This window comes from Oreochromis aureus, linkage group 19 (genome assembly GCF_013358895.1).
Source record: "Oreochromis aureus strain Israel breed Guangdong linkage group 19, ZZ_aureus, whole genome shotgun sequence".
Lineage (NCBI taxonomy): Eukaryota > Metazoa > Chordata > Actinopteri > Cichliformes > Cichlidae > Oreochromis > Oreochromis aureus.
The window spans coordinates 13144044-13420429 of NC_052960.1; the positions used below are offsets into that span (position 1 = coordinate 13144044).

General features: G+C 40.3%; 13 protein-coding genes across 25 annotated transcripts in view; 4 read left to right on the top strand and 9 right to left on the bottom strand.

The window, feature by feature from the left end:
* LOC116318031 (interleukin-31 receptor subunit alpha) overlaps window positions 1-8371 on the top strand; it is a 20716-nt gene extending 12345 nt beyond the window's left edge. The window contains exons 10-15 of the mRNA XM_031736933.2: window positions 1-18; window positions 1361-1507; window positions 3320-3451; window positions 3546-3642; window positions 3770-3851; window positions 5167-8371. The exon at window positions 1-18 is cut by the window's left edge and continues 87 nt beyond it. Coding sequence (XP_031592793.2) covers window positions 1-18; window positions 1361-1507; window positions 3320-3451; window positions 3546-3642; window positions 3770-3851; window positions 5167-5841 — 1151 coding nt within the window. The 3' untranslated portion in view covers window positions 5842-8371. The remainder of the gene's footprint in view (window positions 19-1360; window positions 1508-3319; window positions 3452-3545; window positions 3643-3769; window positions 3852-5166) is intronic.
* A 938-nt stretch (window positions 8372-9309) lies between these two features.
* Window positions 9310-26306, top strand: plpp2a (phospholipid phosphatase 2a). Its single transcript, XM_031736922.2, has 6 exons — window positions 9310-9641; window positions 21894-22045; window positions 22185-22447; window positions 23429-23486; window positions 23954-24130; window positions 25181-26306. The coding sequence occupies exons 1-6, from the start codon at window positions 9581-9583 to the stop codon at window positions 25316-25318; spliced, it is 849 nt and encodes a 282-aa protein (XP_031592782.1). The 5' UTR covers window positions 9310-9580; the 3' UTR covers window positions 25319-26306.
* A 2048-nt stretch (window positions 26307-28354) lies between these two features.
* Window positions 28355-37673, bottom strand: LOC116318008 (TLE family member 5-like). Its single transcript, XM_031736907.2, has 7 exons — window positions 37272-37673; window positions 34478-34575; window positions 33778-33841; window positions 33458-33502; window positions 33300-33362; window positions 32644-32718; window positions 28355-32203 (listed from the first exon to the last, which is right to left on the bottom strand). Exons 1-7 carry the CDS (start codon window positions 37296-37298, stop codon window positions 31964-31966), a joined length of 612 nt encoding a protein of 203 aa, XP_031592767.1. The 5' UTR covers window positions 37299-37673; the 3' UTR covers window positions 28355-31963.
* Window positions 37674-45052: 7379 nt separating this feature from the next.
* On the bottom strand, window positions 45053-63573 carry gna11b (guanine nucleotide binding protein (G protein), alpha 11b (Gq class)). Of its 2 annotated transcripts, XM_039603803.1 has the most exons (8): window positions 62210-63573; window positions 51512-51696; window positions 50761-50915; window positions 49357-49485; window positions 48420-48548; window positions 46016-46145; window positions 45742-45895; window positions 45053-45400 (listed from the first exon to the last, which is right to left on the bottom strand). In XM_039603803.1, exons 1-8 carry the CDS (start codon window positions 62343-62345, stop codon window positions 45210-45212), a joined length of 1209 nt encoding a protein of 402 aa, XP_039459737.1. In that variant the 5' UTR covers window positions 62346-63573; the 3' UTR covers window positions 45053-45209. The 2 variants fall into 2 exon arrangements, with proteins under 2 accessions (XP_039459737.1, XP_031592770.1); XM_031736910.2 differs by lacking the exon at window positions 49357-49485 and having other exon boundaries at window positions 62210-62345.
* Window positions 63574-64421: 848 nt separating this feature from the next.
* LOC116318026 (putative nuclease HARBI1) lies at window positions 64422-67811 on the bottom strand. Its single transcript, XM_031736928.2, has 4 exons — window positions 67569-67811; window positions 65772-66320; window positions 65514-65674; window positions 64422-65081 (listed from the first exon to the last, which is right to left on the bottom strand). The coding sequence occupies exons 1-4, from the start codon at window positions 67731-67733 to the stop codon at window positions 64640-64642; spliced, it is 1317 nt and encodes a 438-aa protein (XP_031592788.1). The 5' UTR covers window positions 67734-67811; the 3' UTR covers window positions 64422-64639.
* A 2029-nt stretch (window positions 67812-69840) lies between these two features.
* On the bottom strand, window positions 69841-72064 carry tpgs1 (tubulin polyglutamylase complex subunit 1). Its single transcript, XM_039603723.1, has 2 exons — window positions 71728-72064; window positions 69841-70640 (listed from the first exon to the last, which is right to left on the bottom strand). The coding sequence occupies exons 1-2, from the start codon at window positions 72018-72020 to the stop codon at window positions 69992-69994; spliced, it is 942 nt and encodes a 313-aa protein (XP_039459657.1). The 5' UTR covers window positions 72021-72064; the 3' UTR covers window positions 69841-69991.
* Window positions 72065-74916: 2852 nt separating this feature from the next.
* On the bottom strand, window positions 74917-80270 carry LOC116318025 (inositol-3-phosphate synthase 1-A). Of its 2 annotated transcripts, none has more exons than XM_031736926.2 (11): window positions 80075-80270; window positions 79613-79737; window positions 79370-79531; window positions 78589-78718; window positions 77993-78186; window positions 77756-77905; window positions 76970-77188; window positions 76668-76832; window positions 76462-76575; window positions 75734-75951; window positions 74917-75604 (listed from the first exon to the last, which is right to left on the bottom strand). In XM_031736926.2, the coding sequence occupies exons 2-11, from the start codon at window positions 79724-79726 to the stop codon at window positions 75409-75411; spliced, it is 1662 nt and encodes a 553-aa protein (XP_031592786.1). In that variant the 5' UTR covers window positions 79727-79737; window positions 80075-80270; the 3' UTR covers window positions 74917-75408. The 2 variants fall into 2 exon arrangements, with proteins under 2 accessions (XP_031592786.1, XP_031592787.1); XM_031736927.2 differs by having other exon boundaries at window positions 79988-80270.
* An 11447-nt stretch (window positions 80271-91717) lies between these two features.
* LOC116318010 (programmed cell death protein 10) lies at window positions 91718-108646 on the top strand. Of its 2 annotated transcripts, XM_031736909.2 has the most exons (8): window positions 91718-91861; window positions 93341-93562; window positions 98859-98912; window positions 103127-103244; window positions 104449-104575; window positions 105564-105642; window positions 105741-105823; window positions 107780-107861. In XM_031736909.2, exons 2-8 carry the CDS (start codon window positions 93473-93475, stop codon window positions 107859-107861), a joined length of 633 nt encoding a protein of 210 aa, XP_031592769.1. In that variant the 5' UTR covers window positions 91718-91861; window positions 93341-93472. The 2 variants fall into 2 exon arrangements, with proteins under 2 accessions (XP_031592769.1, XP_039459456.1); XM_039603522.1 differs by lacking the exon at window positions 91718-91861 and having other exon boundaries at window positions 93473-93562; window positions 107780-108646.
* A 2623-nt stretch (window positions 108647-111269) lies between these two features.
* LOC116326067 lies at window positions 111270-118083 on the bottom strand. The gene is made up of 5 exons (XM_039603844.1): window positions 117868-118083; window positions 114004-114636; window positions 113066-113396; window positions 112789-112964; window positions 111270-112108 (listed from the first exon to the last, which is right to left on the bottom strand). Exons 1-5 carry the CDS (start codon window positions 117879-117881, stop codon window positions 111880-111882), a joined length of 1383 nt encoding a protein of 460 aa, XP_039459778.1. The 5' UTR covers window positions 117882-118083; the 3' UTR covers window positions 111270-111879.
* Window positions 118084-123645: 5562 nt separating this feature from the next.
* LOC116326068 lies at window positions 123646-160103 on the bottom strand. 9 transcript variants are annotated; one of them, XM_039603838.1, is made up of 5 exons: window positions 159783-160103; window positions 125980-126612; window positions 125044-125374; window positions 124793-124968; window positions 123646-124696 (listed from the first exon to the last, which is right to left on the bottom strand). In XM_039603838.1, exons 1-5 carry the CDS (start codon window positions 159791-159793, stop codon window positions 124465-124467), a joined length of 1383 nt encoding a protein of 460 aa, XP_039459772.1. In that variant the 5' UTR covers window positions 159794-160103; the 3' UTR covers window positions 123646-124464. The 9 variants fall into 9 exon arrangements, with proteins under 9 accessions (XP_039459772.1, XP_031603030.2, XP_039459771.1 ...); XM_031747170.2 differs by lacking the exon at window positions 159783-160103 and adding an exon at window positions 152646-153252; XM_039603837.1 differs by lacking the exon at window positions 159783-160103 and adding an exon at window positions 135370-137316.
* A 3199-nt stretch (window positions 160104-163302) lies between these two features.
* On the bottom strand, window positions 163303-169642 carry LOC116326111. Its single transcript, XM_031747231.2, has 5 exons — window positions 169627-169642; window positions 168279-168911; window positions 166938-167268; window positions 166680-166855; window positions 163303-166583 (listed from the first exon to the last, which is right to left on the bottom strand). The coding sequence occupies exons 2-5, from the start codon at window positions 168878-168880 to the stop codon at window positions 166352-166354; spliced, it is 1341 nt and encodes a 446-aa protein (XP_031603091.2). The 5' UTR covers window positions 168881-168911; window positions 169627-169642; the 3' UTR covers window positions 163303-166351.
* A 20872-nt stretch (window positions 169643-190514) lies between these two features.
* Window positions 190515-200837, top strand: LOC120434671. 2 transcript variants are annotated; one of them, XR_005609268.1, is made up of 3 exons: window positions 190515-190605; window positions 197175-197927; window positions 198013-200837. XR_005609268.1 is itself a non-coding variant. In XM_039602914.1 (3 exons), the coding sequence occupies exons 1-3, from the start codon at window positions 196983-196985 to the stop codon at window positions 198262-198264; spliced, it is 1068 nt and encodes a 355-aa protein (XP_039458848.1). In that variant the 5' UTR covers window positions 194069-196982; the 3' UTR covers window positions 198265-200837. The 2 variants fall into 2 exon arrangements, 1 of the variants encoding a protein (XP_039458848.1); XM_039602914.1 differs by lacking the exon at window positions 190515-190605 and having other exon boundaries at window positions 194069-197515; window positions 197645-197927.
* A 56036-nt stretch (window positions 200838-256873) lies between these two features.
* On the bottom strand, window positions 256874-271404 carry LOC116326055 (SLIT and NTRK-like protein 3). The gene is made up of 7 exons (XM_039603080.1): window positions 271279-271404; window positions 268333-268613; window positions 267886-268137; window positions 267533-267648; window positions 266343-267266; window positions 264938-265157; window positions 256874-259461 (listed from the first exon to the last, which is right to left on the bottom strand). The coding sequence occupies exons 2-7, from the start codon at window positions 268546-268548 to the stop codon at window positions 258331-258333; spliced, it is 2859 nt and encodes a 952-aa protein (XP_039459014.1). The 5' UTR covers window positions 268549-268613; window positions 271279-271404; the 3' UTR covers window positions 256874-258330.
* Window positions 271405-276386: the final 4982 nt, after the last annotated feature.

Here is a 276386-nt window from a genome sequence, read left to right on the forward strand (position 1 = left end):
CGTACACACGGCAAGGAAGTATGTAGTGTGTGCAACGCTGCAGTTGTTTCATGCTGAGCTTTAATGTAGCCTTTCAACCTCGATGTGATTGTTATTTGGCTTCTGAGGGTTGTGTTTTTTTTCTTACTGTGAAAAATACAGTAAGAAAAATACACAGTACTTCACGATTTCCCCATCGTCTGTGTGACTGCTACTCTCAAGGTCGTCTGTTAAAGATGAACTTCTGTTTTTTTAAATCAATATTTTCACAGATACAAGGACGAATTTGAAGTTGGCTCAAGCGCCACCTCTTAAAAATTTTTTTTTGCAAATTAGTTCAAAATATTCAAAGTAATCCAACAAACAACTGAAGTAAACTCTTTTACAAAACTGTGCAATTCATGTGGATGAATAGTAGAAATATGAATATAAATATTTTCTTTGAAGGTAAATCAGAAGTTGAAAGGCAGCATTGATGCTTAAGATGAGTTGCACTGTAATCTCTGTGCATTATGAAAGCCAATGACTTCGTGTTGTATATCATGAAAACCATCATCACGCCATTGCTGATAAGGATGTTAAGGCTAATTGCAACACGAGCAAGTCGCATATGGTTTAAAGTCACTTTTAGCTGCTGTTTTAATTTTTGCTTTTGTTGGCTCAATCTGTGTTGGTGCTGGTTAAGTCATGACAGTGATCTAGATCAACGCAGCATATTTTTTATTAAAAATAAATAAATAAAAATCTCACAGTCCGTCTTCACATATAGATACGACAACTACACCCCAACAAACCCAATGGGTAGCAACAACAATGTGTAAACAATGTTTGGATGTAGGCAGATATATTATATTTGAATACAGCCTTGACTCCCCCCCCCCTGTTTTAGCCTTGTCTGACAATTTTATGGCATGCACACTTCACTCCACATTTTCCCTTAGTGCAAAATTAGAAAAATAACAATAGCAAAAAGGACAAAAACTCTTTTTTTCTGAAAACAGACTTTCCATCAGATTCATCAAAATCTGCAAAGCCTGTGACTTTATGGTAATTTGCAACTTCCACTGATTTGCATCACATTAGATAGGCTAAAACTCGATTTCATTATAATAAAAAGGCAGACATTAGAAGAGTGCATGTTCTGCAGAGCCAGTCAAAATGAGGGACATTGTCTCAAGATGTTGAACAGGGGTAAATGGACTGGTTCTTATACTCTATCTGAGCACTCAAAGAGCTTTAAAGGAATAGAAATGCTGTGCACTGTCACGGAAGGAGGTCACCTATGGTGGTGTGAAATAAGGGTATAGCTTTTTTCTTATAACATGTGGTTTAGTTATCATCGCCATCATCGCACTGCCTGCTTTCGTTTCTGTCTGCACAGCACCCTCAGCTGGTATTGACGTAAAAGTGCAGCAGATCTCAGGCGGCATGGTGGAGCTCACCTGGAGTCCTATACCTGTGGAGCTTCTTCGTGGTTTCCTCCATAACTACACTCTGTATTACAGAACCAGAGACCAGCCCGCAAGGAGTGAGTCCCTCACACACATATGAAGACACACCTGTACTTTATACACAGCTGCATGTGTACAAAACGAAAGTGATCAGCGACAAGTTAAAAATGGCCTCACATAGTATCTGATTTTTGTTTCATTTCACTCCAACAAGCTGCAACTGTCTTTCAGTTTAACATCCAGCATCTACTTGGCAAACATTGATTTACTGATAATGGCAGACTTTTTCATGAACTTGGCACATTTTTAGTGACATTTCCAAACTATAATAGCAAAAAATGTTGTGAAATGTAACGGCATATCAACCATCAGGGTGATCATTTTTGCATTACTTTGGTTTGTGCAAATACAAAATCTACTAAACATCAGGATGTTTTTATTGTCACCATTAGCACGTTAGTGTGCAGACATTTAGTCAAATCACCGCTGTAGCAGACTCCAGCTTCACAGGTGCTTTATATTGTAAAGACCCTATACTTGTTATTTTTTACAACTCCATCCCTGTATAAATGAGTCAGCAGTTTATGAGTACTTCATTGTACAAAAAAAGAAAGTGGTCCTGAGCAATAGTTCTCCATATTTGGCTGCAAGTTGGCTGCTTTTTACAAATTTTAAGTTCGGCCCTTGTACATGATATGTTTTTTTTATATGAATGTTTTTTTTGTATTGTTTCTCAAGCCAAAGATAACACAGTCATAAAATAATGTCTTTGCACCAACAAGGTGATCTCCTAAGAGGTATTAGCTGAAACCTTTGCATATTCTCAGAAAAAGGAGAGTGGGAGAGAAACCTTTGCATATTCTGGCATGGTGTGCAGGAGGCTCTGTCACTGGTTGGGGCTGTATTTTAGCCCAATCTCATCAAGATTGATGAAATTACACAGAAACTTAAAGTCAGATTTTGATCTGCCTGGAAAGCATCTGATTAGGTGTCTTCATTTTGTCAATATGAGAAAAAAAAACGTCACGCTGCCAGTGCACTATAAACATTCTTGGATAGAAACCCCCCCCCCTCACAGTGGCTTCCCCAGAGCCCCAACCTCAACATTTACATAGATACTGTATTTCCATGTCTGTTTGCATATGTTCTTTCCTTCTCTCACCCCAACCGGTCGCAGCAGATGGCCGCCCCTCCCTGAGCCTGGTTCTGCCGGAGGTTTCTTCCTGTTAAAAGGGAGTTTTTCCTTCCCACTGTCGCCAAAGTGCTTGCTCATAGGGGGTCATATGATTGTTGGGTTTTTCTCTGTATTTATTATTGTGCGATCTATTGTACAATATAAAGCGCCTTGAGGCGACTTTTGTTGTGATTTGGCGCTATATAAATAAAATTGAATTGAATTGAATTGAAAAATGTTTCAATAAATTGGTGCACCTGCTTCCCGTTTTGGTGGCAAAATAAAAAGACATGAGGGGTAAGACTTTTTCACAGTACTGTAAACTACCATAATCACGAAACAACCACTCTCGGATTTACACAGCAGAAACACGACTAACAATACTAAAGCTTTACTATGCAGCAGTCTGAGCCACTTCATGTCCTCAGACTCGTAAAAAACACGCTACAATGCAAAAGGATATGTGAAGCATAGATGAAAAACTACAGATTAAATACATCATGCATTTTTTTAAACACCGCTGTATCAAAAGCAATCCTTTTGGAAGGATTTTGCAAGGTTAAACCGACTTGTCTTTGTTTTCCTTTGAGGATAAAATTAACTGAGAAAAACGGGATAAAAGGCTTGATGTTTGTTTTTCCTTCCATTTGTTATGACTTGATGGATCGCCTACCTTATCACATTTTGCCAATTAAAGCTTCTCATGTTTATTTAGGTGTTTTTGTGCCTGGTCACGCTCGCAGCTACACGCTGCAGAATCTGTCACCCGGTAACTACGCCATCTTCATGCAGGCCAATACTGAGACTGGCGCCGGAGAAACTGGGACCATGGCTAATGTGCACATACGTGAGGACAAACTTAAATGAACCTTAAAAGTTAAAAAAGAAAGAAAGAAGAAAACACACACCTTTATATTTAACAACTTTATGTGTTTTTGAAGGCTCTGAGGAAATCTCGGTAGTGATGTATGTGGTCGTTCCACTCGTGCTGACGATATTGGCACTGATACTGATGGCCTGCCTAGCACAGCATGGAATGTAAGATATCCATTTAAATATCTAACTTATACAAACATATAGCTATTGCATGCAAAGCCTTGAGATGAATTTTTACGTTTTTTATTTACTTATTTATTTATTTATTTATATTTTCTGTGATGTTTAGTGTGAAAGAGAAGCTGTGTAAAGATATCCCTGATCCTTCCAACAGCAGCTTGTCCCACTGGGCCCCTAAAACTACCTTGGAGGTAAATCATGTTCACAATAAAACCAATAATCAGTTGATCCTTCTTTCATGTATTGTTTGAGTTGCAAAATCCTGACATTTGTTCTGTTTGTTCTATGGAGCTCACTGCTATTTAAAAGGGCACACTTTATTGCACCAATCTGTGGCTGGAAATACTGTAAAACAAATCACTGCTGTTAAATAATGTTTGATGAGCAAAAAAAATATGCTGCCCAATTAGTTAAAAGGGAAAATACCCGTTGTCGATCCATTTTAAGGCTACTGTCAGTGGGAACCAAGCCACATAATGCAAAGTGCCAAGAACTGTAATTCCTCAGATGGCCACTTGAGGCTGTCTCCCAAAGTGGGTCATTGGACTGCCAAAAAATTTGGAGCCAAGCTGATAAACTCTCTCTGCTCGGTCACTTGGGTATTCAACTTTTTAGATCAAAGGAGAGTAAAAACAAAAGTTTCTCTGGACAAATGCAGAGTTCATTGCATTGTTTATTGAGTTTCTACAAAAAGAGCAGAGTCAAATAAACAAAAAAACATAAGAACAGCGAAGCTAAACTCCAGGGTATCAACCTTTAAGCACATGCACATCAGCGGAAAAAGACAGAAAAGACCAGAGACAGACCAAAGACAAATAAAAAAAACAAAGACACACAGAGAGAGACGCAGACAGCTCTCCTGGGTGCTCACTTATACAGAGCAAGGAGTCATTGCTCACCCTCTTTCGTTGTAACATCCAGCATAGTCCAGCCTTTCCAATGCATTCAGCATACCAACTACGCAACACCTTCCAGCCTGCGTCACAGTCTGTTCTGCCTCTGACTGTATGATAGCCTCCCTTCAAGCCTAGTCTGCTCTGCTGGGGCCAACATATAATGATTACAACACAGCACAGCATTTTACTTTAAACCTCGTTGTGACTAGCCAAAGTTAGCATCACACAAGCTGATATTTGAGTTTTTGGGGATTTGATGTCAAAAAAGGAAATATAAACATTAATACTTTTATTTGAACAATACACAGCTACTCAGAGCCATTTTTATGAAATTGCAGTTGTTTTGCCAGCTGAAATGACAATGACCCATTCAGATTAAAGAGTCTTTCAAAGTAGGTTAATTTCAGTTTGAATTTCTATATTTCACATTTCAGCTGCCACATACGTGAACAGGAGACACAAGCAGACAGAGAAAGCAGTCTGTGCTTTTTGCCATTTTTACAGTTCTTTTTCGTTCTGTTCTGAAGCTAAAGTACAGTGCTTAGCAGTGGCAGTACAGAGAGCTTGGAATAGAGATAGCATGTCTGACTTGATTACTTTTTTCCCATAGAGTATGAATCCTCTTGTGCTGCCGGAAAAGCCTGCAGTCAAATACTCTGAAGTCACTGTGCTTGGTGAGCTGGAGAACTCCAGCCTGGATCAGGACCACAGCTATCAGGGCGTCTGTAATCTGCGAACATATTCCAGTCTCCGGTCTCCACTTGACATTAGCAGATCAGGGAAAACATTAACCAGAAGGTCTGCAACTGATCTTTCCCCCTGCTGCTCAGATTACTCCAGTGTCATGTTATCCAGACCGCTCCAGAATACTCCCGCGCCTCTTTTGCACCTCTCCTGTGACCAGTACAACTGGCAGACAGCTAACGTCAACGATGTTAAGCTGCAGCTAGGTGGAGCCAGCGAGCCATCTCAATCACAGCCCAAGGATGAACACAAAACCTCGCATCATTTTCTGCAGCACCATCAGATCCCTGCTTCCTTCTCTGACTTAAGCAGTATATCTTCTTCTGCTGTTTTACCTTCTCACACAACAGAAATCAGCTCCCTCAAGCATCCTTTTTCTCAAAGCAGCTTTAACTCATTGCTGCAGTCTAACAACTTCCATCAGCCCACTGATTCTTCAGATAATTTCACTACATCATTTTCACAGTTTCTTCCTTCTATCTTTGTGGATTTCTCCTACTGTCCTGTGGAGTGTGATCCTTACATTTCGTCAACGATTTAGTGTCGTGGAAGGGAAGTACATAATATTTATTCATCAAAAATGTCATTATTATGTTTTATTTATATGTAAGGACACATTCATACATCCACCTTGTGCTTATCCAGTTGCCGGGGCGGGTGCTGGAACCTATTCCGGCTGTGTCATAGGGCAGAAAGGCAGAGTAAACCCAGTACAGGTCACCAGTCTAACCATTTACACTCATGGCAAGTTTAAAATCACCAATTAACCTAACCCCATACATGTCTCTGGGAGTAAGCTGGAGTACCCAGAGAGAACATACAAGCTTCATACAGAAAGGCGCCAGGTGACCAGTGGACTTTAATCCCAGGAACTTCTTTCTATGAGGCAAAAATGGAAACCACTGCACCACCTTGCTGCCTCCTAGTCATAAAATATGGAAAAAAATGTTGTTGTCAGGATGTAGTAACTGTAATGAGTTTAAAGATGAGTAAGGTCAGCTGACAACGGTCCAGTTAACATTAGCCCCTTTCATGCAACTGGGAATTCTCCAATGATGGGAATGTTCTCAAGCTTTGGCTGGGGAATCTTTCCCATCAAAACTGATGTGAACAGGAATCAGTTGCCGTTGACATTTGACATTTATGGAAATGCACTTATATGAGTTCTTCCTAAGAAGGAGATGAGAACGTGGATACCACTTTGATGTTTCTACAGTAAATGTGAAGCTATACTCTGCAGAAGCATAGAAAGTAAACAGAGGGTAACAGCTGGCCTGGCTCTGTAAAGAACACCTTTTTAATTTGACAAGATAAATATGAGCAGTCAAAGGGAGGATGGATTATTTTTATATATATGTAAACACGCTCATTTGCGATTGATTTGTTACTTTTTTGTATATGTTTTTGAGGCATTATGAAGTTGTTTTTTTTCTTGTCTTACTAATATACACGCTGCATGTTTTGGCTGTCAGTGCTGAGGAATGTTAACGCAAACTGCTGCCTGTGTTTTACTGATGTTTGACTTGGCTGTTATTTTTCTATTTTTAGTGAAGTGATTTATTCTTGTTGCTTATATAGTTGAAATCAGGTATCTGAAAGCTTTATGTGTGTGCCCATGAAGAAAAAAAAAAGCATACACTCACTGGGCACTCTTTTAGATACACAAGTTCAACTGGTTAGTTGAATTAGCCAGTTCAGTACATTTAGACACGTAGATGACAATCTGCTGAAGCTCAAACTGAGCATTAAAATGAGGAAGAAGGGAGATTCAAATGACTTTAGTGTGTACGGTTATTGGTTTTAGGGCTGGGCTGGTCTGAGCATTTCCAAAACTGCTGATCTATCTAGATTTACAGAGAATGGGCCAGAGAAAAAAAAAAGAAAATATCCAGTGAGTAGCAGTTCTCTAGGTAAAAATGCCTTGTTGATGCCAGAGGTCAGAGGATATTGGTCAGACTACTTTGAGCTGACAGGAAGGCAACAGCAACTCAAATAGCCACTAATTAGAACCAAAGTTTTCAGAAGCATATATCTGAACGCACAGACGTTAAACCTTGAAGTATGCATCATACCTCAGCAGAAGACCACATGCCGTGCCAAAATGTTGCCTAATCTGATGAGTTTTGATTTCTTTTGTGAGATTCACATGGCAACATCAGAATTTTGAGTAAGAAAGATAAAAGCATGAATCATTCCTCCATTATATCAACAATTTAGGCTGGTCATGGTGGTCTTACGCTTTTTTTGGCACACTGCACATTGCTTAATTACCACCTGAATATTGCTACTGACGACATCCATCCTTTTATGACCATCTTCTGGTGGCTATGTCCAGAAAAATAACATGCCATGTCAGAAAACTGAAATCATCTCAAACTGATTCCTTGAACATAACAATGAGTTCATTGTACTTAAATGGCCTCTGGTCACATTCCAGTAGAGAAGCTTTGGGATGTAGTGGAATAAAAGATTAGCATCATTGGATGTGCAACCAACAAATCTGCAGCAGCTGTGTGATGCTCTCACGTCAATATGGCCCAAAATGTTTCCAGCACTTTGTTGAATCTAAAGACCAAATGAGGCCTAACCCAGCACTAGCAAGGTCTATCTAATAAAGTGCCCAGTGAGTGTATATATCTATATCTGTATCTGTCTATCTAAGTAGGAAGATATAGATTTAGTTATATATAAAAAGGACTTGAACTAGTTATAAATACTGTGAACAAAAACTAACTAGACTGTCCATTAACAGCATTTCTTATCTTTCTGGTTCATTACAGCTAGGCTAGACTCTTCTGCTACATGTTACCTATTTTCTGTTACACGCCTGCAGTTTGGAAAGTGTGCTCATGTTTTAAAAATGTACACGTCTCAGAGTCAGACCCCTCAAAATGCTGCTGCTGACTTGAGTTTATCATTACAGTAGAATGAGCCATCTTTGTAACTGTGAATACTTCCGAGCTTGTTTTTTATTTGGTTTACAGAATTTGTACGTTGTGAGAATTAAAATATCCACTTCAATGTATGAACCAGAATTTCAAGGGTAAAATATTAAATTTACTGTGTGCTAATTCTGTGTTTCCATTCATCACTCCAACAAAATATACATATTTGTTTTCAGCAAACCACATTATAGTTACTGTAAAGGAATCTTTATTTAGTCTGTGTGTAAATTGTGTGTAAAATTAAAGAGACTAACTGAAATTCAGCCATTACGACAAAAAACGAAAGGCAAGGAATTGTGCACTTGTAACTGTTTAAATAACAGCACTGTATCCCATTTTTGAAGCTGATTGTTGACAAGTACAATATTACTGAGACAGCAGACACACCTCATCTGTGTCCTAAGGCTCAGGTGTGTGGAGACTTCAGCTGTTACAGTTTAAAGTCTAAGTGCTGTGTGATTAAATGTGGACCAAATGTCCCAAAACAACTAACATCTGGATCCTACAGGGTGGTGTCTGTGTTCCGGTAGCCAGACCCACCTTGAGTTTAGTGTAAATGTAATTTAACCTATAGAAAACTGCACATGTAGGCCATGTTTGGGCCAACCGTTCATCGTTATCCAACTTCGTTTACAGCACCTAATGTTTGCCACTCATTTTAAGTGCAAAATAAAATAAATAAATAAAAATGCGTTGATTCCCTTACAACTGTGCGTCAGCAGGTCACAAATCCTCGGCAAATGTGGTATACTTTACCTAAGTGATTCCCTGTTAGTGCGAAACCAGGCCAAAGTTGGGTGAAATCGCTGCACTGTTTATTATCAGTTTGGAAAAATAATAGGGTGTCATGATTTTACCCAAAAAAGCCTCACCACTAGAGAAGAGAACATTGCCGGACTTTTGATTAGCCTGCAGACTAAGCAGAGAAAGGAAAAGTAGCGAGAAAGTCGGGAAATATCCCTTTTTTTCAACATCAAGCGTTTCGAGACGATAAATTATCTGTTAGCTTTCTTTTTTTTCTGTAAAGACAGACGCGCCCCCCGTGCGTAAAAAAGGCAGGCCAAACCAAAAAGTGCTTCCTCTGCGACTTACCTGCCAACAGCGAAGTGTATAGAAAGACAGACGGACAGATAGACAGGCATAAAGGGAGGCGGGCAGGTAAGGATCACTGGAGGCGGAAGAGCGAGCAGGTTAATCTTTCCTGTTAGTACTTTGTCCACAGTTTCTCCAGGTGTTCCGTTTACAACTCTCCTGCCTGCTTGTTTCTTTTTTTTTTTTTTTTCAAACGCGGTTTTTATTTATTATTTATAAAAGTGGCGAGCCGTCTGAAGAAGCATGGCAGAACATGGGAAGAAACTGATTCTGGTTGCGGTGGATATTCTGTGCGTCTTTGCTGGTAAGTGAAAACCCCCGTTCTGCCCTCCTCCTCCCGACAATATGGCTGAAAACATGATTAGTTTCTGGACGTAGGTTATTGGCTGTGGTTTAATGTTCACTGATGATTTTTGTACAGACGCATAGTAAGTCCACATTAAAAGTAGAATGGCCTTCAAAGTGACGCACAGGGGATTGCACAACCGTACGCACAGGTCTGATTTATATATCTCTGGTAGATAACCCACATGTTGCTTCATGGGTCGCTGCAAGATTACAGAAACTTTTAACGCCCCTTTAAAATTTTACACACGGATTCGGGAAAAACATGCATGTCAGGACCATGACTGGCAGTGGTTTTAAAGTGTGCAATACTTTTAAACTGTGCGAGTTGGCATCGTTCTCTACCTTGTTCGAACAAGCCAAGAATCTTTCCCAGAACTGAGTGTGAATGCTGCTTGGACGTCTGTTTATCTCTGGGTGTCACTGCACCGATTTCTTCTCTGAAATGATCGGGGTTAAAATAGGATACACACTATCTCATATCACTGTCAGCCAGTTGGCGACAGTTCATGCACGTCCGTGTATGCGTGCGTGCATCTCTACCTGCCCTTGATTGCATTCATACTGCCAAGAAGTGCAGGGTTGTTCCTCCTTTTTTAAAACTTAAGGTTACGAGGAAAAGCAAAGATCAGTGTCACTGAATCTCTCTCTCTCGCTCTCTGACAGTTAAAATCCTGTCATGGGAACTGCTGAAAGGTGTGTTTATTTTTGCGTCTTCATGTGTGTATGTGAAGAGGGTGGGCTCCAGAGACTGAATATGTCAGTCTTGAAAGACTAGAACCAAAATGGCTTGTTGCGACTTGCTGTGAACTACCACAAGGGCACAAATCTATTAATGAAGCTGGTATCTTCCAGCTGTTGGTGTCACACCTCTCACATTTTTGTCACCCTGACAGTTTGTAGCTCACATGGTGGAAGAAGAAATCTGGACACTGATGTTGTATTCTTACGGTAGTAGATTTTTCTGGAGTGAAATATGAGGGAGCAGCTTTGTGTGTGTGTTTGTGCTTTTTCAATGTATACATCCAGTTGTGGACCATCTGGTGGCTGAAAGGGAGGAATGATAATAACCATTCTGCATCGTGTGTGTGTGTGTGTGTGTGTTCGCGCGCGTGTGCCTGCGCGTGCCTGCGCGCGTGCCTTAAAGAAGTTCCCTTGTAAAAAACCTGGTGGGGTGAGCTGGTGGGTCTTATTTCATTATTTCGCCATAGTCTTTTTCTCTTTGGCTGAAGATCGTATAAACATGTAGAATGAACTTTTAAAACATTGAACCCTTCTGTTGTGAAATCCCAGATGAAGTCTTTCTCATGTCATAATTATTATGATTAAGGCTGACCAAGGTTTTTATCATTTTCCCTTTTCTCCTGCTGACTAATCATGGTATAAGGATGATTAGTCAGGACTGTGAAAGTGATTATGAATTCACATGAAAATATGGTTATAAATCTGCAATCTGTTCAGGGCTTCTAAACAGATTGCTCATAAAACGTGGTGACTAAACTAATAACACACAAAGACTGTACTTCTCGTGTATTTATTGAACACAAAATGAATAATCCCCCACCACCCTCCAGCCTGCAGAATATAAGTAAACCTTTAAAAACTAATTTATTAGCAACAACCTCAATTAGATATTTCCTCATAGGTGCTTGTGAGGCTCTCACAGTGAAGAGGAAGATTTTTTTTCTTTCTCCCCACTACTCTCCTGAAAAAAATAAACAGTGTTCAACATTCCTATGATTTATTCTTCAAATCAAGCCTCAACATTTTAGTAAAGGTCCGCACTCAGACTTGGTGTTCCCCATTCATTCATTTATTTCTTTTTAACCATTTTGTTGCTGCATTGACAGAAACCTGTAAATGATGTTGATGCAATATTCAAAACAGTCTTAAAACATGTTGCTGCCTCCACCGTGCTTTAAAGCTAGGTTGAGGTATTGGTGTGTGTCAGATATTGTCTTGTGCATTTTCACCAAATAGTTCATCCTCCCTGCACTGCGTCATTTAACATGTCCCTTATTGGGACATGATTCAAACCAGAAAATGCGTTTATTTATACAAAAGGGAACCTTTCCAACATCAGTGTAATTCGACCTCAAAGAGCCAGAAAAAGAATGTTTAAAAATAATAATCAGTAAGATAGGATTGACTCGCCTGTATTTATGTATTTACAATAACAAAAATAGATAGTGTTATCTTGATGAACAAACTAACACTTGATCACCATATGTGTAATTGTGTACATGTCCAAATTAACTGATAGGGGAGTAAAATACTGAACTGAATACTGAACATCCACCATTTTAACAGTATTTGACAGAATACAAGGGGGAAAAAAATTGAATGTGCACTCTATTAAACCTTCTGTACATACATATCATAACACATCCACACTGTTCCATTCGCTGATGTTTTGTTTTGGCTGTTTACCACAAAGTTAAACTAATCCATCTGAAGGAAATGCCTGAACTCACTGCTTTTATCACTGACACTGTTGTAATGTTGTCTCACTTAAAACACTGTTTGTACATGAAGAGGATCTCGAGTTGTAGCCTTTCCAGCTGCCAGCAAGACGGCAAGAGCTATCCCAGCTGTTGCTGACCAGCAGCTTTTAGCTATCTAGAAGTTGCTTCGGTGGTTCTAATAACTTTTTTCCCCTCTCTAAAACCAAAAGAATATCAAAACTCATTCAGACTGAATCTGTTTCAGAAGCTTGAATGCATCAATACACATCCAGTCAGGTTTTCCCCCTTTATTTGCGAACTAAGCCTTTGACCCCCTACAGTGAGGGGATCTGCTTTGTTATGCTGAAGGAGGAATTTTGCTGGCATGATTTGAGTCCATCTAGTTGTCCCTTTTTAGAGGGAAAAAGTCACTTCAAATCAATATGAAGTTGTTCAGAGTGATCACCTTTACCCCATCATCAAACACTTCTGTCCTGCTGGGGGTGGACTCTTACTACAACAACAACAATGCCCCCACCCATCTGCTGAATGATACTGATACTGATATCCTCCATATCGTTCAGCAGCTGAGAGGTTCTTTTAGCATCAAGAAGCTGATGAAAGCAGTTTATTTAAAAAAAAAAAAAAAATAGTTATTGCTGCCCATGAATTGGCAGTGGAATTTAAAGCCCATTATCCTATAGTGTGAAAAGAAAATCCACAAGTGGAAAACACTGCAGATGGTTCCCAGTATTCCCAGGAGTTGACATCCCTGCAAAGTCACCCCAATGCCAGACCATGCTATGCTCAGAGAGAGCAAAAATCCCATCTCAGACTCTACAGACTAAAGTTAGCAAGGTAAATGATAAAATCCAGGACAGTACAATTGGAACAAGACTGAACAAGTATTGTTTATTTTGAAGAGTTGCCAGAAGGAAACCTTTTCTATGCTTGAAAAAAGCAAAGCAAAAAAAACATGGTTACGTTTGCAGAGTTGCATCTGAACTTTGCAAACCAAAGTAATTGTCCAAGAACACTGGACAGCATACAAAGTGTCAAACGTGGTGATGGAAATGTGATTATATGGGTTTGTTTTGGAGCAAAAGGACCTGGACACCTTCAGTCATTGGGTCCACCATAAACCCCTCTGCATACCAAAGTACTGTAGAGCCATCTATGATGATAGAAACTCTAGAGTGAGGCCATCTATCTGATAACTAAAGGCTTGCCCAAACTGGATCACTCAACAGGACCCAAGCAAAGCAGCAAAACTACAACAGAGTGACTGAGCCATTGCAACACCTTGAGTCTTTTCCTTTTTCAAAGACCAGACCTTAACAAGACCGAAATGCTGTGGGGAACCTTAAAATAGCAACGCACAGACTAATGCCCGAAAACCTCAAAGAACAGAAACGTGGTAATAAAAAGTTGACCAAAATTCATACAGAAAATGATTACTAAAGGTGGTTTTACAAGTTACGTGGGGTGTACTTCGCTTTTTGAACCTTGCTTCTGCATTTTAGCTCAGCTTTTGTTAAATATATAATGACATAATATAAGTCATGTATTGTTATCTCATGTAGTTTGTTTGTTTTTTATCCAATTTTTAAATTAATCTTTTCGTAATGTCCAAGTATGTAAAACTTTACATTTGACAGAGGGTGTATTTTTCTTTTCTTTCAAAAAACATTGGAAACCCAAACTTATTCAGTTCCCTACCACAAAAGACTTTAAGCAACGCAAAGGCAGGGCAGTTTTTTTTTTTTTTAGTTTTTGTATCGATGACTTATGGTTTCATACCTAAACGTGTCAGGTGAAATTGAAAATGCCCATGTGATACCTTTAACACAAAATTACCATTTGCGTTATTAAGCGTGAGCTATAAGGAACAGAAACTATACGTGCTTTTTGTTTCTAGGGACCGAAGCATAGAAGAGCTGCCGTAGTGCGGAAATGACAGCCAGTGACTGACAACAGCTGTTTGGCTCAAGAGCTGTTATTTATATGCCATTTTTGACAATTTGTTGACACACACAGTCATGCTTTCATATCCTAGTGGGGACATCTAATTGACATAATGCTTTCCCTAGCCGCTTGCCCTAACCATCAAAAATGAATGCTTAACCCTGACCTAATTGTAACCCTGACACTAAAACCACATTTTGAGTCTCAACATTCCTTCAAACTCATGGGGACATGGATTTTGTCCCCATAAGGGCTGTTGGTCCCCACAAGTATAGTAAACTTTTGATTTTTGGTCCCCACAAAGATATGAAAACGTGGTACACACACACACACACACACACACACACACACACACACACACACACACACACACACACACACACACACACTGTATCTGCTTTTGCCAAATGTATGTCAGAGTCAAGTGGGAAGTGCTGACCTCTGCTCTCTGACATTCCAGCGTGAAAATGGAAGCGAGATATGATTGTTGTGTTGGCATACACAGTACAGGCTGTGTGTGCGTAGTTACATTGTCCTCTCTGGTCGTTTCATAAAGGAAGAATTATTTCTGTATTTGTGTGTGTGTGTGTGTGTGTGCAAGCATTTTATTAAAAGGTTGAAGCCACAGATCTGTAAGATGAGAGCTTTACGAATGTGAACTAATAAACTATTGGCTTGGATATCATGCAAACTAAACTAAAAAGTGTAACGTAAATCAAATGCATGGTAAGAACAACCAATAGACAAAATTACCAGATTCTTATGAAAGTTTGACCTATGGGCAACGAAATCTAATGGCCTAATTCATGTTCTGTGCTCTTCTTTTTACAGAAACGTTTAAGCAAGAAAAGAGGCGATTTAAAAAAAACCCAAACAAAACACTAAAAAAGCCACTAAAATCATGATCCAACATTATTACACTTGAAATAACCCTATGAAGTGATATATTACAGGCTTTCAGTATGTGCTGTTCCTGGGAATTCGATCAGAAGATTAATCCCGTTTTTGTAGAAATGCACTGATTGTGAAATTGTGGGCTGATATCGATGTGTTCACATATTGGTATTTGGTACACATACAAGAGCCTGACTGATTTTTAAGACGGCGATATTTGGTTATTTTAAAAATCAAATATTCTGATATAGCTACCGATCCTTGTTTTTGTTTTTTTTTTGTCTTTCAGGTGCAAACAGACGTAGCACGGCAATTGTTATGCCTAGTTATTTATTTACTTGTGTATCCTCTGCCCGGGATCCAGCCTGTTGCTGTTGGCCTTTGGCCGGCAGAGAGCTGCAGAGGACGCTCTGGTGGACAAACTAAGCAATGTTGAAGGGTGTTTCACATGCCTCTTCTGCATGTTTACAATACCTTTTCATTTATTGGCCGTTAAAAATGGCTAAAAGCAGACGATAATATTGGCCTGCTGATAAATCAGTTGGCTTCTAGCACATATTTTTTGTGTCTTTTAAGACAAAGAAATATCTGAAATATCTAAATATGACTGAGCACAGGAAAAACTTTTTTCAAACATTCAGCCAGCCCAAAACTGATAAATGATGTCCACTGACATTGATTAATGTTTAATTTGCAACAATCAGCCATATTTACCAATATCAGAATTTGGCTAATATGTATCATACATCCGTCACATGGCAGACAGGAAGTCTGGAGTCGATTTAATTTAGCTCAAAGACTGGAAATGAGGAAAACTGGCTAGCCTGACCCTGTCTAAAGGTAACAAAAGCAAAATGCTATCAGCTCTAAAACTCAAAACAGACAGTTTGCTATTTTCTTCTTCTTTTGCAAAATAAAGCTTTTATCAGCCAGTGTTGTCTAGGACTTTCCCAGGAAAATCCCCAGCCTCACAGGAAGTGATCCACTTTCTCTGCAGTTCCAGTTTTCCGGGTATATGAAGAAAAAAAACTGAATAGTGCTGACTATTGTAGACAGAATGGATAAAAACATGAAAAGGTTACAGCATTGGACTGCTGATGTCACACTGTTCTCTTGCTGAAAAGAAACAGCAATGAGAATTTGAAAAACTTGCCAATATAAACAAAAGTTAACAAGTTAAATATTGCTTTTAAGATCACCTCCACACAACCCCTGTTAGCCGACAAACCATGAGGTTACTCAGCAGGCTCACAGATCTCACAGTCATCTGTTGAGATGTGCAGATATGTTCACATATGTTGCCGTTAGCTGTTAGCCGTTTGTGGTTCTGTTCCCAGCAAATGTCTCAGTAGTTCAGTTCTCAAGATGAGCCCGCAGTATGGACTTCCGTCACTTATCTTGAATGCTGAATAACAGGAACATTTTCCCCTTCCTGCTGGGTCAGAGGTCAAGGGGAAGTTGTACTTGTGTCTGATCCCAAATTCCGTTATGTTTATTTTCTCAAAGTGGAATCGGGGTGCATGCTCGCCAGAAGGGATTATGAAAGCCTAAAACAATACTGTCTCTCCTTCCTTTTTTGAATCTCTAAAGGCAAAAGTTATCAGAAACTTGGTGTGTGTGTGTGTGTGTGTGTGTGTGTGTGTGTGTGTGTGTGTGTGTGTGTGTGTGTGTGTGTGTGTGTGTGTGTGTGTGTGCACCTCTTTTAGCAAAGAGATTTGAACAGTTATTACAGTGTTTGCAGCTGTAAAGGTTTATGGACAAAGTAAAACTCGACAGCTACATGTAAAATGTCGGAGTAGGATGATACAAACTTTCAGTCGACCAAATAACATTTTTCTGCTATACTCAGATGGTTTCCTTTAGTTTAAAATGAAAAGGGAGGGAGAAGAGATCCAAAAATAGCAATGTTTTATGATCTCAAAACTGGGTACATTTTATGAGTAAAATGCTTTGTTTGCAGTTTAATTTCACTTTCACATTAAAACAAAACAAAAACAAAACCTTGAGTTTACTTGAGTTTAAACATTAAAATAAAGAAGGAAATGGGTAACATGGAGGGGAAAAATTGAAGAAAAACAAAAAAGCATAAAATGCTTAGGACAGCGCAACTTTATTGTTAAATATATGTTGCTGAAGTGCAACAAAACTGTACATAAAAGCTAACTTTTTTTGAAATGGGAGATTTTTGCATTATGCTAAAATTAAATGGGGGATGTTTGATTATATAAAGTAGTAAGTAAGTAGAAGGAGCTAAAACCTGCCTCTACTAAATTAACTGCTAGAATCGACGACGACCGCCCCAGTGCACGTTGGAGGTCACTGCCTGAAGAAGCCAACCATCATACACAAAAAGCAGAGAGTTGATCCAGGGGCCACCAAAGTGGAGCATCTTCACCACTTGACTATACCAATGAAATTCTCTCCATAAGTTATGAACAGGAGTGACAAACAACAATCTTGATAGAGGCCAACTCCCACTGGGAACAAGTTTGACTAACATCTGAAAGCACCACATAATTTGTAAGGTATTTGCTTGAGAACCCTAATAGTCAGTCAGTCTCCCATGAGCAAGCACTTTGCAACTGTAGGGAGGAATAACTCCCTTTTATGTCTGTTGGAACTGAGTCAGATATTTTTGTCCTCAAATACAGCTAAGCTATAAAATTAAGACTCAGGATTTCAAGATTTGCTGTGCATGTAAGAACAGAGTAGGTAATACTGTTCATTACTGGAAGTACATAAAGTGTATAAACCTCTTTACTAATGATTTATCTTCCAAGTACCAAGGGGGGGGGGGTTAAATTAAAGAAATGAGATTGGAACCAGTTACTGAAACTCTGCTTAAGACCGGTGTCATTTTTTATAGGACATTAGAAGAAGCAGTGTATAAGGCCCAAGTGTAAATCAGTCTATAATGAGAGGTTGCCTTGAAAGGGAGGCTCTCTTGGAGTCCTGAAAAGATCTCAAAATTGCGCACAAAGAGGTGAAAAAGAACCCAGGAGTAAACACAAAACACTTGCAGGAATCTCCGTAATAAGCAGAAGCCTTTTTCACGTGTCCACTCTAAGAAAATTGTTGAAAATAATTATGTTAATTTAAAGACACCACAAACATTATCGTCATTCCTTTAACCATTTAAATCCAAGAGTATCATATTTGATACATGGGTTTTTGAGACTTCTACATGAGTCTGCCCCCCACCCCCTTTCCCCCACAAAAAAAATATATATAAAATTGCAAAATGCTTTTATTTATTTATTTATTTATTTTTAGAAATAAATTACAAAACAAATGCAGGATGGAGAAAACATTATGGAAGTGAAAACTAATTTGCAAATTAATATAGATCATCGCAAGAGTCGATAAACACTCCAAAAAATGTTGCAAGGCATTTCAGGCTTGCAGCTGTGAAGCATGGTGGAGGGAGCATCATGGTTTGTGGGCATACTTTGCTTCCTTAGAGCTTGGGTGCCTTGCAGTCATTGAGGAAACATCAATGACTTGAATTTCCAAGCTCTTTGATGGCATTTTATAGGAAAAATTCAGGGAGGTAATCTATAGTCTGAAGCGTGGGAAAGGTTGGGTGAATCAAAGAGGCTGGAGTCCTGACGTCATGGTGCTGTCTTGAGGTATGTTCAAGCAAAACATACTGATGAATTGAAAGAGTTTTATAGGCGTACTGGACAACAATTCATCTTTTTCACCGTGCTAGTTAAATAGGGAGCCAGAGGAAACGCCTACTGAAGGCATTCGCTTCTATAGAAGGTTCAACAAGTTATTCAAGACTGTTTAAATAAGACATTAAACGTACAACTGTTTGGATTATTTTTCTAGTGAGATTGTTTTTCGAACCACATTTTTCGAGTAGCATTTCCTATCTCAATGCAAGAGAAGCCATCTATGATGACAACTACACTCATGTTGGTGCTTATTTTATTGAGGTTTAAAATTTTATGATAAGAATGTGGGTTGCTAAACCATATGAGTAACCATGTAATTAATAACTAGAAAGAAAACAAAAGGTTGTTAAGATCTTGAAGCGAGAAATTTTCTTTTACAGAATGAAGAATAAGAAATATAAAAATTTATTTAAACAATCTCTTTTAAGTATGCCTTACTTTTGCAAGTAGTTTGTTGCATGAAAAATTTGATTTGGGACAAATTTGACCTAGATTCTAGCATGTGAGGCCGCCCTGCCAGCACAAGCCTACAAAAACACCTCAGGCCTTCTGTAATAATAGAGCCAGTCCAGATAATAGTTTCACCCCCCCAGCAACTCGGAGCAAATCTGACTTGGGTTTCCTCACCAAATCTGTTAAGCAAGCTGACCACTGGTTATCATGTATGTTTTAAAGATCATTGCTCAACACATCTCCACCCTGGCAATGTGTAAGCCACTAGAGATTTGTGTCAAACAAATAGTCTCTTATCTAAATGTTATCCTTATGCTCTGCAGAATAAACAGTGGCAGGGTTTGACTTCAAAGTGGAGCTGAAAGCATGCTTGACCTACAGGAACAATGAATATGAGCGAAGGGAGAACTTTCATGAAAATAATTTCTCCTTAATGAGGAAACTGCTTGTCATCAAATATTGTTAGAGGCACTTGTTCAGACTTGTAACAAATGACAAATCAGACATTAGGCTATTTAGGTCAGGGAGACTTAAAGTGTCCCTTATATGGTGACAAAGTAGGAGGTGTGGCAGACCAATAGGTGTTTAAAGAGAGAGACGGTAGAACAAAACGTACATGGTGACATGAGCAATTCAGTGTTGCGTTGTTAAAAACGGCCTACAAAAACAGTCACTTCAGTGATCTGCAATCGTTTTTTGTGTTACTAAACTGCAGCAGAGTTCGAGATTTGTCACAAAAAGCATAAATTAAATGCTCGAATTGTCTTCACCCATATTATTATAAGCACGTTAAAAACTATTTTGACTTGTATGTGTTTGCTCTTTAAATTCCTTGTGTGTACTTTTCATTTATATATTTTAAGTCATATTTACTTGTACAGAACATGCCCCCTGAACAGCCCAGTTTGAACAAACATTGCTCAAGCTATGCATTTACTAGTAAAACAATAGTATCTTACCAGTTTTTAAAATTTTCAGTTCTTCATCACACAATCCTTGAACATTTGGCCAACATATAATTGAAGTAATTACACAACATATGAATATCAGTCAGTGACACTGGTAATAGGCTGGTATTGGCCCATATATCAGTGCATCCCAGGGTTAATCTTATAAATAATGAAGATCTTAAAGTTTGTGGAAGTTCCAAATCTGTCACGATGAGTTTTGGGGAAATGTGTATAAAAGATGCACAAAAATCATCACAAACGGAGCCACATTCAAGAACTGTATGAGCTGGCACAGGACAGGGGTAGTCGGGATGTGACACAAACAAGAATAAGACTACAACAAACAGATGCAGAAGGGAGTCTAGATAATTTCCACCAAAGTTTATCTGTGCTTTTAATGTAATCTTATGTGAATTGTCAGGCCCATACAGTAGAGGAAGGAAGCAATCTGTCAGGGACGAGCAGCTCCAAACCCATAAATATACAATAGTTTTTGAGCAAACAAACACCATTTATCCATCTCTTGCTGTTATTATATTCAGCAGGAAGCTCTTGAAAACAGGAAAACGATTTAAGTGTTGTGGGGTAGAAAGTTTTTGACATTAGGCCTTTAAAGTGGACTATTGTCCTGCTCTGATTTAGGAGACAGCTTTATGTCCTCCTGCATATGCCCCACTCTTCATCTAGTTTGCACAGACAGAAACTGCTGAACCCAGTTTTCTGTTTGTCCTTCGCAGCTCTTTATAGCTTTTATACATGTATGCATGGCTTGAAATAACCCATTTATATCTGTCGCTGTTGTGCATGAGCACGTGCGAATGTCTTTAGGTATGCAAGTGTGTGTCCCGCTCCAGTCGTCAGTTCCCAGGCCCCTCACATTGTGAACGCTGCCCTGGTGTCAAAGGTGTTGGCTGTGATGTCCCGTGTGTTGCCATGGTGACAGTCAGTTCCTCTAAAGAGTAAACGTGACTTGTAGAGGTGAAGCCGTTGCCACCGATGACAAATTCTGTTACCACGTAGCGCCGCGGCTTGTGCGCAAAGCCAAAAGATGAGTCCGCCAGTGTGTTTTTAGCTGTTTCCTGAGTTGCACCTTCACTGTGCAGTCACACTTAAAGACTACAGTAGTAATTTTCCAGTCCCTGCAGGGGTTTGCAAAAGCTCGATGAAAACCCCTCTACAGCAACATGCATCCCCCCCAAACCAGCCACAGTTTCCTTTTTTTTTTTTTTTTTTTTTTTGATATGGCTTTTTGATGTCTCCTATTTTCTTTTATCTGGCCAATGTGAAAACCATTTATGTGACCTTAAGTCACCAGGAAATCATAATAACTTGAGAAACTTCTCTTGTGTTGAGAAAAGTGATTGGATTTCTGCTGCAGATTTAGAACAACAGCAGGCAATGAGGGATTTATTTCAGTATTAAAATGAGTGTGCGCCGTTCATACTTCCTGTTCTTTCTTGCAATTGCAAGGACGTTTTCACTGGAGCGGTTTTCACACTTAAACTCAATACAATATCAGGAAAATGAAATTATTTAAAGTTATCCTTTTTCCACATGCAGCGCCCAACAGGAAATGCGTCATTACTACTGGAAATACTTAAATGTGGTTTAAGTTCAGCACACGTGACTGCAGATAATCACTGTGAATACAACGAACAAGTAACAGTGCTATCTCCACACGACCACGCAGTTGGAAAACTGCAGTCTTGGATTACTGCATTATTTGAGTTAATACTGTTTTGAGCAGTAGAAAGCATACTGCAATTTTAAAACAAAGCTCAAAGTGTATTCTCTCTCTCTCTCTTTTCTTTTTTTCCTTTTCCAGCGGCTCTACCCTCAGCCATTCTCACATTGAAGTTCAAGCCTTACCAGAGAGGAATCGACTGCAATGATCAGAGCATCCGTTATCCCTACAGGAGAGACACCATCTCTCATGGGACGATGGCTGCAGTCACCATCTCCTGCTCCATAGTCATTGTAAGCCTGTGTCTCTCATTTGGCTGAGCCCCTAGTTACTGAAAAATAAGACTAACCTCATCTCTTTCTACAGGCAATCGGCAAAGAATCTTATTCCAAAATATTCCAAATAATGAATCTTTGCCCCTTCCTTCCACAGATCACAACAGGAGAGGCCTACCTGGTGCACACCAATCGTCTGCGCTCCAATTCCCCGTTCAACCAATACCTGTCAGCTCTCTACAAAGTGGTGGGCACCTACTTGTTTGGAGCCGCTATCAGCCAGTCGCTGACTGACTTGGCAAAGTTCACCATAGGCCGTCCTCGTCCAAACTTCATAGATGTGTGCAAGCCAGTGGTCTGTAATGGATACATGATGGAGATCAAGTGCAACGGCACCCTCCGCAATGTGACTGAATCCAGGTGGACACTTTACGACACCTATCAGATTTGTTATAGAGTTTAGTGCAAAGAGCTAGAAGTCAATGGATGATTTGAAAAATGCCATGAATTTTCATCCCTTTGGATGTGTGAGCTCCTCAACCTATTTCTAAGGCTGAGCCCAGCCACTGTACAGAGGAAACTCATTTTGGCAGCTTGTATTACTCTTTGAGTCATTACCGGGATTTCATTCTGGCTGAGAAGCAGATGGACTGGTAAATCAAAAGCTTTGCCTTTCGGCTTAGCTTATTATTTCTTTATTACTGCTGAGGCCGCTTCAGTCCTCAATCCATTTTCCCATCACTCATGAATAAGATCCCAACATACATACTGGTTTGAGGCAGCCTCTCTCCCGAAACCCCAACTTACTGACAGCTTAGTTTAAAATCTTTAAGATCTGCTCTCTCCATGGCCTGATTTACCAAGTTTGACCTTATCAGTTTTATAGCTGAAAAACTATTTAGATTAGCAATAACAGGTTTCATTTCATCTCGTCAATGAAATATAATATAATCAAGAGCCTGAGCTGACATTTACAAACTAACTAACAAGGATATCGCTCCGTCATAAATTCATATTTGAAAATCTCTCATTTGTAATTCTTCTGCATTTAGTTTTTAATATAAAACTCGAATATCTCTTTGGTTTCTGCTGGAGTGTTGGACTGTCCACACTAATGGATACATGAGGAAGTGGATACTATCAGAACATCAGTTTTATCAGGTTAAATTTAAATAGAGTGCAACTTGCATGTTTCCATTTCCTGGATGACTGTTTATTTGTGTAGTTTGGATGTAATACCCAGAAATACAAATATTCAGAAATGTAGACTGCAGATTACCCAAACTGTTAAGATTGTTTTACCTTAGATTAAATGGTAAACAAACTGATAAGTAGGCCTAGTTTTAATGCTGGTCCCTATTCACTGAAAACCATTACTAATGCTGCCATTTTGCTCCCTAGGTTATCGTTCTACTCCGGACACTCGTCCTTCGGGATGTACTGCATGATCTTCCTGTCGGTGAGTGTGTCCTCATAGCGTGAGACTTTCTGCAGCTCTGAAATGGCTGTTTACCAAAAAAACACACACGACTGAGCCAAACAGGAGAATGTGGTCGACACAGACAACAAAACACCATTGTTGCTATACCACACGTGGCACAATGGCCGGAAGGTGACAGATTTAATGGTTTGATCCCTGTTAGGGGTTTTCAGGAGTGAATTATGAGCTGCTCAAACTCCACAGGAATCGGCATTCTGCATTTAGGGGGGCACTGGATGGATAAAGTGGGGCAAATTTTAGATAAAAAAAGTGTATAAATATTTTTTTAAGGGGGGAAAGTCAGGAAATTTGCTATAGATAAATGGCTCCAATCTTAACCTGAATCTTGTTTGGGTTTTTTGTTTTGTTTTTTCCCACAAAAAAATTGGTTCTTTTATGTGTGCAACCTTCAAGCTGAACTCGAATCTGTACTTTTGTGTGTAAAGCTCTATGTTCAGGCCAGGATGCAGGGGAAATGGACGAGACTGGTTCGACCCACGATCCAGTTCTTCCTGGTGTCGTTCTCTCTGTATGTGGGATACACGCGCGTCTCTGACTACAAACACCACCCGGGCGATGTCGTGGTGGGACTGCTGCAGGGCGCTCTCATCGCTGTGCTCACAGTGAGTCATTTCTGCGTCACTTTTATTGATGTTTATCATTAAAGCTGAGGACATTTATACGATTATGTAAGGTGAAAACTGAATCATTACTTCTGAATCCAAAGGCCGACTGAGCAGCCTCTTCCTAAAGTAAAATGGTGTAGATTGACAAGTATAAATTTCTTGGACTTTCCCACTATTCTGAGTATTGATCAGTCCAATGCAGGGGTGGGCAACTCCAGGCCTCGATTGCCAGTGTCCTGTCGGTTTTAGATATCACCCTGGGTCAACACATCTGAATCAAATGATTAGTTCATTATCAGGCCTCTGGAGAACTTAAAGAAATGTTGAGGTGGTACTTTAGCAATTTGAATCAGCTGTGAGGAGCTGGACACATCTAAAACCTGCAGGACAGCTGCACTCGAGGCCTGGAGTTGCCCAGCCCTGGTCCAATGAACGCAGCAGCATGAAGCAGATCCTTTTAATGATGGCAGAGAGGAACAACTACTTGCAGTTAATCGTGATTGCCAGAACAGGCAAGAGCTCTTGACCTTGTTAAGACATTGTAGAACCAAGTGAGTGTATGCAAGTGTATACTTTTCTCATTAGACATGAGGAAAAAATCCAAACTAAATTTAAATTTCTGCAACCAATTTTTGTTTTTTAAAGTCATTAAAGATGTTTCCTGGAAAAAGTTCAAGTAATTTGAGAAAAGTTGGAATTTCAATTAAAAAAATAGCTTGCACGACATCATGATCATCCCTGTAAGAATGGGCTGCACATGACAAAGGTTCATGCCATAAATGTGACTACTGTGTAATTGGGAATAGCACCTGGCTATTGCAAAGAACCCCTATTGGCTTTTTGAGGCTATAACTGTTAATTGTGTGTTTGTGACTTTACTCTGTGGTATAATATGAAACTGAATCCCAACATCTAAAAGGTATAATTTAGACTGACTGCTGAACTATTCATTTACAGTGTAAAGCAGTAGCGTCAGCTGTAAGCAATGCTAACGCTTCTATTAAGCAACGTAATAGCATATAATTGTTACTGTATTTGTTCCCAAAGGTCCGATATGTGTCCGATTTCTTCAAGCAGCGCCCTCCAGTTTCTGAGCCGCAAACACCAGAGACTGAACAACTCGAATGTAAACCGAGGCCTTCAGATTCAGAACACAGAAATCACAGCTACAGCGGATCAGTATGAGTGCACCACCCTACAGCTACTGTCACCAGCCCGGCCCCCGCACTCTATAACAGCAGCTCCGTTATCAAAGAACGTGCACAGAAGAAAAAAACAACGAAAGCAGCAGAGCACAGTCTGCTATTAGATCTCCATAACACTTTCACAGCTATGAAAACTCCAGGGCCTCTATAAGTTTGTGTTTATATGCTGCAAAGATGTGATTGAGTTGGTTTTTTTGTTTGTTTTATAATGAGTGGGTTGTGTGTGAGTTTTTTTTCATTATGTTCATTTTTAAAATTTTCTTAATTATTTCTTGCAGAAAGATTCAGATTTGTCTGAGAAATTGATGCTGTGAGTCAGAGTGGCTGACAGCTGAAGAGATCGGTCCAATTTCAATTCCAAAGATTTTGTTCTGCACTTGAATGGAAGAACCGATCCTTGGAGGCTGAATAATGTTATACACTTTGCTACAGTCTGATAAGACTGTTCATGTTTTACCTACTCTCGAGCTCGACTGCCTCTTTGTGACACCCATTAGTTTTTGTTTTTTTTTCTACAGACATCTCTTTATTGTCTTTAAAAGATATGCAAGTGTAATTATGGAGTGCTTCCACTGACATAATATACAGACAGGATGATTTGTAGCACTAACACTTTTTTAAAATCTTCAATGTCTAATAAATTGTGTAATTTTTTTATTTTCAAGAATGTATGACCACTAATTTACTGAAGTTATGGTGAAACTTTAAGCTGGCGATATTGTTCCTTCTGTCACTTTTTCTCAGACTTGAAAGGGACGGCCAAGGACAAATGGAGATGTTCCTGAGGCATCTTCATCCTATAACCTTCCTCTTTTGATACAAAGTAAATACACCTTCATGGACCTTTTCCTTCCCCATTTATAACACCGTGTGTAACCTATTGTGAAATTGTACATAATGTAATCACTTACTTCCTTTAGCCTTCAGGGTGTTTTACAGTTTTCCATAAATACTTGCCAGCATATTCACCTTCCGTGTGTGATTATTTTATCAGCATGTGGATTGCCACAGAGAGAATGGCTTCTTTTTGGGTTGTTTCCATTGAGCTATTCTCTGCTGCGTTCTTAGCGAAAGCTCTGTACAACACAGTGACGCAGGGTTCAAGTCAGAACCTGCAGCTCACGGCCCTTTCTACCAGAGGAATGAAGCTGGTGAGCCAGTGCATGAAACAGGAAGTTGTTTTTTTGCTTTTCCCCCCTTTGTTAGCAATTATTCATAAATTGTCATAACCAAAGAATTTTTATTACAAAACCATGTTTAGCGTCATTTCAGCTAAATTGTACAAAAGGTTCCCACTTGCCCTTAGAAGGCAGTCTAATAGTTTTGATTTCATTATCCCGGCTGAGCCGTTATGATTTCAGGCTGCATGCCAGTACACTGTAAATTAGATTTATGGTGCACACAGTAATTAAAAATCCACAAAATATTTCTCCAGAGACTTGTTAGGATACAAAATATGCTGAATCTACTTGTTCATTCAAATGCTGCTTTGAAGAGATTTGGGGGATTCTGATTAGAAACAAAAATCAGTTGTTTGGCATCAAACTCAGAAATGGCTCAACTACAGCTACAGGGGTACTAAGTCTGGATAGAGATGTTGCAGATTATCTTTCTAATACATTGTCTAAGGAGTTTGGAAAGAAAAAAAAGCGTCTGGACTTTAAGTTGTTTGACGACGTTTCACTTTTCATCCGAGAAGCTTCTTCAGTTCTAAGGTCAAATGGTGGAGAGTCCCAGATTTAAGCCCTATGGGAGTGTCCCCCCAAGAGGAACATAAACCACCTATTGATCCTCTACCTAATCACACGAGCCAAGGTGTGAAAACGGGTGTAGGTCACAATCGGCCAAGGTTTCAGGTGAACTCATTGTGAAACCCAGCCCCACCCTATCATGTGACTTCCTGAGGTCAAAGACCTCTTGTTTTATGCATTTCAAGTCTATTATAATTGAATCCTTCACTCTTTTATACAACCAGCAACAAAAGCATTTCTGTTTAATTCTTCTTAAACAACTTCAGGGAAAATGTTCACTAGGCAAGAAGTTTTGGCAGCTTGCTCGTCTGGAGCATTCAGGTCCTGCTGCAATCTTCCCAGAAGCGGATGTTCCCACAAATTCATCCCAAGGTCAGAGAAACTGACAAAAATGAATAAAAAAGCCCAAGTGCTACATCAATATCAATAGGTCTCAGTTAGGATGGAAAATGTTAACGTTCATGGTAGTAATGGGTGATGATTTGGGCAGTAAGAAAAAGACAAAGTTTACTTGTTTAAAAGGGTTGCCAGGAGAAACATGGCAACACAGCTTAGGTTTGCAAAACTGCATCTGAAGAAATCACAAGAACAATGTCCGGAAAAGGGATACCAAAGTCTTCTACCAGAACGTAGAGTACAAACTGTCAAGCACGGTGGTGGAGGCCTATGATCTGGGCTTGTTGAACTCCTCTGTACACCAAAGTATTCTAGAGTTAAGAGGCCATATGTCCAACAACTAAAGTTTAGCTGAAATTTGGGTAATGAAACAGAATGACCCCAAGCCAGGTTATTGCTGCTAAAAGATGGTATAAAAGCTAATGAATGATGGGGTGTCCTGTGAAAACTTTTCCCCACAAAACTACAATTTTTTTTCTCTTCAAATAAGAAGGATCAGACTAAGAGCACTGAACTGTTTCAACAACTTTTCACATGAGAAATATTGATTAGAGCAGCTTCAATCTGACCTGGTCACAGTTATACCTCGACTCATCCAAGAGGAATTTTTAGTTGAGTCACTCCTCAAAACGCCAACTTGTATCTCAGTGAGTCCACTGAGATACATGTTGAGTACAAAACATACATGGGAGTACAAAACACTCATAGCCCAACTATTCCATCAAGTTGCAGAGGAGTTGACTTATCAAGCAAAACACGAATGTTTCATTTCAGCACTGACTTAATATGTATCAGCGCGATAACGACAGCGATGCCCTTTACTGTTTTTCCCTTCCCGTGTGCATTGCCAACAGAAGAAAAATGACCACTCTCAATCACATCTTTTATTTGTAAGGCACCAGAGACGCTTCCTTACTGCTAAAAGGTTGATTCATTCTCAGAGTACACAGTTGCTTGTTTACATCTTATTTTTGTTTGTTTTTTTTGTCCCGGGTATTTTGAAATGAGACTGTGTTTGTAGACACATTTAACAGTTTTTCATTTGCACAGAAAAAAAGGATAAAACATTTACAAATCTAGAAAACAAAGTTAAGTGTTACAGCCTACTGAGAGAGAATGAATGGAAGAGAAAACAGGAGAAAAAAAAACGACAGGATATACAACATTGTGCCTCTCGTAGCGTAGGCTTGTAATGCACGCGTACAACAACGAAGTCCTCCATGATACACACACATTAAAAAGCAGCTTTGAAACATACAAAAATGCTTTAAAAAATATGTATATTGATATATTCATATGTATACAAATTGGCCCTTCACAGCAAAACAAACACACATACCATTCACATGTCTGAGTTTTGCCAAGGGAGGATTTCTACAGAGGCTGACATCAGTATAAAGAGTGCTAATGATTAAATGATCTGTTCTTGCACTCGATATATTGAAGTCAGATCTCCAGGGAGGGAGATACTCCAGCTCCCCAACACTTGCACAGACAGGAAGAAGAAAAACAAAAGGAGCAATGAGCCACAACTTAAGTGCTTTTCAAATTAAAACAGAGGGAAAAGGGTTATGCTTGGACATTAAAAGCTGGGTTATCAAAGCTCTGGAAAGCACTCACATTACAGGGGAGGGACAGCTGACACACCTGCAGTGTACCTGTGGTCAGCATACAATCATAAAAACGAAAAGAGAGGAAAGCAATAATGTGACTGACTAAGAAAGACACACCTGGGCCTCTTTCCATGCTTTTTATAACCCATAATAAATCACTGGAAGAGCACTGCTGCCCTCTGCTGCCTAAAAAAATGAACATTTCTCAGCCAGAAACTTGAGCTGTTCACCAGTTTCATACCACATACCAACTGCAAACATTATGCATACAAGTTTTGATATAGGAGATCACAAAAATGGGAAATTAGGCAACACGCATATAACCTCCTGGGTGTGGGTAGCATTGTCGAAAACGGTCATCTTCATTTTCTGAGATGTCACTTGAGTCATTTCCCTATTATTATCGGTTAAAGTTGAAAACATCTGTGAGCAGCTGCTCCTTTTCAGATATAACAACATAAAAATCCAACAGTCTGCTTTCTGCTTTTACCTCTAGGCCTGAACCTACACTACTAAACTAGCAGGTTTGGAGTTGTTAAGTGTGTGTAGCCTGGATCTTATTTACTAAAGATTAATTTTACTGTTATTGTTTAACACTGAGCAACTTTTAGTCTAAATTAGTCTAATATGGCTAAACTACCAAAGAATGCCTCCTGATGTTTAGTACATCAATACACTACATTTAAAACATATTATAATAATTGTAAGCCACTTCAAATTACATTCACCAGCCACCTTATTAGGTACACCTTGCTAGTATTAGGTTGGAATACCTTTCAGAACATTTGTCATAGATTTAACAAAAAGCTGCAAACTTTGCTCACAGATTATGATCCACATCGACATGACAGCACCACACAACTGCTGCACCTCCATGACATCCCAAAATGCTCTATTGGATTGAGATCTGGTTTCTCTGGAGGGCGTTTGAATAAAGTAAACGCACTGTACTCTGGGAAAATCCTAGTAGAACAGCAGTTTTGGAAATACTCAGTTCAGCCTGTCTGACACCAACAGCCATGGCACGTTCATGGTCACCATTCTGATGCTCAGTTTGACCTTTGTGTGACTGGTTTGTACCTAATGAAGTGGTCAGCTGAACTGCTGTTCTTTAACACTGCAGATCCAATTCATTTTAATTATGCTTCTTTCAACAATAACATTTTGATATCTTAATAATCTATATTAATGAATGAGTCAAATGGTTAATTGCTATTTGTACATAACATCCTTATTTATATTAAAGGTGTTAAAGCTATTCATACCTATACTGCTCAACTTATCTTCAATAATAATAATAATAATAATAATAATAATAATGAAAGTGAATTACTGCTCTGTTCAATAATCACATTTGTCAGAATTCAAACAAAACTGGGAGGAAATGACTGATTATACGTGGGAGCTGATCACAGGTAGAAAAAGCCGAAAACAAAATCTCGCCACATCTGCATGATGGTAACAAAGCTAAGAGAAGTCACTCTCATTAGTACAAAAACAGCATATTTAATTTTTTTGCATATTACCTACATGAAAAGCTTGCTACCCATAGTGTATAATGAAGACAGTAAGTATGTGGTTGGAATACAGCTTATGTTTCAAAATGCTGAGAATGTCAGGTTCCTGTAGTCACAGATAAAAAGAAAGGTGGTACTTAACGCAATCTCAGCTGAAACTAAAAAGCTCTGCTAACCTATAAAAACACAACGCTTGGCTATATGTCAAAACCACGCTGTTTTAACATTTAGATCCTATTTTGGGATCAATTTTGTGGACCCGCGGGGGGAAAGGGCAGGAACAAAGGGGGGTGTGAAGGAGAACACAAAAGGTGCTTAAAAGTAAAGTTAAAGTGTTTTCTTCTTTCCAATCACATTCACTCGAACACACAGGAATCTTTATGGTTTTATAAGAACCTGTCTCAGTTTACAAAAACAAGATGAGTTTTTTTTTTTTTTTTTTCCAGAGCATCTATTCTTATCATTTAAAGACGCGGGGTCCATGATCTTATGTCAATGGTCCACATCCCATGTGGAGCTCACAGGAGCAGCTAGGCCTACCTACCACAAATTAACTTCCAAGCTGGCTATTTTACTATTTGTACAAACTAAAGATCTTTCTGAAATAAAAAAAACTTGATTTATGTGGGACTAATGCACACAGCTCTGTTAATGCATCCAATGGTTGGGAATAATGAAGAACATAACACTTAACAGAGTAAATTAATGGAATTACTGACAAAACTGCTCCAGTCAACATTTTGGAAAAAGATGATTTAATTTTAGCAAGTCGTGAGCAACAGTGAAGCAGTATGTGAGGAGTGGAGTTGTTAAAACTGCTTTTTATGACTGGCAGACTGCACTGAGACTCAATCAGAGGGACTACAGAGGACGTGGAAATGAACACTAAACAGATCTTATAACAAAAAGGAGGAAGAAAAAATAAATCTGACAGTTATCTACCAGGGTACTGCTATTGTGTTTCCTTCTTAGCTCTCTCTCCAAATGGGAAAACAATTATCTCGATTAAGCCTAACAACAGCGGCTTGCACTAAAAAATAAAAATAAAAATAAAAAAAACCCCAAACATCTATTAAAGTCTAGAAGCCTGAACCAAGTCTATTACCACTAAATAATAAGAACATTTACTCTCAGCCATTCAGGAGTTTCATCTTCAGCACTTACAAAAGTTTAAGCTCGGTCCTTTTGCTAATCATCCTTGCAATTACTCTTCTACATTGACACTCAGTAGACAGGCCTCCAGACTTACATCAATCTCCATTTACAGTTATGGTTCACCCTTTCCTTTTTTTGTGACATTTATTACACCCCATACCATCCCTCTCCAAACCTCCTCGCTCTGTCTGCACTAGTCTGACTTGTCTCCATCGTCCCCTCTAGGCGCTCTCTCCGCGACATCTCTGGCCTTGTCCTCCTTCGCTACCGGGGGCTGGCCGTGGGAGTAGTTGGCCAGGATGGAGGAGAGGGACAGCAGGCCGGAGCTGGAGGAGACGGCGGGCAGAGTGGGTGGGGTGAGGCCCAGGGGAAGCGGGGCTACTGGCAAAGCCAGGCCCTGAAGCTGGGACAGGTGTTGCACCTGAAGCTGTTGCTGCAAAAACAACACATTAGATAATATAAGTTTAACATCTGTAAAAAAAGAAGTGTGAACACTATTAAACTAGTGTGATCAGTTATCACACTTGCAGCACAAACTCCAAGCAAGCAGGACTGTGGTGATCATTATGCTAAAGAAACCCAGTGTGGCATTTTATCTCTGTTTCATATCTCTATTTCTCCAAATTTGCAGAAGGCAAACCACACCACACCATTTATTCTCTTGCTATTAATACGGTTAAACAGAAGTGACACAAAAACAACAATGTGGTAAATGTTGTTTGCACAGCCAATAGAAACATGACAATTAGAAATAAGTATTCACAGACAAATTTCCATCTATGAGGGAGCAAAACGGGCCCATCCCCAGTCAAAATTACCTAACCAGCATGCTACGAAGCAACATCTGGTGGACATTACAAATGACAAACTCACCCGTATGATGGAGTTCATCTCAGGAGGTGTGACCTGCTTGGCTCTTTCAATAGCGCCCATGACTTGTTGTTGATGCTAAAACAAAGATCACAAGTTCAGAGACAAATTTGCACAAAAAAGCTTGGACAAAAACAGTCAGGCACGTAAGATTTCCTCTTTAAAACATAAAGTTGGAGTAAAAAAAAAAAAAAAATGAAATCTTTCTCATCAACATTATGAGAACATACACTCATCAACCACTTTGTTCCACACACTAGTTAAACTGCTTGCTAATACAGCCAATCACAAGGCAGCATTGGGCATTTAGTTATGTAGACATGACCAAGACGACCTGCTCGAGTTCAAACTGAGCATCATATTGAGAAAAAAAGGCGACTTAAGTGACTCTGAACTTGAGCGTGGTTGTCGGTCTGAGTATTTCAAAAACTGCTGATCTACTGGGATTCTCCCAAACAATCATCTCTAGGGTTTACGGAGAATGGTCATAAAAAAAGAGAAAATATCTAGTGAGCAGCAGTTCTCTGGGCCAAAATGCCTTGTTGATGCCAGAGAAGAATGATCAGACTGTTTCCAGATGGGTCCAATCTGGTACTCTCAACGTGTACCAAATAAAAGGGCCAGTGGGTGTAAAGTTTAAGTAAAAGGTGAATCGTTACCTCCTGTGACAGGTAAGGCAGCACCTGAGCACAGATCCCATTTAGTCTCTTCACTATTTCAGCCTACAAAAGAAAAAGAAGAAAAACAAAGATGGTCAGACCAACACACAAAGAATGATGGATTACTAGACGGATGGATGAATGAAGACGATGATTACCTGTTTGTGCATTTCAATGTTCAGCCCGTAGGACATTTCATAGTACTACAGTGCACAGAGGATGACAAATAAAAGAATTAGAATACGCCTACGCAAAGACACATGTACACACACAACAACCCTTTTTGATTAATTACCCTCTCTTTCATGTATGTACTTTATACTCTATTTTGAGATATGTAGCCATTTTTTATCTGTGCCTCATCATGCGGTAAGTAAACCTGAGGATTTCTGTGCAGCTATTGCGACACTATGAGACTGTGTGGGAGATTTAAAAACTAAATAAGCAGCATACCACAGAAATGAGTTACCACACTTACCATGATATAGTGACGCTGCATCTCTGACTTTTCAGAAGCCAGCTTATCACACTCCAGCTTCAAACTGGGTAAGAAGAATAGAAATATAATATGAGAAAGAGCAGCTCGAAAGCAAATGTATGTATTCATCCTGTCTGGGGATAACTGCACTTTGGGGGAATTATACTAATTCCACAACTTGTCTTGTTTACTCTGAGCTAAGCTGACGGCCTGCTGGCTTAAGCTTCATGTTTAGAGTACAGACATGAGAATTATATCAATCCTCTCATCTACTTTCCAGCAAAAAAAGGGCATTCAGCATTTACTGTAATATGAAACCATTTGTTTAAATATCCTTACAATAATAAAATGAACATTCATTAAATATATTTTATTTACTGGATAGCCATATCCAGGACAAATTCATTTTGTTTCACCAAAATCTAGGAGGAGCAGCGGTTCTGAAAACAGAAACGTGCCTATAAAATGACAAAAATGACTTTGAGGTTAGTTTGAGTGAAGAAAGTAAGTTCACTAAAAGCTGACTGACATTACAGGAGGTGAGGAAAGTCCAGCTCAAAATGAAAGCATTTCTGAATAATTAGGTGCCTTAAATAAGGCTATTTCACAAAAGACAGTAACAACAAAACACTGCAGGAAGAAAGTGTGTGACTTTTATTAGAGATTAAATTAGGTGTGTATGGATGCGTTAAATGAATACCTGTGGTACTGTGCTTGGAGGAACTGGAACTCATCCTTGATGCGGTCACAGGAATCAGAGGTGGTGAACTTGAGAGGTTGGCTGGACTGAGAGGATGCCTAAGAAACACAACAAGATATCTGGTTTATTTTCAGCTTCGAGAAGACGACTTAGAAATTCTCCTACTTTATCGTGCACCAGATGCAAATCCTAAGGTTTAAAAAAAAAAAGGGAAAAAAAGGAGTTTGTTGTGCTTTCTACTTTCTAGTAAGAAAAAAAGATATCATCATCCTTTACATGAACATATGAGAGCTCCCTGCTGCAGAGCATGTGTGTTTTAATGAAGGTTTGTTTAGGTTTGTTTGAAAGCAGCAGTTTGACCTTGCAGATTAACCCTTTGAGAGGATAGCTAAAAGAAAGCTCAGACTAAACCGTACTATGTACACACAGACATGTGTCCTACGATGTACATATGTCTGTGTGCACATCATAAAATGAGATAAAGAAAGCAGCTAGGTGTTTGATTAACAGCACACAACTGTGAATTGTCTACAGACAGCCACAGCTGTCTTAAAGGTACGGATATGAAACATCTGTTGGGGCCACAAAATGTCTTGATTGAGGAAATGTGTTTACAGAAGTGTGTCCATGCTGACCATATGTGAGAGGTATTTAGAGGCTGCATTAGAAGTCCGGTTATGTATAGACTACACTTAAACCAACAGTCCAAAGCTGTAATCCATGGTTTATCTGGTTCTCTAAACCTCATTACTCTCTAAATAAGTGGCACAAGAGCAAGAGGTTTCCAGCTGGATTATGGGATTGAAGAGAGAGGCCCGATGCACCCGGTTACACGGAGATCACAGAAATCACAACTCTGCACGAATGCAACCAGTTTCAGGTGTGCAAAAGTGAAGAGATGAAACTGGCTAGATCGGAAATGGGTTGGCTTGCAGTAGCAATGAAATGATCAGCATTAGCCCAACCTGTAGACATGAAACAATTAGTCAATTCACTGATTGAGCTACATTTTTTTGAATTTGGAAAAATGGAAAAGCTCCAAACGTATGAGAATGTGTAATGGTAATTGAAGGAATCACTAGGTGGGTCTGGAGAAGTTAAACAGAAGCACAGCATGCAAGTGGTTCCACGGTCACGTTCAGAGAGGAAAGACATATGACACAGCCCCCTCACCCCACCTCAGAAAGAGGAACAGCAAACAGCAGTCACATGTTGAAACTAGCCAACAATCATGCACATGTTCTTTTTTGGAACAGAACTTGGCATATAAACATATATGAGGTTTTATGCCAGCTTTCTTAATTCGTACTTGTTTCACATTCACTAATAGCTATTGCTAACTATTAGTGAAAGTAGACATATTTGTCTACATTTAATATACAATTAAAAATATAATTGAATAAAATGATTTGAAACTAACTGAATTTAGATTTTGTTTAAACAAAAATGCCAGGCACACTCTGGTTTGAATTTCTCCAGTATCTTTGTTTCTAAATAAAATCTGCTCCCACCTGATTTTTTTTTTTTTTACAGTAACTTTAGCATATTTAATGAATTCATGCATAATTTTACATTCATACTTTGAATATTTTCAGAGTTACAGAATATCAAAGTACATAGGAGTTCATTTGATTTGCTTCACGTTTCCAGCATTTGAGCCCTGAGAACCTCCAAAGCACTCAGAAGCTTTGGAGCCTTCAGTGCTTCTCTAAGAATTTCTCTTTTTCATAATGCCAAGCCCTTATCTGTCAACCTGCTTCTATCATCAGACCGTGAACAATGACTGAAGATCTTAGTATCGGATACTTGTCATTTCTACAGGGTCAGGACAATGACTGTCACAGAATGCCTAGATGAATATCTTCATTCTCTTCTTTTCATATCTAAAACTGCACATCATAATAGGCAGTGGTCACATACTGATCAGTGATACCTTTAACATTTCTGCTGTTTACGCAATAATGTTGCTCATGTGGACAATGGCTGTACATTCTTTTCAGGATATTAGCTTTCATGTACTTCAGAAGGGCTTAATAGTGCCTTAAAAATGATAACTTATTTTAACCAATCTGTACGCACTTCAGGGGGTTTAACTCAGAAAATATCCAGAGTATGAAAGTAAGATTTTGCATGGCTTCAATAGAGGTTATTGAACAAACACAGGCACACAAAATCAGCTGATCCTGAGGAGGGTCAGGTGGGACATATTTTTTTGTAAGAGTATGACTCTACACAACAAGTAATGTGCCATTTGATCTAGAAAATAATCAGTACATTTGTAAATAATCACACTTTTATGTACTCACACATTTATGCACTTATTGTTAATATTATTGTACTAATACGAATGCTAGCAATTGATCGTTTTAAATTAAAGTGTTAATTCCCAAAAGTCGCCGATAAACAAAGTCCTATAATAGCTGACAAATGTTCAGTGAAATCCAGCCCAATTTTTGCAACATTTAAAGTATATTTTCTCAAAATGAATGCATGCTTAGATGTGCGTTGTGGTTTGCTGCAAGTAGCAAAGGAGGTGTTAAAACCGTCTAAACAATGCACAACATCACTCCAACTTTCTCGGTCTTAAGTGAAGCTAGCTAACGATAGACTGTGTCTGCACATAAGTGAGCCGTATAGCTCGCCATTTGTTCGAGGTAAAGAGCTAAGCTGCCACAGTGCCTGCACTGTGACGATGACAGCTACCTGCAGGAAGCAGCGATATGTATCAGCTGTGCGTTGCTAGCTAGCGTTAGCTTAGTTTCCACCCGGGGAGAAGTTCAACCGGCCAACTTACCGAGTGCCTCGATTGAGGAAACATCATGTCAGCAGTGTGTTTCGCCGCCTTTCCTCTGTCTAATCGAACTACCAGGCTAGCTGGCTAAGCTAACGTTTCCCCAGATGTTATTAAATGACTGGAGACGCTATTCGCACTTTGTACTCTGTCATCCTTTAAAATAACGTTAGCTAACGTCAAAGCAGCAGGAGCCTTAGGTCGTCTTCTGGTCTTTGAAGTCAAAAAAACTCCGATACTTCCGAGGAGGAATATGTTAACAAAAATAAAAGGTTCTTCAAAGCAACATCAGGCGTTTTTGAGTTTTGTTTTTCTTTATTTGGAATAACGCTAATGCTACTCCTCCCCGGGGAAACCCTGGATGTTGACACATGAGCCCCTGACTTTCCTCTGCTTTGAAGAGAAGAGCAGCATCACGCGGAAAACAAAGTGAGCCGCGGAGGAGCGGGCGCCCCGTGTGACACAGAGCTGAACTGACCGGCTCGCCGCTGCAGCCAGGGCCGGAGACAGGGAGGCTGGGGCCGGAAAATAAGGTCTTTGACTGGGGACTGGATTACTAAAAGGGCTCCCTAAAAGTCACAATTTGTCTATGTTTGTGTCAATATATTTTTTTTTTATTAAATTATTTTTTTAAAGAAACATTTGTGCTGAAATGTAGCATCTACAAAGTTGTTTTCTTATTTCATCTGCAAAATGTACAGTACTATGCAAAGTCTTGATCCCATCTAACTCCTACGAAGATATATACATGTCAAACTGTGACATTTCTGGCATGTTTCATTCAACTAAAGAGATATGAACAAATTGTGTTTGTGTGACAGGCTGTTAGTAGCAAAGCACCCCCCCCCAACAAAAAAACCCCTCTCACCCCTGTGGGAGGTCTTTATTCTTCACGCCTGGGTCCTCTACAAGAGGGCCTGGGACCGTAAGGGTCCCTTGAGGGTATCTTTGCTGTTCCTTGGACTGCGCTTTTCTATGGCCGTCTTCTTCTGCTCGTCTACCACTACTATGTTCGGTTGGTTAGCCATCACCAGTTTGTCCATCTATATCTGGAAGTCCCACAGGATCTTACCTCGGTCATTCTCAACCACCCCTAGGGGGCGTCTCCCATTTTGACCTCAGAACTTCCAGGCCATACTTCTGTAGAGATATTCCTGTATACTATGCCAGCCACTTGGTTATGGCGTTCCATGTATGCCCTGCCTGCTGCTGGCATAGAGCAATGCATAAAGTGATTTGTGTGTCTCACAGAAACAGCTTACCACTTGGGGGCGCCAATCTCTACACAAGGTGAAATTGTTAAATTAGAAACGACTAAAATTGAAATCATTGCCCAGCCTTGCCAGACAAATGTTGTTCCAGAGTTTTTGCTCAGTTTCATATTTCATACTACAGTGGTCTAATTTCATTCCTGGAAACTTTTAAAGGATGCCATTGTTGAATTATACAAAAAATTGTGCAATTATGAATGTGTAATAAAACAACATAACTGCTTAGATCAATTATCCGAGATGGGTCTGGAGGCACTTTTTGGATCTTTGTGACTGACCTACTTCTGCTGATGACACGAAGCACTGACCCTGCAGGATTCCTCCTGATGGAGATGTGATTTGATTTGGGTCTGTTTTTTGGGGAGCTTAAACATGCGTATACCACCTGGTAGTGGGTGTGATGCTGACAGTCGGATGACCAGCCGTTTAATTAGAAGTCGTACATATTTGGACTTTGTCCTAGAAAAACATCCTTATCGAGGAGAGCTATGTGTATGGCCTATGAATAAAAACAGTTTTACCGAGTGACTTGAGTTAAAGAGTTTCCACTTTAATCACATCTTGACTGTATGATCCACTTCGTTGGTGGTGTACAGAGGCAAAATTACAAAACATCTGCCACTGTTCAAATACCTAAGGACATAACTGTATTTAAAAAATCCAAAATGTTTTTCTGAAGATGGAATGAAGCCTTTGGTTTATATCTGCAGCAGCTTTACTGTGACTACAAGTGGAATCCCATTTATCCCACCTTCCTCCCATGGGTCCTCAGGATTTTAACACAAGTTCTATGGCTGCATGGAAAGTCCCTCTTGAGGTTAGGAACATGGCCTTTCACTGTGCACAGACTTCCTTAATATTACGCTGAACAGCTTTTGGTATCTTACAATGAAATCAGAATATGACGTAGGAAGGTTTAAAAATGAAAAAAGAAACCACAAAGGTTTTAAAATCTAGAAAAAAGTCAATGTGGTCATTTCAATGTCCAATATAAAATGTTCATTTTAATCCTAAAGAATAAATGAAGACATCCAAACTGGGATTTCTGCTACTACGCTGTACAGGTTCCAGACTTAAATCATATAGAAAATCTGTAGAGAGAGTTGAAGCATCAAGTTGCCTTACAGCAGCTAAGAAAGCTACAGGATTTAGAGTTTTTGCAAAGTCTCTCAGGTTTGCACATATCTCTCAGGTGTTTGGAAGAAGAGCTCTCACCTGACATGTGTGCAAACCTGGTGAACAGCTACAAGAAAAGTTTTACCACGGTACTTGTCAACAAGGGTTTTTCCACCAAGTACTAAGTTATGTTTTGCTTTTTTTCCCTGAAAAAAGAAATTGTGGGCAACTAAAGCCACAACATTACTGTAACATCAGGCTGAATGATTTAACTCAGCGGTCACTGTTAGAATGTTACATTATTAGTTACATGTGACAAAGCCACTTTGCTGCCACGGTAACACACTTGCACATCATGAGGAAAATATCAATCAGCTGACCTGTTTAGGAGTAGTAGTTGTGGTAAAAACACATTGCTTAAAGGCTTTTCCAAGTATGACATGTGTTTTCTCTTCTAAACCCTACATCTTAACATTGGGATGGTTTTCCTACAGGGAAAAGTCTTCAGTTGAATCAGGCTGAACATCCATCTTCTTTATCATCATCTTCTAGGGATGCACAGTCCCTAAAAACCTGTGACTGGTCAAAGACCCCAGGCAGGAAACCCATGTACCTATAATCCTGGGCAATAGTCTGGGTTCAAGTTTGTGCCACTCACCCTCTCACAATCCCATTTAACCTACATAGTCTTGTCTAACAAAGCCTAATATGCCCCCAAAAATTAAGTGAGGAAGAAAAACGAACCCAGGTCATGCTCTATCAGATCTCAAATAAATACTGACTACCTCGGCTTTAATCATCAACTTGACATCACCAATCAGAATTAGATTTTTATTCAACTGAAGATATAAAATCCACGCAACACATCATCAGCAAGTATAGGAACAAATTTATTTCAATTTAAAACAGATACCTTGTCATTATGTTTCTCTCTTAGAAGGCGGCAATGATCATAAGTCATGTTCATGTTTGAATGAGGATCAGGCAACAGTGGTTGAAACAAATACATGAAACATTTAAAAAAAAAAATATGGCAAGAGTTATGTAAATCAATAAATTGATAATAACCAACTGATTGAAACCCCTACGTAAAGGGCTCTGCTTCAGTGAAAACATCCAAGCCCTCACTTCCAACACAAAATAAACAGCACATGCAATTATAATTACAGTTTCTTAGAAAACAGCAGATTATCTCCTAAATCTTCAATCTTAAATACAGAATAAAGTCTTCATGTGTACTTAATTGTGGATCCTTTTAGTCTCTGGTGTGTTTTATTTAAAAAGGGGGACCATCTCGGGTGGTGGTCCTTTTGATAAATGACCACAGCGTTGGCACTTGGAGAGAGAGCCTGGCTCTAGAGAGAGTGGGGTTGGCACACTCAGTATAATACATAATTTACATTTGGTTTACATACAAAATAAAGAGAGAGAAAAAAAAAAAAAAACAGCATTTTATACACACCACTACACAATTGACCTTCAGGTTTCAATGGAGTGAGGGAAATTAAATCAAGTGGTCCTAAAATAATAGTGTTCTGGTAATGTCCTATCATACAGAGAAAGAGGAAGAAAAAAAAAAAAAAAAACAAAAAAAAAAAAAAAAAAAAAAAAAAAAAAAAGGGAGTGGGAAAACATTTGAGTATGCACCAACTTCACACTGATGTCCAAAAGATACTTTGATGCCCCTTAGTCCAACAACGAGCCCACGGGAAGGGGGCGCCACACAACCCTGATCGCCCAAATGTGGTGAAAGGAAAACCACACAGGGCCATCTTTACCATCTCTTGTTAGTCAAGGCAATGAAAGGCAATAAATAAGTGTTGTAGTGAAAACACAACCCAGTCTTTTTTGTTTTAACAAGTTAATGCTAAAGACAGGATAATTAATTATCATAACAACTGCCTTCCCCCTTTCCCGCTCATATGTTGAGACAAAAATGTGTCCACAAAAATAACATGCTGTGCAACGCTGGCCTGCTAACAAGCTAACAAACCCACACCGACAGCCACGCGGCCCTTCGCCATGTGCCAGAGTTGAAGAGTCAAGTTTGAAATGGTTCATCACCAATAAAGTGAGCTGCACTCCACACACAGTAAATAATAACACAACTACTGATAAATACTTGGGGATTTCTACCGATTTAGTCATCCCACTTCATTTCCTCCTTAAGACAGCAGTCCAAGTAGTTGGCTGTCAACACAAAAGCAGGGTCATTTTCAGCAGACAGAAATGGCCATTAAGAACCGCACTGGTGTTTTTTTTTTTTTCTTTAAATATATATGTATATATTAATGTTCAGACTTTATTTCACCACTTAGCACTTTTGAAGCATACCTACATTTTAAGTTGAACTACTGACTTGTGTAGCCTTTGGTTTCCGCTCATTTAAAAAAAAAGAAAAAAGAAAAAAAACAACAGAGAAACTGTAAATTTCCACAGACCTCTGCTCTTGGATAGTGGATGAGGATTTCATCCCACTTCTCAGGGAATATTTAGTGTTGTCTATGTAATTACGTAATAACGCAGCCGAGTCTGACAATGCAGAAAAGTTGCCCAAGTTTATGTGCTCAAGTCCATGATTTAAGAGGTAGCTATCACACGGCAACAACTTCTACGCAAAGAAAGGCTGAATTTGGAGCAAATCAGACCCCTCTACTGGCTTCAGCTGAAAGTAATGGCTGCCTAGAAAATCAACATCCAAATGTGGACAGGTGAAAATATGCACACACACAAAAAAGAAAGAAAAAAGAATTTCCTGGCTATCATCTATAGCTCAATAGCTCAAATACTCTGGAAAACACACAATACTTGTCCTGGTAGTAGTGTCTTTACTGATAAGTGTTTCTATACTCCACAGGGCGTCACAGGTAACTCTGTGATACCAATGCAAACAAAACGTAGTGAAGATCAGGTTGGCCGTAGGGCCCGATACTTAAATGCATTAAGAAAACTGCTTAGTGGTGGTAAACTCTCTACGCACACAAACACCCTGCCTATACTTCTTAAAGCACATACTGCAAGTAATCTCCATTTATAAACACATTAGTATTGGATGACTTGGTTCACTGTGGTCCTGTACTCCACTCCCCACTGTCTGATGCCTTATGCACTGTGATAGCCCTTAATGAGGATGAAGGGTAAGTCACCTGTAGAAAAGGTCAAAGACACTGGAAGGAAAAAGAAAGGAAGTATATCCATACTTCACTGGCACTACTCAAGAGCCAGACAAAAAAAAAAAAAAAAAAAATCCAACTATGTTCATACTGTACATTTTCTTAGGTATTCATTACAGCACTGCATCTATAAACATAGAGAAAAATATGAATTTCTTTAAAAAAAAAAAAAAAATAAAAATGTGAGGGCTCCTAAAGAAAAACAGTTTCATCATGAATGGAGATGTCATGGCAAGTACAACTGGAAATGTCTCAATAAGAAAGAGAAAGCAGAGATAAGATCCTTACTATACCAGACATTCATTTTTACAGCAGTTCAGACTCAAGTTAGGCTCCGCCAGGAGAGGAAAAACAAAAAACAAAACCCAAAAAGGAGCCTTTAAACTCAACAAAATCGAAAACAGTCAAATTATCAACACCTTCAAACCTGGTCCATAAATTATATAAATAAAAAAAATCTTTAATTACTTTTAAAATCATCTTGTCACCATACTGTGAAGATATTTTTTTTTTTTTTAAACCAGCCCTAGTTAGAATAACTCTGGAGACAGAGCTAATGCAGTAGTGAGGTGTTCTGAGGCTGGTTGGGAGTAAATCCCCCCCTTTCTTGCTCCCTTGCCGCTTGTTTCCTAAACACCAATCAGCTGCGTGTAGTCCTATTAATCAAGTGAACAAAAATCCATAATCACAGTATCAATACTACCATAAATTCATAGGAAAAAAAAACAAAAGAAAAATATGTATGCTAATACTTTTTTTTTGTACGTTTGTTTTTTTTGGCCAAAGATGGTGTACCACAGAGCGTTTCTGTACAGGAGTGTTTTGTGTATATGTATTTACAAACAGATATACACAAACATTTGCAGACTTTAGTGTGTTTTCTGTGAAGGGTTCATAACCATCCCTTCCTCTAAATCACTCAACATTAAGCAATCTTTTTTTTTTTTTTTTATAAACAAAGTGACTATACAGTTTAAAAAACAAAAAACAAATTAAGGAAAGTAAACAGAAGCACCTCCCATTACAGGAAGTGTGTCTGATTGGACGGCTGAGTGACGTCATCAGATGTTACCGCATGGATTCTACTCGTGCCTTAGAGTGCGGGCACTGCAGCTTTTTTTTTTTGTTTTTGTGGAATTAAGCTACTCGCAGCCCGAGCTGCAGATGTGCTCTGAACACTGATGACATCAGCTCCCCTCCGCATCCGCTTCCACCAATCAGAGCAGAGCCTCATTGAAAGCAGCTGTCCTCTCACCCGTTACTTAGTGTTTCATAATGGGGCATTGGGTGTGTACCAGTGGAGCCAGATGCACTGACGATATTTTGGAAGATTGTTCCTGTGAATCCATATAGATAACATCTGGAGGAGGGAAGCATGTGATCAACTTAAACATAAAAAAGAAAAAGAAGATCTTAAAAGGATACCTATGTCAAGTAAATCTCTGGTTGCTTCTTTAGATTTTTTTTTTGTCGTCTTGCAAAATTTTCTTACAACCACTCCATTTAATCATACTTGTTAAATACATTAAAAAGTGTTTTTTTTTTTAAAAATCTCAGCAATTAACAGATTTTGATTAGCCATCTCCTGCTCCCTGACCCCCTCCCCCCTTCATGTTTTAAGTGTTTACATATGCATTTACTTCATAATATATTTTTTTCTATTTTTTGTGATTGCGATGCTCACACTGGTGGGTACATTCATAGACGCAAGATGGAGACAGAATCCTCAGTCCCATCCCCCACCGAGTCGCTCTGAAGTATCTCTCAGGTCCTCGGATGGTGTCAGGGGATACGGCACTCTGTTAATTCCACACTGGCAGGAGCGGGGAAAGGAGACGACGGAGGATCTGCTCTCGCACCGCTGAGGGTAAACTCCGAAGGGCCAGGGGGTATGATGCCGCTATTCACCGAAACACAGATCCTCTCAAATCAATGATGCCCCCAATACACAAACACAAACACTCACACGCACACCAAAATCCCCTCCAGTCACTGTACAGCTCGTGTGAAAGGTTTGTGTGCCAGAGCCAGCAGCCGGGGCCAAATCCACACCCACACCCACAGAGCAGCTTTGGGAGGACTGACGACTAACACAGCAAGCTGCCAAGAGGAGGAGGAAGAGGCTTTGGTGAAAGAAGAGGGGCAATGTCTGCAGGTGGGAGGATCTGTGGATTCACTGTACTGGGAGGGGGGGAAAAAAAAAAGCCAAGGTTCTGTCGGGGGAGGGGTTGTGTGCGTGCGTGCGTGCACATCTGCGTCTGTGTGTTTGTGTATGTGAGCTGGAGTGATGTGCTGTGTAATGCATGTGGAGCTGACGGCACATTCCCAAAGAGGTGTGCATTTGTGCAGTGGGGGAGGAGATGTGCGTCGCATTTGAGCCCTCACACCAGGTTGTACTCTTTGAGATTGAGCTGTAGGATGGTGTCTTTGACAGCTGCAAACACAAAGCGGATGTTCTCAGTGTCCGTGGCACAAGTGAAGTGAGAGTAGATGATCTTGTCGCTGTCTGGGTTTAAGTCCACAAACATCTTGAGGATGAACTCCCGCGCTGCCTGTGCATCTCTCTGGGGACCTAAAATGCAGAGATGGGTGAGGACGTGCCAGTGTGCATTGTACTTCAAGTCACCTTCACAACTTTGGTCCACACTAAGGAAAAGTTTCCTTAAACTGATTTGTGGATTAGCTCAGCAGACTCAAACCCAGTTTTACTAAACATCACACTGACACATATGATGCTTATCACTTTGACACTGCTATCATCCGTGTCTTTGACAGAATAACCAACACAGTGCACATCATTAAATCCCTCATCTGAATATCAATTGAAAGCGATGACATTGTGACAAGTCTGATTTCTAGCAGGAACCAAACGCATGAGTTAATCACTCAACACAAACACGTAGATGATCTCACCATCAAACTCGGGAAAGTAGTCCACCAAGTGCGAGTAGGTGATCTTCTCCTCTAGCAGGTCTTTCTTATTAAGGAAGAGGATGACTGAGGAGTTTTGAAACCAGGGGTAGGTAATGATAGTCCTGAACAGAGCCTTACTCTCTTCCATGCGGTTCTGATGAGAATAGTGTGGAGCAGAAACAGAATGTTAATTTGGCGTCAATATTGAAGTCATCTTCAGACTAAAATATCCAAAATACTCTAAATACAAACACAAGCCGTTTGTCGCACTTACCTCATTGTCCGACTCCACCAGGACCTGATCATACTCACTCAGCGCCACAAGAAACATAATGGAAGTGACATTCTCAAAGCAGTGAATCCACTTCCTCCTCTCTGACCTCTGGCCCCCTACATCTACCATCCTGATGGCAGGATGAAGGCAAAGGAGGATAAAAAGTGAAAAAAAAGAAGGGGGGGGGGGGAATAAATTAGCATGCAAGTTTGGGTGGCCTAGTTTATGGTAAGTGATTAATAGAACTAAAAGAGTGCTTAGTGTTAAACAAAAGTTTAAGCTCTCAAGAGTCCTCGCACTCTAGCAAGGCTTGAGAAGCTTATTCTTACAGATTCTGCAAAGATTTTGAATCCATCAAGACGTATTTAGTGAAATCATACAAGTGTAAATCTTGCATATTCTATGAATTACTAATATACAACTTAATAACCTGGCCTTTTCAACAAAATACACTTTTGTTTCATTCCATTTTGTGTAACAGAAGAAGTCTGTATCTCACTGGAGTACATCTCCCTTAAACATTTTCTGCATATGACCTACATAAAAGATTCAGCCTTTCATCCAGGGACCCATCGAAGCATATTTTCACTGTCATTTAAGAGACATCAGAAATAGGCCCAACATTATTCTGGGTCCTGACCATTTGTTAAAAAGATATAGTCCTATTAACTTCATTTTAAAGTTGCTGAAACAAGAACCCTGATGGATTCAACATCTTTGAAATACTTTCAAGTGTCTCAGTGTACAGATCTCTCTATACAGGAAAAAAAACCACACACACAGACACACAAATGTGGAGCGTGCATGTGTTTTTGTTGTGTGAGAGTCATGCACGCCACCAGCCAAGCTTTCCATTTAAGACAGACACTAGAAACAGGAAGGAACTTAGGAAGTTGTGTTACTTTCACTGTTTGCTAAATGCCTAAATTACAAACATGAACCAAAGAAACTACTAAACCAGTCATTTCAGTTATATCCAAGAAATTGTTGCCTCCTCAGTATTGCTAACCCCACCCAGTATGTAACAGGTATTATAGACTGCACTAATATGCACAGGTGGGTGTACAGCTGAATACTAACTGTGTGTTCAGTAGTCTCATATAGCTAGTAGCGTATTGTGGCATATTCACCTGAAACTCTTTATGGCCCTAGCAACAGTTAAGTGTTTTAGCCGATAACAGATCAGTCTGTACTTCTGTTTGTGTGTCATGTTGAAAATAGAAGCTCATAACACATTTTTCACTACTACAAAGCTTTCTCACCCTTCCCCAGTGTGTGCGATAGAGTAAAACATAACAGTTGTAAATGCTTTGAAGCACAGTTAAAGACAAAAAGGACACCAGAGAGACATAACACAAAGGATAAAACAAGAGCTGGGGAGGGGGGCGTGACAGAGGACAGGCAGAGGACAGGAGGCAGAGCCGAGAGCGTGTTGGAAGCAAAGATATGGAAGGCAAATTACAAAAAAAATAATAAATTTGCATTTCAGTTTGATTTCAGCACATGTGCTGGCAGTAGGTAAGCCAAAAAAAAAAAAGAAAAAAAAAAGTCTGAAGCCAGTCATAGGCATGGGTTTAATCTTGACTCTAAATGCTAACAGATACTCTGAGTCCTCATGTGGTTTCAGGTTTCTTGAGCTTCTCCTTGACAAGGTCAGCCTTCACTCATCTGGGACTGTAGGTCCCAGTTTCATTAAGCCTCTTTGTGACAATTGATTGAACTAAATCTTTGAAATCGAGAACATTTGCCTGATGAAAGAGCAGATAAATGACATCTCTCCATTTTATATCCAAGTATTTTCAAGCACCTCTGGATGCACAGGTACTTGCCTTCAGAGCAGTTGTACAAATAAGCTTAAAGTCACAGCTCACTGGTACCCCCTGGTGGTGGCCCAGTCCACAGTGGTCCACAGAGACCCAGGGCCAATATAGGCCCTGCAGGACCTGCTGCCCAAAATAACATTCCTCCACCACGGAGAGGACGACCTCATTTCTTCTGCCAGCCGGAGAGGAAAGGAGGAGAGGAAGAGGAATAGAGGAGGTGACCCATTTACAGAGACCGGGCACCAAAATGTAGGACTTTGTGTTCATTAGGGGACTGTGATTTGTGTGCGTGTGACTGTTGTTCATAGCGCCAGGTAGGTATGTTACAATGGGAGACTGTAAAAAGATGATAAATTCTACTTTTTAATGATTGAAGAGAGTATTGGATGGGATACAGACAAAGAACCCGCATGGATAAATCAAAAGTATTGAGTTATTTTCAGTCATTGTGAGGAAAAAATAGATGGTTTATTTGGGACTTGGGGGAGAAGAAAAATAAAAAATAAAAATAAAACATCAAATGAGTTAATGACGTCACGACAAAACATGAATGGACGCAGCCAAAACAGCCGTCTTTCTACCTGAAAATGATGCTTTGCAAGTCGAAGGGGTACTCTATGATTCCTGTAGTGGGGATGCGCACCCTGAGTACATCCTGCTGTGTGGGAAGATAGTTGGGATCTGAAATACGATCCAGATCCGAAAGATAACTACAAACGAGCCAGTCAGGAAAAAGGAATATAAAAAAAGAGAGGGAGGGAGGGGAGAGACAGGAAAACAGTTATATAAAGCGTGGCAGGCAATTACCGCAACACCACAGCCATTCCAGGAAAGTGTGGATCAGTCCTGTTGAAGAAGACTCACAGAAAAGGCCGCATCACAGAAACAAAAAGGTGTTAGTGCCACTGCTCCACCAACAGTATTCCCAGAGCTTTGACATTAGCCGTTTATCTTTAACTGACCATGGACACTGAGGTCAAGACATTTGTGGAATATGGTGGTGCAGACAGTGTAGGTGGCGTCAGTGACAGCAGCAGTGACTTTAGCAGCGGAGACAGCAGCACCTGTATCAGATAAACAAGGATCGGACAAGTCTGACATCAAGGACAACTGGAAACATATTCCCCTTTGTTTCTTTAAAGGTTAAATTCTTCTGCCTTTCAATGTGCATCCAATTGTCTAATATTCCATGACAAATTCCTGGAGGATCTTTGACATCTCTGCCTAATCCTTCTTTATCTGTACTTTGTTGCTGCTCCCCACACGCTTCAGTGCAACATGTCTGGCCTTAGGTTCTCCTTTTCCCCTTGGGGCCAGGACTAGAAGACGATGCTACACACAAACCACTGATAGCCTCATAGGACAAAGCAATCTACTCATGCTAGTATCCTTTGTCCCAGCTTTAATCTTTTTTTGTAAATAAATGATTCTGAGCTACTTCTTTTACACTGACAGTCATCAGTGGTTTGTGTCCTCTAGTCACGGTGACGCTGCAGTCCCGGTGCCTTGAGGGGGTACCTGAAGATGACGTTCTCCAGGTCAAACGGGTACTCTATTATACCCGTGGTGGGAACACGGACCCTCAGAACATCTTGCTGGGTGGGAACATAACCCTCCGCAGTCACACGGTCTATATCACTAAGGTAACTGGAGATATACACGAACAGTGTGGATATCACTGAACTGAAGACATCATTCAATGATTTACTTGCATTTCATTCTGTCATACGCATGCTTAAACAAATACAAACCTTACACATTTGATGTCAAACTGCAAACGCATCTGCATGCACACAAATTTGACCTGCAGTACAGAGCAAGCACAACCAGGGGGCACTAAAGAATGAGCCTTTGGCTTTGCACCCTGGAGTCATGTATTGTGACACAAAGGGTGTACATGTTATCAAGTTCTTTAAAAAAAACAAAAAACAAACAATTACTAGCAGTGCATCTTTTGTCTAAAGACAAATAGCACTGTTTCTAGCCAATCTGGGCACAGAAATTGGAAGCTACTGTAAGACTTACTTTAGTGTGTTCTCACTGATGACTGCATGTAGTAGCTCAAGCTCAGGGTGAAATAAGGGGCACCATAGTGGTTTCAGTGTATCTGTTTATTCTTATTTAGTTGGATGGGACAATGAAATCAGTCTCTCTCCAATAACAAGTCTTTTTTCTCTTACAACTAATTACACTAATATCAATTAAAAGCCAAATAGGGCCATTTTCATGAGAGATTGTTAAATAAACAGGTGATTTTTATCATTTGTCAGCCAATTTTTCAAGTGGACAAAAGGCTAATGTGCTGCTCTGTCCAGCATATACACCGAAACCCACACAGAAACCTGACACCAACCCCACACATCCAACCACACCTTAATTGCTCTGAAAATTAGCATCTTGACCTCTGAAGACAACTGTGTCCCTGCTACACACAAAGTGTCAGTTCCCCCCCCAAAATCATGAAATATATATTTTTAAACTTACGTCAGGCTGAACCTAGCTTCGCAGAGAGAAACAATGACCTTGAATTTGGTGAAACGACACTTTATATTGCAGCTGCTCAGTCTCACATTAATTAAGCACAGGCACACCCGCATCATATTTCTCGTTTCATGGTTGATCTCATTTCGTTTTCACATGAGATGAGACCAACAGAACCTTTTTAATGCAGGTTTGGGAACAGATTTTTATTTCTTTTATTTTTCATTTTTAAAAAACATACATCAGTCATTGACTACACTTCTTAAATTATAGTAATTTACACAAGGCCAAAAATATAATGAAATTGTTAAATAGGCAAAAGTGACAAATATTCCCAAACCAGCATTACAGACAAAAATTACACACAGCTCATAAATAAAATTCTGAAACATTACACAGATACCATGACCATCGTCTCCAAAGTGAGGTGAAAAGACGTACTATTTTGTGGAGTCAGAGAGCTGGTATTCTCTGCGGCGGTCGTAGGCCTCCTGGATTCCTGGGTCAGCCCACAGGCTTTTAATAGCTGTGATGTATGGTTGCTCAAAACTATTGATCTTCTCAATGTCCACCTCCTTCACAAGCATAGCATTAGCCTGGGAAGACAAAAGGTGAGGTAAGTAACAAGAGATCTGACATGCATGGCCACAACACAGCAAACAGAAATATATATCTATGTTTTTTAAAAACTATGAGAATTATCCAGTCATTTCAGTTTTCAGCTGTAGACTTTTGATATTTCTGCAAATAGCAGATTTTCTCCACTGTCTGTTTAGACCGAGCATCCGATCCCAACCACCCACCTATTCTACTTTTTCCAAAGATAATGTTTCTGCTAGACAAACTAAATGCATCACTTCTTGCGTGCCAGAAGTTCTTTCTCAGAAAGATTTTAAAACAAACACAGTTGGTCTAACTCTGAGAAAGAAAATGGCATCTGCACTGAGGATGTCATCCCCAAAAAAAAAAAAAAAAAAAAAAAAAAAGTGCTACACTGCTTCAGTTTCACTTTTGACAAACTAGTAAGTTTCATTCCTGACCCACCCCTATGAACGAAAGCAATATAAATAAGTCTGTACTAGTCGATTTCTTACTGAATCCAGACAATCTTACAAAATCCTCATTACACAGAGGCATGGAAGCTCTTTTAATATAATAAAAGTTAACAGGAGAAAGCCACATTAGTCCTTACCCGGTTGTCTTCATATTTGTAGGGGATCTTGAGGTTCTCAGTGGCGCGGATCATGGACTGCATGGAGGTGAAGATGTTTTGGTAAACAAGTCGAATGAAGCCTCTTTTATCTTCATCAGAGTATCCAGCTCCATGGATGATCCTCATCTGCTTGATGAAGGTGCTCTTGCCACTTTCTCCTGTACCTGAGCACAAAGACACAGGATCATAGTTACAGTGTGGGTAACACCTGCAGTTCAAACCTTCTATTCGTGAGGGTCCCCAATCAAAGCAAAATTGCAACAGTAAACGGACCGAGGCTCGATCAAGACAAAGTAAAAGATGAAATGGGATTAGTTTGAACTTTAGATCATGCAAAGCTACTCTAGTATAGTCCAAAAATGGCAACACCAAACTGGTAAAGAGCACAAGAAGAGAAAGTCCCACGTGTCAAGGAAACAAAAGTCTTAGCTTTCCTTTTTATTCTCTACCTCTGACTGAACACAAATTCAATCATACCTGAACATAAGATATCCAAAACTGACAGCTCAACTATTTATTTGAAGATAGCCGATGGCAGGTAAGGATAATGAGCAGATGCCAATGCTCCGCCAATAAATTTGTGCAGTGGAAGTTGATAAGTCTCTGTGGACTATGAGAAAACATTCAACTGTGTCCCTTAAGGTGTCCTGTGGGAGTATGGGTACTTGCTTGTAGTTAGCAACCAATTGCTCCATGTTCATCTGTCCTAAGAGTCTGGTTCACATTGGTACGTCTACTGCTGACGCCATGCTTCTCAGCCAGAAAAAGGGTGGACCACTCAATCTAAACTCGAAATGAATTTCTTACCCAAGTGGAAGAATTCAAGTATCTTAGGCTCATGTGGAAGAGTGAGGACTGTGGAGCGGGACACTAACTGATGTATTGCTATAGTATCAGCCGTGATATGTAAGTGGTGCCGATCTACTGTGGTGAAGAGAGAGCTGAGCACGGACATGAAGTTGCCAATTTACAGATCAACCTATGTTCCCATCCTCACCAATTACTATCAGCTCGCAGATACGAGTGGCAGAAATCAGCTTCCTCCAAAGAGTATCTCTGCTCTCCCTTTGAGACTTGTTGAGGAGCTTGATTGTTGGGAAGGAGCACAGATTAAAGCTGCTAATCCTCCACATTGACATGAGCCAGGTAAGGGGATGCCTGATGTGCACTTCCTTAGGTGAGGTAAGGTCCTATCAGGAAACGGCCCGGGGGTAGACCCAGGACACATTAGAGCTCGCTGCTGGGTACGAGAGCTTGTAAATTACTCATCACAGTACTACTACTACTTTGTCTACATTCATACAAACGTGGCAGACAAGAAATGACCCATAGTACAGAAAAAAGAAAAAAAAAAAAAAAAAAAAAAAAGGCTCCACAAAAACCAAATCCACAAGACAAGACGTTATGGTTTTCTCTTCATGTGTCATCACCACAGCAATGAGCTACCAGTGTGTTACACACAGAGAGCCGCAAACATTTTAATAGTAAAAAAACAACAAGAGGAAATATATTGTGAATAAAATTGCATCTGCTGTCACTGAGGTGTTAATCTATATCACTACCCAGTCCTATTCAATGCCACTGAACTGTTCCATTTTCATATTGAAAATCAGACCCCTCATTTCTGCCAAGACCCTGAGCCAAACCTATAACATGAACACAGACATGCTGCAGTCCGTTTTTCTATTTAGTTACGCGACATTTGAGGTAATTAATAGGATAGACAATGTTTTTCTCAAAATTATATTAATACGGGATGCTCATACAAGTCCTTAGTCAACTTGTTATAAAATCTCTTGACTGACATTCCAAACTGATTAACTAAACTCGTTAGGGGTGCACATATGTCAAAGCTTCTTTGTCCAGTGTCAGGAAGTTGCTCCACAGTTTGGCAAGTAAACAATTCAAAAAATATTTCTAAAAAAAAAAAAAAAAAAAAAATAAAAAAAAAAAAGGGGGAGGGATGAGTGAGGGAAATATGAGCTAATTTAATGAAGACGATTAAGACAGCTTGCCCTACTATATCCAGCATCTAATAGTGAACTGCCTCTGACAACGACCCCTGCTGTCATCTTTTGGCAAAGGGCGAAACTCACTCAGTGATTCTTTCCTGCCCTCCTGATTCCATATTAGGAAGTAAAACTATTACAATATTTCAAACATCATAACAGCCCAAGATAAAATGTACATTTTGATACCAATACATCCCTGATTTCACCGTCAGAGTCGCATACTCCTCATTCAGTTAAAGAAAATAAAAACAACAGCACTTTAAACCTTTGTATATACCGAAATAAAACCCCACTCGATTGGTGGTCTGTTAGGCCTAACCTACATTTCACAATAGCCCTCTAAGGTCTGCATACTGCCTAAAAACGTTACCCTCAGGCCATGAAAATAAATAAATATTAAAAACAAACAGGCTGATGGCATTTCAGTTCTCAGTGATATCAAACAGGATCCAGCACATCCATGATATCTGCAGAACTGAGAGGGAAAGACGAGGTGGGAAAAAATACAAAAAATAAATAAAAAATACACACATAGGCTACACTCATCTCACCACCACCTACATTCAAGGTTTTTGAAGAGCAGCCATATTTCCGTTACCATAGCAACCCCTCCTCTGTCTCCCTCTTTTTTCGTTCCTGTGTTTTTTTTTTCTTCTTCTTCTTTTTTAAACCCCTCCCATCCGCCCCTTCTCTCTCCTCTCTTTCGTAGCAGACAGTAAATATAACTGCGAGCCCCTCAGGCTCGCTCTGTACTCTTCATATTTTGGTTCACCGCAGAGAAGAAGGGCCTCGGTTAAGCAGAACATTTGGGATGGGCGGGAGAGGGGGTATGGTCTGAGGGTCAGGGGGTTCTGACACCTTAGGACAGTGAAAGGGATGTACTGTCAATAGAGAAGAAACAGCTTGATCTCAAAAACATATTTTTTATATCTGAACTCTTTATCCATAAGGGGAAAATGACTCCCCTCCATCCAACAAAATGTCCAATTTAGGATAACAGACTAGACAGGCTTTATAGTTCAGTGTTTTTTTTAAAGAAAAAAGCACCATCTCATTTCTCCTGGATGAATCAATGCACTGCAGTGAAGGCTACACGCTGGTCGGCCTAACAAAAGAAGTCAAACACAGAGAGCGTTTTCTTTGCAACAGGGCTGCAGTGGCAGTGACTGCAGACTGGCTCACCGAAGGAGCAAGAAGATCACTCTCCAGCCTAATGTCTGATTTATTTCTCGTGACCCCATCACAAGATCTCCCTCCGCTGTGTTCCCTTAACTATCATGTCCCTCTTTTCCCCAGACAACACACTACGAGCCTCTGTCCTCGCTTTTTCCTCCCCAAAAATTGTACCAGTGCCAGCCACAGCCATTTCCATGCCCTCACCAACTCTTCCCCGCCAATACGCCCCCACCCCTCACTCCCCTCATAACCTCCCCGAGGCAAGAAATATGCCTCGCCATTCTCATCCCTCTCTGTCAAGAATTTTGGATATTCATAACTAGAATCCATCCATTCTTTTTTGGTAATGACCTAGAAAAAGGAGGTCACCTTTTAATAGCTCGCGCACACACACACACAGCTCTCTTCTAGGTACTGTGAGAGAGAGCGAAAAAGAAAGAGTGGAGATTGTGTCCCAGCGCAACAGTGCAAGGTACACTACACAGCCCACACACCAACACTACTCTCTTCGCAGAACTGATGAGCTTTGTTCCAAAAAACCAAAGTCTCACTCGAGGGTAACCCGATGACAATAAGCACACAACAAAAACTTGCTCTGAACACCCAAATTACAAAGAGGCGCTGAAATGCTAACAGTACGCAAGCAGTACAGCTCCCCATCAACTAAAAAGGCAGCAAGCACTACACCTGTATATTCCATTGCCAGGATAGCTTTCATAAGCCTTTACATAATGCAACTGATGTCAGCTTGTGACAACCCCTGATAGACTTGACACACTGCTGTCTTGGTGCAGCAGTTTCGGTTGAGCCCCGGCTGCCACGCTGTCTATTAGGTTATAAGCGTGTGCGCGCGCACACATACACACAGGCATTGCTTTGTTTACACAGTCTGCTCATCTTATAAATCTCCCATCCTGCTTCAAACGCAGCCACCACAGGGCCTTGTTCACAAGCGTGCCCATTTCTGCTAAACCTGACCTCCCCATGCAAAACAAAGAAAAACGAGTCACTGCTTTCGATGAACAGGAAGTCACCAGCATTGCTGTAAATTTGCATGCAAATACACACACCGAAATATAACTGTCCACTGCTATGAACAGCGCTGGTTTATGGGTTTATGAACGGTCCTTTCAGTCAGCACGTGGCAATCAAATCTCAGCACGGAGAAACCGTCTGCATAAACACAGCCAAGGTTAAAATACTGACAAAACTGCCATCGTGTAGGCATTATAAGTTTTTGTCAGCACCTGGGAAAATTAAAAAAAAAATGAGAAGGCTAAGCAAAAATGTAGCGAGGGTCTTAAGCTTTCACATATTCATTTGGAAATTGGCCTCTTTCAGGCGTACAAAGGAAAGGGACTGAGCCAAGGCAGCCTGGAGCTATGCAACACACACACACCACCTGCCTAACCAACTGTGGACACACACACACACACACACACACACACACACACACACACACACACACACACACACACACACACACACACACACACACACACACACACACACACACACACACACACACACACACACACACACACACACACACACACACACACACACACACACACACACACACACACACAGGGGTCAACCTCAAGGCATGGATGTTACCTCCACTGTGATGTCCCATTTCTACCCCCTTTCCCTGCAAAGACTTCAAAAAAGGACACAGCAAGGAGGGCCATTTCTCCCTGTCACATATATGGCCGCTTGCTCTGTGTCCATTGTGCTTCTTTCTGTCAGAATCTCGGCATAACTCTACGGCTTTGAGCCGATGCCTCTGCATCTGCTGAGTGCTCCACGTACGTGGGTGTCGGAGCTGTAAATCAAACATGCATGCTATAGCAAGCGCTGCACATAATACACACACAGTCTCACGCGTCTTCATCTCACCACCTTAGGATGGCCTTGTCTGTTTACCAGTGTGTATGCAATGAGTGTTGAGTGGCAGAGTGGGAGTGGGTGAGCAACAAAAATGGAAGGGAAAAAGAAAAAAAACTTGCTCGACAAAAGATTCAACACTTTGCAGCAGTATTTATTTATTTTTTTTTAAATCTACAACACAGTGTGCTCAGCTGCTCCAACTAAAACCAGCCAAATCCTTGATATTGATATCGTTTCTTAAGCCGTGGTTCTTATTTTAGGGAATCTCATCACAGACAGAGAGAGAACATCGCTCTGTCCACACATGGGCAGTAAACGTACGCCACGGCTATTTGCTACAATTATTTAACAAATCCACTTTATGCAGAGCGTAAGCATGGCGCAGCCTTCCAAATCCAACTCGAAACAGAAAATTGAAGTGACAGAAGTTGAAACGGTGCGATGAGGGAGAAGTGTGGGCTTTACTGTACGCGGCAGCTGGTGGGAGTAAACAGGAATGAACATGCCACTCTGTCACCACAGAGAGGACTGAAGATGTTGGCAGAGAACAGAAAGGCAGGCTACGTACCCGTCCTGTCTGGGGACTGGGGGGGGGGGGAGCAAGCAGTATGTGGGACAGCCTCCATCTAGCCTCAAACCTCTAGAGAACCTGCCATGACCCTCTTTTAAGAACGCTCGTGTGTGTGTACTTTCATCTGCATGCTAGAGAGCAAAATGTGTAAAAGACACAGTGTCATAGAGCGAGACAAGGAACGTGTGCAAGGCTGGCTGAGAAAACGGTGAAAGGAGACACTATCCAAGTTTGATGATGGTGAATTTGTGCATGCGTACGTCTCTGTGATATAAATGACATTAAAAGATTTAAACTGGGCATCCTAACCAGGCAGGAGACAGAAAGGTGCTAAATTATACAAAACATAATATGTAGCCTGACATAGGGCTGCTCAATTAATCGAATTTTAATCTAGATTACGATCTGGGTTTTCAACGATCATTAAAAATGACTCCGCCGATTATTAGCACTTCCCTCGTGCTTTACTCTCGCGCTGCTCCGTGTGGCAAATCGAGCGCACCTCTCTGCGTTTCGAACACGCGTCACAACAATTAAGAGGACCCGAGGGAAGCTCAGAAAGCTAAGCAGAAGTTATTTGGAGAGGAGAGGATAATGGCTGCTGAAGAAAGAATGCCGTTGGTTGAAAAGAGAGGTAAAACGACTTCAGTGGTGTGGAAACATTATGGGTTCGCGGAGTCAGACGTGGATCAAATATTGTGCAGTATTTTGAAGTTCACTAAACATAGATGTTTACATTTTGTATATTGCAAACATTTGCACTGTAATCACTATTTGCACACTATTTTATATTATTTTTTGACAATCTTTAAAGCCATTATTCAATACATTGTTATTGTTAAATAAATATCGTCAAATAATCGAGATCTCAATTTCAGTGAAAATAATCGTGATTATCATTTTTGCCATAATCGAGCAGCCCTAGCCTGACATATACTGCCTCATCAACTCATCCCACTGCAGTTTTCTGAGACCTGGCCGTGAACCTTTTCTAAAAGGCATCACGTAAACAAGACAGAAAAAAATAATGAATGAAATGAAGTCTGGGCGGAGACCTCTTTATCCTCATATCTGTCTTCTTTACACATCCACAGAAAATATGATGAAAAACACTGAAAATAACAGAAAATGTTTTGTCAAGTACAGTTTGGGGTCCCCCCACAGAATGTACGAGGCTTTAAAGATGTTTAGCGAGAACTGAATCTTTTTTCTTGCAAGTAGATGCGTCAGTCTTGCAGGCGATGAGATAAAATGAAGAACTGTCAGAGAGAACAGATTACCAATTGTCACATTTTAAGGGTTTTTAATCGTGCATATTAGTTTATCTTACATCTCTGTGGAACATTAATCGCCTAAATATGGTAAAGAGATTTTTCTAAACTCTCAGACATGCAGAGCACGTCTCACGTCGACCTTCATAATTAAAAAGCGTTAGATCTGACCATGATAAAGGGGATTTGAGGAAAAGCTGCAGAACTTCACATTCACTGGCATTAAAAAAAAAAACCTGAAAAACTTCATGCACGCACGCACACACATCCATCTAGGAATCCCTATTGCCATATATGATCAAAATAAGATGCCTTGGCAGGAGAAGTAAGGTCAGCAATAAATGTGAGCCTAACCCTTGATCCCCTTCCTGGTTCAATCACACTGCTCATCTAAAAAGGATGCCTTAACCTGGTATAACAAGAAGTACTGCTGACACAGGCAAGAACAAAGAAATCACTGAGTACTTGGCAAATGACTTAAACAATGCCTGGAATGACATGCCGTAGAGAGGTCCACAACTTTTTGGTGTCAGAGTTAACTTTAGCCCCAGACGGACTTGATTTATTTTTAAGGATGTTTTTCACTAATCAGGCACATACACAAATGCCAACTGACAGCCTTACTGGGAGTTTGAACTCTGGAAAAAATCCTGGAAAAGCACTTTAGGAAACCTTAAAATGTTTAACCTAACAGCTCACTTTACTGACCGTTTGCTTGCTCCAGCAGTTCATTTACCCGATGCAGCAAAAGCCACAGCTCTTAGTTCACTTTGTTTTGACCAAGTAGAGGCAAACCATTGGTCTGTGGAGCAGGAAGCTGTCAGTATGGCCTGATATGGCACTCAGCAACAGGCAGCCACACTGTGGGTACTGCTGCAGCCCTGGCAGAGCGGTTATTCTCCAAGTTAGCAGTTTAACAATGTTAACATTTAACATTTACCCTCCCTGTATTCTTAGAGTGGAAACTTTGTGCTTGGGTCTGGTGTAAGATGTAACCAAACCACATAACTGTTCTGGCACATACACCCTGGCCATGTAGCAAATCCTGCCAGTAAGCGAGAGTGGCACAGAAGGAGGGTGGACCTTCATTAGTGAGAGGAAAATCTACGCTGTTACGGGAATGCAATATGCAGCTACAGTAACATCAATCTCGAGTTAAAACAATTACAAGCCTTTATCAATCTGCATTCTGTGGTTCCAGATCTACAACAAACATGAGAAGCTGCTGCAGTGGTTAGCACAGTTGCCTCACAGCAAGAAGGTCCCGAGTTCAATTCCAGGCTGGGGACTTTCTGAGTAGAGTTCTTTTTGCATGTTCTCCCTGGTTACTCCACAGACATGCATGGGGCTAGGTTAATTGGTGATTAGCCAGTTATTATCGACTAAATTAGCTGTAGGTGTGAATGTGAGCAATCGTTCATCCCTCGCCCTGTGACAGAGTGGTGACCTGTCCGGGGTGCCTCTCACGCTATGACAGCTGGGATAGGCTCCAGCCCCACTGCGATTCTGAATTGGATAAGTGGGAGAAAATGGACTGATGGATGGACGGAAGGAAGACCTTACTGGTAACAGAATCATCTTAGACTTCTAGGCAGGCAAAAATCAATTTTAAGATTGGGCTTTAGGACGGTAATTTGCCAAGTATTTGCCGTTTCTTATGTTGGGCTGCATTTCATTGTCAGTAAGCTGGAGTTTTCTTGCACGCAAGCACAATTCATCCACATTTTATTCTGGTAAAGAGTCTGCTACTTTGTTTTACAGCATATCTACTAATTTCATGTGTAATGCTGCAGGAGTCTGCAGTTGCACATTATATATTAAAGCTAAAGCTGTGCACACTGAGCCGTGGGGTAGAAGATCAACTGACATGTTGCACACATCCCGTGCGTGCTGAAATCCAGGGTAGCCAATTACAAAAAAACAAAACAAAACAAAAAAAACAAGAAGGGAAAAAACTTCTCAATCATGTGAGATGGTGCTCAATATCATTCCACCTCTCCTGTGCAGTTTCTTGGCAAAAATTCCCCAGACTGTTCCCAAAGGTCAGGGCAGGGCTTTGCCACAGCAGGTTCCTGCGATCAGTATGTACAAGCTGGTAAATGAGTGCAGACTGTAAGGTGCCTTATAAAAAAAAAATTAAATAAATAAATAAATAAATAAATGCAGCCATTTTGAAATGCAATGGTTAAATGTTCAAAAACGGAGACCATCTCCGTCCTCCACTGAGGTGTGGAGAGGTGGAGATCGCACGGAGTGTCGTGGGCTGAGAATTATGCTAGGGGATAATAGGAGTCAGTGACACCTTAAAAAGTCTGAGCCGCAGATGTGTTTAACCAAGCCTATTAAAACCTGGACTAATCCTGCCTTACACGTCCTTATCCAGCCATCCACTGACAGCTTTAGCTTGCACAGGACAGTCCACTTACAGCGTGACTGGTTTCAGTTTGCGCTTGCTTTCAGTCCTTCAGACTGACGCACCCATAAAAGTTTGTTTAAAAGACTGCCGTTGGAATCAGCTCAATTAATCCAGCCCATCACCGCTGATCAGGCATGAGTAGCAAACGCCCCTTCTCACCTGCTCACCTTGGCAGCCAGGTAGAAGAGCGTGCAGCAAAGACGAAGATGTACAACACACAGCAAACTATGTCCCATCAATGGCCTACTTTACCTAGTTGAGGTACTCACCAGGGAAATAAAAAGGAGACACACATGTCAAATAACCAGGGCTGCTTTTAGTGAGCGTGAAATGGGAGCAAACGTTTTGAAACTAAGGATGCAACCTAGATAATTCCAATTGTCCTAAAAAGGGAGATTCTTTTATCACCCCCCTCCCCAAGCTCTCACACCAAGCATTAGTTCAAGTAACCATGGAGGGAAGGGGGTGGGTCACATAATGGACAAGAAGTTAGTCTGTTATAATATGGTAGGTAAGCAAGTACATTCGAGAAAGCACAGTCCACTGTTCCCTTTTGTGTCCACAGAACTATGAATCAATGCAGTACAGAGCAACTTATTCAACAGCAGCTCCCACCTGCCCACACACTTGCTATAAAAATAGCTAACCTACTCAGCTAGACTCCAGGATGAGGGGGCCAGCCCCTCAGTATCCTTGTCCTCTGCAAGTGTAGATTTGTGACACTAGTTACTCACTAAATAATAACAGAAATGTAGCAATGAATGAGTGGGCACCATACAAGGTCTAGCTGAGGGATCTTAAGGGTCTTCCAGTTGTACAAATGTTATGCAACCTTTTGAAACCAACTCAAAGCCCCCCTCCTCCCCCCGATTAAATCAAGTGGCCATCTTCACAGTTAACCAGCGCCTGCTGACAAACGACAGTAGCGGTTTTGCAGCTGGGAGATGAATCAGACCGTCATAACTTAACATGTGGTCGCCTGCAAACGGTGACATCTTCGCAACTTCGATGCCAAATGAGCCTGTTGTCTGCACGCCAATGCAAAAGCCACTCACTCACACACGAATAAAGAGACGGATCCGCTGGTTAGGCATGCCATGCAGATTCGCACCTGCACACGCCAGATAGCCAAATCCAACGCAAGTTGCAAAAACAAGCCCCGCATTTCGGAAAATCATGCCATAACGTTTACTCATAATCACACCGGGCTTCCAGCTAGCAACCTTAACTAGCAGCATATCTGCTAGCATCGCCAAGAAGGCCCAAGGAGGTTGGCTGTCCACATAAACGACACAAACATGGCTATTAAAAAGGGCGTTTGGGATTTAGCATGCTACATACCAAGCAGCAGTAATTTCAGCTCTCTCCTGGAGTCTCGCTTGTCTCGGCGGAGTTGTTTGTCAATTTCTGCATTGATTCGTTTCGACTCCTTCGCCTCTTCGCTCAGGCAGCAAGCCATCATGGACTCCAGAGTCATCCCCTCTGGTTTTTGGCAGCCCGGTTCAGGCGGGACCTAACGAACACTTGCCCACGGTTTCAGCTTCTCCCGAACCTCGGTTTCCTCGCTTGTCTCTAGCGAGGTGGAGGGAGGTGGTGGTGGTGGTAGTAGTGTCGGACCGGACGAGTGGATGGATGGATAGGACTGGGGGAGGGGGTGGGGGGGAGACTAGCCAAGGGGCCTCGCTGTCAAGTTGTCCCCCCGGCCGAGAGCAACTGCGACTTCAACCGGGCGATCTCGGCAAATCACGGGAGATTCGGACAGGGAGGAGGGAGCCAGCAGACGGTGGGGCCTCCCCGAGATGCTCTCAGCCTGCACGCCTCTTAATACAGCTAATATTAAAATGACTCCAGCTGCCACAGATTAGCCACTTAATACCCGTTTATATCATTAACCCCTCGTGTGTCACTGGGAGATCCAATTCTACCTTCTTTAATTTAATCTTCTCAATCCGCTAAAAGTGGTTTAAGACCGCAGAGTCGCCACATCCGAACCCGTAACAGCTGATATCTGTGCACTCTCCCCAACGTTAGATAAGCCCGTTTAGGCTGTAAAAGTAAAGACCCCTTGTCAGCAAGCTAATATTAGAGTGGTAATCTATGTTGCACTATCCACACCGCAGCACTGCGCCTGTTTTCCGAGTAACTACATCAGCTAACGCTGGCTAAATTAGACGTAACGGCTATGGAGGCTGCCCTGCTAGCCCGCTAGCTCACTAAACAGCGCCTCGGCTAAAATGTGTCAACCCGCAGTGATTGAAGCAGCAGGCTGCTGGTTGAAGGAATTTGACTGCCTAGCTAGCTATAACTACACAGCAGCCTATTACATCTTGGCTCATTTTGACGATAAAATAAAAGGCTACGACAACGGCCGAAAACAAATCTGAAAACGCGTGCCGAGCCGGCGGCTTTTGCTAGAAATATATTCACTTCAAGCAGAAGGCTTTCGGGTCGCTCGTCGCTGGAACTAGGTGGGCACACAACAGGATGATGCCAAGCGAGGAGGAGGATACAGTAGTGTTGACTGACAAACGGCGGATTTCACCAAACAGGTTCGTGGCAGACCAATTGAATGAACGAGGCGGGTCTCTGGGTGGGCTCAAGTTAGATCCATGATATATGCAGGCTAAACCTAAAAAGCATGACCAGATAAAAGCTGTTTTTTTATTGTCGTCCAAGTCCGAGCACCTGTTGCATATATGCTATCTCCAGCTTAATAATATGTTAGAATATATAGGAACGCTTAAATATGTAGGCACTCCTTATCCTTCCATCAATAACCTGCAGAGAATTGGAAGCGAGCGTCAAGTGTGCTGGAATAACAGCGGCATCTAGTGGCCTTATAGTAGAATTGCACGTGTCGCCTGTTAAAACTCTGTTCATTCATTCACTGAGTCCATGAAGCAAATGAGGACACTTGGCATTCATAAATGGGCCATTCTGCAATTGGAGGACAATTTCTGTCCCACCCATGAATTTCAAAGTAACCTCTGTACAAAATACTAAAACACGCATTTGTTGTGTAAATTAAACATGTCCCGAGACAGGTGTAGAAAAGGGGTTCCAAAATATTATTTAAAATACAAAATATCTCCAGGGAAACCTTCAAAAACTATCATTTGTCTCTCGTCACAACTTCTTGACAACCAAATTGCATGTCAAATACAACAATTAACATTAGTTATAAATCCACCTTTTCTTTTTGACTATCTATTGCACATTTGAGATAAATATATATCTATATAGTATATCTATATATATATATATAGATATATATAGATATACACAGGAGTTTCTTGTTACCATAAAAAAATAAAAGGAACCCATTCACCAAATTGCATCATAAATAAAATGTAATGCTTAGAAATGCTTGCTTTGCCTCTGCCTTTTATAAGATTGTTGCCAACACACAGTATGGGAAATGTGAAATTTTAAGGCTAATCTGGTAGACGGATTTAAAGCTGAACACTGATAAAGACTCTTGGAAAAGCATGGTCTCTAGTGTGGGTGGGCTCACAAGAAGAGCTCAGGGAAAACTGACATGTTATAAGATACTTCACTGTTTTTCAGTTTAATTTTGTTCGGTTATCTGTACTGTTCTCTTTGAAGAACAGTTTGAAGAAAATTCGAGAGCCGAATAAAAATTTTAATGACATAAATTTAAGTAAAGTTAGGTAAATATTAAAAAAAAGCAACAGATTGAGATTCTTATTACAGTAATCCAGTCATGCTGGTAATGTAACAAAAGGTGTAATTGCACATGGAAAAAAACATTCAATTATTTAGCTTATTTTGCTCTTCAAAATAGTCACAGAAGAGCTGCCTGACTTCCTCAGCATTACTTTGGTTCATGCTAGTAGAGAGAAGCTGTTTGTGGCTGGGTTGGGGACTCTCTGCCTCGGCCACCTCCACCTGCCACTCCGCTTTAAATGCGTCCCCGTGGGACTCGCACATGTTGTGCAGAATGCAGCAAGCTAGGATCATGGTGGGCACCACGTCCAGTCCGCAGTCGTTCCTCTTGCTGAGGCACTGCCAGCGTGCCCTCAGCCTCAGCAGCGCCTCCTGAGACACGCGCAGCGCTCGGGCGAGCCGTCCATTAAACAGCTGCTGCTGCTCCGTCAGTGCCGTACGACTCGCCGTCCTGCCCTGTTCCTCAGGATAGGCCTTCATCAGCCAGCTCTGGAGCGGGTAACAGGCCTCACCCAACAACACATACCTGGATGTGATAAATGAGTGTCATTTATTTAATGCCCGGAACACCTGAAATACACAAAAACACTCAACACTACTACATTTTAATTTGCAAATTTGCATTATTTTTATTGGCCAGCAGGTGGCAACATTAAAACGATGTGCAGTTGTACAGAAGTTTATAGGAAAACAAGCTTAGGTTTCCTTTGCCCTGTGACCTCAGTAAATATAAGTCAGAAAAGAGGATTACAGTGTCCTTGGGTTCAAAACATCAATATGGCAACAATAAAAATACTCAGTTTGAGCCCTTATAGCAACATTTCACCAACTAAAGGATGACATCACAGTGTCTACATTTGCTTATTACACAAAGGCTGTGTGAAAACCTGACATACATAAGAAAAAACCCAACTTGAATGCCTGAAAAATGTGACTGACTTTCTTCTGGTAACTTTACCTGAGTGATTTTCCCATGAATGTAGGTGGTGGGGCAGGTGAGAGTCCACCCTCAGCGGCTGTTGCCCATAGCGAAGAGTTCTGTAAGATCTCAGCTGGATCTGTCCCACCTGGGAAACTGGCACATACATCCCAGAAGTGCCCCCGACCGCTAACAGCCACCTAAAACAGTGAAGGCACACAGAGGCAAATGGTTGGATTCTGATTGGATAACCTGCTAGCTTGTACCTGCAGTGACATAGCTGGGTGCTTTTGTCACCTGTGACATGACTGAGAGCCAGCCGGCAGGGTTGGCGTAGTCAGACGCGTTGTTTGATGGGGTGATAATAGCTGTGTGGAGTGTTGCTATAGCAGCGACGCAGTGAGGGAAACCCCAGTGAGACAGGAACAGCTGAGCTGAATCCTCCAGCTCCTGCTCACCTGGCGATCGGAGGTAGATGGAGCTGAGGAGCGCCACGATGGCGTGACACATGTCTCTAACGCACCTGCACACGGTGGACTTCCCCACACCGAACAAGGCGCTGATGGTGCGGTACTCGATGTTGGATGCCAGGCGCCACAAAGCTACAGCTACGCGCTTCTCCACCGGCAGCGCCAGGCGGAAGCTGGTGTTCTGTCGAGCCAGGCGGGGCCTCAGCTTGTCGCAGAGGTAGAAGAACGTCTCCCGGTTCATGCGGAACTTATCCAGCCAATCAGAGGGCTGGAATTCTGTCATGACAACCCGCTCCCACCAGTCTGTGCTTGGAGTGGTGGTCCAGGGGCGAGTGCGGATGCGGGCATTGGAGCGGATACCTCCCGCTATCATCATCTACAGAGAAAAAAATACATTTTTTTTTTAAATTACTTCCCTCTGAAATATCCAGAATCTGTCACATTTTTAAACATAATTTTTGCTTTTTTGATCCCAGCAGTAGTTATTCAATCAGATAATTTTTTGAATTCATATTTACCACAAAGGTAATTTTAGTGATCTATTAAGTCAGTACCTTTTTGGCAAGCCCCTTGTTTTAAACATGCTGCCATTGATAAAGCAGAAAATTTGAGGATTTTGTATTCTTGGACTCATGTAATTATATATCAACATTTAATATGGTTTTGGCACAATCAAATGTTAATACTGAGTTTACCCGTGTAACAAAATATTATTTTCCAGTAAATTATGCAATAACTGGGGAGACATGAAGTTGGTCCTAGTGATGAAGTTTACAGATTTTTTGATAGTTGCCAAATTTAAATTGTTGCTCATTTGATATACAAATGCAAATGGTGAAGCAGATTTTTTTTTTAATAGAAACTATAAAGCTTATTACATTATTATTACATAACACATTTATTAGAGCACCACCCAATGTAAGTTTATGTCACAGCTATGCTACATTAACAGTACTGGTAAATACCAAAAACATAGACATATATATACTTTTAATATCCTGCAAGGGTTAATCCACCAATATGCACAAGCTCTTTCATCAAAATGATCTATTTACTTTGTAAAGTTATACTAACCAGAAATTCTGAGTTACAGATGGCAAAAAACCAAAAAATAACACAAAAAACCTTCTTGTGTCAGTAACAATCTTCCATACTTGTACTTGTTTTCAGTGTAATGTTGTGTATTTGTAGATCCCAAGATAATATCATCAAGGTTGCTGTGATATGTAAAATGTATCTGTATAAGTAGATATAGAAATTTCCCAAATAAACCATAAAAACAAAAGTTTACAGGGGGAAAATCCAACAGTTGGTATCTGCATATCTAACTGTCTTTTTTTTTAAATGAATTGTGAACATTTCAGAAAATTTAACACCCTATTGAACAAGAACAAAAACTTGCATATAACAGACCTAATTTATAGCTAATGGACAGCTTTTAGCAGCTTGACTGTGGCTGATCTGACATATTTTCAAGTTTAAATGCAGGTGTCCCCACAGTCTCTGGTTTTAGTGCTTTTATATGACTGTAAATGTGAGATTTAAGAGTTTTGAAGTGTTGTGCGTGTACAAGATATTGGCTTTGACATGTTATTATTTTAAGCCCCTATAGAGGGGGACTGACCATGAGCATCCTCCTCTGTCTCTGGAAGAAGTACTGTCGGTGTCTGATGCGTCTTTGGATCTCGTTGCGTCTCTGAATGTTTGCGTCGTTTATGTCTCTCATGCGCTTCAGCAGCATGTAAGTCACGAGAAACATCAAAGAGCGCAGCTGCTCCTCCTCTTCCATTATTCCAGCTTCACCCGGGAGGCGACACTACTGCGGGCAACATGTCAGCCTGGTTAAAGCACAGCCTCTGTCATTCCATTTCCGTTTTCTGCTTGTTTATGTCTGGGTGTGAGTGGTGCTGCCATCCAGTGGCTGTCAAGACGAGTAGCGTACTGCACATCTCTCAGTGCTGATGAAGCTCTGTATATTGTTTTAGCATTCAGGGTTGTAGTGCTTTGGAAACAGTGATGTAACCATCTGGCATTTTTTGAGACTGACAGAAGCGGGTATTATTAAATGAGTTAGGTACTAGAAATAGGTTCCTCCTAATATACCTCTCAGAAAATAAATAAATAAAAGAACACCTTTAGGTCGTTTTGTAGGACTTGGGCAGTGCTTCTCCTGTTTCTCGTCACATAAAGGACCAGATACCAGTATGGTTGATGTCTTTGCTGTTAAGCTCTCCTCATGTAAAGGCCAGTCTCCTGATGTCTCTTCCACACTCTTGAAACTTTACAGAGAGACATGGAAAACCTTCTTTTGACCTGTGCAGCATGAATCCAAGTACAATCTCATGCTACCACTAGGAGCGTTGATAGGAAAGATAAGGAGAGTGCAATAGTCTGTGGTCACCACCTCCAAAATATTTCATATTAGGAGTTGTCTTGTTGCCACTCTGTGCAACTGTTGCAGCTTTCATTTGCACCAAAGCAGGTGAAATGGACTCACAGTGGTTTATACTTCCTTACTAGACAGAATAATATCCCTGAAGTTTAACTGACTTGGTCTTATAATCTTATGCACTGTGTTGTCTCTCTACACTCCCCAGTGATCTTTTACTTTGTAATTTAAAAGTTCATTTAACATCAAACCTCTTTAATGTGTAGACGGCTTATTTGGTGCTTTACTGTTATCATCTGGGAATGTTTTCTCTATGTAAGTCATACATGATGAATGATGTTATATTGTGTATACATTAAACAAAAATAGTTCAGTACTACCCTAAATGCTTCATCCTGCACTGCCTTTTGTGTTCAGTATAACTTCAGTGAATGACAAAAAGTGAGCCATTTAAAAGAGGATTATTTATTACAGCAGTGTTTATTTCACCAGTAATACTCGCTGCTCCAAGCATTTCAATAAATAGGTTCAAAAACAGTGACTCTCAGTCAGAAGAAATACTGATTTCGAGGAATAGGAACTCCTCTTTTGCAAAAAGAACTCCTTGTCATCCATACACCAGTGTGCAGTTCCTCAATAGTGCTATGAATAGTGAACAAACAACATGTTTTCGACTGGACTTGAGTGTAATGTGAGCCTTAAGAGGAGATGATGTCTGTGCAGGTGATTATTACTGGATAACAGTAAGGTTAGAGGTTATAGAAGGTGAATATTAGGGCTGCACGATTAATCGTTAGAAAATCGCGATCTCAATTCATACTTATGTGCGATCTCATTTCCAAATGACAACGATTTAAAAAAAGAAAAAAAAAAAAAAAAGAAAAAAAAAAAGACGACGATTGTACCGCATTTTGGTCCAGGACGTAATCTGCATGAAAACAAGCGCTCACTCTTCCTGCTCAACAAATGACAAGGGCAGAGCCTTATACCACCTGATACAGAAGCTGTGCCATGATGCTCAAATTGGCAGGGAAAAAACAACGGAGAACACGTCAGGGATGACGAGAAAGTGACAGGAGAAAATCCGTCCCGGTCAACCACCCAAACATCAATAACGGGAACCTTATACAGCGCTTCCCTATACACATCGAACTCCCGCAGGCACAAAGAAATTACGGAGGCTATTACTTATCACCTGACCAAAGATATGGCTCCCATCAACACTGTGCAAAACCAGGGATTTAGGAAAATGATCAACACCCCTAGACAAACGCTACACAGTGCCGTCCTGCAACTATTTTTCTATTGTTGCTATTTTTCTATTGTTGCACTACCTGCTCTATACACGCAGTATCGAGCAACGGTGGAGACGGAATTTCATGCAGCACAACCACAAAATGTGAGGCATTTATTGTTTTTATGTTTATTTATTGTTTTTATGTTCAGTCTCAACTGTTACGAAGTTAATGTGCAGTTAATAAGTGCAATAAATATTTATATTGGAAAAGAAAATCGTGAGAGAATCGTGATCTCAATTCTAAGCAAAAAAATCGTGATTCTCATTTTATGCAAAATCGTGCAGCCCTAGTGAATATAAGCAAATCATTTACATGTGGATATGCTTTAGATACTTGTACATTCTTCAGTCATACAAAGACTTAGGACACAACTTTAACTCGAGTGATGAACAACTCTGCAGCTGCGTTTTCAAACTCTTTTGCATCCATGTTTCCGCCAGGCCCCCGTGTCTGTGCACCAGCCATGGCCTGAGCCAGCTTGCAGGGAGAGATCTTGGCACTGGCCTCGAGGTAGCGGATAGCCTTCACATTAGCTTCAGGGCAGGAATTTACTTTTGTGTTTGCATTGGCACAGTAGTTTGAGTCAGAGCCCTGGGAAGTCTCTAGCGCTTCTTTCAAGGTCCCCAGTACGGCCAGGCACAATGCCCGAGAGGCAGTACCCTCACCTGGGCAGCACACCTCGGCGTAAAGCCTTTGAGCCTGTCGGATGTAGTCTGAGAAAACGGCACACGTGAGCACGCCATGACGGAAGACATCATAGGGGACGGCTTCATGGTCGTGACAATGGAGGCGTCGCAGGAGGGGAGCAGAGGTGGATGCAGGGACTCCACCCTCGCTGCACAGGCATTGCAAGGTCTGAGTGTAGAGGCCGCCTCTTACTCCTCCTCCTCCGGCGGGGCTGTCGGTGCAGGGGCCATCAGGGCCTTCAGAAAACTCTCCTGCACATGTTTGAGGTCCAGTGAGGTTTAGGAGGTCGTAGGCCACACGGACATTGTTGCTGAATGCAGATCTGAGGAGAAAGGTACAATAAAAGAGATCAAATTATTCTTTAGTCTGTAGCAGAGTTATTATAGTTTCATATTTTCTGATTAGTTTTTATTTTTATTTCATTTGGATTCTTTGTTTTTAATTCAGTTTAGTTTTAGTTAGTTTCCAGAGTGGAAGTTGTTGTCTCAGTTTAGTTTTTAGTGTTTTAAAATGTTTGGTTTAATTTACTTTTAGTTTTATTTTTAGTCTTTTTAATTATTATTTTGTGGATGGCATATGTCACAGGAAAGACTCAGGGAAAATCAGTACAAATATTACATTAAAAACAATTTTGAAAGCAGTTGACACACAGTCTCATAGACATCCAGACTCTGAATAAACATGCCTATCAGTGCCTCGTCAGGTAAGTTGTAATAACATTTTACCAGACTAATAAAACTAATGATATTTTCTCTATATATTTCTTTTATTTTAATTAATTTTCCAAATTCACAAAATTGTTTCAATTTTGTTTAGTTTTCCTTTCATTTTATCACTGACAGGAAATAAATCAGGAGAGAGATGATAGAGCAGTTTCTTATGTCTCTAAACCAGAACACTACTGGGGGCTTTAAGGACTAATGAATATGCAAATAATGAATATACAGCATAAAAAGAAACCTGTTTCTGGAGAAAGATGACTTTTAAAATATCAGTTAAAATATAACTACTTCTAAAGCTGCTGATTAGAGCTTATATGGGGAAGAATGTTAATGCGAGGAACAAATTCTTTTGACATGTATGTTCCACCGTGTTGCTGAAAAATATACAGCGTGTTGTCCATTGCCATACTTTTACTTACATTCATTTGTTTTTAAAATCCCAAAGGGAAAAAAATCAAGAGAATAAAAGAGAACATGAGATTCAAACAGACTATTAAGCATTAGTCAGTCTGATAAAGTCTGATAGAGGTTTTTCCCATAAAAAATAATATAATATAATAGGTGCTCTTATAAACGCTGATATGTTATTCTATGTTTGAAAATTCAACAGTTCTCCGTCAATACACACTGCTTTCATCCGGATTGCTGTCGAATATAAGACCATAAACCTCTGTATTTTGTCCGGACCTCTGGGAGTGGTGGGCCAGCCGCAGGTGCCACAGAGCCCGGTTGAGACGCTGCTGCTCCTGCGCGCCTGCGCTCACAGTGCCGGTGTTCACCTGCTCCTCGTCGCCGCAACCACCCAAGCCGGCGGCTGTCACGGATGCGAGGTTGCAGAAGTGGTCTGCAAGGAACCCGATGGGATCGTCTGATCTGGCTTCGACCATTTTGAGGATAGCCCCGCGGAGCAGGTCTCCCACCCCTGCCTGCGATAGAAACTCCCTGTCGCTGTCCGATTTGGTGGCTTTACCCGCGGGCATCCCCGGAGGATTAACCCCGGACCGGCGTTTCTCCTTGTCCGCCATTGCTGTTGACGTCCCGTGTCGCAGCAACGGCAGCGGAAGTGATGAAAACCCGGTTGGCGTTCAAGAAAACGTCACAAAAAATGAAACCACCCCTTTGTCTGGCTCGTTGTGAGGTGAAGCGCGCACAGAGGGGGACTAAAGGCTTCTGAGCCCAGCCTAAATCATCGCCTGGTTCCCCTGAAGGTTTCCCTTACTCTGACATGATGAAATGTATAGAACCAGCGATATTAAACTTTTAGCGTTTTGTGAAAACCTCCGCTTTTTCAGTTTAAACCTACCACCTAACCTCAAACATTTAATAATAGCAGCTGTGATGAAATTATTTAAACAATATACAAGTCGACTGTTTATTCTACCATTCACATCACATCAAAAGGCATTTTTAAAACAAAAATATAAACATATTCAAAAAAATATTAAATTAAATTCCACATGCACATATTCAGATGTGCAAAATTAGATGCAATTAGATTGAATTATTGAAAGTAACATTTATGCAGTTTGTAATTAGCAAGTTAAACTTCAATCAATTCCGAAACTTCAGTCAAAGAAACAAAAAGTAATGTACTCTAATAGTTTAACGTGATTATCAATTCAATGGTCTTAGGTGCCATCCTCAAGAATAGGGTACATTTTCAGTTGGGTTACATCACTGGAATTGTGATTTCCATCACATTATGTATTTACCATTATTATAAAAAAAAGTGATGGAGGTGAGTGTGGTGGGAATTACATTCCCTTACAGAGCAGGTTGTCTACTATTTTACTAACTGGAAGTTCAGTTGTTTAACCCACAGCTCCTCTAGTTTGAACAAAGTATCATTGGGCAAGATACTGAACCCTGAGTTGCCCCCGTTGCATCCATGTGAGTGTTATCATGTATAGGAAAAAGGCACTTATATGATTGCATGTGTGAATGAGACCTGTGGTTAGAAAATCCTCTGAGTGCTTATACAGAATGTAAGTAGTGCTTTAAATGTTTATTTTAGAGTTCATTTTGCTACTGGTAGGTTCAAAGGAGATATCAGCTGTTTAGAAATGACAGCCAACAAAATTATTCTTGATGTAACTGAAACATTTGGCTTGATTTATTTATATTCAAGAAAATATATAGTATATTTATATTATTTATTATATATTTATATTTCGGTTCCTTCAATGGATGTGACAAGAACAGAAGTCACATGACTATTGCTGTACTCACCGAGCATACAAACCCTCAAAAACGTCCTACATTTTGCACAGTGAGATGGAAATGGCAGTGACCCAAAGGGACATGTTTGTTTTATGAAAATACAAAAAATGCTGATATATATTAGAACAAGTGATGCAGTTTATTAAAATAGATGTGCATGTATTCTTTTTATTTAAAGATAAGATTAGTTCACCAATAAAATTTTTATTTTTCAACACTAAATGTCAAAAATATGGCTGCGGGGCAAAGCAAATATAACGAAACATCACATAAAAAGTGTAGTTTTATGTAGTTTTTCATATTAAAAAATAGCAACTTATCTGTGATTACATTTTTTGTGCTTTGCTTCATATATTTAATGGTACTTTTGTATTTTAGTGCATGTGCAGCAGATTTGAATTTACTTTGGCTTTGCGCTAATCCACACAGAGGTAAAAGTATACATACCCGCTCAAAAATAGACTAATATTTCGATAAAAATTCCAAGCAAGTTGAACGCTTTTGGCATTATTCAGACTTGATCTTTGGCCAGTCTTCTCAGCAGAAATGGTAGAGTTCATTTAAATTGGTTGGTAAAGAGAGACTTGAGCATAGAAGTGAAACTCTGGATTTACTGGTAAATCTACATTCCTACTCTCACCTGTGGTAGTGACTGAAAGGATGTTGTGGATACAAGCAGAGGAAATCAGTCTCCTTCAAATGGTGGCTGGACTCTACCTTAGAGATAGGGTAACGAGCTTGGTTATTTGAGAGGGACTTGGGAGGGAGCCGCTGCTCTTCCACATCAAATGGAGCCAGTTGAGGTGATTTAAGTATCTGATTAGGATGCCTCTTGAACACTTAGGCAAAACAGCTTGTCCTACAGGGAGGCAGTTGCAGGGCAGACCCAGGACTGGAGAGATTCTACATCTCTCAGCTGGCTTGGGAACAACTCAGTGTCCCCTTGTATGAGCTTGAAGAGGTCAGTGGGATGAGCGAAGTCTGGGCTTCTCGGTTTAGATTTCTGCCCCCGCGGTGTGAACCTGGATAAGCATTAGGAAAGACTGGTGTTTCAGCAGTTTCTGTTTCATGGCAGGCTTGAGCCTTAGTTGTTCATGAACATCTTAACCAGTTTCCTCTTATGTGAGGGTGACAGTTTGGACCTTTGTCAAGATCTTAGTAAAGTGGTGACATGTCTAAATAACTTAGGTTTAAATTGTAGATCTAGGAATCAGCGGTCATTCTCTCCCCAAAGGAAAGGAGATAGTAATCAGTTTTGTTTGTTTATTTTTCTGTCTGTCTGTTTGTTAGCAGTCTAACGGCCCCAGTTTTTAAGATATCATGTTCAAATTTTGTATGATGGTAGATACCAATAACATCTCAAGACGATTTTTGGTGAAAATCAGGTCGAGGTCAAGGTCACACATAATGTGAAAATCAGTACGAATCTTTTATTTATGGATTGTCTTTCCAACTTGTGAAAATCTACAATTTTACTTCTTTAAGCGTTAAAGAGTTTCTTGGTCATTATTCTGAGTATTGTATTAGGCCTTGGCCAGGTCAAGTGTGTATGTGAACTTCTGACCATAGCTATAGACATTCTCTGTTTTTAATCTATATAAGTTATATGTATAAGTATATTTGAAAATCCAAAAATGAATGACTCAAGACAATGTAGGTTCAGATGACACCATTCAGGAGTTTATTGTATATAAACAGTTCAAGACACTACAAAAAAGTAGTGATAGACTGCACTGTTGTACAAAAACAGTAAGGTAAAAAGATAGTCCAGTGTAATGTTAATTTAAATAACAAATACAGCAGGTACTACATCCGTTTTTCACAGAAACAGCTGTTTCACAGATAAAAGATAGTGTACAATGTGCAAATGTAAATTACTTTGAAAACTACTGTGATTTAAACACAAGCAGTTAGAAAATTTACTCAAGTTTACTATTGTAAAGTTAATACTTTAAAATATGTAAACAAACTAACAAACAAACTTGCCTTTTTAGGGCCCATGTAAGTGCTGTACGTGGGCTTTATAAAGCATACTGAAACTCAGTAAATCTAGTTAACTAGGCCAAATTGATGTCGCAACAACAGCTTAATCAATGAGGGAACTTCTTCTTTTGATTCAAAGTTCAGTTTAGTTCTGCAGTGTTTCAGTTATAATGCACATGCTGTGTGGTCCATGTGTGCATATACGCCATTTGTTAGAGGAATGTGATTTCCGTTGACTAAGGGAACTTTCTTCAAAGAAGCGACATCATTGTTGACACAGGTTTCATGTGGGGGCAGGAAGTTTCTCTGCAGCTTGTGCTCCAGCAGCATGTGGTTCTGAGGAGGAAGACCAAGGCACGCCCTGAAAAGAAAGGAGATAGATACTGTAACTAAATGTAACTGAGGAATATCAATCGCCTCATTCCTGAAAATGCCTCTGTTGAGTCAACATGCAGCCTTTTAGACACAGAAATCAAAGCAATCAACTCACCTCATGATGTTCTCAATGGAGGACCTCTGGCGGAAAAAGGCATTGACAACTGGAGTTCCTGATGGGACAAGAGGAGCCTTGCAGAGGAAGGAGAGCAGTGATAAGACGCTGTGGAAAGACTGGAAGCTCTCTTCACCCTGGGGCTTTACAGTCACACGCTGGCAAAGCTCTGTCAGCATCACCAGGTCCAGGATGATTGGGGTGGCAAGTAGAGAGTCCTGTTAGAGAGGAAGCAAGAAGAAGTGAGTGAGCACTGTGTACTAGAATTAGAAGGTATACATATGTACAGAAGACAAACACCATTCTTTTTAATGATTGGACCAAAATATATGTGCAACTTTGAACAATAAGGTAAATAATCATAATCAAAACCAAAATAATTTTGTATCATAATTAATTAGTCATAGTAACACATCTACAGAAGATTGGTGCAGACTATCTGTTGGTTTCTAAAATTGTCTGTCAATGTAGCTTTTTTTTGTACCAGTAGAGGGAGCCAAAGTTCTGCATTAAAATATACTCCATTACATTTTGTTGCTAAAAATTATTAATAACAAGTCAAAAATGAACCCAAATGGACTGAATTAGTGGAAAATACTATGCTTGTAAACATAAACAAAATAGATGTTATGTTTTTGTGTAGGGGGGGTGAGGAGCTTCATCTGTTGATCAATTCAGATTTGGTGGAACCTCTTTGTTTCCGATGCTGTCAACAGAAACAGACTGACCTCACAGGTATTGTGCAGCGCAATAGTGTTGATCCCTCCCATCATTATTTCAGAGGTGTATTCATCCATGGCACGCTTGCTGTCTCCCACATATGGGACATATTTGATAACCACCTGAAAGAAAATAGAGGCAGTCTGTCAGCTGATGGCTGTAAATACTGACACGGAGCTTGTCATCTGTCTGTGTTTGCGTCGCTCTCACTTACACAGTGGTCAGGTTTCTCTCCTGGCTCGTACAGTATGGGGTTGGACTGGACCATGTCGTCCACCACATTGCTCTTAGAGATCTCTTTGGAGCGGAACTGCTGTGGAGCCGACAGGTTTTTCCCATCGTTGTTGCCAAGGTGATTGTAGCTGACAATGGATGTTGGCTGTCAAATGCAGAGAAACTTATTAAGTTGTGGTTTATAAGATACAGTTACACTTTAATTATATATACCTGTAATATAACAGATGCTAATTCTCTTTGGAGAATTCAGACAAGTGGCTCAGTCTCATTAATCCTCACCTTGATGCCTGCACTGACCAGGAAGTCCACCAGCACTGACTTGATCTTAGTCTGACCAGACTTGAAGTCATCACCGCCGATGAACACGCCTCTCTGCATGGCTAACTCAATTGCTCCTGGGACAAAAGTGTTCTGTGGGGAGCCGTTGATGTAGGCGCAGCCCTCCAGTATACTGGCCACTGCAAACAGAGTGGAGGGGGAGACCTCTGCAGCTCCGGCCTGATGGATGAAGGGAAAGCAAAGACACGATAGCTGTTACTGAGCATGTCATCATATTACGCTTAGTAGGAAAGCTTGACTACAGTTCCCCCGAGACTCTTTACATCACCTCAGTAAAACATCTCTCTTGTTGACTTCATGACTATCTTAAATTGAGCTATTTGCTGAGGATCAGAAGTCTGTGAAATAGACTCTTATCATTGCTGACAGCAGTACAAGCATGCTCAAGGAAGAAGATAAAATAAGAACTTGGCCAAGAGGGGCGAATCATAATTTTCTTTCCCCTGATCTGATATAAAAGGAATTGCTGTCTCTTTCAGACTCATTAAGACATTTCATTTACAAATCCAAAGTGTGTTAGAAGGGCTAATCTTTTCATCCTCTAAGCTTCATTAATCACTAAATGTAATGAAGGATTACTGTTTGGTCCTAAGCATTAGAAAGAAATTAAAGTTGAGTGGGTGATTGATGATAACCACCGACCACCAACACAGTTTAAGTTGGCTCATTATTGTGATTTGCACTCAAACTTGATTCTGGATTTATTTTTATGGCCATTGATCTCACCTGGATTGCAGCCAGCAGGTTCTTGGCAGAGTCGTTGACCCCTGGGATGATATCACAGAAGCGCTCGGTGTTGGCGGTCCACAAAACAATGACTTTGTCCACACCACTGGCCTGACGGAAGTCTCTTATGTCAGCTCTAATTCGCTCCATCTGGAAGATCATGTACTCTTTGAGACAAATTGCAAGAGAAAAAAAGTAGACAGATGAATAAAAAGGGGAGTCAGAGACTTTTATTACCTGCTCCGCCATGGTGCCAGTGAGGACATTGTCTGCGCGACTCTCCTGATTTGCAGCAATGAACTCTGGAATGTAGATCGATGGTTTGGGTTTCAGGCAGCTCATGTATGGTCGCAGCTGCTCTTGTAAAGACCAGTCAAGCACCTGGGCTCGCTCCATTGCACTGCCTAGATCCAATGAAGAGATATCCCAACCTAACAAAAAAAAGAGGGAGAAAAAAATTATTTTTCAGAACTAAACAGGAAGGCTCACTTCTTTCAGCATTCCATTTTATCCTAAACTAGATTCTAGCATCTCTAGGAAAGTGCTGGCTGTGCATGTGCTTCCTATAACATCATATGCACAAGTCTGTAAGTAATCATGTTAAATAATCATAATAAATAGTGACCAAAATAACTAATAATTTACAGAAGATCAGTGCAGTAACTATTAGTTAAAACCTTCACCTTATGGAGACTCCCTATCCCTCTGATATGTTCTGGGATCGGTTTTCACAGCTGTCAACACTCCTGTACTTGTCTGAACTTTCTCTCACACCCACACACCCCAGTCTTAAGTGTGTACACCCTGAGCCGACTGTGTGGAACTGTTCTTACCATCAAACACAATGTCGTTAGGGTGCACCATGGGCAGGAGGTCCCGGAAGGGCACGTTAACCTCGCCCTCAAGCCCTGATCCCAGACAAACAGTAGAGGACTGCAGGAGGGAGCCGAAATAGTTCGCTTTCTGAGGGAAGAGAAAGCAATAAGAATGTGATTTTATTCTCTGTATGGAATGTAATCCCCTATTTTTAATGGTTATTATATATATATATAAAGTAGTAATAGCCAAAAATATAAGGAACCAGCTCATAAATATTACTACTGATGTCCTTATAAGGGAAAATCCCTAAGTAAGTTAAGCCTTTAACCCTCCATTGAACATGTCAGTATAATCAGCTTATAATCAGGCTGTACTTCTGCAGCAGGGGACATACAGCACACTGTGTTTATACAACAGGACAAGAAGATTTGCTATTCATTCTGTAGTGGTAGTTTTCACATCCCGTTATAGCGAGCTGCTGGAATTCATTCGCTCTCTTAATTATTTGTATTTCTTTTATTATTAAATTGTTATTAAATTGTACATACTTAGCATATGTCATATTTAATGAAATCGATTTTTTGTGCAGCATGCGATCTATTTCAATGCAATAACTCACAAAAAGTTGATTGGGAGGAGTTATTGTGCTGCAGGAACATTATATTACATTTTCTATTTGGTAGGCTTTTACTAATGTGTGGCTTCTTCATTTCAAATAGTAATACCATAAAAAAAAGTCTATGCAAATCCTTCCGGAGCATACACATATGTGCGTATTTGTGACACCCGTCTCACCTTTACTCCGTTTTTGGTCTTCCAGGTAAGACCCATTTTGTTGGCCAGTACGGCCGCTGTGACTGTGGTCCCGTTATTGCCTCCCCAGCCCGCCAGCATCACTCCCAGCCGAGGCACACGGCGCTCGGTGCGGATCGTCATCTCAGTGGTGCGGGGGGTCACCTGTAACGGACAGAGCGCGGGTTAGCTGGAGGCTAAACGCGCACAGACGCACACACATAACCATAAATGTAAATCACTTACCGTGACTTTGTTCCCATCTCTGTGCACCGACGCGGTCTGGTAGGAGTACTGAGCCTCAATGTGAGAGTCAGTGTACTTCACATTAGGGCTGTTGATGTGAACGTTCACGGACATGGCTGCAGAGTCTGAAAGAAAAGAGGAGGAGGAACAGTTGCATCATCTGTACACGGAAATGAACCTAGCGGCAAGCTGCCGTTCACTAACACATCACATTTAATCGACGATGCTCGCACACATGCTGAAAACGAAAATTGGGTGTTATTATTATAAGCCTGAGAGCTCTAACGCTTTTTAAGAAAAGCCTAACGGACCGGTTTTTTCTCCTCTGCCCTCCGATAGACAGCTGGTAAACTTTCTACGAAAATCCTAACAAACCTGTTTTTGTGTTTGGTCGTTCGATGGTGGAGCAGTCAAATTAAGTTCAAGTGGGAAAAAGTGAACTAAACCGGTAAACTCCCTCACCTTTGCACGGAATAAGTGTAAAGTATCTAAAATGAGACTGCTTCCCGGCGTATCGCTGACAGCTCTTCGCTTCAACGACTGTAAATTTCCGCTCTCTTTAATTTGAAGGGGCGTTTATCGTCTTCGTCCAGTTGGTGTCAGCCACGAGCTCGAGAGGTTCCCTCGTAGGACGACTTCAGTGCCACAAGCCAATCCGAGCGCTCGGTCGCTCTTTTATAGCTGATGCTGAGGGAGACGTCTGAGGACATCAGCAAATGGCCGGGCTTGTTTCCACTCACGTTTCTTTACATGAGGTGAAAAATTTCCATTCTGGAGAGTTCTCGGTGAAACCACAAAGCCCGGTGGTGAGGATTTGCGGGCTTATAGATGTTTCTCGATTTTCCTGCAGCGTCTAAGTATTTTTCCATAACATGTAGTGGAATAAAACAAAGGATGATACTGTTTTTCGTATTATTCTAATGCATATTTCGGCTGTAATTGTTCATTGTAGTTCATAAAATACATCTGATATTTTTGAATATGATAAATTACAATAGGTCACAATGTTATGCGTTTATTTTATTTTGTTTTTTCTTCCTAAAGGGTTTTGCTGCGAATTTTCCTACATTCTTAAATGCAAAACATCTTAAAACGCAGAAATATCGAGTTGGGAAATTGCAGGACGTTTAACTGAGAATAAAACAATGATAAAGAAAAACTTCGCTTTTAGTAAAAGCAGTAGGAAATTATGAAATTATTTTATACACTGTTTTATACACTTTTATACAGTGCTTAAAAAACCCCCAAACAAATAACAATAACAGCAACAAAACCGGGGACGCTCGATCATCACAGAATAACACAATCTGTTAGAAAGCATAACCCACTGTGAATCTATTTCACCTGCTTCGATGCACCTCAAAGTAATAATATCAGAGGCAACAATAAGACCCCCGCCCCCTCGAAAAAAATGAATGAATTTGCAGGTGGTGGCCACAGACCATTGCTTTATTCTCATCCTTAGTGAGTGATTTCTCTTTCGTTTGGATTTTTCTTTTGTTGCTACTGCTGTGACATGTTACCTCTAGCACATTTAGCAGGGGCGTACCAGGATTGTCGGGCCAAAGTCGTTACCCCCTTCAGACTTTGTGTATCCCCATCCTAGAGCGCACATAGGAGGGGGAGGAGCCACAGCTTGGTTCACTCTATTGTGTTCTGCAAAGAAGGACAGGGCTCCTCTCTCAAATGAAATGCTTTCATTCTTACATAAGCTGCTTGTTATCGAAATGTATTTGTTAAAACAAACCTCAAATGCTGATAAGGGCAAATGTATTCACATTTAAATAATAAGACTGCTTATCATAAACATTATTGGACACCACAATAAACTGTTGATAACCGTTTGTTGAAAACAGACTAGTGTTTTGATGCTTTAATACTGTAAGATCACATGTGATGATTTTAAAACATTGCTCCTCAGTGAATTCTACTCAAAATGAAGGTGTATGAAACAGACTCCAGCACTGTAAATCATTTCATTTATGTATATCGAGTTACTGATGTAAATGATGATCCACATGTGAACCAAATTATTTCAGTCTTCCCTTTCTGTCAATAGAAAATTGTACTTAGTAGTCAGTATAAGCTTTTAATGATATAAGTTTGCATATGATAGAATACTGTATGATGACCTCTTTATAACTCAGACTGTTTTCGTTCACTGTGACCTGTTATCATGCAGGGAAGGAGCAGTACCTGCTAGATAAGAGCTTAATAAGCAGTTTCACTTTGTACCAGGTAGAGGAGCCTCTCCTGGCACACGCACACACGCGCGCGCACACACACACACACACACACATATCCGCACATGCTCACGCATCAACATTCGACTGAACAAACGTATTCACTGTTGTATTACTCTTCTTGTGTATAAATAAAGACCAGGGCAGTGGCAGAGTGCGAGTCTCGGAGCCCTCACTCCAAGTGCGAGTGCTCTGTGGCTGCCCTTGCATGCAAGTAAAACTGTGTGTTTCTCCTCTCTGATTCTCAGCTGAAGAAGTGTCTTAGAGTACATCTCTTGACACTTTCTAAAAATGGCAAATAGACAAAATAATGATATTAATGATATAAATGCTAAAACTGATCATTTGGTAACTTGCCGAGGTACCAAACTGCACATACTGCCTTTATAACCAGCATCATTCCTACCATAAAGAGTATATCTAATAACCTGGGTGACTTTGAGGACAAAAATCTGAAGCCAAAATCATAAACCTCTTAGACTTTAAAAAGTAAAAACACTAAAAAAAAAAAAAGATCCCCTGGGGAAAAGCTGAGTTCTTTAAAATGAAGTTTACATTGAGCAGAGCCAAATAAACTAAGGAACAAAAGCAACAGCAAAGCAGCAAAGACTGGCTAATTTGGACTCTCCTGGACTCTTACTTGTATAGAGCAAAGAACCACTGACTCCTGTCCATAATGCAAAAAACCCCCAAAAGTATTGGTGCACGACAGCAAGCGAGTATTGACATGTTTGTTAGAATCTGAAGCATCTTTCTCATTGCAAACATTTCAGGCCTGACCCGGTCTTTCCAGTGCATTACAGTCTGCCTGTTATACACACCTCTCCTCAGTGTTGAGCACTTTCAGTATATTAAGTTTGCTTCCCAGTGCAAAATGCCCATTGACTGTATGTCAAAGCATCTGCAAGGCCAATCTACTAGTCTCTAGTGCCCCTCCTTTACATTATGCTAGATGCTTATATCCACAATGCTCCGGTAACGTTTAAGTCATGGTTCTGTCTTGTGTATTTACTCAGTCATTTTACATTCCACTGATTTAAAACAGGCTCCTTTTCTGAGAGGTTTTAATGGTGGAGGGACAAATATATTGTTGGGAAATTTAGTAGATGTACTTCCTGACCTTGCTCCTCGTTATTTGATGAAACTTCCTGCAAGCCTGTTGACTTTGCAGGGTGCAAGGCCTGAAAGATGAAGTTCTGATTCATGAGTAGTTTGTGTTGTTGTAAAGAACAGAAACATTGTTACTGTCACTTACGTGTTGAAAATATGCACTTATACTGTTATATATGTATGATTCTATCTAGACCAGGGGTGTGCAATTTTCCCAGGGGGCCACAAGAAACTGGGACTGTTATAAAGAGTGCTAAGAAGCTGAACTCAGTTCTGCTAATGGTACTGGAGCAGATGTTACAACTACCCAATGAAGGTCTTCTATGTTTTTCCTCCGTTCTTTGTTTTTTTCTTACAGGTGCTTTTCTATTTGTGCTCTATTCTTTTAATAAGCTTTCTCCTATTCTCTCCATCTTCTTTTTTCCCCCTGCCTGTAAGCTTAGATTTTGTCATACTAAACATATAATGTTATAACTGAAATAACACTAATAGAAATTGATAAATAAACAGGTAAAAGAAACACACAAGCAAGAGGAGGCTATAGAGAATTTATAGAGCTCATCTTGGAAAAGCAAAATGTGTTTGGCACAAAATTGCATTCAGATCATAATTCTGATTGCAAAAGCTGCAAGACAAGACAGGTTTAAAAGTAAAAAAAAAACAAAAAACAAAACGGAAAAAAAACAAACAATTAGGCAATCTAAAAGTTACATGGGCATAGTAAAAACACCAACTTTTTTTTAAAATCACTATTTAATATTTCATGCATTTAAGTCAGGTTCAATGTCTGTGGTGGAAATACAAAGGAAAATGGGCAGGTTCTCTTTACTGAGAGAGGATCTGGATTTCTTAAACTTTATCAGGGCGAATGCTTTTTCACATATGAAGATAAAAAGAAAAGAAAGGTCCTCATGTGGAAAATTCTCCTCTTTGAGAGAGAATTAGAAATCTAGCAGTAATACTGAAATGAAGTGCTCTACCTGTAGTGAATCAGTCTGTGATTCAGTGCTCTTGCCCTGATTAAGCTAACCATTTTAGTTACATCATCAACAACAAAGTTAATTTTTAGCACTGACTTACACAACACCTAGTGTGTAATACAATGGAAAAATACCAATGTCACTTCTGCATTGATTTCAGTCTTTTTAACTTGCATCCGTTTCAAAAGAAAGTTGGAAAACCTATCCAAACAAGCAGTTGTCCTAGTGAACAAGCTGCCAGCATCATTGTAATCTGAAACTCTTTCGCTATCCGATGTAAACAGACGAGTAACTCGGCAGTGTTGTGGATATTGCAGCTCTCAAGGACAAAAAGTTACATTTGTCTGCTTTGTTTTTCAACTGAAGCTCCAGATTTCCTGCAGTGTTTGATCCATCTTGTTACGGTTTACCTGGAGAGGAGTACATTGTTTTATGTTTCTTTGCTTCAGCAGAGTCCATCAAACAGTCTTTGATAAACTTCCCATCAGTGAATAGCTTACTGTGCTTTTTGTGATTTTAGTGGAAATCACAAAGCTGGTCATGGCTCCTCCCTCCATTTCTGGATGTGTATAACTTGGTAGAATGTCCTTGTTGTTTTTACAGCTTTTCTAGCAAAGGCTGAGATGTTCCTGCTTTGCATCAGTCAAGTTCTAGTATTTCTCTGCATGTTTAGTCTCATAAAGACCATTCAAACTGTAATCGTTAAACAAAGCAATCTGTTTTCCACAAAGTAAGTACATGACTTTACCTCTTGACTTCGGTAAGTGAATACTTAAAAGTCCATGTCTCGTTAAAAACTCTGCATTCATCTTTCAGGTCTAGCAAATGCTCGTAAACGTGTGTTCCAGTGCATTTAGATTGAAGCTCACCTGTATTGTGATTTTCCGCAAAATCACAGAAACAAGGCATTTTCTGATATGGAGTTTATCAGCTAGTGTTTGGCAGCTGAAATGGGACAAACTGCATGATGTGTACTTATTTAAGTCTGAATCCTAATTTCCTATTGGGGTTTTGCAGATCTTTGACAATCATGATGACAATATAGGAACAAGTGGATAAAGCCCCAGTCACGCAGGCTTAGAGAATGGTCAGTGACCATCTGGCAACTTCTGGCCTAATGGGAAAAAATGCATATTCCCTGACCAGTTACAAGTGGTTGATGCAGGTTGATTCCAATCGCTGGGAAAATGATTGCTAAAGTGCCGTTCACACAGATCTACAGACCACTCAGTTACCCCCTGGGAACCACCTATCACCAGGGAAAAATGGTGCATTCCCCAGTCAAACTCTTTGCCATTGGTTTGGTTGTTAGCATATTACTGCAGTCGTAATTTGAATGGATGTGGCAGACCTGTCTACAAACACTGAGGAGCTACTCTCTGAGCTGTGGTGAAACTGATAAAAGTGCGATAAAAACCAGTAATGGAGACTGTTTGCCTTCAAAGTAAAAATTCTGCCCTAAAATACATTTTTTAATTTCAAGGCGAACCTCTTCCATTTCTGGTTTAAGTTAAGGTTTTTCAAGTTGTACTACTGTTCAGCTAGTAGCCTGAGATTAACCTCCGTTGAGGTTGAGGGTTTTGAGCTTGTGGTAGCCTAGTTGAAGCAAATGGTGGGAGTTTTTATAGCATAAGCTTAGATAAACATGTCCATTCTCCTGACCTGTGGATGTCGTTGTGATTCAGCTCTCTGTAAACAGCAGCTAAAGAATTTAGCTCCTACAACGCTGCAAACGAACAGGATGAAAACTGAAAAGTGTTCATGCTATTTTTTTGCACGTATGGTGAGTGTGAGAAAGAAAGAAAGAAAGGAGTGGTAACTTGGCAGTGAAGGCTCGAGGAAAAAAACAAATCTTCCTCAGGGGTTTTCATAGAGTTGTTATGGCCTGTACTGACGCTCATTAGAGAAGACAAAGACAAAGATGCTATTAAAATCTTTAGATCCTCCTACTTTAACTGTTCCTGGGCTCTTCCAGGAATGGTTCAGTTACTTTCCCAACAACTAATTAGTTAGTATAGCGGGTGATTTCAGTTATGCTGATTTCTAATCTCCATCATATCCAGAGGCCTGTACTATGAAGCAGGATTTCATATTGCTGGTAACTTGAGAGTTAAACCTGGATTTTCTGTACTATGAAACTAGTTCATTTGTCTGGGTATATCACCTATTATTCTCATCTCTAGATTAGAGGTTAACAGGTACAAAATCATGCCTATCCAGTTCTCAGAAAAATAGCACACCATTCCTAGGATCACAACAGATCCTAGGAATGGTGAGAGCGCCTGAAGGGCTTGTACAGGTCTAACAACTTTAAAACAGCCTATAATGACTAATTTGTTCTCTGTAAAATAGTTTCCCACCATACCAGGAATGGTGAGAGAGTGGAGGATCAGCATCTGCTTCATAGTACAGGCCTCTGTTTGGGAGCAGGTTATGTTCAGAATTGCGCAACATTTTCACAAATTGTGTGCATGTTTGAGGTGCAGTTTGGATTCTGTGCTTGGCAAATACTTTTTAGTTAAGCAGCTTGTTAATCCGTAACTTAGTAGCATCACAAATGAGGCCAAGTTGTAAAGTTACAGCAGTGGAGGCTGTGCCAAGCATTGTCACTGGAATGTGAAAATGCTTGGTGCAGTGCTTGAAGACACGACAAGAATAACTATTCAATCAATAAAATCTGTTTAAACTTTATCTAAAGTGATTTCCACATCTCCTTTTTATTAGGTTATGGGACAATATTAATGTGTAAATGTATCCAGCTTAAAATTTCAGAGCTGTAATGTGCAGCTGACTTGTTAGAAACAAACAGCAGCGGTTCCAGCTCCTGGACACACAGAGCTGTCCGACAGTGGCTTAAAGCCCAAAAACACTTTAAATACGGCCTACAGTTAAACTCATGGTGATTTTAAAGGCCTGAAAGGTTTGCTGCTGACTGTCAAACCAGCACTGACACAGAGAGGTGAGCAGTGAGGGGATGAGACTATGGTTGAATGTCTGGCTCAGCTCTACACCTATTGGTTCCTGTTTTCTACATAGAAACTGGGGAAGATTTGTCACTGGCTTGTAAAGCTGGTGGGTGGTATTGTTGCCAGGGAGGTGCTAGAAGGATGCCAGTGTTCTTGTTTTTTTCAACCAGTCTTAATAAACTCCAATGAACATTTTACAAGATAAAATAGAAGTTTAAGTTCTGAGCATCATTAAAATTATTTTTAATCAAATGAATAATCAGTAAAAAAAAAAATTTCAGGAAAAAAAAAGTAATTAAGGACAGAATTACAGCTGCTGGCCAAAATAGACTCCAGTTTATTCTCAGAACCTTATACTTATTGATATTTATTTTTATTTTCTGCAGATAACATACATGACAATAAATGTTTCTTTAAATGGCAGATAAAGATATCAGTGCCTAAAAATCTGCACACTAACAGGAGGAAAATAGAAGTCTTTGTGAAGGTACACAGCAGACCATGTCTGACACAGTGAATGGCGCAGGACAGACCATAGCCAAAGGGAGGCCTGACATCACCCTTAAAATGCAAGGCATGCTGTCTAAACAGGTGGAAATGTTCAGGGTAGTCTGCACCAGTGTAACAGGGTAGACCGGTATTGTGTGTATGTTAAAATTGGCAATGATTTTGGAGCGTGTGTTTCACTTTTGCAATGAGCCAATGGCTGTGGTTGGGCGGGGTTAACTAAAGGCAGGTGTATCTGATTCTGCTTCTGCTTTAGTCTACATATGCCATGTACTGCAAACACTGCTGTCACATTTTTTCTCTCTCTGTACAGGTATGTTACATAGCCCAGATTTAAGATGGTTTAGATTAACATCAATGTGTTTATAGTAGATGTTCTTTTGAGGTGCTGCGAGTAGATGTAGCTGTATGTTTTTCCACATTTTCATTCTCAGTGCAGGCCAGTCTCTGTTAAATGCTGCAGCTTGAAGGCAGAGCTGGCGTGCTGAGCCTGGGGTGGTTGCTGGCCGACTCGACACAGGGTGGTGGTTCTGGGAGGACCTGTTGGAATTTGTCAGCATGCTAGTGTCTAGCCACCCTGTGGCAAAAGTGGCCCTAGCCTTGGACTATGTGTTTTGTTCCTTCTGCAAATGGGATGCTGGACTGCATTATATATTATAGCTGGGACTGTTTCTGTTGACTATTTTTTTCTAATAAATTATATTTTAAAATTCTCATGAGAGTATGTCATTTTTTGCCCTCAGCAGAGTCTGTGTGTTACACCAAAAAGCAATTATGATAAATGATTTCCATAAGGCCCACTAGATTTGCACAGCAGCTTTATTTTAAGTTACTGATTATCTACAAGTGTTCTAAATGTGTATGCATTTGTATGCTGATTGGGGAAATAACATTATTTAATTTTCTCTGGAGGTCCCTTGAAGGTTCCGCAAAACTAACCTTGAGCGAATGTACATTCACAAAGTGTGTGTAATCAGATTAGTAAAATGAATCTGTAAGCATGCGAGTATAATGGCTGAAAAGCCTTAAAGTTTTGCATTGAAAATGCAAACAAGTCACCAGTTGCAGCTCACCCAGCTTTCTAGTTGGCTGTCTTTTTATATGTGACTTTTGTAACACTTCTCCTGTGGCAGTTCCACAAAAATATATTTATGGCATGATTTCTGTAGTAAAACCAGTTCAGTACTGTCCAATCAACACATGTACAAGTTGGTAATGTAACTGTTTTATAATATTACCTTGAATTTATCCTGCTGTAAATGTCACTGAAATTGACAATGTCCTTTTCAAGAGTAACGTCAGCAAGAAGCGAGCAATAATTACAAGTAGCAACTGAACATAAACACACAAATACAGATGGGGCTCATTACATCCAGTCAAAATAGGTACAATTCAAACTGACCTGAGAGACTTTGGTAAGCTGTATGTGTTTTTACAATTCTAGCAAATATCATCTTAGAGTAGCAGCACACAGTTCCCCAAAACAGCAGCTGACCAGTGAAGAATACTGGTTTATTGACTGAGAGCAGCTCTAATCATCTAACAGCTGGCTGACTGCTGGAGAGCCTTGGATGACAAGCAAACAGCAGCCACTAGCTCTGGGAGGAAAACCAACACCGATAACTAAACGTAAATATACATATGAACAATCACAATATGTCACTTTACATTCAAATAATCTATAACATCTATGTCTTTTTACTTAATGTTTTTTTTTTTATTTTTAAATTTGACTAATAATGGGCAAAGCCATGGTGTGCGAGACCACGGTAGCGTTATTAAATGTTAAGAAAAATAAAGCTGCCCACATAATCGGCACTTTATTCACACCAAGTAAATAAACTGTTTCTGGACTTTAATGCACAAGAAGGTAAACTTTAAGTGGCCCTGTCTCCTGATAGAAATATTTGCATAGCCTTAAATCATAAAAATATAATAATCATAAAAACAGATCTCTTGGGGCCCCCTCCTGGCAGGTTTATGTAAATGAAGAGTGAGACGAAAGGTCACACAAACTCGTTTCCTGTGTACAAACAAATTATTAACTGAGAGGTAGTAGCGAACGATGGAAACACCAGCTTAGTCTTAGAATAGTGCCGACTAGCCAAAAGCAGCTGGCTGACCATCTGCAGCATTAATCATATAATCTACAACTCCAGAGGCAGCATACCATTGGCCACTTTTAGATATTGGTACTACTTCTAACTCATTATTACTGTTTCATAGTAAACTCTTTGGTTGAAATTTTGACTAACATCACAAGACAACCATGAAAACCAATTAAGCTGCAGGCTAGCCCTCATCACTCAGTGGAGGCTAAACACTAGATACAATTCACTTTTGTTACACGCAATAGATAATCTTGGTTTATTTCAGTGTTTTATTTGTTCTTGGGCAAACTGGGTTGGCTGAGATTAAAGTTAAGCTTCATAACTTTTTTATTTTATTTGACTTTATTGTCTGAAGTGCTGTCCATATATTTTGAATAGGATATTTCACTTGTCTTTATTCCCCGATGAACACATTTTACATTTTTTAAAAAGGTTTATAAAAGTATTATTTCATTCATTTTTTGTTTTATTTTAAAAGTTACAGTGCTGTGAAAAAATATTCCCACCTTTTCTGACTTCTTAGTTTTAAAAAGCTTTCCAAACCTACTTGGGCCTACGTAAAAAAAAAAAAAAAAGAAACCCCCAACAAACCTCTCATGAATTAACTTTGATTAGAAAGCTGAATTCCACTAGCCTCACCCAGGCCTGATTACTGCAAGGCCTCTTAAATCAAGAAATCACTTAATTAGAAGACACTAAATTAGACTAAAAGATCTCAAAAAGCAACACATCATGCCACAATCTAAAGAAACAGCTGAGAAGCAAAGTCATTTACATCTACCTGTCTGAAAATGGTTTAAAAGCCATTTCTAAGGCCTTGGTACTCCAGTTAACCATGATGAGAGCTGTTATCCTCAAATTGGAACAGTGGTAAATCTTCCCAGGAGTGGCCAGCCTACCAAAGTAACCCCAAGAACGCATCAGTGACTCATCCAGGAGGTCACAAAAGAACCCAGGACAACATCTAAAGGACGGCAGGCCTCACTTGCCTCAGTTAAAGTCAGAGTTCATGACATAATAATAAGGAGACTGGGAGGAACATGACATGTATGGTAGAGTTTCAAGGTAAAACGCACTGCTGACCAAAAGACATTTACACATTTACAACACAACCTATCTTGGTGATCCTCAATACTTTTGGAAAATTATTCTGTGGACTGATGAGATCAAAGTTGAACTTTGTGGAAGGTTTAAGTCCCGTTACATCTGGTGAAAAATAGGACAGGATTTAATTTAAAACAAAAAACAAAAAACAAAAAACATCACACCAACAGTAAGACATGGTACTGGTAGTGTGATGGCCTGAGGTCTGCTTTGCTAAAGCTGCAGTTACTTATTATTTTGTAGATTCAATGGATTATTATAAATCAGCTATGAGCAATATCTAAGTAACACCTGTCATTGATTCAATTATTATGGTCCAACAACACAGTGTGTATGATTCTGTCAGTCATTCTACTACATTCACTTGTTTATTTAGGCTTGTGCACTACAGTGGTTTTACAACTTTAATTTAAGCAAATAGTTTGGGTGCCTTTTTCCACTTTGAAAGCAACATTTACCAAATCAAATTGTGTTTAAATTCTTGGGAAGCACCACACCACCACAGCTGAATGTCTGTCTCCATCTCACCATCTCCCTAGGATCCTTTCTCTCATACCAACACTTTGCCTTCACTATGAAATTTTGTTATGGTCCTCCTCTTTACCTGCTCCATGGCAGCTCCATATTCAACACCTATTCTACAATATATCCACTGCCCCCTCCTCTGCACATGTCCAAAACCATCTCAGCCTTACCTCTCTGACTTGGCCTCAGAGCAGCCTTACCTCTCTGACTTGGCCTCAGAGGCTCAACCTCAGCTGTTTCATTTCTTACCCTGTCCAACCTGCTCACAGTGCATCTGCATTGCATTGTAAACATTAGTCAAAATGAAATTAAGCCCAACAAGGAACTGAAGGACACAGTGGAGCTGAGCTGAGCTGTGATGCTGCCACACTGCTGTCTCAGTCCTCGGAAGTCTGGACTCCCCTGAGAACTTACTGAGTCCGAAGGAGAGAAACGCCCGTGTGATATTTTTATCATGAGAAGACAAGACTTCCGCAAAGTAACTCAAAACTCTACTACGTGTACAATGTAACTATTTAAATGACGTCAGAGTCGCTTAATTTATCTGCTCTTTGATTGGACTGTGTGTGTTTACGTAGCAACGGTCCGGAAGATGTCGCTGGGGCCAGTCCTAAAAAACTTCCGCCTTAAGTTGTAGAGAAAACACAGCAGCTAAAAAGGCTATCGACGGCGTAACCATCCCATTTACGAAGTCAGACAAAAGGTAGATACCTGCTCACATTTTTGACACATACTGTAATGACACATTTGTCCTAAACCAGCCGGTTGGCGTGTTTTAGGATCTCAAAAATATAAATCCAGAAATTACCAGAGCTAGCACGGAAGCTCGGCTCTTCACTGCTAGCAGTTCGCTACCATCGATATGGTCGGCCATAGGCCTCAGGTTGATATTTTTACGGGTAGATCGCGATAAATATAATACTATACCCACCCATTTGTTGTTCTGACTCTTGATTTTAACAGTCTTAAGAAAAATAGCCAGCACAATGTAACGTCTACTTTATATCTACTCGGTTAGCTACGTCCAGTTAGCCGAGTCTCAAATACCTGGGCTTGTATACATCCAGTAAGCTGCTTAAGTGGTTGGGTTAGCCAGCTACCATCGCGTTTGGTTGAAAAATAGTAATGTTAGTCTAGTTTATGTCTGAGAAAAAAATCTAAACATTTGTTTAATGTAAACTTAATGACATCGAGAAGTATTTGGCTAGCCTAGCTGAATACCCCAAATGGTATTTAGGAGGCTAATGTCTGATCTACATCTCCAAACTTTTTTTTGTTGTTAATGTAATTCCTGTCATTCCTTTTGGACTTTTACATATTTTGATATGAATCAATGCAATTATGAAACGGGTTGGTGTCTTGCTTGTAATAAGCTCTTCTATTCCGTCAACTGTCATATTTTCACATTGATGTTTGGTCATTGAAGGTTTGCTGTCATGAGCCAGGTAACTGTGCCACTCCCCTTCTCCAGACTCACAAAAGAGCAGTGTTTGAATGGCAGTGGCAGCTTTATTTATATAGCACATTTCCTCTTACGTAAACGTGATTAACACAAATGATGGAAACATTAAAAACCTGTGTAGGTTTGACAGTCTCTTAAGGCAGTCAAAACGGCAAAATAAAACTTTATGGGAAAATCTAAGGTTTTGAGTCAGCGAGCAGCTTGTTCCAAAGAACAGGAGCACAGTAGCAGAAAGACCACTCGGCAAACTTGGATCTGATTTGAGAAATATTTAAAAGATCTGCACCTGATGACCTGAGAGGTTTGATTGGGTTAACAGTGAGTCAGAGATAGGGAGGGGGGCAAGCCATTGAGAGCTTTATGAACTAATAGGAAGCTTTTGAAATGACTTCAATACTGGTCAATAGTATTAACTACTAACTACTAATAATATGGTCAATGTGGTTTTCCTTTTGTCTGAACATTATAGAAAATGCTAGTTAAACAGTATTGAGTCGGCATTGCAGAATAAATATCTGACATTAATGAATTAGACATTACAGTGCATAAATACCAAGTACAAATAGAGGTTATAAGGAATGTGTCATAGTGATTTTATAAGTTATATTTATTATTTCGTATGTTTGTTAGGGTGTTGAGAAGTTTTAGTTGTGGATCTATTTTTATAAATCCAGTCTCTTCGTTTACACTGTTTTACTGTCTCACATTTTTCTTCTTCAGGCTACTATACTCTGGAGTTTGGGTGGTTTTGAGCGTGTGTGTGTGAGTGTGACTGGTTGAGTGCATGTGTGAGTGTATGTGAGCTGCAGATTCTTCCTCACTGTTACAACCAGAGCTGCTCCTCCCTGGAGGATGACAATGGAGGAGATGAAGAATGAAGCGGAGACAAACTCCATGGTATCCATGACGCTGTACGCCGTGATGTATCCAGTTTTCAATGAGGTAAAATATCACATGCTGGGGACAAAGGTGCTGAAAGTTTGCCTGGACATCCCCTCATCAGGAGATGTCCAGGGAAGCTATTAGCATCAGCATGTCTGTATGAGAAACCAGAGACCCAGTAACGCATTTGAAAATTTATAATAATGAATCTGCATAGCAGAAACAAAGATGCATATACAGTGCTGTGAACAAGTATTTGCCCACTTCCTGTTTTTTTGTTTTGTTTTGTTTTTGCATATTACATACAGTTACATGTTTCACATCAACAAACAAATGTAGATATTAGAAAAAGATAACAGAAGATAACAGAAGTAAATACAAAATGCAGTTTTTAAATGATGATTTCATTTATTAAGGGAGAGACTCAACTTTGATTAACCACATTTTTTGGAAAGCTGAGTAGAACATCAATAGCCACACCCAGACCTGATTACTTGGTGAATCAAGAATGACAAAGCGAGGTAGGTAGGCTAAAAGATCTCATAAAAAAACGTGTCATACCATGATCTTAAGAAAGTCAAGAGATAAAAATGTCAGTCTGGAAAGGATTATAAAGCAATTTCTGAGGCTTTAGGACTCCAGTAAATCAAAGTGAGAACCCTTATCCACAAATGGAGAAAACATGGAGCAGTGGTGAACCTTCCCAGGAGTGGGCACCCTACCAAAAATACCCCAAAAGCACATCAACAATGTATCCAGGAGGTCAAATGAACCCAGAACAACATGAAAAGGACTGGAGCCCTGATTTGCCTCAGTTAAGGCCATTTTTCATGATTTAACAATAAGAAAAAATGGCATGGTATGGTATGGTATGGGAGAATTTCTAGGTATAAACCACTGTTGGCCAAAAGAACACAAAGGTTTGTCTCATGTCTACCAGAGTTTTGGAAGGTTTGAGTCCTGTTGCATCAGCATTTCATAAAAGAAAATCATACCAACAGTCAAACATGTCTGAGCTGCTTCAGGACCTGAATAACTTTCCATAATTGAGGGAACCACAAGTTCTGCTCCCTACCAGAAAATCTTGAAGGAGAATGTTTAGCCATCAATTCGTGCCCTGAAGCGCAAGCTCATAAAAACCAAACAAAAAATAAAATAAAGGTTTTGGGGTGGAATTGTCTAGACTTGAATCCTACTGAGATGCTTTGGCATGACCTTAGACAGGCTGTTCATGCTTGAAAATGGCTTACTTAAAAGAAGAAAAAGGAAAAAAAAAAAAGTAGTATTGGCCAAACCTATTAGGTCTAGGGAGCAATTACTTTTTCACATAGGACCAGATGGATTTGGATAGTCTAATAAATTGAATCTCGGGTTATCTTCGTCTAATATAAAGAGTTGTTTGATGGTTTGAAACATGAAAACATGACAAATGTGCAAAAAACTTACAACTCAGGAAGGGAGAAGTACTTCTTCATAGCGTTGTGTGTATATATATATATATATATATATATATATATATATGGATGTGTCATTTGTTTTAGGCTGCTAAAATGCACTTCTGTGATAACCTCAAGTGTCAGAAACCAGTCTGTGTTGTTTTTATTTTTAGTCATACTTGGCAGAGGTAGTGTGGAGATATTTGGGTTATTTAAAGTCAGACAAAGAAGCAGAGCAGCATACACTGCAAACTGTTGAAAGCATAGACAAAGGCTAAGGCAGGGGTCGGCAAACCGCGGCTCCGGAGCCGCATGCGGCTCTTTAGTCCTTATAGTGCGGCTCTGCGTGGTTTGGGAAAATAAATTAGTATTTCGCTGAAGTGTATTTTATTTATGTTAGTTCTTTTAAACTTGTAGTTCTAAATTGGAAGATTATTGTGATATTGAAATATAAATATAAAATTATATTCTATAATTTTTTCCTCGCTCAATATAAGCGTCACACTCGCGGAAGCCGGTATTCCCGCCGAAACACCGTGCATTTATCGAGACTTTCAACCAGGTAGGCCAATTATGGATCTTGGGATCCACATTATGTCAGCAGCTCCACCGTGAACTATGTTAAAGACAAACACTGCTCACGCCTCACAGACGACAGATGACAGCTTACAGTCCTGCGTAAACTGACTTCGCACAGCACCGATTAGCAGACGCTGTGAGCAGAGGTTCAGGATCAGAAGTCCCATTGTAAACATATCACGGCAGACCCGACGATGTTTGCATGAACGCGCTTTTCAGCATCTCTTTATTGACCACTTTTCACACACAGTTGCTGTACGCATACAGCCGGCTGTAGCTTCGCAGCTCACAGCCCGACACACACCAACAACAACAACAGCAGAGAGAGCACAGACGTTAAGGCGGCGAGGGGTGATTGCGGGTGCCGCTCAGGTGCGTCCGCCTCCCCTGCAGCGGCGCTGCAGACCACGCCCCCGCCGCACACATTAACCAGGTAAAATACATATTTAGGCAGAATTTTGCAAATATCTATTTTTCATTTTTCAGCAGCATAGAGCTTTTTTACCAATTATGTTTTAAAAGCCAGGTCAAGGCTCCAAAAGCCCAAAGGAGATATAAGGGAGGCGACTCACAACAGTTTTTGTTTACTACATGGATCATTTTAGTTCAGCTGGGTGTCTTTGCTTTTGTTATATTTCTTTAAGAGTTCAAAATGTGTTGATTACATAAATAAAATGTAATTTTCTCTGTAGCACTTCATGGATTTCATAAGCAGCACACCTTAGTTGTTCACACAAAGGTAGAAAACAATATATACAGTGTTATCTTCATTTTAGATGTCAAAAAGTATTTGCGGCTCCCAGTGTTTTCTTTTGCGTGGAAACCGGGTCCAAGTGGCTCTTTGGGTGTAAAAGGTTGCAGACCCCTGGGCTAAGGTAATTCCATAAATGGGTTTTACCATCTGAAGCAGTGTCGTCCTTACACCATCTATTTGTCGATTAGTCGACTAGTCACGATTATGTCGACTATCAAAATTGTCGACGACTAATTTAATAGTTGACGCATCGTTTGAAGCTTTGTAAGATCCCGAAAGACGCAGGAATAAGTAGTAGGATTTAAGAGTGTAATAACAGACTGAAACAGAAGATGGCAGCAATGCATCTAAAAGGATGCCAGCTGCCGTTAAATGCCAAAGAAGAAGAAGAAGCAGTCCCCGGTATCGTAGCTGTGTCCAAATTCAGCGGCCCCATCCTTCGGAAGATGCATTTGTAGGCTGTCCAAATTCGAAGACTCCTCCAAATGCGGCCAACAAATGCGTCCTCCTTTTGCCCAGATTTGAAGGATGGGTCGGGTGTATCTTTTGCGGCCCAACCTATCCCAGAATTCATAGCGCAGCCCAGCCAATTCCAGTTTCCAACAATGGCGGCAGCTACTTAGTTTTAATATTACTCTTTCTGGTTCACAAAATAAACTTTTAAGATATTTTCAGGCGAGAATGTAGCTGTGTAAACTTCAAATATCTGGTCGATTTATCAAGACATCACATATTTGCAAAAGTGCTCCGACGTTTTCAGAGACGAGCTGACCAGCAGGTCAAGGGTCACTAGAGCCGGCGAGAACAGCGAACTCCTGGAACAATGTTTTCAGAACGCCCATGGTCTTTCCCTACATGATAAACATGTAGTTAAACATGATATATAAGTCACTTAAATAACTTAAAAATTTTGTTGTTTGGCTTTTTTCAGTGTTTTATTTCTTCCTGAGTAAATCAGTTTGGCTGAGATTAAAGTTATAGTTTTCACACAGATGTCAAACACAAAACTGATTAAACAGAAGTGTGAGATGGTAGAGAATTTACTCCAATGTCCTGTTATATTTTAGGGATCAAAGAGCAGATGTTAAAAGTTTAATAAACTATTATCTTGTCTTTATTTTTAGTTAGCACATACCTTAAACACTTCAAGCTGTAAGCTAATGATAGTTATATAAGAGCAGATGCATGTTGGTGCAATAAGCTGTACGTTTTACGTCCAGTGGTTGCATGGTCCGATTAGTCGACTAATTGCAAAAATAATCGTTTGTGGCAGCCCCAATTGTCAAACACTTTAATGTTGGTAAGCACAATAGAAAATGGTGGATTTAAGCGGCAGATTAAAGTCACTAACTCTTGTTACTAGGTTCCAGGACGTAAAAATTTCTCTCAGATGGCAATTTCTCATCTACACACAGTGTCCACAGAAACGACTAAACAGCTCTTATACTTCATTAACACAGAGGTTTTATGGTTAGGTCATACATGTACATAAGCCTCACTGCCCACTTAAAACAGATATTTCTGCACTTCTTGTACCTTCTTTTGTTTCTTCCTTTGTATTTATTTATTTTTTTGTTGCGTCAGAGCAAAAGCAAAGCGTAATTGAGTGAATATGACACTTTTAGTTTGTACTCCTTTGTTTACATTTGAAGGTTTCTTAAATTTTCCAGGAAGAGTGTTCTTAATTTTTAATTTATTTACTTGTGGGATTGTTTCCCAACAATGTAAAACAGTTTGAATCTATACAAAATATGATATAGTACTTTTAAAAAAAAGATTTTTATTTTGTTGATACTTAGTTTATTTATTTGGAATTTAGTTTTTCTCCACTTTGTTTGCGTTCTTTAACTTCTTTGACTTGAAGCCTTTGCCTGGTTAGAATTGACTTTATTATATATACCTGTGTCGTGTATTTAAATACAGTTGTGTAAAGTTTTACAGTATATCATGTGTAACTTCAGACAGAAAATAAATAATATTTAAAGCAAAATAAACTCTTTATCTTCATACATCAGGTGTAAAAAGGAACCTTAAAGCTAGAACGAAACGGTTAATTGATACTGATATCGACTGATATGGAAAAAATCAATGTGATCAGATTGTTTTTCATATCATCCAGCCCTACAGAGTGGCTGTGTTTTTACATAGAGCCCAGCATTCTGATTACACTCAGCTTAAAAGCCCAAACATATTAAATATGGTCCATAAACAGAGGCTCAAAACTTCAGTCCATGTCAAAGAGGCGTATAAGTGTTTTCATAAATGTATCAAAATAAAAATTGTTCTTTGTAAATGATTAAGTGATTATGTGCTCTCCTTTGAAAAAATGAAAAATGTAAGAGCTACTGTTGAACATGATAGATACCCACCTACAAGGAGCTGATCAAAGACATACCAAAACTAAACTAATTTGATGCTTTTCACACGGAACTACTGTTAAGTTTAACGCAAGACTGTATAAACCTGACCTGACATCTTTAATCAGAATGCTTTAATTTAGGATGGAAAAAAATGTGTATACATAACCTGTGATGGGCGCAGCATGTCCAGATTTGGCATTAACATGTTTGCTTTACCCCCTTTTTAGCTGGAGAGGATCAACCTATCAGCAGCTCAGACTCTCAGAGCAGCCTTTATAAAGGTAAGACTGTGTATCAGGCAGAAAGCCTGAGACATGAAGTATTGATCACACCTTCAAATTTTGCATCTTCTTTGGTTGTTATATCTAGGCTGCATTCCAGCTTTCATGACACATTGCAGGTGCATCTGCTTTTTGTCTGATGCCCTCACCAATTATCAGTTTGTTGCTTTGGCAGAATAACAAGAGGCATGTATTGTCCTTTACTAGCATGATAACAGGGTCATTGCAAAATGTGTGTCTGATGCAAACATACAAAGATAGAAGCTGCGTAAGAGTTGGATGTAGCTTCTGTTTGACTTCTGAAGTATATCCAACCTGCATTCTTTTTAATGACCACCAGGGGGCAATTCATGTGGTTGCAAAAGGATCCACACCTATAGAAGTCTGTGGTAAAATGGTCTTGAGATTTTATTTTTCTGATGAGTGTGTGGGTTAAGTCACTCACTTTGGGTAATACTGAATAAAAAGTTAAGTCAGTTTTGTAAAATTTCATTCTTATTGTTAGATATGTGTATTATCCAGTAGAGCAGGGCGATATGACCAAAAATATATATCACAATATATATTTGAAAATTTGCGATAACGATATAACTGACGATATCATTTCTGCGAGACAAAATACAACTCCACAACTTTACTAGCGCAAAAAAACCCCATCCATTTATTTTCACTTAAACAAGCAGCTGTTTTTTATGTGCATTAAAGCTATATAAAAATTTAACAGTGCAAATGCAAATTCCCTGCTGAAAGTTTAACCAAAAGGCATTTCCAGTAGAAATGGGCTGACATATCCTGAGCATAACCATGTATAATATCCACTGAAGTTAAAAAGCGGTGCTTTGCAACATTAATAATAATAATGGATTGGATTTATATAGCGCTTTTCAAGGCACCCAAAGCGCTTTACAATGCCATTATTCATTCACGCACACATTACTACATTACTACATACACTGGTGGAGGCAAGCTACGGTTGTAGCCACAGCTGCCCTGGGGCAGACTGACAGAGGCGAGGCTGCCATATCGCGCCATCGGCCCCTCTGGCCAACACCAGTAGGCGGTAGGGTAAAGTGTCTTGCCCAAGGACACAACGACCAGGACAGAAAGGCACATTAAGGAACATTAAACTGCAGTGTGCCAAATAAAAAAGTCAGATACGTATTTTTCGGACCATAAGGTGCACGGGATTATAAGGCACATTAAGCAGAACAAAGCAGTCAGATAAATCAAACTTTATTCAACTCATTCTTCTTGCTTCCTCCACTTCTGTACCATTGATTCATTAATGCTGTATTCTATCACAGCTGCTCTATTCCCATGTTGTTGCAATATATTAATGACTAACCTCGTATTGTCGATGGATAATCTCAGTTGTTCTCCTGACTGAAGTTTGGTCCGTTTACAGCATCCTGCCATGCGATTGCATTTGTCTCCAACCATCGGGAACCCTCACGTTAACTTTTATCCAGTGGAAAAGTGTTAGTGTTCATCCTGCAGCTTCACTGTTTATGTTATGCTAACACAGCTGTGTTGCTAGCGATCACGTAGCACATCATTATATACCAGCTAGCCCAGAGGTTCCCAAAGTGTGGGGCCCGCCCCCCCCCTAGCCACTGCAGGGGGGGCGCGGTATGAAAAAAAAAAAAAAAAAAAGCGCTTGGACACTGTGGACAGGTTTTTGACGGGGCTCCCACATAAACGCAAAGCAGGAGATGAAGCATCGCCAAATATGTTTCCAAACCAACTTCCTTCCAAGCCAAAGACTAGAAAATATGGTGAAGCATATCTTCCCTTTGGCTTCACCTGCACAAGTGCCAAGGTAGGTCTCCCCTGCAGCGCGGGGCTCTCCAAATCACGGACAAACAGGATCCCACATTCTTGATTTTTAGTTCACAAACACTTCTTGTAATGACTAACTACTCCTGACATTTTGGACATATTAGCTCTTTATGCAGTAAAGTTACAGTGGGACACAAATAATATCAGGCTGATCCTTCCGTGATTTGTTCCCCCGGTTCAAATCACGGACAAACAGTATCCCACAGCTGTTTATGTGTTTAAACCCATTTTGCACAGAGAGACCTTTTTTGAAAAATGTATTGACAGCAATGTTGAATATTGTTACACAGGAAAAAAAACAACTACATGTAAAATAATTACACTGTGATGCCTCTGCCTTTCTAAATGGAGGGACAGTAACTGCATGTGTATATGTAAGCGTGTAAAACCTGAAGATAGTCAGATTAACAGTATTTTGTCTCTATCTGCCATTCTGCAATTCATCTCATGTAAACAATAACGTGGCGCACAGCGTGACGTGAAAAGAGGCACATACCTTTGTCGTTGCGTGACGAACTCTGTATTCTCGTCCACACGTAAAACGCAAAAAGGAGTTTTAAATAATCTCCGTTTTCGGTGAATCGCAACGCCGTTTACGTGTTGACGAAAAGCCCAAACGCATAGAAACAGCTGCATTTTCAAAAATACCCGTGTAGGTGTGGACATAGCGTAAAAGAGTTAGTAGTATATTTTATTACTACCTGTAATTTATTGCCGTTTACTTGTATTTGCTTAATTGTTTACTAAATGTTTGAGGTGTGAAATAAACCGCAATGGAGTTTGTAAACAAAATATGGTTGTGTGTGTTTGGAGGATGTGTTTGTGCGGGGCGAACATTTTTCTTATTACATTTAACTCCGTTAAATGTAATAAATTCTGTTTTCATGGATGCCTGGATGTTAGACTTCAGCATTGCTGCTTTACCAGGTGTAACTATGATCGTTTTATTAAAGATGAAAGAATTTAGACAGTTTTTCACTCTCAGTGATGCTGGATGTTCGTTTGACTTTGGGACCTGAAGGGGACGGAGTTTAGGACCCAGATTACTCCTTGATTTATGAGCACCTTAGTCCGACAAATACGGCAATAACAACGGCCGCTTGCATGTTCTACAAAAAAAATGTGCTTTGTTGTGTATCTGACGGACAAACACCAAACCAGTTCCACATCACTGAAGTTGCACCATTTTTACAAACCAGTTCTGGTTCATCCTTTTCACTCAACAATTCGCTTTCCCCCTTCTCTTTCTCCGTTGCTGCCGTGCTTTTTCGGCCATGTGCGTATGAAAACAAAGGCACTGCGCATGCGCGTTTTACCCATATTCTATCACGATATTTAATTTTATTATTGTTGCCTAACACTGTACCGGTATTACCGTGAACAGTATAACATGGCCCAGCCCTATTATCCAGGATATGCTCATTGGCTAAGGGCAATTTCTATTGCTTTTAACTCGGAAGTAGTCAAAATCAGCTGTGTGCTTATCTGATTTATTTGTTTATTTTTGGTGAGATACAAAGTCCAGTTTTTTTTTAACCTTATCTGGCAGGATTAGGCGCAATCTGTTGGATCTGTTAGATTTTATTCCTACTACCTTTTAATGTCGCAGGATAGGTTCTTTTTCCTTGTTGTAAAATTAATTATGTTAGTGCTTTCATTTGTCCATATTTTTCTTTTTATTTGTTAGAAATAGAGCTGGCCAGAGATGTGGGGAAAAAACTCTTAGCACTCTTACCTTTATTATCAGTTATGCATTAGGTTTTTTATGTTCTTTAAACTTGAGCACCTCAGTTTTCATACTTGGTGTTTAAATGAATTAACTCAGCAGGTATTAATAGAACATGAGAGGCACTGATATTCACACTCGTGCTGTGATTTTGACACCAGCCTGCAGTGATCAGAAGAGGTTTTTGTTAATATCAGTACAACCTTCTGATTGCACTGGGATAATAGAAGCACAGTGGCCAGGCATAGATTGCTTCTATACCACTCCAGATGCCAGTTATGTTAACTGTGTGTGTGTGTGCAAATGAAATATTAATAGAGTTGAAGCTGCTTTATCATTATACGACCAAAGGGAGATTTGATCCCCTTACAGCTGTTTTACTTTGGCATTTGTGGGGCTTTTGTTCACTTGTCTCCTTGATTAGGCTCTCTGCTGCCCTCACTGCTTCCTGCCTTGTTGAATTATTCAGGTGGAGAGCTTTTGTACATTCATCTGAGCACGTCACAGGGGACACCTGACTTTCAATACATTTCTGACTCTGTCCTATGCGCCTTCGGCTAAGCCCCCCTGGTGCTTTTATTGGAGAAGACAAACCGAGCGCCTTGTTTGTCTTGCTCACCTCACATGTATGACTCTCCTCTTCTGTCAGGCGGAGAGGGAGAACCCCGGCCTGACTCAGGACATCATAATGAAGATCTTGGAGAAGAAAAACGTCCAAATCAACTTCACTGAATCCCTACTGCGCATGGCAGCTGATGATGTGGAAGGTGAGTAGAGAGACGGCATTTTCACACATGCACTGCAGCTCTGAAATGTTCTTGACTTCACCTTGTAAATGTGTTATATTCTCAGAAAGGCTTTGTGTTGTCACATTATATGGTGACTCACAAAGATACAGTTGTATGTCCTCTAATCTTCCCAAAGCAAACTGTATTTGCAGTACTGACAGTGTGTCTAATGATTAAGAGAAACTTGATCGTTTATTGGGATGTTGTGTTTTAAGTGGGAGAGGTTTTGTCACTGATTCAAGTGACTTCAGTCACATATCCTTACCTGGATTATTAAGCATGCACCAGGACATGTCTAATATTTGGTTTAACACTGAACACCTGTTCTGATCTTTATTAAAGCAAACATTGTTCCAAGACCATTCCTCCCACGCTTTTGGAAGCTTATGTGTGAAAATGTGTGTACTCTGCAGGACACACCTGAGGGTTGAAACATAGTCAGCTGAGTTTCTAGTTAGAAAGTTAAAACTAGAATTGATACTTCTGTATTTAGGGCAGGTGCGTGCTATTTGTTGTTTACATACAGTCAAATAAAATACACCACCCTGAAACTGGATTCCAGATATTTGATTTGCCGGGGACACAATACTTGGTCAGGATTTGATTTCCTTTTCTTTCTTTCTTTCTTATCCTGTTTTCCATGTCCAATTCTAAAGTGTTTTGGTTTGGCAGCTTATGAAAACATAATTCTACATTCCATTTACACACACAAAACAGCTTTATTTTTGCAGTTGATAATAAGACACCTTTATGTAATTCAAAATCTGTAGAGAGCCATGAATTAGTTTTTCTCTCTGGTGCGCACAGATTTTTATGAGAGGAAAATGTTTCTAAGATGCTGTGCTGCTTAATAGTATTTTCATGCATCGAATTGTGCTAATGTCAGTGCAAGTACAGGCTTGTGTTGTTTTTCGATACAGCCTCACTTTAGATGCTATGTTAAGATGTTGTGTTAGATGCTGTAAATCATCTAGTCTTTGTGAGTGTGCTAAACGCCTTTTTGTGTGTGTGTGTGTGTGTGTGTGTGTGTGTGTGTGTGTGTGTGTGTGTGTGTGTGTGTGTGTGTGTGTGTGTGTGTGTGTGTGTGTGTGTGTGTGTGTGTGTGTGTGTGTGTGTGTGTGTGTGTGTGTGTGTGTGTGTGTGTGTGTGTGTGTGGGTTGTTTTTTTTTCACCTCACCCGCAGAGTTCATGATTGACCGACCTGAGCAGGAGTTCCAGGACCTAAATGAGAAGGCCAGAGCTCTTAAACACATCCTCAGCAAAATCCCAGATGAGATCAATGACAGAGTACGCTTCCTACAAACTATCAAGTGAGTGCGAATGCACAGACACGCTCCAGGGTTTCCACCAGCTTTGCAACCCATAGGGTCTATGCAACATAATTTTTTTCCTGTTTGTTTCGCTTTCATACCAAAACACTTTTTATACAATAAAAATATTTGCAAAGGCCAAATTACAAATGAAAGCAGAATTGCACATATGCAATCTTACCATTCTTTCTCTCCACACAAATAGAAATGGGCACCATAGTATTTGCATACTACTATAATGCAGGGGTTTGTGGTTAAAATTTTCACTTCCTCTTCCTTATAAGAGGCTTGACTCTTTATCTATATATTTGATAACTATTTCAAGAATCATACATTGAAATTTGCTGAGTTGAGATCTATTTTTTTGTTATAACTGTTAATTTATAACAATGCAGTGCTGGATTTTTTTTCTATGCTCTAATAAACGTTATAGGGAGATTGTTCAAAGATGGGTTTTTTATGCTTGCATTCTTCTTAAGACCCATTAGCTGTTTTAAATTTTGCGTCACATCTTCCAGATGGACACCTTACACTTTTCCTGTGGCCCTTTTGTTTGAAATTGTGTAGTAATACACCTGGAAAATACTGCTAAATTGGACGATTTTGTTTTGAAAATTCTACAACAGTCATTGAAGACCTTTGGAGAAATATTGAGCAAAATGTTCAAACATTTTTCACAGTGCATGATTCCGGTTTCCTAAAAAAGATTATTGATTTAACACAATTCAGTAGGCTACATCCTGAGTTTGCATAAATTCAGTATTGCTAGTATCTATCTGATACCAATACCTGCGTTGGTATCGATACTGTCGATATTTGGATCCATCCAACAAGCTCTAGCAGACACCTCTAATAGATGTTGGAGATATATCGGGGGAAGGGCTTGAGGTAGTGCTTGATTCCGATTTTATCCTTTAGCTTCTTGGTTGAATTTGCATTGAAAAAAAAAAATACAGAACTCTCACTAGTGTTTCATTTTACTTCACAGAGACATTGCCAGCGCCATAAAAGAGCTCCTGGACACAGTCAACAATGTCATTAAAAAATATCAGTACCAGAATCGCAGAGTGAGTAATGAAGACGCTACAATTACTACTACTTGAATTATTTCACATTTTCCCTCATTTCAAATGGATGTTTTTTGCTTTATTTTCCACTCGGCAAGGCCCTGGAACACCAGAAAAAGGAGTTTGTGAAATACTCCAAAAGTTTCAGTGACACCCTCAAAACATACTTCAAAGATGGAAAGTAAGTATGGCACCACGTGTTATGCCTCAGCTAATCAGTACCCTGTTTTTTTGAAGACAGATTCTTTGAAGAAAGAGTTTTCAAGTAAACTAGAAAATATGCATGTGCATTAAAACATAAAAAGGGTAGGTAATCTCTGTGTGCCTGTCATGTTATGTGTGTCACTGTTAAACATGTGAAAATTTATTTTCTAAAACTGCTGGCCTGTTGTTGCATATGGTATGCATGTAGATATTTTCACAATAAAAGTTAAGAAACCAGTGGTTTCTAAACACAAACGAAACAGTTCCAGAAAGTGTTGAATATTAAAAGCATAATTTAGTGATTTATCAAGCTATTATACTAAAAAATGGCTAGTTATGCTACATTAACACTGGAAATTAAAACTATGAGCTTGCATTATGGACTTGAGGCACTGGTTTTGAGAATAGGGGTGGAGTAGATTGATGATATAAATGGGGGACTCACCTCATAAAGCCATAAACTGATTTTAGACTGATAACTACACCTCATTGGAAGCCAGTGCAGATGCATTTTGGACAGAGGTGGAGGTAAATAATAGATCCTTTTAAACAGACAAGAAAATGGAGCATTACAATAATCTAAGCAGGTGAAGATGAAGGCGTGAACAAGCTTCTCCAGTTCACTTTTGAGACATCAGTTCTGAGTTTAGCAATATTTTTTTAAATGCAAAAAGAAAGAGTGGTTCAAAGTCTTTGAGGGGAAAAAGGCTCCCTGGAGCAATAATTAGAGACTCCGTCTTGTCTGTGTTGAGCTACAAAAAAGAATTTGCTATCCAACCATTTATGCCATTAAAACAGTCGGTTAAAATGGACAGTTGATCCAATTCATAAGGTTTAAAGCAGAGGTGCAGTTGAATGTCATCCGCAAACAGATGATAGATAGATTTAAAAACACTAATAGTATGGCCGAATGGTAGAATATAAAATGAAATAATAAGAGACTTAAACAAGAGCCCTGCGGAACGCCACATGAATACCCAGCTAAAGGTCCCAGTGAAACAAATGTGTTCTATCAGGACCACTCCAAGATAGCACATGTGGTTTAAATGGTGGATGAAGATTTGATGATCAACTGTATCAGTGGCTGAGCTAAGATCCAGCAAAACAAGACATCAACAGTCACCTGTAGCTACAGCTATCAGAATTTGAGACTTTAAGGAGAGCTGTTTCTGTGGAGTGTAACATCCTAAAACCACAGTTATCTGGAATATCGACCTTCTCTAACACCTTGTTTAACTGTCTCAGCAACGTTTTCAAATATTTTAGCAATTAAAGGAAGTTTTGAAATAGGTCTATAACTTGTGTGTAGTGCTGGTTGGATAACCCCCTGTTTAAAGCACTTGGGGGGACAGTCTTGCATCAAAGAGCAATTTATGAGTGTGACCACAGAAAACCCAACAGAGTCAAAAACTTGGGGTTTCATGGTTGTGGGTAAGATATCAGTTGGGCTAGTTGAGGGTTTTATTTCAGTTAATATTTCAGATATAGCCACCAGAGAAATTGAGTGAAAAGATTCCATATTTTGGGATGTGGGAGACTGTGATTGAAGGGGCAAAATGTTAACGTTACTGCAGTCCTTATTTGAGAAAACTGGTGTATGTGGTTTTGTAGGAGGAACTAGCTCATAGTTCATTAACATCAGATTAATAATAACTAATGCAAAGTGTTGTAAGGTATGACTTTTGTCCGTGTGCAAACAAAGTGTCATCCTGTTTTGTGTCAACCATGGATAAAGTTGTTAGAGAGGGTCACAGGAGCGTCCATGCTTGCAGGACTTCTACTTCTATTGTTTAGATTTGAATATCCTCAACCGATTAGATGGGGCAAAGCAGCTTTTCCACTCTTGTTCTAAAGTTGTTGCTCACACTGTTGTGCTGTGTATATGATGTTCTCCAGTGAGTTTTCACAAGCTATAATTTTTCTTTGTTCCCAGGGCAATAAATGTCTTCATCAGTGCAAACCGGCTCATCCACCAAACCAACCTCATACTGCAGACCTTCAAAACCGTGGCCTAGCCCCCACCCCACCCCGACCCCACCCAAGAGACCACAGAGCCCCACCCCTTCTCATTGTCCCTTGGGGAACAACTGCTAGAATGGCAGAGGCTTGAAGAGCACCTCACCCATATATGTAAATTAGAGTTGATTTTTAGGGTTGGGGTCGATGTCATTGGAGTCGAGATTCTAGATTCCAGTTCAAGAGACTGAAAAGTGCCATTTGTTTTTTTTTCAATGACGATTTTCCAGTCTTGAAGTGGAACTGAACAGGGGCCCAAAGTCTTGGTTAATTGATTTTATTTGGACAGTTTTAATTTATAACCCAAAACTTGTTTGGGAGGTGGTGAGGCGAGGTGTTCATTAAAGACTAATTGCCATTTTTCTAATATATTCATGTTGATCATTTTACTTTTAGCTTTTCAGTCATGGCTACACATCTGAGAATACATCCAGTAGGGATTGTTCTCAGTCGTCTATACCAGTTTTCTCTTCTCGCCTCCTATTTGTGTCATTTTTGCCACGGGCTGTATGGATTGACAGAAGCACCTGGCTGCAGGTCAAACAGTTGCGAGGAGAGGAAGCAGAGTTGGACATTTGAGAGGCAGATTTCGTTTCTCTTTATTATCAGAAGAAAGAAAGCCAAAAGACTTCCAGCACAGTGTGCGCCTTACCAAGTCCTGTAACATTCCCTCCTCTCAAGAGTGTAATGAAGTGGAGCCAGTCCCTGCTGTTGAGGGATGTAGAGAGAAAAGAGTTCTGTATTTAACTGGTTGCAAATGTTCAATAAATAGTTTCCAAATGATGATGCTTTTTTTATCTGTGTCCGTGTCCAGTGTGTGTGGGGTCAACTTTTCTGTGTGAGTGGGAGAGGATTTGCTTTGCAGTGGCATGGCCTGAAAAATAGATGTGTGGTCACATTGTTTTATTCAAAAAAGGATTTTACCATTTCAAATGGTCAGTTTGAAAATGGTTGCGGCTTTATGTGGCTCTGTTTGTTTTCTTTTTTTCCCCACTTGTCAAAACGGGTTTGCTTACGTTTCTTTAAGTAGCCTTGAGCCGTTGCTGGAAGAAGATACGAGGGATGGGATTTCTATTCATCTCTGTACTTTCTCAAGAACAGTGAACCTATCAGATCAGGGTTGGGGAACTCCAGGCCTCAAGGGCCGGTGTCCTGCAGGTTTTAGATCTCACCCTGGGTCAACACACCTGAATCAAATGATTAGTTCATTACCAGGCCTCTGGAGAACTACAAGACATGTTGAGGAGGTAATTTAGCCATTTGAATCAGCTGTGTTGGATCGAGGACACATCTAAAACCTGCAGGACACCGGCCCTCGAGGCCTGGAGTTCCCCACTCCTGTATTAGATGAATCAAAGAGAAGCTTATGTGCCATTTTAATCTATATACAGTAATCACTGGATTTAGAGAAAAAAAAAAATTCTATTGATGTCTTACAGCATAACGACCACCTAAAAATGTGATCGTGTTATTTACAATAGTTAAATTCTGAAATATTTCTCGGTATTTTGGCACAAACTGTGTAATGTAAATTGCAATGAATTTGATCTCTAAACATCCAACAGCCATGACATTTTGATGAGCAGACCCATACTGAGCATCCCAAATGCAAACTAGCCAAACCAGGAAGCAGCTCGCCTGCCAAGAAATTATTCAGTTGCCAGAAAACGGTGTAAAAGCAAAACATGGTGAAAGCTGTGTTTGAAAAGGCAGCACTATGTAGTTTTAGTAGAAACTTACCGAATGCTGTATTGTTATTAAAAGACTTGTTTGTTAGCATTTGTCACTTTACAGTTGTCAATGTGGTAACAATACTATATATAGTACATATATAGTGTACTATACTGTCATGCTACCTGGCACTTTAATGTAAAGTATTTCCCCAAATTTCTTACATTTCATAAAAGCTTATTTGTAAGTACTACTTCCTACAGCAACTAAATGAAGCTAATACTAGAACATCTTTCTTAAATGTTGGTGAGTAGAAATATAAAAAGACATGAAATGTGAATACAGGAAAATTATTACTTTTTTTTAATGTCATCCAGCCACAACTGTTAAAAAAAGCTGTTAAACCCCTCAAAAACCAAACCCCCCACATACATTTTTAAAACTGTCCTCTGAATACAAAGAAAATGGCATGTTATGCCACACAATGGCTTTCGAAAAGAATGAATTGCAATTATCGTTTGTCTTTGTTATACACACTTAAACATTAAATGTTACTGGTGGAAAACAAAACTAATCAATTGGCTTAAATACCTCCAAACCTCAAATAATCATTTGCAGTAGTTACAGATGAGACCTGTACAACCAGAGGAATACATTCATTCATCCATGTGACCATTCATTCATTTATGAATTCATCCATTCTTCCCTTCATCCATCCATCCATCCATCCATCCATTCGCTTCCGCTTATCCTTTCCAGGGTCGCGGGGGGCGCTGGAGCCTATCCCAGCTGTCATAGGGCGAGAGGCAGGGTACACCCTGGACAGGTTGCCAGTCTGTCACAGGGCCAACACACAGGGACAGACAACCATTCACGCTCACATTCACTCACACATTCACACCTAGTGACAATTTGGATTATCCAATTAACCTATCCCCTCAAGCTGCATGTCTTTGGACGGTGGGAGGAAGCCGGAGTACCCGGAGAGAACCCACGCAAACACGGGGAGAACATGCAAACTCCACACAGAAAGACCCCGGCCTGATGGTGGAATTGAACTCAGGACCTTCTTGCTGTGCAGCAACAGTGCTAACCACCGTGCCACCGTGCTGCCCGTTCCATTCTTCCCTTATGCTAGAAAATTAACCTTTTACAATGCACCTGATTTGCTCACAAAAACAAAGAAAAAAAAAAGAAAAACAAAGATTTTATTTTGCTGGTTACAGCAAAAGGAATGATCACAGTTTGTTTGATAAAGAAATATAGATATATAAATCATTTTAAAAATATGCAATGGCAGCAACTCATTGCATTTAGGCACATAGACATGGTCAAGACAACTCCCCGAAGTCAAAACAGTATTTGAATGGTGAACAAAGGTGTTTTTAGTGAACCTGTCATGGTTGTTGGTGCCAATCTGGCTGTTTTGAGTATTTCACAAAATGCTTATTTACTTGGATTTTCCTCACACAACCATCTCTAGTTATTGAATGTAAATTATGTAACGAATGTAAAGGCTGGAATGCGAATACGGGTCAAAGCTATCATTTTCCTACTGTGTGTGATGGTTCATACCAATAACAGCGCGAGCCATTCATTTTGGGGAAAACGGGGTCAAAGTCACAACAAATGATAAAATATATAAGAACTTTATATTACCAACTTTATCCTTAAACCTTAGGAGGAAGCGCCACGTCTTTCAAGACATGATTGACATGTTGACTTTGCTCTCAAAATAGTATTTAAACTTTATTCCATAAGCTCTTTCTATCTAACATTCATAATGCAGTGTATACATCACAGAGACACTTGGGGTTATTGTCTTGCCAAAGAATATTTGGCATATTGTGGTGATTTGATAGGGATCGAACCACCAACCTTACAATTAGTAGGTAACCTGCTTTACCTCCTGAGCTACAGCCATCCCGGATCCAAATTCTTTCCCCATCTCTGGTTCTTCCAACCTGACGACTGGACAAATTCTATGGGATGTTATATTGTGGATTTAGTAAATGTTTTTACTCTCTTCAGGGGACATACACAGGACAGTTAAAACATTTGCAGTTCTTTATGTCAACAGATTTATATTAAGGACTATTTAAATGGTCACACTCATATCACACAGCATTAGAACCACTGTGCCCTTCAAAAAGCTTGTAATTATTCAAGGTTGGCAATTAAACAGGATTCAGGTAAGTGTAGGGATTTTACTGGCACTTGGTGCAAAATAAGCAAACCATTCAAAAAACAATGACACACAAATGCCCCTGATTCAAAGGTGCACATTCACGATCTGATTCAGTGCGTTTAACAAGTGTCCATCGTAGTGCCTGTACATCTTATCCATCAGTTCTGCGTCAATTTCAGCATTCCCACCCTCTTCAACACTTTGTCCACATTGGGAATGAGTTTTTCCTGAAAGTCCCACAGTCGTTTATCCACATTAAGCTGCTCCAGGGTTAATGATCCCAGTAGAGCCACGCGGACATGAACGATCCGACAAACATCTAGTGGAACCTTGTAGCGTTCTCCAAAATTCTTGATCACTTCATGGACTGAAGTCCACTCCACCATTCTGTGACACAAAACAAAAGATAGATAAATGTTTAGAGTTAAGGTTTTAAACTGAAGATCCTGTTCTTTAGAAGAGCCCTGAACGCTCTCTAAAGGTTTCACAAATCAGCGAACCTTCAAGTGAATGTTCCTTGAAGGTTCTTCTGGGTTTTTTGGCAATAACTTTCAGAGAACATTCCAGTGGAAAGTTTCACAAAATAACTTGAACTTAACAGATCGTTAAGGAATGATCTCTGAAAGATTGGCAAAAATAACCCTCAAGTTATTCAGACGTTCTCTAAACTGTGACCTTTAGGAAACCCATAGGGAACGTTCCCTCAAGGTTTCTGTTTGCTGGGTTCATGTTTACATTTTGTGTGTTTTGTTAGTTCTGTATGAGCAATATGACACGTTTCAAATCTGTAAGTTTAAGTGTTAATCAAATTAGATGGCAACAAAATAAAACAAACTTTTGTTAAATGTGTTTTGTACCTGGGACTTAAGGTTTATTGTACTTGAAGCAAACTGTCGTTCCAACCAGTTTTGATGTTTCTTGTGTGCTTATCATGGTTTCCTAGAAGTTCAATAACTAAGGTACTGTTTTATTTTGTTGTAGTTATTTTTTTTAACTTGTATTATTAAGTAAACCGAAGAACTGTGTCCTAAATAGAGTAAATCTTCTGTCTGACAAATTCAGCTTACCTTGGCCGAACTATCATCTTGTATGGATGGTATATGTTTCTGGCGGGGTCCTCCCTGTAGATGTGCTCCAGAATATTAATTCCTGGCACCCCGTTCCACTGAGGCAGGTGAAACCGTCCGCTTGGCTCAAAGTGTTTCTTTGGGAAAATATGATTCTCAATAAGGAACACCCCTGCCTTCAAATCAGATAAAAACAAGTCAAATACAACTACTTATTGTACGGGATACTGAATGTTTGATGAACTGTATTTTCCAATTCATTACAAGAACAGCCTACATTTGGATGCTGATTTCGGAGCATGTTCATCAAAGACATCAGGTCCTCGTGCTGGTATGGCATTATAATCTCATCAATGTCATTCAACAGGACGTAGCGAGAACGCTCCATTGATCTGTAAATGCACTCATTAAGTGTGGTCAGTTGGCCAAAGTAATGCAAATCCCCTCCGTGCTCTGAGTGAAGCCAGCCACGAGATGGATTCAGATGCTTGTCAATGGGCCAAGGAACCATTTCCACAAAGCCCTCGTCGCTGTAACTCTGCAACAGGCGATCGAGCTCTGGACCACAGCTGGTGTTATAGATCACCACTCTGTTCACACCCAGCAACCTGGGACAAAATAAGACAAATTAGTTCATCGTTGTCAGCAATCAAAACAGATTACAAAAAAAAAAATTGTGGTAGTTTATATAGCAAACAGTTGGTCATTTTTCTATCCTTAGTATTATATTTATACTGTGTTAGCCTGTACCTGTTACAATAGCTTGCAGCTATGTGACTGATAAAATACACAGACAACAAATAATATTATAATCATTAAGAGTAGTCTGTGGTGTTTATCAAGTAGGAGGGACACAGTCTATTCCCAGCTGGTTCTGAACAGCTGGAAATCCACAGTTTACAGGGCTAAAAATCCATTTTCCTACAGTGTCTGAAAAGGCGTACAGCTCCTGCAGAATTTTATACTGTGCTACTGTAAATATTAAGTGCCAAGTGATAGACTTTTCTGAGGGTAAGACACTGTCAAACTACATTTTTTAAAAAAAAGTCTGGCAGCAACAGGAGTAACAGACACAACTGTGCAATGTGATACAATCCAGACACACTGCATTGAAGTGGAGCCTTTGCAGAGCTTGTTAGGTTTCATACTGTGTCAGGATCAGCTGCTGTTGTACATTTTTGACTTTGTAGCTTGTGGTGGTGTTGCCGTACTCACTTGTACATCTCCAGAGTCTGTGCAAACTGAAGCACATTGTTGTAGTCGCCAAAGAGGTTAGAGATGCAGATTGTAAAGTCAAACTGCATGTTTTCTTCCTTCTGTCCAACTGTGTCTTTGTTTCTTATTGGGAGCCATTGATGAGTAGATGGACTCTGTTTGTCTGGTGTAGTCAAGAGAGTGATATGTGTCGCATTGCAGTTCTGAGGAATCTGACACATGACATCCGTAGTGACAAAGGGAAAACCATAGTTATCTGGATGCTGTAAAATTGTTGCTGGAGTGGTTTCACTTAAATAACCAGCACAGCAGAAAAAGCAGTGAAGGGGTTGGATGGAGTCTCTCCTAAATATGCCAATGATGCGTATATCAAAATCCTTCACTCTTTGGTCCATGTAGGCTGACACCAGTAAGTGCTTGGTATTGTTAAGCGGCGTGATGGTCTGCTCGGATATCCTCATGGAGCAAGCACTTGGAGGCACTGATGATTTTGGGTTTGATTTGTATGTGCTGGGCGTTTTCAAAGTGAAGACCAAAAAGAGGAAGAGAGCAGTGATGAAGAGGAGAACCAACTTCTTTTTTAAATGTTTTAACAGCTCCATCCAGCCAGTGGAGATGAAACCAGTTCCCAACCTGTACCAGAACACAGAATTGTGGTTAGTTTCAAAACTGGCAAAATTTGAATTCTGATGAAAAACTTCCCAAAGTTGCAATTTCTACTGCAGGGAAAGAAAAGTGGCAGAGCAGCTTTAGCTTTAGCAGCTTTCGATTCTATATATGCTCTTTTTTTCTGCCCCAATCATATAGACCAGTGGTTCCCAAACTTTTTTTGCCAGGCCCCCTTTGTTTTACAAGAAAAATGTTCACGCCCCCCACCACCTAACCCCCCACAAACACATCCTCCAAACACACACAACCATATTTTGTTTACAAACTCCATTGCGGTTTATTTCACACCTCAAACATTTAGTAAACAATTAAGCAAATACAAGCAAACGGCAATAAATTACAGGTAGTAATAAAATATACTACTAACTCTTTTACGCTACGTCCACACCTACACGGGTATTTTTGAAAACGCAGCTGTTTCTATGCGTTTGGGCCTTTCGTCAACACGTAAACGGCGTTGCGATTCACCGAAAACGGAGATTATTTAAAACTCATTTTTTAAGTTTATGTGTGGACGAGGAATACAGAGTTCGTCACGCAACGACAAAGGTATGTGCCTCTTTTCACGTCACGCTGTGCGCCACGTTATTGTTTACATGAGATGAATTGCAGAATGGCAGATAGAGACAAAATACTGTTACTGTTAATCTGACTATCTTCAGGTTTTACACGCTTACATATACACACGCAGTTACTGTCCCTCCATTTAGAAAGGCAGAGGCGTCACGGTGTAATTATTTTACGTGTAGTTGTTTTTTTCCTGTGTAATAATATTCAACATTGCTGTCAATACATTTTTCAAAAATGCCTCTCTGTGCAAAATGGGTTCAAAACAAAAACAGCTGTGGGATACTGTTTGTCCGTGATTTGAACCGGGGAACAAATCACGGAAGGATCAGCCTGATATTATTTGTATCCCACTGTAACTTTACTGCATAAAGAGCTAACATGTCCAAAATGTCAGGAGTAGTTAGTCATAACAAGAAGTGTTTGTGAACTAAAAATCAAGAATGTTGGATACTGTTTGTCCGTGATTTGAGAGCCCAGCGCTGCTCCCGACGCAGGGAAACTAATTTTGCAGGGGAGACCTACCTTGGCACTTGTGCAGGTGAAGCCAAAGGAAGATATGCTTCACCATATTTTCTAGTCTTTGGCTTGGAAGGAAGTTGGTTTGGAAACATATTTGGCGATGCTTCATCTCCTGCTTTGCGTTTGTGTGGGAGCCCCGTCAAAAACCTGTGCATAATGCTAGCAGTGTCCAAGCACTCTTTTTTTTTTTTCTTTTTTCATACCGCGCCCCCCGCCGGTATGTTATATCATGAGTAATAATTTAAAAAATCCATATACATAAAACACACACATGCACGCACACACAGGGACATTTTAGACATTAAAAGCTAGATGATCACTAATGTAGTTAGGACTCGATCTTCATCACCATGGCTCGCTTTACCTCTTATGAATCAATAAGAGTTTTTGAATATTTCACAGGGGAAAAAACTGTACAGTGGCACAAAAAGGAAAAAAAACCCATCAAAGTTCACTGACTTCATTCTCCACAGTATATACTGTGGGCACAAGTTTCCATCATGGTGCTGATCTAGAATCCTTCCCTTATTATTTATTACTAGAGCTACAATAATAAAGCGATGAGGGAAAAAAAGTAATAAATATGAAATAATGTATTTATGATGATTCCATTTGTTTCACTATCCACTGTGTGCAGGGAGAAGGCTTATTACATTTTTAAACTGTAGAGATACAATAATTTTGCTGCTGTAAAATCAGCATTTTGTCTTATTCAAAATATAAATCTAATATAATCTGTTTCTTAATGTATGTTCTTTGAAATACAGCATCTTTTTAAAAATATTATAATTATAATAATCCATTATTATGTGGACATGCATATTAGATCGTTTTAAGTGAAATATAATCCCTCCAGAAAGGCAGGAAAAGCCCTGTAACTTACTTTAAAACTAAATATGTTCCCTAAAACGGTGGACAGAGCTACAGACCCATGAGAGCCTTACCCAGTGAGCCAGCAGCTATAAGGAGAAACGAGCAAAAGATACAGGTAAGCAGATGTGTCATCGGATAATGGCAGGTCATGTATCCTAAAACATTAAGAATCAGAATACTTTATTAATCCCTAAGGGAATTATGTGGGTTACAGTTCCTCCACGAAGAAATGGTAAAAATAGTAACAGTAACAGACTAAACTCCAAACAATATATACAATAATATAATATTAATTAGTCAGTGTCAATTGTTGATTTGTCCTGTTCTCATTGTATGACGAATTATGATGTCTGTTTAGTAGCTGTTTCCATACTATGCATACTCTCTCTCTCTCTTCATGTGTGTGTGTGTGTGGGGGGGGCGCCAGAGGGAGTGTTCGCCCAGGGCGCCAAACAGGCTAGGACCGGCACTGTGTACAGGGGCGTGTATGGACAAATTACATGTTGGCTTAAAAAATACAAACACATAATCTTCTGTTAGAAATGAAGTAAGCTAACTAATACTAGGAAAATCGAGCAGTTTCTTTCACTGTGAATTTAATTAATTTCCACCTTTCTTATGTCTTTATCTCACAGAGGGCTCAGTGTCAGCTCGAAGCGCGTGCACCTGGACCAAACCAATCATGAAATAAGAAGGGGGGAAGGAAATATGTTTTTGTACCTTGTGAAGGGAACAGTTTTTATAGCGATAGATTAATTATTTTGGTATAAAAAAAGGTTGACTGTTCTACAGCGTCTACAGTGTCCCCGTCTTTTCTCCCAGGTTTTGATGCCCCAGGTAGTCCCATACATAATTGCTGCTAACCAGAAGTACCTGCTTGATGAGCGAGTTTATCATGCGCAACTTGAAACAACAGTGTTTTGTAACTGCTATGAACACAAAACTCAGTGTCTCTGTGTTTTACACTGTTCTGAATCAAAATGACTTTATTCCATTCGTGAGATATTCTTGAGCTATGGTGCACAGATTATAAACCAACAACTATATTATAACAGTCTAAATAACAGCAATTATTATTTTTATTATAGTTTATTAACAAATGTAGGACATCACTTTTTGTTGGTATGCCGATTAAGAAGTGACGTGAAATACATGTGCAAGTAGAACACGCACGTTTAAAAAGGAAAGCTATGTTCTGTAATATGTTCAGGAAAATGGAATGGAAATACTCACGGACATGTGAACATCTGAAAATTCCGAGTAAAATGGCTTGAAAACAAGCAGAAAATAAAAATAATAGTTAAAAAAAAAGAATCTATATTGTTGGCAAAGAAGCCAAAAACATCGGAAATAAATCCAAAAATTTGGTTTCTTTTGGGTTGCACAATACAAGGATCAGATCATATTGCAAGCTTTACCACTCAGGTGCAACATATGAATGATAGTGAAAGCAACCAGGAAGTGGCCACCAGACCAAATCGGTTATTTGAGTTGTGTATCTGTTTTTTTAACTCCTGGAAAGACAGGTTAGATGGCAGTTTACACTTTAAAAGTAGCCATTATGGTGCAATAAAAGCAGAAGCTATGAGGCCAGGGCCGGTAGAGTTGTTAAATTAAAAGAAGTACTGTCAACATACTGTCTCTCAAATGACTTATTACTTATTTAATTATTCCTGTTATTTAAAAAACTAGTAACAAACAATAAGAACCACAATTATACTGCTGGTTTATTTCACTATTTCAGTTCTCAGTTCAATAGCATATCTTTGGATTGTGACAGAACTGGTGACTCTCATCATGCTCATGTATCTGACAAATCTGCAGCAACTGTGTGATCCTGTCATGTCAGTATAAACTGATATGTTTATAGCACCTTTTTCTATCAAAACCACAAAGCAGTAAAGGCAAACGGTCCAATCAACACTAGCAAACTGTACGTAAGGAATTGAAACAAAAACATTTATTATGCCATATTGTACTTTGTCATATTGTACTAATGTCCTTATTGAACTTTCACATTTAAAAGGTAATATTTAGACCTCAGTTGTGGCCCACGGGCAGTAGTGGTATTTGGATCCACTACTGCTGTGGCCCACAACTATCCAGTGGGAGCCTTATTTTTTCTCACCACCTCACTGTGCAAAAAATCAAGTAACTTCTGAAGCCCCAAAAAATTTACATAAGTCGTGATAGAGGAGGCCCTGGCGAGCCATAGGAAGCTACCTTCCTGAAAGACAGGTCACAGACATGCTTGGATTGTTTAATTAAGAACTTCTGTTGTCAAACTCATGGTAAACTTCCTCGTTATACTAGTCGCAGATTGGTTTCTTACGACATTCTTTTCATTCTTATACCACGGTTCTTTCCTTCATGTACTGTAGTGACTTATATACATGTTACAGGAATGCTTTTACACATTGTGAGCTAATCTTATTAGCGTTCTTGCAGAGAGTTACATGAGAAGATTGACCCTAGTCTTAAACATGGTGATATATATAAAACTCAGCTTAGTATGAAAACTGTGAACTTGTGAAATTAAACACTGGTCTTTTACTGTGTCAGGAAAAAGGCATGTTATTTTACTACTGTTTAGACTCTATGACCAAACAAAGCAACACTCCCCATCAGGTCTACACTGATTGCAGACTGGAGGTAATTGTGATGCATTGTTTTTGCGTGTCCAGATTAGGCAAGCAGAAGGTGTGTCACTGCTTTCACAGATCAGGATAAATAAGATTTTGTCGTCACAATGCAACAAGTTGACTAACATTCTGTAATTGTTTCCTTTTTAGTCGGCAAAGAGTGATAGTGGGAATCTCAAAAATAAAGCAAAAACATCATGTGAATTTTGTGACCACAGTAGTGTGTGTGAGATTGCTGAGAGATGGAGATGCCTTCCAGAGAAAAAGCAAGCTTGCTTGTCAAGCATCAGAAACTACAAAGACATGCGGAAAATAAATGCATGCAGAGGATAAGCACACACCAGGAAGCACAAGAAAAACAATGGGAACAAGAACATCATGAAAGGCAAAATCTTGAGTAATGCACTAAAGTAATGCCTGTGATAAAAAGGAAATTGAATGCCACTTTCTGACTGGTTTCACAGACGCAGGCTGTCAAAGTGCATTCTTCTTATACAAACAACAAACTGGGTTAAAACGCTAACATCTTGTAGTCAGTTAAACAACAACTGTTATTTTTTTTTACAGTTGAACCCACTTCTGTTTTTTTGGCTCATTGGGTGATGCAAAAACAAGTTATGAACCCAACACTGACATGTTACCTCTTACATTCCTGTGACAACTGTAGCAGTTGTTGGGAAGGAAGTATTATTTTTTGTTATTTTTATTATTTCCATTTATTATTTTATTTTTATTAATTCTATTTTTATTATTTTGTTATTACTGTTATTACTGTCATTACTGTTGCATCATAATCATATAGCAAGCATATGTATACAAGAAGTATTGATACAAGAGGTATTGATATTGCATTTAGATGTTTAAACACATTGGCACCCAATTAAGCTTTATTACAGGTGCAGTTATAACCACTTTAAACTGTTGAGTTGGATTTATAATCTTAAATGTTTATATGCAGACTGCAGGGTGAAAGAAAAGGCCTAATGCAGAGTAACTCTGTGCCAAAATAAGACAGGAAGTTACATGTTTTTGAAGTTACATGCTTTGCAGGAAGTAGAGTCTGAGTGAAAGTTAGTCTGAGGAGCAGTTTCGATGATGCTATTATCTTTTATACTTTTATATCTTTTGATTAAGCTTTTAGTAGAGGTTCTTGATGAAAACATTTATTCAGTAGAGTACACATACATAGTTTCGGTTCGGTTATTACATACACGAGAGCGGCTTCTGTCTCTGTCTGGGAGAGGCCAGGAGCTAGTTGGCGAGGTGAAATGGGGTGCGATTGTGGTTAGCACATAGACACACATGTAACACACACACACACACACACACACACACACACACACACACACACACACACACACACACACACTTAGTTAGAGGGTTCACTTGTAGGTGAAAGTTTAAGCATGTTTTGCTAGGGTTGCAGTTTTATGTTGGTGTAAGTGACTGTTTGATGAAGAAGCAGGCACGAGGCGAGAGCTGAGCGGCCTTGCGGGAAACCACCGGGAGAAGATGGAAGCCAATGTTCTTTTAATTGTGTCACAAGTTGTCAAATAGAACATTTGTGGTTTTGAGTTGATGTATCCATGTAATTTATGCAAGAGGGGGCGTTCTAATACCCCGATGTATAAAACTGTGTTCTGAACTTTTGGAGATAGAGATCAATGCTGTCTGCGTACAGGATTTTATCTCTCCACATGTGTTATTAAATCATTCGTTGACTCCACCTGACAGGGTCAGTGTGTTATTCTGATCTCCACCATCTCTCTCTCCTCTAAAATGAACCTTAACACAGTTTACAAAAAGAGATGATGGGTGCTTTTCAGTGTGGCTGCAAGAAGTACAAAACAAAATCCAGGAAATCTTGCTAAATATTCTGAGTAAGTATAAATGCAGAAAACACCCGAGACACAATGTTTTTATGTAAAATTATTTTTTAAGTTTATAGGACAGGATTTTTTAGGATTTTCTATGATTTTTCTTAGTTTAGCTTTCAGTCTTTGTTCAGTTTTTGTAAGGCTGGTGGATCCAATGCATTATTGGGTTTTTAAATCAATACACTTCCAGCATTTATGTAAAAATACATAACAGATGTTTACTTTATCCCATATCCATGGACTGCATATATGGTAAACATGTTGCTTTACTCTGTTAAAGCATGCCTGTCTATAAAAGCACTGTTTATTTTTCATGATAAAACACAACACGTAGATTTTTTTTTTTTATCATAACTCTGGTTTTGATTGAAAAATGATATATAGTTTGAAGTACCCACTTTTAACACAAAAATGAACACTCAGGCTTGTCTTGGGTTGATATATATAGCATCTTGTTGCTATCTCATCTTAAATTGGTCATGTGATTGGTTTAACATGACTGCTTTATTCTTCCTCAGCCAATCAGCAGCACACTAGCTCCAGGTAAGAAGAAGACAGCTTCAACCGTGTGTTGCAATAGTAACACATCCACACCGCATAGAAATAGTAATTAGTTAGATTACTGGTTAAAAAAATAATTATTACACCCTTATTCCTATCACTGCAAAATTCAAAACTGTCTGTTTCTATTTAATAACATATTAATAACCTATTAAAGCTAACTGAAAAAGTGTGTTTATTATTACCTGGAAACACCTGTGGCACTATCTGTGTAATAAGCATTGACAGAAACAGCCTGCAAAGAGGAAGTAGGGCACCAACTGCTAAATTTAGCCAGCATTTGCCTCCTTTTTGGCTTGCTTCATAGAGCCATGCTTGCATAAACCAATGGATTATAACAATACATTTGGAATCAACCCATATTCTAGCTCACAGGTGTTGAACTCCAGGCCTCGAGGGCCGGTGTCCTGCAGGTTTTAGATGTGTCCTTGATCCAACACAGCTGACTTATATGGCTAAATGACCTCCTCAACATGTCTTGAAGTTCTCCAGAAGCCTGGTAATTAACTAATCATTTGATTCAGATGTGTTGAGTGATATCTAAAACCTGCAGGAAACCGGCCCTCAAGACCTGGAGTTTGACACCTCTGTTCTAGCCATTGCTGTAGAACTGCAAGCTAAGTAAAACGTTTTTTTATTTCTCACAGGAAACAGGCAGTTTTGTATTTTGCAGCTCTCTTTCCTGCTTATTACACGGTTCTCAGAGTAGCATGAGTGAGATGTCTCACTATGGGATGCACCTCCATGGATGTTCCTCAGAAGCAATTATCCCATTCCACCAATCCTGATTGGCTGGGAATCGCAACTGTCACCTAGGCGCAGAGCCTTAAATAGCTTACGCTATTACATGATTGTTATCTCAAACAATCACAGCAATACCCAGTAGCTAACCTATCCAAGTGAGGCATGCAAAATTCAAACAGGACACAGTGTATGGAGTCTTTGATCTTCTTCAGAAGAGAAAGGAGCTGGGTAGAATGCTGACAGGACAATAGGCACACATGCCCCAGCCTTAGGCACATAGGCCACTTTGGCTTTAGTGACTCTTTGGTCTGCACCAGGGCAAACTGAGTTGTTTCCCTACTATTACCCCTTTATTACCAAACTGTAATATAAAGTGCTACCATATGAATATTTAAATGACCAACTGTTTAGTAAAGCAATTTTGTCGGTTTATATAGCAGTCTGTTTTGCTTTCTGACACTGATTGACTAATTTACCTTTTGCCTCATTTTGTAACAGGTTACTGGGTGCGAACAGAGTGGTGATCTATAACACCAGCTGTGGTCCAGTATTAATTTTGCCATACCAGCAAAAGGACCTGATGTATCTGGTGAACACGCTCCAAAAACAGCATCCAAATGAAGCCTGTTCTTGTAATAATTGTAGTTTATTATTAAATTTTCAAGGAGTATTTGTTATTGTTGTTGTTGTTTTGTTTGTTTAATTTTTAAACTCAAAATGCCAATGATGATTACTGTCCTTTTGAAGTCTGGAGCCTGGATAATGCCTTCAGCTAAAGGGTCAAAATGTAATGTAAGAGGTAACATGTCAGTGTTGGGTTCATAACTTGTTTTTGCATCACCCAATGACCCAAAAAAACAGAAGTGGTTTCAACTGTAAACCGCTGTTGTTGTTTGTATAAGAAGAATGCACTTTGACAGCCTGCGTCTGTGAAACCAGTCAGAAAGTGGCATTCAATTTCCTTTTTATCACAGGCATTACTTTAGTGCATTACTCAAGATTTTGCCTTTCATGATGTTCTTGTTCCCATTGTTTTTCTTGTGCTTCCTGGTGTGTGCTTATCCTCTGCATGCATTTATTTTCCGCATGTCTTTGTAGTTTCTGATGCTTGACAAGCAAGCTTGCTTTTTCTCTGGAAGGCATCTCCATCTCTCAGCAATCTCACACACACTACTGTGGTCACAAAATTCACATGATGTTTTTGCTTTATTTTTGAGATTCCCACTATCACTCTTTGCCGACTAAAAAGGAAACAATTACAGAATGTTAGTCAACTTGTTGCATTGTGACGACAAAATCTTATTTATCCTGATCTGTGAAAGCAGTGACACACCTTCTGCTTGCCTAATCTGGACACACAAAAACAATGCATCACAATTACCTCCAGTCTGCAATCAGTGTAGACCTGATGGGGAGTGTTGCTTTGTTTGGTCATAGAGTCTAAACAGTAGTAAAATAACATGCCTTTTTCCTGACACAGTAAAAAGACCAGTGTTTAATTTCACAAGTTCACAGTTTTCATACTAAGCTGAGTTTTATATATATCACCATGTTTAAGACTAGGGTTAATCTTCTCATGTAACTCTCTGCAAGAACGCTAATAAGATTAGCTCACAATATGTAAAAGCATTCCTGTAACATGTCACTACAGTACATGAAGGAAAGAACCGTGGTATAAGAATGAAAAGAATGTCATAAGAAACCAATCTGCGACTAGTATAACGAGGAAGTTTACCATGAGTTTGACAACAGAAGTTCTTAATTAAACAATCCAAGCATGTCTGTGACCTGTCTTTCAGGAAGGTAGCTTCCTATGGCTCCCCAGGGCCTCCTCTATCACGACTTATGTAAATTATTTAAAGTGTTCATGTTCAAAGGTGGTGCACCTGGCCTTTCTCATGTTTCATCTACAGCAGTAGGTCTCACTGCTTTGGGAATTCAAATAATGACTATTTTGTTGACCAGCTTTTTTCTCCTAAAACTTCAATATTTGTGTCCGTCATCTATCAGTTTTGCGTCTCTGATCTCAGCAGTTCTGCTCTCTGCAGCACCTTGATCACATTGGGGAGCAGTTTGTCTTTAAAGTCCCACAGTCGGGTGTCCACATGAAGCTGATCAAGTGGTGGATTGGTCGGAGTACTGATTGGCGAGTGAATGATCCGACATACGTCTGGTGGAACCTTGAACTTTGCTCCAGACATCTTAAGCACATCATGCACTGAGGTCTGCTGCACTGCTCTGTAGGTGCATAAAAACATGGACAATCACACAATGCCTCAGGGTTAAATGAATGCTCATGTCTAACACTCAACCATTTCTCCCATTATAACCCACCTTGGCTGAACTATTAACTTGTGTGGATGGTAAATATTTCTGTTAGGCTCCTCTCTGTAGATGTGCACCATAATATCAAAGCCTGGCACCCCGTTCCATTGAGGCAGGGGCCCCGATTTACTTTGATTAAAAAGCTTCTTGGGATAGGTGTGGTTCTCAATGAGAAATACTCCTGTCTGTAGAAGAACAGTTTAGGTTTGACAGGTGCAGGAAGAACATTTGAAATTAAAATAAATCGAATAAAATGTTACATTTGGATGCTGATTTCGGAGCGTGTTCATCAAAGACATCAGGTCCTTGTGCTGGTATGGCATTAGAATCTCATCAATGTCATTCAACAGGACATAGCGAGAACGCTCCATTGACCTGTAAATGCACTCATTAAGTGTGGTCAGCTGGCCAAAGTAGTGCACGTCTCCTCCGTGCTCTGAGTGAAGCCAGCCACGAGATGGATTCAGATGCTTGTCAATGGGCCAAGGAACCATTTCCACAAAGCCCTCATCGCTGTAACTCTGCAACAGGCGATCGAGCTCTGGACCACAGCTGGTGTTATAGATCACCACTCTGTTCACACCCAGCAACCTGGGACAAAATAAGGCAAATTAGTTCATCGTTGTCAGCAAACAAAACAGATTGCTATATAAACCACCACAATTCTTTTTTTAGTAAACAGTTGGTCATTTTTCTATCCTTAGTATTATATTTATACTGTGTTAGCCTGTACCTGTTACAATAGCTTGCAGCTATGTGACTGATAAAATACACAGACAAAGAATAATATTATAATCATTAAGAGTAGTCTGTGGTGTTTATCAAGTAGGAGGGACACGGTCTATTCCCAGCTGGTTCTGAACAGCTGGAAATCCACAGTTTACAGGGCTAAAAATCCATTTTCCTACAGTGTCTGAAAAGACGTACAGCTCCTGTAGAATTTTATACTGTGCTACCGTAAATATTTAGCACCAAGTGATAGACTTTTCTGAGGGTAAGACACTGTCCAACTACACTTTCTTTAAAAGTCCGGAAGCAACAGGAGAAACAGACACAACTGTGCAATGTGATACAATCCAGACACACTGCATTGAAGTGGAGCCTTTGCAGAGCTTGTTAGGTTTCATACTGTGTCAGGATCAGCTGCTGTTGCACATTTTTGACTTTGTAGCTTGTGGTGGTGTTGCCGTACTCACTTGTACATCTCCAGAGTCTGTGCAAACTGAAGCACATTGTTGTAGTCACCAAAGAGGTTAGAGATGCAGATTGTAAAGTCAAACTGCATGTTTTCTTCCTTCTGTCCAACTGTGTCTTTGTTTCTTATTGGGAGCCATGGATGATTAGATGGACTCTGTTTGTCTGGTGTAGTCAAGAGAGTGACATGTGTCGCACTGCAGTTCTGAGGAATCTGACACATGACATCCGTAGTGACAAAGGGAAAACCAAAGTTATCCGGATGCTGTAAAATTGTTGCTGGAGTGGTTTCACTTAAATAACCAGCACAGCAGAAAAAGCAGTGAAGGGGTTGGATGGAGTCTCTCCTAAATATGCCAATGATGCGTATATCAAAATCCTTCACTCTTTGGTCCATGTAGGCTGACACCAGTAAGTGCTTGGTATTGTTAAGCGGCGTGATGGTCTGCTCGGATATCCTCATGGAGCAAGCACTTGGCGGCCCAGATGGTTTTGGGTTTGATTTGTATGTGCTGGGCATTTTCAAAGTCAAGACCAAACAGAGGAAGAGAGCAGTGATGAAGAGGAGAACATACGTCTTTTTTAAATGTTTTAACAGCTCCATCCAGCCAGTGTAGATGAAACCAATTCTCAACCTGTACCAGAACACAGAATTGTAGTTAGTTTCAAAACTGGCAAAATTTGAATTCTGATGAAAAACTTCCCAAAGTTGCAATTTCTACTGCAGGGAAAGAAAAGTGGCAGAGTAGACTTAAAACTTTGGATTCTATATATGCTGTTATGCTTCTGCCCCAATTTAGACAGCAAATTCTGAATCCCTTCACAAATAACTAAGAGCAAGTGTGTGGCGGGGCGTGGTCTGCGATCCTGCTACAGGTGAGATGGACCGATGCGCCTCGCCGGCTTAAAAGTCTGTGCTCTGTCTGAGTTAAGGTTGTTGGTGATGTGTGCGGCTGGCAGCGGGAGAGCTGCGGCTGTTTGTGTGTGTTTAACAGCAAGCGGGTAAATAAAGAGATGCTTAAAAGTATAAACATGTGGTCGGGTCTGCCGTTGGGTTCATTACAAAGTGTTACGTCCTTGAGGCTACAGAGTGGTAGGACTTGCTTCTAGTGTAAGAATAAATGTTCAGAAAAAAGTGACTTCTGCTTTATTTTTCTTATCAGCCTTCCTTATCTGTGATGTTAAATACAAAGTCTGAGTGGATTTACCCTAGGCTGCTTGACAATGTGACAGCAGATCTGCTGTGTTGAAAGAATCAAAAGTTAAAATGTTCGTATTAGCCAATGTGTTCTTGCTGCATAGTTTCAGATTAAATAAACACAGAATATAGAAATTATTATAAATTATATAAAAAAGGAAAAAGTGAAAGAGTGAAAAATATTACTTTATTACAAAGAATTGAACAAATGATGTTTCTGGCAGGTGGGTTTTGCTTGGACCCTGGTGACACTTTGAAAGGGAGCAAGCCTTTGTGCTGTCTTTCGTCGAGGACTACTATGATACATTGATAAGGACTATTAAGAATTAAATATGATAGGGCATTAGGTGCCCAAAGAAGGGTTCAAAGGATGTCCCATTAAAAAAAAAAAAAGCCACTGTTGTGGCTTAAAGAATCACTGGGGTGAGATCTGGACTTAACCTGTCTTGATAGATATTAATGACGGACAGTACCTATGACTTGCTTGTACCTCAGCACAGGTATCAACCTGGTATAAAATGCTACCGACCATTTGAATGTTTGACTAGTAATAGCAGCAAAATTTTAAATTTTATCTTTAAAAGATTTCCAGGTTCAGAGCAGATTATTGTCAGTGTCAGGCTACATAGTGATTTCAAAGTCTGTGAGGTTCAAGAATAGAGCTTCCTTTTCGAGTTCACCCCAGTCTCTGGAGTCCTACACCTACACTCTGCCGGCCATACAGCCAGTCTGTGACACCACTGAAGTGCTGTGTGATGCAATTCAATCAGGAAATACAAACAATAGTTTTGTAGGGTTTGGCACTGTTAAAACCAGGTGGCATTAAGTCTTTTTTAACCGAGCAAGAGTTTCAAGAAAGTCTAGTTATACTGAGAGCAGTCAGTTAAACAGAAAAAGCATGTCTACACCTTTTTCTGTGTGATTCATGCAACTGAAAAATATCTGCTTAGATCTGCAGGTTATGGAGCCATTACCACTTTAATGTTGGAAACCATACCAAACCTAAAAATATAACACTGTGGAGACATGGATCAGTACATTGCTTGGATAAGTCATTTTTTACATTTGAATATTTTAGTGGTATTATCATCATCATCATCATTATTATTATTATTATTATTATTATTAGGGCCCGAGCACCGAGAGTGCGAAGGCCCTATTGTATCTGCTCTGTTTCTTATTATTATTATTATTATTATTATTATTATTATTATTATTATTATTATTATTATTATTATTTCGGCAAATGAATCGGCCTTTTGAGGGCCTAAACATGCTCAAAAACTCATGAAATTTTGCACACGCATCAGGTCTGGTGAAAATTTACGTATTTTAATGTCCGTAGACATGTCCAGGGAAAATTGGCTCAGTAGCGCCACCTAGAAAATGAGAAACGCGAGCCCCGAGATGGGTATGACCTACATGTATAAAACTCGGAACACATATCTAACGTTCGGAGACGCACAAAAGTCTATTATGGCCATGTCCTAAACCCAACAGGAAGTCCGCCATTTGGAAGTGAAGGTGACATTTTGGCTCTAATTTTGCCATTTCCATGCCTCGAACTTTTTTCGAACTCCTCATTGGAATTTCATTGTACAAGCTTCATATTTGGTCAGTGTCAACTACACACCTGGGCCATGTTAAATTGCGGAGCTTTTGAGTTTTCGGGATACGGTGAGGCCGTGGCGCCACGGCGAATTTCGATGACTCGCCATGAAAATCTTATTGCCTCTCGTTCTGTCATACATTGTCCGACCTTGACCAAAGTGGACACATATGATAAGGCTCCACCCCTGAACATATTTCAACTGCCATATTTGACATCAGGGACAGCGCCACCTAGTGGGAACAGGAAATGTCATGTTTTACACTTTGGGGTACAGTATTGTAATGGGTGACATCTGCAGCCTCAAATTTCTCCAGGAAAGCCTTAAGGAGTTGGTCTTGGGTTACAGAGAAAACTGTGAGTTTTTGCTGAAGGGTGTGACCCCAGCAGCATGGCTAACATTGAGGTCTCGCCATGAAGAAACAAATTAGTGTAACTCAATGAAATCCAATGTGATCAGTACCAGATTTTACAGGGATGATGTCAGACCCGCCCTGAACAGATTGATATGCCCATTGTCAGGAATACGTAGAGCGCCACCTAGTGGCAACAGGAAATGTCATGTCTTTCATTTTGTTGTACTGATTTTCACAGGCTCATCGTGGCCACCTCAAAAGCGGTGAATATTAACATCAGTCCTCGTGATGCTTCAGTGAGAAAATTGTGACTTTAAACTGAACGGCGCACCCTGGTGGCATCGCGGTTCACCATGACCAATGAAGTGGCTTTTGAGGGCTTGAAAAGTTTAAAAGTCTTGAAAATTGGCGCACACCTCTAATGTGATGAGGATTTCTTTTTATATGTTCATTTTCCTTGAACAGCGCAAAATGGCTCCACAGCGCCCCTACAAAATTTCAAAACAACAGCCCCTGCTCTGTGTTTTATGTATGAGGTTGAAACCTGGCAAGCTTATTGGAGATATCAAGATGTACAAAAAGTCTCTTGGAGCAATATCCCAAATCCAACAGGAAGTCAGCCATTTTAAAATCAATGTGTAAATTTGGCGACATTTTCCCTCTTTTCAGGCCTCATACTTTGACGAACTCCTCCAAGGGATTTCATTAGATTTACGCGATCTCCTGTGTGTGGAATCTAAAGACCTTGGTGATGTTAAATTGCGAAGCTTTTTACGTTCAGGGAAAGCGGGGGTGGTCATGGCGGCACGTGGAGTTTCAATCACCGCCAAAAAGCAGTAACCTGCTGTCGGCTCAAAAACACAATGTCCAATCTCTCCCAAAGGTCGCAGGCGTGATGAGACTCGAGCTCGGAAATGTTTGTTATGCCATTTGTCAGTAATGGTTAGAGCGCCACCTAGTGGGACGACTATAATAATGGTTGAATGAGATGAAATTTTAGCTGGTGGTTAAATGCATGAATTCCATCAATGTGACATCAGATCGGAAGCGCTGGTTGTACGTGTTGGGCGTGGCTCGACGCCCCGGGTGCGAGGGCCCTCATATCGCTGCTTGCAGCTTTAATTAGGGCCCGAGCACCGAGAGTGCGAAGGCCCTATTGTATCTGCTCTGTTTATTATTATTATTATTATTATTATTATTATTATTATTATTATTATTATTATTATTTTCATTGAAATGAATTGCCTTTTGAGGGCTTTAACATGCTCAAAAACTCATGAAATTTTGCACACGCATCAGGTCTGGTGAAAAATTTCGTATTTTAATGGTTTTACATATGAGCATTGGAAAATTGCTCTAGAGCGCCACCTATGCCTTATAAAATGCAGCCCTACGACCACATGGTTTGATCTACATGTATGAAATCTGGTACACATATGTATCATGCCAAGACGAACAAAAAGTCAATGGGCCCATTGACGCAAACCCAACAGGAAGTCCGCCATTTTGGATTGAAGGTCACATTTTGGCTCTGATTTTACCATTTCCATGCCTTGTACTTTCGCGAACTCCTCCTTGGGATTTGGTCATACAAACTTCATATTTGGACAGTGCGAACTACACACCTGGGCCATGTTAAATTGCGGAGCTTTTGAGTTTTCGTGATACGGTGAGGACGTGGCGCCACGGCGAATTTCGATGACTCGCCATGAAAATCTTATTGCCTCTCATTCCCTCATACATTGTCCGCCGTGCACCAAAGAGCACACATATGATAAGGCTCCAGCCCTGAACATATTTCAACTGCCATATTTGACATCAGGGACAGCGCCACCTAGTGGGAACAGGAAGTGTCATGTTTTACACTTTGGAGTACAGTATTGTGATGGGTGACATCTGCAGCCTCAAATTTCTCCAGGAAAGCCTTAAGGAGTTGGTCTTGGGTTACAGTGAAAACTGTGAGTTTTCGCGAAAGGGTGTGACCCCAGCAGCATGGCGAACTTTGATGTCTCGCCATGAAGAAACAAGTTAGTATAACTCAATGAAATCCAGTCTGATCAGAACCAGACTTTACAGGCATGATGTCAGACTCGCCCTGAACAGATTGATGTGCCCATTGTCAGGAATATGCAGAGCGCCACCTAGTGGCAACAGGAAATGTCATGGCTTTCATTTTGTTGCACTGATTTTCACAGGTTTATCGTGGCCACCTCAAAAGCGGTGAATATCACCATCAGTCCCTCATGATGCTTCAGTGAGAAAATTGTGACTTTAAACTGAACGGCGCACCCTGTTGGCAACGTGGTTCACCATGAAAGATGAAGTGGCTTTTGAGGGGCTTGGAAAGTTTAAAAAGTCTTGAAATTTGGCGCACACCTCCAATGTGATGAGCGCTTTCTTGTTATTTTACCATTTTCATTGAATAGCGCAAAATGGCTCCACAGCGCCCCCTACAAAATTTCAAAACTACAGCCCCTGCTCTGTGTTTCGTCTATGAGCCTGAAATCTGGTAAGCTTATAGGAGATATCAAGATGTACAAAAAAGTCTCTTGGAGCAATATCCCAAATCCAACAGGAAGTCAGCCATTTTAAAATTAATGTGTCATTTTGGCCACATTTTCCCCTCTTTTCAGGCCTCGTACTTTGACGAACTCCTCCAAGGGATTTCATCATATTGAACCAATCTCCAGCGCAGGGAATCTAAAGACCTTTGTGATGTTAAATTGCGAAGCTTTTTACATTCAGGGAAACGGGGTGGTCATGGCGGCACGTGGAGTTTCAATCACTCGCCAAAAAGCAGTAATCTGCTGTCACTCAAAAACACAATGTCCAATCTCTCCCAAACGTCACAGGCGTGGTGAGACTCGACCTCGGAAATGTTTGTTATGCCATTTGTCAGTAATGGTTAGAGCGCCACCTGGTGGGACGACTATAATCATGATTGAATGAGATGAAATGTTAGCTGGTGGTAAAATGCATGAATTCCATCAATGTGACATCAGATCGGACGTGCTGGTTGTAGGTGTTGGGCATGGCTCGACGCGCCGGGGGTGCGAGGGCCCTCATAACGCTGCTTGCAGCTTTAATTATTATTATTATTATTATTTCGGCAAATGAATCGGCCTTTTGAGGGCCTAAACATGCTCAAAAACTCATGAAATTTTGCACACGCATCAGGTCTGGTGAAAATTTACGTATTTTAATGTCCGTAGACATGTCCAGGGAAAATTGGCTCAGTAGCGCCACCTAGAAAAATGAGAAACGCGAGCCCCCGAGATGGGTATGACCTACATGTATAAAACTCGGAACACATATCTAACGTTCGGAGACGCACAAAAAGTCTATTATGGCCATGTCCTAAACCCAACAGGAAGTCCGCCATTTGGAAGTGAAGGTGACATTTTGGCTCTAATTTTGCCATTTCCATGCCTCGAACTTTTTTCGAACTCCTCATTGGAATTTCATTGTACAAGCTTCATATTTGGTCAGTGTCAACTACACACCTGGGCCATGTTAAATTGCGGAGCTTTTGAGTTTTCGGGATACGGTGAGGCCGTGGCGCCACGGCGAATTTCGATGACTCGCCATGAAAATCTTATTGCCTCTCGTTCTGTCATACATTGTCCGACCTTGACCAAAGTGGACACATATGATAAGGCTCCACCCCTGAACATATTTCAACTGCCATATTTGACATCAGGGACAGCGCCACCTAGTGGGAACAGGAAATGTCATGTTTTACACTTTGGGGTACAGTATTGTAATGGGTGACATCTGCAGCCTCAAATTTCTCCAGGAAAGCCTTAAGGAGTTGGTCTTGGGTTACAGAGAAAACTGTGAGTTTTGCTGAAGGTGTGACCCCAGCAGCATGGCTAACATTGAGGTCTCGCCATGAAGAAACAAATTAGTGTAACTCAATGAAATCCAATGTGATCAGTACCAGATTTTACAGGGATGATGTCAGACCCGCCCTGAACAGATTGATATGCCCATTGTCAGGAATACGTAGAGCGCCACCTAGTGGCAACAGGAAATGTCATGTCTTTCATTTTGTTGTACTGATTTTCACAGGTTCATCGTGGCCACCTCAAAAGCGGTGAATATCACCATCAGTCCCTCTTGATGCTTCAGTGAGAAAATTGTGACTATAAACTGAACAGGCGCACCCTGGTGGCAACGCAGTTCACCATGAAAGATGAAGTGGCTTTTGAGGGGCTTGAAAAGTTTAAAAGTCTTGAAATTTGGCGCACACCTCTAATGTGATGAGGGTTTTCTTTTATATGTTCATTTTCCTTGAACAGCGTTTAATGGCTCCACAGCGCCCCCTACAAAATTTCAAAACAACAGCCCCTGCTCTGTGTTTTATGTATGAGTTTGAAACCTGGCAAGCTTATTGGAGATATCAAGATGTACAAAAAGTCTCTTGGAGCAATATCCCAAATCCAACAGGAAGTCAGCCATTTTAAAATTAATGTGTAAATTTGGCGACATTTTCCCCTCTTTTCAGGCCTCATACTTTGACGAACTCCTCCAAGGGATTTCATTAGATTTACGCGATCTCCTGTGTGTGGAATCTAAAGACCTTTGTGATGTTAAATTGCGAAGCTTTTTACGTTCAGGGAAACGGGGTGGTCATGGCGGCACGTGGAGTTTCAATCACCGCCAAAAGCAGTAACCTGCTGTCGCTCAAAAACACAATGTCCAATCTCTCCCAAAGGTCGCAGGCGTGATGGGACTCGAGCTCGGAAATGTTTGTTATGCCATTTGTCAGTAATGGTTAGAGCGCCACCTAGTGGGACGACTATATAATGGTTGAATGAGATGAAATTTTAGCTGGTGGTTAAATGCATGAATTCCATCAATGTGACATCAGATCGGAAGCGCTGGTTTTAGGTGTTGGGCTTGGCTCGACGCGCCGGGGGTGCGAGGGCCCTCATATCGCTGCTTGCAGCTTTAATTATTATTATTATTATTATTACATTGATTGGTACACCAAATACAAATGCCATATATGTGAACTTTTTTGGATTTAAGTAAATGTAAATTTAATTTATAAGATGGTGTAAAATACATTTTGTGCTTAATCACTTTTATTTATGATACAAAACATTAGCAAATATAACGTAAATAATTCTTTGGATATCAACTTCAAACAAAACCCAGTGGAACTCAAAGAGTTTTTCATCTGTTTTAGCTCATTGAAAGTTCTCCCCACCTACAACAGTCATAGCCAGTGTACAAAATATACACAGAGCAATACACATTTCTCCAAAAATACTCTGTTTATGTGGGTTATAATCATGATATATTATTACAAAACACCGGGTAGAAAAAAATGCCCAAGTGCCGCCTGCAATTACACACACTTTTGACATAAAAGAATTCACCTCCTTCAGATATCAGTGGCACTGGTTCAGGGTCGGGAATGTCTGTATGGGGAGAGTCGGACAGCTAAGCCTGAGGAAGAGGCACCATTTCGGCAGATCGGTTATTTAGTGTTCTTATGTACAGGGGTGTGCATGGACAAATTACATGTTGGCTTAAAAAATACAAACACATAATCTTCTGTTAGAAATGAAGTAAGCTAATTAATACTAGGAAAATCGAGCAGTTTCTTTCACTGTGAGTTTAATTAATTTCCACCTTTCTTTTGTCTTTATCTCGCAGAGGGCTCAGTGGTCAGCTCGAAGCGCGTGCACCTGGACCAAACCAATCATGAAATAAGAAGGGGGGAAGGAAATATGTTTTTGTACCTTGTGAAGGGAACAGTTTTTATAGCGAGAGATTAATTATTTTGGTATAAAAAAAGGTTGACTGTTCTACAGCTTAGTGTCCCCGTCTTTTCTCCCAGGTTTTGATGCCCCAGGTAGTCCCATACATAATTGCTGCTAACCAAAAATACCTGAGTTTATTTGTTTGTAGCTGCTATGAACACAAAACTCAGTGTCTCTGTGTTTTACACTGTTCTCAATCAAAATGACTTTATTCCATTCGTGAGATATTCTTGAGCTATGGTGCACAGATAATAAGCCAACAACTATATTATAACAGTCTAAATAACAGCAATTATTATTTTTATTATAGTTTATTAACAAATGTAGGACATCACTTTTTGTTGGTATGCCAATTAAGAAGTGACGTGAAATACATGTGGAAGTAGAACACGCACGTTTAAAAAGGAAAGCTATGTTCTGTAATATGTTCAGGAAAATGGAATGGAAATACTCACGGACATCTGAACATCTGAAAATTCCGAGTAAAATGCCTTGAAAACAAGCAAAAATTTTAATAACAATTGTTAAAAAAAAGAATCTATATTGTTGGCAAAGAAGCCAAAAACATCGTAAATAAATCCAAAAATTTGGTTTGTTTTGGGTTGCACAATACAAGGATCAGATCGTATTGCAAGCTTTACCACTCAGGTGCAACATATGGATGATAGTGAAAGCAACCAGTGCGGTTATTTGAGTTGTGCATCTGTTTTTTTTATTCCTGGAAAGACAGGTTAGATGGCACTTTAGTCCACTGAGAAGCCATTATGGTGCGATAATGGATTGGATTTACTGTATATAGCGCTTTTCAAGGCACCCAAAGCGCTTTACAATGCCATTATTCATTCACTCTCACGTCATTCACATACACTGTTGGAGACAAGCTGCAGTTGTAGCCACAGGGGTGGCTGCCCTGGGGCAGACTGACAGAAGCGAGGCTGCCATATCGCGCCATCGGCCCCTCTGGCGACCAGTAGGCGGGAGGGTAAAGTGTCTTGCCCAAGGACATAACGACCAGGACAGAGAGCCCAGGGATTGAACCGGCGAACTTCCGGTTACAGATCCGCTTCCCACCCCCTTGAGCCACGGTCGCCCAATACAAGCAGAAGCTATGAGGCCAGTGCCGGTAGAGTTGTTAAATTAAAAGAAGTACTGTCAACATACTGTCTCTCAAATGACTTATTACTTATTTAATCAAACCTTGAAGCAGATGGACTTCAGCAGCAGAAGATCATGGGTGCCACTCCTTTCAGCTAAGAATAGGAAACTGAGGCTAAAATTAGCACAGGCTCATCAAAATTAGACAAGAAAATTGGAAAAAACATTGCCGGTTTGGAGAGTTTCAATTTTTACTGTGACATTCGGATAGTAGGGTCAGAAATGAGTATTACAACTCTTCAGGCTGGTGGTGGCAGTGTAATGGCGTGAAGAACACTTTCCTGGCACACTTGGAGCCACTTACTACAAACTGCGAACTGTTCAAACACCACAGCCTGCCTGATCATTGTTCCTCACCATGTCGATCGCTTTATGATCACAATCACCTTCTGATGGTTGCTTTAGATAGAATAACACACTTCATGTACCTCAAATCCTCTCAAACGGGTTCTTTGTGGTTATTTGGTGTTGGGTTAACTGTAATCAATACCACAAAAGAATTAAGGCAAATCTGAAGGCAATCTCATGCTAGCAAGCTGTAGCTTTGGAAGTGAAACAAAAACATTTATGATGTCATAATATAATTGAACTGTTACATTTCACAGGTAACATTCAGACCATGACCTTTAAACTGTGGGCATCATCCAGGCTCCAGACTTCAAAAGGACAGTAACAATCATTGCCATTATAACTTGGAACTAAAACAACAACAACAACAACAAACAAATTCATTGAAAAGTCAAACTTAATAATAAAAATATGAAGAATTTCATCAGAGCAAAGTACTGTATTGGCACAGCAGTTTGACTTAAAACATAACCAGCTGTAAGAGTCAAGAAATTCACTAGCCTTTCATGATTCTTGGTGGCTGGGCAAAAGTACAAAAATATTTAAATAATAGATACAATGACAAGAAGGTTGGATTCCCAGAGAATACCTGGTGGTTAAAACCTTCATTATGTGCTATATGATCCATACTGAGGTATGTGAAATCACAGATGATCACACAAGTTAGCAAAAACCCTTAACCCTTTATGGAAAAAAAAAAGCAAAAAAAAAAAAGCTGGACATACTATATACGCTTTGGTGATCCTCTAACTCAGGGGTGGGCAACTTCAGGCCTCGAGGGTCAGTGTCCTGCAGGCTTTAGATCTCACCCTGGGTCAACACACCTGAATCAAATGATTAGTTCATTACCAGGCCTCTGGAGAACTACAAGACATGTTGAGGAGGTCATTTAGCCATTTGAATCAAGGACACATCTAAAACCTGCAGGACGCTGGCCCTCGAGGCCTGGAGTTGCCCACCCCTGCTCTAACTAGTGCCACCATCATGTCAGCAGTTCAGTTTGGTGGGACCCCAATAGTATCACCTGCTGTTGGCTACTCCAAGTTCTCAGCTAGTTATTGAATGGAAAATATGTAGTGAATGTAAAGCTTGGAATGCTAATACAGGTCTAAGATATCATTTTCAAATTGTGTGTGATGGTTCATACCAATAACAGCACGAGACATTCATTTTGGTGAAAATTGGGTCAAGGTCACACCAAATGTTAAAACTGATAAGAACTTTATATTACCCACATTTTTTGTGGATCATCTTCAAACTTCACAATATACCAAGGCCCTGCCTTGGGAGGCCTTGGGAGGCGGGGCCTTGTGTCCTTGTATTGATAGGTTGTCTTTACTCTCAAAATAGTCTTTAAACTTTATCTTGAAAAGTCCAAATCTGATCGAAAAACAAGGTAAATTGACTGGTTCTTATACAGCTGCTACTACTCTGAGCACTCAAAGCTCTTTACACAACTTCCCTCATTAACAAAAGTACTTTTTTCCCTAAGCTCTTTCTATCTAACATTAATAATCCAGTGTATGCATCACAGACACACTTGGGGTTAGTGCCTTGCCAAAGGTGCTTAGATAGGGATCGTAACCACCAACCTTACAATTAGTAGGTGACCTGCTCTACATCCTGAGCTACAGCCATCCCAGATTAAAAAAAACACAAAACACTTTCCCCATCTCTGGTTCTTCCAACCTGACGACTGGACAAATTCTATGGGACGTTATATTGTGGATTTGGTAAATGTTTTTACTCTCTTCAGGGGACATACACAGGACAGTTAAAACATTTGCAGTTCTTTAAGTCAACAGATTTATATTAAGGACTATTTAAATGGTCACACTCATATCACACAGCATTAGAACCACTGTGCCCTTCAAAAGGCTTGTAATTATTCAAAATTGGCAATTAAGCAGTATTCAGGTAAGTGTAGGGATTTTACTGGCACTTGGTGCAAAATAAGCAAACTATTCAAAAAACAATGACACAATAAATTCACAAATGCCCCTTATTCAAAGGTGCACATTCACGATCTGATTCAGTGCATTTAACAAGTGTCCATCGTAGTGCCTGTACATCTTATCCATCAGTTCTGCGTCAATTTCAGCATTCCCACCCTCTTCAACACTTTGTCCACATTGGGAATGAGTTTTTCCTGAAAGTCCCACAGTCGTTTATCCACATTAAGCTGCTCCAGGGTTAATGATCCCTGTAGAGCCACACGGACATGAATGATCCGACAAACATCTAGTGGAACCTTGTAGCGTTCTCCAAAATTCTTGATCACTTCATGGACTGAAGTCATCTCCACCATTCTGTGACACAATACACAAGAGAGTTAACTGCTTGGAGTTAAGGGTACACCGATTATTGAAGATCCTGCTCTTTAGGAGTGCCCTGAAGGTTCTCTAAACTGTGGCCTTTAGGAAACCCATAGGGAGCGTTCCCTCAAGGTTTCTGTTTGCTGGGTTCATGTTTACATTTTGTGTTTCGTTAGCCCTGTATGAGCAATATGACACTTTTCAAATCTGAAAGTTCAAGTGTTAATCAAATTAGATGCCAACAAAATAAGAACTTTTGTTAAATGTGTTTTGTACCTGGGACTTAAGGTTTATTGTACTTGGAGCGAACTGACGTTTGATGTTTCTTGTGTGCTTATCATGGTTTCCTAGAAGTTCAATAACTAAGGTACTTATTTTTATAACTTGCAGTCAAATGTATAATTAAGTAAATCAAAGAACTGTGTCCTAAATAGAGTAAATCTTCTGTCTGACAAATTCAGCTTACCTTGGCCGAACTATCATCTTGTGTGGATGGTATATGTTTCTGGCGGGGTCCTCCCTGTAGATGTGCTCCAGAATATTAATTCCTGGCACTCCGTTCCACTGAGGCAGGTGAAACCGTCCGCTTGGCTCAAAATGTTTCTTTGGGAAAATATGATTCTCAATAAGGAACACCCCTGCCTTCAAATCAGATAAAAACAAGTCAAATACAACTACTTATTGTACGGGATACTGAATGTTTGATGATCTGTAATTGTATTATTTTTCAAATTCATTACAAGAACAGCCTACATTTGGATGCTGATTTCGGAGCATGTTCATCAAAGACATCAGGTCCTTGTGCTGGTATGGCATTATAATCTCATCAATGTCATTCAACAGGACGTAGCGAGAACGCTCCATTGATCTGTAAATGCACTCATTAAGTGTGGTCAGTTGGCCAAAGTAATGCAAATCCCCTCCGTGCTCTGAGTGAAGCCAGCCACGAGATGGATTCAGATGCTTGTCAATGGGCCAAGGAACCATTTCCACAAAGCCCTCGTCGCTGTAACTCTGCAACAGGCGATCGAGCTCTGGACCACAGCTGGTGTTATAGATCACCACTCTGTTCACACCCAGCAACCTGGGACAAAATAAGGCAAATTAGTTCATCGTTGTCAGCAATCAAAACAGATTACTAAAAAAAAATTGTGGTAGTTTATATAGCAAACAGTTGGTCATTTTTCTATCCTTAGTATTATATTTATACTGTGTTAGCCTGTACCTGTTACAATAGCTTGCAGCTATGTGACTGATAAAATACACAGACAAAGAATAATATTATAATCATTAAGAGTAGTCTGTGGTGTTTATCAAGTAGGAGGGACACGGTCTATTCCCAGCTGGTTCTGAACAGCTGTAAATCCACAGTTTACAAGGCTAAAAATCCATTTTCCTACAGTGTCTGAAAAGACGTACAGCTCCTGCAGAATTTTAAAATGTGCTACTGTAAATATTTAGCATCAAGTGATAGACTTTTCTGAGGGTAAGACACTGTCCAACTACACTTTTGTTAAAAGTCCGGAAGCAACAGGAGTAACAGACACAACTGTGCAATATGATACAATCCAGACACACTGCATTGAAGTGGAGCCTTTGCAGAGCTTGTTAGGTTTCATACTGTGTCAGGATCAGCTGCTGTTGTACATTTTTCACTTTGTAGCTTGTGGTGGTGTTGCCGTACTCACTTGTACATCTCCAGAGTCTGTGCAAACTGAAGCACATTGTTGTAGTCGCCAAAGAGGTTAGAGATGCAGATTGTAAAGTCAAATTGCATGTTTTCTTCCTTCTGTCCAACTGTGTCTTTGTTTCTTATTGGGAGCCATGGATGATTTGATGGACTCTGTTTGTCTGGTGTAGTCAAGAGAGTGACATGTGTCGCATTGCAGTTCCGAGGAATCTGACACATGACATCCGTAGTGACAAAGGGAAAACCAAAGTTATCTGGATGCTGTAAAATTGCTGCTGGAGTGGTTCTACTTAAATAACCAGCACAGCAGAAAAAGCAGTGAAGGGGTTGGATGGAGTCTCTCCTAAATATGCCAATGATGCGTATATCAAAATCCTTCACTCTTTGGTCCATGTAGGCTGACACCAGGAAGTGCTTGGTATTGTTAAGCGGCGTGATGGTCTGCTCGGATATCCTCATGGAGCAAGCACTTGGCGGCCCAGATGGTTTTGGGATTGATTTGTATGTGATGGGCGTTTTCACAGTGAAGACCAAAAAGAGGAAGAGAGCAGTGATGAAGAGGAGAACCAACTTCTTTTTAAAATGCTTTAAGAGCTCCATCCAGCCAGTGGAGATGAAACCAGTTCCCATTCTGTACCAGAACACAGAATTGTGGTTAGTTTCAAAACTGGCAAAATTTGAATTCTGATGAAAAAACTCCAAAACTGCAGAAAAGTAGAAAAATTTCTTTTTTTCTACCGCGGGAAAGAAAGGTGCTTTAGCAGCTTTAAATCTTGAAAGAAAAAAAAATTAATCTAGAACTACTAAATGTTCACATTACTTCAACCCAGTGTCTTCTTGCTGCGTAGTCTCAGATTACACAAACAAGGAACAACAATTAAAAATATCAATTTGTTACAAAGGTTAGACCTAATGTTGTTCTCTGGCCAGTGTTTTTTTGCTTGGACCCTTTGAAGTTTAGAAAAGAGAAAACCTGTTTGCTGTCCTTCAAGGACTACTGTGATGAGCTGATAAAGACAATTAAGAGTTAAATATGATAGGATAACTGGGGTGACATCTGGCCTTAATCAGCCTTGGTAGATATTAATGAAGGACAGTATATATGGAAATTTTGGCTAGTCATAGCTGGACATCCACAGATGTAATAGATACAATTAAGAGTTCCCATTAGAGATATCACTCACTACACCATGGACAATGCCACACACAAAGAGGAAACCTAATTCTTATTGACATACGTATTGCTAAATCTGGAGCACTAAATGGTTAAAGAACCCTGTTATGCAATAACTGCAAGTTTTCCCTTGAACAGCTGCTACCAAGAAAAGAAGCCTCCTCTGTGTAGCCTGAAAGGTGAAGAGCAAATAAAATCTTTTGTAAAATTCGCATCTGCTGGTTTTGTTTAATTGCTTTGTTCCTAAGGAAACTGAAGGAGAACCTTTGTTGCAAAGAGGATATCATCACTAGTAAATCACACAAGCTTTATAAGACTTCCATATTTTTTAAAAAGCAAACATATACTATTGAAGGCAATGAGAAAATTGTATCTCTTACTGTCATATGGGTATTCCATATTTTAAAACAAATATATACCCAAACCCATGCATGCCAAAAGATCTTTCCGTCCCTATGCAGTACTGTGAGCCACTCCTCATTTCTTTAAACTTTCCTGTCTTGTATTTTCTCTTTCTTATTTTTTGTTTTGTTCATGAGCAATACTTCTGCAGGCTTTCAAAAAGGAAACCCTAAACATTTTCAGTGGGATATTTTTTTGGGTTGTTTGTTAAATCACTTAACACTGACCTGTCAATCATTCAAACATGAAAAGGCACTTAAATCAAGAATGAGCCAGTGTTGTGTCCACACAGACAACTTAACAGCCCAACCAATCATAAATTTTATGTTTAAGCACCTTGTTACATGCAGCCTGATGCAGCTGAATCTACACCAACAAGGTCATTACTGAAGAAATATTAACCAAAACCTTGTCATATCTCAGCATGCTGTGCAGTGTATCCTTAACAATATGAGGAAACTGGACAAGTGGAGGGCAAAAGAAAAAGTGGCAGGCCTAAAAAACTATCTACAGCAGATGAACAGTATCTATTAAAAAACAAACAAAAAAAAGAATCCAGCAAAGACCTGGCACAGGAGCTGAGATGCATCTAATCCTCCAGTTGATCGATCTACTGTTCAGTGAAGCCTCAACAAAAATGGTCTCAATGGAAGGGTGGCTTGTCTAGAAATGTTTAGCAGAAAAGTCAAATTTTATCCAAAACTGGAGTGCCTTGAGGTGACTTTAGTTGTGATTTGGCTTTAGAAAAAAAAAAAAAAAAAATTCAAACTGAATTGGATGAGCTCTTGTGATGGCATTAGCTTAAAAATGTGCAGCTAGAAACAAAAAGAAAGAACAACAACATCACAACTAATACTTGCACAGTCTATTCAGTCAAAAAAAAAATTATTTCAATTCTATAGAAATACTTGTACATACATGGGGCTCATTTGCAGAAAACTACTACCACTAACACCACCACCACTACGTTTCTATGTGTGTGGATGCACTGTTTCTTTTTCATTGTGCAATATAGAACTACAACCGAAATTGAAAGAAAATTGAAAAATTAAGCAAAACCACCCTGTTCTTGGCTTTTCTGCTAAAGTGAATTACTTTTCCTTCCATCAATGCTGTGAGCAATTCATTAAAAAGAAAAAGTATGTCCATGTTTTTTTCCTTTGTTTGATCCATGCAATTAAAAAATGTTTAATAACATTTAATACACCTACGACTAGTGGTGTGTATGGTTGTCCAGCTGCACCATGGCACACAAAAAGGCAAGACAGAGGGTGATTATATGGCCCAAAAAATTCATTGGACATCCTCTTCCCTCCCTGAAGGACCTGTACAGCACTCGCTGTCTCAAGAGGGCACGCAGCATCCTACAAGATTGCACCCACCCAGAGCACCGGGTGTTTAAGCTGCTGCTGTCTGGCAGGAGATTCAGGGTACTGAGGTCATGGACAAACAGACTCAAGGACAGCTTTTACAACAGGGCAATAGCCCTAAGCAATGCTAACGGCTGACCTGATTGGCCATCATGTGCAATAAACATTCACCCATTCATTTATATATTTATTAAGTCATTCATTTTTCTTTTGCTCATACCTTTTTTGCACTTAAAAAAAACACTTTAAGTTACTGTGTTGTGTTCAGTTGTGCATAGTGCTGACGTGGGACAATTTCCAATTTTGTTTGTACTATTGTACTAGGTATACTAGGTATGACTGTGCAATGACAATAAAGCGTTATCTTATCTCATCTTAAAAATATATATTAAAAAAGTTAAAAAGCCAGAAAAGAGAGGTTTAAGACTGGTGGAAGACCTGCAAATAAGGACACGGAGCAGTTGGATGAATTGCTGACGGGAATAATGGAAAACAAACAACCTTTGGAGAACATACGAGATGATGACCATTAAGACAGTTCAGACGGGGGATCAAGCACACCTAAACTGAGTATATTAGTGCACTGATTTAGCCTCTCCCGATCATTTCAGACTATTGTTTGTCATCAACAACTGTCTCATCTGTTCATTTAAACACATGAACTGTTCTTGTATGTAGGTGGAAATCAAATGGACAGAACTGCAGAGTTGCAAGGCAACTCCCTAATGGAGCTTCAGGAGTTGCAGGGGCGTCAAACAGCCGCTGGCTATGTCCAGATGTTGCAGAGAGGATCCCTCATGACTGAGGGCCCTCGTCTTTGTGGTAACAACTGGGTTTTTCAACAGGACAACGCTACAGTACACAATGCCCGCAGAATAAGGGACTACTTCCAGGAGAATAACATCACTCTTCTGTACCATCCTGCGTGTTCCCCTGATCTAAATCCAGTTGAGAACTGTTACTTCGGGGATGGATGACAAGGGAAGCTTACAAAAATGGACAACAGTTCCTGGCATCTTCACCACTTGGAGAAATGTTCTCATTCACCTCAAGGAAAGGCTTGCAATCAAGCATGCAGCAACAAATTTTCGAAGTGATCAAAAATAATCGTGGAACTACTCATTACTGACTTCATGTTTGGAACTTTGACTTCAGTTTAGGAGGGGGGGCTTTTTTGTTGGTGTGGTCCTAAACTTTTGATCAGCAGTAAAACCGCCTGTTTCAGTTTAATTGTTTTAATTGCATCAAAAAATGTCTTGTCTCACTCCCATTTCTTCTCTTTGCATGTTGAAGCTCTACTTGGAACCTTGTTAAGATCCAACCATGCAAAATAAGTTTGTTTGCCATTTTTCAAGACATTTTAATCTTTTGAACAGGACTGTATAAGAGATATTTAAAGTTATCAATTTTCCTATGCTGCATAATTCCATAAATCTTGCTTTATATATTTCACATCTTCAGTATGTATCTACAATTTCGAAAATAGCAAAAATAAAGAAAAACCATTAATGAGAAGGTGTGTCTAAACCTTTGACTGGTAGTGTACATTTTCTGGTAGAGAGGTGACGAGCTGTTAAATTTATTTAGAAAAAAAAAATGCCCACGGGAATACGGAGAAAAAACACAGACATGAATGTAGCTTACATTTGTGGATCTGTGCAAAGCTGGCAGTGTTAAATTTGTTTCAAAACCCCACGTGGGCTTGTGATGAATTATATTTTAACCTTTCTTTTAATTTGCCTCTTAAGGGCACCAGTATGCCTTCCACATTGAACACTCCGCTTACCGCCACAACATCATCATGCAGTCACTTATATTAATGCCACTATTAAGGTGTGGGTACCTGCTGCAGTATTCTCCTGAATGATAGGTGCTGGCCACAAATGTGCCGATATAGGAAGAGAAGAAATCAAAACCAGAAGCAAATTGTTAAAAACACTTTGGAAAAACTAAGTCTCCAATTTTTAAACAGCTGCAGCATCGTCCTCTGTATCTGAGTTTCTGTACTGGAATATCATTAAAAACTGACACACTCAAACATTTGTGTCTTCAACCCAGCTGTGACAAGTTACGAGAAATCGAGAGCCACACAATCGGCCGCAAATATTGTGACGAATGCCTCATGATGTGATATCAAAATCAGCGTGAGACACCCATGACACAGGTTGCACAGCAAGCATAAAAACAACGTCATTAGCCATTCCTGGGTCCACTCTTCTTTGATTCCCATAGCCAAAATAAACACTGTGGTATCACTGAGTTAAAAGTGGCCCAAATTATTTCATCTTCAGTAAATGATCAGTGTGGCTGCCTCCCAGCCGTTACAGTAACATTAACATCCAGGCATGCATGAAAGAGAGTTTGAAGTTAGCAGGAAGTTAGTTCGCCAGTTTCCATCTAAAGATGAAATGCCACGTTCTGACTGACGATTTCTAAAACCACTAAATTAAACAGCACCAATGTTTGTATGCTTTATGAAGTTGGGCTAGCTGGCATAGAATGGTGTGCTACCTGGTGGCTAGCTACAGAGCTATGGTTAAGATAATACAAACAAATTTGCAGAACGAAGATTGAGGATGAACATTAACTTTTTCACCCCGAAACCCCTTAATGTGAGAGTCAAATATATATGTAGTCAACCATATAACAGGTGTAGAGGCTAAGCCTACGCTTGAAGCCACTGAAATGTATGACTGGTGAAGTTGACAAGAAACTCCAGTCAATAACTCCAGCTGTATTTACCGTGTTGTTTAAGCAGTCTAAGCAATCACCATTGATTGCATTTGATGTTTGACAGTTCATCTTAAGATCCAACATCATCCAACATAAATCACCGCAGTCACAAACTGTTTGGTCCTTCCAACCAACAACACCTGACCCTAATTAAATGTTCTACCTTCCATACAATCATTTACAAATACAAAAAGTGACACCTAGTGGCACACATAAGGTAATAAGCAAAACACAAAAATGGTTCCTACACACCAGGCCCTAAGTGCAATGGCAGACACGACAATTCTAATTATAAAGCAAAAGAGGAGCCAAATTAAAAATAAAGTACTTCCATTTTAGACACACACACAAAAAAAATAAAATAAAAGCACTTAAATACACTTTTAAACTACAGTCTAATGTAAAAGACAAAGTTTAGTTACAGGGATTTCAAGAATGTTGGTCTTTGTTTTTCAAGTCCATTTTTATCATGAATGGTTTCACAAACACGTCTAAGGGGCCAAGAATCTCGGGGGGGCAGAAGAATCCATTAAAATAACTATATCAGGTTATACCAGGTTTCAGATTTTTCCTCTTTTGGTTGTCTTTTTGTCTCTCATGTAACAAAGGCAGGTATTCATGTATCAGGAGGATGTGATTTGGAGTAAATGGCTCTAAGTGTTTTGGATCATCAGACAGTTTTGTGATGGATCGATCAATTACAGTTGCTTCAACTTCACACAGAACTGTATTTAATCCATTGTTGTCGAACTGTTGTTGCTAAAGAACTGATCTCAAAATCTTTCTGACCATATGAAATTCCACCATGACGTAATGCTCCAGGAGGAGCATTACGTCAGTCTGAGTACTCACAGCCCTGCCCATCGTCTATCATGTTGGCCAGCCATAAAATCATAAAAAAAACAAAAAAAAAAACCCTCCCCCAAAAGACATGAGAAGCCAAGCAGGAAAGACAAGGGAGGGAGAGAGAAAAGGAAAAAAAGCGACCGCCTCCGTCAAGAGCCAAGAAAGGTCACACATACGAGTTTTCTTTATCTTCTTTTCTTTTGTAGGATTTATACAGAGTTGATTATTTAAGTAGGCTTCCAGCCTTCTTCTCTTACATCCTACTTCATGAAAGATTGTTTTCAGTTTAAGGAACTAAGCAACAGCCTCCTCTCAGACTCAACGGGAGCCTGAAAAGTATGCCATGAATCAACATGTAGCATCAGGCAAGTCTTTTACTTTAGTAAAATTTACTGTGGACTCACTTTTGACTTCAGGGTCAACTGGTTCTATGGAGCTTTCCATTAGACTGGTGGGGAATCACTTTCCGGCTTGTGCAGAAACTTTGGTCCTTCGATCTAGGGACTGTTATGAAATGGGATATTTTGCAACAGGGTGGGATTTACCACTTTGTCAGCACAAATCCTTCCTTATCACAATACAGAATCATTTAAGGTCTTTTGTCCCTATTAAAACAAAGATGATCACTACTTCAGTCAATGCACCACTTTTGGGATGATTCCAGCCTGCTAAGCTCAGCAACAGAAATCCTATACAGATTACAGACAAGTCCGACTCAAAATTTATGCAGCACTTGATGATGAGTTGTAGCATACCATTCTCCTATCTAACCCTGCCATGCCACTTAGTATCTAAGGCACAGATGAGAACTTGATGAAAACCGCCAAGGTCTACAAACCATCAGTGGCTCGCCTACATCATTATAGATATCACCTGCAGCCTCCTCAAATGACCTTTGAGATTAGTGCAGCACTCACTGCTAAATGCCTTGGCCTGACTGACCTTTCCTGCATTCATTCTGACAAAATACAAGTACCTCAAAGGTCTTCAATCATTTGAACAAGCACATCCATTAGTGCTCATTGTTGCTGATCACACTGACCTTATAAGATCTACAGAACCAGTTTGTCTTGGAACCCCGGGGGTCTAGCTGCCAATAAGACTCGCCTAGGGTGGGTGTTGTTGGGTTTAAGTCAACCCTGCTGATAAACAGAAACTGTTACTGAAAGCAACCACACAGACACCAGTGCACGTTTCACTTGCAAGGGCGTCAAGGAGGGCAGTGCTGCCACAAGCAACTCCGACACCTCTGCGTCCGCCTCACTGTTTTATTGACAACAGAGGTTACACATAATTCAGTTAACCACGTGACAGTTTTGGCATGATATCAATCCTTCCAGTCGCGCTCATACAGAGTGTGACTTTTCACAAACTAATGTGTATCATGCTGAAACAGCAGAAGTGAGCGTCTCGCTAAACTATAAAAACAGGAACTTGCAATAGGTCATATCTCAAATGACCATTTAAAGGTGTGTAATCTTGAACTTTAATAGAACAGAACAGTCTGGTCTGCACAAGGTACATTAGTATTTTAATCAGCACACATACAAGCAATGGAACTAAAGCTGATCTAGCTCTTTCTGCACAATGACAACCATATTAGGACACATAAAAGCAATGGTTGTATAACAATCTTAAATTATTAATTCTCTCAGGTGTCACAAGGGCCAACTCAGCTTATGCAAACTCATCTGCCATTGCAACGTTTCCTCTTCCTTAGCCCTGTGGAGTTAGATCTTAAGAGAAATGTGGAAAAGTTATGGCACCTTACCGCCGTGAGAACCAGGTAACTAGAACCCTACAGGATCAAGAGGTTATCAGCCTTCCGGAGACCAAGATGACCAGAGTAGAGGTGAATGGGATTCCTTGCCATGCTCAGCACAAGTATAAAGTTATATATAATGGTACAAACCTTTATCATGGCAGAAATTTTGAACTGTCATAACAGGACATCCACAGATGTAATACATAAACCTAACAAGTGTAGAGTTCCCATTAAAGATATCACTCACTAAGCCATGGATAATACACAGAAAGAGTTGCTATAACCTCCACATTGGTCGCTCTGCGTGCTCCCGCAACATCATTACATCACTTCCATTTATGCCCGCTGTTAAGGTGCAGGAAGCCACTGCAGTAATCTACTGAGCGTTAGGCGTTGCCACTCAGACAATACCACTACGGCAGCACTGATATAGATAGAGAAGAAGTCAAAACCAGAAGATAAGATATTTGGCAAGTGTTTTTTTTTTTGCAGAGTTATTCCAGAAATGATTAATTATTATTCCAGAAAGTCACTTAAAAAAAAAAAAAGAAGATTGCTGCAATATCTCCCTCTGTACATATCTCAGGGCTTCTGAACTAGAATATGATTAAAATGGTGATAAGTGATGCAATCATATACTCATGTCATCAACCCAACTGGGGCAGCCATTGCGCAATGCTCCAGGTTACAAAAATCACTATCAAAATGACAGCACACACCAGCAGTTGCTGGTGAATCAGTGGTTCTTTTCCCCAATGTGGAGAATAAGCCCACGTTAGGTACGCTTTCTCTATGCGTGCTCTCAGTAAGCGTTCATTCATTCGCAGAACTAGAATCCGTCAAGCATATCGTTTATAGCAATAATCAAGCAACAATCGTCCTCCACCCTAACCGTCATGTCAGCAACGTGTTTATTCAAAGGTAAAGTGCAGGTTTAGTTTTTGTTTTTACTTTATTATATGCATTTTGTGTTAATCATTGTGTACTTGTTTCAGAAATATGTATTAGGGTGAATGATTTATATAACGGTCCATCTGAGTTTCCATTATTTCTTATGTGGAAATTCACTTTGACATATGAGTTTTTTGGTTTGCAAGCAGCATTGAGGACTGAATCACAAGCGTAAACCAAGGTATTACTGTAACTGCAAGTATTGCCTTCTACAACTGCTACTAATCAAGAATGGAAGCCTGTACAGAGCCTGAAAGGTGAAAAGCAAATAAATCTTCCTTTGTTTTCAAAGAAGATAATATAATGAATAAATCTTCTAAGCTTGGTATATTTAAAAAAGCAAATATGTACTATTGAAGGCAATGAGAAAATTAAATTTCTTACTGTCATATAGGCCTCCAGATTGTGAAAGAAATATATACCCTAAATAACAGATGCCAAAAGTGTCACCTGTTCAGTACTGCGCTGTGAACCACTCCTCATTTCTTTAGCCTTTCCTTCCAGCCTGCATTGCTCTATGACCATTTTATACCTTTGTTGCTGTGTTTTTACCCCCTTTTATGAGCCTGAAACCTGAACAGTTTACATAGTTTTGCAGAGCAAGCAACATAATGAAAGTGTGCATATGAGCAATCTTTGGACTACATCCTGCTGGTAATGTCACACAAATGTTGTGGGAAATATAAGCAATTGTTTTGGAAAGTTATTTTAAAAAAGAAAACATGGCATAGAGTCTCTTTATTTTCTTTTCCAACCTGGTGAGTTTCCAAAAGGCCAGTTATACTGAACCTTTGTTGTATTATTGTAGAGTTTTAAACTTACAATATCATATACTAATGTTCAAGTATACAATAGTACATGGCTCAGCATAGGGGAAAAAAAAATAAAAATCACAACCCACAATAATTTCTGATGTGAGCTTCAGTAGGTTTTCTTAGTGAACATGATCTTTGCCACATTTTTGTGGATTTACACCATGTGTAAATAGTGTGCATTACTATAGTAACCTTTAAAACCCTGACGTATTTTTTAGGGCCAGGATTCAATACAAAATTATGTGTGCACTGTGTCACTGATGTCATTTTGTTTTTCAAAACTGAATAAATTATCCCTTTCACTGAGTGTATTTTGTGTACCTTCATATTTGTTGCACTATTCAAAGACATGCATGTCTGTGTACTCAGAGCATGCCATAAAGAAGATGATAGATGTTAATTTTATAAATTAAGTTGGTTCATGTCTTAAATACCTAATAATCACATCAAATTATACATTTCGATGAAGCTTGATTGACACATGATGACGGCATTCTTCTTATAACCAAGAGAGATGAGACAAGAGGAGAGGAAAAGTAGAGCAGCCTGGTGCAACACCAAAGGAGCAGGAAAGTTGAAGGGTGGATCAATTAAAAAAAAAACATAGGTAAGAATTGACAGAGTTTAAAAGGGGCCATTATAGTGCAATAAAAGCAAAAACTATGAGGCCAGGGCAGGTAAAGTTTTTAAACTGAACTAAGTACCGTCAGCATACTGTCTCACAAACAAATAGCTAATCAAGATTTTCACTTTTTTTAAAAGATTTCATTCCTGCTGCTTAAAATAAAAAAAAATAGGAACAAAGAATAAAATTGTACTGCTGGTTTATTTCAGCATTATTCTGAGATCTCAACCTTTAGGTAGCGTATAAAGTTTGAGATTTTATATTAATTTCACTAAAAAATATAGTAAATACCTTTGAAAAGTTTTTGTTATCATCAAGTGAAAATCAAAAGGATTTCAGGGCTGGCCTTAGTCAGTGTTTCAAAATCCAAACAATGGCCCTGTTGTGGGTTGTGATTCTTCTCCCCAAGCTGAGTCATAGAGTCCCCCCCCCGACATGCCAAATCCCACTTTAACCTTGACTCTACTCAAAATATCCTGTTTAAGTGTGGAGGCAATGTCAGCATCTACAGTACAAGCTCACAATTTTAAAAAAAAAATGCATGTGTTCTACATAACAGATAAAAACCTAGTCCCTTCATTTGAATAGTATTTGTGTTCTCACGTACTAAATTATTTTTATTATCATATTAAATGAGCACAAGTTACAGTTACCTTTGTACAAACACGGTTAGTAGAATAGTTCTGCAAGGAGCTATTTCTTATTTCCTTTGAGTACATTTCAGTGGCTGTACTTTTGCACAGTACTTCAACTTTTCCGGGAAGTGCTTCAACTTTTACAGAAGAATGCCTGAACTTCAGCAGTGAATGCAGACTTCATGTTACTGCCATATGTTTCTTGCAATTCATAGGTGAACTACATAATGTCCCGAGAAAAAATTAAAAAAATAAAATAAGAATGCTATACTGTGTTGTAAAATAGCTCGGCGAAATTATATTGCAAATACAATGAAGTCAATGTGTGTATGGTATAAACGCTAGGACACAAGAAGCGCTATTTATGTCTCCCCGAATAGAAGATAAACACTATTAGTGGTCGAATTAGAATACTTGTATTAATTCAAACATCAGCTTAAAGCCACTATTCGCCATTCCGCAGGTAACTCACTCGAGGCTGAAGTGTAGCCAGTATGTTCCCCGTTTGTGCCCACCAGTCGAGAAACAGAGTTTGAATCCGTGTGTCTGCAAGTGCACTCGGAGCCTTCTTCTCTGCTGCTCTTTTTCTACTTGATTTTGCTGTCTGGGCGTGACCAAGTCATTGTCAGACGTCAGAATACTAGCGGAAATCATTCGATAAAAATAGAATAAAACGCAGAAAACGCTCAAAATAAAGACCGGAGAAGCTGTTCGTTTGTGTGCTGAAAGAGAAATCATTTCCTTCCTTGGTACTAAAACCGTCTTCCTTGGTACTAAAATCTAAATGAGATAGTATACTGTAAATGTTTATGAGCTTCTTAAATCTTGGTCCTCAAGTACTATCTGCTATCGCATGTTCTTTTTTACTCGAGTTTTGGCGTTGCCTATTCTCAAAATCATTCCTTACCTTGTTTGTTCTCGTTGTATTTCCTCCATGACAGTGGGATTTTTTCCATTTCCTAATTCTTGGACCTGCGCCCAGAGTCAGCCCTGTGCTTCTATACAGTCACTCCCCCTTCCTCATCTTTTTTTTTATTTTTTTGGTGGGCAGTAGGTCCTTTCTATTCCTTTTCTCATATCAGGATTTTGCGCTACCTACAGCTCATTTTCTTATCAGTCCAGTAAAATGTTATTTTAATATCTGCTTGTGTGACTGTATCTGTATTTGTTGAACAAGTTCACCTTAAATTCCTAATGGAACCAGGTTCCACACAACTGCAGCAGCAACTCTGTCATGCTTTAAATCTGCTTTCCATTAATTTCTCTGGGGTTTTATTTTATTATTATTTTTTAAATTAATTGTTGGCTGTTGTCAAGCACTTTTTGATTTTATATCTTAAATGGTGGTATACAAATAAATTTTTACTTAATTTCTATCATGTCCCGTCATGATATCGCATGAACAACCTTCACTGAGGAATGTTTCCTTGTTGAGTCTACTGTGAGAAAGAAAGCAACCCTGAGGGAGGCCAACCCAGTACTAGCAACTTAAACGCCAAGATGGGGAAGAACACTTCCCCTTGTGTTATCAAGCTTCATGCAACACATTGTAACATAACACCAAAATGTCGGTGATGGTTTAAAAGCATTCATAGTTGCAGAGCTATGTTGAGAATGATATATGTGAACTGAAAGCTATAGTTGTAGTGATAATGAAATGAGAATTAATTCTACTGTTGATTACTGGTTTTCTGATGTCCCTACAGGAATTAATTCTACTGGTTGATTACCCGGTTTTTCAAGTTTAGGAGAAAAGTTGCTTCAATCCACCAATTGTAGTTGTGTATTTAGGAATTACATTGTAAAACAATAAAATATGAGTTAAGAGGTTATTAGTCTTGTAAACACAAAACATTAATTGAAGCAACTTACCCACTTGCTAGAATTGCTTGTTCTTTCATCATAAGGGATAAAAACACTTTATCACAGCCACATTTAAAGATAAAATTGGCCATCTGTAAATCACTCAGCTAACCTTTCCACTTCTTCAACCTGCTTTCTAGTATTACTTCATCCCATCCAACTTTGGTTTTGCAAAGCTCTTTCTTTTATTTTGGGAGGCAGCAGAACTGGTGCAAAAAACCCCCCAAAACCAAAAACCTAGTGGATTGTAAATAGAACTAGATATTGATAACATTCCATGTCTAGTACAGGGTTTTTTTGGCACTTCCATTTTTAAGTTAAATGAAACCGTTTCAAAACACCACTTTAAATCCAGAGCTCTATCCACAGGGAGTTTGTCTCTGTCAAGATTTAGTTCCTTCAAGTCTTTAGCCCTTTGCTCATCTGGGATATTCTGCAACAGGGTGCAATTTACCACTTTGTCAATGTAAATCCTCCTTTATCCCAAGAAAGTATCATTTAAGGTCTTTTGTCCCTATTAAAACAAAGATGATCACTAACTCTGTCAATGCACCACTTTTGGGAGGATTCCAGCCTGCGAAGCTCAGCAACAGAAATCCTATACCTGGACAAGCCCACAGATTACAGACAAGTTGGACTCAAAATGTATGCAGCACTTGATAATGAGTTGTAGCATAGCTTGGCCTGACTGACCATTCCTTTCCTGCATTCAGGGGGTCTAGCTGCCATCAAGACACGTCTGGGATGGGTGCAAAAATGGTCAACTCAGCTTTTGCAACAAACTTTCCTCTCCCTCAGCCCTGTGGAGTTGGATCTTAAGTGGGAAGGTTATGGCAGCCTGTGAGAACCTGTAACTAGAATCTGAGCGGATCAAGAAGCCATCAGCCTTCAGCAGTGTTGGGACTAACGCGTTATTAAGTAACGCGTTACAGTAACTACGTTATTGTGGTAACGAGCACGGTAACTAGTTATTATGCCAAAACCAGGAACGCGTTACTCGTTACTGGGATTTAGATAGGCTCGTTACTCGTTACTTCGTGTGGTGGATATCGCGGAGCTTCCACAGATTCAATAACATTAGCAAGTGGTGGAGGCCAGCAAGTGGATGAAGGAAAAGGGAGGCAAGAGGAGAGACCCGAAGCGGCCGCCGGTCCGCGTGTCAGGTGAACTGAACTTCAGGTAAGAAGTTATGACCTGCAGTCTATCGGAGTCAGATATAAACCAAGTTTAGGTAGAGTTTATTTCCGGTATGCTGACTTTTTCGTACTGCGTGCTAGCTAGCATGACAGAGTTTCTATACAGCTGGGTGGGTGCTATGTTACTGATGTTGAACTTTATTTTGTTCATACGGTTAATTATTAGAGTTGCCAACCGTCCCCTAAAAAACAGAATCATCTCATATTCAGAGAAAATATTACGCGTTTCATACTGAGGTGAAAAGGAACACAGTTTGTCCCGGACTTCAGCTACAATGAAAAAGACACAAAGCTGAAGCTGCACAGCTGCCTCTTCTTCTCTCATTCTCCCCCCTCCCTCTCCTGTTTCTACTTCAATCACGAAACTGATCAATGATCAGCTGATCGGCTTTTCTCTCTTGTTTATTTATCGCCCACTTTGCGCCAGAAAGAGGAAACCAGCGGATGTCGCGTTAAACAACAGCAGCACGTTTAAGCTTGATCAGCTGTTGTTAGAATTTATTTAATATTAATTTCTAGTATCAGCTGATGTTTGCTGGAGCCACAGCTGTAAAGCTGCTGGTCATGATGTCGGTTTGGTTATCTGGTGAGAGGGAAACATGAAGATGAAACCAGGAGATGTCCTTACTGAATCATCAGAGCTGAACAGGTGATGGAGAAACAGGTTTACCTTTTAGGTGACATGAATGAGTTGAAGGGAAGTTATGAACTGTTTCTGAGAGACAAATAACACCAGGATCCTTTTCTAAGTAGCTGACAGCTGGTAACTGTGCAGGGGCGGATCTAGCAAAGTTATGCCAGGGGGCCAGGTAGGGCATTAACAGGGAAAGGGGGGGGGGACAAGGAAATACTTTTCTTTCTTATTCTCATTTAAAATATCTAGCTTTTAAAAAAATAATTATCTGAGTCTTACAACAAACAATTGATAGATTGATACATATATACCATCAGAACAGTGTACATCACTGTCACAACAGTGTTTATTTTCATTCAAAGGCTTTATGATTTTTCCTATAATGGTGGGCCAGTCTCCAGTCAAAATGCCCGGGACGATTTTTTTGTCCCAGTCCAGCTCTGTATGCAGCTCATCTGCAGTCTGGTGTTACCTACATCTTCCTATTCAGAAGGCAGAATTTCCAAGTTCTGAGTACAATCAAAAGCACCACGACTGCAGTTTTTGTGTTGGATGTAAAAAGCAGGCTAGAATCATGCGGCGGTCAACGACGGTCCAGGCGTGGGATTTCTCTCGTGGAAATGTGCACATTATTTTTTCCTTTCTATTGGTAGGTGACACAGTGCACTTGTGGCAAGTAAGCAAGCTAGAAGACTGGCAGTCTGGCTGGGTATCCAGTTACGGAAGCAACACATTAACAAGAGAATTCTGAGTAAAACCAAAGTTACTTTCCCTAGTAACTAGTTACTCTGAAAGTAACGAGTAACTTGAAGTAACTGAGTTACTTTTTTAGAGAAGTAACTAGTAATGTAACTAAGTTACTAATTTAAAGTAACTTACCCAACACTGGCCTTCAGATACTTTGCCATGCTCAGCACAGGTATAAACTTATATATAATGCTACAAACCTTTGTCATGGCAGAAATTTTGAACAGTCATAGCAAGACATCCACAGATGTAATACATAAACTCAACAAGTGCAGAGTTCCCATTAAAGATATCACTCACCAAGCCCTGGACAATGATACACAGAAAGAGTTGCTATAACCTCCACTTTGTTCACTTTACATGCCCCCACAACCTCATTATGCAAACACTTCTATTATTGTCCACTGTTAAGGTGCAGGAAGCCACTGCAGTAGTCTACTGAGCGTTAGGTGTTGCCACTCAGACAATACCACTACGGCAGCACTGATATAGGAAGAGAAGAAGTCAAAACCAGAAGATAAGACTTTGGCAAGTGTTTTTTTGTAAAGTTATTCCAGAAAGTCACATTTTAAAAAAGATTGCTGCAATATCTCCCTCTGTATATCTATATAGCTCAGGGCTTCTGTACTAGAATATGATTAAAATGGTGATAAGTGATGCAATCATATAGTCATGTCATTGACTCAACTGGAGCGGCCATTGCGCAATGCTCCAGGTTGCAAAAATCACTATCAAAATGACAACACACACCACAAATTACAGCACCATTTTTAGCACGCACCACCATCTGACAGGGGCAGGCATTGAGAATAAAAATGGCTTAATTCTTACTGACATACTTTATTCCTTAAATTTGGAGCACTATATGGTTTAAGAGCCAAGTTACACATTACAGTGTAACCTCAGATTGAGAGTAACTTGACATACGAGTAATCTGCAAGACGAGCAAAAAACTTGAATAAAATTTTACTTGGTTTATGAGCCATAACCTTAATATGAGCAAACTTATTGCTGTATACGTATGTTTTCCAGTAACAGCTGAGCCGACCTGAGTGCCGCATGAGCTCATGTGGACTCACAGAGCTACCATCTGTTAAGCGTATTGTTTACATTGACCTCCTCATCTCATTTCCCTCATGTCAGCAGTGACTTTTCTCAAAGGTAAAGTGCGTTTTTTTTTAAATTATATGCATTTTGTGTTAATCATTATGCATTTACTGACTTTAATCAGAATTCTGAGATTAAAGTCAGAATTCTGAGAAAAAAGTCAGAATTCTGAGATTAAAGTCAGAATTCTTTTTTTTTTTCTTTCCAGTGGCCCTAATCCTCTTCCGTAGAAGGGGAACCTTCCTTTGTTGCAAAAAAGATAATATCATTAATAAATCTTCTAAAATATGTACTATTGAAGGCAATGAGAAAATTAAATTTCTTACTGTCATATAGGCCTCCAGATTGTGAAAGAAATATAAACCCTAAATAACAGATGCCAAAAGTGCCACCTGTTCAGTACTGCGCTGTGAGCCACTCCTCATTTCTTTATCTTTTCCTTCCAGCCTGCATTGCTCTATGACCATTTTATACCTTTTTAAGTGTTGCTATGTTTTTACCCCCGTTTATGAGCCTGAAACCTGAACAGTTTACATAGTTTTGCAGAGCAAGCAACATAATGAAAGTGTGCATATGAGCAATCTTTGGACTACATCCTGCTGGTAATGGCATGGAAAAAAAACCCCCATGGCATAGAGTCTCTTTATTTTATTTTCCAACCTGGTGAGTTTCCAGGAAGGCCTGTTATACTGAACCTTTGTTGTATTATTGTAGAGTTTGAAACTTACAATATCATATACTAATGTACCGTTTTATATTTTCAGTATACAATAGTACATTTGAAAAATAAAGCATGTATACACTGTTTTCTTTCTGCTTGATCCATGCCATCAAAAACTATTTGCTCAAACCTGCAGATTACGGAGGAATTAGCTAATGGTTTTGTATGTAAGGTAGGTAAGGACCCTAGAGTAGTGATTTGAAATCAAACAACAATCATAAACATATATTAGACTTACACTTAGTGGTGCAAATTCAAAAAACCCCATAAAAAAACACCAAATGTTTATAATAATAACAAAAACAGTTTCTTCAACTATATGATTTCCTATGCACAGTTCAAGGTTTTGTTAAAAAATGTCACTGTTTCTGCGTGTTTGCATTCTATTTTTTTAACTATTATTTTTAAATGTCTAATATCTTTGCCTCTATTGGTACATAGGCTATAGTCAACAGGATTTATAGAGGGGTTATATGCAGAGGTGGCAAAAGTACCGACTTTCGTTACTTAAGTAGAAGCTGTGAGTTCTTTTCGCCAAGCTGAGCCACTACAACTGATCACAGAGTTCCCACACATGGCAAATCCCACTTCAACCCTGACTCTACTCAGTATCCTGTTTAAGTTTGGAGGCAACATCAATCTCTACAGTACAAGCTAACAAAAAAAAATTGCACGTGTCCTACAGTGAATGCAGACTTCATGTTACTGCCATAATATGTTTCTTGTAATTCATAAGTGAATGTCCCATGAAAAAATACATAAATAAAAAGAATGCTATAGTGTGTAATATAATGTCTTAGGGAAATTATAGTGCAAATGCAATGAATTCACTAATGGGTGTATGCTATAAACTTCAGGACACATGAAAACGCTATTTAAGTTACATCGAAATCTAATATAACATAAATACTCGGAGTATTCGAATTTGAATATTTGTATTAACTTAAACATCAACTTAAAGCCACTATTCACCATTCAGCAGGTAACTCACTCGAGGCTGAACTGTGGTCAGTATGTTCCTCCGGTTGTGCCCACTACTCGAGAAAGAGTTAACCTTTGAATCCGTTGATCTGCAAGTGCACTCGGAGTCTTCTTCTCTATCCGGGCGTGAGCAAGTCCTTGTCATACGTCAGAATTATTAGCGGAAATCATTCAGGGGGAAAAAACGAATTGCAGAATCGCACAAAACGTTGTGGAGAAGTGGGCTTATTTTTTTTGGTTTTGTTTTGTTTTAGTTGTTTTTTTTTTGCGTTGCGCAGTATAGACGCACTCACCTCTGATCGTTCTCTAAGCTTTATCGCGCAACACCAACTACACACAGCTAAATGCGACGTACAATTTGGGGCACATTAAGAAAAAATATTGTTGATCATTTTGAGAATAAAGTCGAAAACTTATTTCGGAAAAAAATTCGAAATCTTTCCGTTACGGGCCATTTCCTGTTGTGCAAATCCACTCTTCCACATTTGTGTGTTTTTCTCTGGCCAGATAGAGCTTTCTGCACCATTACCACACTGTGTTTATGTGCTGAAAGAGAAAGAATTTCCTGTCCTTTTTTACTAAAACTGATTCTGAAGTACGATTCCACAAACTTAGAGGGCTCATTTCGACCTTTTTTTCTGAAAATAGAATTACGACTTTAATCTCGAGATCATCGATCATTTTTTTTTTCTTAATGTTGCCTTAATACTCCTTCATAAGGCTAACGGCACACCCCACTTGGGTTAATTAGTTATCAAACTGACTAACACATAGCAGAGGAAATGTAAACAGTACCATCCATCCATTTTCTTCCGCTTATCCTTATCAGGGTTGCAGGTGTGCTGGAGCCTATCCCCGTTGTCGTAGGCCGAGGACTGATTCGTTGTGGCAGGAAGCTAGAATCCGGAGAGAGCCCACGCAAACACGAGTAACACATGCAAACTCCACCATCAGGCCAAACTCAGAAGAGAAAAAAAATCGAACTGCATGCTGTGAGGCAACAGCGCTGGCTCATGGACACAAGGAATCATTTAACGTTGTTTAATTGAAATACCAGCTGAAAGAACATAAGATACATATTTACAAATAATGTTGGGATAAGTAGAGTGTATCTATATTTTAGAAAGGTTTTCATTTCAACGTGAACAGACACCACATCACACCTTGGCCGTTTATCAATGCCCAAGTACGCGAGTACGTACTCGCCGAGAACGCACGGGAGTACGTACCCGCCGAGAACGCGAGCACGGACTCGTGATTTGTACAGTCGGAACACCAGCGTACGTGATGATGTCACAGGTCCGGAGTTTTTACTGCCGTCCCCTCTTAATTTAACTGTGAGTAACATGTGATGAAGCTTAACTGTAATCACAGCCAAACCGGTTTACTCAGGAACAAATAAAACACTGAAATAAACCAAACATTAACATTTAGAAATGATCTAAGTGACTTATATATCATTTTTAACCTCAGTAGTGAAACCTCTATTAATAAAAATAGTGTACATGTACATACGTGTACATACCTTAATAAAAACAAGCAGGTGAGATGTTACAACGCTTTTATTTCTATTCTAGTGGACACTCAATACTATAGACAGCTGCTGGGGTTTCTTTAACCTGAGTAGTGAGAAGTCCGCGAGCGGGGGGGGGGACGATGTGCCGGGAGTCCGCTGTTGAGTTTTGGACGAAATGCATTCTGGGATATATAGCTGTCCCAAGTCTACACCGATGCATGCTCGATAAAATGGGCGGATCGAGAACACATCCGGGACTTTTTCGCGTTCTCGGCGTGATGCGTACTTCGAATTGGAACAGTACTTGGTCTCCGACTGATGACGTATCACGAGTACACGAGAACGCAAGTGCGCACAAGTACGCATATTGATAAACGCCCCTTGTAAAAGATGGGCTAACAGCAACAGGAAACTACACAACAGGAAATAGACAACAGGAAAAGTGGATGATAATGGTTAGAAAATGAAAGCTGCAGCAGCAATTCTGTCATGCTTTAAATCTACTTTCTATTGCTTTCTCTTGTTTTGATTTTTTTATCCATTGTTGGCTCTTGTCAAGCACTTTGTTATTTGATTTATTGAACTGTGCTATATAAATAAAGTTTTACTTATTCACTGTCATGTCCAGTCTTTTAGCCAAAAAAGAGAAGGGGTTTCTTTTATCTAAGTTTTGTATCCATATCTCAAAATCTAAGACAACCAATCAAAAAACAACAATTCCCCCATCACTGGCTGTTCTTTCATCATAAGGGATAACTCTTTATTACAGCCACATTTCTTAGAAAAACCAGGTCATTTCAGTGAATGAGCATGATCACAAAAAAAACTGAAGTCACTAAGTTCATGGTTTGTTCTACTTGCATTATTTTAAACCACACTTAGTCATGATATCACATGGACCAAATTCTCTGAGGAACATTTCCAGCACCTTGTTGAGTCTACCATGAGAAATTAAGTCCAACCCAGTACTAGCAACTTAAACATCAAGATGGGGAATAAAACTTCTACTTGTGTTATCAAGCTTCATGCAACATATTGCAACATAACACCAAAATTTTGGTGATGGTTTAAAAGCATTCATAGCTGCAGAGCTATGTTGTGAACTGAATATGTGAACTGAAAGCTATACTTGTAGTGATAATGAAAGTAACTTAACGGCTGTCATTAGAAGTGATTCCATTGGTCGACGACCCAGTTTTCCACCAGCAGATGTCCCTACAGAGATAAAATTACTCACTCGCCAGCACTGACTGTTATTTTATCATAAGGGCTTATACTTTATTACAGCCACATTTAAAGATAAAAATGGGCCATTTCAGTTGAATGAGGCATGTTTTACCTTTGTCTGTGAACTTGTTAAAATTAGTGTGGAAAAAAAAGACTTGGTTACTGACTCAGTTCATATTTAGTTCTGGTTGCACTGTTTTACTCATACTGAAACTACATTTTGACAGACCATACTAGCTCCTCTGTGAGGCTGTACTTAAAACCCCAGCTGTGCTTGGAGCTAAATGCTAAAATCAGCTCTGGCTAATTGGGACTAAGCATGAAGCTGACATTAATGGGAATTTCATTTTGAGGCAGTTGTTGCACTGGCAGGGACAGAAAAAAGATACAAATAATATAATATTGGACTTATATTATTAATGCGTGTGTGGTGTTTGCATCTGTGGGACATTTTTCATCTTTTACCAAAAGAAAAGCTGAAAAGTGATTCATAAGCATTTCAACTACAGGCTGATTTAGAATTTTTCAGTTCATCTAAAATCCTCCACATAAGGAGGTGTTCACTGATCTAATAGGTTCAGTGTCAACAAAAGGAAGTGGAGTGGGTCCAGATGCAATGTAAACAGGAAGACACAGTACATCTACAGTGGCTTGAACTTTTCCACATTTTGTCACATTACAGCCACAAACATGAATCAATTTTATTGGAATTCCACGTGAAAGACCAATACAAAGTGGTGTACACGTGAGAAGTGGAACGAAAATCATACATGATTCCAAACATTTTTTACAAATAAATAACTGCAAAGTGGGGTGTGCGTAATTATCCAGCCCCCTGAGTCAATACTTTGTAGAACCACCTTTTGCTGCAATTACAGCTGCCAGTCTTTTAGGGTATGTCTCTACCAGCTTTGCACATCTAGAGACTGAAATTCTTGCCCATTCTTCTTTGCAAAACAGCTCCAGCTCAGTCAGATTAGATGGACAGCGTTTGTGAACAGCAGTTTTCAGATCTTGCTACAGATTCTCGATGTGATTTAGATCTGGACTTTGACTGGGACATTCTAACACATGGATATGTTTTGTTTTAAACCATTCCCGAATACGATTGCAAGCCACTGTATATTAAGCACAAGAAATACATATGCAAAACACACAGGAAATATATGTTGTTTGGGGCTGATGTGTTTTATAGACTAATATAAATCCACTTAATTACTATTTGAGTTCACAGTGGATCCACCAGACTTAAAAAAAACTGAACAAAAACTGAAAGCTAAACTAAGAAAAATGATAGAAAATCCTAAAAATCCTGTCCTATAAACTTAAAAAATAATTTTACATAAAAACATGGTGTCTCAGGTGTTTTCTGCGTATACGTAATAATAATAATAATGCATTGGATTTATATAGCGCTTTTCAAGGCACCCAAAGCGCTTTACAATGACATTATTCATTCACGCTCACATTCACACACTGGTGGAGGCAAGCTACGGTTGTAACCACAGCTGCCCTGGGGCAGACTGACAGAAGCAAGGCTGCCATATCGCGCCATCGGCCCCTCTGGCCAACACCAGTAGGCGGTAGGGTAAAGTGTCTTGCCCAAGGACACAACGACCAGGACAGAGAGGTCGGGGATCGAACCGGCGACCTTCCGGTTACAGGTGCCCTTCCCAACCCCCTGAGCCACGGTCGCCCCGTATACGTACTCAGAATATTTAGCAAGATTTCCTGGACTTTGTTTTTTTGTACTTCTTCAAGCTACACTGAAAAGCACCAGTCATCTCTTTTTGTAAACTGCTACAGTTGTCACATGAGCGAAAGAGGTAACATGTCAGTGTTGGGTTCATAATTTGCTTTTGCATCACCCAATGAGCCAAAAAAAGAGAAGTGGTTTCTCCTATCTAAGTTTTGTATCCATATCTCAAAATCTGTGACAATCAATCAAAAAAAACAACAATTCCCCCATCATTGGCTGTTCTTTCATCATAAGGGATAACTCTTTATTACAGCCACATTTTAAGATAAAAACGGGTCATTTCAGTGAATGATCATGACCACAAAAAAATCTGAAGTCACTAAGTACATGGTTAGTTCTACTTGCATTATTTTAAACCACACTTAGCCACAGCTCAACAGACAATAACCATGCCAGCTCCTCTGTGGGGCTGTACTTACAAACCCAGCAGTGATTGGAGCTAAATACTAAAATCAGCAGCAGCTAATCAGGACTAAGCAAGTTTTTTTTGTGTGTGTGTGTGTGTGTGTGTGTGTGTGTGTGTGTGTGTGTGTGTGTCTGTCTGTCTGTGTCTGTGTGTGTCTGTGTGTGTAAGATTTGTATCTGTATGTCAAAATCTAAGGCAACCTTTAAAAAAAAACACAACAACAACTGTTGTTTAACTGACTACAAGATGTTAGCCTTTTAACCCAGTTTGTTGTTTGAACAAGAAGAATGCGATTTGAAAGTCTGCGGCTATGAAACCAGTCAGAAAGTGGTATTCAACTTCCTTTTTATTGCAGGCATTACTTTACTGCATTAGTCAAGCTTGTGCCTTTCATGATGTTCTTGTTCCCATTGTTTTTCTTGTGCTTCCTGGTGTGTGCTTATCCTCTGCATGCATTTATTTTCCACATGTCTTTGTAGTTTCTGATGCTTGACAAGCAAGCTTGCTTTTCTCTGGAAGGCATCTCCATCTCTCAGCAATCTCACACACACTACTGTGGTCACAAAATTCACATGATGTTTTTGCTCTGTTTTTGAGTTTCCCACTATCACTCTTTGCCGACTAACAAGGAAACAATTACAAAATTGTATTAACATTTTTGCGTTATGGTGACAAAATCATATTTATTCTGATCTGTGAAAGCAGTGACACACCTTCTACCTGCCTTATGTGGACACGCAAAAATAACGCATCACAATTACCTCCAGTCTGCAATCAGTGTAGACCTGATGGGGAGTGTTGCTTTGTTTGGTCATAGAGTCTAAACAGTAGTAAAATAACATGCCTTTTTCCTGACACAGTAAAAAGACCAGTGTTTAATTTCACAAGTTCACAGTTTTCATACTAAGCTGAGTTTTATATATATCACCATGTTTAAGACTAGGGTCAATCTTCTCATGTAACTCTCTGCAAGAACGCTAATAAGATTAGCTCACAATGTGTAAAAGCATTCCTGTAACATGTATATAAGTCACTACAGTACATGAAGGAAAGAACCGTGGTATAAGAATGAAAAGAATGTCGTAAGAAACCAATCTGCGACTAGTATAACGAGGAAGTTTACCATGAGTTTGACAACGGAAGTTCTTAATTAAACAATCCAAGCATGTCTGTAACCTGTCTTTCACGAAGGTAGCTTCCTATGGCTCCCCAGGGCCTCCTCTATCACAACTTATGTAAATTATTTAAAGTGTTCATGTTCAAAGGTGGTGCACCTGGCCTGTCTCATGTTTCATCTACAGCAGTAGCTCTCACATAATGACTATTTTGTTAGGGGCGGATCTAGAGAAATTTTCTTAGGGTGGCCACCCTACACATATCCAGTTCTTACATCCTGTAATATCACACACACACAAAACCCCCATAAAAACCGAGTACGGAAAACATTTACTTTAAAAACCAAAAACACGTTTAGTGAATTATTTTCATAACCTGAAATGCAAATATAAATTGTAAATTTTAAAAACCTGTGTACAAACTTTGTAAACAATTAAGTTGTATACAACCACTTACCTAAAATTGCAACCACTGCATCTGCCGTTTTTTACAACCGTTTAAGAATACTACTAAAACTAAAATTAATCGATATCGCTTTCTCTTTCTCGCCACCGCCACTCCCCCAAATTTTCCCTGTTCCTAAAAAACCAAATCCCACGTGTTGCCCTATCATTTTTGTTGTAGGACATGGTACACTTTTCCACCAATAGGAAAGGGTGGCATTTTTTTTCCTTTTTAGTGCTGTCCAAATGCCGTTTTTACAGTTTCTTTCCACACAAAACGTGACTATAGTATTCTTTCTTTTTTTTCTTATCATAACTCCAGTGTTAGTGACCTATCAATAAAATGTAAAAACCTGCATATAGTTTGAAGTCTGGACTTTCAACACAAGCTGAAATAGAGACCCTGATGCTAGAAGATGCGTGGCTGCAGCTTGTAGCTATGTCAGCTTAAATTGGTCATGTGATTTGAAGGGGTGACGTGTCCGTCAACCCAGAGGGTTAATAACACTCACCTTCATTCCAGTTCTAGAGTGGAGCAATCAACCACCTGTGTTGAAATCGGAAAATAGCCATGGTGTTGATTCAAAATGCTTATGATTGTGTGCTCTGGCACAATCATAAGCATGGTTGCTACTGACAACAAGAAATTAAATCGTTTGCTTTATGGGCTGAAGAATTTATACTTAATGTTACTTGTAGCCAGGCTCAGAGTGTTAATGCTAGATAATTTTAATATACGGCATTGTGATACGCAAAACTAGGGTGGACTTGGGATGGAAAGAGATTATTTTAGGCTGGCACATGCCACCCCATGCCAACCCTATAGGTCAGCCCGTGTTTTGTTGACCAGCTTTTTTCTCCTATAACTTCAATATTTGTGTTTCTGTCCATCATCTATCAGTTTTGCGTCTCTGATCTCAGCAGTTCTGCTCTCCGCAGCACCTTGATCACATTGGGGAGCAGTTTGTCTTTAAAGTCCCACAGTCGGGTGTCCACATGAAGCTGATCAAGTGGCGGATTGGTCGGAGTACTGATTGGCGAGTGAATGATCCGACATACGTCTGGTGGAACCTTGAACTTTGCTCCAGACATCTTAAGCACATCATGCACTGAGGTCTGCTGCACTGCTCTGTAGGTGCATAAATACACGGACAATCACACAATGCCTCAGGGTTAAATGAATGCTAGTGCCGAACACTCAACCATTTCTTCCATTATAACCCACCTTGGCTGAACTATTAACTTGTGTGGATGGTAAATATTTCTGTTAGGCTCCTCTCTGTAGATGTGCACCATAATATCAAAGCCTGGCACCCCGTTCCATTGAGGCAGGGGTCCCCATTTACTTTGATTAAAAGGCTTCTTGGGATAGGTGTGGTTCTCAATGAGAAATACTCCTGCCTGTAGAAGAACAGTTTAGGTTTGACAGGTGCAGGAATGACATTTGAAAATAAATTCAGAAAAGCTTAGAAAAAAATGTTACATTTGGATGCTGATTTTGGAGCGTGTTCATCAAAGACATCAGGTCCTTGTGCTGGTATGGCATTAGAATCTCATCAATGTCATTCAACAGGACGTAGCGAGAACGCTCCATTGATCTGTAAATGCACTCATTAAGTGTGGTCAGCTGGCCAAAGTAGTGCACGTCTCCTCCGTGCTGTGAGTGAAGCCAGCCACGAGATGGATTCAGATGCTTGTCAATGGGCCAAGGAACCATTTCCACAAAGCCCTCGTCGCTGTAATTCTGCAACAGGCGATTGAGCTCTGGACCACAGCTGGTGTTATAGATCACCACTCTGTTCACACCCAGCAACCTGGGGCAAAGTAACAGGTTTAAAGGCTTACACTTATTATATTTCATTAGTTTACTCATGCCTTTGTCATTTATTTCATTTAGCTTACAAAAATGCATTCATATCACACAGAGGAGTTAAGAAGCATACATTTAACAAATAACTGGAAATGCAGAGATTTTTTGTTTGAGACGACATTTGACTGTAAAGCTACAGAAAGGCCAGATAGGTTTAGGGTCAGCTTCTAAAGGAAAACATTTACACAACATTATAAGGAAGTCTATATCCAGATACAAAACAGATCTTAGATCTTTATGGATGGTTTAGATACTGGTAGCTTTAGGGGTTAGGATGTTTTGTATGGCCTCAGTCAAATGTGGCCACATTTGGATAAAAACAAACAAACACCCCCCCCCCCCAAAAAAAAATAAAGGAAGTAGTGCTGTCAGCGTTAATCACGTTAAAATGACGTTAATGCCATACACGCATTAATGGGGCAAATCTCCATTAGCCAGTTAATGCGGATCGCCCCGTGAATGGGGCTGGACAGCGCTAACATGTTAACAAGCTAACCACGCTAACACGTTGACACCGTGCAGCACGGGGCAATCTGCATTAACTTGCTAACGGAGATTTGCCGTGTTAATGTGGTTATGGTGTTAACGTCATTTTAACGAGATTAATGCTGACAGCACAAAAAGAAACTAAATTTTTTAAAAAAAAAACATGGGTGGGGAAAACTCCATCATTTTTATACAGTCTATGCTCCACACTTAGATGTGCAGATGCACTCTTAAATATCTATCAGCACCTGCTATATTTCGAAACTTCTAATATTGGAAATATTCACTTTGGTGAGAATGTCAAAGACTCTGAAGTTCAGCGAGCCAACCTTATCCTCTGCTCTTGAATACAGAAGTAGAAAGACCACTGAAGAAATCCAGGAGCTTTACAATTAACAGCAACCGTTACACATAAGTTTTGCTGCATAGTTTTCACTCTGTAGCTTGTAGTGCTGTTACTGTACTCACCTGTACATCTCCAGAGTCTGTGCAAACTGAAGCACATTGTTGTAGTCGCCAAACAGACTAGAGATGCAGACTGTGAAGTCAAACTTTATGTTTTCCTTTTGCCTGTCGCTCTTTTGGTTTCGTATAGGAAGCCAGGTAGAGTCAGATGCACTTTCTTTGTCTGGTGTAGTCAAGAGAGTGACATGTGTAGCGTTGCAGTTCTGAGGAATTTGACACATGACGTCCGTAGTGGCGAAGGGAAAACCAAAGTGATCAGAATGTTGTAAAATTGTTGCTGGAGTGGTTTTACTTAAAAAATTTGTGCAGCAAAAAGCACAGTGAAGGGGCTGTATGGAGTCTCTCTTAAATATGCCAATGATGCGTATATCCAAATCCTTCACTCTCTGGTCCACGTATGCTGACACCAGTAAGTGCTTGGTATTTTTGAGTGGGGTGATGGTCTGCTCAGATACTCCCAAGGAGCAAACAACTGGTGGCCCATGTGGTTTGGGGATTGAGTTGTTGTTGCTGTTTGGCATATTCACACTGAATAGAAGAATGAAGATTAATGCAACAATCAAGGGGAGAGCCAGCTTCTTTTTGAGAGATTTTGCTGCATCCATCCATCCAGCGCAGATGAAGCTAATTTCCACCCTGAGGAGCAGGTGTAGAATCACAATTACAAAGAGAAATGTAAAAATTCCTTAGAAATTTCCTTGCTGCAATGTTTGTGGATTGTCAACAAACCTGTTTTCAAACTTTATATTTAATTTAAGTAGCCACTTTGATGTCTTTACTGAAATATTCTTGACAGATGTAAAGACCCAAACTTCAGGTTCATTTTATGTAATAACTGAATCGTGCCTGATCGTTCTCCTATTTAAAAAGGCCTTAAGAAAGCTCACCTGTGTCCCAGGATACTAGTCAATGTCAACTACTCTACTATTGAGAGCATTCTCACCAACAGTATATCAGTATGGTACAATAATTTTACCACAGTTGGTTAAAAAACACTAAACCAGGTGGTAAAAAAAAAAAAAAAAAAAAAAGCCCAATGAATCACTGGCACACAGCCTCCACAGTATTTTTACCCCACTGGCCCCCCTTCAGTTTTCTGTGGACAACCCATACTAGAGTCTCCTTAAGAAAATCAAAGGCACCCTGTGGTAGAACTTGACCTAAGTGGCTGAAGAAGGGCAGGACATAGCTGGTGTCCAGTGTAGTGAGTGATTTATTCACCATTTTTGTGACCAAACAAGATTTACAAAAATAAATAAGAAACTCAACTCCATAGTTAACTCAGTTCAAATAAACATAACTGAACTTAACTCAACGGCAATTAAGATCACATGCATACAGCTACACTGACCTGCTCCTTTTTCCTCGAACACTTGCATTCTTCTGCTTAAATAGTCCACTTAACCAAACAATCTCACCCCTGGACTATTCCATTAGGTAGGTAAAGCAAACATTTCCCTACTCAGTCCTATACTGCTACTCCTTCCTAGCAATACAAACTCTGCGGCGTAATCAATACATATTACAACAATACATTCATTTCTCTATAAACACTCTAAAATCAGCTTTATTAAATTACAAGGATTCTCCCCTTTCTTCATCTGGTCTCTTCCTGTGACCTCAGATTAACCAGGAAGCTATAAATACAGGAAGTGAAACTACATTTATTCCTTTTGTTCCTAGAAGACAGGTAGGTAAGGTGAATTCAAACTACACAGATTAACAGTTGAATTAAATAACATGTTAACTTACTTAACAAACTTGTCAGAATTATATATATACATATATATATATATATTCTAATATATAATCTGTAAAAGTACAAAACATAAACCCGGGATAGTACATGTTTGCCTATTACAGAATACATATGAGATATGGCTAAATCAAAACAAGTATGTTATCTAAAGGTATCAGGCTTTTAACTCTGCACAAAAGGTTTTCTCACCCACTTTGCTACAGACCCCAAAGGGTAAAATGTGTGTCAGGCCTGTGCTCACACACCCACTGAGTTTGCCCACATCTACCCGCTGTGTTCCTGCACAAGCATGTTTGCTAGCACATTTAGAATAAGGAAATACCAAAAAAGGAGATTTGAAAACTGAGACGGCACACAGCACTGCACAGCATACACTGTTGCTTGACAACAAGGGTGTTTTTTTTGATTGACAAAAACACACCCCCAAAAACGTAATAACACTGCTTTGCAGCGCTATGAGGAGTGCTCTGGCCTCTACATAGGACACATGCATTGCAGAAGAGCCACCTCAAAATGACAAGACTCAGCTGTACACCTGCATTTAATTGGAAATAAATTATCTGAGTTTCAGGAGTTGGACCACCCCTCCAAACATCTGGGCCCGTATCCCTAAAGAATCTTTGTGCAAAAAGTGGCTCCTAGCGGCCAAATTCTAAGAAAATTCTCAGAGTCGTGACGTTTTCTTAGAATTTCCCCTAAAAGTGACACGACAATCCCAGTTAATATAAAAGCTATTCCTCAAGATTCCTAGCACTTAAAAGGGCTCCTAAGGCGAGATCTGCTAAGAGCAGGGAAGAGGACTTTTAGTGGCTTAAGAGTTCCCCTAAGCAGCTGCAAAAAATGGCCAACAGAAGAGGCAGGAGAGATACCTTTATGTTCGTTCACCAACTGGGCCAGCAACAAACCTTGCTCCTCAGTCCAGTTCGGCTTGCAAGTCCTTTTTTTCTCCATTTTCTGTGTTTGTAGGATATTTGTTAACAAGCCTTTACAAATAGACCAGCCAGCAATCACAGACATTGATAAAAGCTGAGCCGTGTTACCCTCGTAAAGACCACACTGGGACTTGTAACGTTGTGATTTCTACTTCATTAGGGACAGCCCCTTGAGATAGGCCATCTTGTTTTCAATGGGGTCCATATGGGAGTGAAAGTACAAAATATGCCAGCTAGGATATTGATATGAGCAAATAAGACACGAATCATTATTTGAACAGGGTGTAATGAGTTTAAGTTTTCACATATTTTAGATTCTAATGTTAGGCTATAACCCCTACAGCTTACTATTCATTTTCCAGATATTTTCTTGAATGTGAAATATTATTTACAATTACAGTCAGCATAAGATTAGAGTGTATAATTATGTTTATTGATTTGAGGGTACATCCTTTGCTCATTCTCACCAAAAGCTCATTTCCATCAAACTTGTAGGATCAACCAATCACGGCTTTTGAAATGATGACTCATACCTAGCAACGGGGTCAACCACACCTCCTCACTAAGATAGGATTTTCCATCCATTCCTTGCTCAGAGTTCACTGAAAATGTTCTGGAATCACTTCTAAGCTAAAACTCCTGGCAAGGAATTTTTAGGTTAAGTTAGGAGCTCTCTGAGAGGATTCTCAGAATCTTTAGGGATACGGGCCCTGGTTCTTATCTATATGACACCCCAGCTTCACAAGCCGTTTGTTCTCATTTTTGTGCCCCACACTCCCTTCCCTTTTTTAATTCTTTCGCCCCGGAGTCGCCGCCAGTCCACTCTGAGGCCTTCCCCAAACCGCACAATTCATGTTTAAGCCTTTTGCCTTTATCCATAAAAACACCTAAAATGAGGACGTGGGCCCAGCTAGCGAGGGGACAAAGGTCACTGAGTTTTGTCCTTGCAGTTTATCCTCAGACAAAAAAATGATTAATCCTGAGGACAAAACATCCAAACCACTCTCACAAAAACCAAAAACAGTTGCATCCTTATCCCCAGGTTATGACACCACAAGAGCAATGCCTTTTCTTCTTTCTTTTTTTTTTCCACATTATGACTAAGATGATCAACAGCGACCCTCAGGACCACCTCTGAAGGAGGAGTAGTTAAAAACCTGTCACTTAAATAATCCTCTAAAAACATCTAGTTGCTGTCACGAGATTGTCTGATCAGCTATTTGCATTCCCCAATGAATGCTAACACTTGACATTATTTTTGACACATATATTTGCTTACATCTGCACACATCGTACATTTCATCTCTAGACACACCGTATACATTTTCTGTATATTATTGTTTTGCTCGTCTTTCTTGTACAAAGACTGTGCAGTGAAAATAAAGGGTTAAACAGTAAAGAAGAGTCGAATAGAGATATAAGTGGTATCGACTTGGAAACAGATCTAGTTTAAAGCATCGAATCAAGGCAATGAGTACAAACTTAGCTCTAACAGAAACCTAAGCTCGTTTGTATTAGTTTTAATACTCCATTGAAATATAATATTTACCGTAATATTTATCGAGGCTGAAGTGTAGTCAGTGCGTTCCTCCTGCTGTTGTCAGAGAGACGAGAGATGCATGAATGCTCGTTTCCGTTTATTTCCTACTGCGCCTAGTATCTGATTTTACTACCTCGCCCGCGACACGTAGAGGGGAAAAAAAACCTCGCAGAAAGTGTGAAAGAAAAACCAAGAAAGAATGGCTTGTGTTGTTCTGTGAATCGTGTGGCACTCGTTTCCTTCGCGATATCTTATCAGGCAGCAAAGCTACGCTGAGACACTTTGAAACTACTTTCATTTTACACGGATATTTTATATTTTACTCCTCACTTCTGGGTAGATTTTGATGACGTTTATAATATATTTGAATGGATTCCAGTGCATTTAAATTGTGTCAGTCCACTGTAACTGTTCTCTCATAGTGCAAAATCCTACCACATATCTGTGGTAGGATTTTGGACTGTTTTGAACAGATCTGCAGAAGTAAGGCAAGGATCATCTCATATAACTGACAGGGTTTAAAAAACAAAAAATCCACTCAAATCACATAATCATGTGCATAATATTCCTATTTTTCAACTGTAACTGTGGTTTTGTAACTTCAATGGATGCTTATTCAGATTGACCGATGCTCTGTACATGCTGTCTTCTTATAGTTTAAAAAAATAAAGTATAAGGAACAAAAGGAAAATGAATCAAAACTCATAGAAGAGACTAAAGACATGTCATGATCCCCCATCCTCGCCTTGCTGACCTCCCTGTTTCTGCCTTTCTCTCCACTTCATCCTCAGTCCTGTTTTTCCTTGTTTGTGTGTTTACGTGTGTGTGTGTATCTGCTGGTCTTTGTGTAGCAGCAGGACTCAGTGGAGTTTCCCACAAAACTGTTTTTCAGTTCCGCGCACCTGCTGGCATTGGGTTACTGAATGACTCAGACTTTGGTGACTGTCATGCATTTTGTTTGCCTGCGATGAACTTACTTGCTCTTTCTTTTGTGCAGGAGTCTGAGAATAAGAGGTGCGGAGAGTGTGGTGAGCGATTGTAAATAGCAAGTGAGCTAAAGTGGAGAGCAGTCTCTGGAAGAAGAATCACTGGCACCTGGGATCAGGGTTGATCACTACTGTGGAATTGTGTTTTTGGTGACTGTTGTTATCACTTTTTATCATGATAAATAAATTCACATAACGTAATGACACGGCAGGGCTGAAATAAACTATTAACATGGGATAAAACAGCTGTGTTGCATTCAGGTGTTAATGTGTGCCAGGAGAATCTGGGATCACATCTTCAATTTATATGTAATTCAAGTTCCTTTCTTTGGCACCACAACTGCAAGAGATCACAATGTAGTATCATGTAGGAGTTTGGACCATCTGAGGTTATGCACGACCAAGTGGCAAGGAAGGTGATAAATAGACAGCATCAGCATACTAGTCAAGTTTTTTTTAAAGTGTCCTTTATTTCTGGCATCTCCATTATAGCATTAAAAAAAACAAAAAAACTGGTAGGCAAAATCTCACTTGCTTTATACAGGACTTTACACACCTCATTAGTGTGTACCATTGAAAAATAGGTTAGACCAAACAATACGATTTTTAACAACAAACAGGAATAAGATTATGGATCCACTTGACAGTAAAACACTCCATACAATACAACTCAAAATGTTACTTTAAAGAAAATAAACAATACTATACAAAATGAAAAACCCTTCATTTGGTTGTACCCAATGATGCAATCCATGACCTCATGACCCTATATAAACAGGAAGTACTGGGGCGGCCCCTCCCACACACCTATTTTAGATAGGACCTGAACAAATGGACAAACATGTAAGTATAACCAAAGAAACATAATTTATTAGAAATTTACCTGTAAACAGAAGAAAATTCAAATGACCTGATTATTCAGAATCAGAATCAGAAGACTTTATTTATCCTCAAGGGGCAATTAACAAACATCCGAGCAGCACACGTTGAAGATAAGGACAATAAGAACAGGCAATAGGAGTGAAATAATAAATACGCAGAATATACAGTTTTAAAATTACACAGTTTTAAAATTAAAGTGACTGAAAGGAGAATAAATAACTGCAAGTGACTAAAAGTGAATAAAGTGTCAGTAGTGTAAGAAGAGTGTAGTTTATGTTTATGGGTGTGGGAAATGGTCTTATCGGCTGGAGTTAAAAAGCAGGGTGGCTTTGGGGACAAAGGTGGCTCTCCTCCTCTCAGTCCTGCATGAAATGCAGCGGAGGCGTCGCCCAGAGGCACTGAAATGCAGGGTGAAGAATGTGAGAGGGGTCATTGATGATTTTGGCCGCCTGTCTAAGGGCCTGTTGGCTGAAAACCTGTGCCAGAGTTCTGACAGGCAGTCCAATGATTTTAGAACACACTGATGCAGTGTGCTGCAGTCTGTTCCTGTTCTGAAGGCTGAGGGAGTGGAACCAGCAGGTGATGGAGAAGGTCATGATGCTTTCCAGGAAGGCATAGTAGAAAGTCATCATGATGGGTGTGCTGACTCCAGAGGAGTTGAGTTTCCTAAGGAGGTATAGCCGTTGGTGACACCTCCTGAGAATCTCCTCTGTGTTGGTAGAGAATTTCAGGAGGTTGTCAAAGATGGTTCCCAGGTATTTGTACTCCTCAACTACCTCCACTGGCTTCCCGTGGATGGTGGTGGTGACTGAAGCAGCCAGATCCCTCTGCCTACTGGAGAAGGTCACCACCATCTCTTTGGTTTTGCTCACGTTCAATTCAAGTTTGGAGCTGTCACACCACTCTACAAACTCCTGAAGAGCCGGCCCGTGGTGTTGTGAGGGGCCTGACAGCAGTGACAGGAGAACTGTGTCGTCAGCATATTTCACCAGGTGACAGTTGGGCTGTGTGGATCTGCAGTCATCGGTGTAGAGGATGAAGAGCAGGGGGGAGAGCACACAGCCCTGGGGGGAGCCAGTGGAGGTGGAACAGAGAGAAGAAAGAGAGTTGTTCACCTGAACTTTCTGAGTCCTGTTGGTCAAAAAGTCCAATAACCACAGGATTAGCTGATCATCTTCAAACCCAAATAAACAGAGGGATTCGTCTGACACCAAAAGTGGGACCACACCCACCTACTAATTATAAACAATATGGCTCTCCATCCACCTAACCGAGTCTGATATCTGATGCCGACCGGACGCCGTTACCAGATTGCATCATTCCTACCAAAATGTGTCCGGTCACTCTCATTCATATACTGAAAGTAAAATATCAGTTATTATAAGCAATAGATCCTTACACACTAAAAGTACTTATAATCGAACAGTACAGAATCTGAATATAATACTGTGCAAAAATAATCTCTCAATCACTGAAAGAAATATTAAAGCAGCTGCACTAAATATTAGATCCCTATCAGGGAAGTCTCTCCTAATCAATGATTACATCATTACACATGATATACCTGCTCTCTTTCTTTCAGAAACTTGGTTAGATGGAAATTCAGAACAAACTGTATTAATAGAGACTTGCCCAACTGATTATCACTTCATTAGTGAGACCAGAAAAAACAAAAGAGGTGGTGGTCTTGCTGTAATCTTTCACCAATCACTAAACTTCAAAAAGGTATTGCTAGGTGAGTTCAGCACCTTTGAATATTTAGCTACTGAAACAAATGAACCAAACAAAGTTTTATTTCTAAACATATATAGACCACCAAAATCCAACACAAACTTTTTTAATGATTTCAATGACCTTTGCTCTGCAACATGTCTAGACTATGACCAGATAGCAATTGTGGGAGATTTCAACATCCATACTGACAAGCATCAAGATAGCGGAACAAAAGCACTAAACGATGTCCTCCATAACTTTGATCTAATCCAGCACATTAGTGAGCCAACGCATAATCGAGGACACACTCTGGACCTACTTATTAGCAAAGATTTAAATATCTCTAACATTGCCGTAACTGATATTGCATTATCTGATCATTTCTGCATTTCATTTGATAGCACCATCTTAGCCAAAATACCTAATCAGAGTAAGATCACTGTTGAAAAACGCTTCCTTAAAGAAAACTCAGCTGAAAATTTTAAACTGATGTACACTTCCACCTTATTTAAATCACCAACATCCACCAACACATTCAGTAAACAAACTGACAGATGATTTTCTATCCAAAATCTCAGACATGATGGATAAGATTGCACCATTTAAGGTTAAAACTGTCTCTAGTAAAAAGAAGTCTCCGTGGAGAAGTGATCCACTGGTATGTAATTAAAAGAGAGTGCCGGCGCGCTGAGAGAAAATGGCGGAAAACTCGACTCCAGGTTCATTGCGAGATATATAAAGAGAGGCTGAATAAGTATCAACTAGCCCTGAAGGATGCAAGGGAATCATTTTTCTCTGAGATTATTCACAGAAACAACAATTATGCTAGGACATTATTTGCTACAGTGGAGACATGAACTACTCCTCCAGTGGCAGTAGCCCCTGAATTAAGCTCCATCAGGGCCTGCAATGAGTTTGCCAGCTTCTTTACTGAAAAGATCTTGAAAATCAGAAGGTCAATCTGTACATTAGTTTCAACCCCAATACTGACGTTAAGCCCAATTAACACCTATGCAGAGAAAATGACTCACTTTCAAACAATAAATCAATCAAGCCTTGATAAAATTATTGAGAAACTAAGCTGTGTCACCTGCTGCTTGGATATATTACCAACAGGTTTTCTTAAAAAGGTCCTCCCAGCCATCAGGAAGGATCTGATCCAAATAGTTAACGCATCCCTCCTATCCGGAGTCTTTCCCAAAAGCCTTAAAAACAGCAGTTATCAAACCAATATTAAAGAAGAAGAACCTAGACAGCACATTAATGCAAAACTACAGACCAATCTCTAATTTTCCATTTATCGGTAAAATTATTGAAAAAGCTGTTTTCCAGCAGTTAAACAGCTTTCTCACAATGAACAACCGCTTTGATATTTATCAGTCTGGTTTTCATAGGCACCACAGCACCGAGACAGCCCTTGTCAAAGTGTTTAACGACATCCATATAAATACTGACTGTGGTAAATCCACAGTATTGGTATTACTGGATCTTAGTACGGCGTTTGACACTGCTGATCATGATATATTACTGGAACGTCTAGAGAGCTGGGCCGGACTCTCTGGTACAGCATTCGACTGGTTCAAGTCCTACCTTAAGAACAGGAAGTTCTATGTGTCAATTAGCCAATTTTCATCACAAAATATAGAAATCACATGCGGGGTCCCCCAGGGCTCCATCCTAGGGCCCCTCTTATTTAGCATTTACATGCTGCCGTTAAGCCAGATTATAACCACCAATAATATTAACTACCACAATTATGCAGACGATACTCAACTTTATATATCAATGTCACCAGGTGATGTTGAACTTATCCAAAATCTTAATAAATGCATTGAGCAAATTAACAACTGGATGTCTCATAATTTCCTTCAACTGAACAATAACAAAACTGAAGTACTTATCTTTGGACCCAAAAAAGATCGATTGAATATCAGTAATCAGCTCAAACTGGTCCAACTAGAAACTACCGACCAGGCCAGAAATTTAGGTGTAATAATGGACTCAGAGCTGAACCTCCAGGGCCACATAAAAGTAATAACAAAGTCAGCCTTCTATCACCTGAGGAACATTTCTAGGATTAAAGGACTGATGACACAAGGAGACCTAGAAAAACTCATCCATGCATTTATCTCTAGCCGCCTTGATTACTGTAACAGTATCTTCACAGGTTTACCTAAAAAATCAATTAGACAACTGCAGCTGATCCAGAACGCAGCTGCTCGTGTTCTCACTAGAACCAAGAAAATAGAGCACATTGCTCCAGTTCTAAAGTCATTACACTGGCTCCCTGTAGCTCAGAGAATAGACTTTAAAGTGCGTTTATTAGTTTATAAATCCTTGAATGGGTTAGCACCAGAGTACATTAGAGATCTGCTATCATGGTACAAACCATCCAGATTAGTTAGGTCCTCCAGCTCTAGTTTACTGACTGTCCCTAGAACCAGAACTAAACACGGAGAAGCAGCTTTTAGTTTCTATGCTCCTCACATCTGGAACACACTATCGGGAGAATGCAAAGCTGCAGAGACGCTGAACTCTTTTATGTCTAAAATTAAAACTTACTTATTTAGAATTGCTTATGAGTAACTGATCCTATTATGGCTCTCTACTTGTTTGTTTTTAATTTTTCATATAAATTATTGTCTTGATTATTGTTTTATGGTAAATGCTTTCTTGTATTTTTACTTTTAAAGTGATTTATGTTCTATTTTATGTGTTTTATTTTAATCACGTAAAGCACCTTGAATTGCCTTGTGCTGAAAGTGTGCTATACAAATAAAATTGCCTTGCCTTGCCTTTTGTAAGCCAATAGTATTTCCCCAGGAACACTGTGATGAAGTCACTTAAAAAAAGAACTAGAAAAAGTTACATTTCCTGTGAAAATGCAGTGTTAATGCTGTGTAGTGGAATCTGCTGAAAACAGCTGAAGAAGTAGAAATAGCTGCTAAAAAGAGGTGAAGAAGCTCAAATTTGTGCTGAAAAGAGGTGAAAAAGCTGAACTTTGCAAAAAACAGAGGTGAAGAAACTGAAAATTATGCTGAAAAGAGGTGAAAAAGTTGAGCTGCTTGCTGAAAAGAAATTTTGACATAGACGAGATTCGAACCCTGACCCCCGAGTCTCAAAATGGCTGCTCAGCTCACTGAGCTAAAGCACAGCTCACCCTGCCAAGCTAAATCAGCAAACACACTTATAATGTGGTCCTATTCATCAAAATGGGCCAAAAAATGGCATAAAGAGCTTAATGTTTCAAAAAGTATAAAAGTTATGAGCACCAAAAGATATAGCACGCATCTGCAGAAGGAGCAGAACAAGTTTGAATGGTGAAAATCAGATGCAAATTGAGGGGGTTGAGGCTTTGCAAATGAGTCTGTGTGTTGGTCCATCTGTGCTCTGCAGTCAGCAGTCTTACTCTCCCCAGCAATTCATACAGTGCCAGTTCAAAGCAACAGTCACTTCAGTGTGCTTTATACTGTAAGGTAAACCTTACATCAATATAGAGAAAACCCCAGCAATTAGATAACCCCCTACTTGGTGGCAATGGAAAGGAAAAATTCCCTTTTAACAGAAAAATCTCTGCCAGAACAACGTTCTGAGAGGGCAGGATTCTGTCATTATTAGTTGGGGATGAGGGGAAGGAGACAGGACAACAAAAGATACCAGAGAGGGACAGAGATGAATAATAACTAATGCGAGACGTTTATTTGTCCAACGAGTAAATACAAAGAATATAAAAGGAAACGGAAAAACTCTAACCTAAACCTATATTGGGAAACAGTACTAGAAATACTAGAAATACTAGAAAGCGAAGCCACAAGAGAATGTCCCCTGTCAGAGCGTTAGACTCCAAAGGGAGACTCGGACAAATACACAGGCAGGCGATTAATGGAAGGCGGAAACACAAAGAAATACAAGAACTGAATAGCAGGAAATTAGTGGTTGAACCTGTCTGGCTTTATTTGGCTTCATGGATGAATAAAACTGGGTATCATCTGAATAACAATGAAAATGTATGTTATGCCTTCTAATAATATTGACTAAAGGGACGATGTATAATGCAAATGTAACTGGTTTAAGCACCAAACCCTGTGGAACTCCAAAATTTAAGTACGAAGAAGAGTTTATGAAGAAGTTCACAAACAAGATGAAAATGAACAAACTGGAAGCAATAAGTTATCTACAACATGCTCTGCTCAGTATAGGAAAATGATATGGTCAGTGTTGCACTGAGGTCTAGCAGCACAAGCAGTGAGAGGCTCACCACTGTCAGAGGGCATAACAAGAACATAATGAGTGTCACTTAATTTCTCCTGGACAGTGTAGTGCCCACAGAACTTTGCCTGGAGAGAAGATCCAGGAACAAGTAGGAGAGTCAAAACTGGAACCAAACTGGATTTGTGTTTACGTTTCTAGATTATCTTATCCATGTCTTACTTGAATGAATGCATGGATTAGCAGAAATGTATGTCTCCTCTTTCCATCTGTACAATGTATGAATGCTAACCAAGCTAGCCAACTGTACTCACTTGTTGGATTTAATAAAAAAACATAAAACATAAAATAAAAGTTTTACACACTTTTTTTACACTGTATTCAAAGTATTCATTGTTCCTTTTTGTTTTTCATTGGGAGTCATGCATGGTTAAATGCACTCTTTGTTTGACTAACATCCATCGTAACATACGGAAGGCCAGAGTTATGTGTTGTAAAACTGTCCATGGAACTGTTTTATTTAAATAACCTGCACAGCAGAAAAGACGGCGGAGGGACTTGATGGAGCCTTCTAAATAGGCCAGAAACATGCATATCCAAATGCCTCATTCGCTGCTCTATGTAAGTTGTCATAAGGAAACACTTGGTACTGCCTAGTGGGGTGGTGTCTTCTCAAATATTCTCCAGAGGGAATCTTTGTCTAATCACTTTTCCTTGTCAATGATGAGGTATGTTAATTAATTTCAAATAAACTGCAAAATGTGCATGTTATGTTACCCAGATGTGTTTTTCCTGTGTAGTTTCAGGTTTCCACTTTTGTAAACAAGAAACACCAGTAAAAATGTCTTCTTCTTTTTTTAACCAAAGATCATACCAAATTAAAAGCCCACCCATTCATAAATTATCCAGCTCAAAATCTATCCTTTTTCAAACTATTAAGAGTTAAGTTTAAATTTGATGGGACTTCAAATTTCTTTCTCCAGTGAGACCCCACAAAAAGGTTCAAAGGATCTCATGTTCTTGACATAATCTCAGCCACTCTCAGTGATAATAGCTTAACTGTGGTGAGGTCTGGCACTAATTTGCCTTGGTACCCAGACTGTCATGCTCCTGGGTCGGTGACCCAGTGTTTTTGTGTTTTGAATTATTAATAGTCTTTGATTTCATTATTATTTATCATTTTTAGTCTCTTGGTTTCTGTTTCTGTGCTCTGCTTGTGTTCCTTGTTCCCTGTGCCTCCCCAGTCAGTCATGTTTCAGTGTCAGGTCTGTGTCTTTGTGAATGTCTCTTGTGTTTCCTGTCTTACTTTGATAGTCTCGTGTCCTGTGTTCAGTGGTTTGAGTTTTGCTTTCTCCTGTCTCATATGTCTGATTAGTCCCAGCTGTGTTTCCACCTGTTCCCCATCCTCTCGTTATCCTGCCTGTGTATTTTAGTCCTGAGTCTTCCCCTGTTTGTTGTTGTGCCGTACAACTCCCCTGTTGCTGTGTATCCCCTGTGAGCATTGCTGTGCCTTATCTTAGTTTCTGTTCCTTGTTTCTAGTGTCTAGTTTTTGATTTTGTATTCGGGATTTGAGTTTTTGTACAGCGGCAATAAAGCTGCCTCCTTTAGTTCACTCTTTCATTCTGTGTGTCCTGCATTTGGATTCTATCCTGCCTGACACACAGCCAAACCATGACACAGACAATACCACACTCAGAAGGGGAAGTCTAAATCTTTCCTGTAATCCTAAAACTGAGTGTGACTTATGGATTAGTGATGTAAAGTATATTGAGATTAAAGAAAGCTTTCTACAGGAGCTCATTTAGCTCAGTGGGATGAGCAGACGAGCATGTGCCTCGTGCCTGAGAGTGGCCGTCTCTCCTAACAATAACCAAGGCACAGATGAAATAGACTGCCGACTTGTGGCAGAATTTGGAATCATAGTTACAGAAAAAGAGAAACGTGAACGCCTCCTGTCATCACTGCAAAGACCCCTTACTGCTGCAAATCTCATTAAAAGACGAGCAGTTACGGGAATACTTATATGAAATTATCCTTTGGAGCTTCAATTTCTATTTATTCTAAGTATGCATTTGTCATCATTCCTTATTGATAGGAAAATGAATAATCAGTATAAGGAAAAAGTTGAAATGAGCCTTTGCAGCCTGCTGTGCATTCTTCACAGAGACATGGAGACAGGCGAGCTGAGAGAGACAGAGAGTGAAATGCTGCTTATTTTAGTAATCAAAGTGGTGCTGGGCTACACTTACCTGCTGACAGAGGCAGAGATAATTTTCTACCTTTGTATTCTTGAGTGAGTTCATACACTGCAAGACTGGCTGTCTTTATTTTTCATAGTTCAGAGCTCATGTCTTGAAGTTAACGGACTTGTGTTCTCAAATGATTAGTTACATTTACTCATTTAAGTTACAATGAGTTCATGGACAGCTGTCATAAGTGTCTGCCAGGTGCCCCTGGAAAGATTTGACCCTGAAAACTGCTTGGTTAGCAAACTAAATGGGTGTCTCCTCCAGCCCTTAAATGAAGCAGATAATACAAAAAGTTAGACTTTAACCTTTGAATCTGTGAATGATAAAGAAAGGCCTTTAACACTGGAAGCTCCACTGTTAGACAAATCTAAGGATGCATTTAGTAACAGTCAAGCTGAGGTTAATTATTACACAGGTACATCTGCCCTACAAAATCTGATGCATGCTGTATGTTTTACAGCATACTCAGCAGTATTGTATGAAAAAACAAAAACACATCGCTTCATTGTACAGTAGATGACAGATCTGTGTAACATACAGTCAATTCAAATCATATCCTCTTAAGAACTGAGGAAACAAATATCTTTCAGTTTAAATGTTTTTGTGATGTCCTGCCTCTTTGGAGCTGAAAGAAGCCAACCAAACACACAAGATATCATTGGAAAGGACAGGATATCCTGTATTGAGCACATATTTGGGTAGCTCAAAAAGTCAAAAGAACTAGACCAAAAACAAATCTCAGTTAAAGAGGATATAAATTAACAGGCTGGGTTTCAGAAGGATATAGGACCAATTCACAATAATAGCTGTCTTGTGGAGTTTTATATTGTAAAGGCCCTACAATAGTAGAAAGAAATCCCAACATTCACACGCCCCTCTATGAGCAAGAACTTGGCAACAATGAAGAGGAAATGCTCAGGCAGACCCAGGCTCAGTGAGGGGCAGCCATCCGCTGTGACCAGCTGGGGGTGAGGGGCAAGAGAAGAAAGAGCAGACAGACAAAAGGCAAACTATGGAAAAGTGAGCCAGAGTTTACTCATTACTAATGAGTAAGCCTCCCATTCTACTGCTAAAAACTCTAGGAACCAAAAGTAAGCCCAAAGTCTGAGAACTAAGTGTTTTACTGGATAATAATATGCTACAATGAGTTAGTGTTTCACAACAGAGTGGTGACAAGAGACCATAAAAGGAAAATTCAAGTGACTTCAAGTGACTACAGATGAAAAGAATCCTGGAGACACAAAGTGGGTGGTCCCTGCAATAAACTCCTCTGTAGTGAGTATAAGAGTGAAAAATAAGCCTGTTGCAACATAACTAAGGTATGGTTCAGAGATGCCCTGCTATCAGGCCTTCTGCCATTCTACTTTTAAAACTCTAGGAATCACATGTAAGCCTATAAGATGATATTGTAATTCTCAGAGATTTGTGACTTTTATGTCAGTCAAAAGTACTATAAAAATGAACTTTACTTACTTGGCAGCAATTTGATGCATTTAGAAATTCGCTGACACTTAAATCAAGTTTCAGAATGAGGAAAAAAGGTGAATTAAGTGCCTTTGAATGTGACATGGTTGTGACCGGGATCTCTGAGCACTTCATAAAATTCTGATCTACTGGGATTTTCCCACACAGCTAGGGTTTATAGAGAACTTTCTGAAGAAAAGAATTTATCCAGTGAGTGGAAGGTGGATAGGTGAAAATGTCCCGTTGATGGTAGAGGTAGGAGGAGAATAGCCAGACTGCTTTGAGCTGATAGGAAGGCAACAGCTACTCAAATAATTACTTTCTACAACTAAGATATGCAAAAGAAAATCTCTGAATTCACTACACAACACTTGAAACCTTGAAACAGATGGGCTTCAGTACAGCAGTATAATCACACTGAGTGCAGCTCCTGTCATATGGGCTCAGCAAAACTGGACAAGAGAAGATTGGTATAATCATGCCTGGTCTGGTTTGATGAGTGTCTGCTTATGTTGTGACGCTCAGACGATGCGATCAGAATGGGATGTAATCAACATTACGGCATGGATCCATCCTATGTTGTATCAGTCTGCCTGAGTATTATTCCTGTCCATGTCCATTCCTTTATCACCAGTTTATCCATGTTATGATGGTTACTTCCAGCTGAATAATGGCCCATGTAACAAATCTCCAATCATTTCAAAGTGTTTTCTTTAACATGACAGTGGGTTTATTGTACTCAAATGGCCTCCACAGTCACTAGATCTCAATCCAATAGAGCAAAATCTCCCATTCCCTTCCCTGCTGCGTGTAATTGAATGGGAGATTTGCTTCATGGATATGTGATGCTGTGTGATGCTGTCATGTCTGTATGGACCAAAATCTCTGAGGAATGGTTCCAGCATTTGAATCTATGACATGAAGAATTAACACAGTTCTGAAGGCAAAGAGGAAATCCAGCTCAGTACAAGTATGTGTACCTTATAAAGTGCAGTGTATCTTTATAAGGTACACATCACTAGTACTGCTGTACTAGCAGTACTGGGTAGTACTGTAGTGTAGTGTAATTCATAAGTCAAGTCCAGCTCGCCCATGAGTGTCGTGATTAACCACACAAAGTGATAATTGAGACTGAATATTAGAAATTGTTGCTTGTACTGAACTGAGCTCCATTTAAGGCAACTTTTTCAAGCTTGCTTAAAATCAGTAGCAGTGTACATAGCTGTGGTATTAACAAGTTATTGAACAAGTGTGCTTCCTTCCCACTTCTGCTTTTACGAGGTGAAAACTGAAAAACATTAAAGCTGTGGGCTGCAGAGTGAAACAGTGATCTCTGACACATTTTTATTATTACAGCTGCTTTCAAGAATTTAAAATATGCCGCTCTCTCGAATGAATAACAAGATGCATCGGCATTTGCATCTGGAAGGAGAACAATTATCAAAGCAAAAACCAGTGATTGATATCAGGGTTGTAGCTACAAGGTCACATTTAAAAGGAGATATATGCAAACAACAAACACAACAATGCACATCCCCGAGGAGAATGCTACTGCTCATAATAAATCATTTTCTTGTTTGTAGATTCCTGAATTCTGACCTGCTTCTCATCAACATCCCCTTAGCTCCAAAAAATGAAAAAGAAAAGAAGAACAAATGAGTATATGTCAAAATTTGTGGGGTATGCAGATTATCGGTTGTAAGCTGGACCCAAATGCAGATGTTTGGAGGCGAAATACATTTAACAAAAAGTGCGCTGTTTATTAAATAAATAAACAGATAAAGCTTAAAAAGGAGAACTGAATGCTAGACTAGAACTTAAAAATGAGGAAACACAATAGGACTAAGGATCACTAAGAATGGAGAACAAGAAAAGAAACATAGCATATGGACGTAGGTAACCTAAGACAATATATACATGCAGGGCGATTAGGGGAAGTGGAGACAGCAGGGCAGAATAAAACAGGACTGAACAGAGTCACAACATAGGAAGCAAAAGTCACAACAGCGCACCAGAAACACAAGCTTACCAAAATAAAACAGGAAGCATTAACATAGATGGACATGGAAAAAAAGTAAAACATAGAGACATGACATACAACATATAGGAGATGCTAAGAAGCACATACAGAGACAAGACTAAGATGAAGAAGACACAAGAGGGAACTAAGACAAGAGACTAAGAACTAGAAACACGAATAACTAAATTAGGAAACACTGCAAATACTAAACTAGGAGCCTAAACAATGAGGAACTAGAATGTAATCATAATCATAACTCAAGTTTCTCTTTGTTAATACAAAGAAAGATCAAGGCAGAGGGACACTGTTGGCTCTGAGATTGGGCCGAGATGACTGGAAGGCTGGATTTTCTCAACTTCTTGTAAGCAAAAGCAGAGGCAGTTTGTTTTTGGCTTTCTATTGCACTCTCACATGTGTTATCTGTTACTTCAATTGGTGTTTCATCTCAGTTATCAATAGATCAACAACGTGGTTCTTCTGAGAGTGCCGACTTTTTATTCTAGAGCCAATCTAAATGTAGGACCTTCATACCCTGGATAATCTCAAGACACAACTAAAACGAACTGAGGTTATAAAAACCTCTAGGTTAGAGGGACCCATCAGTTCCTATAGTGAACAAGAGAACAGAGACAAGCCAAGAAAAGAAAAGTGAAAGAAAGACAAGATAAAAAGATATTGTCTTTGTTAAAGTTTGCAGACAGCTGCTTAAAATCTCACTGACATTTGTAGCTATGTTAACTCAAAAATAACTAATGCAAATGAGTAATGTTTCGGTGTTAAATAAAGGATGACATTTTAGTGAAAAGCAGTCTCCTCTCATTGTTTATTCAATATTCATGTTTAGCAGTTTTTAGCTAACACTATACATTTACAAATTAAATGTATTTTCTGGGCAGAAGAAGCAAAAATCATGCTTGAGTTGTGGCCTGGCAGCTAAATCTAGAATGCTGGGAGTAAGAGCAGGACAGACTGCTCTGAACAATAAAGGAAATTTAACATGGCACCGTTTAAACATATCAGTAATGACACTCGGCAGTTGGAGGCAGATTAAAGGAAGCAGTAGGACAAATGGAAAAGTAGGCAAAGAGCTTAGTAACAAAGCAGCAATCATTCAATCCAATGTGGACATTAAAGTGTATTTGGTCTGCTCCATGCGTCTAATATGTGTCTATTATGAACCTTTTATCTGAGCTGTGCATGGGGACACACCCAAGATAGGTTGGTTGATTCTTTAGGTGTGCAGACTAATGACCTAACATGCATATCTTTAGACTGCAGCAGAAAAATGTAGAACAACAAGGGAAAGCATGCAAACTCCCACATCAAACATGGCCAAGCCTCCCAGCAGCTTGCAAGTGAAGCAATTGCTAACCATTGCACTACTGTGCAAAAATGTACAAAAGGTCCATAAAGGTAAATGAAAGATTTCTTATCTCCAGGTCAACTGCTCAGTGAGCAATATGTGCATTTACCTGTAATTGTACATTGACAAATAAAAGAAATTATGAAATTGCAGTTTTGTGTTAGAAATGACCGTCCGTGGTCAAACATACAGCTACTAACGAATGAAAAAAATGCCATACACACAAATAGAATATCAAAAAAAAGAGAGAACGAGCCTCCTACCACTCTGAAAAACATAAATACAGCAACAGTTAATGTCTATGATTTGTTGCTGTGCCTGCACCCTCCAAAATAACTATGACAACTGAATGAAGATTGTCCATACATCATCATATAGCTTTGCAAATACGAGCCTTCTTACTGCAGCACCTCCTGGAACTAGCCCAGGAGCCCAGGAGTAAATTCACAACCAAAATTGCCTCAATCAATCATATCTGCAGCAAAGGTCCAAAGCAAAAAAAAAAAAAAGTTTGTTTTTAAATACTGTGAATTTTATGGGTGTGCCTTTTCCTCTTTTTGCTAAATAGCTATTATAGTTCTAATTGCACACTCTATTTAATCTTTTATTGACTTCCCCATCTTCTCCAGGTAAGGCAAAATGAGCTTTAATAAACATGTTGAGGCTAAATAAAAAGTGAGTAGAGGAAGACTAAACAATAATTGTTTTAACAGTTGGTCAATATGGCCATCCAGAAAAAGGAACAAAAAAAGGAAACATGATTAGACATGCAGGGAAGATGTTTAATTACCAGGTACAGGTTATCAGCAAACAGAGCCTGCAATTATAACAATGCCCACCTTTAAAGCTATTAGGAAGCTCTGAATGTTTGGTTACAGAACAGATCAGAAGTAGTTCAACAACTCGTATTATGTTAAATACATGGATCACGAACTCACCATGGCAAACAGCGAATACAATGCCAAGCCTTGTTTTACTTTTGTAGTATTTGATATATGAATGCATTTCAGTGAAATTCTTTCAAATAAAAAAGGAGTCATTTTATTAAGAGTCACACACTCAGTCATCATTTATCCAGATTGAATTTCCCATAACAGTTAATAAAGCTGGAAATCCACCAAATTTCATATTTCATCTTTAACTACATTTTTTATTTCTAAGTCTTCAACTGGAAAAAAAACTGGAACAAAATGTGGCAGCAAATTAAGATAAGAAATTTTTAAAGACAGCTTAGTTATTGACGTATAGGACTGATCACATCCGGTATGGCTGACTGGTGATTTGTGGTGGAAATGAGTTGAGTTCAAACTTCAAGCTAAATATTTAGACAACTATTGTACTTTTGAAAATGTCACTTGACGGCATTTAATGACTGTATTTTATTGTGTGAACATAATTCAAAGTAATTTGGACTGTGTGCAGCCTGGTTTTAAGTATTCACTGTAAACTACATTTTATAATCTTAAAGTAAGTTTACTACAATCCTCTTTGATCAGAAATCTTCACATCATTTCCAACATGATGCCAAATATGACTCCATCAGTGCAAAAGATTACAGCATCACAAATGAATGTTCACTGATCGGTGTTGCATGTATTTATAAAGCGACTGCTACACTAATATAGAATTAATTTTCGAGTACCCAGACTTTGTCCGGACCTTATAATTAATCCATGATTTGCACTAATCACTGCCTCTGCTCAAACACGAATGTTGCTGCAAGGCTTAATAATTAGCTCAGAAAAAGATATACGCATTTACAAAAATAAATGTTATTAGGTTGCCTTCACAACTTTAATGAAAAGTAGTGCTCACTCAGATATGAAGCCATTAGGTTTGGATGCTATCAGACTATTGAGGGAAAAACTGTGCATCCACAAGAGACCAAATGAGAGGACTGGAGTATAAATGCACAAGGTAATAACCAGAAAACACATCTGAGTATGGCAAGCAAAGTTGACAAAAAGACAGGAATTAAAATAGCCAGTGATGCAAGAGTGATGCAAATACAAGACTTGGGTAAAAAGAAAACAGAGAGAGCAAAACTGCAGAGAACACAGGGACCACTTAGCTCAGCAGACAGAGCTCTCCAACATCACAGATGGACATTTAGTTTATATTTTGCTTAGTTTTTAAAATTTAAATGAACATTATATCTGTTAAGTAACATATTGAATGTTTGTGAAAGCACAGTGGCCAGCTGCTAATCTAATTCTTTCCTCTGACTTTGGTAAACAGCTGCACGCAGCATGACCTGACTTGTTATCATGAGAGCAGCTGGACAAATATGGAGCTCCACCTGAGATGTAAAATTCGTTTGGCTGCCTAAACCTCAGAGACCCCGAACAAAATCCCGATCAATTTCTAAGGGAGTTCAGCTTCAGAACAGATCGCTCTGCTATTTCTGAGGAGAAACACATGCCTAAAACCTACGCTTGCTCTGTGCTATATTTGAACCAAAGACTTCACCAGCATGAAAACCACAAAAGAAACAACAATTCTGGGTCTTTTGAGTAAACATCTACAAGACTTACACACTTGGATCTGGATAGCAATTTTTCCAAGTATATATTCTTAAGCTTCATATTTTTTGCTAGTGTGCTGAAGAACAAAACAATAATAAATAAATAAATAAATTAAATAAACAAGATGCACCCGACTGTAAATTGAAGTCAAAAACAGAAGAGTTGGATAATTTTCTACCATTTTTTTGTTATTAGTAGTAATTACTAATATTAAAAATATTAAAACCTGTTTATATTAGTTAGAGTGTAGATTGATGTTTATTACTGAATTGATATTTAATGTTGGCAGATTTTATCTCCACACGGCCCACTCTTTGTTTGAACAATGCTTAATTTCATTGCTGTTTGCAGGCATTTGTTTATGCACATCTCGCTAAAGGTCTCATTAAAGCATTTCAATTAGGTTGATGTCTGGACAATTGCAACACCTTGATTTTGGCCAAGTTTTAATTGTTAACAGATGGTCTCCCACAGATAGACTCTAGAATACATTGTTACCCAGAAGTGTTTATGATCAACTCATCCAAAACAAGTCCAAATGATCAAACCCTCACCCCTCCTTCACCATGCTTGTTGACAGTTGGTATGAGTTGTGTCGGAGATATAGTGCTTGCTTTTTTGCTCTTTCTTTCTTTCTTTCTTTTTTTTGTTGCAGTTTCTCTCAGAATTGCAGAGTCTGACCTTGAGGTGAGTTTGCCATAACATTAACTACTAGGAAGATTATGGCTTTCTGTTAACACACCTGAATGTTCCAGACCAGCAAACTGGCAAACACTGCTGCCTTTATTGTTGTAGCCACACCTGCTGAGGATCAATGTGATGATCATTTGATTATCAGAACCTGGCTGTTAGTTATCTTCCTAATTCCCATAAAAGCTGTAAAGATTAGTTTATCAGAGGGTTACACAGAGTCCTTGCTTTTTGCTTTGATGGTATAGTTCCTGCTCAGTTTACCCTGGTGCTGTTGTTGAACAGAGTAGGTACACTTGGAGTTGTTAGCTCTTGTTATAGTATAGTCCTTAGTTTCAGAGTTTAATTTGCTCTCTGTGTTGCATAGTCATTTTTTTTTTTTGGCTTTCTGTTTTGGTTTCTTATTTGCCTGTGTTTTGCATTTAGTTTTACTTTACTTTAGTTTGACCTCCGCTGCCATCTCACCGTCTGATTATCACCTGAATTCCTCTCTGCTGTGTCCACTGCTCCTGCCTTCATGTAAATAAATAGCAGTATCTTCCCCATGTGTGCCCCCTGGCTGTCAAAGAAGCTAATTGAACTTTTTACTCAACTTGTGCTTTTACTAAACTCTTTCATGTTTCTGCATCCTGCAATTCCACAATACATGACACTTCCACTCACTCTTGCATCACTAAACAATGTCAGTTTTATTTATGTAGCACATTTGATTACTCTTAAACATTAAAAACATAAAAACCTATGTAAGTGTTTTATGCCTTAATGCTATAAAAACAAAACAAACTTTACAAAGAAATAAGCCACTCATGCAGACAAATACACACAATAATTAAATGTAAACTTATAAAAATAAGAAGGTTTGTTTTTTAATCCAGACCCAGTTCTAACTGACCTCAGGTCAGTGGGGAGCTTGTTCCAATGACAATAAAATATATAAGAATAACTGAAAGCACATTCCGATCTAATTCTAGGAATGGTTATTTGCCTGTTTTCATTATGCTTTGGACAACAAAACAGTGCATTTATAACAAGTGAAAACCTGCCGCTGCTGCTGATCTGCCTGGAAATGAAAGTCATAACTTATGTAAAGGTCATAATGTGTGTAAAATTGAACCGAACACAAGTCATTAGCTTTTCTTACTAGTGTATGTACATCAGGTTTAACAATCCATGTCTGTCATTTCATTAGAAAAAGGTTGTGCTCCTTTTTGAACCAGAAGAGCTGGTGTAGTTAGAAGTTAGAAGTTACAAAAGAAAGCCGAGTTGATATTTGACAGCAAATGTTTATTCCAAGAGGCATTCACAAGCAACTTCTTTTTAGTATTTTTGTTTTGAATCAAAGCACCCTTCATAGCAAGACATTTGAGCTATCCTGGGACTGAGTAGAAAACTGATTTTACCTTACAGTGTCCCTCACAGTTTATAGCCAACATAATATTTCACATTCCATCTCCTCTAGATCAGTAAGATGTAAATCAAATTTTTCCACTGTACATCTGTGACATAAACCACTGGGGTCAAAATATTAATTGCAGTCTATGTACCTATTTATGTTTCTTTAGCAGTATCATCACAATTTCCCATTTGGAACTGAAGCTGCAGAAGCAGTAGGCTTAAAATAGCCCCTACCTAACATGTTTGCATTATCATTTGGCCCGTATTATGATTTGACTGAGTCTCGTTGCTGCTTGGTCATTTGCCATCTTGTGCAAAGTTCCAGTTAATCATCCACTGTCCACTTTTTCAGCTCCTCCCTGTTTTGGTAGTGCAATCGAGCCTGAACTTTCTCCAGGGAGTTCATGATTAAAGTCTTGAGAAAAATAATCTCATTGTGCTATGAGCATTTACTTTATAACGATGACTTAGGAAAAAAACGTGTCTACATTTAATGAAGTGCGATACATAGGGTAGGGATAGCTCAGTAGGTAGAGTGTCTGCCCCATGATCGGAAGGTCGGGGGTTCGACTCCACTGAACGGCTACCCTGAGGTACCCCTGAGCAAGGTACCGTCCCTACACACTGCTCCCCGGGCGCTGCATTGGTGGCTGCCCACTGCTTCACTGGGTGAATGGGTTAAATGCAGAGGAGTAATTTCCCTTCAGGGACTAACACAACACACTTTACACTTTTTACACTTTACAGAAATGTTTGACACAGCGACTGTGATAAAAATGTGGGAGAGCTGTCAAACCGCTGTAGGTAACTAGTTTTCATAAGTAAACCCCATGTGCTTTGACTACAGAGGCGCTTAACTCGATTTGCATTAAACCTGTGAACAGATGGCAGGCAAAAACCAAGGGAAGGTGTAATTTGTCAAGGTGAACAGATCAACAGACTTTAGCAGGAGGCTCTGTTAAAGTACAAGGCAGTCAAAGAGAACCAATCGAATGAACATCAGATTGTGTAAAAAAGATTCCCTGATTAATGTTTATTACACATGTCCACGTACACAGGTAACTGAAAGCACTCAAAGCATTTTTGTGACATCTCCATGTAGATCACAACCTCCTGAGACCTGAATTCTTTCATGGCATTAATTTTTAATTTCTCTTTGCTATTTGGGCTGATTGGGAACTCATGAATGTGAAAACAAAGAATTATCTTTTTACCTGATTTTGCTCTACAAGGGCCTGATATTCACATATGAGGACATTGGTTTTAAATTTCGATATAACAGTGGCAGTATAATGTCCTCGTAAGTATATATCAGGCCCTTGTAGAGGAAAATTTAGTACTGTGGTCTAGACAACCCAAAATGTGATGTCCAGATATGTGGATGCCAGGTCTTAGGAGGTTAACATGCTTGTTCTTGACATGTCAAAACATCTGCCAATTAGTAAAATGCCCTCATTAGACATTGCTGACACAGATGTGTCTGAGTAGCCTTTTGCTGCTGGAACTGGTTCAGGTGCAGTTAGATAAATACAGCTCTGAGATCTGGTCTTCCCCAAGGGTCGTATGACAGATTTGTGGGGTAATGACATGATTAATGGGGCATGGAAGAAGAAAGAAAAGAGAAAAAAAAACTGCGGCATAACGTGCCCCTTAAACACAATTTTAAGTTTTAGATTTTTCTATAACCTCTTATTCTTATTCTCTCTTATTCTCTGACCAGGAATTTGACCTTGTAGCCCAAAGCAATGATTCAAATAAAAGCATCAGACGTTTGGAGGGGATCCATGTCTTTGGTAGAACTGCCAACCACCAAGAAACAACTTTCGCTGTAAGAGGTCACAAGCCAATAAGGTGGAAACGGCCTATTTAGCAGTTCTTTACTGGATATATCATTTAATATTAGAAGAAGGAAACTGCAAGGATAGCTAGTATCTGCAGGTGTTAAACATAGGTAGTGCAATCACATGTATGTATACAGTTTCTAATAATAAAAAATAATAATAATAATAATAATGAAACCAGCATGAATTTCCCTTTGGGATCAATAAAATTATTCTTTAAAAAAGCTGAAAAAATAATAAAGCACATTGTTATTATTGTTATTATTATTTTTCTTTTAAGATGCCAAATTACAGTTATTAACTGAACAGAAAAATTGTTTTAGAGGTAGCATTTTATGGTTGATTAATTTCGGACTTCTCACACATCTAACACACGATCAATACACACTTTAACATCTTTGGTTTTAATGTTGAAGCCGATTGGTTGAGTTTTAAACTAAGGCAGTGATTTTAGTTTTCTTTATGCTTTATTTATTGTTTCTACCAGCAGATGTCACCAGAGAGCAACAATTAACCAGTAGCAATAATAACGTGGCTGTTCCTTTGACTGTCTGGGCCTGACTGCATTGTGGTTAGTTGTTCTCTCAGGATGGCAGATGGCACTTTAAAAAGCCATCTTTGTTGTGAAATATAAAAATATTTCTTATTCCATAAAAGCGATTTTGACTGTAAGATGTTAGCTGTGTGATGGATTGCGAGTGAATATATTGTATACTGTAAATGCACATGAAACTGGGAATCCACACCAGCCTCCATTCCCTCTATTCTTTGAAGTCACTCATTATTTTCCTGCTGAATTTTATTGCAAGACTATAAAGGAAACATTCATGACTGGATTATCCATATTAGGGAGGACCAGAATGAAAATCTTCTGTTGTTCCCCCTTTTTGCATTTGCCCATCTAGTACAGAGCACACAGCAGCCTATAAATGGCAGCTTCATTATTTGCCTAGAGACTATAACCAGCACTCTTATGCTAGAAAACCTCCTAGCAATGTTTTGTGTGTGTTAGCTTGTGGGAATTTGATTACACAGAACATTATTTGTGAATATGTTTACCGTCAGCATAATATGATTTAAAAATATTAAGGTCTTAAAACCGGATTTTGAAACGGTGACACTCAACACTAAGGCGGCCACGTCATCATATCATGAATGCATCTAATTTGAGGCTGTGTATACAGTGGTGTGAAAAAGTCTTTGCCTCCTTCCTGATTACTTTTTTGCATATTTGTCACACTTATAGTGCAGGTTTCAGATTTAGAGGACAATTATTTTCTCACATGGAGCCAAGTAGTCATATATGTAATGCCTACAAAAGTGTAGGATGTGTGCACACAGATTCATTTCCACCTCAGGTATGTCTCTCGTGCACTATATGTTTGCTTTGTGCTGTGTTCCTGTCTTCCTGTCTGACATCTTCAAATATATGTTATGCTGTCTGTAGCCACTCTTTGTGCTCCGTTTTGAATCCCAAAACGCATTGTAAATAACACAAAAACTTCATTTTTATAAAGTATCACCATGCAATTTTTGCTTTATGTTTGTGATGTCATATGAACACTATATACTAACTCTACTAATGACACCACAGTCCTGACCCTTAGCCTAGAGCTATTATTTAGCCCGTAGCACAGTAAAATAACAAGCAAAAAAATTCAAATGCAATTATATAATAAAATGTAAAACACTCTCACAGTGTTAAGAAGTTGGTTTTAAAGAGCTATTTCCTCTATTTATTTTATGTTAACACGTTAAGGTACCAGCAAAACAGCAGATACAACATTAGGAAACATTTGATTTCCTATTCATATCTGTCTAAGGCCTCATTTACAGTAGCCTAGATACCAGTTAGCGACCATCTGGCAACTATGGGTTTTTGCAAGTGGTTGCTGGTTGATGCTGGGCGAAATTGATTGGAAAGCAGGTGCTGTGCCTTGTGATTGCTTTGGTTGCAAACAGACTGCCACAACTAGCTGTAGTTCGCATAAATGACGTGTCTGTTATTTTACTCTCCAAGCTGTAATGAAACTTGAAAAAGTGTGATGCAAACCAAACTGCAGAACTACTGCTCTCAAAGTAAAAGCCGGTCCTTATTCTGCAGATCATTTCAAAAGGTGCAGCTTTTACATATTACATTGCACTTTTTCAAGGGAATCCACATTTTTCAGCCAATGATTGTTACCACATGGTTGCTAACTCATCTCTAGGTCCCCATGACTGAGTTAACCCGCACAACTTTAACTTTAATAGCCAAGTTGATGCCTGCCATGCGGGGGGGGGGGTTACAGTAAGTGGCATCAATATTTAACTAAATGAATATCTTGTTGTATTTAACTGGACTTAAAATTAGCAATATCAGTAAATGTTTCATGAGGTCATAGATCAAGTGAGCCAAAAGGCTTTTATTTAATTAGACTTCTTTTTGCTTTTTTATCTTCTATAGTCCTGCTGAAAATATTTGACTTGTGGGCTGCTACATGAACCAGTATAATAACTTTTTTCTGGGTTTTCAAAAGTTTTTTTTTAATCCTGAAAACATCTGTCTGTAGCTGGAAACAATGCTAATAAAAGAAGCAAATTTCAGACACTCTAAAAAGCTGAGGTGGTGGGGAGGGAGACAGAAGGCCCTTTGTGGGCTTGTCACTATTAACTACTTTAACGTGACACATTGTTTTGATTTAAAAAAAAAAAACCCATGATTTTAGAGAAACTTCAGGCAGCAGAATCCTTGAAGTAAAGAGATTTGAGGAAGTTCTGTGCTTCTTTTGTAATCTCTTCTCTCTGCTCTTACTGGCTGAAACAGTCCAGTCTACAGTTTTTTTTAATTGGTTTGGCACAGTTTTCACAAGCAATTGGTACATTTTCAAAACTCTCCATACTTAAATCACAACAGATCATCAAAAGTGTACCTTTTTCAAACATTTCAGCATATTTCCAATTGTGTTAGTACAATACACATAATGACAAAATATCCCTTTCACTACACAAAATAAGTGTTTCATCTAAATAAATGTTTCGTTCACAGTTACTGCCTTTCATAATGTTATCACTATAAAATTTTTGATTTGCATTTCTTATCATTCAGTTTAATACATTTGTCTGTCATTCAATTCAACTGATCTTAATGTTTAATCAATGAATCATTCATTATGTCCATGGATTTTCAACTTGACTGATTGTTGTCTGGTCATTTGTAAGTTACACATTGCTGCAAGAGCTTTCAATCTAGAAATACTAATTGCTAATTGTTTCCCCCTGATGATCACAATTAGTTACCATATAAGTAGAACTGTGTTTGAGACTTTGCACTGTTCAAATATGGAGCAGGATAGACTCGTAGGGAGAGGAAACCTTCATCGGAGAGGTGGTGGTGCTCCTCGACAGAGAGGTGGGCACAGACAAAGAGAGAGAGGTGGTGGTGCTCCTCGACAGAGAGGTGGGCACACACAAAGAGGAAGAGGTGGTGGTGCTCCTCGACAGAGAGGTGGTCTTCAGAGAAATGTAGGCAGAAGACAACGCACCATCATCTCTAATGAAGTCCGGGCCATCATTGTTGACCATGTGGTTAACAGAGGCTTTACCATGGCTGAGGCTGCCAGGTTGGTACAGCCTAATTTACAAAGGTCAGCTGTCAGCTCTATCATCCAAACTTTTCGCCAAGAAAACCGGTATGTCTGCTATAGCAACTTCACTTCTAAAAAATAGTACCCTATTGTATAGATGAACAACATGTAATTGTCAGTTTACATAATGTGATTGGTAATACTTCAGTATTGACAGTATATGATTGTCCTCAGAATTAACAGGAGACAACCTGGTGGTGGTCGCCCACGTGTTTTGACTGACCAGCAGGAGTTGGCTGTGGTGGAAATGGTCAGGGCAAGGAATGACATACGGCTGTCTGAAATCAAACAGGCTATTGAGAACAGCAATGACACCTTTGCCAATGTGCCATCAATTAGCCTTCCAACAATTGCCCGGCTTTTGAAGAAGCACCAGGTTTCCATGAAACAAATTTACTTGGTTCCTTTTGAGAGGAACAATGTCCAGGTGAAACAACTGCGTTCAGAATATATTCAGGTACAACACTAAACTGGCATGCAATTACTGTAACAGTACTGACAACTATTAGTTGTTAAAAAAACTAACTACATTATCATTTTAGAGGGTGATGGAGCTGGACGCTGCTGTGAATCATCACAAGTATATTTTTGTTGATGAGGCCGGTTTCAATCTGGCAAAAACTAGACGCAGAGGACGTAACCTTATTGGACAAAGGGCTACCATCCAAGTCCCTGGACAACGTGGGGGAAACATCTCAATGTGTGCAGCTATATCTGAAGATGGTGTGGTAGGCTGTAGACCAGTTCTAGGGTCATACAACACTGAACACCTGAGTTTTGTTTTTTTTAAATGAACTGGAGCAGGCCTGTCAGGGAGAAGACATCGTCTATGTTGTTGTGTGGGACAATGTCAGCTTCCACCATGCACAGCTGGTTCAGGAATGGTTTCAAACACATCCTCGCTTCATGACCCTCTATCTTCCACCATATTCCCCTTTCCTCAACCCAATTGAGGAATTCTTCTCTACATGGAGGTGGAAGGTGTATGATCGCCATCCCCATGAGCATGTCTCCCTTCTTCAAGCCATGTGTGAAGCTTGTGGTGATATAACTGCTGAGCAATGTCAAGCCTGGATTCGTCATGCCAGGAGATTTTTCCCACGGTGCCTGAACAACGAAGACATCCACTGTGATGTTGATGAAAATTTATGGCCCAATGTTAATGACCGGCTTGATTAATTGTGTAAAAGTGATAAGAATAAAATAACATAAAAATATATTTTGCTTATGTAAATGACTTGTTTTTTTTTTCTCCCTTTTTTGTGTGTGTGTGTGTGTATGTATGTGTTGTTTTATGTCTGAACATAAGTGTAATATTTGCTGTGTACAGTTCAGTTACACTCATTCATCACCAAGGACAATTTGAATCTCTTACCTTGTATTATTTGCTCCTGAATGAAATGACTGGTAAAAGTACTAAGTTGAAAAAAAGAGCTTACTGTTTTGTTTGGGTGATTAAAGCAAATGTTCTCAAAATATATCACAGTGATCATGTGTTCTGATACAATGATTACGTGGAATGTAAATATGTGCAAATGAAATCATGACATCAGATTTGAAAGAATGACTAGTGGTGTTACAAATGTGATCAAATGTGAGTTTTGTACTGAGAGATTTGAAAATGCACACTTTAGTTATGAAAATAGTGCCAAACCAATTAACAAAAACTGTAATACAGTGCATGGCGTGAGCAGCATTTCTGCATGGTCTGTACCTATTATATCGTGTGCTTCACCCCAGCCAGAACACTCTGAGCATGGGCGGAAAGCTTTATCAATATTAAATGTAGGTACACAAAGTTCACTACCTGAAGTTTTAATCAGAGTATAGCATCAAGTCAGTTGAACTTCTGGCATGTGGATCTGGTCAGTTAAGTAACAGAGGGGGTTGTTAATCAGTTTCAGCTGCTTTGGTGTTCATAAAAATAAACAACAGGTGCACTAGAGGGCCAACAATGAGACAACCCCCAAAAGATAAATGGTTTTAGAGATGGAGGCCACTGAAATGTTTTCCTCCTCATGCACATGACTGTTTTTTCACTTGTTTTGCATTTGGATCAATGTCTCTACTCGTAGCATGAGATGACCTGGACCCTGCCGAGGTTGCACAGGTAGTCCTACTCCTCCAGGATGTCACGTCAATACATGTCATTGCCAGAAGGCTTGTTCTGTCTCCCAGCGCAGTCTCAAGAGGATGGAGGAGATTGTGGAAGACAGGCAGTTACTCTAGGAGAGCTGGACAAGGCTGTAGAAGGTCCTTAACCCATCAGCAGGATGGGACAAGGATGCAAGGAGGAACAGGCTGAGCACTACCAGAGCTCTATAAAATGACCTCTGCAGGCCACTGGTATGAATGCCTCTGATCAAACAATTAGAAACAGAATTAGAAACAGAATGAGCACCCAACACCTTCTACTGGGCCCTGGGCTCACACAACCAGGCACCTTTGAGTCCAATTGCTATAGAATACCAGAATTGGTATGTCCATCACTGTCGTCTTGTGCTTTCCACAGATAAGAGCAGGTTCACTCTGAGCACATGTGACAGACACGGTCACGTGAAACTGTGGAGAATGTTATGTTGCCTGTAACATTGCTCAGCATGACTGGTTGGGTGGTGGGTTATTGATGGTCTGTGGATTGAGACACAGACCTCTGCAGGCTAGTGAACGGCACCCTGATTGCCTTTAGGTAACAAGATGAAATTTTTGGGCCCATTTCTAGTTATCCTGGTCCGGTGGATCCTTGGTTCCTCCTGTTGGACGACAAGTCCCCTCCTCATGTAGCGAGAGTATGCAGGCAGTTCCTGGAGTATGAAGGAATTGATAGCACTGACTGCCTCCCAGGCTTGCCTCGCCTAAATCCAATAGAACACCTCTGGGATGTCATGTTTTGGTCAATCCAACGCCATCAGGTTACACGTTGGACTTTCCAGGAACTCAGTGATGCCCTTCTCAGGATCCATCTGTCGTCTCATTAGGAGCATACACCGATGTTGTCAGGCACTTTGAGTTGCTGCAAAATGGACTAGTCTGCCACATAATTTTTTCACTTTGGTTGTCAGCATTCAGCTCTCTGTAGGTTGATCATTTTCATTTCTGCCCAGTGATGTGACATTCATTTGTTCTTAACACATTACCTGCTCCATATCAGTATAGATATCTGCATGATATTTCTCTCACATGTGATGTGTTTTCAGAGTGTTCTTTTAAATTTCCTGAGCAGTTCATTAATCTTATTAAAGGTTATCTGAAGTAAAATGAATACTAAAAATGTAATAATAATAGTTTCAGAATTTGGTTTTCTTAGGTGCCTTTTTAAGAAGTTTTACAACATTTTGACATAATTTTTTCTACAAATATTTCGATGTCTTTTCCATGTCCATGTCACACATTTTGATACCTGCGTGTTACTTTTTGTATCCCAAAACTTTATTAAAGTGTGTGTGCTGTGTGCTGCAGCACACAGAAAAAGCAAAAGCCACATGTTTTGTTGTGGTTTATGTGTGATATATTGATGCAAACACAATGCTTTTTTTGTTTTGTTTTTTCCCCAAGAGCTTGAGCACTTTTTTCCAAGAATTGTTTGATTTTCCAAGAGCTGGATAATATTTCACTGTTGATGTGCAAAGTTTAGTGGTTAGTGTATAGAGTTTTGCAAAAATTGCTTATATTTTCAAAGAGATTGCCTGAGCAATCAGAAAAACTATAATGAGAACCTGCGCTAAACTTTTCTGCCATTTCTACTAAAGCAAGCTTTTTCCAGCTATTACATGTACCTTCTATTTCTGCATGGTGCTTCCTACTAAAAAATGAGAGAACATGCACATCCTCATTACCTCTATAAACCTAAGGCTATTTTTTAACAGAAAAAAAAATTAGTGAGTGTCAGCTGCAAAACCACGAGGCAAAATGAGGGACCTTCGGCTTTATGGATAACAGACACATGGGAGAGTTCTGAAATACAATGAGTCTTCTTATCCTTATCACAAGGCCAGAGGGAGATTAGAAAACTCAGCCGCAACTTACAATTTTAATTCCACCTAGTGAAATTAGAGAGTAAAATAACAACCTTATATCAATGAGTAAGTAAACACTGTTTTTAATGAACCTGTTCTGAACATTCTCAGCAGCAACTCTACCATATCTGATGCAAGAGAAATGAAGCACAGCAAATGCTACAGCTACTCCAGTTACAGCAGTAAGCAGTCTTTTCAGTGCTGAGCCTGACAGCCTTCAAACCAGCCTTTTATAACCTTTTATATTCCTGATCGCAGTTACAGGAAAGGGCTGATTGTTTCACTGATCACAATACCTCTTTTCCCAGAAGGCTGAACAGGTCACTCTTCTTAATAAGCTGAGGATCTACTTAACGTCTCTTTATGCAACCAGCAATGTTTGCATACTGGATCCAAACCAAATTTGCAGTTGATATTAAATGTCACTTCAATCAGATTTTAATTTGTAGATGCCACTAGCAAATCAGATTGTGTGACACACAATAAAATGAAGAGCAAAGGGATGGAAGTGAAGAATCTGGCTAGCTAGCTACTGCTGCTATTAGCTAAGTGCTAATGAAGGAAAACAGAGAGAAAATTTCCAGAACCATATGCGAGGTCTTTCTTTATCCTCCTACTTTCCTTGTCAAACCCATTGTCTTTATAATAAACAGCTTAACTTGAAGAGAAGTTCTTTTGGAGATTCATTATGTTTATGTTAATAGTGTCTTATTAGAGCTCAAGCTTCTAGCCTCATGAGGACTGTTTATCAGCTTCCATTGAGCTTTTTCTTACTCCCTAAGCACCATTGACGACATAGGATCACTTGAGGAAATTTATCAGTTTGAACAGCTCCCTTTCCAGCCACAAAAGACTTCACTGGTATTCTCCAATTCCTGTATACAGACACAGCTATTGTTTCCCTCTCAGCCATACAGACTTTAGTGATGCTATGCAAAGAGCCTATCATGGCACATTATGTATTAATCAAACAAATTCCAAGAGCTCCCTAAAGTAGCATGTCATGCAAAGCATCCAACCATTTAAGTCATTAGGAGCTCGTTGAAGTAAGTAATACAGTTCCTCTTTGAATATTAAAGGTTAAGTAATGGTTTTAATATACAGTAGCCTGCATCTGTGAGGGACTAAGGGCCTAGACAGAATGTAAACACAATGCTGATTTTGTTGCTATCAATGAGAAAAATAAGGATGGACACTCACTGGAAATGACCTTCATTCTCTTTAGGATAACTTCAGGTTCCAGAAGATGTTTTGTTTTTGCACATCGCATAAATTTGTACAACTAAGTTGTAGATATATATTGTAACCACGAATTTTGTTTGTAATTTTGTTTCTGTTTCAGTTTGTCTCCATTAGATGATCTGTGTAAACATATGAAGTTGTAAAGTTAATGTGAAGATATCAACAGCAATATAAGGCATTAAAAAAGAAAAATGCTTAAGTACAATATTAAAATAAGTATGAAAATGACAGGCTAAAAACTAAAACAATGATGAAACAAGCCTAAAAGCTATTCCCTAAAATGAGTGTTCATTTTCTGAGTTTATCATTATATGCAACTCAATTTACATTACAAGAGCTTGACAGCTTGCTTTCATAAGCTTTCACAGGGCTGAATGAAGATGCATGAATTTCTCTCGGTATGCATACTGAAACCATTTCATTTCAGTTAGAATCACAATAATAATCAAAAGATGGTTATTTGTGTTTGACGATATGACTCTGTTTTGTTCTGGGTTGTTCCCCCCTTGTTATGTATGCACGTGGAAAGTCTGAAGCAGATGAGCAGAAAGGCCTCACAATAAACAGCAGTCGGTTGCAAAGTGGCTTGCAGGAGCAACAGCATCTGTAGGCAGGTTAAAGAAGTTTACATAGGACACTGGAGCCAGCTTGACTTAAACTATCACTTTACTCAAATAGAGCTAGCTTCTAACTTGGTAACATTAGACTTATAAAAAGGTTGCATTATAGTTTCAGCAAGATTATGACACTGAAGCTGCTGTGTGTAGTTTTCTTGTCAATAAACTAAAGTTAAAGTAACATAATTTGGAGACATTCAACCTTGTTTATGTTCTAGCTACATTTTAGCTTGCAATTTTTTTGTTTTTTTACTGCATTTGTGGGTAGAGGACTGCTTTTCTTAAGTCATTGCCACTGACTGTCACAGAAGAGCAGCGGCTATTGTGCTGCTCACTCATTCATATGATGTGGGTACCATGTGAACAAAACAAGAGCTCTTCATAATGCTTGCTCTGTTTTAGTACTGGTGTTCCAAAACTCGGCATGGTACCTTTAAATGCAGAATATCAACGTTTTCTTGGAAGCCGGTTTAAAGTTTGTGCTTACCAAGCTAAAGTGAAACCTGTGGTTTTGGTGGATCTGATAGCTGCTACTTCTCTATAATCTCTTACTCCAGTTAAGACTCACTGTCTTTGGATTTTATAGCAGCATGCATCAAACTTGACAGTGATTTATGCTGACAAACATATTTTATACCACATCTTTAATGTATCTGGGACGTTAAAGGATAAACATCTTTCTATACTATCAGCCAGTGAATTTGTTTTTCCTTACACGCCCCTCAATCCCAGACGCACCAACCCACAGATTTGTCTTGCTATCATTATTACAGCTGAACACAATCACTCATACGCACTAATTACCTAAACTTTTTTTTTATTTTTTTTGGAGGAATGCCAGAATCTGATCATTGATTTTCATGAGAGTGCTGCATTCAGACCATCCTTGTGTTGTTTTAAGCTGGAGGCCACAAAGAGAGAGCAATGTGTGATGCAAAGGAAGCTTAAGAGAGCCTGTTTTGCATTTGATCGACCTCTTACTCTTTCATCAGGAGCAATGAGAACTTCTCCTCAGTCACGATTAGAGGGGCATGTAGAGAGATGTAAATTTAGACAAGATCATAGAGAAAGCTGCAAGGCTTAGCCAGCCAGAAGTTAGATAAATCAGGTCAAACAGAACAGGGGACAGAAGCTGCGTTTATATAGATTTCTTATTCAACGCTAAAGGGCTATTCTTCCAAAAGAAATGCATACACCACTGGCTAAATCAAATGCATTCATTCTAACCTTTATTTTAAATATGCAGGTTTTAAAGATGCGATGGTTCACACTGAGCCAACAAGCAAAATGCAGAAAAACACAATCATTAAAATTCACTGACTGTGTTACACAGTTAGCTTTGTTGTCTCATCTTTGTCTTTTGTGTCGATCTAATCCTTTGTGCTTATGACCTTTGTGTTCTTTGTTATTTCTAGATCGGTTCATATTTCTAGCATGATTCACAATGATTGGCTCGTTACCAGCTGTGTAGGTATTAACAACCTATCGTAGTTATTCCAGTGCAGTGCAGACTGCCAGTTGCTACTCATATACAGCTCTCTCAAACAGATTTATTCATTTCACACACATAGTTGGAGGAAATCTTGTCTCTATAGAATCCAGTGAAACTCAACATATAACATATCTACAGGCAAAATACAACAAATATAGTATTGTGCAAAAAATGAGCGCCACCCCTCATTTCTTTATAGTTTGCTAGGAAAATGCAAAATAAATGCAGTGATCTATTGAAACGTGTGCTAACCTACATGGAAATACACAGAAGGTAAGGCAAAAACAGAGTTTGTACAATTCTAACGCACTTGAAAGTGAATAGTTGATATGACCAACTTTATTCTTCGGCACAGCCTGAACTCTCTTAGGCAAGCTTCCTTGTAATTTCTTTGAATAGACTTCAGGAATAGTTCTCCAAGTTTCTTGAAGGACATTCAAATCTCTTCTTTGGATGCTGGTATTAAGTAGGGAGGGACCAGATGCATCTCTCTAGTCCGATGTCAGTTTGTTGCTGGGCTTTTTCTTATTTCTTAAGAACATGTCTTTTAGATACTGTTCATCTGCTGTAGATGCTGCCACTTCTTCTTTTGTCCTCCACTTGTCCAGTTTCCTTAAATTTTTTAAGGACACGCTGTACACCATGCTGAAATATATCAAATTTTCATCTAATATCTCTTTGGGAATCACCTTGCTGGTGCAAAAATACTATTTTATACCTGCCTTAACTAAAGCCTGCCTTTCTATCTATCTATCTATCTATCTATCTATCTATCTATCTATCTATCTATCTATCTATCTATCTATCTATCTATCTATCTATCTATCTATCTATCTATCTATCTATCTATCTATCTATCTATCTATCTATCTACCTATCTATCTATCGCCTTTTTGAATCTTGAAGAACAGATGGTGCTGGCTGTACTGTGATGAATGGTAGTTGGATTTACACAAGTTCAATTTGGTGTCTGGTAACTGCTTTTACAAACATTCACACCTGGGAGTAGAACCCTTGTCTGCTACCATCAACTGCTGAGCAGCTCCACTGGAGCATGTGAGTGCTAACTGCCTCTCTCGTTCTTTTTTTTCCAGAGTGCACTTTTTCGTAAGCTGACCTTGGGAGCTGAACCAGAATTTTTTGTCTCAAATTTTTACTTTAAAGATAGCTGAACAGTAAAAAAATATATTTATGGAATAATTTAAGTTTAAGTCACAATTTCCTTTTCGATGGATGGAAGCATATAATAATGAATAACGCCTCACTTGGATATTAACAGTAAAGTGCCCTCCTGCTTTCCCTGAGAAAGTGGAAATTGACAGATTTGGGTTTCGACTCCGCAGCTAGTTGTGAATATAGTGCAGCGAAAAAAAATGAGACTAACAAACAGGATTAGCTGCAGCCAAAGTTAATCCCATTTTATTGCGGATACCTCTGTGTGAGAGATCTCTGTGGGTGTATGTGTAAAACGCATGTATGTGGATGCGTGAGCTGGCTGGGTGCGTTCATGTGTTGTTAAGATCTGAGGGCGTAGTGTTGATGAAGGGATTCAGAAGCTCTCGCCATTTTTAGGCTGAGTAAATGACTGTGTTGGCAAGCATCTGTAGCCGTATGTAACTAAATCTTCACATGTGTAAATGTATTCCCTTAGGAACTGCCACCTATCAGATCTCTTCACATGAGGTTTAACCTCATTTTTAGTTGCTGCATGTAAACGATGAGACACGGTATATGCATGTTAAGATCACACTGTATGTAGGTGTATACACTAGAACAGAAAAAAGGAGGAATAACAACACAACAACAAACAAAGGGTGCTGAATAATGTGTTTGATGAGTGGAAATGTGTAAGTGAGTGACTGTATCTTTGCCTGTTGTTATATGCACTAATTGACTTGATGTTTCTGAGCCATTAGACTCTGTGTTTCCATTGGCCAAGGGGCAATTTCCTTATCAGGCGAGTGCATGCACACTTGAAACAACGCAGACACGCATACACACAAACACATAGATACTTGACAGTTTGATCAATGGATGTCTTACTGACCATAATGACTCAGTACACCCCCCTTTCAATTCACCACAGCTTGAGTCCGAGTACAATATCCCTTTATCTCAATCTAACACACAAACACAAAATAAAAGCCACATCAATCATATAAGCAAAGACACCTTTAGAGACAATGCTGCTTAAAGACAGTAAATGGCATATCCCTAATTAGCGCCTCACTATTATTTGGAAACAATATAAATGCACACATAGGCTGAACTGTACGAGTGCATGACACAGACGTGCATGCAAACAGTGGCAGATGAAGATGAAGTTTACGCTTGTTGTAGAAGCAGAAAAAACTCTTATTGTCAAAAATCTCTTCTCTTCCCGTCTCATCAAACAGTGTTTTCTTTCTTTCTTTCACAAACACGTCTCAGCTACTACACTACATGGGAATCTGTAATATTTGTCTGCATCTGAGATTTTACTTTACAATGCTTTTAAGCAACAAAACCTGACAAATTGAATATGCTGTTTACAAAGCCATCTTCCCTGTCCTACCCCAAATCCAACTCTCTAGCCTGATGTGGGGAAACTACAATGAAGTTCACGGAGTTGTAGGAATATGAAATATTCCATCATTGTAAGATAATTGATTTTAGATGACAATTTGGAAAACAAGGAAACCTTTATTAACCTTTATTAACTATTGTAATAATTGAATGACTATTTATTATTTGTTAGGCAAGCAGAGACGATATGTGTTTGTGTGTGATTAATCTCCTGAGGAGGAATTTGGTGGGTACATTTTGAGAAACAGATAACCTTTTTTTGTTTGTAGATGGATCCATGTTTTCATGCTGTTTACAGCAAATACTGAGCCTAAGATCAGAATCGGAGACTCATCAGACCAGGACATATTTTTCCAATCTTCTATTGTCCAGTTTTGGTGAATTGTAGCCCAGGTTTCCTGTTGTTAGCTGACAGGAGTGCCTCCGCCCAGTGTGGTCTTCTGCTGCCTTAGCACACATGCATCAAGGTCCAATGCGTTGTGCATTCAGAGACGCTGTTCTGTTTAACTTACAGGGAGTGCAGAATTATTAGGCAAGTTGTATTTTTGAGGAATAATTTTATTATTGAACAACAACCATGTTCTCAATGAACCCAAAAAACTCATTAATATCAAAGCTGAATGTTTTTGGAAGTAGTTTTTAGTTTTAGCTATTTTAGGGGGATATCTGTGTGTGCAGGTGACTATTACTGTGCATAATTATTAGGCAACTTAACAAAAACAAATATATACCCATTTCAATTATTTATTTTACCAGTGAAACCAATATAACATCTCCACATTCACAAATATACATTTCTGACATTCAAAAACAAAACAAAACAAATCAGCGACCAATATAGCCACCTTTCTTTGCAAGGACACTCAAAAGCCTGCCATCCATGGATTCTGTCAGTGTTTTGATCTGTTCACCATCAACATTATGTGCAGCAGCAACCACAGCCTCCCAGACACTGTTCAGAGAGGTGTACTGTTTTCCTCCTTGTAAATCTCACATTTGATGATGGACCACAGGTTCTCAATGGGGTTCAGATCAGGTGAACAAGGAGGCCATGTCATTAGTTTTTCTTCTTTTATACCCTTTCTTGCCAGCCACGCTGTGGAGTACTTGGACGCTGCAGTGTGATGGAGCATTGTCCTGCATGAAAATCATGTTTTTCTTGAAGGATGCAGACTTCTTCCTGTACCACTGCTTGAAGAAGGTGTCTTCCAGAAACTGGCAGTAGGACTGGGAGTTGAGCTTGACTCCATCCTCAACCCGAAAAGGCCCCACAAGCTCATCTTTGATGATACCAGCCCAAACCAGTACTCCACCTCCACCTTGCTGGCGCCTGAGTCGGACTGGAGCTCTCTGCCCTTTACCAATCCAGCCACGGGCCCATCCATCTGGCCCATCAAGACTCACTCTCATTTCATCAGTCCATAAAACCTTAGAAAAATCAGTCTTGAGATATTTCTTGGCCCAGTCTTGACGTTTCAGCTTGTGTGTCTTGTTCAGTGGTGGTCGCTCTTTCAGCCTTTCTTACCTTGGCCATGTCTCTGAGTATTGCACACCTTGTGCTTTTGGGCACTCCAGTGATGTTGCAGCTCTGAAATATGGCCAAACTGGTGGCAAGTGGCATCTTGGCAGCTGCACGCTTGACTTTTCTCAGTTCATGGGCAGTTATTTTGCGCCTTGGTTTTCCACACACGCCTGTATGCACCCTGTTGACTATTTTGAATGAAACGCTTGATTGTTCGATGATCACGCTTCAGAAGCTTTGCAATTTTAAGACTGCTGCATCCCTCTGCAAGATATCTCACTATTTTTGACTTTTCTGAGCCTGTCAAGTCCTTCTTTTGACCCATTTTGCCAAAGGAAAGGAAGTTGCCTAATAATTATGCACACCTGATATAGGGTGTTGATGTCATTAGACCACACCCCTTCTCATTACAGAGATGCACATCACCTAATATGCTTAATTGGTAGTGGGCTTTCGAGCCTATACAGCTTGGAGTAAGACAACATGCATGAAGAGGATGATGTGGACAAAATGCTCATTTGCCTAATAATTCTGCACTCCCTGTATTTGTTTCGACTGGATAATTGAGTTGCTCTGATCTCTTGAATTAACAAGACATTTTCCCCTGGAGAATTGTCGCTGACTGATATTTTCTCTTTTTTGAACAAATCTCTGTGAACTGTAGAGATGCCTGTGTGTGGAAATTCCACCAAATCAGCATTTTCCAAAATACTCAGTCCAGTCCATCGAGCTCAGCGGTCCCCAACCTTTCTTGCACCACGGACCGGTTTATGTCCAACAATATTTTCACGGACCGGCCTTTAAGGTGTCGCGGATAAATCCAACAAAATAAAACCAGTCTGGTTTGGGACCGCTGATCTAACAAGCACTAAGAAGAGCAGCATGTTCAAAGTCACTTAAATGCCTTTTCTTGCCCATTCTGATGCTCAGTTTGAACTTAAACATGACATCCTGTCCATGTCTGCATGCCTAAATACACTGGGTATGTGACTGGCTAATTAGATATTTATGCAAACGACCAGTTACCTAATGAACTGGCTGATGAGTGTATATCTAACATTACATGGCCTTAAGAAATTGGCAAGGAAGTGTGTAGTGTTTACTTTGGCTTGCTTCAGCTGGGGAGGCTCCTACACAATGCTGCAACTACTTACCACTCTCAAAGGTCAATTACAGAAGAGTTATTTTCCAAAATATGCGCCTTAACATTGATTTATCTACCCGAGGCCAACTTTCAGTCCTAAATTGGAAATTAGCCCTATTTTAAAGTGTGTTCACAAACAACCTTCCAGATGTCTCCATCTTATGTTTTGTTTTACTGCCTCATAGCGCTTTCCTTGTGAAAAATGACACATCAGATTTATCCAAATTATATCTGGGCTTGCTTGAGTTGTAATGCTTAATCTAAATTGTGCCCAAGATTGCAACCCAAAAGCCAGCCAAATCTGGCAGGCATTTGTGAGCCAGGTGCTCCCCGTCTATTGAATTTTCCTCTGAAGCTCAGCCGCAATCACCCTGTTTTAAAGAGCTGCACTGAGCCCCCCCGCCACCCGATTGTCCTGAATCTTAATGCGTGAGGTGGTGTTGGTGAGTATGTTGAGTTCAAAGGGACATTTTATCAGTACAATCATTTTGTTTTCCCTGTGTGAGTCATTTTTTAATACGTCAGAATCATTAGTTCCTGTTGGTGTAGGTGCTAAAAGTATGATGATGCATCTTTTTTTCCCCAGGAGTTAATGGTGACACAGATTTTTTTTGAAATCACATTTTTCACAAACCCATTCAAAGCAGACCACAGAGACCATGTCCAAGTGTGCGAAAGTGGCGACATGATTAGGATTGGATTTAGGTTGGGTTAGGTGTACATCATGAGTCTTTGAGGTTCAGGGGTATTAGTGAATCTCCAGCAAATGAACTGTGAGTCATATCAGTGTCCTCACAGGTAGATTAAATAACATGTGTGACAAGTGTGAAAATGCTCATGCAGAGTGGGTCTTTTTTCTTCGGCCTGGGGGACTGTGGCTACAGCCAGCATTGATTTTCTTGGAGTAAGTCAGCTGCTCTAAGTGGAAGGTTCCTACTGGATTTTTAAAAACCTGCTTTTCGTCTTCTTCTTCAATATCCACATCTCTTATTTGTTTTTAAAAACAATCTATCTCCATTTCTTCTGTTGTCTATATCTTTCTGTCTTTTCCTTGACTGCTCCCCACTCCCTTCTTTCTGCTCTCCTTTTTCCATCTTTCTGTGTCTCATTTCCATTTCGCCTCTGCCTCTCTATCTGTTTCTCCTCTCCTGAGTCTTGTGTATTCGTCCTCTGCAGCCAGTGCCGCTAGACAAACAGGACAGTAAATTTGCATTGCAACACAGAGTTCGCCATTACAGTCTGCACTGCAAGTAGATGCAGCCGAAATAAGAAGCACCTTCCCGACCGTTCCCCCCTCTCGCTGACGTTTCCTCCGCCGCCTCTTCCTCCCCTCTTCATCTCCTCAAGAGCTGCTGTCGACAGGCTGCAGTAGGATAATTGAGAGTTCTATAGATCGCATGGGGAACATCGATTCCCTTCCACCGCTCTATTCTCCTCTTACTTTCAACTACACCTCCTCCTCCTCGGCTCTTCCTCACCTGTTTTTTTGCTTTTGCTCTTTCTCGCGCTCTACGTCTGTCACTCTTTCTGTCTCCCTTCCTCTCGTTCGTTCTGTGATCACAAGTTGTAACTGCTGTGATTCTCTGCATAGGTAATTCAACCACCTCCTGATCTATCTGTCTGGTAATCTGTCTGAGTAACTCTCTTTCAGTCTGCCTGCCTGCTGTATAGCACATCATTCTCTATTGTGGCCAAGGGGAGAGAGATGGATGTTAAAATAGCCTCGGAGACTCGCCGAGGAAATGTAGAGTAGACGGAAGAAAAATAGAAAGCAAAGGTGAAATTACACAAAGGCTAAATTGCACTCCTTTTGCACTTAAGCAGTCGGCTTTAAGAATTTACATTTGTTTTACAATTTCAAAGAAGAAATCTTTCTATCCAGTCAGCCATGATGAGCCTTAAACTTTAAGCACAAATAAATGCCTGCTTTTATGTTATAATTAATGAAAATCAGTTACAGTAACAGTGGCAGCAAGAACTTGGCAGTTTCTGTGAAATACAAGGACAAAGACTAATCTCTTTGAGCATTCCTAGGAAAGAAAAGTGCATACCAATCAACATAGAGATGCTTAGAGGAATTCTCACTTTATTAGGGCTGTACTACATTTCACAGCAAAGAGACGCATTTTCAGCCCTGACTTAAAATGCAAGTGCACAATAGAATAGCGAAAAGTCCTCTTGCCAGAGATAACAGTCATGTTTTCTTGGTTGTTGCGAGGCTGGCTTGTTTGCACATTGATCTGCCTTTCACTACACTGCGTCTCTCCTTCTCTGCTTCTTTGTCTTGGCCTTGACTAGCTCACTTACATTCAGTCATCTTGATCTGCCGCTGATGCTAAGCAGCAAACACAAGCGCCCGACCCTCGGCTCAGTTCTCATTTTTCTTTTCAAACTGGCTTCATTTCACCTTCAAGCAATTACCAGGCTCAACTGTTATCCAGTCTTATCTGAAGGTGTGTTATTTAGACATCCACTTCAGTTACAGTATGTAGTATAAACTGTCTTTAAAAATTCAGGTCCAATTTTGGCAGCTCACGCTGTAGTTATGGGGGGTTTTTTCGTGTCTCCTCGGCTCACGAATCCTTCTCAGAAACCCACTGGAAAATGTCAAAAATGAATTGTCACACAGCCAAAAGTAAACTAGTTTTTCTTAGTCTGTGAAAAGTTGACATTGTGGAGATAAAGAGTTTTCACCGAGAGCTGGACAGGGGCCCTAGAACATGTCAAGGATTATAGATAATGTGTCAGAGATGCTGCTGGGTTGTTGTCATAGGACCCATAGTTTAAGGCAGTGTCCCTGCCTGTAACAGTGACAAGATGTCTGTCATTTGTACAGGATTCAATCTGTAATGCATAAAGCATTAGACACATGAACAGTACAAAAAACACGTGAATTAAAAAAGTGAGCACTTTATTCTTGAATGTTGTTGCATCATTTTTATTTCAAAATTAATTTATTCAGGTGTCTGTTCTTACTTCATCATTGCATTTTTCTTTATGCAGTTTTTATTTTATGTCAAACTTTATTTCATAATGTCACTTTTCATGAAAGTGTAGCCTTCCTCTGAATTGTCTGCCATTCACATGTGTTCCCAGTTCTTAGTTGGCTGCCACAAACTGCCACCAGAGTTGTGAGGTAGCAAATCTTTTTACTCTGCACAGAGTTAAATGTCTTTCTCCTAGAACACGACACAGCTGAATCTACTCTGAATTATTTCCACCTAGATGCTGCTATATGTCTAAGCCCTGCGTGGCACAGTAGTTTGCATGTAGCCTTTGCTTGATAACATTTTATTGTGTTTCTTTTCACTCAATTAACTAAATATATTTTATATACATAGGTGCTAACTGGGTATATTTGCCAATCGGTCTTGTGAGGTTGGTGATGCATGATTGGCTAAAACCTTAATTAATGGTGACCACTGTGAATGCAGCCTAAATCAGCATTGTTTTGACTTGCCAGCAGGTGGAGACTGCCTTTATTAATGTTTTGCAGACATGTGACTGCTAACTTTTTCAGGAACAACCCAGCAACCACCACGGCTCAGGCCTGCTATTAACTGGAAACTGATGGAAAACCAGCATGACAGTCAAGAGGTATGTTTGAAAGAGTAAAGACAAGGCTTTCAAACCCAAGAACTATACTGTACATGCCTTATAGTTAGTACTAGTGTACTAACTATAAGGCATGGTGGTGGTAGCATCATGCTCTGGGTCTGTTGCTGCAAGTGGCGCTGGTACATTGCACAAAGTGTGAGGAACAGTGAAGAAGTCGAAAAGCCTCCAAATTCTTCAGGCACCTCAAATCAACAGTTAGATGATTAGAACTTGGATACAGTTTTTTCTTCTAGCAGGACAATGATCCTGAACGCATCATAACAGGTTTTGGCATGCTAAAATTAAACTTAAACTTAAACTTAAGCTCCAGACTCAACCCTATTGAAAATTTGTGGATTATTCTTAAAAGCCAGTTCAGTTTAAATAAACTCCACAAATTATGAGTGGTCAAATATCCAGCCAGGATTGTGCCAGAAGCTTGTTGACGGCTAAAAAAACTCTATGTGCAACTTGACATTTTGCCAAATATTAATCTATATGTTTACTTTCTGTGAATTAGAGAAAATCCTAAATAAATTTAGACTTGTGCACTCAATTGCTGTTTTTAAAGTCCACAAAGATGTGCACTCCACGATCACTTTACCCTAGAAAAAGAACAGTTTAAAGAAATAATTGAAAGTCCGAGATGATCCCAAAACTTTTGATCACAACTGTAGACTGCAGCATATGGTAATTATGTGACCATCAGAAGGGTAATTATCAAAAATGATGGAATAAGAATAAATGAACATTTTGTATGAATTTTACATACCAAAAATAAACACACAGTGACAAAAATTATATTTTGTGTTTCTCCAAAAAGTTTAATTATCTTTTACGAGTTTGCTAAACAGCATCTACGACTTCTTCCTCATTACAATATGTTTAACCCAGAAAGTAGACATCACCTCATCTGACTTTCAAACTTAATGTAATGTCGCAAAAACCACACAAATATGGTTTCAAGCCCAGATTTGAACTGAGCACAGGAATAAACCGCCCCTCGCCTCCCCCAGCTGACGAATGCTGAAACAGCCTCTTTTGTCAAATTCTGCACAGTGAAGATGGAACACCTGATTGAAATGACAATAAGCAAAATACATTTTTTGAGTGTAGAGGGATTTTGGTATTGAACACTCAGGAGTTCCACGGTAACACAGTCACATTTTACACAAAGCCTCTTCTGTGTGTGCTTTGAATTTTGTATTTTTTAATTTTTTTGCCAAAGTCCTACCTTTGCTATTTTCAAGCATCCCATTTTCGAGGGCATTCTTAACACAAATTCTTGACTTTGTTTTCTTTTCATGACGGATGCAGACGAAATCCTGGGTGGTTTTAAGAATAATTTTTGCTTATTTCCAGTCAAGGTGTTGTTTATCTTTTGCACCTTGCTTTTACAAGTCATTATCACTTAGCGTAGCTAGTCGTGCAGTCTGACCTGTTGCAGAAGCACAACAGCAGTCTGACGATCTGTTTCAACTTGAAACAGAGTTGCGGTTGAAGGCGCACGAGTTTCGAAGCCTCCATCTACAGTTAGAATACAGAACAAAATTTCTCTTTGAAATCGTTCGGAATTTTAACCTTCTCTGTCTTCACAGGGTGTGTGCTGACAAAGGGAATTTACAGTATTGAACAATGGCAATTAACAAAAGGCAGTAAGGAAGGCTGAGGCTGAGGAGGGAACATCTTAAGGAGAGATGAGAGACCCATCAGTAAATCCTTGCTGACGGGCACAGAGGATTGTCTCTCCCAAGCTTTTTTTCCCCCCTTCTCTCTCTCCCCCTCCCTCCCTCTTTTTCTGTTTTAATGAGCACACACACACACACATTCACACGCCCACACATGCATACACACATACTCTCTGACTCCATTTCTTTCCCCCGTGTTTGTGCCTTTCTTTCTCCTCTGACACACACACACACTAAAGAGCAGAGATTGCCTCATTCTATCATCATTGGCCTTATTTTGAGCGAACCGCACGGAGGCATATACTGCAAAAAAGCCCAAGTCAGGAAGAGAGCAGCGTCTGGTTTCTATCAACAAAGCATCACATAACATTTGAAAGCACCCCCTCAGTTTGCTGCTAATCTAATGGCCCATTACCCCACCTGTCATCATGAGAAAATGCAGAGGTAAAAAAAAAAAAAAAACAACCCTACCTGACGCTTGTCTCCCACGCCTGGGTGGTAACGAGCATTTTCTCATCAGTGTGTGTGACTTCATACACGAACATGTGAAGCGTGTGTACAGTATGTGGGGAGTGCATGCATGCGTATCTGTATTAGTGTAGTGCTGTGTGTACAGAAGAGGATTGTTCATTCTCTGGCAGGCAAAACTATCTGAATGGTTTAAACAATGCCACTTTAAAAATCCCCCTGATGCACACGCACGCGAACACACACATGCACACATACACACACAGGCTCACGCATTGTTTGTGATCTGGCATGCGATCTGTGAGAACAAGCCCCAGAGTGGACACTGTGAAGGGGGTGATAGCTCTTGTTTATCCTTTGATAGAGCTTGATGTTTACCACAGTAGCACGCAGGTGTGTGTGTGTGCTAATATGTGTGCAAGCGTACATCTGGATGTACATACACACACATGCCTTTTTTGGACCAAGTCAAGGCTTTTGGTTGCCTGGCAACCAGATGGAGAAACTTGTACCTACAGTAAAATGATTTCTCTGGTTGACAACACCCAAAATAACCAAACCTGAGCAAACACACCCACCTCCACATTAGCACATATACATGTGTGTGCACACACACCCGCGGGCGCATGCACACACACACAAACTGCAAAGCAATGCTATGAAAACTCAGATTAACTGCATTGTGACCTTTGTTTTGGTCATCTGTACAGTTTTGTTCACGTTAGCATCCTCCACAACATCCAAAATAACCAAAGCTGTGCAAACAGAAAGACACATTATACAGAAATGTAAATCAAGACGCCTCCATTAAGTAAGCAAAGTGTGAATAATGCTTTGTTAGGAGCTTTAAATGGACTTAAATATATGTGGCTGCGCACTGAAGCAAGTGCTTCCTCTTTGTGCGTCTGAATCCTTGTGAATTACACTGTTTTCAGCTTCATACACTTTCTTTAAGATCAAAACATGACAAATTTAACCAAGTATTAGGACTCAATTTTGCAGCCCTCCTCTTGCTGTGTCAGTCGCATCGCCCGCCACCTCTTGATCCCCCGACTTCCATCAGGAAAATACATGCAATCCATTATCATTATAGACAAGAAGAGATACAAGGGCAAAGAGAATGAAATGCCTCGCATCACTTCTTTTGACACATTCATCACAGTTGTGATTAGCAGGATAGGGGAGGCAGTGTGCCTCACTTCAGCGGCTAACACAGGACTGAGTAAGACTTTGGGACCCTAGAGGCTTGAAGTGACGCCCACACTAATGTTCTAATCTTATTCTCGGGCCTATATTTGGAGCCCACCCATGTAAATTTAGCTTCATGGATGCCTCGACACACCCAAGGCGCTCCAGTTTCTATCTCACATTTGAATAAGTCTGTTTTTCCTGAGCAAATCTATTCCACGATTACACAGCGAATAATTACCCACAGCTGAATATGGAGGATGAAATCATTATTCACCGTCAGATTATTAATCACTACTCCAGACCTGATCTGGCTCCTCAGCTGTGAAATTATAGTTCTACTTTAGCAAACAACAATAATGGACTGTACTGAGCTGAACAGGGGGAAAAAATGGAGGGAGAAAAAGAGGGGGAGAAAAAGATGGAGGGACTTAAAGCGAAACAAAGACGGACCGAGATGGAGTACGAGGAAGACACGGAGGGAGGCGATGAGAAATATCTACCTGAGAGGCGGAGAAAATCAGTTGGAAAAGGACAGATAGGCAGGGACAGAGAGAAAAGGGGGAAGAACAGAGGGAAATGAGTTTGCCGTGCAGTGTGCTGGAATCCAGAGTAATAATTACTGCACTGCTCCTTCCATTGTACGTCTTGGAAAGCCAAATCCAGCCACAGCCAATTTCAATTCATCTTTATTGAAGCTATTGTCAGCATCCTGGTTGGCAGAAAGTAAGGAGAGAGAGGCAGAGTGAGATGGGAAATGGGACAGAGAGAGCCGTGCTCAGGGAGAGGACAGAGAAAGAGACAGAAGGTGCAGTTTTATCAGACTTGCCCTCCTATTGACTTGCAGAGCTCCGCCTCCCTTACTCTTGCAACACCTGCTTTTTGTTCTCACAGGACCCCGTTTATAATGATGAGACTTCAGGAGAGAAACCTAAAATTTAACACTCACATTTTGAACAGTTGGACTTTACGTTTCTATGGAAGCGACAAAAATCAGCTACTAAACCAACTTAAGCTATATGAGTTTGTTCAAGAAGCTAAAAACTGTTAAACTGACTACATTGTTATATAGCTACAGCTGGAGCAGGAGTTACCCATGTGACTAACTGTAAGATGACAGTGTTACTGCACTGGAGTCCCCCTGCAGTGAAGTTCAAATGTAGCCTAATACAAATTTTTAATATTTTAACATAATGCATCTTTTTGTTATATTAAAGTATGTTCCATTTTCAACGCAAGTCTGGCCAAAGCTGGAAGGCTTGACTTACAAACATTATATACATATATATATATATATATATATATATATATATATACATATATGGCTTAGGACAGAAAACAAGAAGCAGAGCAAGAGGCCATCTCAGAAAGACAGCTGGAGCTTTTTCTGGAGGTGGTCACAGTGTGAAGGGCAGATCACCAGTCCATCACGGGGCACACACATGTAGCCATTCATGCTCACACCTACAGTGCTGTACAAACGTCTTGAGTCACCCCTCATTTCTTCATATTTTGCTTCCAAGGAGCCAGACTTTCTTGTCATTTTTCAAAATAGTTTTGTGCAAAGGTTCTCCGGGCTTTCTGGAGGTCTTTCAAAGACATTAATGGACATTAATCATTTTTTCTCCAGTCCTTCTGCATGATCCTTTTCACTAAAGTGTTTTTTTCTTTTTCTTTTTTTTTACATGTGCATGTGTTGAATGACTTAACACTGACCTATGAATCATTCAAATATGAAAAGGCAGCTAACTCATGGGATGCAGCCCCGTTGCGTCTACTTATACCAGGCAACTTAGCAAAGAACCAATTTAAATTGTGTCTTTGGGCACTTTGTTACTAGCAGCCTTTCGCAGAAAAACATAATTTATTCCCCCTTTATTAGCTGAATCTAGTATCTTGGCACCCACAAGGTGATTCCCAAAGAGCTTTTAACTGAAAACCTGGCATACCTTAGTAATGGTGTCCTTAAAAAACTTGAGATGAGTGAAGGACCATAGAAGAAGTGGTTGGCCTAAAAAACTATCTATAGCAGAGGAACTGCATCTAAATTTCAGGCCTAAGAAATACATCTGTCCCTTCAGCTATCCATCTACTGTTCATTATAGCCTCATCACAAATGGCGTGGAAGGGTGACTATCAAGAAGCAATTCTTAAAGAAGGTAAACAGGAAGAAAATGCTAAGTTATTCCAAATTACACAACAATCAGTGACAACAGGTTTTTTGAGGATCTTGTCAAACTTGATGTAATTACGAAAGCAGAAAAGTGCGCTTAGATTCTGATCCACCATGCTGTAATAAATTTCAGTTTCAAACTTGTTAGACTTTTATAAACTCATATATTGTATTTCTACGCAAATTTACGGGTGTCTCCATTAATTACTGATTCTGTTTCCTGGTAAAATATGAAGAAATTAAGGGTGACTCAAGACTTTTGCATGGTATTGTATGGTCCCCCTCACAAAAGATGTGACTGGAGGAAGAGAAATGACACCAAGCAACAAGTATTTAACAAAACAAGACATTTAAAATGACTGCCTTGGCACAGTCATTTTAAAGGAATGACTGTGAATAAAATATGATGTAGAACAACTAACTCATAAATGATCTTGTTAGGGCCCAGAAGCAGCAATTCACTCATCTCAAGTGTAAAAATGTTAATGGCATTTCTTTATTTAGGGCTACTTTTAATTAAATTGTTGCAATGTGACAGGATTTGGTATCATTTTGTAATCACGCAAACACAGAAAGTAATGCACACAAAATCAGTTTTATCATGCAACTGTTTATCTTAAAAAAAACTTAATTTATGAGTACAAATGACTAGTTGACATAACACCTCATTTATAATTTATCAAGGCAAAAAAGCACTTCCACAAAGGATACACCTGTGAATCCTCTGTTACTGAGGATTTGCTCTCTTGTGATGTTACCTTGGCTGCTATGTTGGACTGTGACATTGTAGAGTGAAGTGGATATGGCAGTGTAGATGATATGACCCCATCTCCACTGATGATACTCTCATTTGTGGGCTAGTTAGCTGGTATGCTAATATTAATTGTTAGAATAGATGAAACCTTTGTGACCTCCATACTCTCATCCATACTCTCATTTTACATCAGTTCTTGTTGTTTGTTGTATATTTGCTGCTGTGACAACTCAGTTTCCCTCTGGGATTAATAAAGTTTTTCTGATTCTGACTCTTTAATCCTGAGTTAGTTTTCAAATTATAGTTGAAAAATCACTGTTCAGGGTAGTATTGACTAATAAGAGCATTTAAGAAGATCCTGTGTGCCCCTGTTTATATATTTGGTTCTGCTTGCTTTTGTGTATACATGCATCTGTCTGTATCTGCGTGTCTGATCGTATTGTTGTTGTTCCTCCTGCTGCACAGAGACAGATCTTTAATACCAGGAGGCTTGCTGGGAACCATGACGAGAGACGTGTCTCCCAAAGCAATAATATTGAGGGGGGGTTGTATTTTGCAACATCCCTTCTCTGTTAGTATTGAAGCCCTTGGAACATTGCTTTGCTCATTTTCATACATATTGCCTCTTCTGTCTTCTTTGGATGCACCTCTTCGAAGATCCATCACAGAAAGAAAGTGTTTTCTTTAGGACGTATTTTACAGTAGTCAACGCTGCTGAAATGCCCCTTTGAAGCGATTTTTCACAGCAGCGGGATGTTTTCAGTGCTTTTTTAAACACAAACACCTCCAGAGGAACTCAGGAGCAGTCAACCTACAACACTGGCAGCCTTGGGAATCAGCTGTAACCACCAGCGTTCAGGCTTTCCCCCCCCCCTTCTTTGCACTTAATATAGATTGTTGCATGAAACAGAAGTAAAAGCATGACTCTTTGTTAGAAATGGCCACACACTGAAGAATTATATGCTATTTTCTGAGTCTAAATTGCCACATTTTTCTAAAATATATGACAGTTTTAAATACTCTTACTTCAAAGGAAAAGCACTTGAGTGCTGTTAATGCCGTTGGTTGGCTGTTCATGACCTCCTGTGGAGATGTGCGTGCTAAAATGTGCAAATGGAAACAATCGGCACTCACTCGCACAAAAATAATTGCTGGCATGAGAGCAAAATTTATTAGCATCAAAATTAAAAGTCACACTTAAGATAAAATATATATATTAAAAAAAATCTTTCAGAGGATAGAGCGCCTGGGTTTTGGAGTTGTTAACTAATAAATTTCAGGTCACAAAGAGCTTTTATAAGTGGATTTGTAGTGTTTTGGAAATGCATGCACTCTAAAAGTAGGAAATGTCTCCATAAAGCTCACGCTGTAGAGATTAAGAGCTGCAAGGTTACCAACCTTATTTCTTAGTGTAATCCACTGTAAAGCTTTTAAGTTAAGCATTGTACAAGACACCAGACTTGTGTGAAGGATTATAAGGTGTCATCAGATAATCAAACCAAACAAACCATGAGCTGAACCACACAAGAAGACAACATCGCAGGCGTCGACTCTCAGCCCCTCGGGCTGAATCTGGAACCCCAGATAACAGCGTTGCCTCTGCAATCTCCAGAGGCTAAGGGCAACTTTACTTTTCTTGTATGAATTTGACCACTAAAGGTGACCGAGAGTGAGATTCTTATCCTTGAATGCCCGCTCCACTGTTGGTTGACATTCATCTGATGGCACCGAGCCCGGCATTTCAGTCGCTAGCCTGTGGAGTGGACATCATCGGCCTGACCTGCGGCGACACTTCCGTAATACTATTCTGACTTGAAATCACATAAGGTGGGTGGAAGTCCTTGTCCAGCTAAACGCCGCCTTGCAGTCCATTTGACAGGCTGGCGGTTTCCAGTGTTTTATTTAGATGCAGCACTTTGTACAGCACAGCTAAAACAGAGATGACATCACATAGTAGGGAATACGCTAAAATTAGACAGAAATGAAAGCATAAAAAAGACAAAGTACTTAAGATCACATCTCATAATAGCAAGTGACATGAGGAAATTAACAAAAAGAGGAATTTTCAGATCTTCAGTGTATTCATATGCATAATTGAATACTACCGACAGTGCTGCTATTGTCAATTTAGTGCTTGTAACAATGAAGCTAAATGTGCTTTTACATACTGTATTTATCTCTTTTTAAAGCAGCAATATATTATACAGGCAATTACAAACTCAAATGACAACGTGTAAAAACCGAACAGGAGACAGGTATGGTCTGCTATTTGGAGCATTTAGCAGCTTGAGAGCCAAATATTTCCCAGAGGACTTTGAGAGAGTGAAAACAGAGCATAATGAGAGTCATACAGTGTAACAACTTAAAAGGTGATGATAGGCCATTGTTGTGTCCACAACTTTTTTTCCCCCACTGATCCCTAATTGGGAAAAAAAATCAGTTACTGTAGTTTAAAGTTGAGAAAACATGTATAGTTCTCCATTAAGGGTTTGCACCATAGCTGGCACGCTTCCTCAGAAATATGTAGTCCCTGAGAGCATAAAAGATATTGTTGACAGTGATCAGGCAAGGAGAAAAAAAGACTCATCAATCCTTTACAGTAACACAAATGTAGCGAAGCCTTCACCGCAGGAAACCTTTACCCACTGTGACCGCTGTTCTGTATGACAGGCTGCATGGCAATGCAGTAGTCTCCAGTAATGAGACAAATAGAAGCTACCTGGATGTAATTCTAGTGCTGTTAGTGTCACTCTCATTATCTCCTCACACGGCAAAGCTAACAAGACACTGCAAACACCGTTTCTGTGGGTAATATAATTAAGATGGCCATGGCCTCTATGAAATTATAAATCAGTCTGTCTTTGCTGTGTGGATGTGATCTGCTGTTGGACTATGGCTGAGAGGGAAAAGTCTCTTTTGCTTGGAAAGGTTCTTAACTAATGAGTGTCTAAGCAGAAGATATAATTGGAGTTGCTTGAATTCTCAAAAATGCAAAAGAAAAGTGCTTTAGTTCATCTTTAGCATCAGATACATTGTACTGTCTTTACAAAAGGAAAGCAGATAATGCTGATACCACTTTCCACCATTCACAAGAAAAAATAACCCTTTCAACATGATTTTATCTTATTCTGTAGCTTTCCAATATGCTGATGTGTTACGAAGTTTGAGCCAATGTTAAACACCAGGACAAATTCTTAACCTTACGCTTAGGTGGCAAAATCAGCTTGTGTGGACGCACTGTGTAACAGAAAAATTCAGAAAAACACTTTTTCATTGAATATTTGCGTTACTAAAACGATCAAAGTAAAAGTTTACATTGTAGCCTAACTCAGTTTTCATAAGTTATGCCCTCATTTTAAGCTTTGCTGCATTGCCAGTCTTTAGGATTATCATTAATTAATTTTACTTAAGGCACAGATGCTGAAAGCCTTAATAAAGACAAAGGTTAAACTGAATCATCTCTTTAGCAAGAGAGAATATGAGTGGACAGGAGGGCGAGCAACCAGTGTGCTAAGCATTTAGTTTCACTTGTGTGACCAGTAGCCTGTGGTCATTAAAAAAAAGAACAAAAAAAAGGGAAAAAGACCAACCGAGCCTTGTTAATTAAGTGGGGTTTTTCACAGGGATTAACACATTTATATTGCCTGCGTGAAAAAACAACATCTTAAGGACACAGATCCAATAATATTGATTTCTGAATATTTAAGGAGACTCACATATAAATGCAGCAAGATTCTCTCAAAGTCCTTATATTTTCTACCCTACATCTTTTCTTGACCTTACAGGATCCATAGGACATCTTTTAACTGATGACTGAAGCTCATAAATCAAAACCTGCTGCTGATAAAAACTTGCTCTCCATCCATCCATTCATTTTGTTCACCTTATCTATCCCAAGCTGTGTTTGGTCACGGTGCCAGCAGGCTCAGCCAAGTCTTTAGACCTCTCTCTCCAGTTCTCCAGTCCCTCTAAGGTGTTTCTAGACCGGATTAAATTTGTAATCCCACCAGCAAATTCTGGTGGTGCCCCAGCGTCTCCTCACAGGTGGAGGGAAAACCTCTAAGGTTCTAAGGTAAGATAATGCCCATGAAGCATCTTAATTAGATTCCTGAACCACCTAAGCTAAACATTTCTCGATCCTTGCTCCTGATCCTGCCTCCAAGAGTTAAACTCAGCCACAGCACAGAGCAAACTCATTTTTAAACTCTTGTAACAGTCACTGTTTCATTCACTACTCAGAGCTCATGACCACTGGCCAGACCTGGAACACAGATAAACTGGTAAATTGTAAGATCTGCCATCCAGCTCTTCACCAGAACTGTCAGGCACAACGGCTCCAATAATGCACCCCTCCATCTCACACGGCTCACACTAGCTCCTTTGCTTGAGGCTGCTCCTAACCCCTTAACCAGAGGGAGCATTTCCACTATTTTCCGGAACTATAGTCTCAGACTGAAGTGCTGACCCCATCCTGACTGCTTCACACTTGGCTGAAAAGTGCCACAGTGCATATTAAAGGTCACGTTCTGATGAAGCCAGCAGAACCACGTCATCTGTGAGAGGCGAGAGGGGATTCTGAGGTTTCCAAAACAGGTCAGCCTTCCCCCGGCTGAACCTCCAGAACCGATTGGTGACAAGGACTACTGCTGGTAATGTTCTTGACTTTGTGCCAAGAAACGCACTGGTCTCACTTTGATCATAAAAGGACCAGATGGCTTGTAGCCTAAACCAAAGTACCTCATACTTTTGGAGCACTCCCATAAGGTTGCACAAGGTTAGTCTTCTTCAAATCCATAAAATCACACATACATAGTCAAACTCCTGTGACCACCTTAGAAACTCTACAAAGGTAAAAAGCTTATTTCATGGGTAGGATGGAATCCACACTGGGCCTCCTGAATTTGAGGTTTGACAATTAGTCAGAGACAAACAGACTCTAATTCTCTGACTCTGTCATCTTGAAAAAGAAAAGGCACTTTAGAAAACTGCCACAGATCTACACGCACAGTTTTGTCTCTAGTAGAGGACAGGTTTATTCGCCAGTGAATTTAACTCGAATCACTGGTGGTTATAATAGAATGTGAATATAATACCCAAGATTGGAGCTAAACAGTCACACATACATAAACACAAACATCAATATAACCAAAATCACACTTGATATCTTGTCTCAGACCCTTTTCCCACTATAATACTCAGATAGCATATCTCCCAGCTCTCATATGAAGCAGTGAAGCAGAAGTAAAAGAAGAATTACAAACTGTGCAGCTGAGATAAAAATGGGACTTCTAAAAACATTTCACCCTCTGTTAGTTTTGACTTCTGGCTTCCTGCTTCCTACGCTCTCCAAAATACACCTTCCTTGCAATCACAACTCTTAAAATTGACGAGTGGACAAAAGCAGATTTTTGGAACGGCAAACATTGGAAGTAAACCCTAATAGCAAAAATCAAAATGAAGACGAGAGGTTTTGACGAACTGTACTTTCGGTGAATTAACTCTCATGATAGATACTTTAAATATAGACTTGGATGAGTAAAGGGAAAAAATATGAAAATGATCTTTAATTTTCATGTTATAATTTCTTTCTTTGTAGGTCAATAGATAGAGTATAGACATGTGAGGTGTTGAGGGTAGACACAGGATAACATCCTGAAATGATTGGTGAAGAGATTCTACCCTACAAAATCATAGAGGGACGAGGCCTGCTCCTTGTGAGCCCTTTAGATCCACTAAATTGACCTTGCATCAGTTTTAGACTGCAGGGAGCTGTTTCGAAGTTGGCAGCCATCAAGGCTGAAAAATGTCTTGCAGTTCCCCAACAACCAGCTCTGCAGAGCTCTGACCAGAAGCAGAGCGGGAAGATGGGCTCGTCTGGCTGTGCTGCCGCCACCGGGCTGTCAGGCTGTTTGGTAATCACTGAACTGTTTCAAACATTAGGATGCTTTGTCAAGCGGCCTCCGAACATGGGAGAGTAACTCCGGAAATGAAGATGATTTATAATACATGAGAAGAGACATAGCACTAATCCCACCAGGGCAGGAAACATAATGATGACTGTCAGCAAAAATGTACAGAATGAGATAATATTGATACCAGAAAGACAAAGAAAATCCGATGAACATTTCCCTGGAACTCTGCTCACTAACTATCTGCCTTTATCTGAGTGATTGTGGTTCAGATGGTAGAAAAGGATCCCCACTAATTGCAGAGTTGGCAATTTGATCCCCTGCCCTTTACATGCTGAAGTGTCCTTGAGCAAGACACTGGCGGGCGAACAGCTTGCACAGAAGCGGAATGAGTGCAGAATCATTTAGGCTATTATTCAATATGAAAGAAAATAACCATTTAGTTACAATGAACATGTCTCAAATCTAAGTACCTGCACCTAATATTCCTGAACTGTAGTGCATGAGCGTTCCAGAGCACCCTGAAATTAATTTGTTTATGCAAGAGTGAAGAAAACAATTAATCACCCACAATTCAGAAAGGTAATAGAAAACAAAATTTAAACAAAATGCAAATCTTACCGAGCAGTCTGATTCTTCAACCCTATTCCTATTGTGCGTTGACAAAACTGTAATTACATTTTTATTGTAAACCTGACAGCGCATTAAAATGTGTTATTCTCAAGCTGACAAAATGCTTCATTATGCTGTCTTTATATTGGCAAATCTGCTTGATGAGTGAGTGTTTAAAATAAAGAAAAGACTATTTCACGACGCAACAAAAACAATAACTTTTGTGGCGCGGAAGCTGAAGTGCGAATGACACATGCTTCATCAACATTTATCTTCTATTTAAAATATTACTCACAGATGGCATTCCTAGGTAGCTCTGACAACATCGAGCTTGATCTGAATTTGTCATCTTTAAAGTGAAGCACTTTGCTTTTTAGCATCGCTCCTGGAAGAGAGGATTTAAATACAGATAATAATACAAAGAATATGTCAGGCAAGGGAAGATGAACCCTAATCTGTAGCTGTGACACGTTTTCTTTCTGCAGTATATGTAATTCAAAATGATCCTTATCATTAGTTTCACTGGCTGCATTCCCTTCTGTTAACTGTTTTGTTTTCATTTCCAACTTTGTCTGTCTTTATTCTTTCCGACTGAGAGAAAAACCACGGATCCTAAAAAGGCGAGGCAGGAGGCATGTTTAGCTATATATCCAGTGACACGACATGTATGTCTTATATTGAAAAGATACACACAGGCAGCAAGACTGGGGGGCAGATATGTTTTGCTGCAGTGCAGACATGAACTGATTTATTCTGAAGGCTGACCACAGACATACTCTGTGGCAAACTCCCCCAATGAAAGTGTCCTATAAAGTGCTGTTCTCAAAACTACTATGAATAGCCAGGTTGCAGCTCAAATCATTGACTCCTACAAACTGTGACACGATAAAAACAAGACTATAGCCTCAGCATTGTATTGTATTGTGTTTTTTTTTTCTTCCTGGTGCTACACAGAGATTTGCAGATGCATGTGGGCAGCATCCAAAACATGTGAAACCAACTGGGTATGCTGGCAACTCTTGCTCCAGTTTGTGCTGTTACTGGTCCTTAGCTTTGCCCCAGCCATGAAGAAAACAAAAGTGAAACTATGTAGACTGGACTGAATCCGAGTGCTTCTAGTGCACACAGTGCGTACAATGCGCTGTTTGCTTGTTGGAGGACTGCGCTCAAGTCCGTCTGGCTGCCCTTTGTCTTGGGTAATCCTTTGTATGTTGGTGGAAAACTCACTTTCTCTGTGCAGCTACTTGGTAAATGATAAGCAAACTAACATGTAGAACATTCTCCATGTTCACCTTCTTAGTTTGGTACTGTGTTAGCAGGTTAACACTGGGTAGTTAATACCAAACACAAATACTACTGAGACTAACTGAACTTAAAATTAATCTTTGGTCTAAGGTGCAACCATGTGGCACAAGAATAAAAGTTGTGCCATTAAAACTTATTCTCAGAATTTTCCAACCGATCAAATTTCATGGCACTCCATCAGGTAGCTTTCGTTGACTACTTTTGATGAAAAAAATAAAGAGGTAGAGGGGAAACAGACATCTCCAGTGAAATTTCATGGCAAGCCATTTATTGATGTTTCACCCAGTGGCTAAAAGTTTACTCTGTAGGTTGCTATTATAGAAAGTGTTTCTGTTACTTGTAACAATGAATCCAGCAGCCACAGTTAATCAATAGGTCGCCTAAATGAAGAGAATCAATGCTACAAGTTGATTCAATACACCCAGAATTAACTGACAGTTTCACCGTTGTATTTCTGCGCTCAGCAGAGGAAACTCGCTGCTGATACTGTGAAGGTTTTTGCAGCATTCATTGTTGTGGTCTCCCCATGAAATGTCACTGTTTATCAACCAGTCTGCTGTGATCTAAATCAGCTAAAGGTCTAGTGGGTGAATCTCCTTAGAAATATGTTTGCTAGAAGGATACTGTAGTTTGAAGCCATATATGAAAACCTTAATTAGGATATTTTTTAATATCCAATACCAATTTGGCCATTTTCACACATTCACTGCAATCCTGATTTTATCTAGGCATTACCTGACTGGATATCAGGAGATTAAACAGTCTTTAACCTTCAAGCTTCCACCCGTGTGAGAATACGGCAGAGCATAAATATAGTGAGTCAGTTTCATGTGCATTGCCTCCTGCACACGCTTCCCAGGCAGCTCCATGAGAAGTGTTTTCAGGAGTTTGGACATGGTTGAAGCGACGTATCTCCTGTTGTGTTCTATCTGTGAGAAACAGCAACTTCAGACAATGGTTCAACCTGAGTTTATGTGAGAAAAAAGCTTATAAAAATGAATAAACTGTGCTCTTCAAAGCTATGACCTTGCCTTATATTAAATGACAACTGTTTTGTGAGTTGGTTATGTATCTTGGTACACAGTGACACTCACGTCCTATGTTTGTGTATCCTTCATTCTCACTGGCAGTCCCTTCAAACACTCACCTTGAAGTTGAGAAGATGTTTACACAAGCCCCACCCACTTCATGTCACCTAGCCATTGACTTGCTATTGTCTACCACACTGGTTTTCTACCACACACTGCTCCTAACTACTTCCAGTGCTACGTGATAGTGGCCAGTGTTGGGTGCAACGTGTTCCAAAGTAATACAGTAATGTAACGTGTTGCTGTACTACAGCAAAAAGAAGCAAAAACATGTATGTTTCTTTCTGCACACTTTCCTACAATCAGCTGGTATCAGTTTATGAGTAGGAAAGAGGAAAATGGTGGTGCGATCCACAGCTTTTGAGAAGTGGAGATATAAACATTACATTTGTTTTTATTATACGAAAGGACAAGATGATAAAGGCACCACGCTGAAGTGGAAATTCCACCCAGGCAAGAAACAACTGCATTATGCTTTCTGCAAATATCTGCACAGGCAGCAGCTGAAACAAAGGTAGTGAAGAACCCAGAATGATGTTAAAGCTGCATGTCTGCCGACCCCAGCCCAGGAGCCAGACTAAGAACTTGAACAGGTAACAAAAGCAGTGTTGAACAGTCAGACTTGTAGCACTGTAGCATCCTTTTCTGCCTCTTCATGTAATGTCAGTAAAATCACCTTGAAGTCTCTTTCCTGTGGATATCTACTTTGCATTTTCAGCTTTATGCTCAAACTTAAACACTAAAAAAGGAAAAAAATTGTGTGTCTTGATTGTGATTGTGTTAGCATGTGGACTATAGTCTCAGAGGTTAACTGGTAATTATGCGATAATGCATTTTAGGCCTTGTTACAGAGCAACACACACACCCTGAGCAGTGGAACAAATTATTTTCTTCAGTGACTGATTAAGTAACGTAATGCATCACTTTTAAGGAAAAGCAACGAGTAATGTGCAATAGTTTTTTTTTAGCAACAACACATTGGTGATGGTAAATTTTAGCATCAATAACCACCTGTGCTATTCTCATTTACTTCAGCGCTGCTGATTTTCAATGCTAATAAGCAAACAATAGCATGTTGCTTTGACAAATTATTTCTAATGATATGTAAATCGGCAGGTTAACATTCGACTGTGTAGCTCGCAGAATGGCAGTACAGTGATTTTTTTATGTGGCAGTGTTACAGCTCTGTCTTCAAAAAGCCACTGTAGATTCTGAGAGTTTGTGCACAAGGTTAAATAAAAAAAATCAAAGGACTGAAAGAGGAAATGAGTGTCAAGCATTCATCCTTGACATTGCTTTAGTTGTGTGTAATTTAATGTCCTCCGCTTCTCTAAAAGAATGCTTCACTGTTAGGCATTTCACTGGATCTGTAATTATTAAAACATCAGTTAGAAATCAACATACAAGACACACTACAAATTGTGAAGCACAGAACAACTGTCAGCTTATTGTTAATATTTATTGCTATTAATATTTGTGAATTAAAAAATTGCAGGCAGAATCAAATTTGCCCCCAGGCTCAGGGCAGAAAAATGATTTTAATGAGCACCTCTGACAACTGGATGTTTTTCTTTAATGATGCCATTTACACTGTTTTCATTAGCCTGCAGTTATCAAACCCGTTGGACGCACAAAGGAGAACCTTAGTGTCTTTACATATATAGATTTAAAGATCATAAACATGGTGACGTGTTTCCACATGGGGTTATCTTCTAGCTGCTGAAATGGCAGCACAGTTTTGAGCCCCATTTTCAGTTGCCTTGAGCGAGCAGTAAAGTCACTTCAGACTTCTCTTTTCTGTTTTGGTCCAGTGACAGCCCACCAAGACGCATCCTGGCACTCCAGCTGGCTGTTCAGTTATTGTGCACTAGTAATGGCCACGAGGCTCCTGTTAGATGTGTGCTACACTCTGAGTTTCTTCTCCGATCTGTGGGCTCCCCACGCGGCCACTGAGCCGTTTTAAATCGTGGCCTCTGATACTGGAGAGGTATCAAGGAATATAGAAACAGACTGACGCTGAGGCAGGCGGAGAGCAACAGGGAAAGGCAGATGGACACACACACTGAAAAATACATGCAGACACACACGCAGACTGCACCCACACTGTGAGTGAAAGCGTGACTGTGACAGTTGTGCTGTGGGGTTATCAGTGGCCAACAGAGCATGCCCAGCAAACACACACATAAACACACACACACAATCCTGAGGGCTCTCCAGTCACTGTTATGTACAGTCAGAGTCTGATGGGAGCAGACTTTGCCTTTTCCTTGCCTGCCATCATCCCTCCTTAGCCTCTTTATTCACCGTGTTGTACCTCTTCGCCTCCCTCATCCACACCTCTTATCTCTCACCTCCTCCAACTCTTCCCCCTCTACCCCCCTCTATATTATCCTCTTAAGTAAAACACCCCAATCACTCTTTCCTCGTCATCTGCAACTATATTGTTGAGGTCACACAGAGACACAGCGTAGGTGCCTGCACAGATGCCAGTGAGGCAAATATGGGTGTCATCAACTCAGAGATCATACCGCATGAGCAGGAGTGTCTGTCTGGCTCCCTCCCTTAGATTTTTCTCTCACTCTCTGCAATAACAGTTTCACACTCCCTTCCCCTCTCTACTGGGAGACAAACATTAAAGAGCTTTCTCATAATGAGGGAAACTACAGAGAAAAGACTTAAACTACACACATACACACACACACAAACACTCCTGCATGCACAAACACGTGCACAGATCATGCACACGCACGTAGAAATGTGTACACATGTCCCACAGTTACGTAAAGGTTACGTAAAAGATATGAATATTAAAAGGAATGCTGGTGCTTGGCTGTCATTAAAAGTGTACACACACTTTTGCGTGTGTGTGTGTGTGTTTGTGTTTGCATACATTTATGCATATGACCATCATTAAAATACCTAATATTTTATGAAGGAGCCGGATGAAGGATTTCCTCATGCTGCTAAATTAGAGCCAGTAGTGCAGGGATGGGAACTCCAGTCAAGTTTATCTTGACTGTCCAACAGTCAACGTTTAAACTGTGGGATGTGTGGATGTACTGTACTGTTCATCTTGCACCTTCTCTTTATTTTGCTGGGAAAATGGAAAAGAAGTGCAGTGAGTTACTGAAACGTCCAAACATAAATGGAAACATGGTATATAGAAAAAAGGAAGTCAATATTTGGTATGACTACCTTTGTTCTTCAACACATCCTGAGCTCTGTTAGGTAAACTTTATAGTAAATCTTTCACATAATTTTCAAGAACAGTTCTCCAAACTTCTTGATGGACTTTCCAAAGCTTTTCATCGGATATTCCTCGCCTTTTATTCCATTCTCTTTCAAGATATTCCCACTCTCCTTCAATAATGTTGAAGTCCAAGTTCTGCAGATAGCTAATCCATATGGAATTGTATGGTGGATCAAAATCTGGTACTTTTCTAGATTCAGAAGTCCATCATTTTTTTAACAAGATCACAAAACAAAAACCACAACAGAACCTCTGCTGTGTTTTACAGATGGCAGTAGAGAGATACGTGTTGTTGTACCTCTCTTCTGTTCTCCACTGTATCTATTGAGGATAATTGTGTACTAGAAAATTCAAAATTGGATTCATCACTCCTTAAGACATGTTGCCACTGATTCCCAGACAAATTCTTGTGTGATTTGGCACACCTAAGCCTTTCCACCCTAGTTCCCTTCCTAAAGAATAGCTTCTTGACAGCCACCCTTACGCTGAGGCTATTTCTGATGAGGTTTTTGTGAACAGTCAGATCAGCTGAAGGGTCAGATGGATCTCTCAGTTCCTCTGTTGTGTCTTTGCTGGATTTCCTCTATATCTTTCTCTGACTTTTAGATACTGGTCATCTGCTGGAGATAATCTTTCAGCTTGCTACTTCTTGTTTTCCTCCACTTATCCAGTTTCCTTAGATTTGCACACCGTGCCAAGATTTGGTAAATGGACTGGTACTTATATAGTGCCTTTATACTCATTTTGAGCACTCAAAGCACTTTCTAATGCAAGTCTCATTCACTCACTCACACACGCACAGTCATAAAGCACTTTTATCTATGCCTAAGTGCTATATCTAACATTCACACACACACACTCCAATGAATGCATCTGGGGCAACACAGGGTTCAGTAAATTGCCCAATGATACTTTGACATATGGACTGGAGAAACCGGGGATCAATCCACAGACCTTCTGATTGGTCGACTTGAGTCACACCCGCCCTGTCAAGCAAAGTTTTCAGCTAACAGCTGTTTAGAAATCACCTTGCTGGAGCAAAAATGACTAGTGCAATTTTATTTCTCTCAAACTGTGTTATGTTTGGCATTTTTTGTTGAATCAAATACAAAAAAGGAAATAATGATGTGTTGTTATGACAGGCTGCTAATAATAAAATGCCAGAGATGCAGTCTAAAACTGCAGTAAAAGAAAAACCTCTAGAAAACCTGGATAATTAGTGCTCAAGAACACCCAAAAAAAGACAACAAAAGTCTGGTCCATTGAAGGTAATGTCAACATCTGCAAAGTCACTCATGTTGACTCGGCTGATATATCCTGTGTTACCAGCCTCGCTAAATTGCCATTTAAATAAAATGAAACATCCCTTATTTGGCTTCTTAAAAGCACGACTCATGCTAAGTGCTTCTGCAGGCCACTTGTGCAAACATTACAGAATCTTTCAAACTAGACAAGAGAAGGCAAGATGGGTTTTTTTTTCCATTCAGCATGACGTGAGGTGTTTCAGCTGCCATGTTGGTTGTCTTTCATGGCCACATGACACACTGCTGGGATATCACAAGCAGATGTCATGCTTGATGCTCGTTTTTGTACCCAATGCCTCTCTCGGTCCACATGCGGTTACTGCACTTATAACAATTTGCTGTACCTTCACACATAGCTCTGAACCTCCCCAGTATGCTCTTATAAAGTCTCAAGGTTTTGAAAAGTAGCAGCTATTTCAGGCTGCATTTTGGGGTATAAAAGGGTATAAAAATTCTGGAACATATTTCCACTTAAGAGACTGGTGAACAAAAAAACAAAAAAACAAAACACTTTTGGAATGACCTCATAGGCAATTGAAGGATATAATCCTGAAGCCACATATGTATGGGAACAAAAAGAGAAAAACTCAATGTCGAGAGGATAAAAACATCTTCTTAATAGGAAGGAACCAACCCCAGTTCTTGGTATGAATTAATGAGGCAAGTTACATAAAAATAAGGTTGCTGTATAGTCTGTGCATTTTTATTCTGTTCCAAATGTTTATGATATTTATGAATTTTTTGCTATAATGAGGATCAAGTGTAAAACATAAACTCATAGTATGCCAAAAAGCATGGTAATGCATTTACAGTTACGACAGTAGTGCTTGTTCTTTTTAGCAATGCAGAGTGCAGTCGAGGGACAGAGTTGTGTTTGCCTTTTGGGAGCTACGCCGACTTGTAAGACATAATACAAACAGACACTTTGGCTGTAATATAAACAGAAGGCTTTTTTTCGCTAGGTGCTGTTCCCGCAGCTCATAGTGTTTGCCCGCACCAGACTCCCCTAACTGCTGACACTGACCGAGGGGCTATAAAAAAACAGAGGGTTAATGAGGTTCAGGTGCCGCTCCTCGTCTCTTTCCACCTCCCCTCCTCAGCTCCAGACTGCCCCCGCCTGCTGCTGCTGCCACCTCGGTGCCAGCTATAGTTCAAACTGCACTGCAACAGCAGAGAAAGCACGAGAGAGAGAGCAGCGTGTGCTTGCACGAAAATGGGAAAAGAAACAAAAATGAGGAAGAAATAGCAGCATTTCAGTGCTCGAGTTACTTCCCCAGAAGTTAGCGAAACAAACTTCAGATGTGGCCTTTAAAGCTTTTTTTGTTGCTGCTTTTAGCCTTTGTCCTTTTGCCATGTTTTTATTGAGCATACCACTCCTCGCAGTCAGGTTTAGCAGAGTGCAGTCTCGCTTAAGATTTACCAGTTTACTAGATGTGTTTCTAAAGTCATTCCAGGATATCATCTAGGTTACAAACCATCCAATAGTTGTGGAGACGAGTTGATGAGGGTCAACGTTTTGGGTTCACACTGTCATCCATAAAGGAATTTATGGATACAATCTCCCACCAGCAAGAACCAGTTCAAAAAGTCAGGAGATTTAAGAACATGAGACGTTAGAGTCTGTAAAGTGAAGAAATAACTTAGATCCTGCACTATTTGGGGGTCAGCCACATGACTAAAGCAACTTTGTGGCACTGAGATTTCCCTAAGTTCCATCTTTCTTATGAAGAAGTATTCAAGTGACCCTAAGGTGCACTATATTGCCAAAAGTATTCACTCACTCATCCAAAACACTGAATTCAGGTGTTGGAATCACTTCCATGACCACAGGTGTATAAAATCAAGCCCCTAGGCAAGCAGAGTGCTTCTACAAACACTTGTGAAAGAATGGGTCGCTCTCAGGAACTCAGTAAATTCCAGCGTGGTACCATGATAGGATGCCACCTGTGGAACAAATCTAGTCGTGAAATTTCCTCGCTACTAAATATTCCACAGTGAACTGTTGGTATTATAGCAAACTGGAAACAAATGGCAATGACAACAACTCAGTGCCAGGAGGCACCATCGGGCCTCCAAATTTCATGTGATCTTCAGTTGAACAGTTTGCAGAGAGCTTCATGGAATGGGTTTCCATTGCCAAGCAGCTGCATCCAAGCCTAACATCAAGGCTTGTACAAAGCACCAGATGTAGTAGTGTAAAGCACAAAACACTGGACTCTAAAGCATTGGAGATGTGCTCTCTGGAGAGACAAATCATGCTTATCCATCTGGTAATCCAATGGAAATGGTACTTGTCTAACTGCATTGTCCCAAGTGTAAAGTTTGGCTTAGGGGGGATTATGGTGTGGAGCTGTTAACTCTGTTAAACAGGACATTCATGCTCCCAAATTTATGGGAACAGTTTGGGGATGACCCCCTCCTGTTCCAACCTGATTGTGAAACAATGTGCAAAGCAAGGTCCATAAAGACCTTTCTCATCCAACATCAGTGTTTGACCTCACAAATGTGTCTGGAAGAATGACCAAAAATTCCCAACTATTAGGCTAACAACATGACAGTCAAGAGTCTTTGTAATAAGGAAGTACTATATCATTTTAAATTTGTGGGGAAAACATTAGAGTAAAATGCAGATTGTGTGTGTGTTAGTTGTAAAGGGCTCTAATTCACATTTGAGGAAGCCCCTGGAGGCAAGGAAGCTCGGCAGCACGGTGGCAGGGAAAGGATGCTGAAACAGCAACAGCTTCCAGTTTGGTTAAAGCTGTCACTCCAAGGGATATTAATGAGCTTGTTGCTTGCTACATGGCGGCAGTAGGGTGACCAGATGTCCCTATTTATGTGGAACTGCATTGCATTTTTATTCCTCATCCCCACCTCCCACATCTTGAGATAATGTCCCACATTTTGACTATTTCTGCAGAACATGCACTTTCCTAAAGTCTGGCTTTTACCCAATGTACATGAAAGGGAAGGCTTTTTATTACAGTCAGAAGAAGGTTGGCCTGTCTAATGCCATACTCATCAGGGAAGGTTGCAACTCACCATCAAGTCACAAGCTTTGCAGATTTTGGTGAATATGATGGAAACTGTGACAAATAAAATGAAGCGGCAGTCTATTCTGTGAAATAGTTATTTTTCAATTTCACACGGGGGGGGAATATGATGTAAAGCGACACAGTATATGTATCATGATTGGATAAAAATTGCTAAAATTGTCAGCTATAGCTCAGAAAGGATATAACAATTTGTGGATACATCCAAGCTGAAACCAAAAAACTCTTACAAGACAGAAAAGCAGCTGAAATAACAGTGAAATAAAAGAGAATATGGCAATATATAAAGACTATTGCATGAAACCAACTTAAGATTCCTTTTCTCCCTGTTGTATCTACTTAGGAACAGAGTTGGAAATATATTTGGTCTCTACGTGACAAAAATGCACAGTTTATTGTATTTGTATTTTCAGTTAGATATTAATATTTCATAGTACCTTCCAGCATTGTTGAGATACAAACACAGTGTTTGCCCCACATTTGTTTTATTAGGATCCGGTCACCCAAGGTGGAACAGAGATCTTTCGCCTATCAACTCACTATGCACTGAGCTGAAACACTAGTAGTTTTACAAAAGGCTAAAAACACTGTAAATAATATAACTAACGTGGGCAAGATGTTGCAAAGGGGTGTTCATTTTTTGCAAAGCAAACATTTTTTGATAAATTACCTTTCTAAAGAAGCAATACTGTAGCACAACAAGCTACTTTTAACAGTAACTCTACCCAACACTGCTCATGCGAGGCTTGCTCAAATAAATCAACCTGCAGCCACTGTTCACTTTTTAAATACGGCTTTGCTCCACGTTGCCAGCAGAACGTTGTTTATCAAGTAGCATTTTAATAGTGGGTGAGAAAGTATCTAAAGCCAGATTGTTAAAGCACTGGAGAGTGTTTTTTCTCGGGGTCAAAACACGGCGAGATTGAAGGTTTCTAAGAAGGCAGTGCATGCTTTGAGAAACTCAGTTTTATCTGAAAAACGATCAGACAGACTAGAAGTGACCACACCATCAGAAGATCAATACATCAAGGTTTGTTCACTTCATCATAGAAAAAAAAGGATTTGCTAAGTAAAGGACACACAATTCCAATAAGAAAAAGTCCTGTCAAAAGAAGGCCGTCTGATAGTGGTCTCACAGGATAAGTAGTGGTCTGTAAACCACTTCACTGGAGTGGGACTTGCTGAGACATATTCCACAGTGGATTACTGAAAAAAATCTATTGATAAGTTCAAGTTTGAGACCTGTGGCAGTAAAAGAAGGGTGGATGTAAAGAGATGAACAGGAAAAACAGTGGAATAAGATATAGGTGGGAGTGGAGGTGTTTTGCTTACACTGGAATAGGAGAAGTAACACTTTTAGTTTTGCATTTTTGCAGGGAACCTGATGAACAAAAAAGATAAGGGAGCTCTTCTATTACCTAACCTCTGCCCCATAAAACATTTATGGAGGCGCTTGAAGGCTGAGAAAGCCAAACATTCCCGACTTTACACAAAGCTCTTTGTAACACTGTCGGATCATGCAAAAATGACTGTAGCCACTATGGCTTAAAGTTAGAGTGTGTAAAATATCACTACTCTGTCAGGAGATTGCAGATTGCAGGAAACTGCGTTCTCACCCCTCAAAATTCAAGTGCATAACCCTACCTACAGTGGCCTCTAAGGACAAACAACTCTGCCTGTCATTTATCTGTAATGAGTGTAGGGTCTGACTTCAGCCGTCAATATGCCAGGTGTTCACACCTGCTTACGCTGGAGGAGGCTGTATAACTTTGTGAAAAGGGTCAGATACAAATCGATGAGTCAGTGAAGCTCACTTCTGACCGATGACAGCGATACTCGGGTGAGTTCTTGCAGATATCCTGAACTTTTCTGTCGGTAAGCTGTTTTTGCCACTCTTAGCTGCTGTTAGCCAGCACTGCTGATATTTTCTTTGAAGAGGATCTAAGATTGCTGAATTTGCACACTTAGTGAATAAACTCTCATATGATGTGAGAATGTAAACAAACTGTTCGGTCTCGAGATGCAGACATAGGGATGAGAATCAAGAACCGGTTCTTAGTAGTCGAATTCCTTGGAATTGTTAGCCTGCTTGACTATCGATCCCGCTTAATGATTCTTGCACATGATTTCAGTTATCAGAGGAGGAAAATAATAGGACAGTTTATAGCGTGGGTATGGACATAACTTTTATTTTTATTGCACAAGGATGAGAGCGCAATGGTAAAGTACAAACTGCATCCAGGACAGAAGCAGCTGCATTATGCTGCTAACACAACTTCCGCTCTTTGCAAGCACCTGCACAGATAGCATGCTAACGCTAAGTTAGCCAAGAACCTACAAGCTGAGTGAATGCTGATCCAGTCAAGTGAGCCGTCATTTGTGAACTGCCGCTAAACTTCATCAGGTAACAGTCAGGCTGTTTCTACCTGTTTTTTATTTATTTATTTATTTATTTATTTATTCATATAGCACCAAATCACAACAGCAGTTGCCTCAAGGTGCTTTATATTGTAAGGCCCTACAATAATAGAAAATATGAAAGTAATACCTTTTCATGTTTCTAAAGGAGAATCCCCCGTGGAGAAACGTGGTTAGCAAGCTGCATGCATAGACTGCATTGCACTGAGAAAGTACCTAATCCTTGCTAAGTAACATATAAATAAAATATTAGAATTTTACTCACCATAACTGAAGAACCGACTTCTTGGACAGTCTGTACCACACAGCAGGAAATAATATTTGTCAGATAATTACATTAAAAATCCTCCAAAAAAGCACCAGTACCACACACACAGTTGAAAGGTCTAGTTCAGTGACTCCAATTAGCAGCGGTGAAGGCTAGCAGACAGCCGCCGGCAACAAACTAAGTGGAAAGAGAGGCTGATGATCGAACTAATGGAGTCCATGCCAGCTCCAGTGTATACTGTCATTAAAGTAAAAGATTGCAAATGCTAAAATTACAATATTTGTTAGGCTGATATTTTTTTAATGCACCATGTTGTATAGCAGTCTAACAAACACAATACAAATATCCTCAGTCATCACCAGACTTTTGGACCCCACTTTATGTGCAAATCAATCAGATTGGTGCACTTAATAAATCACTTAAAGGAAGCATAAACAAAATCTATGTATTAACTGACCATTTTAAATAAATGATGGTTTTAGACTGTGGCTGCTCTAGACACACTTAAAGTTCTCTATAGCCTAAACCTTCGCTGTGCAATTCTGTCTGCCGTCAGGAAAAGGACAGCAGTTTTGTTTTCTCTAGTAGCAATTGGTTGTGTTGTCCAGTAGTTAAAATGGTCAAAAGTGAAACAAGAATGAATCATGAGTCATGCATTAAGTTGGCCTTTTAAATATCTGGAAAGTACCAAAACCTGCCTGCTTGTTAACCTAATGCAATCAACATTTACATATATAAAAGAGGTGCAGGGAAGTTATTTATATCTGCTTTAAGTTTTTCACTTAATTGCCTCCTTATACTTTAGTATTGACCTTAGTATTTGGATTCAAGTCTCATCTTTGGTCATAAAATCCATCCATGCATCCATTTTCTTCCACTTATCCAATTCAGGGTCGCGATGAAAAATCTATTCATAAAATGGTTTATTAAAAATATCTATTTTTAAATTTTATTATCGACATAATAGATTTGAATTACCATCACCAGTTTGCTTAAGCGAGGCCTGTCTGTCCTTCAAATTTAATGAAAATCCTTTCATGTCTTTTTGAAGACATTCATCCCTGCTGAAAGCATAAAAAAATGATTGCATGAGATAGTAAAGTACTTCATGTAATAATTACATTATGTGCTAACAAACCATATTACAATGATAACACAGGGGCAGTACGGTGGTGGGGTGGTTAGCTCGGTCACCTCACAGTAAGAAGGTAGCGTGTGTTGGGTTTGCATGTTTTCCCCGTGTCATCGTGCATTCTCTCTGGTTACTTGAAATTCCTCTTCCAATCCGAAGACATGCATGGGGATTCTAAATGGCCCGTGTCTGTGTGTTAGCCTGAGTTAGAGGGTGCGTCCTGCCTCTCACCTTGGATAGGCTCCAGCACCTCGTGCCCGGAAGTGAGTGGAAGACAATGGATGGCTGGACAATAATAACACACTTGTATTCTTTAGGGAGCACTCAAGTTATGTTCAAGTAGTAAATACATTAGCTTTACACCTCTAGTCTATTGCTTTCTTCAAATTTAAACTCAAATATGAATAAGAATTTTCCAGTCTTTCAGAAACTGGTTTGGCTTCCAGCAAAAGAGAGTTTATTTATTCCAAATCTTTCCCCACCCTGTCACAGATCAAGTTGTGAGCCTTTGAGCCACATGTGTCTGGCACTGAATCACAATCTAAAGCGGCATCTTTTTTTTTTTAGAGTAGCTTCTGCTGGATTTGTCTAAGTCATAACCTTTGCATTCAGTGACTCAAAAAAAGATCTTAGACTGCACAGAAAAATGTGTTATATACACGCCATGTGTGGTGGAAAGAAAGAGACCAAAACGACATTCAACTTAAAAGACTTGTAGAGAAAAACACATTCAGACAGGTTGGTGCTTTCAGCTCTAACTTAGCCTTGAGCTAACGTCGTTGTGGTTCTTTCTGTTGTGTCAGACATGTTTGCTGCTTGTTAACACGCTGTATCTTTGACAGGCAACGATTTGTTTAGTTGGCTGCCATTTTCTATAAAAAGTTAGCTTGCACTATCAGTGATAAGAAGCAGTGTTGCTGCGATTTCTGTGCCAAGTTTGTGCCACTTTAGTCTCCTAAAATGTACTGAAGATACAGCCCTGTGCAAATGTTTTAGGAAAGAAAAGTAAACTTTATTGTCCCTGAAGGGAAATTTGTCGAATGAAAATGCTTTTAAAATTAACACATTCAATAATTTTAATTTGTCACTTGAATTAACTCCATGGAAAGTGCAGTAAACCAGAATAACTGGTGCCTTTTTTTTTTTTTTTTTTTGCATCTTTCAGAGCTTTCTGCAGCTCTTCTGTGGATTTAGAGTTTCTCAGTTACTTCTGTCTCTTCAGATAAACCCCAGACTGACTTAATCATGTTGTGTGGGACTCTTTGCCCATCTTCTTTCTGCACACAGTTCTTTCTGATGCATGTTTGGATTTGTTGTCCTGCTGAAAAATGAATTGGGATCAAACAGATTTCCTTCCCAGTGTTGGCATGCAATGGAAACAAATCCAAACATAGATACCCAAATCTTTTGCACTTCTGCAGAGCGTTGCAATTTAATTGTTTAATCTGGCCAAGACGTGAGAAGCTAAGAAACAATGCACACTAGAGCTCCATCTGAAGTATTAGAATAATTTACAGTAGAATAATAATCACATTACATTATAACCGAAATCTAATAGAAATATAATAGCTCATATAATAGCTCCTGTAATAGCTTCATATTTATAATGCAAATAAAGAACTTTTTACAGAAAACCTACAGTACTCTGCAAAATCTTCAAACCACCCGTCATTTCTTTATGCTTTGCTTCCCAGGAGCAAGACTTTCTTGTATTTTTAAACTGCTTATGAGCAATAGTTCTCCGGGCTTTCTGACATTCTTTCATAAAAGAAGCAGATGAACGGTATCTGAAAGCCATGTAATAAAAAAGTAGCAAAACAGCAAAAACCTGGCACGGGACCTTAAATGTACATTTGTGCCTTCAGCTGATCCATCTACTGAAGCCTCACCAGAAATTATAAATGCAAGTGTGGCTGTCAAAAAGAAGCTATTCTTAAGCAAGGGAAACAGAAAGAAAAGCCTGAGGTATGCCAAATTAAACAAGAGCTGGACTGAAGATCAGTAGCAACAGTGTGCATCATCAGTATGCATGAATGAGGTCAGGAGAGAGGTACAACAATGAGTATCTACAGCCATCTGTAAAAAAGGGGGGCGGCTCTGTGATTGTTTGGTCGTGCACTTCAGTCAGTAGTGTTGTCAAAGATCTTGTCAAAATTGATGAACTTATGAATGCACAAAAAGTCCTGTCAGATTTTGATCCACAACAGAATACCATCTGGAAAGCATCTGATAGACAAAAGCTTCATTTTTCAGCATGATAATGATTCCAGACCCACTGCCAGTGCAGTAAAAGCATACACAGTCAGTGGAGCCATACCAGTTGTGCACTGGCCTTCACAGAGCTTGGACCCCAACATTACTGGAGCAGTGTGTGATCACATTGACAGAGAATCTAATAAAAGGAAGCCAACATCCAAAGCAGAGCTTTGAATGTCCTTCAAGAAGCCTGAAGAACTGTTCCTGAAGACTACTTAAAGTAACTAGAAGAAAGCTTGACTAAGAGAGTTCAGGCTGTGTCAAAGAATAAAAGTGGTCAAACTAAATATTGATTTTCAAGCTGGCAAACTCTGTTTTCATCCTGTATACTGCACTTATTTCCCATCTCCTAGCAAAATACAAAGGAATAAGGAACTTTTGCACCATACTGTATAATCTCCAGCAAACAAAACTTGCAAGTGATGAATACAAGCAGTGAAAAATGTGTCAGCCTCTCTTGTCAGTTACTTTTTATTTCTCTATGTCTTCACTGCTCCAACACTCGGGTCCAGAGGTCTCTCATTTGCCTTCAGTTTTGCAATGAAAAGCCTTTTTAATTTTTTCTATTTCATTTCAAATTGTTACAACTGAATTTTCTTTATACTCTTAACTCTTGATTGCATAAATTAAGATAAACCATTATAAAAACTTGACCTGGACCATCTACAGCAAAAAACTGCCTCATTTAGCCTTGTGCACAGTGAAAATGACCTGAGCGCCTGTTTGAGCAACAAAAAAACTTTTGTGTGCCTCATTTCGTATTTACACAAAAACCATCATTTCTGTGGAGTAGAGTGAGAGCTGTTTTAAGGAGTCAAGGACGTCGAGGAGAGGAGAAGTTGTGCTGCTAAGTGGATTACAAGCGTCAGTTAAAGAAAATAAGCCAGTACAATCTGGAGTGTGAGGATCCTCTCACCTTCAAGATCAAATTTAAACAGGTGCTCAGCAGTGATGTAAATACAGTGAGGCAGATGGAAGGAGGGAGACGAAGGCGGGTACCGTTCTGTGTTCCCATGAGGCTGTCAGGTGTAACAAGGTAATAATCAGCTAATGGTTGGATGGGTACAACTGGAACACACACAAAAAAAGCCTCTGAAATAAGTGATTTTCTTGCAACAACTGGTAAAACTGATGCTATGCGTATGCATTTGTTGTTTTATACCCAGCCCATTATTTGTATAACAGGCAGGCCCACAGCTGTAGACGTGCTAATGCTGCATTTACATTGCAATATTTAAAAACCCCTTCTGGCCTCGAATAAGTTGAACAGAGCAGCACATTCTGCTCTGCTGAGTCTGCTCAGCTGTGCACTTTTTGGGGGTAGTTTGCTGGGTATTTATTCATTTCAACAATTGGGTATCTGCAGCAGCTTTCCAACGTCTTGCAAACTCGCAGGGTAATCTTACTTACAATTGCAAATTCACAGTCATAAGAAGTTTTGTTGGGGTTGAAAAATGCAGAATAGAGACTGGTGCAGCATTTGGTCGGGATCTGGGTGGCTTAATACATTTTGAAATGATTTACCGCAGCATCTTCAACTGCTGCAGTCGACATCAGCGGCGCCCCAGTCTCCTATCGACTCTCATCATTGTGGGAATGAGTGAAATTCATTTTGCCATCAACTGTCCACATGTGGTTGAAGTTTACAAGAGCTGTTTCCATAGAGGCAGAAACAGTGGGGGAGAGGCAGAAGAAGAATGTCCCGTGGAGTGACAGAATGAAAGAGGAAAATAAAAATGAGGCCAAACACAGCACACTCCACAAAGCTTTTTTTCAAACAGAGGTTTTTGCACCTTACAACAGCACCTTCACTCTAATTGCTCTTTTCTCTTCGTAGCAGTGTAATCAAGATGCATGCAATTCATCAAGTTCCTAAGTGCCTCAAAGTGCCGAAACAAGAAGTTGATTAAATTATTAGGTATAAGCGTTTTGATAGCCAGTTAATCATTTAATGCAATAATGACACAAAAATCGCAAGGATTTGTTTCCGTTTCTGAAATGTGACAATTTGATGGAATAGTTTCCAATGTAAAAAGTAGAGTTTTTGAAAGTTTGCTGGATGAACCAAGAAGAATATTATTGCTATATTATTTTTTTTGACATTTCAAAGACTGAACTTTTGAAAAGATCACAGCCTTGAATAGTGCTTCCACATGAAAGAGAAGAAACCGTTGATATTTAGGATACCGAATGTCATTTTGGCTCACAAAATTACATATAATGTGTAGGAAATGTGTAAGAGAAAATAATATATTAGCAACATGTAATCATATGCTGTTGCATTGCTGTTTCTACACTGAGTAATTAGTTGTAGCTTCTAATCAAGCATTTATTTCCTCAATTTGTGCCAAGGACTGAAAAATAATGGAGTACTGGTCTACAACTTTGAATTACTTTGAATATATTGTGCAAAATGACACATATGTGATGGGGAAGTGCACACTGCACCCTGGGCCAATTTTTCCACTTCTGGGTACCTAGCATTAAATCCCTCAACGCATGTGAAAAGGGAAGATGGTAAGTCATAGCTAGTAGGAAAATACCCCCGGGCCCAGAGTGATGGTCAAGCAGAGTGTATGCTGACTTCAGAGAGTCGTTTTCCTGCTGATTAACGGATATGATTTTTACTCTTTTTAACTGATCTACACTTCAGCATTACTCTTGAATTTTGATTAGCCTTGCATGAACTCACAGAGTAGTACGGTCAGTGAATGAATAACTGAATGTGCACTTCTCCCTTGCACTGAATTGAAGCTGCAGTAGCACTGGTGAGTCTTCACACTCTCTTTTATACTCGCCAGCATAATATTTTGTGTACATGTTTATCCGGGAAGTTTGCTGAAATTACAGGAAACTTAAAGATGCGCTTTCTGTTCTTGTTTCTTTGTATGTGCAGCCACGTGAGAAAATAGGCCATTGATCATCTTGCACCATTGATTATGTTGCACTAGCTCCCAGCAACACTATCCACACACTCAAAGAAAAGAATGGCTTCCATGCGAGCGTATCCCCGCAGAAGGATGACTTGAATCACTCACTCAGTGTGCATCCCTGCACGTTTGCTTCCAACTGAGTGAGAACTAAAAGGACCTGAGAACTGAATGGATTCTTTCTGGAAGCAACTGTGTTCAGCTTATTCATCCAAAAGATTAGTTCTTTTGAAGTTCACCTGTGACACAACACTAATGTGCACAAATTCAGTGCACTGTTAGGATCACAGAGAAGGTCAACTATGTCTAGAAAAAAAATAAAATAAGGAAGTGTTTCTGTTTTTAAGAAAAAAGCATAATAAATGCTGCAAGAGGCAGAGTAATTTTGAAAAGGTGGGTTTAGAGCAGACTTTACTAACCTCATGTAAACCAAAAGGAAGCAGCTGTTATCAGGTTATCGATATGTCACTACAAGATTGTTGACATTCAAGTTGTCATCCTTACATTTTCCCTGATATTGCATTAGCATGTCGGAGTACTTTGTCAGAAACAGAAGAGGAACTAGTATACCTGTTAACAGAGCAGCCAAATGCAGTCACACTGATTTAAAAAGGAAGTCACTCAATAATTTTACCACATTCTGATGCTGCACGCAGTGTAAGTAGTCCTTAACACATCAGCAGGACCCAGAAAAGAGGGGTACCTCAGTGAGAAAGTGGATGCTTGCAGCCTTTCACCTGCAGCTCTTAATCTGATTGATCCAGCAGTGACCGATAGCAGGATAACGTAAGAAATATATATCATACTTTATATGTGGAGAAGGTTTAGGGTAAGTGCAAAATCTGCTTTCCTGCTAGGCTGTATCTTGCAGTTGAAGGCTTTCAATGTTGAAATTAGACGATTTATTAGTATTAGCAGTGACTTACAAAGAGCAAATAGACAGTAGTGTAGCTGTTAATTGTAAAAATCTGTGCAGGATTATATCGCTGTATCACCATCCTGGGATCCCCCTGTGCTTAGATACACAACCTGAGAGAGACTTAAATAATTACTAAATGTAAATATATTAAAATGACTATAAACACACTTATTACTTAAAATGAGGCTTGAATTTAAGCCAAACTGCAGCCAAACTATTATGCTTTGTCCTTATTTTCTGTGCAAACGGTGTATCCCCGCGTTGGGGCTGTTCTTGCATCATCATAACAATGTTGGTCCAGGATCAATGTTAGACCAATCACGCTGTCGTAGCTTTAGAATATGAAGGAAAAGAAAAAAAAAATGACTTTGCTTATATTAAAGTCTCTTTTGGATTAAATAGCAAGCAATAACAAGTGGTTTCTTTATCAGGTTATTCAATGTAACAAATATATTTTCAAGTTAGCTTTGCCGTTAGCCAAATTTGGGTTACTCGTGTTGGTTTACTTGTGATAGTTTTTAACAGCATTAGCTAACTTCTTGGCTAATGCTAACTGAATACCCAGACAATATTATGATGATGTTGAAATAACAGCAAAACAAGGATATCAGATCGTGGATGTGCAAATGCCTGTGAGCTAAATGCTCAGGCTTCAAACTGCTGCACACGCTCGGTTTCAAACTGTTTTTCTTCTCTTGGCTCTTTATGATGTCAGTGAGGGCAGTTATTCCTAATATTGGGTTCTGTTTATCATAGGCGGCTGATCAGGAGAAAGTTGGGGTTGGAAAGAAACATATAAAAAGAAAAGAAAAAAGGCTAAAAACCTGGGGTCTGCGCCAAGGCCAGGTGTTGGATAAATAATCATTGTTTTGAATTCTGAATCACGCAAACCTACTTCAGTGAAATCCAAGAATAAAAACATGTAGTTATAGATGAGTATAGGTCCCTTTAGGGATTATAAGGTGCTCTTTTAGATAATAAGTATCTGCATTAATATGTAATGTGATGTGTAATGATTAACGTTAATTAGTACAGTGTGTGGCGAGGAATGACTTTTTCAGCCTTCAAAGAAAGACATAGCAGTAAAAAGACCCTCACAACAGCAGCGGTAATACGGGATATTAATGAAAAATAATTACCAGAAACATCAATACTAAAAATAGTCATTCGCTCTTAATCATTAGGAGACGACAAACTGAACATTCAACATCACGAATTCAATATTTAGATTCAGCGTGTACTCAGTTCATCATGTTAAATCGATGCCATGTTGCAAGTGAATGGACAGCAAAGAGTAAGCAACCTGAGCAGCAGCACTGGAGCTGCGAAACAACTCGTTCATGAACTATGAACACTCTCCGGCTCTGGGTTGTGTTTGCTATTGTGGCCCCCGATCCCATTGTCCCACCATCGTTAATGATAATGTCAGCGGTGATGGGTTTGCGAGGTGTGTGTGTGCGCCTGTTTGCACAGCGTTCCAGCCTCTGTGTGCGCCGTGTGTGTATCACAGCCGCGTGCCTGAGACCAGAGGTGACCCATTGGTGTCCCTGCTGGTCCGGAGCAGGGATAACACCCTCTGGAGGCGATGCTCATTAATCATCCCATTCAAACGCACAGAACGCAATCCATCCTCCCATCCACTCCTCCTCCTGCTCCTCCTTCCCTCGCCTCCTCTTCCTCCGCCGCTCTGCAGCACCGACGCTCCGTAATGGGGTCACTGCTCCCATTTAACAGAGACAGACAGAGGAGAGAGAAAAGGAAAAGGGGAAGGGATACAGTTGGTGGTGGGGGGAGCAAAAATGAACTGAGATTAAATAAGAAGTAAGGAAGGGGGGAGGCAGAAATAATAAAAAGAGGGGGAGGGCAATGAGGGGAGACAAGAAGGAAATAATTACGGAGGGAGGCGTTTGAAAGTAGGGGCGATTAGGAGGAGAGGGAGGGGTAATAGAGTTAGGGAGAATATGTAAAGATGGAAGAAAAGAGGGGTAAAAAAAATGTGCTGAAAAACAGTGAAAGTCTTTCCCTCTGATTGATGTTGTGCAAAAAAGAAGCAAAAACATTGTGTTCTTTGGAAATGTGGAGAAGAATCTTTGGAATTTTTCACTGTGGGGACCCAGCACTAATTATGTGACTCCGTGTGTGTGTGATTCATTCCAGTGCTGGAGGACAAGCATGTGTACATAACCAGCACATGGAGAAGCACAAAAGCTGGCAGAGGCACATAGACAGACACACACAAACACATGCGCGCAGACAAACACGCTAGCTAGCGAGCGATGCCAGGGGACCTCGGTAGAACTAGGTTCCTCCTCCTGCTGCATTATTCTCTTTGGAATGTTGTTTTTATTTCCTGGTCCCACACTGCGGTGCATCGCCCCCGGTTTATCCAGCATCACACACACATGCGCGTCGGAACGCTTCACTCATCCTCATCGCACCACCACTTTCGAGAAAACAGTCTGACAGATGCCCTAAACAAAAAGAGAATCTGAAGGCCGCAAAAAAAAATAGATCTGAGCCTGACAAAGTGTCGCTTTCTCTCCCTTGTGCATGGCCTGAAAATAGCAAGTTCATTCTGTTTCCTGGTGGATGGCGGCCTCCTGTAGATGTCCCTCTACTCTTAAAGCAAAAGTTTGACAATTTGGGAAATTATTCCGTTTATTCCCTTTCTGGCAGAGAGGGCAAGTTGGAAAGATCAATAGCACTCCTCCCTCAGTGCAGAAAATATGGAGCCACAAGTTGGCTTAGACTGGCACCGAGACTGGGAAACAGCAGGAAATAGCTAGCCCCGCTCTGCCCACCAAAATCTGCCTAGCAGCAACTCTAAAGCTCTGTAATTAACTGGTAATATTTCCTTTGTTTAATCATTTGTCTAATCCAGAGGCGGTGGGGCGATTGGAGAGGGGAGAGATGTGAAGCAGAGATACCACATGAGCTGAAAGGGACAGGTGTGTACATGCCGATGTTCCATTAATAACTGGATGTTATTGTGGTTCGGCCTGCTGATTTGGCCTGCTTATCAACACTGTGAGCAGTTGGAGCGGCTGTGACACACAGCTCATGGAGGCAATTAAGGTACTTTGAGAGCTTAGCGTAGCGCTCAGTTGCCGCAGTTTGCATCAGAAACAGCACTACTCTTCACAGAGGTGCAGCTCTAATCTGAAACACAGTATTTAGCTTCATTAAGGCTTACACTTGTTATCTCTGATGTGAAATGAACTAAACATAAGGTTAACAAAATGCTCACAGTGTAACTCGTGCAATCCTGTTTACATCCCCATGGGCCAGGCTAGCTGTTTCCCTCTGCTTCCTGCCTTTGTGCTAGGCAAAGCTAACATAATATGCAATGAGAGTGGTATCCGTCTTCTCATCGAACTCCGTGCCAGAAAGTGAATAAGCATATTTCCCAAAAGGTTTATTCTTTTGCAGCGGCCAAAGAAAAGATCATGGCTGTCTCTTGTAGTCGCAGTGATTTCTCCCAACTGAGTGCAGAGCGGTCTGGGCATTTGGTGTCGACAGAGAGAGCTCTGTCTGCCAGAGACGAAGAAGCTAATTTATATAAGAATGGGATGGAGATTAAGACCTCTGAGAGTATTATGGATTTGGGGAATTAAGCATAATGGATTTCATGTAGGGCTTTCTTTTACGAGTCCGCTGTTGGAGAGAGGTACGCAGTCTTGAGAGCAGATCTGATTCATTCCACGGCTGAAGAACTGGCACATGCACGTACCAGAGGGCTCTCACTCAGCAAAACACATGCACACAACACACGCACACATTTGTTATGCTTGTATTTATTTAAACAGCAGCTCCCCGGGATGAGCTATGGTTCCAAAACTGTCTGAACTAAAATGCCTTTTGTCATCCCCAAGTGTATATTTATGAAGATTTTACACTTCTATTTCACACTGCTCTGGTTTTTGAAACATGGAATCCAGAAAATCATCAAAACCGCAAACAAATACAACGCACGACACAGCAAGTGTTGTGTGAGACAAAGTGGAACCGTCAGAAATAAAATCAGGGGGCTTTTTTTGTAAAGAGCCTTCAAAATTGTCTGCCTCGGTTACATTTTGAAGACTAACTGTTCAAAGTATGAAGGATGTGCACATGCTGTAATGCTATCCAGCACAAGAGCAACACCAACACTTGAATTGCAAAATGAATTAACTGCAGGTTTGGGTCATGCACAGGTTTAACATTTAAGCGTAACTCTTAAACATTAAATGCTTGCATTAATTATTACTTTCAGATGTGTTAAAATTTCAATGACAGTATATATAATGCATACGAATGACCATGTTTCTGTCACGCTTCATCTCGCACACATACGCATAAAACAAAGGAGAAAATTTGTTATGAATATTTCTTTTTTTCCCCTCTTCTTTTTTCCCGACAATCTTTTTAACCTTGCATTTTTTAGTCAAATTCTGTTTACTACATCAAATCAAGGCTAACTCATGAGTTTTTAATGATCTATTAAAATTCTCTATCACTTTCTTGCTTTGATCATTTCATGGTGAGTTTAATCAACAAGGTATTATCACCTGCAGAGCCGGGTGATAATTCTGTAAGTTCTTCACAACCACCAGCTCCTTTCACATTACTCGGGAGTCATTTGATCCATTGTTAATATAAAAATATTGACTTGCGTGGCTTCAAAGATTTGTTTTTCTCCGTGATGGTTTGCTAACTAATGCTTGGTGAGAGCTTCATAACTCTCACAGATGTCAATATTTGCCACTGATTCACTTGTTACTACATTATGATGGATAGGTGGATGAAACAGCAGCAGTCTAAACAATGTCCTTATTGCATCATCAGTCTATCTGGTGTGTGTGTGTGTGTGTCTGTGTTTGCATATCAAAGATTGAGACAAAAGCAGTGTTTGATATTAAACTATTGCATTTGGGACATCACAACATCCCTCTCTAACTGTATTTCCTGTCAGTCTCTCTGTTGTAATCCCATTTTTAAAAAAACTGGATTTGAGCTTAAATGAATTAAGGTAAGTTTGGTTTCAAGTGAAATTTAAGGCACCAAAAATGTTATAACCTTTAGTAAAAGTAATATTATGGCATTTTCCACCATTCATCGGCATAAATTGCAACACTATTGATTTTTTTTATGCATTTATGTGCACAGTAATAGTAGTTGTTTATTCTCAAGTTTATTCTCGAGAGCTTAAGTTGTTTTCTCACCCGCACTGCAGTCCTGAACTTTTGCAGACATGTACTGGCAGAGCTGAACGTAAGAACTAAATGTCCAAACTGAGCGTCAGAATGGTGAAGAAAGGTGATTTAAGTAACTTTGAATGCGGCATGGTTGTTAGTACCAGATGAGATGGTCTGAGTATTTCAAAAACCGCCAATCTACTGGGATTTTCCCACACGACCATCTCTAGGGTTTACACAGAATGGTCCAAAAAAGAGAAGATATCCAGGGAGCGGCAGTTCTCTTGGTGAAAATGCCTTGTTGATGCCAGAGGTCAGAAGAGAATTGCCATAGAGCTTCAAGCTGATAGGAAAGCAACAGTGACAAAATAACCCACTCCTTACAACAAAGTATACAGAAGATCAGGAAACTAAAGCTACAATTCGCAGCAACACTTGAGAATAGAAGATTAGAAAAACATCGCCTCGTCTGTTGAGCCTTGATTTCTGCTGCAACATTTAGTAGGGTCAGAATGTGCCATAAAAACATGAAAGCTTGGATCCATCCAGCCTGACAGAAACGGTTCAGGATGGTTGTAATGGTGTAATATGGTTCTTAGTACCAGAGTGACTTAGCATCAATTGAACATCATTTACGTTTTTAGTATATTGTGGCATGTCACGAAGTGCAGATCAAACTGGTTTCTTGAACATGACAAGAACCCAAATATTCCCCAGATCTCAATGCAGGAACGCATCTGAAAAGGGAGATTTGCATCATGGATGTGTAGCCAACAAATCTGCAGCAGCTACATGATGCTGACATATGAAAATAGACCAAAATCTCTGAGGAATGATTCCAGTACCTTGTTAAATCTATGTAAGAAAGGGGTGTGCCCCAATACTAGCAAGATGTACCTAATGAATTGGTCAGTGAGTGCAGCATGTGTCCATGGAAGCCACGCCTACATGCTGTTCAAAACTTCTGTTTGCGAAGGGCAGCCAATGAGAGAAAACCAAGCTAAAATTAAAGGTGGCCTTAAAAGGAGTAGAGCTAAACCAGCTTGTTTCAAACAGAGGATGAACCGAGGTGCACCAAGAGCTCAGTATAAGATAAATAAGGATTATTCTGAACAGTGAATCAAACAAATCTATTTTAGTAGAGTCCAGTATTGAAATTATAGAGCCAGAAATAAAGGGTAGATCCGCTTTAACAGTCTTTATCCGGCCATTTTCTAGAATGAAGTTGGATAATGTCCAATTAAGCCCATGTGGGAATAGCACAGCTAACTATCTTGAGAGCAGGCAGGTGAGTGGGTATCATGTGTCCTGCCTCCTAAAAGCTCTGCCCAAGTGAAGTCATTGTTGAAACCATCAGAGAGAGCAGGCTTGACTCAAAAATCTTCGGTGTGCCACATGTGATAAACGGCGACTCCGGACAATATCCCAGTCTGATTCTCCCAACACAGTTGGGGGTTCATGTGTGAAAACAGCTTTGAAGGCATCATTCCCCAAGGATTTTTCTGTAACCGATCGGGAGATCAAAGTGTGCGAACTTTATGTTGTGGCTGGTTGGATTTAGTTGTTTGATGCCATAACTGCAGTGATGAAAAAGTAAAGCCACGGTCCAGAACTCCCCTCTGTGCACAGGACCCATAAATCACTGTTACGGCCCTGCACACAGACACATAAACACAATCGCACTCCCAGTTTCAGAGCCTCACTTGGAGGGAGAGAAGACATTCTGGGTTATCTCTATGAACGGGTGCCTTCCCCTGGCTCCCACTCCACTCGCCTTCCCCGCCAGATAAACATGTTGTTCCAAACACTGGTTCAACACACGGCGACGAGCAGAGATTAAGACCGACTTAAGTTTATCATAAATGAAGTGCAAAGTCGACAGTTGTGTGGCCCACTGCCTCTCAAAACTAAAAACCACCAGCTGGGGTATTTAGGAAGCGTTGGGAGCTGTGCAATAGCAGCCACCAGGCATTCCAGTGCTGAGGTAGGCTCTAATCCTCTGCTCCTGGCTCGCTTCTGACTACGAAGGAAACAGCAGGGAGACACGTTCACAAATCAGAATTTATGGTGGCGTCAACACTGTTTCAGAGAGAGACAGTGATCCTCAGGCTTTGTAGTTTTTCTCCAAGTCTCAATCCAGCGAATAATTGGTATGTAGTCAATTTTTAAAAATGGAAAATTGGATTTAAAAAATCAATAACGCCAATCTCCAAGTGAAAATCAGACTTCAAAAATGCCATTTTGAGCATAATTACGTTTCTGTTCGCTTTCTATTAGTGGCAGCGTTCTCTGGGAGTTGCTAGGAACCCGAGGCAAGCGGTGTCTTCTTGCAGCAGGAAACTCAAAACCTTGTGGTTGCGTGGGGACTTAAAATCCGGGTGCAAATCTGTTCGATGATACCAACTTCCCTTAAAATAGCTTTTCTGTGATGATCACCCATATTCTCCTTCTTCTGTCTGTTCTTCATCTCTCGCACACAAAAACCTTAAAACTGACAAGACGCAGATATAAAACCCTGCACACACACACACACACACACACACACACACACACACACACACACACACACAAACTCTTCAGCACAAGGCCCTGTAAAGCCTGCGTGATGTTTTCAACGTCAACCGGGCCGGTCCCTGCCATCTTAGTGTCTCCATACCAGCTTAGTGCAACAGCAGAATGACACAGTAACAGACACATATCAGCTTACTATAATAACACCTAGCCACCACGCCGAGTAATCCGCCATTTTCCTTCACAGCCCTGTAAATAAGTATTGTCATTTTACACTAGAAGACTCAAAAATCTTCATCTTTCAACTGTTTGGCAGACTTGTAATTGAGCTCCAGGTCTTTGCAGAGATCACGTGGGTTTCGTCGCGTGCCAGGGAGCAGACTCAAAGCAGAGGCAGCCAGAAATGTGTGCCCCCGTAATGGACAGATACATTATCTGAGTCTGTTTCGCACATCTACTCTAAGTTCTTCTCTCTGCCCTGCTGCCTACTGTAACTCTCCTCTTGCACGCAAATGACAAGTCCTCCAGCAGCCTTAAGCCTGGAAACACCCGCTTGCTGATCTTTCTCGCCTTCTTTTCATCTTCCCCCATCCGCCCTTAAATCTCCCTCTGTCTTCTTTAGTCCGTCTTTCCCTCCCTACCTTCTCATCATCCCCTTTCTTCCAGCATCCTCCTTACTCTCCCTCACTGCCCCCCCTCTCTCTCTCCCTTGCACCCTCTATGTCTCTCGCTCTCTTTGTAGGTATTTCCCTTGCTGATGTTGTCCATTGAGAGCCGGTGATTGTCTGTGGGTGAGAGCAGAGGAGAAGAGCGGAGCCGATTACTGCAATGCAGAGCAACCAAACAACATCACAGCGCTGCAGCAGACGCTGTGTTTGTATATGTGCTTGTATGTACAGTTTATGTACATATTTAAATGGACTTTGTTTACTCGTGCTTACTTGTATTTGTATGTAGAAAGTGTGCACACATTTGCAGTGCTGATATATTGATGTAAATGTTTATGAGTGTGTGTGGCGCGCGTGTGTTTGCGAGCGATGACCAGCTCAACCACAACTATTTGTCATGGCCAAACACCAAAGCTTGTGCAGCTATGCACCATGACTTTTAAATAGATCTCTTTTCAAACCATGCCTAACTGTGCATTTTTAATACTTCGCATGTTTATGCAGAGAAGAATATGTTTTCATGCTTTCGCACATACACACACTCTCACTCAGAAAGGATCCGCCTATCGCAGCTCAGCTAAATCTATTATGCAAAATGACAGTGTTTTAATCAGGCTAATTGTCCAGCTCCGCGCCACGTCTCTGCCATCTCTACTTAACCGATGCCACAGCCGCACTGTTTTTTTTTTGTTTTTTTTTTAAGGAATAAATGACACGGTGGTGGTGGAAGAGCGAGAGGCAATCTAAGCCACAGAGGCCCACAGGCGTTTGAAGTCTAAAGACTCTTTCATCCTCGACTCTGGGAAATGAATGATTTTTTTCACACAGTGACAGGACAGCTCTGACAGGACCCAAACACATGAACCATGGCAAAGCTGTCAGATAGTCAAACACACATACACAGACACATACACGAGCATACAGGGAAACGCAAGAGCCAAACACACACACGTCGACACACTCGCACCCACACACAAGCACAAACACACACGCACTCTCTGAAACGGGTCCAGAGCAGAGAGGGCTGCAAAAATTAGACATGCTGATGGTCGAGGAAGTGAGAAGGAAGCATTAAAAGTGAGGGAAAGCGAGCGAACAGGACGGAGAGAATGATGCTATAATTAGTCGTTTGTTGCTCTAACTGGCATTTAGTTTTAACTGGGCTTCTTTGTCTGTAGACACAATGGGGCTGATGTGGCATGAGTGAACTACACAGCTTAGAGGATTAAGGCTGGACTGAGGCTGTGCCGCTGCACTCACTCTCCCCGTCATGCACACGCCAACAGACGAGCCGCACAAACGCCCGGCTTCACACACTTTCCTAAACACACACACACCTACAAACAAAGGCACACCCCTCTGAATGCACAAAGTCCCGACTGTGCGCACACGCACACACAAACGCACCCACAGGGGGATTATCTGTGCAACAGAGTTCTGAACACTGAGAGTGAGGAGGCGTCTGAAGAACTGCACTCATCACCGAAGGATGGAAAGAGCACAGCAGAAAGAAACAAAACACACACACACACACACACTTGAATGTGAGCTACCTGTGTGTTGAGCAGCATATTGAACAGCACCTCTCCGTGTCCGTCCTGCGAGGCTGAGCTGACAGCCAGAGCAATGAGAAGGAAGGGGAAATAGAGGAGAGAAGAAAGAACAAAAGGAAAAGGTGAGGAGGAGAGCAGAGGAATAAAGAGCAGAGGAAAAGGGGAGAAAGGAGCAAATCAGATGGAAAGATGAAAGCAGAAGAGAGAGGGAAGATCATTATGAAAGAAACACTAGCCGGAAAGAGATGGAGCAATTCACGACCTTGGCCACAGGGCCCCCAGTTATGTCCTTATTTCACCCAATAGACTTGTATTTATTTTACACCATTAATGTGGTAGATTTCACACTATTAGCTTCTATCTCCACCCTTTAGTGTGTGAGGAACCCTGCAGGCAGCCAGCTTTGCTCAACTCTCATCTGATCTCCGCAACACGCTGCATGGACAAGCTTAGAGGCTTAGCATACCTCAAGCCGTCTCTTTCATACACTATTAAAGCAACGGGGAGAGTGAGTGTGCATTTATGGGGGTCAGGGCAAGTGTATGTATGTGTGAAGCGGTTACACAGTAGCTTTTTTTATGTAGCACCCTTTATTGTATTTCGTGGGTCGGCGGTAAGAAGGCTGAACCAGATGCAGAACCATCCTATACATTAATATAACATGATCCCTTACAGGAGAGCTTCAACACGCGAAAACTAAGAATAAATATATTCACAACTGCCTCTACTATTGGTAAGAGATGAAAGCATAAAAAGGTACCTCTGTAAAAGATAATAATCGATAGTTGATAGAAGTGTCTGTCTCTTTTGTTTTTTTTTCTTTTTTAGACAAAAAATGCCTTTTTTACGTCCTGTTTTTTTTGTCCATTGATCTTTTTTTGCCATTCAATTTTCCTCTGAGAAATACTTAAAAATCAATACAATAACCTCTGTGCCTGTGTCCGATGAAAATGAAAATGTGCAGCAGAGGTCCTCGTGGCCCCATTAAGTCTGGCTGATTAAGAAATCCAAGATGCATCCATTGCCTTAATGTCCTTCTGTAATTTCCTGTGTTTTGTCTTTCAGTCAAACAAACCAAAGAAAAAAAATCTGTATCCTTTTTTTTCCATAAAACCAGAACCTTTTTATAATTTCACACACCAAACGACTATTCCTGGATATGTCCATCATCATAGCCCTGTAAAAAAAATCAACCGGTTAAGCAAATTAAGTTAACTGGATGAGATGATGAAAATGAACAGAACTGCATACAAACAACTCCAATATTGACTGGGTATATTATTATTTTTGGCTCATCCAGGGGAATGCAATTACTCGGCGGGTTTTTGATTAGTCTCAGTCGTCCATCAGCGTCCCATCCATTGGTAGTCAAACCTCTTTGTTTAGATAAATAGATCTGTATTCATAGAAAAATAAGCATTGACCACACTGCTGGCTGTTCATTGCTAAGGCACTTGGCTGTTTTCAGTTACTTCTCTTCTTCTTGCTGTTCTCTGTCTGGTCTCCATCCTAACGTGTCCACCCAGCTCGCTCCAAACTTCGAGGCTGTCACAGTTCACGACTCTGTGTTTGATGATGCTTTGAAGAGCTGGTGTGTTTCACCTCCACGCAGGTCTTTTGAGAGCAATATTATGAGCATCAACGCCCACTACCACCACCACCATGCCGTCTCCTGCTAATTGTGGCGCCGAGTAGAAAAGCCGAGCCTCAGTACTTTAAAAAAAAAAGAAAAAGATACTGTAGTAGCTGCAGCTGAAGTTTTGCCTCCAGGCAGAGATCTGTGATCAGCTACTCCTTGCCAAAAAACCAACCTATATGCCAGTAGTGGGGAAAATACAAAAAGTGACCTCAGCTCGTTATCCAGGAATAAACATAGCGTGTAGTGTAGTCCCGCTCCCCCACAGGCTCCTCTCAAAGCCAACCTCTGTACAGAAGTCATTGTTACTGGATGATTCACCACCAGAGAGGGAGATGATGAAGAGACAAGAGAAGATGGGTAGCAGGAAGAGGAGGAGGAGGATGAGGAGGGGGAGAAAGAGGAGGCGCGTTAAAACTGGTAAGAGCGGTCTAGCACCTCCATGTAGTCTGGTGTGGTCCTCAGTCTGGCTCTCTGCTCTCCAGCTCCCTGCTCGCTCTGACTGCTACCACCTGGAGTGGAGCTCGTGGTGGTGGTGACCACGAGCGTTTGGTCGGGTCTCGTGTCCTGTTTGGAGTCTTGGGGGTGGGGGTAGCGGGGCGGGGGCCTCACATACCTATCTGGCAAATCTCTGAACTCGGGGGTTGGGAGTCTGAAGAGACAGTCCACCAGCTCCACTTTAGGAGTGGGGCCCTGGCTGTCGATTACTGTGGGGCACAGGATGCCGTTCCCGTGGAGGCCAGCGAGTGGTCCCATGGCTCCTGTAACAGTGTTGATGGGTGACGAGGACACCTCCAGAGCCCACTCCCTCTCCTTCTCTGCTGCAGAGCAGTAACCCCCCTCGCACTCTTTCGAAGCTGCAAACGTCTGTTGCTGCTGCTGCTGCGGCCGCTGTTTCACCGCTACGTCCTGCTCATCTTTGTAGATGGGGTTGCTACACATGTGCGATGCCGCCACAGGGTTAGGGCCTTTAGCGGCGGCCTCTGGGGGCAGAATGGTGTCGTAGACGTGGTTGTGCTCAGGCGGAGGTAGAGGCGGCGTCTCTGGGAGGCCGTGGTGATGATGATGATGGTGCGTCTGCTCAGTGAAGATCCCGCACTCCATCTGGATGCCGGCCAAATCCACCTCTCCCTGGCGGCGGAACGGCAGCTTGTCTCTCCTCCTCAGGGCGTAGGCGATTAGTGCCGCAGCCGCAAAAAAAGCAGAGACAAACAGCACAAGCAGACTGAGCACTAAAACCGACAGAGGGATTGAATCCTTCCCCGGAAGGGGACCGACGCCTGAGCCGGGGTTGTCAACCGATACGCCTCTGTCTGCGGCCGTGGAGGTGGCCGTCTGCTCCTCCTGCTCCTGGTCCTCTTGAGGCTCCAGCTCAGGGCAGAGCAGCTCCATGGAGAGAGATCGCAGGTCTACACCTTTGGTCTTATCCGGGGAATGGCACACCACCTCTCCCATCACAACCACAGCGCTGAGCCCCTCCAGCCAACGCTTCAGTGGAGCAGCTTCACAGTTGCACTCCCATGGGTTCTGCTGCAGGTCCACCTGGAGAAATACATTAAAAATACAGTGTGTTGTCATTGTGTAGTAATAGTGTAATTACTGGTCTGCCGTGCAGTAGATAATTTCTCTGACTTTGTGCTGAAGAATGGGCCGATGGCTCCGACTCCTATTTAGATGACAACCAGAAAAATGATATCTCTAACCCTTTCCAAGTAATAAGGTTTGGAAAATGAGTTTTTCAGAACTGATATAATGGCTCTCCACACTGACCAGTAGCTCCAAATTATTTTTAAAATATGCATGTGATGAATGCACAGATTATGTAAATACTCTCATTATAGGGTCATCAAAATATTAAAGTGCTTGCGTTTACCAGATGATGGTGCCCAGGCTGGATATATCCTCAATATTCAACTTGTCCCAGCAGCGAGGGCTCTCATAGAAAAACCATGTGCTATAGCAGGTTATAGGAAAATTAAAGTTTTGAATAGACACCGCTCAGAGTTTCTATATAAGTGCTTATTCATAAAACTCACCAGCAGCTTTTCTGTGACGAGCGTGCAAGAGTATCACAGCACTTCGTTTTTAACAGGATGTGATGCAACTCTCCCCTGTACTATAATCCAATAGGTATGCGTGCAAATCCATTTTCTCATTGCCAGCTATTGATTGTGCGCCTTAAAACAAACTCAAATATTCACTTTGCCGCGCTCTGAAAAGCCTAAAGCAGATTATGCACGAAGGGAATCACTTACATCACGTTGTATTGTCTACAGAACTCATCTGTTCCATATCTTTAGCAATGACATTGGCAATGAAAGCTGATATTCTCTCTGTCACACTTCCAAGGAGCTCGCACAAATGTTGTCATGCTAATTCGGTTAGGCTATCTCCCTGGCTTGCAGGAATAGATGGATGCGTTCCGAGATGATTCAGCATTGCTGTTGTGGGAGCCATGATACAGCTACCTCCCCATGCCTCACACTGAACAACCGGATGCTCCTTCACTTTATTGAAGTTAGCCCACTGTGGGCTTTTTGTGTGGCTTTCATAATAGCGTAATTGCAACTGGAAGGCGAAGAGAAACTATGCTGCAGTTTTCACTCACTCATATTAAAAGTCCACTGAAAAGCATCCACTGCATTACTGTGACGCATCTAGCCTCTAATGCAGCGCGAATGAGCAAAGTGACATTTTAAAGAAACACTGCATGACCAAAGTGTCAGTTTGTTTTTGCTGTTTCATAACTTTCATAATGACAGTCTTACATCTGGTGGAAATTCTTGAAGCATTTTATTGTTTTCTTTCACGCAAATCCCAAAGGCTTTATCCCCTTCTCTTTTCAAAGCATCTGTCCAACACATCCAACACTGTTTACAATTTATACGCCTGGTCACCTAGTGTGCGATTTGCTGTCAACTTGTCAATCACAGCTTGTGTTGTGACAGGAAATTATAGACCCTCAGTTAGCCCGGCAGGTGCGGGGAAAATATGAGCGCATGATACCATTATGCACGTTCTGTGAACACAAAGGCTTGGAGTAAGTCACGTACACTAAATTGACAATAAAAAGTGGCACGCTAACCAAACCAGCATTCATTGCTTTAATCCAGCCTGCGATGATATATTGGAAACCCTCTTTTGTCAGAAAATATATTCAGCCTGACTTAAATAAAGGACTGAAACGGCCCTGCTTTAACCGCAGAAGAGCATATTTGCTCTTGTGGGTTTTTATCATTATGACAGAGAGCAAAGATCAGGCAATAATCGTCCAAACTTTATTTGAGAGCTATAAAAAAATTCACATCAGGGGAGAAATTCAGAACGTTCTTAGTGAGCCATGTGCCTTCTAATTGATCACTTTACCCAAACATCCTGTCAGTCATTAGAATTGCTCCAGTTAGTTCACAGAAATAGAGTCAATACAAGCAGGTTTTGGAAGATCTGGCGCAGGGATTCAGCTGTAGTCTCTGGTGACGAGACGCCCCTGAGCTTCAGCTTGCCAAGCCTTTTCCATACTGATGAATGGGTTTCATTGTCTTTTGAAAAACACACACACAGAGCGAACACGAAAAGACTGAAGAAGAATCTGCAGCATATGCAAAATTGTGTTTATTCTGAAAAACATGTATATTCAAAATCTCTCTTTACGGCTACAGTGCTAGAGTGTGAGATGCTATGCATAGAAAGCCAAAGAATTACGCCAAAGCACTAACTTATAGATGCCCTCCACTTACACTTCTATATTTCATCAGATTGTGGTATTGAATGTACTCACACAGATTTTGATTTTATTCTATTTTTTGAAGTGTTGTAATTTACTTTCATGGTGTACTCGTGCTCCCTTTCGTAGACTTCTACCTCAGATAGCGATTTCCTATATTTTCCCGAGTGACTTGAACAACCCCTCGAGAAGGGGCATGAACTTTCTCTATCCAGCTGTTTGTGTTTCATGTAGCTGGAGAGAAAGTGGTAGTAATAGCACAGAGCAAAGAGCAAGAGTTTCTGGTCCACTGAGGCTACTGTCGGTGAAGAAATTGGCATCTCTGCCTCCGTGTGATTGCTGAACATCAGCGCAACATGGCGAGCCTGGAAAGAAGCCCTTGATCTTTTATTCGGAGGGAAAATAAACACTGTCTTTTAATGCAGCTGTATGAGATATCTTGATTTTGAAATGTGCTGCAAACTGTTATTACGTGGACATGAGGGTCTGAGAAAAAAATTACATAAAATGAGAGAGAGCACCCAGCGATGGAAGCGGTTCTATCAGCTCTTCCAAACAGACTGTACACCCTAGAAGAAGAATTTACTTGTCACAGCTGCTAAAGATAGTTATGGCCATTTATTATATCTCCATATGTGAACACATTATAGACAAAAAAAAACAGTTTCAAGTGCACAGTCACAGCTTCTGTGTTTAAAAAGAATTATAATGGAATTCAGTTTGTTTCTTTTGAAAACTCTGCAACAAAGAGCATTTAACTTTTTACTGCATTAAGTAGCATTAATAGCTCTGCATCAATTACCAACCTATGTGTTTATCTACCTACACATAATTTAATTTGAGTGGCTATTAACACGACATTACTCTTATCATAATAATAGGACAATCCCGCCTTTGTTCTATAAGAAATTTCACCTCACAGCGCACCTGCATGAGTTGGCATTTAATGCTAAATCAGAGTACTTAGCCAGTCAATGAGACCAAAGATGTCTTTTGTGCTGAAACAGAAAACACATCTTTTCAGAGCACCGTTTAAAATGATTACAGATACTTTCACTTTTATTCAAAAAAGAAAAAAACGCCTTTGTTGTGCAATTTCAGTTGAAATGCTGGTTTGTATTGCAAGAAAATCTAACTTGTTTTCAGCTTCATAAACCTTCTGACTGCTTGTTATTGTGTTGAGAAGATTCTATATTTACATCTGTAGCGGAAAAAACCCTCTAAATATGAAGTTACAGCTAGAACAGGGCTGGAAGCAGCTAGCATAGCTCTGTCCAAAGATAAGCAAATCCACCTACCACCACCTCTAAATCTCTCTAACACTTCACATCTTGTTTCTGTAATCCACACAGAACCAAAGTGTAAAAGCACCAAATGGCCATTTTACAGCTGTTATCGTCGGACAGAGACAGACTTGCTGTTTGTGTTTATATAAGTGAAACATGGCCATGGGCAAGTTTCTCCATTACAGCTGGCAATGACAGGGAAGCACTGCTCTGCTGCACAACACGTTCTTTGCATTTACTGAGAGCGACATATGTGTTTCTGAACTGTACATATATCGTTTCTGGCATCCACTCAGATACTGAGTCACCTAACTCGAGTTTCTTTGGTTTAAGGTTCATCTGCTGTTGAGCTGCTATTCGTTTTCTAGTTAAGAAATCATAAACACCAGAGAGATTTTAATTTTTCTCCTTGGTGTCACGCTAATATTGTTTTTTTTAATTACACTGACATCAGCAGGGTATTTTCATATCAGTGTATATAAGTGGGTGTAACTGTATAATCCTGCTCTTGATGGTGACAATGACTCTAAGCTATACATGCTGCTGTTTTATGATTAACAAAATGGACTGCTTTTTACTGCAGCTGCGAGCTAAACCCCGTTTCCATCTGCGTTACCCTTTGATTTTTTTTTTTTCTGTGCAAACTCTGGCTCCAAAAGCACACGCCAGCGCCCAGAAATCCCTCATCCCGAGCTTCAAACAGGCCAGCAGTAAGTCAACAGGTGATATCATTGTCACATTATTTTACGTGGTCTATGGGCAGCCTTAATGTGGCTTTGTCAGAGTAATAACAACCCTGGTAAATGAATGTATTCAATTACTGTGGCACAGATTTGAGGGACTACAATGGTGGTACCGCTGAGCTTTATGAATACAGCCCACTGTGTGCTTCCATTTGGTCAATGCTTTAATGCTCTTGGACATCAGAGGTGTATAACAGTGCAAAAGAAAAACCCATAATACACTTTTACATGGCTCCTCCAGCTCCGTGAACTACTGTCGTCCCTTCCCCGAGCAAAGATTTAGAAACAGCCTCTGAACTGCCAGTCTCACCCACACTACCTAGGATCAGGAATTTTGCATGGAGCAAAGAAAAATGGAAATTCACAATGACATTCGGGCTAATCTACACCCACCTTACCTCATTCTACTCGGGCTGTCTAAGAAAAGCCTGGTACACTAAATTTGCTGAAGTGAGAGGAGGCAGGATAAAAAATGAAAAAAAAAAATGTAACACCTCGCTTTCTGTCCTTATTGGTGCGCTGTGTATAGCAACCAGTCACATAAAGCTGCAGTCAAATGTGCGAGGTAAGCTCTCACAAAAAGCTGGATTTACCACATAACAGCAGTTTATACAGTCTATTTACTGAAAGGTACTTTAATTACAAGCATTCACAAAAACTTGAGAGGTTCAGCTTTCTCCAGTTTAGCTCCTGATTTATTAAGACCACTTATGCAAATGAAGTCAATTGCAATTTTCCAATTAGAATACCTGAGGCGCAACCGTAGTCCCACAAGCCACAGCAGAGCCCACAAAACAACAGACGCTACAGATGACAGAGAAAACTGCAGCTGTGCCAGAGGCCAGGAGACCAGGGGCTGCCAGAAGTTTTTAAACGTGGCCATGGCTTGATCCAAGATTTCAGGTTGTTTTGTTTATTTCATCAAGCTGTGATAATATAATGTGTCTTGGCAATCTATTAGTTCTTTTAATCTCATCGGCTGACATTTGAAATAAATACGCTCTGTATAATTATGCACATTTTTGTGTAGCAAATCAACGGGGGTGATCCAATTCAATAATCTCTATTTTTCCACCCGGCAACTGTCACTCAACAAAATGCATGTTATTTGGCCTAAATTAGCTGAAAGCCTCATGCCAGGTATCTGACTCATTTGCACACACAGAGGTTAGCAGACCAGAATTGTGTTCTCAAGCATCCACCTGCATCCACACCGCCACAGCCATTCAGTAAATACGGTTAGTAATGTAGTAAGTTACACTAACCTGTACCAGTCCGGTGAGGTGTTCAAGCACACCCTCCATTGGAAGCTGGAGCAGGTGATTGTTTCTAAGGTTTAGCCGAGCTAGGTTGACTCTGGAGAATACACCAAGAGGGAGACTCCGCAGCAGGTTGGCATTAAGGAACAATAACTGGAGGGATGGCATGGAGTCGAAAGTGCCGGGATCGACTTCACGGATCTCATTGTACTCAAAATAAAGGTACCTAAAAACAGGAGAGAAGATGGCAGTGTCACAGACTTTACAAGCAAAGAGACTATCGGTATGTTGTATCTAAGCTGTATCTCGTGATTTTGTGATGCACTAAGGTCATTTTCCTTTCTGCATAAATTAGTCATTCCTTTTGATGCCTTTTCATACATTTAACTTCCAAGTATATGCCGCGGCCGTGCATGGCAAACACATCAATGAATATTCATGTCACAAAGTCACACCAGAAATTGGATTTCATCTTCTCATTCCCTGTTCGCAGCCATAAACTGATCACTATCAAATAAAATTGTGTAATTTTGCACTGATGACTACTAACACTGGCCTTTGCGTATCAGATTATCTTGTTAGATCAAATTAAAAGGGCTCTTTTTTTTAAATAACAGAAATATTTGCAAAGTACAGCTGGAGAATTCTCTGTGCATGCTAGTCATCCAGTAGTGCAATTGCTAGAATAAGTGACGGATGTGGTTTAAATGACTTGTACAGCTCTCTCACCATTAAGTCGCTAACAAAGGCTAACGAGAGGTTAAGAGGTAGACATTTTGAAAAGTCCAGAGAGGATTTTTATTATTGATTAATAGTCAAATAAATGGCTATGGAGATTTTTTTTCCTGAACCTTGTCTTTAAATATAAAATAGTGGAGCTGAAAGCCAAAAGGCTAAAAGAAGTCTTTGCGGTCTGCTCTGCTGTCTTCGTCACTGTTTAATGACTGACTTTGGATATAGGTTATTAACCAAGGAACTGTCTTATTCTGATGATGACACAAATATGCATCACTCTGACAGCGTGTTTTTATTTTAAGCTTTTCTTCTTCAAAAAAAAATCCTGGCAAAAACTCCAAATGTCTCACCGCCTTATCGACACCTCTGTATGCAAATACAACAAAAACCCATTAATTTTCACGTTGTCACTCACACCCAAACTGAAGCATGGCATCAGGCAGCGTGACTAACAAATGACACTTCTGGAAGAGAATGGGCACCTTTCATTTCAATCAAACTCCGGCATAATGGTAATCAAAATGTTCTGCTCCGTGCCATTCCAGTATTACAGTGAAATTAATTTCCACATACTTATAAACAAATCTCTAAATACCTAAGCTGATGAGGTTTTAATTAATATGTATGTCTGAAGTGAATAGAAGTAAATGGTGTGACTGATCCAAAAGGTTCTTACCTTAGATTCTGCAATCCTAGAAACATGTGGGGACTCAGCCTCTCCAGATTGTTTCCGTTCAGGTAGAGGCTCCTCAGGCTCGTCAGGCTGGAAAAGGCGCCCTCCTGAAGGTACGAGATGCGGTTGTTCCCCAGGTGAAGCATGTCGAGGCTGGAGAAATTCCAGAAGTCTGTGCGGTAGATCCTCTGTATTAAATTTCCACTCAGGTAGAGCTTGCGGCCATTGAGAGGCCGAGGTGTGAGCTGGGACACATTGAGGAAGCCATTCTCTTTGCAGTTGACGGTGAGACCCAGGTCAGTTATGTGCAGGTTGCAAGTGCAGCCCAGGGGACAGATGATGGGAATAGGGGGCCGTGTTTGGTAACCAGCCACCGGGGGATTCTGGTTGGGCATCAGACTGCGCGGCGTGGGGGATGTTCTGGAGGGTCGAGGCCTTTTAGTCGGCCTTGGGTGCCTCTCCCTGTCTTTACGCTCTGCAGAGGAAGAGGATGACGAAGTGGAGGAAGTATGTGTGTTCTGGCGGGAGCCGTGCACCATAGAGGAGGGTTTAGTTGGTCTGACTCGCCCAGGTTGGTGTTTAGAGTTAGGGGGCAAATGTTGGGGTTGTGATCCTGCTGATGGACCACTCCCCACTGCTTGCAGCTCTTTATCTGGCAGGTCGGCACACAGTTCTTTGCGGGGGATTTCCCTCAGGTCTTTACCGTGAAGGTGGAAGGGATACTCGCATGTAACATCCCCGACTACCGCTGTGTAGGGAATCTGACCCAGCCACTGCTGTAACTGCACTGCCTCGCAGCCGCAGTTCCAGGGATTCTCCTCCAGCTGTATCTCCATCAGGGAGCGGCCAACGTACTCCAGCGTCCCAGCATATGCCAGGCTCTTCAGACGGTTTCCCCGCAGGTCCAGATGAGTCAGAGACACGGATCTGGTACAGGAGGAGGAGGGAAATAGTTTGCTAGTTCACATGAAAGGACACTGTTATAGTAAAATAAAATTCACACATTCCATCACAGAGGAGCCAGCATTTTATCTGATGATTAATCCATCTCTTATGATGTGAAATAGTATGCCACAGGAACATTAATTCAGCAGTACAGCGTGACTAATTGTGTCCGACACTGATATTTCTACAGATCAGTCCTGGATCAGTCCTAATTTAAAAGCTCTGCAGTAAAATAATCAGAATCCAACCTGAACAGATGAGGAGGCAAGTTAGGGATGAGGTTGTCATTCAGGATGAGAACACGGAGCTTGTAGAGGAACCTCAGAGCACCGCTGTCAATTCGTTTGATCACGTTGTAGTCGGCCTGCAGGTAGGAAAGAAAAGATGTGACGAATGAGTAATTGCTCGAATTGGAAAGTAAACTCAACTGAGAGCTCTCCATTTGCAAAAATGCACAGAGATGTTGAGGAGATCCTTTCACACAGGCCACCTGCTAGCCATTGACTATTTCTGTCACAGCTATCTATAGTAATCCTGGACAAATTTGTCAATAATTAAGTCAATAGTGGATAATCAACATGGATTAACTCCTCGGGACTACCTGGAGGTATTCCAGAGCCTCTAAGCCGGCGAAGGTGTCATTTCTGAAAACCTCCAGCTTGTTCTCGTGGAGGTACAGACGTCTCAGTTTGGCGAGCCCATGGAAGGCTCCCACTCGGATGTCCTGGAGAGCATTGTTGCCAAGGTTTATCGACACTGCGTTGCCAAGGTGCTGAAACCCGTTGCTATAGAGACGCCTTAGAGAGTTCCTCTGGAGGTTGAGTTTGAAAGGGCGGACCCATGACTGTGACACCTGAATGATTAATTAGAGGTCTGATTAGTTATCTTATTAATTACATAAATTTAGCAGTTAGAAACAGCCCTAAGCCACATTAGAGGCAGGATATTAGACTGGGAGATATGGCGCTTTAATAAGATAAGTGACAGCGCAGTAAAGTGAAGTGCAGCTCCACATGCGTGGCCAGACAAATGAAGTAGAAAGCCATACCTGGCTGGCATTTGTGAAGCCCCGCCCATCGCAGTGCACGTGCAGCACACCTTCTTTGACCTCGCACGTGCACGGCTCGAAGCACGGCTCGTCCACTTCTTCCTCGGAGTTGTCCACGAGAGGGGTGTGTGTGGAGGTGGGGGTAGGGGTGGGGGTGTGCGACGCCTGGGAGAGACGCGCACACCCCAGGGCCACCGCCAGAGTGACCCACTGCATCCTCCTGCTTCTCCCTCTCAGCTCAACAGCCTGCGGCTACAGCCCGGCATCAGGCCTTCACCGCACTGCACGTTGAGGCAAACGCACACACAATCACACAAACGCATTGTTAAAAGAGGGCAAACAGCCAGGGAGGCAGCAGCAAAAGTCAGTTCAGGATGAATCAGATGGATGATACATCAGAGGCATACTAAAGCAGTCAGAAAATAAATGTTAAATCACACAGACTGTAGTGTCATGGGGACGGAACAGCATTACAGTGGAATGAAGCCGTATAGGAAGGCCACAGTATGGCATGATAGCCGTGAACCATGTATGCATGTGCTTGTATTCGTAACAGGAAAACAAGGCTTAGAGGGTTTACAAGACCAGGACAAATTGATTTCAAAACAACAGGCTGAAGAATCTCTCAGCTGCTACAATGTCTCTTTTGAATTAAAAATTCAAATGTTGACATTGAAAATGCAAAACAAAGGCACGCACGTGGGCTCGTTCACCTGTGAATCACGTTTTATCCTTTTTCTGAGTGGCTTTCTGAACAAGTGCTGGGGCAGGGGGTGGGTAAAGCTTGTGATGAATGTATTCATCGGTGTTTTCAAATGCCGGGTGAAGCCGAAATGTCACGCATGTGTTGTTTTAATGTATGCAATATGAATATGGGTGAATGCAAATCAGACTCATAATGCTTCTGTCTAATGAACTGCTCCATTTAATAAGATGAATGGCAATCAAGAGAACAGAAGTATGAGGCACAAAATACCCCATATTATCAATCAGAAAAATATGTTGGGTTATCAACAGCCATCGAGTCCTGTCATAATCATTATTGTGATAATGACAGTGGAGTGAAAAGCTTTGCTGCAAAATCAAAACTCTTCAAAAAAATTTCAAAAGGTGGGGGTGGTGTGAATCAGTGCGACGACAGGCAGGAACGTGAACTGACGGCGATAGTGATGATGGTCGTGACGATGATGAGAGCGGCACGGTAATAACAAGAGAATGAGTTGCAGAACTCCTGGCACAACAACAAAGACAAGAAAAGCGAAAAACAGCTGAGATTGTGAGTGCTGCACGGGGATATTTCCTCTCGAGTCTTAATGAGATCTAAATTGGATAAAGCATCTCGATCTGCTCATACAGTGTTGAACACTGCCATGCGAAATGCAATAATGATCATGATGGTATGGTAGCTGTAATCATACAGCAATAATCTAGCATCAGCGAGTTAGACAAGGAGGCAGGAGTGAAAACATCACCGCCCGGGAGAGGAAGAGCAATCACGGAGATGATTATGACGGGGGAAAGATGAAGGGAGAGGTAGAAATGAGAAGAGGAGGAGGAGGAGGACGAGGAAAAATGGGAACAAGGGGAAGGAAAGGAGTAAAGGAGAGGCAGACGTATAAAGGAGGAGTAATGTGCGGAGGGTAGGTACAAAGGAAGAGGAAATGGGTGAGGTGGGAGAGAAGAGTGGGATTGCATAAGCAGCAAGAAGTCAGTCAAGGCTGCCACTCAGGATGAGAGCTCACAGTGAAACAGCTGAAATCTGATATTGATTACATCAAAGCCCTCCTCTCGCCCTGCACACAATGTACGCCCGCCTCACAGAGAAACTGTGCTGGAGCCAAGTTTCATGCGTGTGTGTTGCACACAATGTGAGAAAGGTCAAACCATATCCAAAAAGTAGGCTTTTATAGCCTGCCAAGTACAGAAACAGGTAGCTAGACACGTGTAGATGAGTGTGAGCTTTCATAACAAACCAGTGTAATGCTGCAATACTTGTTGGAAAACCTCACGATTTTAAAGGAAGAAAGCATAAGGAGAAGTGAAAAACAGTCATCAGTGTATTAACGTGTTCGGAGCATCTGTGTTTCACAGCAGAAAACAGGCTTACATGCTCAACAGTTTTGGACAAATTGGAAAACAATACAAAATACTGCCCATTCAGAGTCCCACTGGGTCTTCAGTCTAGATATGTATTGTTTATTACTTGGACCGTGGCCCCCCTGTATAGAGGAGATCAATACAGAGTCCAGATAGACCACTGGGATCCATCCTGTTGGAGTCTGCTTTAGTGGATGGGCATCTCTCCTTAATGAGAAGAAACACAGTCAAGCCTCTTTCTCCAATCAGCCGAGTGGACTAGTCAGCAGTCGGCATAGCTCTGCATCATTATGGTAACAAGAAACGAAAGGACTTAAGCACTGACTGGTGGCAGCCCAGAACTCTGCCTGTGCTTCTGTGTGCGTCTGTCTCTGTCCTTCTGTCTTCATGTCCATCTGAAAACCGGCCTGTCACAGGTGTGGCTTCCCTCCCTGTCTTTCTTTAGTCTCTCTGAGTTTTTTTTTCTCCTCACTCTCCCCTCTCCTCCAGACCTGCACACTGACGCAAGCGAACCAGAGATGACAGTCACTGCTTATTCTTCACCATATTATTCATGTCACATAATTCCAGTCTCTATCTCTCTGTCCTCTCTGTCCGTCAGTATACACACTCACCAAGCTTCACACAGGCTTTTACATGGGCCCCTGCTCCCAGCACAGACCCGCACTATCAGGCAAGCAGCAGCATCACTGATCAAATGTATGGGGATATGAGCCTGGATAGCTCACAGCCTTTCAAGAAAATCAATTAGCCCCTAACATTACGGCACACAAATTGTAATAGTTAGAAGAATTAAGGCATGACCAATTAAACAGCCTAGTCATTAACAGAACCTATTAAGACATTTACCAGGCTATGTATGAAAATCCTTGGCAGAGCAACGCAATCCAATTGCATTCCTCATTGTCTGTCTCTCCTCACCAGCCTCTCTGATCCACACAGCGACGCTTAGCAGAGCAGGGATGCGGGTAATACTCACTCAGTCCGCCGCCAAAGAATTAGAGAACGACCGAGAAAACACTTTAGAGGCTGACTGTCGACATGTCGTTCACATTCAGCCGCACTCTTCTCCCTCTCTCTCTCTCGCTCCCTCTCTCCTCTCCTGTAGCGGCTGAGGCGGATGGGGAGGGAGGGGGGACCAGAGCGGGGGGGGGGAAGACGTGATAAGACTGCAATGAGGTGGAGGATAAAAACCGGGAGAGAGAGAGAGAGCTAGAGAGAGAGAGAGAAAGAGGAAAAAAACGATTGGCTTTAGGATGCAGGTCCGCTTCTCCACAGTGCAGCCCGTGGGAGCTGCGGCACTGGTCTGCTGAACAGGCGTGCAATGCGCGGAGTTGTAACCTGGGCGTAATAATGGAGAATCCTCTCCTCATCTCAAACACAACTAGGTAATTCATAGAAGGGAGGGAAAAAGAGGGGGGGCAGGCGCCGGAATTAATCATGCAATAAGGCGGCGCGCAACTGCTAGTTTGTATATGAGGCACAAAGCGCGCAGGGTGGGTTCCTCCTCACCAGAGGAGCCAGTTCAGTTCCTCATCATAAACAGATTACAGGAGACACAACAGAGTCACAGACAATGGGCCCCATAAACTTTCTCCTCACGTTGCCCGGTTACGCATCCCGGTAAAAAAAAAAAAAAAAAATACCCCGACTGTTCAGCTATACCGACAATAATTTATAATCTCATTAGTTTATTCATCTCTCCTCTCTTGCCCTTAAGCACCGACGGATTTCGTGAAACCGGTGTGTGTTACCATGGCGACTCGTGCCAGCTGGCTTTCGTCGTGCGCGCGCGCGCGCTCGAGGACGCACACACACGCACACAAACACAGCACCGGTCGGGAAAACTGTGGTGACTTCTATGAGGGGGGCCGCAGCGGAGATTACAGCGAGACCCAGAAGTCTGTGCGCGGCCTACATCAAAACACCTGTCCTGCCAAACGGGGGTGGTGGGCGCAACAGATGCCGCCCAGATCGAGAGCAATGAAGCCCCCCTACCAACGCTGAATTGAGCTCCCCACATCAGCTAATCACAGCCTGCTAGGTGGCTGATGCTCCATCGATACTTCCTCTAAGTGGCGGCTATGGAGCCCCCGTGAAGTCCGGCGTCTCCAGCGGACCAAGGGGAGGGTCTCAATAAAACACCCCATGGTGCCATGGTTTTGAAAACACGCATTCAAAAGCGTTCAACTATCAGTCAGCCGGTTTCATGGCTATAGGAAAAGATTTAATAACAACATGTCTTCCACATTACTGAGCTGAAAGTTCAATTTTCAGTTCAATTTCACATTGATTTCAGCGTGCATTAAGGTGAATAACCTTGAGGAAATGGAGAGGTGCATTTCTCCCCTAGTGCTCTCTTTCCTCCCTCTCTCTCTTTCTCTCTCTCCTTACAGGAGTAGAGATGGGGTGGGATGGGGGTGGGGGGGTGGGGGGGGGGGATCTCTGGAGATTCCTATCAGAAACAGTAAGACGGTTCCAGTAATATCAGGGAGATGTAGATGATGGTTATAGATTTCAGGGCTCTCAGGTGCATTAGTCTGTATTACAGCTTCCCCACAAGGCTACTTAACGCTGGCTCGCAATGGAAACAGGCTGGCAGATGCGGGGCATGTATGCACAGCCACATGAACACATGCATTCGTGGGGATTGCTTACTGAGGCATGCACACATTTAATTCGCCTACACCATGCAGGGATGCTTGTGTTTATAAATAAGCTTCAATCACGCATAGGGTTTTTGTCCTGAGATATTATTGTAATCTCTGTGACAGCGGTAATGTGATGCCAGACCTGGGGTTATTACTGTCCACCTCAGGGCGGAATGCTGCCTGTGACTGAGAATCTGGGAGAAAAACACTCTTTTCTCACAGAGGTGTTGTTGTTGAACCGTGGAGGCTCCCTAAATTAAGAAAACAAACGGAGAGGAACTGAGAGAAGATGGTTATCAGGCACCATCAGATACCTGCGTGTCTGTTCTCTGGGGGCAGGAGCCGCTCTGAGCACATAAAGTACTTTTTTAGAGTGTTGACGGGGCCTCTAAAGTAGGGGATCTATTTATACTGGCCTAGTGCTGTCTATGGAGCTGTCCAGTGTTGAAATGGATGGGGAGTCATGCTGTTTCATTTGAGCCACTTCTCCTTTCTTCCTCCTCGGCTTGCTCCTTCTCCAAAGGCTTTTCCTTCCTCTCATGTGAATTATTTTCTGTCAGAGCATACTTTTCCTTATTCCTTATTTTATACACATCTTTTCTTCCTTCCTTTCCTTCTCTCTCCCCTTCTTTCCTCGTTACTCTCTTACTTTGATTCTCCTGTGGGCTCTTGTCAATTCAGTCTGGTTTACTTGCTTTGATTTCTTCCTCCTTTGTTTTCCTCTCCCTGCTCACTCCATCTTTCTTTCCACCGAGGACACATCGCACAAAGTGGTCATCCCAGTTTTCGCAGCTCTTTCCAATTATGCCTTCGCTCACGCGATCTCCGGCGGGACTGGCTTGCGTGCGTGAGAGCACACAAACTCAAGACTTAAGAACGAGCACCAACAAGAGTAAGGACGCAGATTATTCCTTGGTCGAAAGAGCTCCTTAAAGCTACATCTTGCTCACATAGTGTTGAGTCGTCCCCAAACACGTGTTTGAGTTTCACTGGGGCCTGCACTGCCCCCTAGTCTCTGCTTACTCAATGCGATGAGGCAATCGGAGATGCAGGCAGAAGTATCATGCACTCTGTGGCAGGATGTGGAAAGCAAGTGAAAGAGAAGAGGGACAGAAGGAGCGAAAAAGGGAATAAAACAAGCTGAGTGTGGGAGGCGAGTGGAAGGGAGACAGTGAGCATTTTGGGTAAGGTTGTGAGGGTTGGCTGAACATGTAAAGGGGGGAGTGCAAGGGGGAGCCAACAGATAGACGGAATAGGTATTTGGAAGGAGGGGGAGGATTGCCAGGAGGGCAGGTGGTTCTGTCATTAGCTCCAGATTAAAGCAGAGGGCAACTCCAAAGGCCTCACCTCTGATTCACACAGTAGTACTGCAGGCAAGGACAAGCCTCCCGGGAGACATAGCACACACACACGCATACATGCTCGAGACACGGCAGTGATTCAAAGGATTACTCACGGGCTCACGAACACACACATAAACACACACACACACACGTATAGGCATATATAACACCACCACCCCTCCCCATCCTCATTTACACACGAGATACACCGTGACTCACGAGAACACGCAGACTCCCACACACATGCAAACAGTCATGCCACACACACATTCTCTCACACACACACATCATTGAACTAATTAATCAAATCTCCTGTTTTAATTAGGATTCAAATCAGTTGCTATGGGAACCTTGCCCTCTCGGAGTCTTAAGGTAAAGGCTGCTGCTTCCAGTGACTCAAGGAAGGTGTCCGAGGGGGACACATTCATATTACCCATGTTGATTCAGCTGGCTGAATTCTACATTCCATTTTCACGCAGACACATTTTTTGGGGGAGGCCTGAGGTGCCCGATGTGAACTTCAATTTGGGCTCAGTCATACAGAGGGACCAAAAAAAGGCGGAAAATTATGATGGCTCACGTTGCAGCCAAACTAATACAATATATTTTACCACGAAAAGGCCATGTGTGTTAGCGTTAAAGGTGAGGTTCACTGTCTGCAGACGCCCGTCCAATCGATCACCAGCTCAAGCCTGCCATTTTTGCTCTGAAAGTTTTCGCATGGAGACACACGTAAAGGCACTTTCACAGAGTTTCTAATACGGTGCTTATCCTTGCTATTACCACAGCCTTGCAATTTTGGGTGAGCAATCGCTTTGTGCTCACATGCCTTGTCCCAGTCACAGTGTTTTCACAGAGGCTCCATTAGTGATCAGTAGGATTTGTTTGTGAAAATCGCTGTCAGAAGAATCAATATTCCTGCATTTGCGTTAATATTATCCCGACAGAGGAAATATTTATTCAGTGACTAATTCCTGAGGTCTATTTAAAGCAGTGTGCATGCTTTAGTGTTAACACTGTTTCATCTCACAAGCTGATAGACTCTTATCTTAAAAGACTGGATGAGAGAGCTCAAAGTGTAGCGGAATCACGGCGCCTTCATCTGTCCAGAGAGCCCTAATATCAGCTCAGGTGAAGGCCGGACCTGATGAATTAAAAGAGGAGAGGATGCCAAGTGAAGCCATTAGGATCCAGGAACTCAGGCGTGTGTCTGGCTCGCCGGTTGTCATGGTTGCGGTGTTTATCACCTCTTTCTGCCGACAGAAGCCCAGGGGCAAATCAGATTGGCTTCAGACAGGGAGGAAAAGAGAGAGTTGGTGAGTGAGGGGGAGGACATATTGGCACAGCGGAGGGGGGGAAATGCCAACACGCTGCTGAGTGAAGGCTGAGGAGGAGCGCTGGACAAATGTCAACGTGGCTTATTCATAGGATGATGCTTTTAACTCTTTGACTGTGACATAACGTTTGAAGTAAAGGTATATTAGACTAATTCAGTAAACCCTCACTTTAGGTCTTTTTGTTAACATACCCAAATGCTTTAATGTGGGGAAATAAAACTTTCCTTTTTTCCTCTTGTTATCTTCTCATCTGTTATGGTAAATATCTCCCTGCAAATGTGCTGAATGCATTAATGCACATCCTAAAAGCTCTTGGCATTTGATGAAAACAACACTAAAGGATAGTCCTCTAATGGAAGTCTTAAAGCTAGATAAACCTCAAGGATCTGGAGTAAATCCCCCCCTCCTGCCCCCTATCCCCCGTGGCCTGTGCCTGCCACCTAGCGGCCCCTAAAACAATGAGCCATATGTGAAGACTTCACAAGTGCAACCTGTGTGGTGAGGCACAGTTTTTCTGAAGTACAGATACTATTATTATATCACCAGCTGACAAGACAGCATTCACTTCAAAGCCACCTCTGAGAGTTCATGTTGCCTGAGGAGATGAGAAACTAAGACATTTACCT

What these genes read in the sequence shown, in the direction of transcription:
- gna11b (XM_039603803.1), bottom strand. Translation starts at nt 62,345, where the DNA reads ATGACTCTGGAGTCCATGATGGCTTGCTGCCTGAGCGAAGAGGCGAAG. An exon ending in GCTGAAATTACTGCTGCTTG is followed by an intron (nt 51,697 to 62,209) that starts GTATGTAGCATG and finishes CTTTGTGCTCAG; the next exon opens with GTACAGGAGAAAGTGGCAAG. An exon ending in ACAAATATGAAGACAACCGG is followed by an intron (nt 50,916 to 51,511) that starts GTAAGGACTAAT and finishes TTGTCTTCCCAG; the next exon opens with GCTAATGCTATGCTTGTGAA.
- LOC116326055 (XM_039603080.1), bottom strand. Translation starts at nt 268,548, where the DNA reads ATGCAGTGGGTCACTCTGGCGGTGGCCCTGGGGTGTGCGCGTCTCTCC. An exon ending in GCTTCACAAATGCCAGCCAG is followed by an intron (nt 268,138 to 268,332) that starts GTATGGCTTTCT and finishes TTAATCATTCAG; the next exon opens with GTGTCACAGTCATGGGTCCG. An exon ending in AGGCTCTGGAATACCTCCAG is followed by an intron (nt 267,649 to 267,885) that starts GTAGTCCCGAGG and finishes TCCTACCTGCAG; the next exon opens with GCCGACTACAACGTGATCAA.
- LOC116318025 (XM_031736926.2), bottom strand. Translation starts at nt 79,726, where the DNA reads ATGTCCGTGAACGTTCACATCAACAGCCCTAATGTGAAGTACACTGAC. An exon ending in AGACCAAAAACGGAGTAAAG is followed by an intron (nt 78,719 to 79,369) that starts GTGAGACGGGTG and finishes CTCTTCCCTCAG; the next exon opens with AAAGCGAACTATTTCGGCTC. An exon ending in CGCTGCACAATACCTGTGAG is followed by an intron (nt 75,952 to 76,461) that starts GTCAGTCTGTTT and finishes CCTCTCTAACAG; the next exon opens with GACTCTCTACTTGCCACCCC.
- LOC116318010 (XM_031736909.2), top strand. Translation starts at nt 93,473, where the DNA reads ATGACAATGGAGGAGATGAAGAATGAAGCGGAGACAAACTCCATGGTA. An exon ending in TGTATCCAGTTTTCAATGAG is followed by an intron (nt 93,563 to 98,858) that starts GTAAAATATCAC and finishes CCCCCTTTTTAG; the next exon opens with CTGGAGAGGATCAACCTATC. An exon ending in GGCAGCTGATGATGTGGAAG is followed by an intron (nt 103,245 to 104,448) that starts GTGAGTAGAGAG and finishes CCTCACCCGCAG; the next exon opens with AGTTCATGATTGACCGACCT.
- LOC116326068 (XM_031747170.2), bottom strand. Translation starts at nt 152,674, where the DNA reads ATGGAGGAAATACAACGAGAACAAACAAG. An exon ending in ATACAACGAGAACAAACAAG is followed by an intron (nt 126,613 to 152,645) that starts GTAAGGAATGAT and finishes GTTCTGGTACAG; the next exon opens with GTTGAGAATTGGTTTCATCT. An exon ending in TCCGAAATCAGCATCCAAAT is followed by an intron (nt 124,969 to 125,043) that starts GTAACATTTTAT and finishes GTTCTTCTACAG; the next exon opens with ACAGGAGTATTTCTCATTGA.
- LOC116326111 (XM_031747231.2), bottom strand. Translation starts at nt 168,880, where the DNA reads ATGGATGCAGCAAAATCTCTCAAAAAGAAGCTGGCTCTCCCCTTGATT. An exon ending in TCCAAAATCAGCATCCAAAT is followed by an intron (nt 166,856 to 166,937) that starts GTAACATTTTTT and finishes GTTCTTCTACAG; the next exon opens with GCAGGAGTATTTCTCATTGA. An exon ending in AAGTTAATAGTTCAGCCAAG is followed by an intron (nt 166,584 to 166,679) that starts GTGGGTTATAAT and finishes ATGCACCTACAG; the next exon opens with AGCAGTGCAGCAGACCTCAG.
- LOC116318008 (XM_031736907.2), bottom strand. Translation starts at nt 37,298, where the DNA reads ATGATGTTTCCTCAATCGAGGCACTCG. An exon ending in CTCCAAGCACAGTACCACAG is followed by an intron (nt 33,842 to 34,477) that starts GTATTCATTTAA and finishes CTTCTTACCCAG; the next exon opens with TTTGAAGCTGGAGTGTGATA. An exon ending in TGCCTTACCTGTCACAGGAG is followed by an intron (nt 32,719 to 33,299) that starts GTAACGATTCAC and finishes TCTTTGTTTTAG; the next exon opens with CATCAACAACAAGTCATGGG.
- LOC116318026 (XM_031736928.2), bottom strand. Translation starts at nt 67,733, where the DNA reads ATGGAAGAGGAGGAGCAGCTGCGCTCTTTGATGTTTCTCGTGACTTAC. An exon ending in GACAGAGGAGGATGCTCATG is followed by an intron (nt 66,321 to 67,568) that starts GTCAGTCCCCCT and finishes TTTTCTCTGTAG; the next exon opens with ATGATGATAGCGGGAGGTAT. An exon ending in GGCTCTCAGTCATGTCACAG is followed by an intron (nt 65,675 to 65,771) that starts GTGACAAAAGCA and finishes TCACTGTTTTAG; the next exon opens with GTGGCTGTTAGCGGTCGGGG.
- tpgs1 (XM_039603723.1), bottom strand. Translation starts at nt 72,020, where the DNA reads ATGCCCGCGGGTAAAGCCACCAAATCGGACAGCGACAGGGAGTTTCTA. An exon ending in CTGGCCCACCACTCCCAGAG is followed by an intron (nt 70,641 to 71,727) that starts GTCCGGACAAAA and finishes CTTTCTCCTCAG; the next exon opens with ATCTGCATTCAGCAACAATG.
- LOC116326067 (XM_039603844.1), bottom strand. An exon ending in CAGACTCTGGAGATGTACAA is followed by an intron (nt 113,397 to 114,003) that starts GTGAGTACGGCA and finishes ATTTTGTCCCAG; the next exon opens with GTTGCTGGGTGTGAACAGAG. An exon ending in TCCGAAATCAGCATCCAAAT is followed by an intron (nt 112,965 to 113,065) that starts GTAGGCTGTTCT and finishes TCTGATTTGAAG; the next exon opens with GCAGGGGTGTTCCTTATTGA.
- plpp2a (XM_031736922.2), top strand. Translation starts at nt 9,581, where the DNA reads ATGGCAGAACATGGGAAGAAACTGATTCTGGTTGCGGTGGATATTCTG. An exon ending in TATTCTGTGCGTCTTTGCTG is followed by an intron (nt 9,642 to 21,893) that starts GTAAGTGAAAAC and finishes TTCCTTTTCCAG; the next exon opens with CGGCTCTACCCTCAGCCATT. An exon ending in CTCTCATCGCTGTGCTCACA is followed by an intron (nt 24,131 to 25,180) that starts GTGAGTCATTTC and finishes TTGTTCCCAAAG; the next exon opens with GTCCGATATGTGTCCGATTT.
- LOC120434671 (XM_039602914.1), top strand. Translation starts at nt 196,983, where the DNA reads ATGAATCATTCATTATGTCCATGGATTTTCAACTTGACTGATTGTTGT. An exon ending in ACTTTTCGCCAAGAAAACCG is followed by an intron (nt 197,516 to 197,644) that starts GTATGTCTGCTA and finishes GATTGTCCTCAG; the next exon opens with AATTAACAGGAGACAACCTG. An exon ending in TGCGTTCAGAATATATTCAG is followed by an intron (nt 197,928 to 198,012) that starts GTACAACACTAA and finishes TTATCATTTTAG; the next exon opens with AGGGTGATGGAGCTGGACGC.